The sequence below is a fragment of the Phalangium opilio genome, unplaced genomic scaffold (genome assembly GCF_054372755.1).
Source record: "Phalangium opilio isolate 3A_F unplaced genomic scaffold, DU_Popi_V2 ptg000082l_1, whole genome shotgun sequence".
NCBI classification, from domain to species: Eukaryota; Metazoa; Arthropoda; class Arachnida; order Opiliones; family Phalangiidae; genus Phalangium; species Phalangium opilio.
The window spans coordinates 17,168,439-17,430,576 of record NW_028324189.1 but is presented as its reverse complement, the minus strand read 5'-3'; the positions used below and the strand labels follow the sequence as shown (position 1 = coordinate 17,430,576).

Here is a 262,138-nt window from a genome sequence, read left to right as displayed (position 1 = left end):
AAACGATCTTTATTCATAACTATATTACATACAGAGCACTGAAAGTGTTCTATGACTTCTTACTAAATTTTTAAAAGATGTATAAGTATGATAAAAACCGAGGCATTGGGCTAAAATACGGCCGGAAGTCATTCGAAAGGCACTTGCGACAATGCACGCATTCATAAATTTTCTTTACTTTTAATTGCCGTTTAAGGCGGGTTATGCAAAAACTGTGGCCACATGTTAGTCTTACCGAATCAGTCACAAATTTATGACAAATTGGGCAGGTGAACTGTTCAATTACTTTCCTCTTGAATATCTGATTAATGTATAAGTATGAAAAAAACCCAGGCAATGGTTAAAATACGGCCGGAAGTCGTTCGAAAGGCACTTGCGACAATGCACGCATTTATAAATTTTCTTTACTTTTAATTGTTGTTCAAGGCAAGTTTGGCAGGAAGTGTGGCCACATATTAAAGATAAAGGATCTTTATTTATAACTATATTACAAACAGAGCACTGAAAGTGTTCTATGCCTTTTACTAAATTTTTAAAAGATGTATAAATATGATAAGACCGAGGCAATGGTATAAAATACAACCAGAAGTCGTTCTTAAGAACTTGTGTGCAATGAACGGATTCCTTTTCTTCTCCTTCTACTTTTAATTGCCGTTTTAGGCGGGTTGTGCAAAAACTGGCCACATGTTAGTCTTACCGAATCAGTCACAAATTTATGACAAATTGGGCAAGTGAACTGTTCAATTACTTTCCTCTTGAATTTCTGATTAATGTATAAGTATGAAAAAAACCAAGGCAATGGTCTAAAATACGGACGGAAGTCATTTGAAAGGCACTTGCGACAATGCACGCATTTATAAATTTTCTTTACTTTTAATTGCTGTTCAGGGCAAGTCTGGCAAGATGTGTGGCCAGATATTAAAGATAAAGGATCTTTTTTCATAACTATATTACATACAGAGCATTGAAAGTGTTCTATCACATTTTCAATAAATTTTTAAACAATGTATAAGTATGATAAAAACCGAGGCATTGGGCTAAAATACGGCCGGAAGTCATTCGAAAGGAACTTGCGACAATGCACGCATTCATAAATTTTCTTTACTTTTAATTGCCGTTTAAGGCGGGTTATGCAAAAACTGTGGCCACATGTTAGTCTTACCGAATCAGTCACAAATTTATGACAAATTGGGCAGGTGAACTGTTCAATTACTTTCCTCTTGAATTTCTGATTAATGTATAAGTTTGAAAAAAAAGCAAAGGCAATGGTGTAAAATATGGCCGGAAGTCATTCGAAAGGCACTTGCGACAATGCACGCATTTATAAAATTTCTTTACTTTTAATTGTTGTTCATGGCAAGTTTGGCAAGATGTGTGGCCACATATTAAAGATAAAGGATCTTTATTCATAACTATATTACATACAGAGCACTGAAAGTGTTCTACTACTTTTTACTAAATTTTTAAAAGATGTATAAGTATGATAAAAACCGAGGCATTGGGCTAAAATATGGCCGGAAGTCATTCGAAAGGCACTTGCGACAATGCACGCATTCATAAATTTTCTTTACTTTTAATTGCCGTTTAAGGCGGGTTATGCAAAAACTGTGGCCACATGTTAGTCTTACCGAATCAGTCACAAATTTATGACAAATTGGGCAGGTGAACTGTTCAATTACTTTCCTCTTGAATTTCTGATTAATGTATAAGTATGAAAAAAAACCCAGGCAATGGTTAAAATACGGCCGGAATTCGTTCGAAAGGCACTTGCGACAATGCACGCATTTATAAATTTTGTTTACTTTAAATTGTTGTTCAAGGCAAGTTTGGCAGGAAGTGTGGCCACATATTAAAGATAAAGGATCTTTATTTATAACTATATTACATACAGAGCACTGAAAGTGTTCTATTACATTTTATTAAATTTTTAAACGATGTATATGTATGATAAGACCGAGGCAATGGTACAAAATACAACCAGAAGTCGTTCTTAAGGCCCCGTCAGAGAAAAAAAATCAAAAAATGAGGGTTTTCACGAACGTTTGAACGGTTTTTACACATTTAAGGATATAACACAGGAACGTGGTATTTTTTACATTAAAGCAGCCAGTCTTGAACTAGAATTTAAGCTAGTGTTCGATTTGATACGTTAATTATACGTAATAATATTTAAATTCTAAAATTGTTCTATAAAGCTTGATGGGGTCCAGGTCGGAGGAGTTCATACTCATCCCCGATAGCAATTTTTTAACAATTTTGGCAACCAATTTTCAGTCATACCCTAGGCTATCCAATGACCTATGTGAAATTATAATCAGCTTTTCCATTGAAAAGATATTTAAAGCTAATTGATTTTCCCAAAATCTAAATTTCACTATTTTCAAGGCTAGAACTTAAGTTGTTATAGCAGACAATTATAAAATAGATCACCGGACAGACCATGTGATGGCGCTATTTTTAGGTATTTTTCCACATTTTTTAATCCTAAATTTATTTAGATTAGCTCCCTAGAAAGTTCAGCCCCTAATATTTCAGTGCTTTATGTTTTGGTCGCTAGTTCAGTTTTTTTCCGCAGATGGTGCTCGTTGAGTAATACGAATTTTGGCGGCTAGCGAGGGGCCGAGGGCAGAAAGAGACTTGAATATACAGGGTATACAGGGCGCTGTGTTCATAAAAATGTTATAATTTGACAATTCTGAAAACAATTTGAATTTTCGAGTAAATTTAATCATTCTTGACAGCAATATTTAATTATACGTATATATCTGAAGTTTTTTAGTCTTTCTGACGTATAGAAATACCAAACAGAATTTGTTATACACTATTGTGTAACACCCTGTATTTTGAGTTTTTGACATGTTACCCCCAGGATGTTAGACGCTTGCTTTATTGCCTGTTAGGGAAGGGGTGTTCTTTGGCGTTTTCCTTTTATTTCTCTCGTAACGCTGGCATGGAGCAATAACAAAGGATACCCGGATTACAAATAACTGTATGTAAAGGCGTTTTAAACTAGAACTCCTGTTGTTACGGCTCCATCGGGTCGCTCGAAATTGGCAAACTAAATTCCTAGAAAAGGTTTCAGCTATTCAGAACTGTCTATACATAGAGTCCTACTCCTATTGTTCGAATAATCTAGAATGCGTGAAGGTCATGGTTCTCAGGGCAACATAGTCTTTGAAATCATTCTTAGGGAGAGCACCGTAGTATTAGCTACAAGACTGAAATTTTGTGATTCTTCAAGGGGTTCTGAAAACCATAAAGAGCGTTCCATATCTCTTTGTTTTCATTAATTGTTTTTGTTAAAAAATTAAAATGCCCTTTAAAAAGGGAGTTGTAATGAATAGCCGGAGCAAACGGGCTCAATCGATTAGGAAAATGTATCGCGAAAAGCGCGAACAATTAAGCGAAGTTGTGACATTTCCCTTCTACAAGAAACAGAATGTTGTAGAAATGGGCGCTTGCGGAATTTACGATAAAATATAATTAAACCAACTCGCAGAATTTGAAACTACTTTCTTTTCTAAGATATTTCTACCTTATGTAGTCATACGCCTAGGCTTTTCTCAATCAATAACTGCGGGTATGAAAGAGTTTGTTTTCAAATGTATTGAAATGTAGTTTTCCCGAGGGGCGAGTCAAATGTGTATTCCGGTGTACACTTTACTCTGCATTACCAAATAATATCAAATTTTCGCGAGTATTAGTAAATAACATTGTATTACCAAGTGTAATGTGTATACGGTGTACACTTTACTCTGCATTACCAAATAATATCAAATTTTCGCGAGTATTAGTAAATAACATTGTATTACCAAGTGTAATATGTATACGGTGTACACCTTTCCAAAGAGTGATTTACCCCTCGAGTTTTTCTGGGTGAAAACCTAACGCGAGATCCAACTCAACACGAATCCTTCCATCCACAAAACCTTTCCCCTTATTTGCACTTGTACCCATTGTCTAATTGCCCCGAGGCAGCACAGCCCGGAGACACTCCCACTCACTTATGGAAAGGGGCTGGGGACTTTGAATAGAATAGATTCGCGACGGATTACCGCCCCTATACTCGTTACAGATTTAGTTGTCACCAGGACCGAACACGTTGTTGCCATATTTTCTTATACATTAATAACAAGGCTACACCTTTACCTTTGCTGTAAGGCAATTGTAGTGGTATTAAAGTTGAGGAAAAAATTCGTCAAAACGAGACAAATGTACACTATTACTAAATTTTAGCCCCTATCGGAAGAATTCCGAAACTTTTTTCTCTGACGGGGACTTAAGAACTTGTGTGCAATGGACGGATTCCTTTTAATTGCCGTTTTAGGCGGGTTATGCAAAAACTGTGGCCACATGTTAGTCTTACCGAATCAGTCACAAATTGGGCAGGTGAACTGTTCAATTACTTTCCTCTTGAATTTCTGACTAATGTATAAGTATGAAAAAAAGCAAGGCAATGGTCTAAAATATGGCCGGAAGTCATTCGAAAGGCACTTGTGACAATGCACGCATTTATAAATTTTCTTTACCTTTAATTGTTGTTCAGAGCAAGTCTGGCAAGAAGTGTGGCCACATATTAAAGATAAAGGATCTTTGTTCAAAACTATATTACATACAGAGCACTGAAAGTGTTCTATCACATTTTCAATAAATTTTTAAACAATGAATAAGTATGATAAAAACCGAGGCATTGGGCTAAAATACGGCCGGAAGTCATTCGAAAGGAACTTGCGACAATGCACGCATTCATAAATTTTCTTTACTTTTAATTGCCGTTTAAGGCGGGTTATGCAAAAACTGTGGCCACATGTTAGTCTTACCGAATCAGTCACAAATTTATGACAAATTGGGCAGGTGAACTGTTCAATTACTTTCCTCTTGAATTTCTGATTAATGTATAAGTATGAAAAAAAGCAATTCAATGGTCTAAAATATGGCCGGAAGTCATTCGAAAGGCACTTGCGACAATGCACGCATTTGTAAATTTTCTTTACTTTTAATTGTTGTTCAGGGCAAGTCTGGCAAGAAGTGTGGCCACGAGTGTCTCCAGCGATGCAGGCACGAACCTAATGGTACCTAAAAAGTAAAAACCTATGATTACCAAGAGAAAATGAAATATAAGTTTCCGAATTTGTCGGAATGCACTTAATCTCATGATCTTTAACCAGCCCTATTTTATCCATTATAAGATGGGCGTCGTAACGAGAGAGATTATGCATAAAAACCGGAATGATATTCTTGGTCCATAGCTTCAGGTTACACGAATTATGAGCGGCCCCCCTGTAGGCCCCGGTAGTATGATCGTGGTCACGTACTTTACAGTCATTAACGGTAAAGGCTTCATTACATATGTAACAGTCTTGAGCCAAGACATACTGCGCCTTTTCTAAGTTTGATAAATTCATGGGGTGTTACCCTGAATAATTGCATCTTCACGCAAAAGGTTTTCTAAAAACCTTTCCGTGGCATCTACCCCACGATAAGTAACCGGTTTGGACACTGTACCATCATGACCAACTAGGGCTCGGCATCGGATATCCATTGTAGTTGGTTATTCATGTTTTTGTCGACAATTTATTCACGGTTGGTTTATCCACAAACAACATTGAGCCGTTTCTAGTTTATAGATTTACCTATGCGTATGAACGTTGATAAGATAGTATTTGCTAGAACATCTCAGTGAACATTATCCATTCGGATAAACGTTATATAAGTTACATTATGTATAGATAAGCTTACCCAATAGTTAATGTGATAATTGTTCTTAACTGAAAACCACACCTAGTTTATGTTTAGCCATCTTTCCAAATAAACCCCTGCAATGTATAAATATAAGTATGAGATAAGTGTATTTGCTTATAAAATAATGTTAACCAGGTTTTATCATCTTATGTTTAAATATGTATACAGTCAGAACTGTTAGAGATATTCGAACTATGTCTTATTGTTGATGGGTAGAATCTGGTATTATACGGGATGAGTATTTAACATAATATTTAACTTTAGTAGTTCAGTTGGTTAGAGCTTTGGTTGGGAAGTCAGTGAGTTGTTCGAATTCACCACAGAATATTTGTCGCGGGAAAAAATATGCAATTGCATGGCATTTGGAGGCCCGACGTTTATCGTAACCCTGGCCGATGGCTGATCGGCGCGGAAACCTCTTCTATGCTTCGATTTGTAAAATGCGAACACGCTTACCACACCCCCCCCCCCACACACACACCGACACGGTCTTTACAGAAAGTCTCCATGACATACGTCATACAGAGAGGTAAAAAGGCATTTAAAGGCACTTCGAAGTCAAATTGCACATATTATGCCTCCTTGGTTCGTTTCATCCTTGCCCTCGATTGTGAAAACAAAGTAATTGCGCAAATATCCAGTGAATTCATACATTTTTATTTCCAAATTTTACAAATTGGTAATACATAATTATTAATAATCGTGTTTCCACCACGATTTTAAACACATGCAACATGAAATTGTGTCCTGTTTCATAGCCCATCGCTTCTTTGAAATTAGATTAGCACCACCAGAAAAATGCCTCTCAGACGAAACTGACGACCCTTGAATGGACAAATAATCCCTTGCCATTTTGCTAACGGTGGGGTAAACACCTTCATTGGCCTGTAATGGTACAGATTATTATGATTTTATTCCACGACAATACTTGCCTTTTTAACCGGGGCTATACCTTCCACCATTCAAGTTTGTCGGTATGAGGAGGAAGCAGTTCATCCTTTAAGTATTTGAGAAGCTCAGTGCCTTTGACTCTCCTACGAGAACGTTTTGGATAAACGCTGTACAGGTCGTCCGCGTCAGCGGAAGTTCCCTCTCTATCCATTATCGACTCGTCACTGTTATCGTAGTATTCGTTAAAAATGTTCAGAACAGTAGCTTTTATGTTTTTCAGTTCCGTTTTGCTGTAGTGATCTTTAAAGAAGTCCATCTTTAATGTTGGATCTAAAACTGCAATGTAAAATAAACACGACGTAAATGGTGGTTTGCGCTTAAACAACTGTCACAACAAATGAATTGTCCACGCAAATATCCGAAATCCGATATAACTTATAAGTGAACGTGGTTGTCACATGCGTTAAAAACAGGAATTTGATTCAAACTGGAATGTGGCGGTCAGGGCCGGATAAAGATATTTGGTGCCCGGGGTAAAACGGTAATATACCCATGGGGGATATCTCGGACGCCCGTACTCAGGGGATATCTTAAACACAAGGCTCCGAATTTGGCAGGCACTCGGATGCAGGTGCGCCCTCTTCCCCAGCCTTAATCCGGCCCTTGCGTTGGTTTAAATAACATTTGGATGACACGAATATAAGTACTTGAATACAAGTGCTATGATCCTTAATGGAAGATAAGTGAGATAACCCAAAATGAATCTTACCTACGGCAATCCAGTGTGCTTCATTATTTGACATATCTTTGTAATCTTCTAGTTTGTTTTTGGCTAACATACAGGCTTCTTTCAGAAGTCCTTCATTAAGCATTTGAATTGACAAGTGCAGTTTTTCCAAAAGCCAAAGATACACTGGCATTAATAGTGAAATTGTTGGATTGCTTTCGGAGGATACTTTTTTAGTGGCAACGTCGAAGGGCTTATGATGGAAAATAATTATATAAGACGTATGTTCCGTATACAATAGTCGTGTTCAAGCGCAGATGGTCGGATTATAATGGTTTCTGAGAATTAATATCGAATATCACTGAGCCATTACCTTTGATAGAATGGTTACCAGCGCATGAACACGAGTATATTAGAAGTACCAAACGATCCCCTTAGCGATACATACGTTTAAGATATCCACAAACGACGCGATGTCTTCCCATTCGGTTTCTGTCATGTTATACATTTGTAAATCGTTGTCAGATTTCAATATCGACTGAAATGCCTGTAGAACAACAAATTTATACATGATTACAGGGTGTTTCTGAAAGATTTGGAAGAATGTAAGCGGTTGTTCCTTGGGTCAAAATGAGAGAAAATGGTGCCGTGAACTAGAGTCGTAAGTGTTTCGTTGTGTTGTTATGGACCTTTGAAAGTAGTCCTTAAAAACGCAAGACATCTGAATAGTTATTGTGCCTTTAACCAAATTGTTTCCAAATGTATTCATAACCGAGAGATAATGGAAATCAGAATTGTTTTAACAACTAGGAAAAGCTCATAAACTTGACTAAAAATATGCAACCGCTAACAAGTTAGGATAAGCTAAAGTTAGTTGAATTCAACTACTCCAGGCAAAACCCTAATTTCCAAGTGGATTATATAGAACCGTTACTAAACGAAAACCAAATACCTTTACTGTGGCATACTTTAAAAACATTCGTAGCAGTTGCGCACTTCAAAAGAGTTTCATGCGCTTTTACTGGTTGTTAAACATTAACTTATTCTCTTATCCCTTGGTATTCAGCTTATGCATGAACTGCAAAACAATTTGGTCATACGCATACCAAGTTCACAATTCCCACTATTTTCCTGGTTTTAAGGACCACGTTCAAGGGCTCATAACAACGCAACGGACTACTTTAGGCCGCAGGTTCCATTGACCCAAAGAACAACCCTCTTCAATTCTTCCACATAATTAAGAAACACAATGTATAGAACGTGTATAACAAATAAATTGAGAAGAGACTATTTTAGTAAATTATGCCGCTATTGGTATACTCTCTACTTGCCGGTTTTAAACGTAGGGCTCTTGCAAGCATCATATACGTTGAGTTCCAGCGGGTTTTTACATCCAAAATCAAGGTGATGTCTCCCAATCCAAATGATTCGACTAAACGTCGCAGAGCCTCTTCTTTATTATTTGAAAGGCGAATTTTCACAATTGCTGCTCTTATCTAAACAAAGCGTCGAATTTGGTTGAGTATTTTAATCTCAGGACTACCTCCACATTGTAAACTAAAGAAGACAACCTAGAATAACTTGAACAACTGAGCTTTAAGAGGTTACATTTGTTTCCAATGGATTAGCCTAGATAAAATGTACGTATACTAGAAAGATGGGAGTACATACCACCCAAGAGAGAATGCTATTTGCGCACCATATTCATATAGAAAGAATGCAAAGAAACCGAAAACTAAAGTCGTGTGCAAATCTCTACAGTCAAACTCAAATGTGAAGGTGCTCTGGGATACTCAAAACCAACTGTATTTGTTCAGAATGGACGCCCAGAAGATAATCATTCTACCTAAGTTCAGCTAGCTAGTTGGACCAAGTCATCTTGCGACTTATTGCCACTTAACTAACGCCTTTACAATGCATAGAGGGGTACCTTAGCTACAGTACTGCCAATACTTGACTCCAAGTGTGAAATATCTTCGTCTTCATGACCATACTCTTCTTCACTACTAAAAGATGGCTTGGATTTGAGATGTTGAAGCATTACGGTCACTGAAATGTGCAAAACATGAGCAAGGCAGCGAATACGATTTCCCGCTCGGAATCGAAGCCCTAATTGTGGACTTCTCTTCTCAAGCTCTTTTGTAAAAGTGTCGTTGTTGGAGGCATTGTCCATTGTAATTGCTAACACCTGCAATAATAATACTCTTACTGTAATCTTTTCGAAGAGTCTAGTTGATATTTACTACTGAATGGGACCTATATACATTTAACACGATGACTTTGGCTAGACACAAACGATCAAGAGGTATGGAAATCGTGATAAACCGCGACATTGAAGGTGCCTTTACAGAAAAGCGATAGGGTACAAACAAAACCACCCTTGAAAGAGATACCACTCTTTAGGGCGCGTAACTCAAAAAACCAAACTGAAGGCGAATATAAAATGACGGCTGGTGAATAAATTGTCATATTTCAAGCCATACGATGTCTACGGCTTTTAAACCTGTTTTGGTTCAGGGACATGAACTTACGCCCTCCTAGAAAGTATGATTTTTATTCATGTATAGGTATGCATCCTCTATGCTTCCGGCATATTGTCACACAGAAGTTTGCTTATATTAACACACAAGCCTAAAACCAACTAAATAAACCTCAAATATACTTCATATTTCAGGTAAGGGATGACATACCTTGGATATTTGTCGTTCATTAATTAAGTCTAAAAACGTGTCACATATATGAACTCCCGTATGTCTTGATGGAAAGTACACGAAACCAAGTAGAATGCTTTTTAATTTCCATTGTTCAGAAACCCAGTGAGCAGTTACTCCCAGAAAGGGAATTCGATTTGGCGCGGTCCACGCGTCCAAGGTAAACGATATTTGACTTATACTATCCTGTATGCAAGACGTATTAAAACCAATAATGTTTTCTTAATGTACAATGGTCTTAACCTTCAAACTAGTTATGTGGAAACAATCCTAATTCGTATACCTTACAAAATGCGCAGACTTTCACTATTTCCTTCGAGTATAGCTCAAACAAATCGGATTTAACGGTTTTGGCACTTATAGATAAACTATCCGCTACTATACTGTTGCTCGGATCGATGGAACGTAAAAGTTCCTGGAATGTTGGATCTTCAGCAACACTGAATGGTTGGTCTTTAAGAACAATCCATCTGTACAACTTCATTTTGGCATTATCCAATACATCAGAATTAGGCTAGAAACATAACATTTATTGTAAGAAAGCAAAATGTAACTCGTAAACAGAGTGATAGTCAGCTATTGGACGCATTTCGACTCGACTTAGTGGCCCAGCGAAAAATAGGTCAAACTGGACTGAATCTTATAAGCTCAATCATTGTTGTCAAATCTCAAGTACTCGCGGAGACATAGACTTCAAAGACGTATCATCAATCCAAGTACCAACTTTAGGTCCCAGTAACGTGAACTTGGGTGCCGGGAAAGGTATTATAAGCTACATTCTCACGCCTCTACACCTCCCTGCAAACATTTCTGAAAACGGAATGCAGTAACCTGCACCCATAACTAAGATAAGGTGTACTAAACTACTCGAGAACCTGAAATTTAGTACAGTTAGTCTACGTTTGGTGGAGCTAATTCCAAAAGTAACTTTAGAGTGGGCCTAACCTTTGGCTTTATTAAACTTGATACTTGAAATTATGGCACGTTTTTGAAGTTGATGTCTTCGCAAGTACGCGACTTTAAGAAACAATGCTTGGGCTTATAGGTTTCATCTTCTGTACTATAGCCTATTCTTTGTGAAAGAACTTTATGAAACACCCTGTATAATATTTATTTTATCATTGCTATTTGCTTAAGCCTAGCCCATATAAAGCAATAGTTGAATCTATAAAAGAAAGTATCCGTTTTTTTGTTCTTTCTCCACTGTTGCCGACGACATTACATTGACGTGACTATTGCACTACGCAAAGAACGGCAAAGAAGTCATTTTCATCTTTTAAAAATCTCGGGGAAGACGCGTGAAGAGCGTTTACTGCGCTCTAGAAAAACAACTCTTCCCAGATTGGGCGGCAAGACATTATACAAGTTGTGTCGTTGAGAGGAATCTTTCTCGCAAAGCTGCTCCTCTTTTTTAGATTCCACTATATTTTACATATCCTAACCCACTCGGTGCAGATGTGAATGAACACTAAAAGTACATGGATTCTTTAAAGTCCTTATAGTTCAACCGTAACCACCGATATCCTTGCAAACTTATACGACAAGAGCCACGTATTGTCATAAATAATAAGGGTGTATGTACTGTTTAGATAATTGCAACTTACCATCGATAATCTCAGATCAGTATTATATTCGGGGTGTTTCTTCTCAATGTGGTATTTTAAGTTCCCTGTGCTTATGTTAGACTTGGGTCCTTGCGTGTACGTCGCACTTTCGTATAAAATAGTAATTATAGTTATAGTTTATACAAAACAAATGAGATATACGATAAGTAAAATAAGTGTTTACGGAGAGAGATAAACATTTTAAATAAAATAATTTTATTTAAAACTTTTATCACGTTCTCTCTCCGTAAACATTTATTTTAATTTTATCTAAAAATCCGTGATACAATAACAGTTATGATTAATATTTTTGAGATATACTTACTTTTCGCAGTAAAGACATTTTGCCACTTTAATTGATTTGCCATCTTCAGACATTTTATAAGAGACATTGAAATGCCGCCAAATGTTACTTCGCGTTTGTGTAACTTTAGGTTCAGAAGAACTACCTTCAGCCATTAATTAAGACCTACATACACTAAAATGCCGAATGATTGTTACCACGAACACCCGAGTGACCCGCCGGATTAGTGACCACGTACTGTTGGTTTGAGTTGAACTGAAAGGTGTGTTAACGCGTCAGATTGCTGATAACCGATTGAAAAGCGATTAAAAATGGATAATAACAAAGCCTTAACGTCATTCTGAATAAAATATATTAGTGCTAAAAGGGATAAGATAAGGTGTTTGTTTTTTATCACAGTACGTAAACCTTCTTTAATTGTAGAATAAACTAGCCGAAAACCATATTATTTGTAAATAGAAAAAAAATATATTAAATCGACGTAAAGAAGTTTTTTGTCGTATCTGTTAATAATTGTACTTTGAACGTACGCGAACGAAATCTATCAACACTTTAACGTATTCAATAGTATACGGGGTAATCATAAACGGATAAAATTACACATTAATGGTTTTGATTTCGAATAACTTTATTTGAAGATAAAGAGAGGCCTAATGTATTTGTATGGATATACTTGTTTGGTATTCAATAGATCCTATCCATTTAACAAAGGTTATACAAATTCCGAGGCCTATGACCAACAATCACATAGGTGAACCCACAGGAGATATGCTGCGAAGTTTTCGTGGTTGAAGAGAGGTTACTGTCGGGGTCACATCGGTGAAATTTGCGAAGAATCGACTCGAAGTCGGCGTAGATGACGCATTTAACCTGTGAGAATAGACAAAACATGTTATCAGTGATAATCTACTCTTTAATGATAACCATAGGAAACTCTCTCTCCCATGTATCGAATAACATTCTTACGCGTTTCCGCTTTTTCCTCTGATACATAATAATAGCTTTAGCCAACCTTCTGTTGCCAGGCAACGTTTTTGAATTCCAGAATGGGTTCCTTCACCAGCATCTCGATTTTCTGGGGTCCGTGTAGACTGCACTCCTTGATGTGGTCCTTGTAGTTTGTCTCCGAGTTCACACCAGAGAAACAATGTAGGCAATAGCGACAGTAATAGTTCCTGTTCCTGTGTGCGGTGAACGCTTTTGCAAGAAATCGGGTCATGCTGTGAATTAAACAAAAGTGCTTCTTCTCGCCTGGGTTAATAGCAACAAATCAACTTGTCGCGGTTCCTCAACTCTGTTGGAACTCACGTAAAGAGGAAAAACCTCATTCTCATAGCCGAATATATTAAGCGAAAGGTTATTTACAGGCTCAAATTTTCTAATTTTGCGGCATTTACTTCCACAGTGAATGTAATTACCGGCCATGTCTATTTCATTGCTATACTCTAGATACCTTGTTACGCGCTGGGGGTTATTATTTTTAAGGTGTAAATGGACCAAAATTGACCATAAGAAACATTTATTATCTGTGTTTTGCACATTGATAAGCGCTTTTTTTAAAGCAAATTTCTTAGGTGTTTCGAAGTACGTACCTCCGTAAAGCGGAAGATACGTTATAATATTTATTTGAATAAATAAGATCCTATCTAGTACCCACCCGCTACCAGTCTCCTCATACTTTTCCATTAATAGTTTCAGGGTCAAAATTCCCAAGTCCATCTTTCCGGGGATAACGTCAGGCGTTAAAACTGCTAAGTTTCGGGTCCTGTGATAGATCATACATTCCACTTCCTCGTTAGAATCAGCTAGCTCACGGGTGTAGCGAGCCCTGACAGTTAAATACCACTTAATATCCCGATCCCTCGACAATTTATCTAGTAAATAATTATCTATCGCTACCCTATGTCTACCTATGTACTGATCACGTCAGTCTCGACCGCTACAGGTGTGAATCGTGCACAAAAAATAGCGTTACCTAGAACTCCTCTAGCTGGTCGTGAAGGGGGGCTTCTGGCGAGGCGACGATAGGTTCAGGCTCCTCCGGCGGTTGCCCTCCACCCTCCTGTTGATCCATGAAGTCATGGATGTCACGCTCCTGCTGACTCGAAAGTCCCGGAAAGTCCTCCTCCTCCTCTCCATCCACGAAACGGTTAAGGTCACGGGCTTCCTGGCTCGAAAGCTCCGAAAAGAATCCCTCCTGGCTAGTCCCATCTGCTGCGCACTCTTCAACACCTCGGACGTGCTCGTGCATGTGCATATCGGTCTCGTTTTGGCCGTCGAACCACTTGTCGCAAATATAACATGCGATCCGAGGTGAAGGGGGAGTGTCGTCCAGCGTGACGACTTCGATGCCATCCTCTTCCCACTCCACGAACTCGTGCAGCGCACGATTCAAATCGTCAGGTAGTTCATCTAGATTTTGGGATGAAAGGTCCGACGACAGGGTGTCGCCGGAAGGGGAACCAAAAACGAGAGGAGTGGGTGGCGACTTCGGAAAGTGAACCAAAAACAGAGGGAGGAGTTGGGAGAATAGGGTGTGGAGTGGAATGGCTAAGTTTCGGCCGCTTGGCCTCGGGAGGAGTGGGAGGGGTTTAACGATTACCTACTCATGATAAGCTCACGCATAGCTCGGGCTTCCTGGGCATTTAACTCTTCCATGCTTAAAGGAGCCTCAAAGAAATAAAGAGATGGAGAGGGAGGGGACAAACTACTTTCTCTACTTTTGATGAGGTCGCGCATAGCTTGAACCTCCACGCTACCTAACTCCACCGAGCTTATGTCCCGAGAAATTAAGGATAACCTGCTAGGGTATTCGGTAAAGTGCGGGACTGGGGAGATAGAGGCAGGGGTTGGCGGAACTGGAATGTTCGTGAGAGAAAGAGAGTTGGAAATTGGAATGTTTTTGAGGGGAGGAGAGCCGGAAGTTGGAATACCCTTAAGGGTGGGAGAATCGGGTCTAGGAGAGGAATCAGAAACCGAAATAGAGCTAGATAGGTTGAACACAGCACGCTTTTTACCTTTTAAGTGGTTGCCGGCCACGTGGGAAGCTAAAGTGGTGCGTCTCGTGAAACTCTTTGGGCATTGCGTGCACTTATACAAAACCCCTCATGCTTTTCCCTTCTATGCCTCTTAAGGTCCCATGATCTAACATACTCGCGCTCGCAAATATCGCACATAAACATTCTAAAATTAACTCTCTCTTAAAGACAGTAAAAATGTATATCTTAATATCGGGACAGAATTAACCGGAGCCTCCGAGATATCTAGGCCCATGCATGTAGCGAAGCGAAAATATTTAGTGACTATTTTAATGCAACTAACTACAGGGTAGGCCTATGAGTTGAGCATGTTTAAGTTACACACATGGTCCGTTGGTCTAGGGGTATGATACTCGCTTCGGGTGTGAGTGGTCCCGGGTTCAAATACCGGACGGATGCGAGTTTTTGCAGAAGTAATTTAGCGACTATTTAAATGCAACTAGTTAAATTGTAGGCCTACGTGTTGAGCATGTTTCAGTGTCATACTTCGTCCGTTGGTATAGGGGTAAAATACTCGCTTTGGCCAGATGGCACCAGTAAATATGGCGTTAATGAATCAGACATGGCGTCCACCGCATTTTTCTTCCTATGGCGCCAGTGAAACAAACACGGCGTCACATTTTTCACCCAATCTTCCTATGGCGTCAGCGAATCAATCATGACGTGAAAGTTAGGCTTAAGCGTCATATTCGACAACGTGGTCTGTGTGGTAAATAACCCTTGTCATACACGCGGTTTAAACGCCATGTTCACTATAAGAACATGATTGGTCTAAAAAGAGCGCCATGTTTACATGGCCAGAGCTCAGAAAGTAACGCGACACTTAAGTATAAAAGACGAGAACGGTTTAAAGATAAGGCATTCTACAACCTTCCTTGAAGTACCGATCCAGATCCGAAAAATGTAAGTATAAATTTCTTTAAATATAAGTTTACGGTAGTTAATTCCTCCCGCATTTATCGATATGGATTTAAGTATGCAACACCCCTTTACCGGACTAGTGGCTGGAGTCACCGGCTGTGGGAAAAGTGTTTTCGTAGGAGAATTAATTAAGCATAAGGCTATATGTATTTCGCCCACCCCCGAAAGAATAATTTGGTGTTACACGAAGTATCAGTCGAAACTATACGGTGCTATACTATCCCATACCCCGAGTGTAGAATTTCACGAGGGTTTATTAGATGTTAGCACCCTAGATGCTAGTGTGAGGAACTTCGTTATATTAGACGACTTACTATGTGAAATAACGAATAATAAGGACGTGACGAATCTTTTCATTAGGGGTTCGCACCATAGGAATACCTCGGTTTTAATTTTAATGCTGAATCTTTATTATCCCGGGAAGGAAATTCGTACCTTAAACTTAAATGCCCATTACTTGGTTATATTTAAAACACCACGTGATCAGTCTGCCATTATCCATCTTGCGAAACAAATTTCGCCGGGAAATAGTAAATACGTGGTAGACTCCTTTAGACAGGCGACGTTGGAACCTTACGGCTATCTCTTTGTAGACCTTAAGGCTAACACCCTAGATAACCACCGTCTAAGAACAGGTATACTTCCAGGTCAACAAGCAGCAGTATTCATACCGAAATGACGGCCATCCTGGAAGCGAATTTTTTCCGGATTAAGGGACGATGGATAATCAAGGAGCTGACGATGTTCTTGAAGGAGACCGACGCGTACGAGGTCTGGATCTTCCAATCCCCATGCAAGTTCTCGGAGTTATCCGCCAAGGATAAAAGACAGTGCAGGTGGCTCTCACGGAACACTTGTGATCTAGCATTCGAGGAAGGAGATTACCCATACGAGACGACGCAGGAGGCCGCCGACTACATCCAAGCTAGAGCATCGTCATACGTGACGAAAGGAAGAGAAGGAGAGGTTGAAGAAACATCGACACGTTATAAGAAAAGTTACGTCTAACATCCTCCTTTCAAAGAAAAGGAAACTATTAATTCAAAACGGAGGTTTCATCCCTTTACTTCTCGGACCTTTACTATCTATCATTAGTTCAGTAGCAGGTGCGGCTAAAAGTCGAGCTATAAAGTAAAAATGGCGCGAAAAATGTTATTAATTTCCGAAGAAACGTATAAAAGGTTAAATTCAAATAGTGGTTTAAAAGTCGACACTTCAATGGAGTTGGATAAGGAGGATAAGTTGAAATCCATCATAAACGATGCCAAATTAAACGATACCGATAAATTATTAAGATATAACCACGTACTTTCGAGGGAAATTAGTAAAACGGTGAAAAGGGCGAAAGTAAAACCGTCGAAAACCCGGAATTGGAGTCCTGAAATCGTCTCTTCGGTTCCTTCCTATAGCGCAGTTGATTGTTTGAACTTGTACAAATGGATTGACCATATATCAAAAATAAGATGGACACACGCCGTAGAGTTAATATATGAGAACCGTAAAATCATCGGTTCAAATATAATTGATTTATTAGCTTATACCGCGAAGAGTTCTAAAAAACAGTCGTCCGTCATTGGCGCCCCACAGTTTTACCAACTTTTGTATACGGTTAATGTACCAAGAACATTAATTAAAATTAGAAAAACAGACTTACCCCCGCCTGAAAAAAAGTGAAGCGAAGAAAGAAAAAGTGGGGAAAGAAGAAGTGAAGGAGGATTATTATTTCCCCACTCCGACTGGTGAAGGTTTCGGGAATTGGATAAACTTGTAGCACTTGTTTTTAATAAAATACGATTCATTTACATTCCACGTTTCATTCATTTTAAGTATTCCGATATGGAAGGTTGTGATAATCAGGTGGGTACTTTTGTGGTGTTAGCCAACCTAGTAGACACATTTTTTAAATCTCCTAAAATTTTAGCTGTGGTTTTATAATTGCCATATTCCTAATTATAAAGGTTAGCGATTTTCTCTTCAGGCATTATCATAGTGTAACCAACTGCACCCTTAATGGATAGACTAAAAGAGATTTATTCTAATGTTTCCGACCCGGGTTCATATGGAAGTGTTCTCGGATTATACCGAGCGGCTAAAGAGGTCGGGTTAAAGGTTTCGGTAAAAGACGTGGAGACACTTTTAAAAACCCAAGATACGTATACATTACACAGGAATGCCAGAAAAAACTTTAAGAGAAATAGGACAATAGTTTATGTGATCGATGAGCAGTGGCAGATTGATTTAGCTGATTTCAAGAACCTAACTCGTCACAATAAAGGGTTCAGATACCTCCTGTGCTGCATTGACGTTTTCAGTAATTACGCCCTTGTGTTGGCTACCAAGGACAAGATAGGACCAACCATCCTTAGGGCTTTAAAGGATATTCTCGAGTCTGGTCGCTCACCGAAGCGAGTGCAAAGTGACCACGGTAATGAGTTCATATGCAGGGATGTTCAGAGAGAGTTGAAAAGGAGGGGGATCGAGTTCTTTGCCCCGGATTCCGAACAGAAAGCTACGATAGTTGAAAGGTTCAACAGAACTCTAAAAAGTCGCATGTATCGGTATTTCACGGAAAACAATACCTATAAGTACATTGACGTCCTTAAAGACATGGTTCAAGCTTACAATAACAATTATCATCGATCCATAAAGTGTAAACCTGTTGAAGTCACACCCGAAACATCGAGACGGGTATGGGAAAACCTTTACGGCGATATAGACTTCTCTCCACCATTAAAGTCTCCTTTCGATATTGGTGACGTGGTCCGGATAAGCAAACATAAGAATATTTTCGAGAAGGGTTACTTGCCCACGTGGTCGGAAGAACTTTTCAAAGTGGTGGAGAGATTACCCCGTAGTCCACCGGTGTATAGGATCCAAGATTTGAATTCGGAATCGATTACTGGTATTTTTTACAAGGAACAATTACAGAAAGTGGGTAAAGACCTAAATTCTAGCGTGTTTAAAATAGAAAAGATCTTGAGGAAACGCCGCAACCACTTAAAAGGTAAAAAGCGTGCTGTGTTCAACCTATCTAGCTCTATTTCGGTTTCTGATTCCTCTCCTAGACCCGATTCTCCCACCCTTAAGGGTATTCCAACTTCCGGCTCTCCTCCCCTCAAAAACATTCCAATTTCCAACTCTCTTTCTCTCACGAACATTCCAGTTCCGCCAACCCCTGCCTCTATCTCCCCAGTCCCGCACTTTACCGAATACCCTAGCAGGTTATCCTTAATTTCTCGGGACATAAGCTCGGTGGAGTTAGGTAGCGTGGAGGTTCAAGCTATGCGCGACCTCATCAAAAGTAGAGAAAGTAGTTTGTCCCCTCCCTCTCCATCTCTTTATTTCTTTGAGGCTCCTTTAAGCATGGAAGAGTTAAATGCCCAGGAAGCCCGAGCTATGCGTGAGCTTATCATGAGTAGGTAATCGTTAAACCCCTCCCACTCCTCCCGAGGCCAAGCGGCCGAAACTTAGCCATTCCACTCCACACCCTATTCTCCCAACTCCTCCCTCTGTTTTTGGTTCACTTTCCGAAGTCGCCACCCACTCCTCTCGTTTTTGGTTCCCCTTCCGGCGACACCCTGTCGTCGGACCTTTCATCCCAAAATCTAGATGAACTACCTGACGATTTGAATCGTGCGCTGCACGAGTTCGTGGAGTGGGAAGAGGATGGCATCGAAGTCGTCACGCTGGACGACACTCCCCCTTCACCTCGGATCGCATGTTATATTTGCGACAAGTGGTTCGACGGCCAAAACGAGACCGATATGCACATGCACGAGCACGTCCGAGGTGTTGAAGAGTGCGCAGCAGATGGGACTAGCCAGGAGGGATTCTTTTCGGAGCTTTCGAGCCAGGAAGCCCGTGACCTTAACCGTTTCGTGGATGGAGAGGAGGAGGAGGACTTTCCGGGACTTTCGAGTCAGCAGGAGCGTGACATCCATGACTTCATGGATCAACAGGAGGGTGGAGGGCAACCGCCGGAGGAGCCTGAACCTATCGTCGCCTCGCCAGAAGCCCCCCTTCACGACCAGCTAGAGGAGTTCTAGGTAACGCTATTTTTTGTGCACGATTCACACCTGTAGCGGTCGAGACTGACGTGATCAGTACATAGGTAGACATAGGGTAGCGATAGATAATTATTTACTAGATAAATTGTCGAGGGATCGGGATATTAAGTGGTATTTAACTGTCAGGGCTCGCTACACCCGTGAGCTAGCTGATTCTAACGAGGAAGTGGAATGTATGATCTATCACAGGACCCGAAACTTAGCAGTTTTAACGCCTGACGTTATCCCCGGAAAGATGGACTTGGGAATTTTGACCCTGAAACTATTAATGGAAAAGTATGAGGAGACTGGTAGCGGGTGGGTACTAGATAGGATCTTATTTATTCAAATAAATATTATAACGTATCTTCCGCTTTACGGAGGTACGTACTTCGAAACACCTAAGAAATTTGCTTTAAAAAAAGCGCTTATCAATGTGCAAAACACAGATAATAAATGTTTCTTATGGTCAATTTTGGTCCATTTACACCTTAAAAATAATAACCCCCAGCGCGTAACAAGGTATCTAGAGTATAGCAATGAAATAGACATGGCCGGTAATTACATTCACTGTGGAAGTAAATGCCGCAAAATTAGAAAATTTGAGCCTGTAAATAACCTTTCGCTTAATATATTCGGCTATGAGAATGAGGTTTTTCCTCTTTACGTGAGTTCCAACAGAGTTGAGGAACCGCGACAAGTTGATTTGTTGCTATTAACCCAGGCGAGAAGAAGCACTTTTGTTTAATTCACAGCATGACCCGATTTCTTGCAAAAGCGTTCACCGCACACAGGAACAGGAACTATTACTGTCGCTATTGCCTACATTGTTTCTCTGGTGTGAACTCGGAGACAAACTACAAGGACCACATCAAGGAGTGCAGTCTACACGGACCCCAGAAAATCGAGATGCTGGTGAAGGAACCCATTCTGGAATTCAAAAACGTTGCCTGGCAACAGAAGGTTGGCTAAAGCTATTATTATGTATCAGAGGAAAAAGCGGAAACGCGTAAGAATGTTATTCGATACATGGGAGAGAGAGTTTCCTATGGTTATCATTAAAGAGTAGATTATCACTGATAACATGTTTTGTCTATTCTCACAGGTTAAATGCGTCATCTACGCCGACTTCGAGTCGATTCTTCGCAAATTTCACCGATGTGACCCCGACAGTAACCTCTCTTCAACCACGAAAACTTCGCAGCATATCTCCTGTGGGTTCACCTATGTGATTGTTGGTCATAGGCCTCGGAATTTGTATAACCTTTGTTAAATGGATAGGATCTATTGAATACCAAACAAGTATATCCATACAAATACATTAGGCCTCTCTTTATCTTCAAATAAAGTTATTCGAAATCAAAACCATTAATGTGTAATTTTATCCGTTTATGATTACCCCGTATACTATTGAATACGTTAAAGTGTTGATAGATTTCGTTCGCGTACGTTCAAAGTACAATTATTAACAGATACGACAAAAAACTTCTTTACGTCGATTTAATATATTTTTTTTCTATTTACAAATAATATGGTTTTCGGCTAGTTTATTCTACAATTAAAGAAGGTTTACGTACTGTGATAAAAAACAAACACCTTATCTTATCCCTTTTAGCACTAATATATTTTATTCAGAATGACGTTAAGGCTTTGTTATTATCCATTTTTAATCGCTTTTCAATCGGTTATCAGCAATCTGACGCGTTAACACACCTTTCAGTTCAACTCAAACCAACAGTACGTGGTCACTAATCCGGCGGGTCACTCGGGTGTTCGTGGTAACAATCATTCGGCATTTTAGTGTATGTAGGTCTTAATTAATGGCTGAAGGTAGTTCTTCTGAACCTAAAGTTACACAAACGCGAAGTAACATTTGGCGGCATTTCAATGTCTCTTATAAAATGTCTGAAGATGGCAAATCAATTAAAGTGGCAAAATGTCTTTACTGCGAAAAGTAAGTATATCTCAAAAATATTAATCATAACTGTTATTGTATCACGGATTTTTAGATAAAATTAAAATAAATGTTTACGGAGAGAGAACGTGATAAAAGTTTTAAATAAAATTATTTTATTTAAAATGTTTATCTCTCTCCGTAAACACTTATTTTACTTATCGTATATCTCATTTGTTTTGTATAAACTATAACTATAATTACTATTTTATACGAAAGTGCGACGTACACGCAAGGACCCAAGTCTAACATAAGCACAGGGAACTTAAAATACCACATTGAGAAGAAACACCCCGAATATAATACTGATCTGAGATTATCGATGGTAAGTTGCAATTATCTAAACAGTACATACACCCTTATTATTTATGACAATACGTGGCTCTTGTCGTATAAGTTTGCAAGGATATCGGTGGTTACGGTTGAACTATAAGGACTTTAAAGAATCCATGTACTTTTAGTGTTCATTCACATCTGCACCGAGTGGGTTAGGATATGTAAAATATAGTGGAATCTAAAAAAGAGGAGCAGCTTTGCGAGAAAGATTCCTCTCAACGACACAACTTGTATAATGTCTTGCCGCCCAATCTGGGAAGAGTTGTTTTTCTAGAGCGCAGTAAACGCTCTTCACGCGTCTTCCCCGAGATTTTTAAAAGATGAAAATGACTTCTTTGCCGTTCTTTGCGTAGTGCAATAGTCACGTCAATGTAATGTCGTCGGCAACAGTGGAGAAAGAACAAAAAAACGGATACTTTCTTTTATAGATTCAACTATTGCTTTATATGGGCTAGGCTTAAGCAAATAGCAATGATAAAATAAATATTATACAGGGTGTTTCATAAAGTTCTTTCACAAAGAATAGGCTATAGTACAGAAGATGAAACCTATAAGCCCAAGCATTGTTTCTTAAAGTCGCGTACTTGCGAAGACATCAACTTCAAAAACGTGCCATAATTTCAAGTATCAAGTTTAATAAAGCCAAAGGTTAGGCCCACTCTAAAGTTACTTTTGGAATTAGCTCCACCAAACGTAGACTAACTGTACTAAATTTCAGGTTCTCGAGTAGTTTAGTACACCTTATCTTAGTTATGGGTGCAGGTTACTGCATTCCGTTTTCAGAAATGTTTGCAGGGAGGTGTAGAGGCGTGAGAATGTAGCTTATAATACCTTTCCCGGCACCCAAGTTCACGTTACTGGGACCTAAAGTTGGTACTTGGATTGATGATACGTCTTTGAAGTCTATGTCTCCGCGAGTACTTGAGATTTGACAACAATGATTGAGCTTATAAGATTCAGTCCAGTTTGACCTATTTTTCGCTGGGCCACTAAGTCGAGTCGAAATGCGTCCAATAGCTGACTATCACTCTGTTTACGAGTTACATTTTGCTTTCTTACAATAAATGTTATGTTTCTAGCCTAATTCTGATGTATTGGATAATGCCAAAATGAAGTTGTACAGATGGATTGTTCTTAAAGACCAACCATTCAGTGTTGCTGAAGATCCAACATTCCAGGAACTTTTACGTTCCATCGATCCGAGCAACAGTATAGTAGCGGATAGTTTATCTATAAGTGCCAAAACCGTTAAATCCGATTTGTTTGAGCTATACTCGAAGGAAATAGTGAAAGTCTGCGCATTTTGTAAGGTATACGAATTAGGATTGTTTCCACATAACTAGTTTGAAGGTTAAGACCATTGTACATTAAGAAAACATTATTGGTTTTAATACGTCTTGCATACAGGATAGTATAAGTCAAATATCGTTTACCTTGGACGCGTGGACCGCGCCAAATCGAATTCCCTTTCTGGGAGTAACTGCTCACTGGGTTTCTGAACAATGGAAATTAAAAAGCATTCTACTTGGTTTCGTGTACTTTCCATCAAGACATACGGGAGTTCATATATGTGACACGTTTTTAGACTTAATTAATGAACGACAAATATCCAAGGTATGTCATCCCTTACCTGAAATATGAAGTATATTTGAGGTTTATTTAGTTGGTTTTAGGCTTGTGTGTTAATATAAGCAAACTTCTGTGTGACAATATGCCGGAAGCATAGAGGATGCATACCTATACATGAATAAAAATCATACTTTCTAGGAGGGCGTAAGTTCATGTCCCTGAACCAAAACAGGTTTAAAAGCCGTAGACATCGTATGGCTTGAAATATGACAATTTATTCACCAGCCGTCATTTTATATTCGCCTTCAGTTTGGTTTTTTGAGTTACGCGCCCTAAAGAGTGGTATCTCTTTCAAGGGTGGTTTTGTTTGTACCCTATCGCTTTTCTGTAAAGGCACCTTCAATGTCGCGGTTTATCACGATTTCCATACCTCTTGATCGTTTGTGTCTAGCCAAAGTCATCGTGTTAAATGTATATAGGTCCCATTCAGTAGTAAATATCAACTAGACTCTTCGAAAAGATTACAGTAAGAGTATTATTATTGCAGGTGTTAGCAATTACAATGGACAATGCCTCCAACAACGACACTTTTACAAAAGAGCTTGAGAAGAGAAGTCCACAATTAGGGCTTCGATTCCGAGCGGGAAATCGTATTCGCTGCCTTGCTCATGTTTTGCACATTTCAGTGACCGTAATGCTTCAACATCTCAAATCCAAGCCATCTTTTAGTAGTGAAGAAGAGTATGGTCATGAAGACGAAGATATTTCACACTTGGAGTCAAGTATTGGCAGTACTGTAGCTAAGGTACCCCTCTATGCATTGTAAAGGCGTTAGTTAAGTGGCAATAAGTCGCAAGATGACTTGGTCCAACTAGCTAGCTGAACTTAGGTAGAATGATTATCTTCTGGGCGTCCATTCTGAACAAATACAGTTGGTTTTGAGTATCCCAGAGCACCTTCACATTTGAGTTTGACTGTAGAGATTTGCACACGACTTTAGTTTTCGGTTTCTTTGCATTCTTTCTATATGAATATGGTGCGCAAATAGCATTCTCTCTTGGGTGGTATGTACTCCCATCTTTCTAGTATACGTACATTTTATCTAGGCTAATCCATTGGAAACAAATGTAACCTCTTAAAGCTCAGTTGTTCAAGTTATTCTAGGTTGTCTTCTTTAGTTTACAATGTGGAGGTAGTCCTGAGATTAAAATACTCAACCAAATTCGACGCTTTGTTTAGATAAGAGCAGCAATTGTGAAAATTCGCCTTTCAAATAATAAAGAAGAGGCTCTGCGACGTTTAGTCGAATCATTTGGATTGGGAGACATCACCTTGATTTTGGATGTAAAAACCCGCTGGAACTCAACGTATATGATGCTTGCAAGAGCCCTACGTTTAAAACCGGCAAGTAGAGAGTATACCAATAGCGGCATAATTTACTAAAATAGTCTCTTCTCAATTTATTTGTTATACACGTTCTATACATTGTGTTTCTTAATTATGTGGAAGAATTGAAGAGGGTTGTTCTTTGGGTCAATGGAACCTGCGGCCTAAAGTAGTCCGTTGCGTTGTTATGAGCCCTTGAACGTGGTCCTTAAAACCAGGAAAATAGTGGGAATTGTGAACTTGGTATGCGTATGACCAAATTGTTTTGCAGTTCATGCATAAGCTGAATACCAAGGGATAAGAGAATAAGTTAATGTTTAACAACCAGTAAAAGCGCATGAAACTCTTTTGAAGTGCGCAACTGCTACGAATGTTTTTAAAGTATGCCACAGTAAAGGTATTTGGTTTTCGTTTAGTAACGGTTCTATATAATCCACTTGGAAATTAGGGTTTTGCCTGGAGTAGTTGAATTCAACTAACTTTAGCTTATCCTAACTTGTTAGCGGTTGCATATTTTTAGTCAAGTTTATGAGCTTTTCCTAGTTGTTAAAACAATTCTGATTTCCATTATCTCTCGGTTATGAATACATTTGGAAACAATTTGGTTAAAGGCACAATAACTATTCAGATGTCTTGCGTTTTTAAGGACTACTTTCAAAGGTCCATAACAACACAACGAAACACTTACGACTCTAGTTCACGGCACCATTTTCTCTCATTTTGACCCAAGGAACAACCGCTTACATTCTTCCAAATCTTTCAGAAACACCCTGTAATCATGTATAAATTTGTTGTTCTACAGGCATTTCAGTCGATATTGAAATCTGACAACGATTTACAAATGTATAACATGACAGAAACCGAATGGGAAGACATCGCGTCGTTTGTGGATATCTTAAACGTATGTATCGCTAAGGGGATCGTTTGGTACTTCTAATATACTCGTGTTCATGCGCTGGTAACCATTCTATCAAAGGTAATGGCTCAGTGATATTCGATATTAATTCTCAGAAACCATTATAATCCGACCATCTGCGCTTGAACACGACTATTGTATACGGAACATACGTCTTATATAATTATTTTCCATCATAAGCCCTTCGACGTTGCCACTAAAAAAGTATCCTCCGAAAGCAATCCAACAATTTCACTATTAATGCCAGTGTATCTTTGGCTTTTGGAAAAACTGCACTTGTCAATTCAAATGCTTAATGAAGGACTTCTGAAAGAAGCCTGTATGTTAGCCAAAAACAAACTAGAAGATTACAAAGATATGTCAAATAATGAAGCACACTGGATTGCCGTAGGTAAGATTCATTTTGGGTTATCTCACTTATCTTCCATTAAGGATCATAGCACTTGTATTCAAGTACTTATATTCGTGTCATCCAAATGTTATTTAAACCAACGCAAGGGCCGGATTAAGGCTGGGGAAGAGGGCGCACCTGCATCCGAGTGCCTGCCAAATTCGGAGCCTTGTGTTTAAGATATCCCCTGAGTACGGGCGTCCGAGATATCCCCCATGGGTATATTACCGTTTTACCCCGGGCACCAAATATCTTTATCCGGCCCTGACCGCCACATTCCAGTTTGAATCAAATTCCTGTTTTTAACGCATGTGACAACCACGTTCACTTATAAGTTATATCGGATTTCGGATATTTGCGTGGACAATTCATTTGTTGTGACAGTTGTTTAAGCGCAAACCACCATTTACGTCGTGTTTATTTTACATTGCAGTTTTAGATCCAACATTAAAGATGGACTTCTTTAAAGATCACTACAGCAAAACGGAACTGAAAAACATAAAAGCTACTGTTCTGAACATTTTTAACGAATACTACGATAACAGTGACGAGTCGATAATGGATAGAGAGGGAACTTCCGCTGACGCGGACGACCTGTACAGCGTTTATCCAAAACGTTCTCGTAGGAGAGTCAAAGGCACTGAGCTTCTCAAATACTTAAAGGATGAACTGCTTCCTCCTCATACCGACAAACTTGAATGGTGGAAGGTATAGCCCCGGTTAAAAAGGCAAGTATTGTCGTGGAATAAAATCATAATAATCTGTACCATTACAGGCCAATGAAGGTGTTTACCCCACCGTTAGCAAAATGGCAAGGGATTATTTGTCCATTCAAGGGTCGTCAGTTTCGTCTGAGAGGCATTTTTCTGGTGGTGCTAATCTAATTTCAAAGAAGCGATGGGCTATGAAACAGGACACAATTTCATGTTGCATGTGTTTAAAATCGTGGTGGAAACACGATTATTAATAATTATGTATTACCAATTTGTAAAATTTGGAAATAAAAATGTATGAATTCACTGGATATTTGCGCAATTACTTTGTTTTCACAATCGAGGGCAAGGATGAAACGAACCAAGGAGGCATAATATGTGCAATTTGACTTCGAAGTGCCTTTAAATGCCTTTTTACCTCTCTGTATGACGTATGTCATGGAGACTTTCTGTAAAGACCGTGTCGGTGTGTGTGTGGGGGGGGGGGTGTGGTAAGCGTGTTCGCATTTTACAAATCGAAGCATAGAAGAGGTTTCCGCGCCGATCAGCCATCGGCCAGGGTTACGATAAACGTCGGGCCTCCAAATGCCATGCAATTGCATATTTTTTCCCGCGACAAATATTCTGTGGTGAATTCGAACAACTCACTGACTTCCCAACCAAAGCTCTAACCAACTGAACTACTAAAGTTAAATATTATGTTAAATACTCATCCCGTATAATACCAGATTCTACCCATCAACAATAAGACATAGTTCGAATATCTCTAACAGTTCTGACTGTATACATATTTAAACATAAGATGATAAAACCTGGTTAACATTATTTTATAAGCAAATACACTTATCTCATACTTATATTTATACATTGCAGGGGTTTATTTGGAAAGATGGCTAAACATAAACTAGGTGTGGTTTTCAGTTAAGAACAATTATCACATTAACTATTGGGTAAGCTTATCTATACATAATGTAACTTATATAACGTTTATCCGAATGGATAATGTTCACTGAGATGTTCTAGCAAATACTATCTTATCAACGTTCATACGCATAGGTAAATCTATAAACTAGAAACGGCTCAATGTTGTTTGTGGATAAACCAACCGTGAATAAATTGTCGACAAAAACATGAATAACCAACTACAATGGATATCCGATGCCGAGCCCTAGTTGGTCATGATGGTACAGTGTCCAAACCGGTTACTTATCGTGGGGTAGATGCCACGGAAAGGTTTTTAGAAAACCTTTTGCGTGAAGATGCAATTATTCAGGGTAACACCCCATGAATTTATCAAACTTAGAAAAGGCGCAGTATGTCTTGGCTCAAGACTGTTACATATGTAATGAAGCCTTTACCGTTAATGACTGTAAAGTACGTGACCACGATCATACTACCGGGGCCTACAGGGGGGCCGCTCATAATTCGTGTAACCTGAAGCTATGGACCAAGAATATCATTCCGGTTTTTATGCATAATCTCTCTCGTTACGACGCCCATCTTATAATGGATAAAATAGGGCTGGTTAAAGATCATGAGATTAAGTGCATTCCGACAAATTCGGAAACTTATATTTCATTTTCTCTTGGTAATCATAGGTTTTTACTTTTTAGGTACCATTAGGTTCGTGCCTGCATCGCTGGAGACACTCGTGGCCACACTTCTTGCCAGACTTGCCCTGAACAACAATTAAAAGTAAAGAAAATTTACAAATGCGTGCATTGTCGCAAGTGCCTTTCGAATGACTTCCGGCCATATTTTAGACCATTGAATTGCTTTTTTTCATACTTATACATTAATCAGAAATTCAAGAGGAAAGTAATTGAACAGTTCACCTGCCCAATTTGTCATAAATTTGTGACTGATTCGGTAAGACTAACATGTGGCCACAGTTTTTGCATAACCCGCCTTAAACGGCAATTAAAAGTAAAGAAAATTTATGAATGCGTGCATTGTCGCAAGTTCCTTTCGAATGACTTCCGGCCGTATTTTAGCCCAATGCCTCGGTTTTTATCATACTTATTCATTGTTTAAAAATTTATTGAAAATGTGATAGAACACTTTCAGTGCTCTGTATGTAATATAGTTTTGAACAAAGATCCTTTATCTTTAATATGTGGCCACACTTCTTGCCAGACTTGCTCTGAACAACAATTAAAGGTAAAGAAAATTTATAAATGCGTGCATTGTCACAAGTGCCTTTCGAATGACTTCCGGCCATATTTTAGACCATTGCCTTGCTTTTTTTCATACTTATACATTAGTCAGAAATTCAAGAGGAAAGTAATTGAACAGTTCACCTGCCCAATTTGTGACTGATTCGGTAAGACTAACATGTGGCCACAGTTTTTGCATAACCCGCCTAAAACGGCAATTAAAAGGAATCCGTCCATTGCACACAAGTTCTTAAGTCCCCGTCAGAGAAAAAAGTTTCGGAATTCTTCCGATAGGGGCTAAAATTTAGTAATAGTGTACATTTGTCTCGTTTTGACGAATTTTTTCCTCAACTTTAATACCACTACAATTGCCTTACAGCAAAGGTAAAGGTGTAGCCTTGTTATTAATGTATAAGAAAATATGGCAACAACGTGTTCGGTCCTGGTGACAACTAAATCTGTAACGAGTATAGGGGCGGTAATCCGTCGCGAATCTATTCTATTCAAAGTCCCCAGCCCCTTTCCATAAGTGAGTGGGAGTGTCTCCGGGCTGTGCTGCCTCGGGGCAATTAGACAATGGGTACAAGTGCAAATAAGGGGAAAGGTTTTGTGGATGGAAGGATTCGTGTTGAGTTGGATCTCGCGTTAGGTTTTCACCCAGAAAAACTCGAGGGGTAAATCACTCTTTGGAAAGGTGTACACCGTATACATATTACACTTGGTAATACAATGTTATTTACTAATACTCGCGAAAATTTGATATTATTTGGTAATGCAGAGTAAAGTGTACACCGTATACACATTACACTTGGTAATACAATGTTATTTACTAATACTCGCGAAAATTTGATATTATTTGGTAATGCAGAGTAAAGTGTACACCGGAATACACATTTGACTCGCCCCTCGGGAAAACTACATTTCAATACATTTGAAAACAAACTCTTTCATACCCGCAGTTATTGATTGAGAAAAGCCTAGGCGTATGACTACATAAGGTAGAAATATCTTAGAAAAGAAAGTAGTTTCAAATTCTGCGAGTTGGTTTAATTATATTTTATCGTAAATTCCGCAAGCGCCCATTTCTACAACATTCTGTTTCTTGTAGAAGGGAAATGTCACAACTTCGCTTAATTGTTCGCGCTTTTCGCGATACATTTTCCTAATCGATTGAGCCCGTTTGCTCCGGCTATTCATTACAACTCCCTTTTTAAAGGGCATTTTAATTTTTTAACAAAAACAATTAATGAAAACAAAGAGATATGGAACGCTCTTTATGGTTTTCAGAACCCCTTGAAGAATCACAAAATTTCAGTCTTGTAGCTAATACTACGGTGCTCTCCCTAAGAATGATTTCAAAGACTATGTTGCCCTGAGAACCATGACCTTCACGCATTCTAGATTATTCGAACAATAGGAGTAGGACTCTATGTATAGACAGTTCTGAATAGCTGAAACCTTTTCTAGGAATTTAGTTTGCCAATTTCGAGCGACCCGATGGAGCCGTAACAACAGGAGTTCTAGTTTAAAACGCCTTTACATACAGTTATTTGTAATCCGGGTATCCTTTGTTATTGCTCCATGCCAGCGTTACGAGAGAAATAAAAGGAAAACGCCAAAGAACACCCCTTCCCTAACAGGCAATAAAGCAAGCGTCTAACATCCTGGGGGTAACATGTCAAAAACTCAAAATACAGGGTGTTACACAATAGTGTATAACAAATTCTGTTTGGTATTTCTATACGTCAGAAAGACTAAAAAACTTCAGATATATACGTATAATTAAATATTGCTGTCAAGAATGATTAAATTTACTCGAAAATTCAAATTGTTTTCAGAATTGTCAAATTATAACATTTTTATGAACACAGCGCCCTGTATACCCTGTATATTCAAGTCTCTTTCTGCCCTCGGCCCCTCGCTAGCCGCCAAAATTCGTATTACTCAACGAGCACCATCTGCGGAAAAAAACTGAACTAGCGACCAAAACATAAAGCACTGAAATATTAGGGGCTGAACTTTCTAGGGAGCTAATCTAAATAAATTTAGGATTAAAAAATGTGGAAAAATACCTAAAAATAGCGCCATCACATGGTCTGTCCGGTGATCTATTTTATAATTGTCTGCTATAACAACTTAAGTTCTAGCCTTGAAAATAGTGAAATTTAGATTTTGGGAAAATCAATTAGCTTTAAATATCTTTTCAATGGAAAAGCTGATTATAATTTCACATAGGTCATTGGATAGCCTAGGGTATGACTGAAAATTGGTTGCCAAAATTGTTAAAAAATTGCTATCGGGGATGAGTATGAACTCCTCCGACCTGGACCCCATCAAGCTTTATAGAACAATTTTAGAATTTAAATATTATTACGTATAATTAACGTATCAAATCGAACACTAGCTTAAATTCTAGTTCAAGACTGGCTGCTTTAATGTAAAAAATACCACGTTCCTGTGTTATATCCTTAAATGTGTAAAAACCGTTCAAACGTTCGTGAAAACCCTCATTTTTTGATTTTTTTTCTCTGACGGGGCCTTAAGAACGACTTCTGGTTGTATTTTGTACCATTGCCTCGGTCTTATCATACATATACATCGTTTAAAAATTTAATAAAATGTAATAGAACACTTTCAGTGCTCTGTATGTAATATAGTTATAAATAAAGATCCTTTATCTTTAATATGTGGCCACACTTCCTGCCAAACTTGCCTTGAACAACAATTTAAAGTAAACAAAATTTATAAATGCGTGCATTGTCGCAAGTGCCTTTCGAACGAATTCCGGCCGTATTTTAACCATTGCCTGGGTTTTTTTTCATACTTATACATTAATCAGAAATTCAAGAGGAAAGTAATTGAACAGTTCACCTGCCCAATTTGTCATAAATTTGTGACTGATTCGGTAAGACTAACATGTGGCCACAGTTTTTGCATAACCCGCCTTAAACGGCAATTAAAAGTAAAGAAAATTTATGAATGCGTGCATTGTCGCAAGTGCCTTTCGAATGACTTCCGGCCATATTTTAGCCCAATGCCTCGGTTTTTATCATACTTATACATCTTTTAAAAATTTAGTAAAAAGTAGTAGAACACTTTCAGTGCTCTGTATGTAATATAGTTATGAATAAAGATCCTTTATCTTTAATATGTGGCCACACATCTTGCCAAACTTGCCATGAACAACAATTAAAAGTAAAGAAATTTTATAAATGCGTGCATTGTCGCAAGTGCCTTTCGAATGACTTCCGGCCATATTTTACACCATTGCCTTTGCTTTTTTTTCAAACTTATACATTAATCAGAAATTCAAGAGGAAAGTAATTGAACAGTTCACCTGCCCAATTTGTCATAAATTTGTGACTGATTCGGTAAGACTAACATGTGGCCACAGTTTTTGCATAACCCGCCTTAAACGGCAATTAAAAGTAAAGAAAATTTATGAATGCGTGCATTGTCGCAAGTTCCTTTCGAATGACTTCCGGCCGTATTTTAGCCCAATGCCTCGGTTTTTATCATACTTATACATTGTTTAAAAATTTATTGAAAATGTGATAGAACACTTTCAATGCTCTGTATGTAATATAGTTATGAAAAAAGATCCTTTATCTTTAATATCTGGCCACACATCTTGCCAGACTTGCCCTGAACAGCAATTAAAAGTAAAGAAAATTTATAAATGCGTGCATTGTCGCAAGTGCCTTTCAAATGACTTCCGTCCGTATTTTAGACCATTGCCTTGGTTTTTTTCATACTTATACATTAATCAGAAATTCAAGAGGAAAGTAATTGAACAGTTCACTTGCCCAATTTGTCATAAATTTGTGACTGATTCGGTAAGACTAACATGTGGCCAGTTTTTGCACAACCCGCCTAAAACGGCAATTAAAAGTAGAAGGAGAAGAAAAGGAATCCGTTCATTGCACACAAGTTCTTAAGAACGACTTCTGGTTGTATTTTATACCATTGCCTCGGTCTTATCATATTTATACATCTTTTAAAAATTTAGTAAAAGGCATAGAACACTTTCAGTGCTCTGTTTGTAATATAGTTATAAATAAAGATCCTTTATCTTTAATATGTGGCCACACTTCCTGCCAAACTTGCCTTGAACAACAATTAAAAGTAAAGAAAATTTATAAATGCGTGCATTGTCGCAAGTGCCTTTCGAACGACTTCCGGCCGTATTTTAACCATTGCCTGGGTTTTTTTCATACTTATACATTAATCAGATATTCAAGAGGAAAGTAATTGAACAGTTCACCTGCCCAATTTGTCATAAATTTGTGACTGATTCGGTAAGACTAACATGTGGCCACAGTTTTTGCATAACCCGCCTTAAACGGCAATTAAAAGTAAAGAAAATTTATGAATGCGTGCATTGTCGCAAGTGCCTTTCGAATGACTTCCGGCCGTATTTTAGCCCAATGCCTCGGTTTTTATCATACTTATACATCTTTTAAAAATTTAGTAAGAAGTCATAGAACACTTTCAGTGCTCTGTATGTAATATAGTTATGAATAAAGATCGTTTATCTTTAATATGTGGCCACACTTCTTGCCAGACTTGCCCTGAACAACAATTAAATGTAAAGAAAATTTATGAATGCGTGCATTGTCGCAAGTGCCTTTCGAATGACTTACGGCCGTATTTTACACCATTGCCTTTGCTTTTTTTTCAAACTTATACATTAATCAGAAATTCAAGAGGAAAGTAATTGAACAGTTCACCTGCCCAATTTGTCATAAATTTGTGACTGATTCGGTAAGACTAACATGTGGCCACAGTTTTTGCATAACCCGCCTTAAACGGCAATTAAAAGTAAAGAAAATTTATGAATGCGTGCATTGTCGCAAGTTCCTTTCGAATGACTTCCGGCCGTATTTTAGCCCAATGCCTTGGTTTTTATCATACTTATACATCTTTTAAAAATTTAGTAAAAAGTCATAGAACACTTTCAGTGCTCTGTATGTAATATAGTTATGAATAAAGATCCTTTATCTTTAATATGTGGCCACACATCCAATGAGATAGATAGAGTTCCAATTCAAATCGGCTTACCGCGATACACTTTGTTTTTATCAAGGAAGTTTATCAAAACATGACAGCGCCACCTGTGAGCCTCTAGCGGAACTAATTACAACTTTTATTCGCTTATTTTCAATCAGAAACATCGTTATAATTTTTATTTCATCTATTTATTAGATTAAAAAGGACTAGAGTTTTTATTATTTAACTTGCTTATTTTATTTAACACGTTTAAAAAACTATTTTGACAGCAGACGGTAATAAAAAAGTTCTTAAAGTGATTAATAGGTGGCGCCACCCGTATTTGATAAAGATTCATGCTCGACAAAAAGTGTATCGCAAATCGTCCATCTCGAGATCTCACGTTGTGACTCTAGGTTTATATATATATTCTATCTCATTGCACACATCTTGCCAAACTTGCCCTGAAACACAATTAAAAGTAAAGAAAATTTATAAATGCTTGCATTGTCGCAAGTGCCTTTCAAATGACTTCCGGCCATATTTTAGACCATTGAATTGCTTTTTTTTCATACTTATACATTAATCAGAAATTCAAGAGGAAAGTAATTGAACAGTTCACCTGCCCAATTTGTCATAAATTTGTGACTGATTCGGTAAGACTAACATGTGGCCACAGTTTTTGCATAACCCGCCTTAAACGGCAATTAAAAGTAAAGAAAATTTATGAATGCGTGCATTGTCGCAAGTTCCTTTCGAATGACTTCCGGCCGTATTTAAGCCCAATGCCTTGGTTTTTATCGTACTTATACATCTTTTAAAAATTTAGTAAAAAGTCATAGAACACTTTCAGTGCTCTGTATGTAATATGGTTATGAATAAAGATTCTTTATCTTTAATATGTGGCCACACATCGTGACAAACTTGCCTTGAACAACAATTAAAAGTAAAGAAAATTTATGAATGCGTGCATTGTCGCAAGTGCCTTTCGAATGACTTCTGGACGTATTTTAGCCCAATGCCTTGGTTTTTATCATACTTAAACGCAGTTTAAATGAGATAAAGACAAATATATTGTTATCAAGTAAATGTATTACTTCTAAGAAAACTGACTTACTTTATTAAAAAAAAAACCCCCAACCTCAAGACAAAAAGTAAGCTGTCTCCTATTGGCATTTTCATTCGTTTTGATGTTCCCGCCACAAAATTTTCCCCCTAAGAACGACATCTAGCGGTCGCTAAAAAATCGGTATGCCGCCCCATGGGTAGCTTCCTACCTATAGGCCTTTATTAATACAAGTCGGCTATGATCGTGCAGTCGTAGAAGAAGAAGTTGTTGAGCCTGCCAGAGGGCTAGTTGCCGTCGAAGAACAAATTCCGGAGCATGCCAGAGGGCCAGCTGCCTCCATTAATGTGAAAATAGTCCTTAAGTAAAACAAAGGCTAATACCAAAATAGTAAGTAAAACAAAGGCTAATACCAAAATAGTAAATGTCTTTATTTCAAAATCTAGTTTACGAAATGGACCATGCCCATGTTGTCTCTCAGGCCAACAACTGTACTTTTACGGTACACATCTATAATGGTGGTAGGGTTCCAGCGGCAAGGAGGGTGCAACCTCCTGCACCTCTTCCCCGCCGTCAGCGCGTTCAACGCAACCCCCCGGGACCTAATAATCCCGCTCCTGTTCCTCTTCCACGCCGACAGCGCGTTCAACGCAACCCTCCGGGACCTAATAATCCCGCTCCTGTTCCTCTTCCACGCCGTTAGCGCGTTCAACGCAATCCCCCGGGACCTGCTAATCACGCTCCTGCCCGGGTTAATCGTGCCATAGCCGACTTGTATTAATTAATACAAGTCGGCCATGATCGTGCAGTCGTAGAAGAAGAAGTTGTTGAGCCTGCCAGAGGGCCAGTTGCCGTCGAAGAACAAATTCCGGAGCATGCCAGAGGGCCAGCTGCCTCCATTAATGTGAAAATAGTCCTTAAGTAAAACAAAGGCTAATACCAAAATAGTAAATGTCTTTATTTCAAAATCTAGTTTACGAAATGGACCATGACCATGTTGTCTCTCAGGCCAACAACTGTACTTTTACGGTACACATCTATAATGGTGGTAGGGTCCCAGCGGCAAGGAGGGTGCAACATCCAGCTCCTCTTCCCCGCCGTCAGCGCGTTCAACACAACCCTCCGGGACCTAATAATCCCGCTCCTGTTCCTCTTCCACGCCGTCAGCGCGTTCAACGCAATCCCCCGGGACCTGCTAATCCCGCTCCTGCCCGGGTTAATCGTGCCATAGCCGACTTGTATTAATTAATACAAGTCGGCTATGATCGTGCAGTCGTAGAAGAAGAAGTTGTTGAGCCTGCCAGAGGGCTAGTTGCCGTCGAAGAACAAATTCCGGAGCATGCCAGAGGGCCAGCTTCCTCCATTAATGTGAAAATAGTCCTTAAGTAAAACAAAGGCTAATACCAAAATAGTAAATGTCTTTATTTCAAAATCTAGTTTACGAAATGGACCATGCCCATGTTGTCTCTCAGGCCAACAACTGTACTTTTACGGTACACATCTATAATGGTGGTAGGGTCCCAGCGGCAAGAAGGGTGCAACCTCCTGCACCTCTTCCCCGCCGTCAGCGCGTTCAACGCAACCCCCCGGGACCTAGTAATCCCGCTCCTGTTCCTCTTCCACGCCGACAGCGCGTTCAACGCAACCCCCCGGGACCTAATAATCCCGCTCCTGCCCCTCTTCCCCGCCGTCAGCGCCGTCCCCGCAATCCCCCGGGACCTGCTAATCCCGCTCCTGCCCGGGTTAATCGTGCCATAGCCGACTTGTATTAATTAATACAAGTCGGCTATGATCGTGCAGTCGTAGAAGAAGAAGTTGTTGAGCCTGCCAGAGGGCTAGTTGCCGTCGAAGAACAAATTCCGGAGCATGCCAGAGGGCCAGCTGCCTCCATTAATGTGAAAATAGTCCTTAAGTAAAACAAAGGCTAATACCAAAATAGTAAATGTCTTTATTTCAAAATCTAGTTTACGAAATGGACCATGCCCATGTTGTCTCTCAGGCCAACAACTGGACTTTTACGGTACACATCTATAATGGTGGTAGGGTCCCAGCGGCAAGGAGGGTGCAACCTCCAGCACCTCTTCCCCGCCGTCAGCGCGTTCAACGCAACCCTCCGGGACCTAATAATCCCGCTCCTGTTCCTCTTCCACGCCGTCAGCGCGTTCAACGCAATCCCCCGGGACCTGCTAATCCCGCTCCTGCCCGGGTTAATCGTGCCATAGCCGACTTGTATTAATTAATACAAGTCGGCTATGATCGTGCAGTCGTAGAAGAAGAAGTTGTTGAGCCTGCCTGAGGGCCAGTTGCCGTCGAAGAACAAATTCCGGAGCATGCCAGAGGGCCAGCTGCGGTGCCGGTCCTCGAACCAGCGCCTGCCCGAAGGGGGCCAGGAAGGCCAAGGGCGGCAAACAGATAATTAATCTGCAATTAAGTGAATTAACTCTCCATTTAAAAACCGTGCAATATTTGAGATGTGTACGGAGTAACGTGAAACCTTCGGGAAAGTAAATTTTAAAATTCACAGCCAACTGTCCCATTTCGAAATTTCGACTGTTTTTCCTACTAGAATTTATAGCAGTGCCCATGGATTTACTACTCACTGTGGCAAGAAAATGAAGAAATGAGACAAATTTTATCATAACGGAAGGCTCGAGGCTTGTTTCATTTTTCGTGAATAATTCACGGCTTCCTTACCCGTTTTTCAATGGCATTAAAACATTAAGCTTTTCATTACCAAAGTACTAAATCCATGGGCACTTTTAAACTTTTATGGTTACTTATGGTTTCTTTTTTTCCTTAATTAGACAAGTAATTAATTTGAAATTAGTAATTCTAATTAATTAGTTTGATAAATAAATGGCTAATTTCTAATTGAATTTGATTAGTTTCTATGTCTAATTGCTAATTGGCTAATTAAACTATAATAATACCAAAGTTGCATAGATTTTCGAACGCTACTCAAACCATTCTTGAGCTCGACGTGCAATATTGCATTCCTTCCTCATTTTATATAACATTCAAATATTTTCCAAAAGTTCAATGTTTATTGAAAACTGACAAGCCTTCCGCATAACAGTCGGTTAAAGGTCGAATAGTCGGTTTACGGTCCAGTCAGCTGTACCATGCTTATTCCGACACTTTTCCGCCTCTTGAAGCCGACTACTTTTTGGCAATGCCGACATCTATCTGACAGTTGGAACAGAGATGGTTTAAAGTAGGCTTGCCTACCGTCTAGAAAATTCCAACTTATTTTTTGCCAATTGATTACCGACTCTCTCGCGCTAGTCGGTATTGTGACGTTTAAGAAGAGTAAAATTAAAAGCAAAGTTATGCTTAGGCCGTTTAGTAACCGACATTTATCCGACAGTTGGAACTGAGATGGTTTAAAGTAGGCTTGCCTACCGTCCTAAACATGTAACCCATTTTAGCCAATTGATTACCAACTCCTTCCCGCTAGTCGGTATGGTCACGTTTTAAAAGAGTAAAATGAAAAACCAAGTTGTTGTATGGGCCTTCTTTTTCCGTGGGACGGTTATTTTGACTTTTACTATTCCGCATATGCCACCAAATTTTTTTGTTAGATATTTAACTTATACTATATTTCGACCCACAAGCAGAAGTTGATAATACTATATTTTTGGCAACACTAAAAACATAACGTTACAAAAAAACTGCAAAGCAAGAAAACACATCTGATTTTCTAGTTTGAATTTTCCAACCTGTAATTTCTTGGGTCAGGTGACACGCCTCTGTTCTATTGGCGTAACTAAGGTAACGCCATGCACGTCATCATCGAAGAGGGCGCTGCTAGTGCGATAGCAAGTCAGCCTTTCCAGTATCTCTGACGCGGCTGGGTCGTTAGAAGGTTTAAACGAGATTTTTGTGGTCGAAAATGATTAGTTCTAGGCTTGCTAACTTCTAATTTCATCGCTAAGGTTCTTTGTCACACTATATAAACTAGAAACGTCTTCGTTTGTCACGTAAGGTTTGAATTTTGTTATTGAATTATCAATTTATCTTAGAGCCAGTTTTATGCATAAGCTTTTTTACCTAGCTTCTCATCTGCTGGGAACCACACCCATAGAAAGTGAAACCAAAACTTAAACGTTTATGTATACCTTCAGTTTCTGAGTTTGATTATAAAAGAAGCAAGTGTTTTGGGGCGCTTGGAGTTCAAAAACCTTATATATTAAGTATTTTAAAGATTTTTGGTTGTGAAAATAATATTGAATTCCAAAATAGATCTCAATTTGTTTTAATTTGAGAATTTTTATGCGGTTTCAAACATTTTAAGAGAAAAATGTGTCAAGTAATAGCCTTTAGAATTGTATGTTTTTCTTTTTCCTTAAAAAATCTGTAAGTGTATATTTTTCATTAAGATTTTTGTAATTTAAGAGATAGTAATTGGCCAAATCGAAGATATTAACAATGAATATTAATAAATGCTTTAATTGATGTAAATATTATACTCGCCCTGAAAAATTTTACTTTTTTACAATTAGCTAGGCAGCTAATATTTTCATTCGACTAGTCGTGTTATATAGAATACATTGTTTAATATTTGAAATTGTTATAATTGACCTGCATGTTACTTGAAATATAAAAAGTACAAATTCTTAAGTGTTGTTCATTGAAAATGTATTAAAGAAATTTCAATACTAGGTATCAGTATCCTTTACTATAAGCGAATGAAGCCTCGAGTTAAGGCTTGATCGTCGCAAAACCATCGGGCCTCGAGTTAAGGTTTGATCGTCGCAAAAGCGTCGGACCTCTTGCTGACAGGCGGTTAAGTCGACTCTCAAACGTGTTGGATGAGGGTCGTATTTCATTCGTGTCGTAACAGTCGGTAAACCAGTGGGCCGTAGTCCCACCGGGCGGACATTTCGATTCTCAAACCCTTACTCTACCAGCCCTTTACCGACGATTTACCGTTCCTATACTAAAAAGCCGCGAAATCGTCGGATTGAGCGCGGCTTTAGGTAGGCATAACGACGCCGACCTGTAGTCGGCCAACAGTCGTTTTATAGTCGCCTCATAACAGTCTGAAAACCGGCGGGCCGTCGTCCCGCCGGGCGGACATTTCGACTCTCAAACCCTTACTCTACCAGCCCTTTACCGACGATTTACCGTTCCTATACTAAAAAGCCGCGAAATCGTCGGATTGAGCGCGGCTTTAGGTAGGCATAATGACGCCGACCTGTAGTCGGCCAACAGTCGTTTTATAGTCGCCTCATAACAGTCTGAAAACCGGCGGGCCGTCGTCCCGCCGGGCGGACATTTCGACTCTCAAACCCTTACTCTACCAGCCCTTTACCGACGATTTACCGTTCATATACTAAAAAGCCGCGAAATCGTCGGATTGAGCGCGGCTTTAGGTAGGCATAATGACGCCGACCTGTAGTCGGCCAACAGTCGTTTTATAGTCGCCTCATAACAGTCTGAAAACCGGCGGGCCGTCGTCCCGCCGGGCGGACATTTCGACTCTCAAATCCTTACTCTACCAGCCCTCTACCGACGATTTACCGTTCCTATACTAAAAAGCCGCGAAATCGTCGGATTGAGCGCGGCTTTAGGTAGACATAATGACGCCGACATATAGTCGGCCAACAGTCGTTTTATAGTAGCCTCAAAACAGTAGGAAAACCGGCGGGCCATCGTCCCTCCAGGCGGACATTTCGACTTTCAAACCATTACTCTCCCGACTTATTAGTGACTTTTTACCAACTCGTCGGTAACACACAAAGCCGACCATGTAGGCCCTACGTCGGCAGTGCTACTGGGTTAGTTGAAAATGTGTACGAGTCGGGACCACCTCTGATAGAACAAAACTAGAGTTGCATAGATTTTCGACGGCTTCTTGTACCATTCTTGATTGCGACGTGCAATATTGCATACCCTCTTAATTTTATATAACATTAATATATTTTCCAAAAGTTGAATGTTTATTGAAAACTGAAATAGTTGAGAATGTGTCCGAGTCGGGACCACCTCTGATAAAATAAAACCAAAGTTGCATAGATTTTCGAACGCTTCTCAGACCATTCTTGAGCTCGACGTGCTATATATTTATCTGTAACTTTATATCCTCTTAATTTTATGTAACATTTAAATATTTTGCAAAAGTTCAATGCACATTGAAAACTGAAATAGTTGTAAATGTGTACGAGTCGGGACCACCTCTGATAGAACAACACCAAAGTTGCATAGACTTTCGAAGGCTTCCTGTACCATTCTTGAGTGCGACGTGCAATATTGCATACCCTCTTAATTTTATATAAAATTCAAATATTTTCCAAAAGTTGAATGTTTATTGTAAACTGAAATAGTTGAGAATGTGTCCGAGTCGGGAACACCTCTGATAGAACACAACTAGAGTTGCATAGATTTTCGAAGGCTTCTTGTACCATTCTGGGTGCGACGCGCAATATCGCACAGTGTTCTAAAACCAGCGTTTTGACGACAAAATTAATTTTACCTGAAATACTAAACATATATATATATTCCTGTATATATTCCAACGTAGAATCTGAAAATATACATTTAATGTCGGTATCTGCCACCAGGGGGCCGATCATAAGCCTTAAGGAAATTTGAATAAATTCTTTTTCCTAAGCATGTGATTATCCGTGTTATTGGCTATTTTAAATTTTGATAAGTGTCATGGTCACAGTTTTGACAGAATCGAAGATTAAAAACAGATTTTAAGGGAAAATATGCGATTTTGAAGACCGTTTCTCCCAAAATGGTGCAACTGGTTGCAAACTGTTTTAACTGTATTCGCTTAAGAATTATTTGGAGAATAACTTGCAATTTACCAAACACCGCTATCGCTTTCGATTCGAAAGATAAACACAATTTTACCAATTAAAGAAAAATGCTTTAATTGTTCTATTAGTTGCTCGGTTTTGATCACCTTGTTTTATTCCTGCCCTATACTTCAGGGGGAAAAATACTACTTTTCACCCTAACAATGAGTGACCCTTAGTGTCGTCTGTTAATAGAGGAATATAAGTAATTTCTTGTTATATTTTAGTCCAATATTTTTCCTCTGCTTGTAATTATTCCTCTGTTGCAATAGTTTGACAGGCTGTAATTACCCTTGAAATATTAATAGAAATTGATATAAAAAATTAATAGAGGCAAATATTTTGGCATCAAATAGCAAAAACTATATTTATTTGCACAAAAAGATATTGCACATCAAATTGATCATGTAGGCTTTATACGTCTGTAAGTACATCGTTTCATTCGTTTTCATTCTCCAACTCGGTATCATTGTATAACTCTTCCGAGTCTGAGTACGCGTTATTTTCTGTGATTTCATCATCAATAATGTTGCTTTCTGGTAGCTCTTCGAGAAGTTCGAGCAAAGAAATAACATCTCGCCGTAGTGGTTTGTTCCTTAGGTTTTTCTTTCTTTGGACAAGAGAGTAGTTTGAAATTATTGGGTCAGAAGAATCAAGCGATCTATTGAATATGTCTTGCAAGTTGTCCTTACGACTTGTTTTCCTTGCGTGAAATTCTCTATATTGTCAGTACAGTTTATTCCTTGATTCTGCTGCTTGCTCACTAAGCATACCCAGTGGTAGAGTTGCGGTGTTTACTATATCTTTACCATGGACAAGTAGTTTGTGAAGGCTAACGGGCATATAATACCAACCATACGTTTCGACATACTTTAGAAGTAACTCTGTGCAGTATTGACCAAACCTTTCTCCATTTATTGGTAACCCGCATGAAATTGTGACTAGAATGACATGAAGCTGTTCTACTAACCAAAGTTCTATTCCCAGAATATGAGCAAACGATCTTTGATTATGTTTGTCAAAAGCTCTCCGAGCCGTATTCCCGTCATTTGACGAGCCACTCCCACCAGGTTTGGGAAAGTCTACTCTTAGTGCCAGTTCGCGTTTTAGTTTTTCCTGTATTTCCAATTTTCGTTTTTGAAAGATGCATTTTTTCATGGGTCCGTCCACACGCCAACATTTTAAACCCTCACAGTTGCGATAACCAAGGTGAAGACAAAACTCAAGACATCTTATCCAGGCGTGTAAAGGACTTATTCCATACTTCAAGGTCTCTGGTTTGGGAATAAACTTGTTGACAAGTATCTTATTGAACTGAGAAGGAGTAGCCCCGCAAATGGGGCACGACTGTTGAGAACTAGTTCCTGTAACTATGCTTAAGACTTTGCCATCGATTACTGTAAAAGATAAGTCATAGCCAACGGTCACCCTCTTATTCTGATTTGTGTATAGTTCTGCTGGTAGTAGGTTTTTGATTTCCTGGTCCACACTTTCTTTTTCGTGTCTTATGACATCGGCTGTTTCCTTGCAAAACTTAAGTCGCAATGGTCGGCAATAACGAATTGATTGTGGAGTTTGGTTATTCCACAAAACATAGCCTTTGTCCGATTTCAGCTGAAGTGGGATTACTGTTGTTGCAAATAAGCTTTCATCGGCATCTCTCTCAGCAGCTGTTCCAGTAAACTTTTGTTTGTACTGCGACTGTCCAGTACTTCCATCAAATCCCCATGAAAGATACAATGTTAACCGCGATTCTTCACTCTTTAAGAGGCTAAAATACTGATTTAAAACTTCAGATTGTAATTCGAAGATACGAGACATTGTGTGGTTCAGTAGATTTTGAAGTGGTATTACCGCAGATATATCAGAAACCTCTACTGGTTCGTCGGGTCTAGACTGTTGTTTTAAATTAAGAACTTCGTGATAAGGTGGGTATAGATCAATTCCACGGACCTTTGCACCTTCCCTTAAGTGCTTATAGGTTTGAACCGTAAGACCTTCATCTATAATCAGAGCAAGAGCCTCCTGTGGGGAATATCTTTGGAAATTCGACTTGGACGCTTCTTCTATAGTTTTAATAATAGTTTTGGGCCGTGACGGGCTTTTAAGAGCGTAATCAAGTAAGTTGGACAACTCTTTGTCTCCATTGCGAGCAGCTGTCAATTGTGCGGCTTTAAACACCTTCCTTAACGAATGCTGTGACATGGTATTGGCTAAATCAGATGCTTGCCGTTGTTGTGACCGAAGACATACATCTGTCCATGCTTTTGATGGACGCCCTACATCTAATGTACTTGAACTTTCAGACGCACTCCGTTCTTCCGTAATTGCAACAGTTTCTCGTCTTAAAATCTTTTTGATTGTGAAAGGGTTATTTAACCATTTCATGTTTCTTTCCAGGAATCTCTTCTTAACACGTCTACTATTGCTGTATTTTGTTTTAAAAGTGCTTTTCAAATTCCTGACACTTTGAATTATGGACTTCTTTTCACCTTCATTAAGATCTTCTCTTAAGGTAGCATTTAAGATCTCCAAACAATCGCTTATTTCTTTTTGTTGCTCTTGTTTCTTCAGAAAAACGTCAACCAGATCTCGATTAGTTACAACATAAGATTCATTTAAAGGTACATGAGGTTTCTCTCTAGTTTCCTCTATTTCACCATAATCACAAACCCTATATTCTTGGTGGGTCTCAGTCAAAGCTGCCTTCTTACAAGGATTATCATCCGCCATAATACTATAAAATCACGCTAAATCTTCACAACTTTTGCCTTTTTTATATCAATTTCTATTAATATTTCAAGGGTAATTACAGCCTGTCAAACTATTGCAACAGAGGAATAATTACAAGCAGAGGAAAAATATTGGACTAAAATATAACAAGAAATTACTTATATTCCTCTATTAACAGACGACACTAAGGGTCACTCATTGTTAGGGTGAAAAGTAGTATTTTTCCCCCTGAAGTATAGGGTAGGAATAAAACAAGGTGATCAAAACCGAGCAACTAATAGAACAATTAAAGCATTTTTCTTTAATTGGTAAAATTGTGTTTATCTTTCGAATCGAAAGCGATAGCGGTGTTTGGTAAATTGCAAGTTATTCTCCAAATAATTCTTAAGCGAATACAGTTAAAACATTTTGCAACCAGTTGCACCATTTTGGGAGAAACGGTCTTCAAAATCGCATATTTTCCCTTAAAATCTGTTTTTAATCTTCGATTCTGTCAAAACTGTTACCATGACACTTATCAAAATTTAAAATAGCCAATAACACGGATAATCACATGCTTAGGAAAAAGAATTTATTCAAATTTCCTTAAGGCTTATGATCGGCCCCCTGGTGGCAGATACCGACATTAAATGTATATTTTCAGATTCTACGTTGGAATATATACAGGAATATATATATATGTTTAGTATTTCAGGTAAAATTAATTTTGTCGTCAAAACGCTGGTTTTAGAACACTGTGTATCGCATACCCTCTTAATTTTATATAACATTAAAATATTTTCCAAAAGTTCAATGTTTATTGAAAACTGAAATAGTTGAGAATGTGTCCGAGTCGGGACCACCTCTGATAGAACAAAACTAGAGTTGCATGGATTTTCGAAGGATTCTTGTACCATTCTTCAGTGCGACGTGCAATATTGCATACCCTCTTAATTTTATATAACATTTAAATATTTTCCAAAAGTTCAATGTTTATTGAAAACTGAAATAGTTGAGAATGTGTCCGAGTCGGGACCACCTCTGATAAAATAAAACCAAAGTTGCATAGATTTTCGAACGCCTCTCAGACCATTCTTGAGCTCGACGTGCAATATTGCATACCCTCCTAATTTTATATAACATTAAAATAGTTTCCAAAAGTTCAATGTTTATTGAAAACTGAAATAGTTGAGAATGTGTCAGAGTCGGGACCACCTCTGATAGAACAAAACCAAAGTTGCATAGATTTTCGAAAGCTTCTCAAACCATTCTTGAGCTCGACGTGCTATATATTTATCTGTAACTTTATATCCTCTTAATTTTATGTAACATTTAAATATTTTGCAAAAGTTCAATGTACATTGAAAACTGAAATAGTTGTAAATGTGTACGAGTCGGGACCACCTCTGTTAGAACAACACCAAAGTTGCATAGACTTTCGAAGGCTTCCTGTACCATTCTTGAGTGCGACGTGCAATATTGCATACCCTCTTAATTTTATATAAAATTCAAATATTTTCCAAAAGTTGAATGTTTATTGTAAACTGAAATAGTTGAGAATGTGTCCGAGTCGGGAACACCTCTGATAGAACACAACTAGAATTGCATAGATTTTCGAAGGCTTCTTGTACCATTCTGGTTGCGACGTGCAATATTGCATACCCTCTTAATTTTATATAAGATTCAAATATTTTCCAAAGTTCAATGTTTATTGAAAACTGAAATAGTTGAGAATGTGTCCGAGTCGGGACCACCTCTGATAGAACAAAACTAGAGTTGCATGGATTTTCGAAGGATTCTTGTACCATTCTTGAGTGCGACGTGCAATATCGCATACCCTCTTAATTTTATATAACATTTAAATATTTTCCAAAAGTTCAATGTTTATTTAAAACTGATATAGTTGAGAATGTGTACGAGTCGGGACCACCTCTGATAGAACAAAACTAGAGTTGCATAGATTTTCGAAAGGCTTCTTGTACCATTCTTGAGTGTGACGTGCAATATTGCATACCCTCTTAATTTTATATAACATTCAAATATTTTCCAAAGTTCAAAAGTTGAGAATGTGTCCGAGTCGGAACCACCACTGATAGAACAAAACTAAAGTTGCATAGATTTTCAAAGGCTTCTTAGGCCATTCTTGAGTGCGACGCTCAATATTGCATACCCTCTTAATTTTATATAACATTCAAATACTTTCCAAAAGTTCAATGAAAACTGAAATAGTAGAGAGTGTCCGAGTCGGGACCACCTCTGATAGAATAAAACTGAAGTTGCATAGATTTTCGAAGGCTTCTTGAACCATTCTTGAGCACGACGTGCAATATATGTATCTGTAACTCTATACCCTATTAATTTTATATAACATTCAAATATTTTGCAAAAGCTCAATCCACATAGAAAACTGAAATAGTTGGGAATGTGTCCAAGATGGGACCACCTCTGACAGAAGAAAACGAAAGTTGCATAGATTTTCGAAGGCTTCTTGGACCATTCTTCATTACGACGTGCAATATTTCATACCTCTTAATTTTATATAACATTTAAATATTTTGCAAAAGTTCAATGTACGTTGCAAACTGAAATAGTTGAGAATGTGTCCGAGTCGGGACCACCACTTATACATCCTCCTTGACTTTAGCGAGCCGGCGCAAAAATTTTCCGACACCATCACACCCTTTCCCCACTCAAAGTAACTAAGCAAGTACCAGTCCATAACCTCTACCCCTTAATGCCAATAAGAATGAAAATATACATCTCCTTTGCTAATTACCACCTGGTATTATCTATCATTCGATGTTGCTAACAAAGACCAAAATTATTTTGTAATGTGCTAAGGTTGTACAAAACCCAACAATGGTCTAAAGCTGTGCAGTGCATGACGCATAAGTTTTTTCTCCTTTCCTAAATCGCAGAAAATGTCTTTAGCCTACCTTTTCTCTCCCAAACCTGTCGCGATTTATAGATACAATAGTTTGAAGCGCTACACCCTTTCCCTCTTGAAGCTGGCAGTTTAACAGCTCTATGATTAGACACGGTTATACGAGAAAGAATCACAACATTGTATAGAAAACCCTGGTTGGTAAAGGCTTGTCTATATACATGTACAGTAACACAAACTGGTTCTGATGTTGTAAGACTGAAGTCAGGCCCGATATAGAGTAATGGCAGTACTACCTATGCAAACGGCATACCTTCTATCTCTTAGCTCAGTGTCATGCCCTACTGGGCGCATACAGTATCCTCTCTTTCAAAAGCGCGCCCAGAGGGAGGGATACACAGTTTACACCCCTCTCTACCACCATTAGTCTATACACTGTATCCTCAAAAAGTTTTTATAAATACGAAGTTTGAAAAAGTAATCTAACTACTGCGACTGTCCACTAAAAATATCGCGAGTGTCCACTTAAAATATCGTGAGTGTCCACTTAAAATATCGCGAATGTCCATTTAAAATATCGCGAGCGTCCATTTAAAATATCGCCAATGTCCACTTAAAATATCGCAAGTGTCCACTTAAAATAACGCGAGCGTCCATTTAAAATATCGCGAATGTCCATTTAAAATATCGCGAATGTCCACTTAAAATATCGCGAGTGTCGATTTAAAATAACGCGAGTGTCCATTTAAAATATCGCGAGTGTCCATTTAAAATATCGCGAGCGTCCATTTAAATTTTGCCAAGCGTCCAGTTCAATTTCATTTTGGTTCTCCCAGTGTTAGTAAGCCAAGAGGCTGCAGGGAGAAAGGCTAGCAGTTCAGTTTGAATTAGTACTTTACCATCTTGGCTGACGTAGAATGCCTCACAATCACAACATGGCACTGAAGATAAAGCTCAGAGAGGGAGCAACTTCTCCCACCCCAATAATTACAAACATAATTCACATGTCCTCTTAAATTATCAGTAACGTCCTGGTGTATACGTATAATATAAGTCACAAAATGTTTAGTCACTAATTGGTCAAACTTAACATTCGATTTTTACCTAATTTTATTTTTGATGTTTATTACCAAACACCACTAAAATAATTTTCCTGATAAAACAAAGCATGAATTAAAACCAGGCATGGATATAGTTTTGATGCTTTTATTAATAGTTACCTTTCATCTTCATATAAAAGAGTTCAGAACACAATTGACTTCATGTGATATGAAGAAAGCTCAATTCGTTTCTTACTAACCGTATTTCTGAAATCCCGAAGAAAGATACCTAACCGATCGCTAAACGTGCCCGGCCCCAAGCCCCAAACCAAACCAAGTCGAATGATTTCTCAATTCCGCGAATTTCCCCTCTCCTATGACTATAACAGTATAGTACAAAAAAAATTCCAAGAATAAAAGAAGTTCCCAGGTGCGAAAAGAAAAACCCCTCCTCGCTGTCACGAAAGAATGAGGAAAAGGGGTTCAAAATGGACTGCAAGGTTGTGCGCTCTAGGCGAGCTTCATTTATATTGACACGTGGAGTCCAGGTTGAGGGGCAAATAGAGTCTTTGTAACCCACGTGACGCGATTCATCCACTCGTAGGTATGGTCCCTTTTCAAATTTTAGGCCACCGCCCCCAACGCGAGCGCCATCTAGCGTTCTTGATCGGTAATAAACGTCACCGACGCTACCTTTAAGCTTGACTGCGGTAAAGTATATGTTTGGGTTACGTTTAGGTTTAGTTATGATAGGTTTGAGAAAAGATGGCAACCTGACCCCTAACCCCCCGTAGTATTTAACTACTGTGTTAGGCTAGGTTACGTTTTGTTAGATTAGGGTAAGTATTCTAAAAATAGGTAGGTTACGTTTTGTTAGATTAGGGTAAGTAGTCTAAAAATAGGTAGGATATATTTGGCTTGCTTCGGTTTCATTAGGCTCAATGAGCTGGTCACGTTTGCCGTCTTCTAGCTGTTAGGTTTATTAGAACGTTTTCCAAAAGAAGACCGCCGTATTATCTGCTAGATATAGGGTTAAGAACTTAGACGTGGATCCAAAGACGTTCATTTGATAGGGATTCAAAGCTACCAATCCACCAAAGTGCTTATTGTTTAAAGCAACATCTATATCTATATAAATCAAAGTCCTGACTGATTGACTGACAGACTGACTGATAATCAACGCCCAGCCCAAACCGCTTGCCCTAGAAGGCTGAAAATTTACAGGAACGTTACTCATAAGTAGTAGGCGCGTACTAAGAAAGATTTTTTAATCCGCCGCCATCTTAAAAAATAGCGACCAGAAATGTAAAAAACTTCTCTATGCAACAAAGTCCGCGCGTTTCAACCGATTTCAAAAATATTTAGTACACTGGTTTCCTTTAACCTATAGAATGGTCTTTTGGCTTCGATTTGTTTCCATCTTTTTAAATAGCGGCCAAAAACTTAAAAACCCTTCTTTATAGAATAATGTCCGCGTGAATAGTAATAAAAATGTTCCCACGGGCTAACGGGCAACGCCGAGTGCCTTCGCTCCTAGGGTGCTGCAAAAATATTAGTCATCAGTAAAATCCACCCATTCTTTTATCCTTTTGATGGAAGTTCTTATTACACACGAGCGACGCCGCTGCTAACAGCTAGTAATTTATATTATTTGACCAAAACGATTTCACCCTTTACAGTCCCATGGCAGACGCTCACCCCATCGATTACCAGGAACTCTGCCACAAAATCAACAGCATTCAAGATGACTACCAAGATCGATTTAACATCATGAGAAGCGCACGCTGCCTTTTCAGGCGGATTTACTTAGAAGGCCCAATGGTTAACACTATCGAAGAGGCCGTAGGCAGAGCCGAAGCCCTCGACGTGTTTTTAGTGAGGTTCCTTAACAAGCGTCAGGTCCACAGAGTGGTTTATCTGACTTCGAGAGCATTCGAAATAATATTCTCGGCATTTTCCAAATTTTATCGGACAATGTTGGGTACCATCCTTAAACGCCTTAAGATTCATCCTTCTAAATATTGGAGAACTAGAAAAAACAAGTTGGGAAAACCAAAATATTACCTCTCCGAGTCAAGACGACTACTTACAAACTTATTTACCCAGATATGGAAATGTTTCTTAAGTTAAAATCTATGAAATATTAAAGCAGTATACAAAGCATAGCAAATATACTGTAAATCAGACGACATTTTACATCCAATAATGATATACTTGTACACATTAAAATCATCCGATGGGGGAAAAACGGGAAATGAAGAGATAAAACTTTGGAGGGATATTACCTTTACGTGTTTGTAAAGGCCCAATTTTCTACTCCTCAACTGTATGCCCTCTATGTTCAAAGCCATATTCACAACAGGGTTGCCATGTAAACACTATCCTCTTGTTTCACCTCAACGATTTTCTTAGTTTTGTCAACATGACTGTTAACGTTACATAACACCAAAGCTTATTTGTGGCTACACACACTGAAAGTAAATGCGCATCATAAAAAGCATGAAAACACGAAGCTATAATCCGATTACGATCAGACCTTTCACTGGTCTGGGCTGCGTTCAGCAGAGCTCACCAAAAAAGACAGCGGATTTTGGAAATGTTTACCGGTTAGCTCTGTCGTCATAGCTTTTCTCCGGTCATCCGCGTTTTATAAATGACGCTAGCGCAATAAAGCGTGCAAGGTACCAAGGCTTAACAAAAATTGTATGATAACATATTTATAGAGGTAGATAACAACTTTTATAATTAAAATTAGAAACTAACATATCTCTTAAAATTCTCGCGTGATCAACTAATTTCACGCCAATTAAATAGCTATAGTCCCATCAGAATCATCAAGCTATTTGTATTAATTCCTCCGAGGTTTTTTCGCCAAGCTAAGAACTACGCGTTTTACGTCACGTTATCCAAAATGCCGACTATTTTCTTTGAAGACCGCGCTAGCTCAGCGCTGAGCACCATGACGTCAAAATTCATAAACAAAATCACGTTATGTAGGACACTGTTCTCAGCGCTGGGCTCTGCTGAACGCGGCCCAGATTTCCACCATGATTATAAAATTTAAGCCTAATTATTTAAAAGTGTATTTAACTTTCGGCTCACTCTGAACCGTTAATGTCTCTGCATTACAGAAACGAAAACCAAGCGTTTACTTTTTGGTTCACTAGACCTATTGACAAATAAAAGTTCATTTGACCAACATAGTAGCGTTGTGCTTGTATTCACTTTAGAAAGGATTATGCTATAAACAGATCTAGTATAGCTTAAGTAATATATAAACATCCATTTTAAATAATAATATTTAAAAAAATCTTTGGAATATCAAAATGAAATAGAGCTTTAAAGCTACAAAAGTATTAAATGCATCATAATTAAGAAAAATATTTCCACATATTCACTTTATATTAAGGATAAAGGGAATATTATGGTTCTGTAGGATTTCTTTACACATCAAAACAAAACGAACTTCTAACGCAGCGCACTACTGTAACAACGGACGGACACACACAGACAAAAACATAGGCTGTTTTTTAACTCTTTCCGTATTAATTTTGAATTGAGAAACAAGATTATCTTAAATATTAAAATAAATATAATTAATATTAAACATTTTCTTCGTTATTTGTTCGCCTTATTGATCGTTACATCGTGTTGATAAAGAACAATTAAACATTCTTGAGAGACTTGACTAATATTGGCGTTTGAAATGAAGCATACGCCGGTTGCTTCGCCTCACTCAAATAGGTAGTATATAAGGGTGTCGAACTCCAGCTAAAAGCAAGAACAACCGCAATTGCGAAAACCTTTGGTGGTGATCCCACCTTAGGGAGGCTAGACGTTTCTCGTAACCCTAGCTGATCGCCGCGAAAGTCTTAAACCCAACGATGACGATGGAGTAGAAGCCAGGTGTGCAGACTGGTGTTCATGTGGGATGGACAAAAACAAAGACCAGAAGATGGTGGTGTTAGAAACCAGGTGTACAGACTGGTGTCCATGTGGGATGGACAAAAACAGAGACCAGAAGATGGTGGTGTTAGAAGCCAGGTGTACAGACTGGTGTCCATGTGGGATGGACAATAACAGAGACCAGAAGATGGTGGTGTTAGAAGCCAGTAAGTACAGACTGGTGTCCATGTGGGATGGACAAAAACAGAGACCAGAAGATGGTGGTGTTAGAAGCCAGTAAGTACAGACTGGTGCCTATGTGGGATAGACAAAAACAACGCCCAAAAGATGGTGGTGTTAGAAGCGAATGAATACAGATTGGTGTTCATGTGGAATGGACAATTGACTAGTCAGATGAAGTAATAGTGGTCAGTTGAATTGTGGATAGCCTCAAGTTTTGAATTTTCCGGGAACTGTGAATGCGGTCCGGAAATAGCGAACACATTTGCTTCGATTCGGAAACTGCGAACGCGGTCCCCTGGGGTGTAAGTCAATAACAACAGCCAGACAGACAGACAGACAGACACACACGTCGAAATTAGAACCTCTCCGTGACATACGTCACTCGGAGAGGTAAAAATACTTGAAATTAATCTCCAAGTTACGAGAGTTTTGTGTAAACGTCGAAGCAACATCAGATGAAGTAGATCATCTATTACGTGGAATGAGGGAATTCATCTACGCAATTGATGAAGGTACTTGTCCAGACCCATCTAGCTTTATGGATTTATTTCACCAATTATATTGCTACAACGATCTCCTAGCTACGACACTGGCGCAGGAAAACCGCCGTAGATTACCGTTATTGCCATCTAGAATACCAATGAGTCCACCAAATCGTCAACGAAGAGCTCCTCGTCAATCGCGGATACCTGTTTGGCAAAGTGGAGCGTTCAGAAGTCCGCCAACTCGACAGGTAATCCCGCCCCCGAACATCCCCGAAGGTTCACGTGTCCCAGTATGGAGAGATGGTGCATTCAGAACACCACAGAGAGCTGCCAGCTCGCCAAGATCTAACTCTCCAATAAATCACAACCTGACCTCAATATCGCCAATAAATCGTCGAAGAGTACGACGCAGAGGACATAGTTTAACTTCCAATAGCCCAAAACCAAACTTAACTATCGAAATGACCGGATCTGCTTCCAACATCGGTATCAGAACTGGTACACCACATTTATCATAAACTCAAGTCCGAGTGTGCAAACGTCATTTGCAAACAATGCGTGCACTATGAATTCAAGTCCGAGTGTGTAAACGTCATTTTCAAACAATGCGTGCACTATGAATTCAAGTCCAAGTGCACATTTTACACCCAATATGCTCCATTCGAGTCCCACCGTGGGTCCATCTTCGATACGTAAGGTGCATTCATCCAACTTGAGTTTCATCAACGACATCAGTTCCGAGGCTCAATCGCACATCGGGACCCCGCCAAACATTACACTCTTCATGAACAACTCCAACGCTCCAGTTGCAATAAGATACCAATCTTCGCCCGCACAATCACAAGGAAGGTTGATGCCACGCCCACTAAATTTGGATATATCCGACGATGACCCCACACCATTTAGACCACTCGAATCTCACATCTCTGAAAGAGAATCTTTGAACACGAGTTACGGCATGGAAAACGATTTTATACACGGACTGGATGGGTCATACGAACCTGATCCTAATTTGACTATCGCGGTCAGCAGTGCTGGTCATGATCTAAACGTGACGTTTGTACTTGACGAAGCATTCGCAAATTGGGATAATTTCGATAACATACCGGGATATGAGAGATACGCAGGCAGAAATGTGGCCAATTGGCCTACTAACGCGAGAGTATTCTTCAATGACGCTCCAGCTAACGAAATGGATAACTATTAATTATAATATATAATTATATAATAATTACAAAATTGTTTTCTTTGTCAATGTGAGTATACCTTACATCTAAATAATAATATATAATTATATTATAATTACAAAATTGTTTTCTTTGTCAATGTGATGTAAACCTTACATCTAAATAAAATTTACCCGTTGTTACACATACTTACTTATTGGCTCGGGTAGTGCACTATAAGTTCATAAGATATGTTCCATAAGTTTGTCACTGGCTATTGAGAGCTTGTCATGAAGTGATGTAGGTGAAACGTCATAGATTCTCGTAAAGACACGCCTGGTTAGTCGCTGTCAAAGGCGATGTTGGTGGGTACTCTAAAAAGCTTGATGCTTGAACCATGGTGACGTCAAAATGGGATACAGTACAAGCGCCTCATATATCTATAAGTATCATCATAAGTTTATAAGATGTGTTTCATAAGTATGACACTACCTATACTTCGTAACACTAGAGACTTACTGAGAGCTAGTTCGAGAACGACGGCAGAATTAACAACACGCGTTATTTCAGTCCATTTTCCTATTTTTGACAGCGCCTCAGCAGAGAATCCTAGACGTTTCACCTACGTCACATCATGACAAGCTCTTAGTAACCAGTGACAAACTTACGGAACGTATCATCATGTGTCCCTTCTTTGTTTTCTTGGTTGAGAGGTAGGTATACTTTCGTTCGCCGTGACCGAGGTCTTTACAGCAGCGTAGGTGAAATTTTCATGGTTGACTGTTCTTCATTACCGAATAGTTCTATTCTCTTGGAAATGGAAATCGTTCTTCGCAGTCGTATGATTAGTACTTAGTTTTCATAGTGATGTCAAGTATTTAAACTTCGGGTCACGCCTAGGGTTCAACTTCATTATTTTTATATTATTTACATTAATTTTTTGGCCTATTTCTGAGATAGTGCCTGTCTACGAGATCGTTAGCTATGTCTGTCCGGATTCGCATCCGATGTTTTGGAATTACAAAAGGAACTCTTAACGTGACTTATGTGTATAATTTACGAGATATGACGTGTCTTTAATTAAACGTTGCGTCAGTATGATATATGATTAACAAAATATCTAAATTTCAGCTTTTAGTATCCCTTTTGAAAATATCACACACACCCATACACGTTGCCTTTACAATTTGTCACGTGATTATAGGAGCGCGTGATTTTAAAATATTTCAAATCACGCGCGATTCAAAATTGCTAGGCCTAACTTCAATTTCAAAATTTTGCTTAAGTCAACAAAATTTTCCAGCAAAGGTAAGACCTTCAAGTTTTTCTATGAGCGGCTAAATGTGCGCCTGTTTTTGTTATTATCAAGTTAAATCAACTGAATAAATTTCCCCCTTTTCCAAAATTGTATGTTTTACTTCAAAATAATTGCTAATTAGCTTGTTTATTGCCACCTTTTCCAAAATATTATTCTATCCTAAAAAGAGGCGCACTTTTAGCCACTCGTTAATATTTGTCAAGTGCTGTGATTGAAAGTAAGTTCAAGTAAACAATTTAATATTAATATGTCATGATTTTCAATTATTTTTAAACTTCGGTGTATAAATAGAATTTACAACACTTAATTTTGTTCCCGAGTTTAAAAATACTTGGGAAGTAATGACTTTAAATTTAAAAAAAATAATTTTTCCTTTATTGATTTAGGCTTAGAAAAATGGAGCAAAAGATCAGTTTCCAAGGGTGCCAGGACACCATCAATATTTATGTAGGAGGAGGGAGACGAGGTGGTGGACGGCGAGGTGGTACGGGGGAAAAGCGCCCCGAAGATAAAATTTGTTCTAATTGCAAAAAAGCGGGGCAATTTGCCCGTAATTGCCCCGAAAAAAATGTGAGTTAAATACGCGGATTCCTAACGTTTCTCGGCGCAACTGTTATTGATTTAAATCTAATCTGAGGTGATATTTGTAAACATGTACTTGATGACATTTAGGAGGAAACGATGAAAGCTGTGATATTTTGGTGTCTGATCCAACTTTCTTTAAATTCTTAAAATTTCCAGACTTTTCCCAGACTTTGCTTAAAAACCTAAAATTCCTTAACGTTTCTCAGACTTTTTAAAAAACCCTAAAATTCCTTGAATTTTTGCATATTTTTTAAATCCCTAAAATTTCTTGACTTTTCCCAGACTTTGTTTAAATTATTAAAATTCCCTCACCTTTCCGAAACGTTCTAAAAACCTAAAATATGTTTAAAATTTCCGTGAGCTTTTCCGTCTTCAAATTCTCAGACTTTGCTTAAATTCTTAAAATTCCCTACTTTGGAATTCCGGAAGTTTTCCTTATTTTTCCTGATATGTAATAGGGTAGTTTTTGGTCAGGTTTGAAACTTGGAAAGTAATCTTAGTTAATGGTAATGAAGTTTTATTTTTTAAAAAAGCGGTGGAAAAAAAAAAGAAAAAAATGAAAAAAAGGTGTCGGAGGGCCCTAAGAGCGGCGAATATGAGAAGATGGAGGTGGGCCCTAAGAGTGGCGAGGCCTCCTCCACCCAAGGCTCGTAAAGAAAAGTGCTATAACAGGTTGCCTCGATCGGCTGTTTTTTCGATCGTTTTTTTCGGGGTAATAAAACCGCGCGCGCTCGCTTTTCTCTCGTGACGTCACGAGATGAACTTTTCCGTTTTGGACTCATGCTGTCGTCGCGGCGGCCGTGTTTACTTCTCTAAAAAATAGAGATTAAAAGATAAAAGGTTGGTTAATTTTTACTATTTTTAATTAATATTGTTCGTTTAATAGTGTATTATAACGTTAGCAGGACTATTTTATTAATTTTGGTGGTGTTTTTCCGTTATTGGGGATTTGGGGTTGACAGTTTGATTATTGAAACTAAGCCTCGGGTTATGGTTTATTATAAATAAAAGCGAGGGTTTATGATGGATTGTTTATTTAGGTAATTCATTATGCCTGGAGGAATGAAATGTGCAGTTTTGGGGTGCTTAAATAAGTACAGAAACACCTCAAAGTGTTCAAGTAATTCTGTCTCATATTTCACGTTCCCGAAAGACAGTAAATTGAGAAGGATATGGCCGAAAGTGTGAATGTTTACAGCACGTTTTAAGTGCTTATAATTAAATAAACTCTCTACATTAAGTTTTCCCATGTATTTGTTGCACCAAAACAAATAAAAAACATTTTAACTATAAATAACAGTCTAAGAGTGCATTTACTTTACAAAAACAATTCTAGACATTTTTAAGGATTAATCTAGAGTTTTCTGTGTTAAGAGATTAGGATGAGGAGAAACTTTCATTACTCTTTCAATAAAGACGTATTCACAGAAGTTTTACCCACTAAAATCAAATTCCCTGACTTTGCTGAAATTTTTAAAATTCCCTGACTTTTCCCTGTACTTTTCAGCCCATTTTTAAATTCCCTGACTTTTCCCTGTACTTTTCAGCCCATTTTTAAATTCCCTGACTTTTCCACATTTTCCAGGTACTGTGGCAACCCTGTATAAGGTCAAGTACTCCTAGACCTAATGGTCAAAATCAAAAGAATCCTATGAACGAAAACTGTGATAATACTCTAGTTCAAGCAGATTGGCCAACAATTGGCATTTTAGGTTTCGAGAGAGTAACTTTTAAACTCATGCCTTGGCTTTTGTGTATCGTAATAGCGTACGCCAGGATGACGGGAAACTGGGAGCGCTTAATGTAAATTTTTGCCATGAACAAAAATTTAACGCTAATTTTCTCAACTAAAAAATCGGAGATATCGTCGTCGTTATTCGGTTCGCTATCTACTCTGAGAAAAATACCAGTAACGTTTCCTTGTTCGTCCTTCTTGAATCCAGTTACGAAACCCATCGTACCATTTACACCGCCTTTTTCAAAATTGATATTCCTTCTGACAATTATTCGGCAGCCCACGCAAAAAAGTAACTTGCTCTCCAAACCGCCCGTTTTGGACGGTTCGTTTTCTAGTCTTTGCAGCCTAATTATTCTCAAAAGAGGGACTTTACTATCCCCTACGATCGTATTTGTGACTACGTCAGAGTAAACAAACAGAGAATGTAATCCGGCATCCAAATCCACGATATAAGGTGCCATCATTGATTCTGTAATTGCAACTACCGTTTCCATAGTTTTAGCGTCAGTGGACCAAATTCTTATAGATCTTTCTCCCCTCACATTATTCCAGGTTTTTAGATAACTTATTTCCGTCAATTCAACTTCGTAAGGGTTGTTAAGTTTTACTATCTCTGGAAGATACGTCCTAAATTTACTCGTAGTATTGTTGCGAAAGTATTTTGTCGATGAATCGGATGGTAAAGTGATATAGAAATGCATTGTAAGTCAATTTCCTGCACCCAACTGTCAAATTGAGGTCCGTATCCACTCCAACGAACCAGTAATTCCACGGTATTATCAGCTTTCTTTCTCTTTTTTAACACTTTTTCAATTTTGAAGGCGAAAGTCTCGAGATCTTTTCCCACGTTTTGTACTTCCTCTTTGTAAAAAATTCCCAAAATGGGTTCCGAATTTAACGCCTCCAGTTTATATACCGGTGGCTGTCTCGGTATCCTCTTAATTACTCGAAATATTTCTTCCAAAAAGTTTGGAACGAATCCTTTCTCGAATAGTCCTTTGTTTTTGCTTATTCTGACAATATCTCCAATTTCAAATTCATTTTTTACCGGAGGACTAAAGTCAATATCTCCATATAAGTTCTTCCAAATTAATTTGGAAATTTGAGGCGTTACATCGATGGGTTTACATTTAATTGAACGATGGTAACTGTTATTATAAGCCCTAACTAATTTGGGAAGTACATCGACGTACGTATAAGTATTTTTCGCCGTAAAGTATCGATACATCATTGGTTTAAACCATCTAATAAACCGCTCGACAATGCTGGCTTTTACTTCCGAGTTTCTTTTATAAAATAAAACTAGTGGTCTTGGCCATCTTGTTCGAATTTTGCTCGATCTCTAGTCACGAGACTTAGATGTATTGCGGGGTAGCATTTCCGTTTCCAAAAAGATTTAGGGGCCAGTCTTACCTAAGCCTTCGTTATGGAATTTGTGGAAGGCGCCACATCAAGCAAGTCAGATAATCTTTATTAATTATAATTCTTAATTTAACACCGATTTACATGTATTTTTTATTTAAAATAATCATAATTCAGTAGAGGTATGCAGAGAATGAAAAAGGCCAAAGTTATTGCAGTAAACCAAAAAATACTACTTCCTAGAGGCAACTGGACCAAACAGTTGAAAATTATACCCGAAATTTTTGAAGAGAATGCCATTACTACACATCACGCGAATGTAAAGGCAAAAAACATTAACACTAGGGAAAGATGCAAGATCCATGAAGAAGTTGTTGATGCCTTTGTGGTTCATAATGACGAAGTTGCCGGTTTGGAGGTCCACGAAGAACTCGTAGGTGATAATGGCCATGAAGAAACCATTGACAATACAGCACTAATCCTTGGACCACCAACTTCAGAGGTATTAAATTCTAGAGGGCATAGTTTGATTTTGACTTTTGCCCATGAGCATAAGATATTTTATCCTCCAGAAATCTTGCCAAACACCTTTGAATTTCATAGATCTTAAATCAACAAGCGAAATTAAAAAACAAAAAATTACAGTTAAAACACTCTGTAACAAACTTAAGATAATTAAACAGACCAGGAAACATTTAGACATGAAACTTGACAATATAAAATATACTTTACAACAAATGAAAAAGCAAAACCTTCCACTCGAAGAAAACGCCATAGATATTTATGAGAAGTTCGGCCCAACAGCGGTTCAGCTTTTTTCTCAAATACGACAGTCTGGACTCAAAAATCGAAAGAAACAACAACATTCGAATTTAATTAGAAACTTTGCCATGACGCTTCATTTCCATTCACCAAAGGCATACGACTTCCTTCGAAAACATTTCTGCTCGCCTCATCCAAACACACTTTGAGAATGGACTAGAAAAATTGGTGGCAATCCTGGCTTTACCGCAGAAAGTTTCGCCTATATAAAACAAGAGGTTGAGAAATCAGAATATCCAGTGTTAATAGCCTTGCTTCTCCTCTTTGATGAAACACACTGAATAGACAGGCAAGGAATTCGCTGGCTACGTCAACCTTGGACTAGACAATAATGCCGAAGATAACAATATTGTTGGAACGTCGGCACTTGTGTTTATGGCAACAGCTGTCAATGGACATTGGAAAGTTCAAGAGGGGTCGTCCTTGTCCAGAGGAAAATCATCCTGAGGATTCCAACCACCGTCAAGTCTCGGCACTTATTGGACGCCCGGAACCATTGCGCTGAATGCGGGCACTATAAGCGTGTCATTAAAAATATTTGCCCATTTCGGGAGTAAGTAGAGGAAAACGAATGATGTATTTCAAATGTTTTGATTAAAAATGAACATTTTACACGTCCTTTATGTGTATGCATACTTTTTTTAAACTATTTTAAAACTGATGTTTTCATTGTTACTAACAAACATTCCATATCTACAGCTTAACACCGCACAGCCGCATTTATCACGATGTCAGAGATTTTATGTATTTATAAAAAAAATTACATAGTTTAAACTCTATAAACTCTTGACTTCTATTTCAAAGCCCAATAACCTAACTTTCTATAAGATGTTATGGTGCGAACCCTTAGGCTTGAAAATGTATGAATTCCTTGAACAGGCGCCTTACTGTTAACCGAGATACATTAAAAACCGGTAAATTTCTGATTTTACAATATTTTAGTTTGGTGCGATCAGAAGTAATATAAGAAACCTCCCTACGGGAGGGAAGTATACAAGGCGCCATAGGCATAACGTTAAAACACGCGAGACATCCTCGAACCGCCAAATACCATATTCAGACACTATTGCTCACGGACAAGGTACGGTAGATCTTAGTCCTCTGATATGGTCGTTGGAATTGGGAAAGAGGAAAAAGCGCTTCAAAGTAGTGTTGTCTGCTTAGCCGTCTGTCGTAAAGAAATAGAAGATTCCTGATTTTGCTAATAAATATTCACATACGGTTATTTCGGAACGAAAATCTAGTTTGTTGTGAAGCCAAGAAGAAGATGAAAATTATGAATACAAGAACAAAATTTTGAGATAGTTAATAACACCATTTTAAAATCTAACTATGTATAGTGCTAGTCATATACCTTGGCAAGGTAAGGGTTTAATTCAAATTTTATGCTAAGACCTATGAAAATTCTATAATCGAGTCACTGCCTGTTTATTAATGATTGATTATCATCAAAATCTAAAAATGCTGCATGAATTATTTCATTGGAAAAGTTTAAAATTACAATGAGTCTGTGAAATTGACTTAACTTAAGCAGCCGACGCAATCGCGAGATCAGAGAATGTATTCCTACGCTCTACGCGGCGCGGCCCTATTTTTTAAACTTTGTTTACGGCCGTATAAGTGCGCGGGGACATTCGCGGTACGAGGATGTATCGGGAAAAATTCGCCTTTGTATACTTTCCTCCCGAAGGGAGGTTTCTTATATTACTTTTGGTGCGATGTAGACTATTAATAAAAAAATACGACCACTATTCGATTGGGTCCCATTTTTTGGGTGGACGATTTAAAATGTTTTATAAATCAATCATTAAAATTTGGATAAAAGATATTATTAACAAAAAACCTTTGGTATATTATTGAGTGCTTGAGAACTGTTTTAAAAGTTGTGATTGAATTAGTGTGGTACGACTTCGACTTGCTATTTATGTGGAACACATTGTAGAGCAAACGTATAACACGAAACACGTAAATGGACACTGACAAATGGTGGGCTGCGTATTTATTTCACTATTGGGCTTAGTTTCCAGTATTAAAACGTACTGTAGTTCAAATTATAAGCTGCAATCCTTTTAAATATCACTAACGAGGAACTGTTTCTATCATGGTGAACACTGAAAATGTACAGTAGCTGTAAATATAAACGATGTCGCATGTATCTGTTATATAGTAAAGCTTTGACACGAACTATTTGAAAATAATGGAAAATTTCATGATAAAAAATTTTTGGGCAAATGTAATATTGGAGAAAAAAACGAAGATAAGTATTTTTTTTTCAAATAATTGATGTTTTATAATCATATCTTTAAACTAAAAAAATTTAATATCTGTAATTCGGTCATTCCGTTTTGTTCTCTTATCATTTACTTTTTCTAGTCTTTGTCCACTAAGACATTTTTTATTAATATCTGTGCCCACAGTCTTAATTTTTATTAAGATTGTGAAGAAACTGTTGCATTTTTAAAATCTGCACTAAGCACAAACATAATAATATGGGAGCGTAAGCATAAGGGACCTAATATTGCTAGTTAGTTACTAATGCTTTCAGGTACCAGTTAATCAGTTATCACCAATGAAATTAATTTATCATTGAAAACATCAAATTCTCATACTAAAATTATTTTGGCCTTTCTTTATCCCCTGGCTTTGATTATTAAAATATTTAAAATAACTCTGAGGATTATCTAGAAAAATTTCTACTGATATTTCAAATTCAGAAGAATCAGAGTCATCGTTTTGAGGCTTTCAGGTGACTGGCTTGGACTTATGTTACTGGTTTTCGTTGTAGCAGTCTAACTGAGACAAAGTTTTAGCCTGCCTGCATAGCCCACTCGATCCGCGCTCATGGATGCAAGCCGCTCGCGCTTTATAATAATAATTGACCAGGTCAGGTCGTTCACTAAACTTAGGAATTGGACAATTAAAATTTTTGAGTTAAGGTCTGGACTCTGGTTACCCTTGAATTTTCTTAGTGGTCCCGTGGTTTAATTTTTAAACTGGTCATTTGCCCTGTGCCACACTGGACAAGGAAGCATTTCTCATAAAGTACAATGGCCATCATTGTTGTGTAAGAGACAGCCTGCCCATAGCCCACTCGATCACGCGTAACACGACGCAAGATGCAGAGCTGCGTCCGTGGACGTGGATCGAGTGGGCTATGCCCTGCCTGGCCAAGTCAGCTGACTTAGGCGAAATATTTATTACTTCTATGCGACTTAATTCTAGACATTCTTGAACGAATCATCTTGTGAACATTTTATAAGACAGGCTTCCGGCGCTGGGTTTTTTCTGAACCAAATTTGCTTTTTAAATTTAAAAAAAATTAATTTCAAACTTTTTTGCTCTCTTCAGAAATTTAATAATAATAGTGTGTTACATATTTATCCAAAATTTATATTAATTAATTAACACACTGTACATCTCTTTAATTTGTAATTTCGCGCTTGGAAGAGGCTGAATTAAAAATATTGATTGTTCAAGGTGACAGGTGCAGGGTGTAAAACGGGTGATTTGAATGTTCAAGCTAAATTACAGAAAATCGTTGATACACCACACGTTTAACATTAATTTCCGCTTTCATATTATCGCAGTTTGGTTTCCAATTAATTTATGGGGACTTGTGTAAGAGAACACGTTGACAATTGACTGAAACGCGATTGATTTAGCTCTTACGAAACTTAAAAGCGATTCAAACTGACATAAAATGACTACAGCCCAATTAAAAGTATCTCAAAACTAAAAAAAACAACGTTCAAGCTTCTTTAAATGTCTAGCATACGTCACGCTATTCGTCATAAATGCAGTTAGAAGTGATGTTTAAAGACAAAAAAGTTATATGTATTTATGTTTAGTGGCTAGTGGAACGGTAAAAAAAGTGTTGCTATCCAACTTGAATGCTGTTAAAACGATGTCCAATAAACAAATTTCAATAAAACGTCGAATGACTAACAATGCAGATGAAATTTACGGCCTTCGTTTTACTTAAAACTTACCAATGTTTCATATGTCCTTCTAAACAAAATGGAATATCAAACCATTAATGATTGATTAGCCATAACCCTTGCACGCTTGGGAGATACAGAACCTTATTCACAATGTATTTGGAATAGAATAGGTTAGGTTTGGTTTTCAATGGGGTTAAATTTCCGAAAACCCAAGATTTCATTTTACATTTTCTCACCATAAAAAGTAGCTACAAATAAAATTTCGTGAAATCCCCCGTCCACGTTGCGAACAGTATTAAAATTAACAACTTCCCATTCCTGGAGGTTTCTTGGTACCACTATTGACCACGTTGCAATTTAAATTTATCCGCATTGCTTTGAGCTCACCCAATCCGACAATAGTGATGCCGTCTATTCTAGTTTAAAATTAAGTATTGGTAGAAGTATAGGTTTTTACTGATACAATAAATTAGAGCTTAAGATCAAGATATTTTCAGCCCCCAAGGGCAGGCACGTTTCAAATCCCAGATATTTTCAACCCCCAAGGGCAGGCACGTTTCAAATCCCAGATGTGTGCAGCCCCCAAGGGCAGACGTTTCAAATCTCAGATATTTGCAGCCCCCAAGGACAGGCACGTTTCAAATAACAGATATTTGCAGCCCCCAAGGGCAGGCACGTTTCAAATAACAGATATTTGCAGCCCCCAAGGGCAGACACGTTTAAAATCCCAGATATTTGCAGCCCTCAACGACTGACGTTTCAAATCCCAGATATTTGCAGCCCCCAAGGGCAGGCACGTTTCAAATCCCAGATATTTGCAGCCCCCAAGGGCAGGCACGTTTCAAATCCCAGATATTTGCAGCCCCCAAGGGCAGGCACGTTTCAAATCCCAGATATTTGCAGCCCCCAAGGGCAGGCACGTTCCAAATAACAGATATTTGCAGCCCCCAAGGGCAGGCACGTTCCAAATAACAGATATTTGCAGCCCTCAACGACAGACGTTTCAAATCCCAGATATTTGCAGCCCCCAAGGGCAGGCACGTTTCAAATCCCAGATATTTGCAGCCCCCAAAAGCAGGCACGTTTCAAATCCCAGATAATTGAAGCCCCCAAGGGCAGGCACGTTTCAAATCCCAGATAATTGAAGCCCCCAAGGGCCGACGTTTCAAATCCCAGATATTTGCAGCCCTCAACGACAGACGTTTCAAATCCCAGATATTTGCAGCCCCCAAGGGCAGGCACGTTTCAAATTCCAGATATTTGCAGCCCCCAAGGGCAGTCACGTTTCAAATCCCAGATATTTGCAGCCCCCAAGGGCAGGCACGTTTCAAATCCCAGATATTTGCAGCCCCCAAGGGCAGGCACGTTTCAAATACCAGATATTTGCAGCCCCCAAGGGCAGGCACGTTTCAAATCCCAGATATTTGCAGCCCTCAACGACAGACGTTTCAAACCCCAGATATTTGCAGCCCCCAAGGGCAGGCACGTTTCAAATCCCAGATATTTGCAGCCCTCAACGACTGACGTTTCAAATCCCAGATATTTGCAGCCCTCAACGACAGACGTTTCAAATCCCAGATATATGCAGCCCCCAAGGGGCAGGCACGTTTCAAATCCCAGATATTTGCAGCCCCCAAGAACAGGCACGTTTCAAATCCCAGATATTTGCAGCCCTCAAGGGCAGGCGCGTTTCAAATCCCAGATATTTGCAGCCCCCAAGGGCAGGCACGTTTCAAATCCCAGATATTTGCAGCCCTCAACGACAGACGTTTCAAATCCATGATATTTGCAGCCCCAAGGGCAGGCACGTTTCAAATCCCAGATATTTGCAGCCCTCAACGACAGACATTTCAAATCCCAGATATTTGCAGCCCCAAGGGGCAGGCACGTTTCAAATCCCAGATATTTGCAGCCCCAAGGGGCAGGCACGTTTCAAATCCCAGATATTTGCAGCCCCCAAGGGCAGGCATGTTTCAAATCCCAGATATTTGCAGCCCTCAACGACAGACGTTTCAAATCCATGATATTTGCAGCCCCCAAGGGCAGGCACGTTTCAAATCCCAGATATTTGCAGCCCCCAAGGGCAGGCACGTTTCAAATCCCAGATATTTGCAGCCCCCAAGGGCAGGCACGTTTCAAATCCCAGACATTTGCAGCCCTCAACGACAGACGTTTCAAATCCCAGATATTTGCAGCCCCCAAGGGCAGGCACGTTTCAAATCCCAGATATTTGCAGCCCTCAACGACAGACGTTTCAAATCCCAGATATTTGCAGCCCTCAACGACAGACGTTTCAAATCCCAGATATTTGCAGCCCCCAAGGGGCAGGCACGTTTCAAATCCCAGATATTTGCAGCCCCCAAGAGCAGGCACGTTTCCAATCCCAGATATTTGCAGCCCTCAACGACTGACGTTTCAAATCCCAGATATTTGCAGCCCCAAGGGGCAGGCACGTTTCAAAACGCAGATATTTGCAGCCCCCAAGGGGCAGGCACGTTTCAACCCCAGATATTTGCAGCCCTCAAGAGCAGGCACGTTGCAAATTCCAGATATTTACTTTTTTCAAAACCGATTTCGAGTCAAAGCTATTTCTATTATTTCCAATTCAAGATATAGGTAAACTAGATTAAATACCTCTTTATTTGCAATATTAAAAACTATTCTAATCCTTACATCTGAAACATGTCTACTCATAACAACATTGCATTGAAACAAAGATTTCACTTAATATTTTTCAAACAAATTGGAAATGAGAAGTCTGACGTGGCTTACAAAGCCAAACCTTAACTAACCATACTACGATATTGAAATATTTAAAAAATATTAAGAATTAATGCCATAAATCCTTACGAAAAAACTTTCCTTGTTTCACTGCGTCCTATAGAGTAGTATCGATTCCCACTGCTGAAACGTCATCTATGATATTTTGGGGAAAGATTCAGTTCAGTTCAGTTTCCAACTATAACGAAACCTAGTATTTTGAATGATTTCAAGGAGGAAGTAGTAAGCCGCCATTGTAATCGCAAATTATGGCTAGAAAGCATAAGAAGTGTTGTGTGAAAGATTGTACCGGTGAAAAACGTGACAAGAATTTGCCTGAGGTTCGCGAAATTAGGTTTTTTTGCATTCCCGGAATAATACGAAACCAGGGAATCAAAACAGAAGAGCTATCTGCCCGTAGACGTAAGCTGTGGATACAAAACCTAAGGCTTAGCGAAAGTGATGCATTGGCCAAGTTAAGTGTCTGTTCAAAGCATTTTTACTCAGGTGAGTGGTTCAACTACCTGTTAATTAATATTTCGTTCGTCTAGAAGAGCCCCTTTGCGTACCAAATAAGGTGCAGTAAATAATTAAAATACATTTCTTAGGCGAACCAGCCAAACTTTACGACCGAACGAATCCTGATTGGTTACCATGTTTCGATGACACTAAAAACAAAAACCCATCCAAAGCAGAGCGCTACAAAAGGAGAATTAGACGAGCAAGGTTTCAATACTCCAGTATAGCTTTAAATGATAATTTTAAATCAAACAATCTCCCAGCGGCAACATCAACACCAGCTCGGAAGAAATTACGCTGCGATAGCTTTGAGCATAACATATCGACTATTGCCAAAGTCAATGATGATAATAACCTATTTTCAAGTACATTTGGGGCCAGTTTTTCACTTGATGAACATAGAAATGATATTTCTATGATTGAAACTGGTATGTCATACTTTAATAAGCAAACTACTACCAAGATGTTCTAATTATTTTGTGGACCAACAGAATCCAGTGGGGTAGATGTTTTGAGCCAATCTGATTCCAGTGTAACTGACGTTTGGCGGAAAATGCAATCCAACAGAAGAGACTTTGGAGTCCAAACGGAATCCAACGGAAGAGACTTTGGAGTCCAAACGGAATTCAACGGAATTGACTTTGGTGGACAAACGGAATCCAACGGAATCGACTTTGGTGGTCAAACGGAGCCAAATGGAATAGACTTTAGTGGTCAAACTGAAACTAAATTAACAGATTCTTGCATGCAAACTACACCACACGTTGCTGAATCATATTCGCAAACTATTTTAAGAGTTTGCCCTAAATTTGAAGCAGAATCCTTAGAAATTAAGTTGAAGGAATGTTGGGAAATGATCAATGCTTTAACTTCCCAATTGAAAGAGGTTAATGAAACTGTGACGCGTTGTGATGAAGAAATAGCCAAGTTAACATCTGATGTAACCAAGAGAGATGTGGAGATAGAAAAGTTAAGATTCAATCCCTCTTACTTTAATGATTCTAAGGATAAAGTTTTATTTTACACAGGCGTAGAATGCTTCGAATATCTCACAGATATTTTAGAGGAAATTGAACCTTATATGTTTAGAAATTCTAAGTTAAGTTCATTCCAACAGTTGATTTTAACATTAATGAAACTTAGACTAGCTTCAACTAACAAAGAACTAGCTTATAAATTTTGGATATCTGAAACCGCAGTAGGGCGAATTTTTCACAATTGCCTAAATGCTCTACATAATCGCCTATATAAATTCGTTAGATGGCCGGAAAGAGACGAATTACAGGCAACAATGCCCATGTGCTTCCGTGAAAAATTCGGCAAAAAATGCGCTGTAATCATTGATTGTTTTGAAGTATTTACTGATAAACCATCTAGTGTTAAATGTCGTGCCGAAACCTGGTCCAGTTATAAACACCAGAATACTGTTAAGTTCTTAATTGGAATAACTCCACAAGGGTCTATCAGTTTCATTTCTAAAGGGTGGGGTGGTCGTGTCAGCGACAAATATTTAACTGAGCATTCAGGTTTATTAGAAAAACTAGTGCCAGGCGACTTGATTCTTGCTGATCGAGGATTTGACATAGACGACTCTGTTGGCTTTTATTGTGCTAGTATCAAGTACCCAACCTTTGTAAATGGAAAGAAACAGTTAGATCCTTGTGATATAGAAGCTACTCGTAAATTAGCTAACGTAAGAATTCATGTTGAGAGAGTAATAGGGCTACTTCGTCAAAAATACAAAATACTACATTCTAAACTGCCGGTTGAATTTCTAAAGCGAGCCCCTGGTGAATCTGTAGCCACGATAGATAAAATAGCAGTAGTTTGTTGTGCACTAACTAATTTGGCACCGTCAGTTGTTTCTATTGAATAACGGTCGGACCATTTCGAACTGTTATATTTTGTACAGTCAGCATAAATGAAGCGTTTCTCTCTCGCTACTACTTTTCAGTCGCGAGAAAGGATTCATTTACGTTGACTGTACGTAGTGGTTGCGAAATAATCAACAAAAGTTTAAAAGTTAACGAATTTTAAATTTAATTTCAGTAAAAGGTTAATACTGTAATGCTTACGCGATTACTTGTGTTTTAAAGGAACAAATGTTTACATTCTATCACAACTATCAAGTTAATGAAATTTTTATCACAAATTGAAATCTGAGATCAATTCTTATTCGCATATTTACAGTTATTAGGAACAAAGTTTTACATTTTTTATTGCCTCTTTTTTGTTACTCTTTTTTTCAGCTCTTTGGAGCATTCTTTACAAATCCATTTTCCCTTTGGAATTCTCTTTATATTCAAACATTGAATATGAAACCACTTAATTGTACAGATTTCAGATTCACAGTAAATCATCGAGCCAGATTCAGGCTCTTTACAATAACACCATGGCTCATTTCCATCACTATCCATCGCTTCATGACTGTCATCGTCCTTTTCTTTGTTTTTAAAGGCACCTTGTCTTTCAACTTTATGTCTCTTGCTTCGACGTCCAACTTCATCTTGCTTTTCACCCTCAATTTCCTGACTTCCAAGTGGTTGTCCCTTTTTCTGACTTTGAACACCATCTGGTTTTTCATCCTTATTTTCTTGACTGTCAAATATCTTTTGTTTCCCACCCATCTTCCCTTGACTCTCAACTTCACCTTGACTTACAGATATATTTTCTTTTTCACCCTTGTTTTCTTGACTATCCACTTTGTTTTGGGCTTCAACTATATTTTGTTGACTATCCACTTTATTTTGGTTTCCATTCTTATTTCCGTTATTTTCCTGAGTAGATGTCTTTCCAACTACGTTTTTATCCAAAATAGTGAGAGACAAATTTTGCGGAAATCGTTTGCTTGGAGATAGAATATTAGGGTTGACAGATTTGAAAGTGGTGAAAGTTTTAGGGCCTGAAGGGGTTAAAGGTTGGTTTTGACTATTTTCGGTTCCTACGTTCTTTTTCCCTCTCTTCCTTTTTGGCTGGTTTTCTTTAAGAGAAGGATCATCAGTGAAATGTTTTCCGACTAATTGGGGTAAGATAGCTTTTTTAAAAAACTTTTCTGCCTTTGGGCATTCAGATTTCCAGAAATCCTCATCCGGGAATACTCTGTCAATACAGAAATCTACATTTGTCCATACGCAAAAATCGACGTAGAGTCTTTCCGTGACAAACAACTGGGCCTGTACTTGAGAGTAGTATTCGTGATTTCTGTTAATTTTTGAGATTTCAGTTAGGCAGAATTTTGGCTGAAGAAGTCCTTCCTTGTACGATTGATCCTTTAAAGAATAGGGGCATTTCACTTCCAATATTCCCTTGCCGCAACAGTCGCAACAAACGAAACCGTCGGGAGACGCCCCGAGAAAAGGGTATTTTGGATTAAGGCAAAGGCCTGCAATTTCCCATTGAAAATTATTGTGCTTTTGTTCCATTTCCTTTACATATTCCTTTCTCATGACTTCCTCATTTGTAATGCCCCACTTTGTAGCATTAGTTTCGAACTTGTGCGAATTTGGATAGCAAATTACTGAGATTAAGGAAGCCGATGGGTTTTCAGGGTTGCTATGGCAGGCTCTATGGAAATTTGAGGCGGTAATTCTACCTGCTCGAAAATGATTCCACATTTTGCTTTTGCTTTGCAGTTTGCTTTTTTCCTCAACCTTCTTGGCTTGTTCCGCGGTAAAATCGATCTTGATACTTTCACAATGTTTTAAAAGATCATCGAAAGATAGTCCCTTGGTTTTCTCATCAAAGAGCTCCGTTAACAGAATAGGGAAAGCCTCGTTAATACATTTTGGAATATATTCGGCCTGGTAATTTCGATTCGTGCTGAAATACGCCGCCTTCTCACCATGACTAAATAACTTGTCGGCAAGCCTTTTATGATCAGCGTCAGTGGCCATTGGTACATGGTTTTGAACCAATACACAAGATACTTTTTTGGATGAGTGACCAGTTAAAGAATTGTCCGGATCTTCTATGACAGATGAATTTTCCACAGTTTCTATGGGGGCTACGAGTGAGTCCAAATGTTTCCTCCTTGCTGTGGCAGAACTAACATTCATTTCGGCAACTGGCACATATAAAACATTCTTCACGATGGGGACTGACCAATACGCTTTAACTCCAGTTACGGTTGTTTTTTCCCGAAATCTGACTGCATAATCCACGTAAAAAAGTAAGGCTGCAACGTGGGAGCAAGATTCATCTAACCCAGCCATGCAATTGCAATGGCCGCAGGTTATAGATGAGTTATTGGCATTCACAATCACCCAGGGTTTAAGTGGTGGCTCGTTTAATCTTTGGGAGTGCATAACCTAGAATATATAGGTATATAATGAACAACAGTTCACTTTAAAACCAAAAAGCTTTCTAAATACTTACAGTGCCTTTGACTAGAATGTGACTATCAAACGTTTTCACCAGTACCTCTCGTACAAACCCACTGACAAACTGATTATAACCCGTTAAACTTTTATAGTTTTTCAATTGCTCCTTGCTATAGGGCGATATTCCTTCGATTAAATAGCAGTAAATATCAGAAAAGGAAACGGGTGGCAGGTATTGGAAAGTTTCATGTTGATCAGGCTTCACTACTTTACAATCTTGGTTCTTCAACAAATATGGGTCTACATCATTAATGTACGCAATTTTTACCTTGTATCTGTTTTGAACATGTGCCTCTAAACTATTAAAATAATCCGACTTTTCCATGTTGATGGCTAAGGAGTCAATAATCAATCTAAAAGCCCATGGTTTACTGTACAAGGCATAGAAACTTGCGATTAAAATGGCGGCACCTTTTTCCAATCACTAAAAAATTACAAAGACCACAGATTTTCATGTGTGCTAGTCCCGAAGTATAGGCATATCGTTTATGGATCTATCTATAAGCAGACGACAAAATTGGGCTGATACTACTCTATTCGTTCTACAGTAGTTAGTTTGTTTACACATAATTTTGAAATATTTAATCTTTCATCGGCAACTTCGAGAAACAAAGGTTTCTGAGTTCTAACTAATAAAGCCGTATTTACGTTCCGAGAGCGCATTAAGGCTCCTCAGAGAAGTCCGCACTTCTCTCGGAACTTCATACTTTTACTTCAATTGAATTTAATCAACTTAACGTCTCTTTATTACAATATAACCTAATTTCAACCCATGTTAAGCGGCACGGTGACTATTGAGTACCACCTTGCTTCGCGGTCCTCGAAGAAGTGAAACGAAGAACTTATTGCTGAGTAACGTAGAGACTATAGAGAGAGACAGAGAGGCGAGAATCGGGGAGTGGCGATTTGTCAGCGTGCTTACCAAAGCAGGGGTACTATAGAAGGGATAAGACACATTACCTAGAAAAGCATTACACTTCTCGTCTCTCGTACCTTTTGGATTATGGTTTTAATTGCTACTGACATATTTTGGCGGTTTTCGATGCATGTTTCAAAAAAATGATAGTTTCTATACAATTCTCAGTTCTTTGATTCTTTTACAATAAATTAATATGAAAATGCCAGGGAAGATAACGTATCCGACTACAAACGAATAATTTCCCCATAACGGCCCGTGGGCAGGGCAGGAAATAATCGCAGGACACTGGACATTGTCCAATAAATTTTAATATGTGCCATAATTTTTTTTTAACCAATAAATTTTCCGAAGTTTTCATATCTTGGCCAACGAGAAGCGACTCTATTTTTGCACGCTTCAGTTTACAAAATCCTATAAATTTTCCATTCAAACAGGGGATCACTGTACACTTGTCCTATTATCCTATAAGAAATTTTTGTATTTCCGGCTCTGCCCGTGAGTCAGTTATCGTTTAACTGTAAACGTTCTATTATCCCCTCTCCTTCTGACACAATTTATCCCGAAAAGCGGAAGCCGAAGCTCGAAGTCATTTAGAACATTTTAGCATGATTAATCCTATTTTTCATTTTGGGGTAATTCGGAAATGTGTTAGGAGTTTTGGGGTAATATAGTGTTCCGCCGTTTGCCGTTAAGGCTAGCGAAGCTGGGTAAACCTAATCCTTGACTTGTAAATGATACACCTTAAGTTTAACTGTAGGTTTTGTGGTTTTAAATTGCGCTGTTATATTTTTGTTACAATTTTTAAAAAATGAAGCTAAGTTTTATTATTGTTATTCGTACAGTTAGGCAGGAATAAAGGTCTTTCAAAGTGAGATATAAATAGCCCATATTCATCCACTTACTCAGCTTTTCCGGCTAAGACTAAAGTACAGAAAAACGCGAATGTGCCTAAGGTAGTAAGGTTGCTTATGGTCGGAAATCACTAAAATCCCAGTCGGTTGAAACGGCGGTACAGGATATTTCCTCCTAAACGTTATTTTTCACCAAGGAGACCAATGGGGAGTAAAATAAAATAAATTATAATTAAAAATGTTTAATATATTAAGAATTTAAGCTTTTTAATCATTTAAATCAATTAATTCTTCAAAATTAAATTATTTTCATTTACGGCGGTAAGAGCACTTAACTCCGCCCACAATTCTGTACTTTAGTTGGCTTAGGCCCGCTGACGCTGCCCAAAATTCTGTACTTTAGACAGCTTAGGCTATTATATTTTTAATTATCCCGGGAAAGTTGTTTTAGCTAATTAAAAATAAACAAATAGTATTATTAAAATCGCCTCTTTAAACTTTTGAAGTTTTTTTTCAACAATAATTTACTAAAATCACCTTTCGGCACCCGCGTACTTCGAGATATTAGACACAGAAGGCGCTGAAGCTGCGTAGCGGGGGTTTCAAAAAATTGTGTACTTAGTTTGATTGGCTAATTTGCGTTTTTACCTTAATTAAGTGTGAACTATTTAAAATAAACCTTTATAATAACTAATCATGATGGGGAAAGCCCTATTCAACATCTTGAATAATTATTCGTCGTCTTTTTAAACATTTCCCACCCTTAGGCACCCTCAATAAGGCCATTTCTACACTGTAATCGCTTTAATTTTAATTAAAAAAATCTCCGAACACCAAAACATTCCCGAACATAATTGTAATTAAACTAATTATTAAGAATAAACTTGGATTTCCATCCTAAGGTAACCTCAAAACAACGGCTATTTGACAAAATTCTGTACTTTTAAACGCGTACATTTTAATTATCAAGGTCTCCTAACAGACCAACACAACACCTATTCCAAACATTATTGTAATTAAACTAATTAATGAGCTACACCTTTTTTCTATTTTTTGGCAACCTCAAATTTACAAAATCCATGTATGATAAATACTCGACTTTTTTATCGGTTTAAAAAGTACAGTAAGCTAGTCTCCAAATACCATATCAATCACGATACTAATCTTCAATAAAACGGTTACCCCCATTTCACCCAATTTAAAACACCCAATTCCTATTTACCCAAACCTCATTTAACCCAATTCCCAGTTCTCCTATTCCAATTAACCCAATATTGCATACCCAAAAAGACTCAAATAGAGTAGAATTTCTGAATTTGATGGTTTTACTTTTATTTATTCATTCCATAAGGGATACACTTACTTGAAGTGTATAACCGCTCCAAAGAGGAAGAGAGACGTCCTCCTAACCAAACCAAACCAAACCAAACCTAACATAACAGTAATGAATTGGAAAAGGCATATTATTTGAAAAGTCAATGAAGCTAAACATCAATATTTAGAAAAAGGCGTAACATTGTTAAATGAACCTAACCTAACCTAACATAACAGTAATGTTTTGAAAAAGGCATATTATTTGACAAGTAAATGAAGCTAAACGTCAATATTTTGGAAAAGGCGTACCATAGTTTGATGATCTATAAAATATTACTAACCTAAACAAGCCAAACCAAACCAAACCTTATTTGGGAAGTCAATGAACCTAAACATCAATATTTTGGAAAAGGCGCACCATAGTTAAATGATTTATAAAATATCACTAACCTAACTTAACCAAACCTAACCTACCTAACCCTAACCCAGAATTACGGGGGCATATTTTCCTTTCGAAGTTCATTCGACTTCCATATTTAATAAATTACACTGATCAACAGTCTCTTATATAATAATTTTAAAATATTGCTTTTTTAAAGGAAAATACGAATTAATAAAACGGGTATGTTATTCGTGCCAAATTCCTGTGTTATCGCCTTTTGTGGCAAACGGGAGTTGGGAGAAATACATTTGGGTGAATCAGGAATATATGATTTGGGTTAAATTCTTCTGACTGGGACAAATGACATTGAGTGATATGGGGGGACACCATTAAAACTAATTATTAAGTTTAATCCTATTTAATGCGTTACGATAAAGGCTCGGCAAATGTCGGGAGTGCATCCGAGGAATATATCTTCAATTTAACTTCGCCCACAGTTCTGTACTTTAGTCAGCCTTAGCCCCTTTACGTTTTTTTAATTATCCGAGACTAATTCGTTTCAATATTTGAATATAAAGATGTAGTAATAATTTAAAAAACACCTACTTTCACACCCTAAAATTTACCACTTTATTTTCTCAAGTAATACTAATAAAACTATCACAAACCACCCTTAGGCACCCGCTGAGTAGGATATATTTTGTCAACCAATAATCAAACCGGATCCTCCTGGTGGCATTCAAAAAATTCTGTACTTTAGTCAGTCCAGAAAATTCTAGTTTATTGGCGCAAATCGAGGAAATTAATTAAAACAATCGATTTAGAACGAGTCATTATCAAGGAAATAGGTTTATTCAACATCTTTTATAATTATTTAACGCCAATTTAAAATTTTCGTACCCTTAGGCACCCTAAAAAAGGCCATTATTACAATTGAAACGGTTAAATTTTAATTATAAAGGTCTCGTAACACAATATAGATTACAAATATAATTGAAATTAAACTATTTAATGAGATAAACCTTTATTTCTACCCTTTGGTAACATCAAAACAACGAAATCCAAATATGATAAATATTCATCTTTAATTGATACGATAAAGGCTCGACAGATGTCGGTAGTGCATGTTCGAAATATATCTTCAACGAAACTCCGCCCACAAGTCTGTACTTCAGTCAGCTTAGGCCCCTTTACGTTTCTTAATTATCCCGGCCTAATTCGTTGCATTATTTGAATATAAACGAGTGGTATTTTTAAAAAAAACACCCCTTTTCATCCCCTGTATTTTTCCACTTTATATCCTCAAGCAATCCTTATTAAAACAACCCCAAACCACAATTAGGCACCCACTGACTTTCAGATATTTTGTCAGCCAATAATCAAACCGGATCTTTCTGGCGGGTGATTAGAAAAATTCTGTACTTTAGTCAGTCGAGAAAGTTCAAGTTTATTCCCGAAAGTCGAGCAAATTATATGAAACAATCGATTTAGAACGAGTAATTATCATGGAAAAAGGCTTATTCAACATCTTTTATAAGTATTTACCACCAATTTGAAATTTTCGCACCCTTAGGCACCCTAAGAAAGGCCATTTTTACAATTGAAACAGTTAAATTTTAATTATCAATGTCTCCTGACACAATTTAGATTACGAATATAATTGTTATTAAACTAATTAATGAGGTAAACTTTCATTTCTACCCTTTGGTAACCTCAAAACAACCGAAACCAAATATGAAAAATATTCGACTTTTTAATCGCTTTAAGAAATACAATAAGCTAGTCTTCAAATATCATATCAATCACGATACTAATCTTCATTAAAATTAGTTAATTATTTTCATCCCCTTAATTAATGGCGTTAAAACCGCCCACAATTCTGTACTTTAGTCATCTTAGGCCAATTTATGTTTCTTAATTATCCTGGATTAATTCATTTTATTTAACAATATAAACAAGTGGTATTGTTAAAAAAATCACCCTTTTTCACCCCCTGTAACTTTACACTTTATTTCCTCAAGTAATCCTTATTACTTTAAAACCACTCCAAACCACCCTTAGGCACACGCTGATTATGAGATATTTGTCAACCAATAATCAACCCGGATCTTTCCGGCGGGTGATTCGAAAAATTCTGTACTTTAGGCAGTGGAGCATATTCGAGTTCATTCCTCTACTAATTTCCTTATCAGTCCCACCGATCATCTCCTTAAACCCTTCAACCACTGCCAATGTCTTGTGTTCTAGCGCCATACAGTCGCGCACCTTTCTTCGTTCTTTTTTAAATTTAGGTCAGACTCACTGTCGCCAACATCGTGCACCTTTCTTCTCATTTCTTCAAGTCCGACTCACCTTAGCCATAGTGCAATTATCTTTACCCTTTGACCCTTTTACTTTTATGTATTACTACTGTATTGGCAACCAAGCAATTGGTTTTAACGTAGTAGTGTTATATTAAAAATAAATAGAACTTAAGGTAGGACTAAGATGTGCGTCGTGCTATTGTTAGGTTTGGTAAAAGGGGTTATAAATAATAGGAGGTCCCGTACTGAGAATTCCCTGGCCAAAGAACATCCAGCCGGTGGCCCCAAGAAGTCCGTCGCCGTCTTAAAGGGATAGTGAAGGAGGCAAACAAGTTATTTTTAATCGATTAAGGCTGTTAAAATATCCATAAAAACATAAACATTACTCACCAAATCGTTTTCGTTAATTTATAATTAACTCTGAAAGTTGTGATTTGAGCTCGCTAAGCCTAACGCGATTTTTCAACAAAATCTCGATATGGAGTATTGAATTTTCCGTGACCAATCAGGGGGCAGTTTATAAGAACCAATGAAAATGCACCGTTGCGTTTTCGTTCTGATTTTGTATTCATCAGAAATCATATTTCCATCAAAAAAAGTTACGGAAAATATTGGAATTCGAAATTGCCGCGTATATTTTTTCTCGTATTTTTTTTCGGTTTTGAATCATATGCGGCGACTAGGGTGCTTTATAATGTACTTGTAGTCTTTGATGATAAGCACAGTTTGCTTGGAGCAGCTAGTAACTCGACTAATCTGAAGTTAAAAGTCTGGATTTTTAGTTTGGATACAAAAAACTCTGAAAAGGTAAATAGTTTAAAACATAATTATCCAGAGTTTTTAAAGCTTAACTGTTTTCGGCAAAAAAAAGTGATATTTGGCCTGAAATTATTACAGATTATGAATTTAGGCCAAGGGTTAGGTGCACAGCCATACAATTTTGAGCCTTTACTATCGGATCATCCAGAATATTCACAAGGGTATGAAGAAATTATCGACGATGATCAGATAATAGCGCCACCAGAAAATCAAAAACGAATCGGAAATAATAATTGGTGCACTTGTGGTAATTGCGTACTGATGAATACAGTCAGGGAAAGTTTATGCTGCCGTGAAATACCAAAATTAGTAGAAAAGACCTCTGATCTAAAATGTGCGTTCGATTGGGCTAAATCAGTTAAAACCTGTCTGTACATTGATGTGGTGGGACCAGCGTATGATCATTATGTTGAGGAAACTAATGATAGAAACGATTTTCAAATTCATGAGTAAGTAAACAGATTTTTTCAGTTTTCTTGGTATAAGTACCAAATCTTGCAATTTTTAGAAAATACAGATATGTAGCATATACGCAGTTCACAAGAATAACCTACAGGAAGTTAGGAAGAAATAGAAGGAAACCAATTCCAAGTTGCGTTGTGGCTAAAATAAGGGAAATATTTCCAAGCGAGGATTATGTTGGGTTTCGTTTTCCCAGATTTACCGTAAGTGTTATCCTCTAAAAGCTTCTTTGCTGTAGGCTCACCCCTTTTAGTTTTTGGAAAAGCTAAAAAAAATACTTCCTCGCCATGCTCATTTATAACTTGCTGTTTGTGGCCATTCTCGTTGTAGTGCATTACCGTTAAATAAATTCTATAGGTAGAAAAAATACACCGTTTTATTCTTAAAACGTTCACCCTCGCGTTAATAATAGGGTACATTACCTTGACTTTAGTGAATCTTGGTGAAAATGAACTCTTTTTGTACAGAAAGAATTCAGGACAGAATGAAATACCTCAACTGAATAAGTTTGGTAGTCACTTGAGAGATATGCAATTGCAGCCAACGTGTAGGGTGAATTCACAATTTTGCTAATGCTCCAATACAGGTCTGATTCTAGGATAATTGGGTTTTTGAGAACTAGGTAGATTTTTTATATCTCCATTTGGCACAATTAAGGTTAGTCCCTAATATTTTTCTTGGCGATACTATGGGAAACATAAAACTAACCTTTGTCAATCCAAACCTTTGTATCTTCTGCGGGTATAGGACCATGGGTGCATTTTGGATAAGTTTTGCTATGACCTTCTTGCTGATTCTGATGGGACTATAGCTATTTAATTGGCGTGAAACCAGTTGATCACGCGAGCATTTTAAGAGACATGTTACTTTCTAATTTTAATTATAAAAGTTGTTGTTATCTATCTCTTTATGTTACTTTCTAATTTTAATTATAAAAGTTGTTGTTATCTATCTCTTTAAATATGTTATCATACAATTTTTGTTAAGCCTTTGTACCTTGCACGCTTTTAAAACACCGATGACCGGAGAAAAGCTATGACGACAGATCTCACCGGTAAACGTTTTCCAAAATCCGCTGTCATTTTGGGGAGCTCTGCTGGACGCAGCCCAGACCAGTGAAAGGTCTGATCGTAATCGGATTATAGCTTCGTGTTTTCATGCTTTTTATGGTGCGCATTTACTTTCAGTGTGTGTAGCCACAAATATGCTTTGGTGTTATGTAACGTTAACAGTCATGTTGACAAACTAAGAAAATCGTTGAGGTAAAACGAGAGGATAGTGTTTACATGGCAACCCTGTTGTGAATATGGCTTTGAACATAGAGGGTATACAGTTGAGAAGTAGAAAATTGGGCCTTTACAAAAACGTAAAGGTAATATCCCTCCAAAGTTTTAGCTCTTCATTTCCCGTTTTTCCCCCATCGGATTATTTTAATGTGTACAAGTATATCCTTATTGGATGTAAAATGTCGTCTGATTTACAGTATATTTGCTATGCTTTGTATACTGCTTTAATATTTCATAAATTTTAACTTCAGTATTTGTTCTTGAAAAAAGAGACATTTCCATATCTGGGTAAGTAAGTTTGTAAGTAGTCCACCTCGGAGAGGTAATATTTTGGTTTTCCCAACTTGTTCCTCTCTTTTATAGTTCACTTTTTCTAGTCTTTGTCCACTAAGACAGTTTTTATAAATGTCTGTTCCTGCAGTCTTCGTTTTAATTAAGTTTGTTGAGAAGGTGCCAAGTTTTAAAAGTCTCCACTTAGCAAAAGCAAAGAAAAAGGGGAGAGTAACGGTAGGCCAATCGGACATTTATTTTAAAAGCAATGATACTTTCAAACAAGAACGATCTTTATAGGTTTGTAGCGAAAAAGAAAACGACACTTGTGTATTTAGATAGAAGTTAAAAACTAAAAGACACTTTAATTTTTAACATCTATATCATTTATTAATGAATCCGATTGAAATTGAATGATTGTAGGAGACAACGTATTTTTCATCCTTTGCTTTTATAATACTTGAACCAGAAAGAGTTGAGAATGTTGAAACCGATACATATCTAATTAGAATAGAGCAGCTTTAGTTCAAAGCTCTTCTTAAAAATCCGCAAAGAATGTCAATTTTAATATATGTTTGGTAATAATGACCTATGTTATTGGTGTTTAGCTCAAAAACTTGCTAAACCCAATTAGATTCAGAGCTTCCTATCCATTTAAAAATGTAGTTTGGTCTTAAAGCTAGTTATAGCTATTGTCTTCGTCGTAAGTTCCCAAAGTTTCCTGTTATTCTGTCAAAATCGACGCTATATATTATAGACTTATTAGTTTAGTTAGGTCTCAAAGCAGGTTATATATTTTTAATCTCCCTCGCGAATTCCCATTACGACCCCTTCCTGCTACATCTACCCCTTGAAGCTTAATAACAACACTCAGAATGATTCTGTAGAAGTTCTAGAACGGGAAAATCTATGGTTGCCACTCTCATATCAACTGATGTATCTTCTAACATTTTGCCCGTATTGGGTTCAATGTAGCATATTTTATTTCTATACAGGGTTGAAACCTTGGCCGGTGGTCAGTTTCATTATTTCCCCTGATAAATGAGATGATAATTACCGTCAGACTTGAGATTTTGCACCAGACTAAAAACTGATAACATCACGATGATAAGTAACAAAGTTGAGCGAACGTAAATATGAATGAATGACATCTTTGTTAAACTGTAATAAATCATGTTTATGGTAAGATAAATGCAATTTGCAAAAATCTAAACGTCCTGTCTTCGATACTTAGTTGGAAAAGTGCTAAATATTGCTAAATTACATGCCTAACAATTAATACAGTTAAGGGTGAAATGTGCTAATAAGTTCATATTAATATTGAACAATTTGGGAGACCAAAATAAACCTCTTCGAGCCGAGACGAGGGCTATCATTTTCAATAAAAAAATTACTTTTTAAACAGAGCCAATGAGAAATACCTGAAATAAATATCAAAAATTTGGCAACATCTTGCCAAGTGCATTTGAAAAGATTACAGTGTCAAATCTTTTACTACATAACCACAATAATTCCTTTAAAGGCTCACTTAAACCGTTAAGAACTTCTAAAAAATGACACGAAAGAAGGCCAATTTGGTATCTTAATTCATAGAACAAATCGTAACAACACCTATGGAAACATAAAGTATTAATATCCATATTATTTTTTGGAGTTTAAGGTTACGTTTACGCTATATATAAATGTAGTAAAGCTGATTAAAAACTTAACACCTTTAAAATATTAATATCGAAAGATGTTCCTCGAATATTGATATGAGACAGAGCTTTATAGCTACACAACTGCTAAAAGAATCGTAATGCCGAAACATATTTAAAATATTTTCATTTAGAATTCTGCAAAAAGAAATTGTTTTCGTTTTGTAAGAGATCTTTTCATCCTACTCGCTTTATATTAACATTGATACGCTTATAGTGTTCGATTCAGATGCAATCTTCACTACTCGTTCTATATTAACTTTGATATGCGTATAGTGTTTCAATTCAGATGCAATCTTCATTACTCGTTCTATATAAACTCTCACTTGTGTCACTTCAAAGAAAGAAGTTTATCTTAAATAATTAAATAAATATAGCTGATATTAATTATTTTTCTCGTCAGCATTTTACAATAACTATTGTTAAGTCGATTTAAGAAACTTTATTCCTAAAATAATATTAAACATAGCTACTTTTAACGTTTCACTTCTAGGGAACACCTATTTCAGAACTTTTTTAAATTTAGGGTATACAAGGCGATGGATTCACATCAAGGAATAAGAAAATGCGCAATTACGTGAAACATTGGTGGAAGACCTGCCATTGGCAGGCTAGACGTGTCTCGTAACCCTAGCCGCTCGCGGCGTACATCTTAAGCCTAACGATGATAGTTTAGTAGTTTGGTGTCTATGTGGTATAGCCGAAAGACCAGTAGATGGTGGTGTTAGAAGCCAATGTTGCATACGGTATAGACGAAAGACCAGTAGATGGTGGTTGTTAGCAGCCAATAAGGATAGATTGGTGTATATGTGATATACGCAAAAGGCTAGTGCATGGTTTGTTGTTATAAGCCAATAAAAACTGAGGGTATTGAGTGAAAGAATTGGCGGTTAGTCTGCAGATGAAGGTGTAATGGATAGCAATGAAGTAAAGTTTTCGGAATTTCTGTGTACTGCGAACGCGGGCCGGAAATTGCGAACACGCTTGCTCCGATTTGCCAACTGTGAAAGCGGTGACAGACACACACTCAGGCAAGTCCATTGTAATACCTTTTCTTGACGTTATCGTCACTCGGAGAGGTAAAAATTTGGTTACTAATTATTAATTTAGTAATTATTTATTTTCCCACAAATATATTTAGTAATTATTTATTTTCCCACAAATATATTTAGTAATTATTTATTTTCCCACAAATACATTTAGTATTTATTTATTTTACCACAAATACATTTAGTATTTATTTATTTTACCACAAATACATTTAGTCATTATTTATTTTCCCACAGGTACATTAAGTAATGATTTATTTTCCCACAAATACATTTAGTAATTATTTAATTTCCCACAAATACATCTAGTAATTATTTAATTTCCCACAAATACATTTAGTAATTATTTGATTTTCCACAAATACATTTAGTAATTATTTATTTTCCCACAAATACGTTTAGTAATTAATTAATTTTCATTTATTTCTTAGAATACATCAATAAATATGTATGTAGTATTTTAAATATTTCGTGAACAAATTGTTTCGCGTATTTTCTTTTTAAGAGTCATCGCGATTTTACAAAAATATTAGTAATTCCAATATTCTAAGTAATTTTAGTAGTATATACTATTAACTTTGGATTTCCTAATTGGAACGCACTATCACAAGATCATGCTTATTTTTAAAAATTTAGAAAAAGACTAGGCCTAGTTTCATTCGCTGACAGAATTTTGTTTACGGTTACAATTACTGTAAGAACTTCTATTTTGTTTCAAATAGTACTTTGGTTAGTTGAGTCGTTGTCAAAGATTGCGTTAGCTATTTACACGTCATTATAGTTACTTTAGCTTATGGTCATTTTCAAGTGTCACTTATTTAAATAAACTTGGATTCATCCTCGAACGACAGCAAGAAATAAAATAACTTAGTATCACCAAAAGTGGATGAGGGGAAAGTTTGAAAGTGGCCAAAAGTCGCGAGGCATCAGAGTTTCGCCATGATTGGCCGTTGAATCGGCATAGCTATATTAGGCTTATTCACTCCCTAAAGTAGGCCTTGTGATAGATCGCGGTTACAGTCGTCTGCTATTGTGTATGCTAAAGCTTCCTCAAATGTTTTATTTTGCATGTTTGACTTAACAATGAAGACGACACCAATGCTTCGTGCAAAAACTAGTCTGAACCAACTCAGAGTGATGTGTTTGTTCAGATCAGTATCGTTTTAAATCAGTTTCCGGTTTAAAGTTCTGTTACAAGGGGTTTCATTTCTACAATCTTCGTTTCATCCTAGTGATGTGCAGTGGTTCTCGAAACTGGAATCTTGTCAGTAGCTCAAAGGTGAAGATGAAAGAAGCGACTCCAAGCATTGCCGCCCACAATCGGAACTTGGCTTCAATGTCCTTGAACCCGAGTACATTTACTTCATTCTCAGCCGTGGAATGTTGAGCTTCCAACTCGATGTGAAAGTCTCTCTCGAACAAGCGGTCAAATGCTGTGATTTGGCTGGTTTCCAAGAAAGACCGCAATATGCAATCATGAAATGGTGAGACATTTTAATTTTTCAATTCAGTTACTTAAATCAGGTTGCAAAATATGTCCGCGTGATTAATGCTGACTTATTTTTATAGTTTCAAGGTACACACGACACTTTTGGCCGGGACTTGAAAAATGATATTCTCAATAATTTCAAGTAACACAATGAAGAGTAGACGATAATCGTGGATAAAAAATGCGCGTGAGGAATTTCTTTTCACTCTACACGATAAGCAACTCCCTATCTCCGACGACAGCTTATTCTGTATATACTTTGTTACAACATCGGTTGTCAGCACGCGTAAAGCTAGGCCTCTATGTAACGTAGCTTTGTACATGCTGTCAAGAGACGAAAACCTTCAGGATCTTCAGGATTTAAAATATCCGCGAGTTTTTAAGCTCAAGTGCACCGACCTCTAGGCCTTAGTTTCAAATACATGTAGTAGGCTGTAGGCAATTTCACACGTATTTGAAACTAAGGCCTAGAGGTCCATGCACTCGAGCTAAAAAAACTCGCAAATTTTTTAAATCCTGAAGATCCTGAAGTTTTTCGTCTCTTTACAGCACGTACAAAGCTACGTTACATAGAGACCTAGCTTTGAGCGTGCTGACAACCGATGCTGTAACAGAGTATATACAGAATAAGCTGTCGTTCAATCTAGGGAGTTGCCTATCCTATATCGTGAAAACATATTTACTCACGCGCATTCTTTATCCATGCGAAAATTATGCCGATTTCGATTAAATTACGCGAGTCATTAAGTAAATTCGCGTGGATTTCACGGGCGTGTAGCGATATGAACATTTAACAAAAGCCGTAATTTTAAGCGTGTTTCGTGATTTGCACGCTTCTCATTCGGAATTTGTTGACAGCGGATTACCAAATGAGCAATTGATTGGTTTAGCGGTGTCAAAATTGAGCGGTGCTATGAAAATGGTCTATTGGATCAATCGGCAGTAGGAAGTGGAACTGCTAAAAATTGCCATTTTACTATCGGTTCCACGAGCAGTAACGTAACTCGATACGTAGCTCTTGAACTCGCCATTATGTGCTCAAGAGTAGTTGTATAATAATTAGCAGCTATCAAGCGTTATTAGTCTATGCGCGTGAACGCCAGTTGAGGCATAGAATTATTGAAGAAGACTCAAGTAGCACGACAACGCTGACGATTCGTTCATTAAGAAAGTTAACGAACCTTTTGTTGATGTACTTCAGAGCTTTAGGATTCATTGTTGCATTGTTAATTGGGAGCACTAGCGGTTGTTGCAAGTACTTGGCCGAACCAAGATGAAAATGCAATGCTTTCAGCTTTGGCTCACCGAAGTGCATTAACAAGCCCATCTGTAAAGTAGGTAAATCTCCAAACCATATTTGCTTTCCTGACAGTAAGTCTCTCGCTTTAAGCACTTGGGTTTTTGTCTCTCGCTGATGCCACAGAGTTTTCATTTCAGTCTGTTAGAATTGAAATTATATTAATATACTTTATGAATGAGATTAAAGTGTTCAAAAATCTCTACCGATGGTTTAACACTGTCTTCTACTAACTCAGAAATGAAAACTTTGATGTCGGGTACTTTCAATAAATCCGGAATTCCGTTAATATTTTCCTTCTTCTGAGACGAGAAATTGGCTTTCAAAACTCCGTTGAACAAATTAACGAAAAGCACAATTATCAAGAGATAAACTCCAACGCTGAAGCGAATCGCCAGTGACGAAGGAACGTCGAAGCCTGCACCGACACAAACCAATAGAAACATTGAGTGGTCGAAGGCACTGTTCATTTTGCTTGACTAAAACCATTCCCTGTACTGGACGTGTAGGTGTGTCTGTGTGCTGCATTCTTACAACCAAGGGGACCGCGTTCGCAGTTTGCAAATGAACCAAACGTGTTCGCAAATTCAATACCGCATTCATGGTTCAAGGAAGTTCGAAAAATTGTATTTCACTACCTTGCTATTCCGCGTGGCTTTAAAGTATAAGGGCGGTTTTTTTAGAGCTCCGCATTATGTCTCCATGTTATGAACGCCATTATCCACAGAACTTGCTTGTTAAATAGGATTATATCCACAACTTTGTTTATAAATAACCGTTTATCCAATAATTTACGGAAAATGGATAGAAAATGCCGAGCTGTAAGGGTTATTTTTAGCCATATCGTAGTGTACGATAGGCTCTTAGTTTGACCCGAGCCGTCGTAGTAGTAGTAGTAGTAGTAGTAGTAGTAGTAGTAGTAGTGGCCGGGGTTGTCGCTTCGTTATCGTCAGATTTTAGCTTAAAAGGAACTTTATATTACCACAACCCACCCATTGGGGTAACTGGGCTCGGTTAGAGATTTAATTTTAATTAAAATTTTTTCAAGTCAGACCCGGGAATCGAACCCGGGACGCTGGCGCAATAGACAGTCATTCTAACCACTAAACCATAGAGACTTGATAGAAACTCCGAGTTTTCTATTATTTATTTTTATCTCTAAAATGTCGGGATGATGTGGGGTGGGGTACCTCTTAATCTGTGGGGTCAGATACTTTTGAATTTTTATCTGTGGGGTCGGATACTTTTGAATTTGTATGTTTGGGGTTTTTATATTTATTTTCTTTTTATGTATGTGCTAATTAAATAGATAACGATTTTCCCCGTTTTTCGTTCTCGTTCGGTAGCTATCGTCATCTATGTTATGTTTGACTGGAACGTTTTGGCGGTTAATTCAAATGTGGGTTTAGATAGAGCTAACATAGTGTTAAATGAGCGTTATGCGTTTGATCATTTTAGCATTGCTAAAGGTAATTCGAGGGGATAATCACTAAAATGCGTAATCACTATAACTAAACTTTCTCTTTCAAAGGTTTCTGGGCATAAGTCCTTGTTAGAAATTTATAAGATGCGATAAGTGTGCATCGGCATAAGTCTATGTTGTAAACTCATCGAGGGGATTATCACTAAAAACTATCTGTTCTTCGATTCGCCGAAATATTAGAATTACAGCATAAGTAAATTTATACGGTTATAATTTAATCACTGTTTAGAGTAGGGAATCGAGGGGCTATTCACTCTGATTTTATGCACGGTAAATCATTTAAGCATTGAAAAAGATAGCGCTATTCACTCATTAGGGTAAGGTATAGAGGGGTTATCCACTCATTAGGGTAGGGTATAGAGGGGCTATTCACTCGTACGATATGGCCACTATTACGAGCCCTTGGGCCGTCTTGTTTTCTTTTCTTTTGATTGGATGTATTTTTAACTTTGCGCGTCCATCATAGATGGCGTGCAAAATTGATAGATTTATGCGGTATCTTTGGTGTTTAGTGTTTACGCGTGTGACGATGCGAGAGGGGCAAAAGGGCTCACGCTGGCTTCGAAATTTTTTTTCTCTCCAACAATTCGCTTATGTGACGTCACACTAGACCACCGCTGCTCTGCTTGGTATAGGAATCAGGGCGCGAGCTTTAAAATTTTGTAAGTAACTGCCCCTTAATTTCCTTAATTTGAAAAGCCCGACCCGGCCCGGCCCGATAAATTTTTCGACTCTGGATACTCTACCTTTTCCCAAAATGGCTCCGCTCGGCCATCCTGACGTGGCTTTATGTAATTTGGACGTTTTAAAATTACATCGCTTCCAGTTATTTTCAAAAAACACATCGTGTCAGAAGTGGGATTCGAACCCACGCCCTCAAACGAGGACGAGAATACACAGATTCACATCGTGAACGAAGGAAGCTAAGCCCCTTGAGTCTGGCGCCTTAGACCGCTCGGCCATACTGACGTAGTTTTATGTATATTGGACGTTTTAAAATTACATCTCTTCTAGTTATTTTCATAAAACACATCGTGTCAGAAGTGGGATTCGAACCCACGCCCTCAAACGAGGACCAGAATACACAGATTCACATCGTGAACGAAGGAAGCTAAGCCCCTTGAGTCTGGCGCCTTAGACCGCTCGGCCATCCTGACGTAGTTTTATGTAATTTGGACGTTTTAAAATTACATCTCTTCCAGTTATTTTCAAAAAACACATCGTGTCAGAAGTGGGATTCGAACCCACGCCCTCAAACGAGGACAAGAATACACAGATTCACATCGCGAACGAAGGAAGCTAAGCCCCTTGAGTCTGGCGCCTTAGACCGCTCGGCCATACTGATGTGGTTTTATGTAATTTGGACGTTTCAAAATTACATCTCTTCTAGTTATTTTCATAAAACACATCGTGTCAGAAGAGGGATTCGAACCCACGCCCTCAAACGAGGACCAGAATACAGTGATTCACATCGTGAACGAAGGAAGCTAAGCCCCTTGAGTCTGGCGCCTTAGACCGCTCGGCCATACTGACGTAGTTTTATGTATATTGGACGTTTTAAAATTACATCTCTTCTAGTTATTTTCATAAAACACATCGTGTCAGAAGTGGGATTCGAACCCACGCCCTCAAACGAGGACCAGAATACACAGATTCACATCGTGAACGAAGGAAGCTAAGCCCCTTGAGTCTGGCGCCTTAGACCGCTCGGCCATCCTGACGTAGTTTTATGTAATTTGGACGTTTTAAAATTACATCTCTTCCAGCTATTTTCAAAAAACACATCGTGTCAGAAGTGGGATTCGAACCCACGCCCTCAAACGAGGACAAGAATACACAGATTCACATCGCGAACGAAGGAAGCTAAGCCCCTTGAGTCTGGCGCCTTAGACCGCTCGGCCATACTGATGTGGTTTTATGTAATTTGGACGTTTCAAAATTACATCTCTTCTAGTTATTTTCATAAAACACATCGTGTCAGAAGAGGGATTCGAACCCACGCCCTCAAACGAGGACCAGAATACAGTGATTCACATCGTGAACGAAGGAAGCTAAGCCCCATGAGTCTGGCACCTTAGGCCGCTCGGCCATCCTGACGTGGTTTTATGTAATTTGGACGTTTTAAAATTACATCGCTTCCAGTTATTTTCAAAAAACACATCGTGTTGAAAGTGGGATTCGAACCCACGCCCTCAAACGAGGACGAGTATACACAGATTCACAACGTGAACGAAGGAAGCTAAGCCCCTTGAGTCTGGCGCCTTAGACCGCTCGGCCATCCTGACGTGGCTTTATGTAATTTGGACGTTTTAAAATTACATCGCTTCCAGTTATTTTAAAAAAACACATCGTGTCAGAAGTGGGATTCGAACCCACGCCCTCAAACGAGGACGAGAATACACAGATTCACATCGTGAACGAAGGAAGCTAAGCCCCTTGAGTCTGGCGCCTTAGACCGCTCGGTCATACTGACGTGGTTTTATGTAATTTGGGTGTTTTAAAACTACATCTCTTCCAGTTATTTTCAAAAAACACATCGTGTCAGAAGTGAGATTCGAACCCACGCCCTCAAACGAGGACGAGAATACACAGATTCACATCGTGATCGAAGGAAGCTAAGCCCCTTGAGTCTGGCGCCTTAGACCGCTCGGCCATACTGATGTGGTTTTATGTAATTTGGACGTTTCAAAATTACATCTCTTCTAGTTATTTTCATAAAACACATCGTGTCAGAAGAGGGATTCGAACCCACGCCCTCAAACGAGGACCAGAATACAGTGATTCACATCGTGAACGAAGGAAGCTAAGCCCCATGAGTCTGGCACCTTAGGCCGCTCGGCCATCCTGACGTGGTTTTATGTAATTTGGACGTTTTAAAATTACATCGCTTCCAGTTATTTTCAAAAAACACATCGTGTCAGAAGTGGGATTCGAACCCACGCCCTCAAACGAGGACGAGAATACACAGATTCACAACGTGAACGAAGGAAGCTAAGCCCCTTGAGTCTGGCGCCTTAGACCGCTCGGCCATCCTGACGTGGCTTTATGTAATTTGGACGTTTTAAAATTACATCGCTTCCAGTTATTTTAAAAAAACACATCGTGTCAGAAGTGGGATTCGAACCCACGCCCTCAAACGAGGACGAGAATACACAGATTCACATCGTGAACGAAGGAAGCTAAGCCCCTTGAGTCTGGCGCCTTAGACCGCTCGGTCATACTGACGTGGTTTTATGTAATTTGGACGTTTTAAAATTACATCGCTTCCAGTTATTTTAAAAAAACACATCGTGTCAGAAGTGGGATTCGAACCCACGCCCTCAAACGAGGACGAGAATACACAGATTCACATCGTGAACGAAGGAAGCTAAGCCCCTTGAGTCTGGCGCCTTAGACCGCTCGGCCATACTGACGTGGATTTATGTAATTTGGACGTTTTAAAATTACATCTCTTCTAGTTATTTTCATAAAACACATCTTGTCAGAAGTGGGATTCGAACCCACGCCCTCAAACGAGGACCAGAATACACAGATTCACATCGTGAACGAAGAAAGCTAGGCCCCTTGAGTCTGGCGCCTTAGACCGCTCGGCCATCCTGACGTAGTTTTATGTAATTTGGACGTTTTAAAATTACATCTCTTCCAGTTATATTCAAAATACACATCGTGTCAGAAGTAGGATTCGAACCCTCGCCCTTAAACGAGGACCAGAATACACAGATTCACATCGTGAACGAAGGAAGCTAAGCCACTTGAGTCTGGCACCTTAGGCCGCTCGGCCATCCTGACGTGGTTTTATGTAATTTGGACGTTTTAAAATTACATCTCTTCCAGTTATATTCAAAAAACACATCTTGTCAGAAGTGGGATTCGAACCCACGCCCTCAAACGAGGACCAAACAGATTCACATCGTGAACGAAGGAAGCTAAGCCCCTTGAGTCTGGCGCCTTAGACCGCTCGGCCATACTGACGTGGATTTATGAAATTTGGACGTTTTAAAATTACATCTCTTCCAGTTATTTTCATAAAACACATCGTGTCAGAAGTGGGATTCGAACCCACGCCCTCAAACGAGGACCAGAATACACAGATTCACATCGTGAACGAAGAAAGCTAGGCCCCTTGAGTCTGGCGCCTTTGACCGCTCGGCCATCCTGACGTAGTTTTATGTAATTTGGACGTTTTAAAATTACATCTCTTCCAGTTATTTTCATAAAACACATCGTGTCAGAAGTGGGATTCGAACCCACGCCCTCAAACGAGGACCAGAATACACAGATTCACATCGTGAACGAAGGAAGTTAAGCCCCTTGATTCTTGCGCCTTAGACCGCTCGGCCATCCTGTTGCGGTCTTATGTAATTTGGACGTTTTAAAATTACATCTCTTCCAGTTATTTTCATAAAACATATCGTGTCAGAAGTGGGATTCGAAAACACTCCAGCAAACGAGGACCAGAATACAGCGATTCACATCGTGAATCAATGAAGCTAAGCCCCTTGAGTCTTGCGCCTTAGACCGCTCGGCCATCCTGTCGTGGTCTTATGTAATTTGGACGTTTTAAAATTACATCTCTTCCAGTTATTTTCATAAAACACATCGTGTCAGAAGTGGGATTCGAAAACACTCCCGCAAACGAGGATCAGAATACAGCGATTCACATCGTGAACGAAGAAAGCTAGGCCACTTGAGTCTGGCACCTTAGGCCGCTCGGCCATCCTGACGTGGTTTTATGTAATTTGGACGTTTTAAAATTACATCTCTTCCAGTTATTTTCATAAAACACATCGTGTCAGAAGTGGGATTCGAACCCACGCCCTTAAACGAGGACCAGAATACACAGATTCACATCGTGAACGAAGGAAGCTAAGCCCCTTGAGTCTGACACCTTAGACCACTCGGCCATCCTGACGTGGTTTTACGTAATTTGGACGTTTTAAAATTACATCTCTTCCAGTTATTTTCATAAAACACATCGTGTCAGAAGTGGGATTCGAACACACGCCCTTATACGAGGACCAGAAAACACAGATTCACGTTGTGAATGAAGGAAACTAACCCCCTTAAGTCTGGCGCCTTAGACCGCTGGGCCCTCCTGAAGTGGTGTCTTTTAATTTTGACGTTTTATAAATTACATCTCTTTTAGTTAATTTATTAAAACATATCGTGTCAGAAGTGGGATTCGAACCCACGCCCTTATACGATGACCAGAAAACACAGATTGACGTTGTGAACGAAGGAAACTAAGCCCCTTGAGTCTGGCGCCTTAGACCGCTCGACCATCCTAACGCGGTCTCTTGTAATTTGGACGATTTATAAATTACATCTCTTCTAGTTAATTTCATAAAACATATCGTGTCAGAAGTGGGATTCGAACCCACGCCCTCAAACGAGGACGAGAATACACAGATTCACATCGTGAACGAAGGAAGCTAATTCCCTTGAGTCTGGCGCCTTAGACCGCTCGGCCATACTGACGTAGTTTTATGTATATTGGACGTTTTAAAATTACATCTCTTCCAGTTATATTCAAAAAACACATCTTGTCAGAAGTGGGATTCGAACCCACGCCCTCAAACGAGGACCAAACAGATTCACATCGTGAACGAAGGAAGCTAAGCCCCTTGAGTCTGGCGCCTTAGACCGCTCGGCCATACTGACGTGGATTTATGAAATTTGGACGTTTTAAAATTACATCTCTTCCAGTTATTTTCATAAAACACATCGTGTCAGAAGTGGGATTCGAACCCACGCCCTCAAACGAGGACCAGAATACACAGATTCACATCGTGAACGAAGAAAGCTAGGCCCCTTGAGTCTGGCGCCTTTGACCGCTCGGCCATCCTGACGTAGTTTTATGTAATTTGGACGTTTTAAAATTACATCTCTTCCAGTTATTTTCATAAAACACATCGTGTCAGAAGTGGGATTCGAACCCACGCCCTCAAACGAGGACCAGAATACACAGATTCACATCGTGAACGAAGGAAGTTAAGCCCCTTGATTCTTGCGCCTTAGACCGCTCGGCCATCCTGTTGCGGTCTTATGTAATTTGGACGTTTTAAAATTACATCTCTTCCAGTTATTTTCATAAAACATATCGTGTCAGAAGTGGGATTCGAAAACACTCCAGCAAACGAGGACCAGAATACAGCGATTCACATCGTGAATCAATGAAGCTAAGCCCCTTGAGTCTTGCGCCTTAGACCGCTCGGCCATCCTGTCGTGGTCTTATGTAATTTGGACGTTTCAAAATTACATCTCTTCCAGTTATTTTCATAAAACACATCGTGTCAGAAGTGGGATTCGAACCCACGCCCTTAAACGAGGACCAGAATACACAGATTCACATCGTGAACGAAGGAAGCTAAGCCCCTTGAGTCTGACACCTTAGACCACTCGGCCATCCTGACGTGGTTTTACGTAATTTGGACGTTTTAAAATTACATCTCTTCCAGTTATTTTCATAAAACACATCGTGTCAGAAGTGGGATTCGAACCCACGCCCTCAAACGAGGACCAGAATACACAGATTCACATCGTGAACGAAGGAAGTTAAGCCCCTTGATTCTTGCGCCTTAGACCGCTCGGCCATCCTGTTGCGGTCTTATGTAATTTGGACGTTTTAAAATTACATCTCTTCCAGTTATTTTCATAAAACATATCGTGTCAGAAGTGGGATTCGAAAACACTCCAGCAAACGAGGACCAGAATACAGCGATTCACATCGTGAATCAATGAAGCTAAGCCCCTTGAGTCTTGCGCCTTAGACCGCTCGGCCATCCTGACGTGGTTTTATGTAATTTGGACGTTTTAAAATTACATCTCTTCCAGTTATTTTCATAAAACACATCGTGTCAGAAGTGGGATTCGAACCCACGCCCTTAAACGAGGACCAGAATACACAGATTCACATCGTGAACGAAGGAAGCTAAGCCCCTTGAGTCTGACACCTTAGACCACTCGGCCATCCTGACGTGGTTTTACGTAATTTGGACGTTTTAAAATTACATCTCTTCCAGTTATTTTCATAAAACACATCGTGTCAGAAGTGGGATTCGAACACACGCCCTTATACGAGGACCAGAAAACACAGATTCACGTTGTGAATGAAGGAAACTAACCCCCTTAAGTCTGGCGCCTTAGACCGCTGGGCCCTCCTGAAGTGGTGTCTTTTAATTTTGACGTTTTATAAATTACATCTCTTTTAGTTAATTTATTAAAACATATCGTGTCAGAAGTGGGATTCGAACCCACGCCCTTATACGATGACCAGAAAACACAGATTGACGTTGTGAACGAAGGAAACTAAGCCCCTTGAGTCTGGCGCCTTAGACCGCTCGACCATCCTAACGCGGTCTCTTGTAATTTGGACGATTTATAAATTACATCTCTTCTAGTTAATTTCATAAAACATATCGTGTCAGAAGTGGGATTCGAACCCACGCCCTCAAACGAGGACGAGAATACACAGATTCACATCGTGAACGAAGGAAGCTAATTCCCTTGAGTCTGGCGCCTTAGACCGCTCGGCCATACTGACGTAGTTTTATGTATATTGGACGTTTTAAAATTACATCTCTTCTAGTTATTTTCATAAAACACATCGTGTCAGAAGTGGGATTCGAACCCACGCCCTCAAACGAGGACCAGAATACACAGATTCACATCGTGAACGAAGGAAGCTAAGCCCCTTGAGTCTGGCGCCTTAGACCGCTCGGCCATCCTGACGTAGTTTTATGTAATTTGGACGTTTTAAAATTACATCTCTTCCAGTTATTTTCAAAAAACACATCGTGTCAGAAGTGGGATTCGAACCCACGCCCTCAAACGAGGACAAGAATACACAGATTCACATCGCGAACGAAGGAAGCTAAGCCCCTTGAGTCTGGCGCCTTAGACCGCTCGGCCATACTGATGTGGTTTTATGTAATTTGGACGTTTTAAAATTACATCTCTTCTAGTTATTTTCATAAAACACATCGTGTCAGAAGAGGGATTCGAACCCACGCCCTCAAACGAGGACAAGAATACACAGATTCACATCGTGAACGAAGGAAGCTAAGCCCCTTGAGTCTGGCGCCTTAGACCGCTCGGCCATACTGACGTAGTTTTATGTATATTGGACGTTTTAAAATTACATCTCTTCTAGTTATTTTCATAAAACACATCGTGTCAGAAGTGGGATTCGAACCCACGCCCTCAAACGAGGACCAGAATACACAGATTCACATCGTGAACGAAGGAAGCTAAGCCCCTTGAGTCTGGCGCCTTAGACCGCTCGGCCATCCTGACGTAGTTTTATGTAATTTGGACGTTTTAAAATTACATCTCTTCCAGCTATTTTCAAAAAACACATCGTGTCAGAAGTGGGATTCGAACCCACGCCCTCAAACGAGGACAAGAATACACAGATTCACATCGCGAACGAAGGAAGCTAAGCCCCTTGAGTCTGGCGCCTTAGACCGCTCGGCCATACTGATGTGGTTTTATGTAATTTGGACGTTTCAAAATTACATCTCTTCTAGTTATTTTCATAAAACACATCGTGTCAGAAGAGGGATTCGAACCCACGCCCTCAAACGAGGACCAGAATACAGTGATTCACATCGTGAACGAAGGAAGCTAAGCCCCATGAGTCTGGCACCTTAGGCCGCTCGGCCATCCTGACGTGGTTTTATGTAATTTGGACGTTTTAAAATTACATCGCTTCCAGTTATTTTCAAAAAACACATCGTGTTGAAAGTGGGATTCGAACCCACGCCCTCAAACGAGGACGAGTATACACAGATTCACATCGTGAACGAAGGAAGCTAAGCCCCTTGAGTCTGGCGCCTTAGACCGCTCGGCCATCCTGACGTGGCTTTATGTAATTTGGACGTTTTAAAATTACATCGCTTCCAGTTATTTTAAAAAAACACATCGTGTCAGAAGTGGGATTCGAACCCACGCCCTCAAACGAGGACGAGAATACACAGATTCACATCGTGAACGAAGGAAGCTAAGCCCCTTGAGTCTGGCGCCTTAGACCGCTCGGTCATACTGACGTGGTTTTATGTAATTTGGGTGTTTTAAAACTACATCTCTTCCAGTTATTTTCAAAAAACACATCGTGTCAGAAGTGAGATTCGAACCCACGCCCTCAAACGAGGACGAGAATACACAGATTCACATCGTGATCGAAGGAAGCTAAGCCCCTTGAGTCTGGCGCCTTAGACCGCTCGGCCATACTGATGTGGTTTTATGTAATTTGGACGTTTTAAAATTACATCTCTTCTAGTTATTTTCATAAAACACATCGTGTCAGAAGAGGGATTCGAACCCACGCCCTCAAACGAGGACCAGAATACAGTGATTCACATCGTGAACGAAGGAAGCTAAGCCCCATGAGTCTGGCACCTTAGGCCGCTCGGCCATCCTGACGTGGTTTTATGTAATTTGGACGTTTTAAAATTACATCGCTTCCAGTTATTTTCAAAAAACACATCGTGTCAGAAGTGGGATTCGAACCCACGCCCTCAAACGAGGACGAGAATACACAGATTCACAACGTGAACGAAGGAAGCTAAGCCCCTTGAGTCTGGCGCCTTAGACCGCTCGGCCATCCTGACGTGGCTTTATGTAATTTGGACGTTTTAAAATTACATCGCTTCCAGTTATTTTAAAAAAACACATCGTGTCAGAAGTGGGATTCGAACCCACGCCCTCAAACGAGGACGAGAATACACAGATTCACATCGTGAACGAAGGAAGCTAAGCCCCTTGAGTCTGGCGCCTTAGACCGCTCGGTCATACTGACGTGGTTTTATGTAATTTGGACGTTTTAAAATTACATCGCTTCCAGTTATTTTAAAAAAACACATCGTGTCAGAAGTGGGATTCGAACCCACGCCCTCAAACGAGGACGAGAATACACAGATTCACATCGTGAACGAAGGAAGCTAAGCCCCTTGAGTCTGGCGCCTTAGACCGCTCGGCCATACTGACGTGGATTTATGTAATTTGGACGTTTTAAAATTACATCTCTTCTAGTTATTTTCATAAAACACATCTTGTCAGAAGTGGGATTCGAACCCACGCCCTCAAACGAGGACCAGAATACACAGATTCACATCGTGAACGAAGAAAGCTAGGCCCCTTGAGTCTGGCGCCTTAGACCGCTCGGCCATCCTGACGTAGTTTTATGTAATTTGGACGTTTTAAAATTACATCTCTTCCAGTTATATTCAAAATACACATCGTGTCAGAAGTAGGATTCGAACCCTCGCCCTTAAACGAGGACCAGAATACACAGATTCACATCGTGAACGAAGGAAGCTAAGCCACTTGAGTCTGGCACCTTAGGCCGCTCGGCCATCCTGACGTGGTTTTATGTAATTTGGACGTTTTAAAATTACATCTCTTCCAGTTATATTCAAAAAACACATCTTGTCAGAAGTGGGATTCGAACCCACGCCCTCAAACGAGGACCAAACAGATTCACATCGTGAACGAAGGAAGCTAAGCCCCTTGAGTCTGGCGCCTTAGACCGCTCGGCCATACTGACGTGGATTTATGAAATTTGGACGTTTTAAAATTACATCTCTTCCAGTTATTTTCATAAAACACATCGTGTCAGAAGTGGGATTCGAACCCACGCCCTCAAACGAGGACCAGAATACACAGATTCACATCGTGAACGAAGAAAGCTAGGCCCCTTGAGTCTGGCGCCTTTGACCGCTCGGCCATCCTGACGTAGTTTTATGTAATTTGGACGTTTTAAAATTACATCTCTTCCAGTTATTTTCATAAAACACATCGTGTCAGAAGTGGGATTCGAACCCACGCCCTCAAACGAGGACCAGAATACACAGATTCACATCGTGAACGAAGGAAGTTAAGCCCCTTGATTCTTGCGCCTTAGACCGCTCGGCCATCCTGTTGCGGTCTTATGTAATTTGGACGTTTTAAAATTACATCTCTTCCAGTTATTTTCATAAAACATATCGTGTCAGAAGTGGGATTCGAAAACACTCCAGCAAACGAGGACCAGAATACAGCGATTCACATCGTGAATCAATGAAGCTAAGCCCCTTGAGTCTTGCGCCTTAGACCGCTCGGCCATCCTGTCGTGGTCTTATGTAATTTGGACGTTTTAAAATTACATCTCTTCCAGTTATTTTCATAAAACACATCGTGTCAGAAGTGGGATTCGAAAACACTCCCGCAAACGAGGATCAGAATACAGCGATTCACATCGTGAACGAAGAAAGCTAGGCCACTTGAGTCTGGCACCTTAGGCCGCTCGGCCATCCTGACGTGGTTTTATGTAATTTGGACGTTTTAAAATTACATCTCTTCCAGTTATTTTCATAAAACACATCGTGTCAGAAGTGGGATTCGAACCCACGCCCTTAAACGAGGACCAGAATACACAGATTCACATCGTGAACGAAGGAAGCTAAGCCCCTTGAGTCTGACACCTTAGACCACTCGGCCATCCTGACGTGGTTTTACGTAATTTGGACGTTTTAAAATTACATCTCTTCCAGTTATTTTCATAAAACACATCGTGTCAGAAGTGGGATTCGAACACACGCCCTTATACGAGGACCAGAAAACACAGATTCACGTTGTGAATGAAGGAAACTAACCCCCTTAAGTCTGGCGCCTTAGACCGCTGGGCCCTCCTGAAGTGGTGTCTTTTAATTTTGACGTTTTATAAATTACATCTCTTTTAGTTAATTTATTAAAACATATCGTGTCAGAAGTGGGATTCGAACCCACGCCCTTATACGATGACCAGAAAACACAGATTGACGTTGTGAACGAAGGAAACTAAGCCCCTTGAGTCTGGCGCCTTAGACCGCTCGACCATCCTAACGCGGTCTCTTGTAATTTGGACGATTTATAAATTACATCTCTTCTAGTTAATTTCATAAAACATATCGTGTCAGAAGTGGGATTCGAACCCACGCCCTCAAACGAGGACCAGAATACACAGATTCACATCGTGAACGAAGGAAGCTAATTCCCTTGAGTCTGGCGCCTTAGACCGCTCGGCCATACTGACGTGGATTTATGAAATTTGGACGTTTTAAAATTACATCTCTTCTAGTTATTTTCATAAAACACATCTTGTCAGAAGTGGGATTCGAACCCACCCCCTCAAACGAGGACCAGAATACACAGATTCACATCGTGAACGAAGAAAGCTAGGCCCCTTGAGTCTGGCGCCTTAGACCGCTCGGCCATCCTGACGTAGTTCTATGTAATTTGGACGTTTTAAAATTACATCTCTTCCAGTTATATTCAAAATACACATCGTGTCAGAAGTAGGATTCGAACCCTCGCCCTTAAACGAGGACCAGAATACACAGATTCACATCGTGAACGAAGGAAGCTAAGCCCCTTGAGTCTGACACCTTAGACCGCTCGGCCATCCTGACGTGGTTTTACGTAATTTGGACGTTTTAAAATTACATCTCTTCCAGTTATTTTCATAAAACACATCGTGTCAGAAGTGGGTTTCGAACCCACGCCCTCAAACGAGGACAAGAATACACAGATTCACATCGTGAACGAAGGAAGCTAAGCCCCTTGAGTCTGGCGCCTTAGACCGCTCGGCCATACTGACGTGGTTTTATGTAATTCGGACCTTTTAAAATTACATCTCTTCTAGTTATTTTCATAAAACACATCGTGTCAGAAGTGGGATTCGGACACACGCCCTCAAACGAGGACCAGAATACACAGGTTCACATCGTGAACGAAGGAAGCTAAGCCCCTTGAGTCTGGCACCTTAGGCCGCTCGGCCATCCTGACGTGGTTTTATGTAATTTGGACGTTTTAAAATTACATCTCTTCCAGTTATATTCAAAAAACACATCTTGTCAGAAGTGGGATTCGAACCCACGCCCTCAAACGAGGAACAGAATACACAGATTCACATCGTGAACGAAGGAAGCTAAGCCCCTTGAGTCTGACACCTTAGACCGCTCGGCCATCCTGACATGGTTTTATGTAATTTGGACGTTTTAAAATTACATCTCTTCCAGTTATTTTCATAAAACACATCGTGTCAGAAGTGGGATTCGAACCCACGCCCTCAAACGAGGACCAGAATACACAGATTCACATCGTGAACGAAGAAAGCTAGGCCCCTTGAGTCTGGCGCCTTTGACCGCTCGGCCATCCTGACGTAGTTTTATGTAATTTGGACGTTTTAAAATTACATCTCTTCCAGTTATTTTCATAAAACACATCGTGTCAGAAGTGGGATTCGAACCCACGCCCTCAAACGAGGACCAGAATACACAGATTCACATCGTGAACGAAGGAAGTTAAGCCCCTTGATTCTTGCGCCTTAGACCGCTCGGCCATCCTGTTGAGGTCTTATGTAATTTGGACGTTTTAAAATTACATCTCTTCCAGTTATTTTCATAAAACATATCGTGTCAGAAGTGGGATTCGAAAACACTCCAGCAAACGAGGACCAGAATACAGCGATTCACATCGTGAATCAATGAAGCTAAGCCCCTTGAGTCTTGCGCCTTAGACCGCTCGGCCATCCTGTCGTGGTCTTATGTAATTTGGACGTTTTAAAATTACATCTCTTCCAGTTATTTTCATAAAACACATCGTGTCAGAAGTGGGATTCGAAAACACTCCCGCAAACGAGGACCAGAATACAGCGATTCACATCGTGAACGAAGAAAGCTAGGCCACTTGAGTCTGGCACCTTAGGCCGCTCGGCCATCCTGACGTGGTTTTATGTAATTTGGACGTTTTAAAATTACATCTCTTCCAGTTATATTCAAAATACACATCGTGTCAGAAGTGGGATTCGAACCCTCGCCCTTAAACGAGGACCAGAATACACAGATTCACATCGTGAACGAAGGAAGCTAAGCCCCTTGAGTCTGACACCTTAGACCACTCGGCCATCCTGACGTGGTTTTACGTAATTTGGACGTTTTAAAATTACATCTCTTCCAGTTATTTTCATAAAACACATCGTGTCAGAAGTGGGATTCGAACACACGCCCTTATACGAGGACCAGAAAACACAGATTCACGTTGTGAATGAAGGAAACTAACCCCCTTAAGTCTGGCGCCTTAGACCGCTGGGCCCTCCTGAAGTGGTGTCTTTTAATTTTGACGTTTTATAAATTACATCTCTTTTAGTTAATTTATTAAAACATATCGTGTCAGAAGTGGGATTCGAACCCACGCCCTTATACGATGACCAGAAAACACAGATTGACGTTGTGAACGAAGGAAACTAAGCCCCTTGAGTCTGGCGCCTTAGACCGCTCGACCATCCTAACGCGGTCTCTTGTAATTTGGACGATTTATAAATTACATCTCTTCTAGTTAATTTCATAAAACATATCGTGTCAGAAGTGGGATTTGAACCCTTGCCCTCAAACGAGGACCAGAATACACGGATTCACCTTGTGAACGAAAAAACTAAGCCCCTTAAGTCTGGCGCCTTAGACCGCTCGGCAATCCTGACGTGGTCTATTGTAATTTGGACGTTTTATAAATTACATCTCTTGCCGTTAATTTATTAAATTATATCGTGTCAGAAGTGGGATTCGAACCCACGCCCTCAAACGAGGACCAGAATACACAGATTCACATCGTGAACGAAGAAAGCTAGGCCCCTTGAGTCTGGCGCCTTAGACCGCTCGGCCATCCTGACGTAGTTCTATGTAATTTGGACGTTTTAAAATTACATCTCTTCCAGTTATATTCAAAATACACATCGTGTCAGAAGTAGGATTCGAACCCTCGCCCTTAAACGAGGACCAGAATACACAGATTCACATCGTGAACGAAGGAAGCTAAGCCCCTTGAGTCTGACACCTTAGACCGCTCGGCCATCCTGACGTGGTTTTACGTAATTTGGACGTTTTAAAATTACATCTCTTCCAGTTATTTTCATAAAACACATCGTGTCAGAAGTGGGTTTCGAACCCACGCCCTCAAACGAGGACAAGAATACACAGATTCACATCGTGAACGAAGGAAGCTAAGCCCCTTGAGTCTGGCGCCTTAGACCGCTCGGCCATACTGACGTGGTTTTATGTAATTCGGACCTTTTAAAATTACATCTCTTCTAGTTATTTTCATAAAACACATCGTGTCAGAAGTGGGATTCGGACACACGCCCTCAAACGAGGACCAGAATACACAGGTTCACATCGTGAACGAAGGAAGCTAAGCCCCTTGAGTCTGGCACCTTAGGCCGCTCGGCCATCCTGACGTGGTTTTATGTAATTTGGACGTTTTAAAATTACATCTCTTCCAGTTATATTCAAAAAACACATCTTGTCAGAAGTGGGATTCGAACCCACGCCCTCAAACGAGGAACAGAATACACAGATTCACATCGTGAACGAAGGAAGCTAAGCCCCTTGAGTCTGACACCTTAGACCGCTCGGCCATCCTGACATGGTTTTATGTAATTTGGACGTTTTAAAATTACATCTCTTCCAGTTATTTTCATAAAACACATCGTGTCAGAAGTGGGATTCGAACCCACGCCCTCAAACGAGGACCAGAATACACAGATTCACATCGTGAACGAAGAAAGCTAGGCCCCTTGAGTCTGGCGCCTTTGACCGCTCGGCCATCCTGACGTAGTTTTATGTAATTTGGACGTTTTAAAATTACATCTCTTCCAGTTATTTTCATAAAACACATCGTGTCAGAAGTGGGATTCGAACCCACGCCCTCAAACGAGGACCAGAATACACAGATTCACATCGTGAACGAAGGAAGTTAAGCCCCTTGATTCTTGCGCCTTAGACCGCTCGGCCATCCTGTTGAGGTCTTATGTAATTTGGACGTTTTAAAATTACATCTCTTCCAGTTATTTTCATAAAACATATCGTGTCAGAAGTGGGATTCGAAAACACTCCAGCAAACGAGGACCAGAATACAGCGATTCACATCGTGAATCAATGAAGCTAAGCCCCTTGAGTCTTGCGCCTTAGACCGCTCGGCCATCCTGTCGTGGTCTTATGTAATTTGGACGTTTTAAAATTACATCTCTTCCAGTTATTTTCATAAAACACATCGTGTCAGAAGTGGGATTCGAAAACACTCCCGCAAACGAGGACCAGAATACAGCGATTCACATCGTGAACGAAGAAAGCTAGGCCACTTGAGTCTGGCACCTTAGGCCGCTCGGCCATCCTGACGTGGTTTTATGTAATTTGGACGTTTTAAAATTACATCTCTTCCAGTTATATTCAAAATACACATCGTGTCAGAAGTGGGATTCGAACCCTCGCCCTTAAACGAGGACCAGAATACACAGATTCACATCGTGAACGAAGGAAGCTAAGCCCCTTGAGTCTGACACCTTAGACCACTCGGCCATCCTGACGTGGTTTTACGTAATTTGGACGTTTTAAAATTACATCTCTTCCAGTTATTTTCATAAAACACATCGTGTCAGAAGTGGGATTCGAACACACGCCCTTATACGAGGACCAGAAAACACAGATTCACGTTGTGAATGAAGGAAACTAACCCCCTTAAGTCTGGCGCCTTAGACCGCTGGGCCCTCCTGAAGTGGTGTCTTTTAATTTTGACGTTTTATAAATTACATCTCTTTTAGTTAATTTATTAAAACATATCGTGTCAGAAGTGGGATTCGAACCCACGCCCTTATACGATGACCAGAAAACACAGATTGACGTTGTGAACGAAGGAAACTAAGCCCCTTGAGTCTGGCGCCTTAGACCGCTCGACCATCCTAACGCGGTCTCTTGTAATTTGGACGATTTATAAATTACATCTCTTCTAGTTAATTTCATAAAACATATCGTGTCAGAAGTGGGATTTGAACCCTTGCCCTCAAACGAGGACCAGAATACACGGATTCACGTTGTGAACGAAAAAACTAAGCCCCTTAAGTCTGGCGCCTTAGACCGCTCGGCAATCCTGACGTGGTCTATTGTAATTTGGACGTTTTATAAATTACATCTCTTGCCGTTAATTTATTAAATTATATCGTGTCAGAAGTGGGATTCGAACCCACGCCCTCAAACGAGGACCAGAATACACAGATTCACATCGTGAACGAAGAAAGCTAGGCCCCTTGAGTCTGGCGCCTTAGACCGCTCGGCCATCCTGACGTGGTTTTACGTAATTTGGACGTTTTAAAATTACATCTCTTTCAGTTATTTTCATAAAACACATCGTGTCAGAAGTGGGTTTCGAACCCACGCCCTCAAACGAGGACAAGAATACACAGATTCACATCGTGAACGAAGGAAGCTAAGCCCCTTGAGTCTGGCGCCTTAGACCGCTCGGCCATACTGACGTGGTTTTATGCAATTTGGACCTTTTAAAATTACATCTCTTCTAGTTATTTTCATAAAACACATCGTGTCAGAAGTGGGATTCGGACACACGCCCTCAAACGAGGACCAGAATACACAGATTCACATCGTGAACGAAGGAAGCTAAGCCCCTTGAGTCTGGCACCTTAGGCCGCTCGGCCATCCTGACGTGGTTTTATGTAATTTGGACGTTTTAAAATTACATCTCTTCCAGTTATATTCAAAATACACATCGTGTCAGAAGTGGGATTCGAACCCTCGCCCTTAAACGAGGACCAGAATACACAGATTCACATCGTGAACGAAGGAAGCTAAGCCCCTTGAGTCTGACACCTTAGACCACTCGGCCATCCTGACGTGGTTTTACGTAATTTGGACGTTTTAAAATTACATCTCTTCCAGTTATTTTCATAAAACACATCGTGTCAGAAGTGGGATTCGAACACACGCCCTTATACGAGGACCAGAAAACACAGATTCACGTTGTGAATGAAGGAAACTAACCCCCTTAAGTCTGGCGCCTTAGACCGCTGGGCCCTCCTGAAGTGGTGTCTTTTAATTTTGACGTTTTATAAATTACATCTCTTTTAGTTAATTTATTAAAACATATCGTGTCAGAAGTGGGATTCGAACCCACGCCCTTATACGATGACCAGAAAACACAGATTGACGTTGTGAACGAAGGAAACTAAGCCCCTTGAGTCTGGCGCCTTAGACCGCTCGACCATCCTAACGCGGTCTCTTGTAATTTGGACGATTTATAAATTACATCTCTTCTAGTTAATTTCATAAAACATATCGTGTCAGAAGTGGGATTTGAACCCTTGCCCTCAAACGAGGACCAGAATACACGGATTCACGTTGTGAACGAAAAAACTAAGCCCCTTAAGTCTGGCGCCTTAGACCGCTCGGCAATCCTGACGTGGTCTATTGTAATTTGGACGTTTTATAAATTACATCTCTTGCCGTTAATTTATTAAATTATATCGTGTCAGAAGTGGGATTCGAACCCACGCCCTCAAACGAGGACCAGAATACACAGATTCACATCGTGAACGAAGAAAGCTAGGCCCCTTGAGTCTGGCGCCTTAGACCGCTCGGCCATCCTGACGTAGTTTTATGTAATTTGGACGTTTTAAAATTACATCTCTTCCAGTTATATTCAAAATACACATCGTGTCAGAAGTAGGATTCGAACCCTCGCCCTTAAACGAGGACCAGAATACACAGATTCACATCGTGAACGAAGGAAGCTAAGCCCCTTGAGTCTGACACCTTAGACCGCTCGGCCATCCTGACGTGGTTTTACGTAATTTGGACGTTTTAAAATTACATCTCTTTCAGTTATTTTCATAAAACACATCGTGTCAGAAGTGGGTTTCGAACCCACGCCCTCAAACGAGGACAAGAATACACAGATTCACATCGTGAACGAAGGAAGCTAAGCCCCTTGAGTCTGGCGCCTTAGACCGCTCGGCCATACTGACGTGGTTTTATGCAATTTGGACCTTTTAAAATTACATCTCTTCTAGTTATTTTCATAAAACACATCGTGTCAGAAGTGGGATTCGGACACACGCCCTCAAACGAGGACCAGAATACACAGATTCACATCGTGAACGAAGGAAGCTAAGCCCCTTGAGTCTGGCACCTTAGGCCGCTCGGCCATCCTGACGTGGTTTTTTGTAATTTGGACGTTTTAAAATTACATCTCTTCCAGTTATATTCAAAAAACACATCGTGTCAGAAGTGGGATTCGAACCCACGCGCTCAAACCAGGACCAGAATACACAGATTCACATCGTGAACGAAGGAAGCTAAGCCCCTTGAGTCTGACACCTTAGACCGCTCGGCCATCCTGACGTGGTTTTATGTAATTTGGACGTTTTAAAATTGCATCTCTTCCAGTTATTTTCATAAAACACATCGTGTCAGAAGTGGGATTCGAACCCACGCCCTCAAACGAGGACCAGAATACACAGATTCACATCGTGAACGAAGAAAGCTAGGCCCCTTGAGTCTGGCGCCTTAGACCGCTCGGCCATCCTGACGTAGTTTTATGTAATTTGGACGTTTTAAAATTACATCTCTTCCAGTTATTTTCATAAAACACGTCGTGTCAGAAGTGGGATTCGAACCCACGCCCTCAAACGAGGACCAGAATACACAGATTCACATCGTGAACCAAGGAAGTTAAGCCCCTTGATTCTTGCGCCTTAGACCGCTCGGCCATCCTGTTGCGGTCTTATGTAATTTGGACGTTTTAAAATTACATCTCTTCCAGTTATTTTCATAAAACATATCGTGTCAGAAGTGGGATTCGAAAACACTCCTGCAAACGAGGACCAGAATACAGCGATTCACATCGTGAATCAATGAAGCTAAGCCCCTTGAGTCTTGCGCCTTAGACCGCTCGGCCATCCTGTCGTGGTCTTATGTAATTTGGACGTTTTAAAATTACATCTCTTCCAGTTATTTTCATAAAACACATCGTGTCAGAAGTGGGATTCGAAAACACTCCCGCAAACGAGGACCAGAATACAGCGATTCACATCGTGAACGAAGAAAGCTAGGCCACTTGAGTCTGGCACCTTAGGCCGCTCGGCCATCCTGACGTGGTTTTATGTAATTTGGACGTTTTAAAATTACATCTCTTCCAGTTATATTCAAAATACACATCGTGTCAGAAGTGGGATTCGAACCCACGCCCTTATACGATGACCAGAAAACACAGATTGACGTTGTGAACGAAGGAAACTAAGCCCCTTGAGTCTGGCGCCTTAGACCGCTCGACCATCCTAACGCGGTCTCTTGTAATTTGGACGATTTATAAATTACATCTCTTCTAGTTAATTTCATAAAACATATCGTGTCAGAAGTGGGATTTGAACCCTTGCCCTCAAACGAGGACCAGAATACACGGATTCACGTTGTGAACGAAAAAACTAAGCCCCTTAAGTCTGGCGCCTTAGACCGCTCGGCAATCCTGACGTGGTCTATTGTAATTTGGACGTTTTATAAATTACATCTCTTGCCGTTAATTTATTAAATTATATCGTGTCAGAAGTGGGATTCGAACCCACGCCCTCAAACGAGGACCAGAATACACAGATTCACATCGTGAACGAAGAAAGCTAGGCCCCTTGAGTCTGGCGCCTTAGACCGCTCGGCCATCCTGACGTAGTTTTATGTAATTTGGACGTTTTAAAATTACATCTCTTCCAGTTATATTCAAAATACACATCGTGTCAGAAGTAGGATTCGAACCCTCGCCCTTAAACGAGGACCAGAATACACAGATTCACATCGTGAACGAAGGAAGCTAAGCCCCTTGAGTCTGACACCTTAGACCGCTCGGCCATCCTGACGTGGTTTTACGTAATTTGGACGTTTTAAAATTACATCTCTTTCAGTTATTTTCATAAAACACATCGTGTCAGAAGTGGGTTTCGAACCCACGCCCTCAAACGAAGACAAGAATACACAGATTCACATCGTGAACGAAGGAAGCTAAGCCCCTTGAGTCTGGCGCCTTAGACCGCTCGGCCATACTGACGTGGTTTTATGTAATTTGGACCTTTTAAAATTACATCTCTTCTAGTTATTTTCATAAAACACATCGTGTCAGAAGTGGGATTCGGACACACGCCCTCAAACGAGGACCAGAATACACAGATTCACATCGTGAACGAAGGAAGCTAAGCCCCTTGAGTCTGGCACCTTAGGCCGCTCGGCCATCCTGACGTGGTTTTATGTAATTTGGACGTTTTAAAATTACATCTCTTCCAGTTATATTCAAAAAACACATCGTGTCAGAAGTGGGATTCGAACCCACGCGCTCAAACCAGGACCAGAATACACAGATTCACATCGTGAACGAAGGAAGCTAAGCCCCTTGAGTCTGACACCTTAGACCGCTCGGCCATCCTGACGTGGTTTTATGTAATTTGGACGTTTTAAAATTGCATCTCTTCCAGTTATTTTCATAAAACACATCGTGTCAGAAGTGGGATTCGAACCCACGCCCTCAAACGAGGACCAGAATACACAGATTCACATCGTGAACGAAGAAAGCTAGGCCCCTTGAGTCTGGCGCCTTAGACCGCTCGGCCATCCTGACGTAGTTTTATGTAATTTGGACGTTTTAAAATTACATCTCTTCCAGTTATTTTCATAAAACATATCGTGTCAGAAGTGGGATTCGAAAACACTCCTGCAAACGAGGACCAGAATACAGCGATTCACATCGTGAATCAATGAAGCTAAGCCCCTTGAGTCTTGCGCCTTAGACCGCTCGGCCATCCTGTCGTGGTCTTATGTAATTTGGACGTTTTAAAATTACATCTCTTCCAGTTATTTTCATAAAACACATCGTGTCAGAAGTGGGATTCGAAAACACTCCCGCAAACGAGGACCAGAATACAGCGATTCACATCGTGAACGAAGAAAGCTAGGCCACTTGAGTCTGGCACCTTAGGCCGCTCGGCCATCCTGACGTGGTTTTATGTAATTTGGACGTTTTAAAATTACATCTCTTCCAGTTATATTCAAAATACACATCGTGTCAGAAGTGGGATTCGAACCCTCGCCCTTAAACGAGGACCAGAATACACAGATTCACATCGTGAACAAAGGAAGCTAAGCCCCTTGAGTCTGGCGCCATAGACCGCTCGGCCATACTGACGTGGTTTTATGTAATTTGGACCTTTTAAAATTACATCTCTACCAGTTATTTTCAAAAAACACATCGTGTCAGAAGTGGGATTCGAACCCACGCCCTCATACGAGGACCAGAATACACAGATTCACATCGTGAACGAAGGAAGCTAAGCCCCTTGAGTCTGACACCTTAGACCGCTGGGCCATACTGACGTGGTTTTATGTAATTTGGACCTTTTAAAATTACATCTCTTCTAGTTATTTTCATAAAACACATCGTGTCAGAAGTGGGATTCGGACACACGCCCTCAAACGAGGACCAGAATACACAGATTCACATCGTGAACGAAGGAAGCTAAGCCCCTTGAGTCTGGCACCTTAGGCCGCTCGGCCATCCTGACGTGGTTTTATGTAATTTGGACGTTTTAAAATTACATCTCTTCCAGTTATATTCAAAAAACACATCGTGTCAGAAGTGGGATTCGAACCCACGCCCTCAAACGAGGACCAGAATACACAGATTCACATCGTGAACGAAGGAAGCTAAGCCCCTTGAGTCTGGCACCTTCGGCCGCTCGGCCATCCTGACGTGGTTTTATGTAATTTGGACGTTTTAAAATTACATCTCTTCCAGTTATTTTCAAAAAACACATCGTGTCAGAAGTGGGATTCGAACCCACGCCCTCAAACGAGGACAAGAATACACAGATTCACATCGCGAACGAAGGAAGCTAAGCCCCTTGAGTCTGGCGCCTTAGACCGCTCGGCCATACTGACGTGGTTTTATGTAATTTGGACGTTTCAAAATTACATCTCTTCTAGTTATTTTCATAAAACACATCGTGTCAGAAGTGGGATTCGAACCCACGCCCTCAAACGAGGACCAGAATACAGTGATTCACATCGTGAACGAAGGAAGCTAAGCCCCTTGAGTCTGGCACCTTAGGCCGCTCGGCCACCCTGACGTGGTTTTATATAATTTGGACGTTTTAAAATTATATCTCTTCCAGTTATTTTCAAAAAACACATCGTGTCAGAAGTGTGATACGAACCCACGCCCTCAAACGAGGACGAGAATACACAGATTCACATCGTGAACGAAGGAAGCTAAGCCCCTTGAGTCTGACGCCTTAGACCGCTCGGCCATATTGACGTGGTTTTATGTAATTTGGACGTTTCTAAATTACATCTCTTCTAGTTATTTTCATAAAACACATCGTGTCAGAAGTGGGAATCGAACCCACGCCCTCAAACGAGGACCAGAATACACAGATTCACATCGTGAACGAAGGAAGCTAACCCCCTTGAGTCTGGCGCCTTAGACCGCTCGGCCATCTTGACGTAGTTTTATGTAATTTGGACGTTTTAAAATTACATCTCTTCCAGTTATTTTCAAAAAACACATCGTGTCAGAAGTGGGATTCGAAAACACTCCCGCAAACGAGGACCAGAATACAGCGATTCACATCGTGAACGAAGGAAGCTAAGAACCCTTGAGTCTGTCGCCTAAGACCGCTCGGCCATACTGACGTGGTTTTATGTAATTTGGACGTTTTAAAATTACATCTCTTCCAGTTATTTTCAAAAAACACATCGTGTCAGAAGTGGGATTCGAACCCACGCCCTCAAACGAGGACGAGAATACACAGATTCACATCGTGAACGAAGGAAACTAAGCCCCTTGAGTCTGTCGCCTAAGACCGCTCGGCCATACTGACGTGGTTTTATGTAATTTGGACGTTTTAAAATTACATCTCTTCCAGTTATTTTCAAAAAACACATCGTCTCAGAAGAGGGATTCGAACCCACGCCCTCAAACGTGGACGAGAATACACAGATTCACATCGTGAACAAAGGAAGCTAAGCCCCTTGAGTCTGGCGCCTTAGACCGCTCGGCCATACTGACGTGGGTTTTTGTAATTTGGACGTTTTAAAATTACATCTCTTCTAGTTATTTTCATAAAACACATCGTGTCAGAAGCGGGATTCTAACCCACGCCCTCAAACGAGGACCAGAATACACAGATTCACATCGTGAACGAAGGAAGCTAAGCCCCTTGAGTCTGGCGCCTTAGACCGCTCGGCCATCTTGACGTAGTTTTATGTAATTTGGACGTTTTAAAATTACATCTCTTCCAGTTATTTTCAAAAAACACATCGTGTCAGAAGTGGGATTCGAAAACACTCCCGCAAACGAGGACCAGAATACAGCGATTCACATCGTGAACGAAGGAAGCTAAGAACCCTTGAGTCTGTCGCCTAAGACCGCTCGGCCATACTGAGTTGGTTTTATGTAATTTGGACGTTTTAAAATTACATCTCTTCCAGTTATTTTCAAAAAACACATCGTGTCAGAAGTGGGATTCGAACCCACGCCCTCAAACGAGGACGAGAATACACAGATTCACATCGTGAACGAAGGAAACTAAGCCCCTTGAGTCTGGCGCCTTAGACCGCTCGGCCATCCTGACGTGGTTTTATGTAATTTGGATGTTTTAAAATTTCATCTCTTCCAGATATTTTCAAAAAACACATCGTGTCTGAAGTGAGATTCGAACCCACGCCCTCAAACGAGGACGAGAATACACAGATTCACATCGTGATCGAAGGAAGCTAAGCCCCTTGAGTCTGGCGCCTTAGACCGCTCGGCCATACTGACGTGGTTTTATGTAATTTGGACGTTTCAAAATTACATCTCTTCTAGTTAATTTCATAAAACACATCGTGTCAGAAGTGGGATTCGAACCCACGCCCTCAAACGAAGACCAGAATTCAGTGATTCACATCGTGAACGAAGGAAGCTAAGCCCCTTGAGTCTGGCACCTCAGGCCGCTCGGCCATCCTGACGTGCTTTTATGTAATTTGGACGTTTTAAAATTACATCTCTCCCCGTTATTTTCAAAAAACACATCGTGTCAGAAGTGGGATTCGAACCCACGCCCTCGAACGAGGACGAGAATACACAGATTCACATCGTGAACGAAGGAAGCTAAGCCCCTTGAGTCTGGCGCCTTAGACCGCTCGGCCATACTGACGTGGATTTATGTAATTTGGACGTTTTAAAATTACATCTCTTCTAGTTATTTTCATAAAACACATCTTGTCAGAAGTGGGATTCGAACCCACGCCCTCAAACGAGGACCAGAATACACAGATTCACATCGTGAACGAAGAAAGCTAGGCCCCTTGAGTCTGGTGCCTTAGACCGCTCGGCCATCCTGCCGTAGTTTTATGTCATTTGGACGTTTTAAAATTACATCTCTTCCAGTTATATTCAAAATACACATCGTGTCAGAAGTAGGATTCGAACCCTCGCCCTTAAACGAGGACCAGAATACACAGATTCACATCGTGAACGAAGGAAGCTAAGCCCTTTGAGTCTGACACCTTAGACCGCTCGGCCATCCTGACGTGGTTTTACGTAATTTGGACGTTTTAAAATTACATCTCTTCCAGTTATTTTCATAAAACACATCGTGTCAGAAGTGGGTTTCGAACCCACGCCCTCAAACGAGGACAAGAATACACAGATTCACATCGTGAACGAAGGAAGCTAAGCCCCTTGAGTCTGGCGCCTTAGACCGCTCGGCCATACTGACGTGGTTTTATGTAATTTGGACCTTTTAAAATTACATCTCTTCTAGTTATTTTCATAAAACACATCGTGTCAGAAGTGGGATTCGGACACACGCCCTCAAACGAGGACCAGAATACACAGATTCACATCGTGAACGAAGGAAGCTAAGCCCCTTGAGTCTGGCACCTTAGGCCGCTCGGCCATCCTGACGTGGTTTTATGTAATTTGGACGTTTTAAAATTACATCTCTTCCAGTTATATTCAAAAAACACATCGTGTCAGAAGTGGGATTCGAACCCACGCCCTCAAACGAGGACCAGAATACACAGATTCACATCGTGAACGAAGAAAGCTAGGCCCCTTGAGTCTGGCGCCTTAGACCGCTCGGCCATCCTGACGTAGTTTTATGTAATTTGGACGTTTTAAAATTACATCTCTTCCAGTTATTTTCATAAAACACATCGTGTCAGAAGTGGGATTCGAACCCACGCCCTCAAACGAGGACCAGAATACACAGATTCACATCGTGAACGAAGGAAGTTAAGCCCCTTGATTCTTGCGCCTTAGACCGATCGGCCATCCTGTTGCGGTCTTATGTAATTTGGACGTTTTAAAATTACATCTCTTCTAGTTATTTTCATAAAACACATCTTGTCAGAAGTGGGATTCGAACCCACGCCCTCAAACGAGGACCAGAATACACAGATTCACATCGTGAACGAAGAAAGCTAGGCCCCTTGAGTCTGGTGCCTTAGACCGCTCGGCCATCCTGCCGTAGTTTTATGTCATTTGGACGTTTTAAAATTACATCTCTTCCAGTTATATTCAAAATACACATCGTGTCAGAAGTAGGATTCGAACCCTCGCCCTTAAACGAGGACCAGAATACACAGATTCACATCGTGAACGAAGGAAGCTAAGCCCTTTGAGTCTGACACCTTAGACCGCTCGGCCATCCTGACGTGGTTTTACGTAATTTGGACGTTTTAAAATTACATCTCTTCCAGTTATTTTCATAAAACACATCGTGTCAGAAGTGGGTTTCGAACCCACGCCCTCAAACGAGGACAAGAATACACAGATTCACATCGTGAACGAAGGAAGCTAAGCCCCTTGAGTCTGGCGCCTTAGACCGCTCGGCCATACTGACGTGGTTTTATGTAATTTGGACCTTTTAAAATTACATCTCTTCTAGTTATTTTCATAAAACACATCGTGTCAGAAGTGGGATTCGGACACACGCCCTCAAACGAGGACCAGAATACACAGATTCACATCGTGAACGAAGGAAGCTAAGCCCCTTGAGTCTGGCACCTTAGGCCGCTCGGCCATCCTGACGTGGTTTTATGTAATTTGGACGTTTTAAAATTACATCTCTTCCAGTTATATTCAAAAAACACATCGTGTCAGAAGTGGGATTCGAACCCACGCCCTCAAGCGAGGACCAGAATACACAGATTCACATCGTGAACGAAGGAAGCTAAGCCCCTTGAGTCTGACACCTTAGACCGCTCGGCCATCCTGACGTGGTTTTATGTAATTTGGACGTTTTAAAATTACATCTCTTCCAGTTATTTTCATAAAACACATCGTGTCAGAAGTGGGATTCGAACCCACGCCCTCAAACGAGGACCAGAATACACAGATTCACATCGTGAACGAAGAAAGCTAGGCCCCTTGAGTCTGGCGCCTTAGACCGCTCGGCCATCCTGACGTAGTTTTATGTAATTTGGACGTTTTAAAATTACATCTCTTCCAGTTATTTTCATAAAACACATCGTGTCAGAAGTGGGATTCGAACCCACGCCCTCAAACGAGGACCAGAATACACAGATTCACATCGTGAACGAAGGAAGTTAAGCCCCTTGATTCTTGCGCCTTAGACCGATCGGCCATCCTGTTGCGGTCTTATGTAATTTGGACGTTTTAAAATTACATCTCTTCCAGTTATTTTCATAAAACATATCGTGTCAGAAGTGGGATTCGAAAACACTCCTGCAAACGAGGACCAGAATACAGCGATTCACATCGTGAATCAATGAAGCTAAGCCCCTTGAGTCTTGCGCCTTAGACCGCTCGGCCATCCTGTCGTGGTCTTATGTAATTTGGACGTTTTAAAATTACATCTCTTCCAGTTATTTTCATAAAACACATCGTGTCAGAAGTGGGATTCGAAAACACTCCCGCAAACGAGGACCAGAATACAGCGATTCACATCGTGAACGAAGAAAGCTAGGCCACTTGAGTCTGGCACCTTAGGCCGCTTGGCCATCCTGACGTGGTTTTATGTAATTTGGACGTTTTAAAATTACATCTCTTCCAGTTATTTTCATAAAACACATCGTGTCAGAAGTGGGATTCGAACACACGCCCTCAAACGAGGACGAGAATACACAGATTCACATCGTGAACGAAGCAAGCTAAGCCCCTTGAGTCTGGTGCCTTAGACCGCTCGGCCATCCTGTCGTAGTTTTATGTAATTTCGACGTTTTAAAATTACATCTCTACCAGTTATTTTCAAAAAACACATCGTGTCAGAAGTGGGATTCGAACCCACGCCCTCAAACGAGGACGAGAATACACAGATTCACATCGTGAACGAAGGAAACTAAGCCCCTTGAGTCTGGCGCCTTAGACCGCTCGGCCATCCTGACGTGGTTTTATGTAATTTGGATGTTTTAAAATTTCATCTCTTCCAGTTATTTTCAAAAAACACATCGTGTCTGAAGTGAGATTCGAACCCACGCCCTCAAACGAGGACGAGAATACACAGATTCACATCGTGATCGAAGGAAGCTAAGCCCCTTGAGTCTGGCGCCTTAGACCGCTCGGCCATACTGACGTGGTTTTATGTAATTTGGACGTTTCAAAATTACATCTCTTCTAGTTAATTTCATAAAACACATCGTGTCAGAAGTGGGATTCGAACCCACGCCCTCAAACGAGGACCAGAATACAGCGATTCACATCGTGAACGAAGAAAGCTAGGCCACTTGAGTCTGGCACCTTAGGCCGCTTGGCCATCCTGACGTGGTTTTATGTAATTTGGACGTTTTAAAATTACATCTCTTCCAGTTATTTTCATAAAACACATCGTGTCAGAAGTGGGATTCGAACACACGCCCTCAAACGAGGACGAGAATACACAGATTCACATCGTGAACGAAGCAAGCTAAGCCCCTTGAGTCTGGTGCCTTAGACCGCTCGGCCATCCTGTCGTAGTTTTATGTAATTTCGACGTTTTAAAATTACATCTCTACCAGTTATTTTCAAAAAACACATCGTGTCAGAAGTGGGATTCGAACCCACGCCCTCAAACGAGGACGAGAATACACAGATTCACATCGTGAACGAAGGAAACTAAGCCCCTTGAGTCTGGCGCCTTAGACCGCTCGGCCATCCTGACGTGGTTTTATGTAATTTGGATGTTTTAAAATTTCATCTCTTCCAGTTATTTTCAAAAAACACATCGTGTCTGAAGTGAGATTCGAACCCACGCCCTCAAACGAGGACGAGAATACACAGATTCACATCGTGATCGAAGGAAGCTAAGCCCCTTGAGTCTGGCGCCTTAGACCGCTCGGCCATACTGACGTGGTTTTATGTAATTTGGACGTTTCAAAATTACATCTCTTCTAGTTAATTTCATAAAACACATCGTGTCTGAAGTGAGATTCGAACCCACGCCCTCAAACGAGGACGAGAATACACAGATTCACATCGTGATCGAAGGAAGCTAAGCCCCTTTAGTCTGGCGCCTTAGACCGCTCGGCCATACTGACGTGGTTTTATGTAATTTGGACGTTTCAAAATTACATCTCTTCTAGTTAATTTCATAAAACACATCGTGTCAGAAGTGGGATTCGAACCCACGCCCTCAAACGAAGACCAGAATTCAGTGATTCACATCGTGAACGAAGGAAGCTAAGCCCCTTGAGTCTGGCACCTCAGGCCGCTCGGCCATCCTGACGTGCTTTTATGTAATTTGGACGTTTTAAAATTACATCTCTCCCAGTTATTTTCAAAAAACACATCGTGTCAGAAGTGGGATTCGAACCCACGCCCTCGAACGAGGACGAGAATACACAGATTCACATCGTGAACGAAGGAAGCTAAGCCCCTTGAGTCTGGCGCCTTAGACCGCTCGGCCATACTGACGTGGATTTATGTAATTTGGACGTTTTAAAATTACATCTCTTCTAGTTATTTTCATAAAACACATCTTGTCAGAAGTGGGATTCGAACCCACGCCCTCAAACGAGGACCAGAATACACAGATTCACATCGTGAACGAAGAAAGCTAGGCCCCTTGAGTCTGGCGCCTTAGACCGCTCGGACATCCTGCCGTAGTTTTATGTCATTTGGACGTTTTAAAATTACATCTCTTCCAGTTATATTCAAAATACACATCGTGTCAGAAGTAGGATTCGAACCCTCGCCCTTAAACGAGGACCAGAATACACAGATTCACATCGTGAACGAAGGAAGCTAAGCCCTTTGAGTCTGACACCTTAGACCGCTCGGCCATACTGACGTGGTTTTATGTAATTTGGACGTTTTAAAATTACATCTCTTCCAGTTATTTTCATAAAACACATCGTGTCAGAAGTGGGTTTCGAACCCACGCCCTCAAACGAGGACAAGAATACACAGATTCACATCGTGAACGAAGGAAGCTAAGCCCCTTGAGTCTGGCGCCTTAGACCGCTCGGCCATACTGACGTGGTTTTATGTAATTTGGATGTTTTAAAATTTCATCTCTTCCAGTTATTTTCAAAAAACACATCGTGTCTGAAGTGAGATTCGAACCCACGCCCTCAAACGAGGACGAGAATACACAGATTCACATCGTGATCGAAGGAAGCTAAGCCCCTTGAGTCTGGCGCCTTAGACCGCTCGGCCATACTGACGTGGTTTTATGTAATTTGGACGTTTCAAAATTACATCTCTTCTAGTTAATTTCATAAAACACATCGTGTTAGAAGTGGGATTCGAACCCACGCCCTCAAACGAAGACCAGAAAACACAGATTCACGTTGTGAACGAAGGAAACTAAGCCCCTTGAGTCTGGCGCCTTAGACCGCTCGGCCATCCTGACGTGGTCTCTTGTAATTTGGACGTTTTATAAATTACATCTCTTGCAAAAAATTTATTAAAATATATCGTGTCAGAAGTGGGATTCGAACCCACGCCCTCATACGAGGACCCGAAAACACAGATTCACGTTGTGAATGAAGGAAACTAACCCCCTTAAGTCTGGCGCCTTAGACCGCTGGGCCCTCCTGAAGTGGTGTCTTTTAATTTTGACGTTTTATAAATAACATCTCTTTTAGTTAATTTATTAAAACATATCGTGTCAGAAGTGGGATTCGAACCCACGCCCTTATACGATGACCAGAAAACACAGATTGACGTTGTGAACGAAGGAAACTAAGCCCCTTGAGTCTGGCGCCTTAGACCGCTCGGCCATCCTAACGCGGCCTCTTGTAATTTGGACGATTTATAAATTACATCTCTTCTAGTTAATTTCATAAAACATATCGTGTCAGAAGTGGGATTTGAACCCTTGCCCTCAAACGAGGACCAGAATACACGGATTCACGTTGTGAACGAAAAAACTAAGCCCCTTAAGTCTGGCGCCTTAGACCGCTCGGCAATCCTGACGTGGTCTATTGTAATTTGGACGTTTTATAAATTACATCTCTTGCAGTTAATTTATTAAATTATATCGTGTCAGAAGTGGGATTCGAACCCACGCCCTCAAACGAGGACCAGAATACACAGATTCACATCGTGAACGAAGGAAGCTAAGCCCCTTGAGTCTGGCGCCTTAGACCGCTCGGCCATCCTGACGTGGTTTTACGTAATTTGGACGTTTTAAAATTACATCTCTTCTAGTTATTTTCATAAAACACATCGTGTCAGAAGTGGGATTCGGACACACGCCCTCAAACGAGGACCAGAATACACAGATTCACATCGTGAACGAAGGAAGCTAAGCCCCTTGAGTCTGGCGCCTTAGACCGCTTGGCCATACTGACGTGGTTTTATGTAATTTGGACCTTTTAAAATTACATCTCTTCTAGTTATTTTCATAAAACACATCGTGTCAGAAGTGGGATTCGGACACACGCCCTCAAACGAGGACCAGAATACACAGATTCACATCGTGAACGAAGGAAGCTAAGCCCCTTGAGTCTGGCACCTTAGGCCGCTCGGCCATCCTGACGTGGTTTTATGTAATTTGGACGTTTTAAAATTACATCTCTTCCAGTTATTTTCATAAAACACATCGTGTCAGAAGTGGGATTCGAACCCACGCCCTCAAACGAGGACCAGAATACACAGATTCACATCGTGAACGAAGGAAGTTAAGCCCCTTGATTCTTGCGCCTTAGACCGCTCGGCCATCCTGTTGCGGTCCTATGTAATTTGGACGTTTTAAAATTACATCTCTTCCAGTTATTTTCATAAAACATATCGTGTCAGAAGTGGGATTCGAAAACACTCCTGCAAACGAGGACCAGAATACAGCGATTCACATCGTGAATCAATGAAGCTAAGCCCCTTGAGTCTTGCGCCTTAGACCGCTCGGCCATCCTGTCGTGGTCTTATGTAATTTGGACGTTTTAAAATTATATCTCTTCCAGTTATTTTCATAAAACACATCGTGTCAGAAGTGGGATTCGGACACACGCCCTCAAACGAGGACCAGAATACACAGATTCACATCGTGAACGAAGGAAGCTAAGCCCCTTGAGTCTGGCACCTTAGGCCGCTCGGCCATCCTGACGTGGTTTTATGTAATTTGGACGTTGTAAAATTACATCTCTTCCAGTTATTTTCATAAAACACATCGTGTCAGAAGTGGGATTCGAACCCACGCCCTCAAACGAGGACCAGAATACACAGATTCACATCGTGAACGAAGGAAGTTAAGCCCCTTGATTCTTGCGCCTTAGACCGCTCGGCCATCCTGTTGCGGTCTTATGTAATTTGGACGTTTTAAAATTACATCTCTTCCAGTTATTTTCATAAAACATATCGTGTCAGAAGTGGGATTCGAAAACACTCCTGCAAACGAGGACCAGAATACAGCGATTCACATCGTGAATGAATGAAGCTAAGCCCCTTGAGTCTTGCGCCTTAGACCGCTCGGCCATCCTGTCGTGGTCTTATGTAATTTGGACGTTTTAAAATTATATCTCTTCCAGTTATTTTCATAAAACACATCGTGTCAGAAGTGGGATTCGAAAACACTCCCGCAAACGAGGACCAGAATACAGCGATTCACATCGTGAACGAAGAAAGCTAGGCCACTTGAGTCTGGCACCTTAGGCCGCTCGGCCATCCTGACGTGGTTTTATGTAATTTGGACCTTTTAAAATTACATCTCTTCTAGTTATTTTCATAAAACACATCGTGTCAGAAGTGGGATTCGGACACACGCCCTCAAACGAGGACCAGAATACACAGATTCACATCGTGAACGAAGGAAGCTAAGCCCCTTGAGTCTGGCACCTTAGGCCGCTCGGCCATCGTGACGTGGTTTTATGTAATTTGGACGTTTTAAAATTACATCTCTTCCAGTTATATTCAAAAAACACATCGTGTCAGAAGTGGGATTCGAACCCACGCCCTCAAACGAGGACCAGAATACACAGATTCACATCGTGAACGAAGGAAGCTAAGCCCCTTGAGTCTGACACCTTAGACCGCTCGGCCATCCTGACGTGGTTTTATGTAATTTGGACGTTTTAAAATTACATCTCTTCCAGTTATTTTCATAAAACATATCGTGTCAGAAGTGGGATTCGAAAACACTCCTGCAAACGAGGACCAGAATACACAGATTCACATCGTGAATCAATGAAGCTAAGCCCCTTGAGTCTTGCGCCTTAGACCGCTCGGCCATCCTGTCGTGGTCTTATGTAATTTGGACGTTTTAAAATTACATCTCTTCCAGTTATTTTCATAAAACACATCGTGTCAGAAGTGGGATTCGAACCCACGCCCTCAAACGAGGACAAGAATACACAGATTCACATCGTGAACGAAGGAAGCTAAGCCCCTTGAGTCTGGCGCCTTAGACCGCTCGGCCATACTGACGTGGTTTTATGTAATTTGGACCTTTTAAAATTACATCTCTTCTAGTTATTTTCATAAAACACATCGTGTCAGAAGTGGGATTCGGACACACGCCCTCAAACGAGGACCAGAATACACAGATTCACATCGTGAACGAAGAAAGCTAGGCCCCTTTAGTCTGGCGCCTTAGACCGCTCGGTCATCCTGACGTAGTTTTATGTAATTTGGACGTTTTAAAATTACATCTCTTCCAGTTATATTCAAAAAACACATCGTGTCAGAAGTGGGATTCGAACCCACGGCCTCAAACGAGGACCAGAATACACAGATTCACATCGTGAACGAAGGAAGTTAAGCCCCTTGATTCTTGCGCCTTAGACCGCTCGGCCATCCTGTTGCGGTCTTATGTAATTTGGACGTTTTAAAATTACATCTCTTCCAGTTATTTTCATAAAACATATCGTGCCAGAAGTGGGATTCGAAAACACTCCTGCAAACGAGGACCAGAATACAGCGATTCACATCGTGAATCAATGAAGCTAAGCCCCTTGAGTCTTGCGCCTTAGACCGCTCGGCCATCCTGTCGTGGTCTTATGTAATTTGGACGTTTTAAAATTACATCTCTTCCAGTTATTTTCATAATACACATCGTGTCAGAAGTGGGATTCGAAAACACTCCCGCAAACGAGGACCAGAATACAGCGATTCACATCGTGAACGAAGAAAGCTAGGCCACTTGAGTCTGGCACCTTAGGCCGCTCGGCCATCCTGACGTGGTTTTATGTAATTTGGACCTTTTAAAATTACATCTCTTCCAGTTATTTTCATAAAACATATCGTGTCAGAAGTGGGATTCGAAAACACTCCTGCAAACGAGGACCAGAATACACAGATTCACATCGTGAATCAATGAAGCTAAGCCCCTTGAGTCTTGCGCCTTAGACCGCTCGGCCATCCTGTCGTGGTCTTATGTAATTTGGACGTTTTAAAATTACATCTCTTCCAGTTATTTTCATAAAACACATCGTGTCAGAAGTGGGATTCGAACCCACGCCCTCAAACGAGGACAAGAATACACAGATTCACATCGTGAACGAAGGAAGCTAAGCCCCTTGAGTCTGGCGCCTTAGACCGCTCGGCCATACTGACGTGGTTTTATGTAATTTGGACCTTTTAAAATTACATCTCTTCTAGTTATTTTCATAAAACACATCGTGTCAGAAGTGGGATTCGGACACACGCCCTCAAACGAGGACCAGAATACACAGATTCACATCGTGAACGAAGAAAGCTAGGCCCCTTTAGTCTGGCGCCTTAGACCGCTCGGTCATCCTGACGTAGTTTTATGTAATTTGGACGTTTTAAAATTACATCTCTTCCAGTTATATTCAAAAAACACATCGTGTCAGAAGTGGGATTCGAACCCACGGCCTCAAACGAGGACCAGAATACACAGATTCACATCGTGAACGAAGGAAGTTAAGCCCCTTGATTCTTGCGCCTTAGACCGCTCGGCCATCCTGTTGCGGTCTTATGTAATTTGGACGTTTTAAAATTACATCTCTTCCAGTTATTTTCATAAAACATATCGTGCCAGAAGTGGGATTCGAAAACACTCCTGCAAACGAGGACCAGAATACAGCGATTCACATCGTGAATCAATGAAGCTAAGCCCCTTGAGTCTTGCGCCTTAGACCGCTCGGCCATCCTGTCGTGGTCTTATGTAATTTGGACGTTTTAAAATTACATCTCTTCCAGTTATTTTCATAATACACATCGTGTCAGAAGTGGGATTCGAAAACACTCCCGCAAACGAGGACCAGAATACAGCGATTCACATCGTGAACGAAGAAAGCTAGGCCACTTGAGTCTGGCACCTTAGGCCGCTCGGCCATCCTGACGTGGTTTTATGTAATTTGGACCTTTTAAAATTACATCTCTTCTAGTTATTTTCATAAAACATATCGTGTCAGAAGTGGGATTCGAAAACGCTCCTGCAAACGAGGACCAGAATACACAGATTCACATCGTGAATCAATGAAGCTAAGCCCCTTGAGTCTTGCGCCTTAGACCGCTCGGCCATCCTGTCGTGGTCTTATGTAATTTGGACGTTTTAAAATTACATCTCTTCCAGTTATTTTCATAAAACACATCGTGTCAGAAGTGGGATTCGAACCCACGCCCTCAAACGAGGACAAGAATACACAGATTCACATCGTGAACGAAGGAAGCTAAGCCCCTTGAGTCTGGCGCCTTAGACCGCTCGGCCATACTGACGTGGTTTTATGTAATTTGGACCTTTTAAAATTACATCTCTTCTAGTTATTTTCATAAAACACATCGTGTCAGAAGTGGGATTCGGACACACGCCCTCAAACGAGGACCAGAATACACAGATTCACATCGTGAACGAAGAAAGCTAGGCCCCTTTAGTCTGGCGCCTTAGACCGCTCGGTCATCCTGACGTAGTTTTATGTAATTTGGACGTTTTAAAATTACATCTCTTCCAGTTATATTCAAAAAACACATCGTGTCAGAAGTGGGATTCGAACCCACGCCCTCAAACGAGGACCAGAATACACAGATTCACATCGTGAACGAAGGAAGCTAAGCCCCTTGAGTCTGACACCTTAGACCGCTCGGCCATCCTGACGTGGTTTTATGTAATTTGGACGTTTTAAAATTACATCTCTTCCAGTTATTTTCATAAAACATATCGTGTCAGAAGTGGGATTCGAAAACGCTCCTGCAAACGAGGACCAGAATACACAGATTCACATCGTGAATCAATGAAGCTAAGCCCCTTGAGTCTTGCGCCTTAGACCGCTCGGCCATCCTGTCGTGGTCTTATGTAATTTGGACGTTTTAAAATTACATCTCTTCCAGTTATTTTCATAAAACACATCGTGTCAGAAGTGGGATTCGAACCCACGCCCTCAAACGAGGACAAGAATACACAGATTCACATCGTGAACGAAGGAAGCTAAGCCCCTTGAGTCTGGCGCCTTAGACCGCTCGGCCATACTGACGTGGTTTTATGTAATTTGGACCTTTTAAAATTACATCTCTTCTAGTTATTTTCATAAAACACATCGTGTCAGAAGTGGGATTCGGACACACGCCCTCAAACGAGGACCAGAATACACAGATTCACATCGTGAACGAAGGAAGCTAAGCCCCTTGAGTCTGGCACCTTAGGCCGCTCGGCCATCCTGACGTGGTTTTATGTAATTTGGACGTTTTAAAATTACATCTCTTCCAGTTATATTCAAAAAACACATCGTGTCAGAAGTGGGATTCGAACCCACGCCCTCAAACGAGGACCAGAATACACAGATTCACATCGTGAACGAAGGAAGCTAAGCCCCTTGAGTCTGACACCTTAGACCGCTCGGCCATCCTGACGTGGTTTTATGTAATTTGGACGTTTTAAAATTACATCTCTTCCAGTTATTTTCATAAAACACTTCGTGTCAGAAGTGGGATTCGAACCCACGCCCTCAAACGAGGACCAGAATACACAGATTCACATCGTGAACGAAGAAAGCTAGGCCCCTTGAGTCTGGCGCCTTAGACCGCTCGGCCATCCTGACGTAGTTTTATGAAATTTGGACGTTTTAAAATTACATCTCTTCCAGTTATTTTCATAAAACACATCGTGTCAGAAGTGGGATTCGAACCCACGCCCTCAAACGAGGACCAGAATACACAGATTCACATCGTGAATCAATGAAGCTAAGCCCCTTGAGTCTTGCGCCTTAGACCGCTCGGCCATCCTGTCGTGGTCTTATGTAATTTGGACGTTTTAAAATTACATCTCTTCCAGTTATTTTCATAAAACACATCGTGTCAGAAGTGGGATTCGAACCCACGCCCTCAAACGAGGACAAGAATACACAGATTCACATCGTGATCGAAGGAAGCTAAGCCCCTTGAGTCTGGCGCCTTAGACCGCTCGGCCATACTGACGTGGTTTTATGTAATTTGGACGTTTCAAAATTACATCTCTTCTAGTTAATTTCATAAAACACATCGTGTTAGAAGTGGGATTCGAACCCACGCCCTCAAACGAAGACCAGAATTCAGTGATTCACATCGTGAACGAAGGAAGCTAAGCCCCTTGAGTCTGGCACCTCAGGCCGCTCGGCCATCCTGACGTGCTTTTATGTAATTTGGACGTTTTAAAATTACATCTCTCCCAGTTATTTTCAAAATACGCATCGTGTCAGAAGTGGGATTCGAACCCTCGCCCTTAAACGAGGACCAGAATACACAGATTCACATCGTGAACGAAGGAAGCTAAGCCCCTTGAGTCTGACACCTTAGACCACTCGGCCATCCTGACGTGGTTTTACGTAATTTGGACGTTTTAAAATTACATCTCTTCCAGTTATTTTCATAAAACACATCGTGTCAGAAGTGGGATTCGAACACACGCCCTCAAACGAGGACGAGAATACACAGATTCACATCGTGAACGAAGCAAGCTAAGCCCCTTGAGTCTGGTGCCTTAGACCGCTCGGCCATCCTGACGTAGTTTTATGTAATTTGGACGTTTTAAAATTACATCTCTACCAGTTATTTTCAAAAAACACATCGTGTCAGAAGTGGGATTCGAACCCACGCCCTCAAACGAGGACGAGAATACACAGATTCACATCGTGAACGAAGGAAGCTAAGCCCCTTGAGTCTGGCGCCTTAGACCGCTCGGCCATACTGACGTGGTTTTATGTAATTTGGACGTTTTAAAATTACATCTCTTCTAGTTATTTTCATAAAACACATCGTGTCAGAAGTGGGATTCGAACCCACGCCCTAAAACGAGGACGAGAATACACAGATTCACATCGTGAACGAAGGAAGTTAAGCCCCTTGAGTCTGGCGCCAAAGACCGCTCGGCCATACTGACGTGGTTTTATGTAATTTGGACCTTTTAAAATTACATCTCTTCTAGTTATTTTCATAAAACACATCGTGTCAGAAGCGGGATTCGAACACACGCCCTCAAACGAGGACCAGAATGCACAGATTCACATCGTGAACGAAGGAAGCTAAGCCCCTTGAGTCTGGCACCTTAGGCCGCTCGGCCATCCTGACGTGGTTTTATGTAATTAGGACGTTTTAAAATTACATCTCTTCAAGTTAATTTATTAAAACTTATCGTGTCAGAAGTGGGATTCGAACCCACGCCCTTATACGAGGACCAGAAAACACAGATTCACGTTGTGAACGAAGGAAACTAAGCCCCTTGAGTCTGGCGCCTTAGACCGCTCGGCCATCCTGACGTGGTCTCTTGTAATTTGGACGTTTTATAAATTACATCTCTTGCAAAAAATTTATTAAAATATATCGTGTCAGAAGTGGGATTCGAACCCACGCCCTCATACGAGGACCCGAAAACACAGATTCACGTTGTGAATGAAGGAAACTAACCCCCTTAAGTCTGGCGCCTTAGACCGCTGGGCCCTCCTGAAGTGGTGTCTTTTAATTTTGACGTTTTATAAATAACATCTCTTTTAGTTAATTTATTAAAACATATCGTGTCAGAAGTGGGATTCGAACCCACGCCCTTATACGATGACCAGAAAACACAGATTGACGTTGTGAACGAAGGAAACTAAGCCCCTTGAGTCTGGCGCCTTAGACCGCTCGGCCATCCTAACGCGGTCTCTTGTAATTTGGACGATTTATAAATTACATCTCTTCTAGTTAATTTCATAAAATATATCGTGTCAGAAGTGGGATTTGAACCATTGCCCTCAAACGAGGACCAGAATACACGGATTCACGTTGTGAACGAAAAAACTAAGCCCCTTAAGTCTGGCGCCTTAGACCGCTCGGCAATCCTGACGTGGTCTATTGTAATTTGGACGTTTTATAAATTACATCTCTTGCAGTTAATTTATTAAATTATATCGTGTCAGAAGTGGGATTCGAACCCACGCCCTCAAACGAGGACCAGAATACACAGATTCACATCGTGAACGAAGGAAGCTAAGCCCCTTGAGTCTGGCGCCTTAGACCGCTCGGCCATCCTGACGTGGTTTTACGTAATTTGGACGTTTTAAAATTACATCTCTTCTAGTTATTTTCATAAAACACATCGTGTCAGAAGTGGGATTCGGACACACGCCCTCAAACGAGGACCAGAATACACAGATTCACATCGTGAACGAAGGAAGCTAAGCCCCTTGAGTCTGGCACCTTAGGCCGCTCGGCCATCCTGACGTGGTTTTATGTAATTTGGACGTTTTAAAATTACATCTCTTCCAGTTATTTTCATAAAACACATCGTGTCAGAAGTGGGATTCGAACCCACGCCCTCAAACGAGGACCAGAATACACAGATTCACATCGTGAACGAAGGAAGTTAAGCCCCTTGATTCTTGCGCCTTAGACCGCTCGGCCATCCTGTTGCGGTCTTATGTAATTTGGACGTTTTAAAATTATATCTCTTCCAGTTATTTTCATAAAACACATCGTGTCAGAAGTGGGATTCGAAAACACTCCCGCAAACGAGGAACAGAATACAGCGATTCACATCGTGAACGAAGAAAGCTAGGCCACTTGAGTCTGGCACCTTAGGCCGCTCGGCCATCCTGACGTGGTTTTATGTAATTTGGACCTTTTAAAATTACATCTCTTCTAGTTATTTTCATAAAACACATCGTGTCAGAAGTGGGATTCGGACACACGCCCTCAAACGAGGACCAGAATACACAGATTCACATCGTGAACGAAGGAAGCTAAGCCCCTTGAGTCTGGCATCTTAGGCCGCTCGGCCATCGTCACGTGGTTTTATGTAATTTGGACGTTTTAAAATTACATCTCTTCCAGTTATATTCAAAAAACACATCGTGTCAGAAGTGGGATTCGAACCCACGCCCTCAAACGAGGACCAGAATACACAGATTCACATCGTGAAAGAAGGAAGCTAAGCCCCTTGAGTCTGACACCTTAGACCGCTCGGCCATCCTGACGTGGTTTTATGTAATTTGGACGTTTTAAAATTACATCTCTTCCAGTTATTTTCATAAAACATATCGTGTCAGAAGTGGGATTCGAAAACACTCCTGCAAACGAGGACCAGAATACACAGATTCACATCGTGAATCAATGAAGCTAAGCCCCTTGAGTCTTGCGCCTTAGACCGCTCGGCCATCCTGTCGTGGTCTTATGTAATTTGGACGTTTTAAAATTACATCTCTTCCAGTTATTTTCATAAAACACATCGTGTCAGAAGTGGGATTCGAAAACACTCCCGCAAACGAGGACCAGAATACAGCGATTCACATCGTGAACGAAGAAAGCTAGGCCACTTGAGTCTGGCACCTTAGGCCGCTCGGCCATCCTGACGTGGTTTTATGTAATTTGGACCTTTTAAAATTACATCTCTTCTAGTTATTTTCATAAAACACATCGTGTCAGAAGTGGGATTCGGACACACGCCCTCAAACGAGGACCAGAATACACAGATTCACATCGTGAACGAAGGAAGCTAAGCCCCTTGAGTCTGGCACCTTAGGCCGCTCGGCCATCTTGACGTGGTTTTATGTAATTTGGACGTTTTAAAATTACATCTCTTCCAGTTATATTCAAAAAACACATCCTGTCAGAAGTGGGATTCGAACCCACGCCCTCAAACGAGGACCAGAATACACAGATTCACATCGTGAACGAAGGAAGCTAAGCCCCTTGAGTCTGACACCTTAGACCGCTCGGCCATCCTGACGTGGTTTTATGTAATTTGGACGTTTTAAAATTACATCTCTTCCAGTTATTTTCATAAAACATATCGTGTCAGAAGTGGGATTCGAAAACGCTCCTGCAAACGAGGACCAGAATACACAGATTCACATCGTGAATCAATGAAGCTAAGCCCCTTGAGTCTTGCGCCTTAGACCGCTCGGCCATCCTGTCGTGGTCTTATGTAATTTGGACGTTTTAAAATTACATCTCTTCCAGTTATTTTCATAAAACACATCGTGTCAGAAGTGGGATTCGGACACACGCCCTCAAACGAGGACCAGAATACACAGATTCACATCGTGAACGAAGGAAGCTAAGCCCCTTGAGTCTGGCACCTTAGGCCGCTCGGCCATCCTGACGTGGTTTTATGTAATTTGGACGTTTTAAAATTACATCTCTTCTAGTTATTTTCATAAAACACATCGTGTCAGAAGTGGGATTCGGACACACGCCCTCAAACGAGGACCAGAATACACAGATTCACATCGTGAACGAAGGAAGCTAAGCCCCTTGAGTCTGGCACCTTAGGCCGCTCGGCCATCGTGACGTGGTTTTATGTAATTTGGACGTTTTAAAATTGCATCTCTTCCAGTTATATTCAAAAAACACATCGTGTCAGAAGTGGGATTCGAACCCACGCCCTCAAACGAGGACCAGAATACACAGATTCACATCGTGAACGAAGGAAGCTAAGCCCCTTGAGTCTGACACCTTAGACCGCTCGGCCATCCTGACGTGGTTTTTTGTAATTTGGACGTTTTAAAATTACATCTCTTCCAGTTATTTTCATAAAACACTTCGTGTCAGAAGTGGGATTCGAACCCACGCCCTCAAACGAGGACCAGAATACACAGATTCACATCGTGAACGAAGAAAGCTAGGCCCCTTGAGTCTGGCGCCTTAGACCGCTCGGCCATCCTGACGTAGTTTTATGAAATTTGGACGTTTTAAAATTACATCTCTTCCAGTTATTTTCATAAAACACATCGTGTCAGAAGTGGGATTCGAACCCACGCCCTCAAACGAGGACCAGAATACACAGATTCACATCGTGAATCAATGAAGCTAAGCCCCTTGAGTCTTGCGCCTTAGACCGCTCGGCCATCCTGTCGTGGTCTTATGTAATTTGGACGTTTTAAAATTACATCTCTTCCAGTTATTTTCATAAAACACATCGTGTCAGAAGTGGGATTCGGACACACGCCCTCAAACGAGGACCAGAATACACAGATTCACATCGTGAACGAAGGAAGCTAAGCCCCTTGAGTCTGGCACCTTAGGCCGCTCGGCCATCCTGACGTGGTTTTATGTAATTTGGACGTTTTAAAATTACATCTCTTCTAGTTATTTTCATAAAACACATCGTGTCAGAAGTGGGATTCGGACACACGCCCTCAAACGAGGACCAGAATACACAGATTCACATCGTGAACGAAGGAAGCTAAGCCCCTTGAGTCTGGCACCTTAGGCCGCTCGGCCATCGTGACGTGGTTTTATGTAATTTGGACGTTTTAAAATTGCATCTCTTCCAGTTATATTCAAAAAACACATCGTGTCAGAAGTGGGATTCGAACCCACGCCCTCAAACGAGGACCAGAATACACAGATTCACATCGTGAACGAAGGAAGCTAAGCCCCTTGAGTCTGACACCTTAGACCGCTCGGCCATCCTGACGTGGTTTTTTGTAATTTGGACGTTTTAAAATTACATCTCTTCCAGTTATTTTCATAAAACACTTCGTGTCAGAAGTGGGATTCGAACCCACGCCCTCAAACGAGGACCAGAATACACAGATTCACATCGTGAACGAAGAAAGCTAGGCCCCTTGAGTCTGGCGCCTTAGACCGCTCGGCCATCCTGACGTAGTTTTATGAAATTTGGACGTTTTAAAATTACATCTCTTCCAGTTATTTTCATAAAACACATCGTGTCAGAAGTGGGATTCGAACCCACGCCCTCAAACGAGGACCAGAATACACAGATTCACATCGTGAATCAATGAAGCTAAGCCCCTTGAGTCTTGCGCCTTAGACCGCTCGGCCATCCTGTCGTGGTCTTATGTAATTTGGACGTTTTAAAATTACATCTCTTCCAGTTATTTTCATAAAACACATCGTGTCAGAAGTGGGATTCGAAAACACTCCCGCAAACGAGGACCAGAATACAGCGATTCACATCGTGAACGAAGAAAGCTAGGCCACTTGAGTCTGGCACCTTAGGCCGCTCGGCCATCCTGACGTGGTTTTATGTAATTTGGACCTTTTAAAATTACATCTCTTCTAGTTATTTTCATAAAACACATCGTGTCAGAAGTGGGATTCGGACACACGCCCTCAAACGAGGACCAGAATACACAGATTCACATCGTGAACGAAGGAAGCTAAGCCCCTTGAGTCTGGCACCTTAGGCCGCTCGGCCATCTTGACGTGGTTTTATGTAATTTGGACGTTTTAAAATTACATCTCTTCCAGTTATATTCAAAAAACACATCCTGTCAGAAGTGGGATTCGAACCCACGCCCTCAAACGAGGACCAGAATACACAGATTCACATCGTGAACGAAGGAAGCTAAGCCCCTTGAGTCTGACACCTTAGACCGCTCGGCCATCCTGACGTGGTTTTATGTAATTTGGACGTTTTAAAATTACATCTCTTCCAGTTATTTTCATAAAACATATCGTGTCAGAAGTGGGATTCGAAAACGCTCCTGCAAACGAGGACCAGAATACACAGATTCACATCGTGAATCAATGAAGCTAAGCCCCTTGAGTCTTGCGCCTTAGACCGCTCGGCCATCCTGTCGTGGTCTTATGTAATTTGGACGTTTTAAAATTACATCTCTTCCAGTTATTTTCATAAAACACATCGTGTCAGAAGTGGGATTCGGACACACGCCCTCAAACGAGGACCAGAATACACAGATTCACATCGTGAACGAAGGAAGCTAAGCCCCTTGAGTCTGGCACCTTAGGCCGCTCGGCCATCCTGACGTGGTTTTATGTAATTTGGACGTTTTAAAATTACATCTCTTCTAGTTATTTTCATAAAACACATCGTGTCAGAAGTGGGATTCGGACACACGCCCTCAAACGAGGACCAGAATACACAGATTCACATCGTGAACGAAGGAAGCTAAGCCCCTTGAGTCTGGCACCTTAGGCCGCTCGGCCATCGTGACGTGGTTTTATGTAATTTGGACGTTTTAAAATTGCATCTCTTCCAGTTATATTCAAAAAACACATCGTGTCAGAAGTGGGATTCGAACCCACGCCCTCAAACGAGGACCAGAATACACAGATTCACATCGTGAACGAAGGAAGCTAAGCCCCTTGAGTCTGACACCTTAGACCGCTCGGCCATCCTGACGTGGTTTTTTGTAATTTGGACGTTTTAAAATTACATCTCTTCCAGTTATTTTCATAAAACACTTCGTGTCAGAAGTGGGATTCGAACCCACGCCCTCAAACGAGGACCAGAATACACAGATTCACATCGTGAACGAAGAAAGCTAGGCCCCTTGAGTCTGGCGCCTTAGACCGCTCGGCCATCCTGACGTAGTTTTATGAAATTTGGACGTTTTAAAATTACATCTCTTCCAGTTATTTTCATAAAACACATCGTGTCAGAAGTGGGATTCGAACCCACGCCCTCAAACGAGGACCAGAATACACAGATTCACATCGTGAATCAATGAAGCTAAGCCCCTTGAGTCTTGCGCCTTAGACCGCTCGGCCATCCTGTCGTGGTCTTATGTAATTTGGACGTTTTAAAATTACATCTCTTCCAGTTATTTTCATAAAACACATCGTGTCAGAAGTGGGATTCGAAAACACTCCCGCAAACGAGGACCAGAATACAGCGATTCACATCGTGAACGAAGAAAAATAGGCCACTTGAGTCTGGCACCTTAGGCCGCTCGGCCATCCTGACGTGGTTTTATGTAATTTGGACGTTTTAAAATTACATCTCTTCCAGTTATATTCAAAATACACATCGTGTCAGAAGTGGGATTCGAACCCTCGCCCTTAAACGAGGACCAGAATACACAGATTCACATCGTGAACGAAGGAAGCTAAGCCCCTTGAGTCTGACACCTTAGACCACTCGGCCATCCTGACGTGGTTTTACGTAATTTGGACGTTTTAAAATTACATCTCTTCCAGTTATTTTCATAAAACACATCGTGTCAGAAGTGGGATTCGAACACACGCCCTCAAACGAGGACGAGAATACACAGATTCACATCGTGAACGAAGCAAGCTAAGCCCCTTGAGTCTGGTGCCTTAGACCGCTCGGCCATCCTGACGTAGTTTTATGTAATTTGGATGTTTTAAAATTACATCTCTACCAGTTATTTTCAAAAAACACATCGTGTCAGAAGTGGGATTCGAACCCACGCCCTAAAACGAGGACGAGAATTCACAGATTCACATCGTGAACGAAGGAAGCTAAGCCCCTTGAGTCTGGCGCCAAAGACCGCTCGGCCATACTGACGTGGTTTTATGTAATTTGGACCTTTTAAAATTACATCTCTTCTAGTTATTTTCATAAAACACATCGTGTCAGAAGCGGGATTCGAACACACGCCCTCAAACGAGGCCCAGAATACACAGATTCACATCGTGAACGAAAGAAGCTAAGCCCCTTGAGTCTGACACCTTAGGCCGCTCGGCCATCCTGACGTGGTTTTATGTAATTTGGACGTTTTTAAATTACATCTCTTGCAGTTAATTTATTAAATTATATCGTGTCAGAAGTGGGATTCGAACCCACGCCCTCATACGAGGACCAGAAAACACACATTCACGTTGTGAACGAAGTAAACTAAGCCCCTTGAGTCTGGCGCCTTAGACCGCTCGGCCATCCTGACGTGGTGTCTTGTATTTTGGACGTTTTATAAATTACATCTCTTGCAGCTAATTTATTAAAATATATCGTGTCAGACGTGGGATTCGAACATACGCCCTCATACGAGGACCAGAAAACACAGATTCACGTTAGGAACGAAGGAAAGTAAGCCCCTTGAGTCTGGCGCCTTAGACCGCTCGGCCATCCTGACGTGGTCTATTGTAATTTGGACGTTTTATAAATTACATCTCTTGCAGTTAATTTATTAAAGCATCGTGTCAAAAGTGGGATTGGAACCCACGCCCTTATACGAGGACCAGAAAACACAGATTCACGTTGTGAACGAAGGAAACTAAGCCCCTTGAGTCTGGCGCCTTAGACCGCTCGGCCATTCTGACGTGGTCTTTTGTAATTTGGACGTTTTATAAATTACATCTCTTCCAGTTATTTTCATAAAACACTTCGTGTCAGAAGTGGGATTCGAACCCACGCCCTCAAACGAGGACCAGAATACACAGATTCACATCGTGAACGAAGAAAGCTAGGCCCCTTGAGTCTGGCGCCTTAGACCGCTCGGCCATCCTGACGTAGTTTTATGAAATTTGGACGTTTTAAAATTACATCTCTTCCAGTTATTTTCATAAAACACATCGTGTCAGAAGTGGGATTCGAACCCACGCCCTCAAACGAGGACCAGAATACACAGATTCACATCGTGAATCAATGAAGCTAAGCCCCTTGAGTCTTGCGCCTTAGACCGCTCGGCCATCCTGTCGTGGTCTTATGTAATTTGGACGTTTTAAAATTACATCTCTTCCAGTTATTTTCATAAAACACATCGTGTCAGAAGTGGGATTCGAAAACACTCCCGCAAACGAGGACCAGAATACAGCGATTCACATCGTGAACGAAGAAAGCTAGGCCACTTGAGTCTGGCACCTTAGGCCGCTCGGCCATCCTGACGTGGTTTTATGTAATTTGGACCTTTTAAAATTACATCTCTTCTAGTTATTTTCATAAAACACATCGTGTCAGAAGTGGGATTCGGACACACGCCCTCAAACGAGGACCAGAATACACAGATTCACATCGTGAACGAAGGAAGCTAAGCCCCTTGAGTCTGGCACCTTAGGCCGCTCGGCCATCTTGACGTGGTTTTATGTAATTTGGACGTTTTAAAATTACATCTCTTCCAGTTATATTCAAAAAACACATCCTGTCAGAAGTGGGATTCGAACCCACGCCCTCAAACGAGGACCAGAATACACAGATTCACATCGTGAACGAAGGAAGCTAAGCCCCTTGAGTCTGACACCTTAGACCGCTCGGCCATCCTGACGTGGTTTTATGTAATTTGGACGTTTTAAAATTACATCTCTTCCAGTTATTTTCATAAAACATATCGTGTCAGAAGTGGGATTCGAAAACGCTCCTGCAAACGAGGACCAGAATACACAGATTCACATCGTGAATCAATGAAGCTAAGCCCCTTGAGTCTTGCGCCTTAGACCGCTCGGCCATCCTGTCGTGGTCTTATGTAATTTGGACGTTTTAAAATTACATCTCTTCCAGTTATTTTCATAAAACACATCGTGTCAGAAGTGGGATTCGGACACACGCCCTCAAACGAGGACCAGAATACACAGATTCACATCGTGAACGAAGGAAGCTAAGCCCCTTGAGTCTGGCACCTTAGGCCGCTCGGCCATCCTGACGTGGTTTTATGTAATTTGGACGTTTTAAAATTACATCTCTTCTAGTTATTTTCATAAAACACATCGTGTCAGAAGTGGGATTCGGACACACGCCCTCAAACGAGGACCAGAATACACAGATTCACATCGTGAACGAAGGAAGCTAAGCCCCTTGAGTCTGGCACCTTAGGCCGCTCGGCCATCGTGACGTGGTTTTATGTAATTTGGACGTTTTAAAATTGCATCTCTTCCAGTTATATTCAAAAAACACATCGTGTCAGAAGTGGGATTCGAACCCACGCCCTCAAACGAGGACCAGAATACACAGATTCACATCGTGAACGAAGGAAGCTAAGCCCCTTGAGTCTGACACCTTAGACCGCTCGGCCATCCTGACGTGGTTTTTTGTAATTTGGACGTTTTAAAATTACATCTCTTCCAGTTATTTTCATAAAACACTTCGTGTCAGAAGTGGGATTCGAACCCACGCCCTCAAACGAGGACCAGAATACACAGATTCACATCGTGAACGAAGAAAGCTAGGCCCCTTGAGTCTGGCGCCTTAGACCGCTCGGCCATCCTGACGTAGTTTTATGAAATTTGGACGTTTTAAAATTACATCTCTTCCAGTTATTTTCATAAAACACATCGTGTCAGAAGTGGGATTCGAACCCACGCCCTCAAACGAGGACCAGAATACACAGATTCACATCGTGAATCAATGAAGCTAAGCCCCTTGAGTCTTGCGCCTTAGACCGCTCGGCCATCCTGTCGTGGTCTTATGTAATTTGGACGTTTTAAAATTACATCTCTTCCAGTTATTTTCATAAAACACATCGTGTCAGAAGTGGGATTCGAAAACACTCCCGCAAACGAGGACCAGAATACAGCGATTCACATCGTGAACGAAGAAAAATAGGCCACTTGAGTCTGGCACCTTAGGCCGCTCGGCCATCCTGACGTGGTTTTATGTAATTTGGACGTTTTAAAATTACATCTCTTCCAGTTATATTCAAAATACACATCGTGTCAGAAGTGGGATTCGAACCCTCGCCCTTAAACGAGGACCAGAATACACAGATTCACATCGTGAACGAAGGAAGCTAAGCCCCTTGAGTCTGACACCTTAGACCACTCGGCCATCCTGACGTGGTTTTACGTAATTTGGACGTTTTAAAATTACATCTCTTCCAGTTATTTTCATAAAACACATCGTGTCAGAAGTGGGATTCGAACACACGCCCTCAAACGAGGACGAGAATACACAGATTCACATCGTGAACGAAGCAAGCTAAGCCCCTTGAGTCTGGTGCCTTAGACCGCTCGGCCATCCTGACGTAGTTTTATGTAATTTGGATGTTTTAAAATTACATCTCTACCAGTTATTTTCAAAAAACACATCGTGTCAGAAGTGGGATTCGAACCCACGCCCTAAAACGAGGACGAGAATTCACAGATTCACATCGTGAACGAAGGAAGCTAAGCCCCTTGAGTCTGGCGCCAAAGACCGCTCGGCCATACTGACGTGGTTTTATGTAATTTGGACCTTTTAAAATTACATCTCTTCTAGTTATTTTCATAAAACACATCGTGTCAGAAGCGGGATTCGAACACACGCCCTCAAACGAGGCCCAGAATACACAGATTCACATCGTGAACGAAAGAAGCTAAGCCCCTTGAGTCTGACACCTTAGGCCGCTCGGCCATCCTGACGTGGTTTTATGTAATTTGGACGTTTTTAAATTACATCTCTTGCAGTTAATTTATTAAATTATATCGTGTCAGAAGTGGGATTCGAACCCACGCCCTCATACGAGGACCAGAAAACACACATTCACGTTGTGAACGAAGTAAACTAAGCCCCTTGAGTCTGGCGCCTTAGACCGCTCGGCCATCCTGACGTGGTGTCTTGTATTTTGGACGTTTTATAAATTACATCTCTTGCAGCTAATTTATTAAAATATATCGTGTCAGACGTGGGATTCGAACATACGCCCTCATACGAGGACCAGAAAACACAGATTCACGTTAGGAACGAAGGAAAGTAAGCCCCTTGAGTCTGGCGCCTTAGACCGCTCGGCCATCCTGACGTGGTCTATTGTAATTTGGACGTTTTATAAATTACATCTCTTGCAGTTAATTTATTAAAGCATCGTGTCAAAAGTGGGATTGGAACCCACGCCCTTATACGAGGACCAGAAAACACAGATTCACGTTGTGAACGAAGGAAACTAAGCCCCTTGAGTCTGGCGCCTTAGACCGCTCGGCCATTCTGACGTGGTCTTTTGTAATTTGGACGTTTTATAAATTACATCTCTTGCAAATAATTTATTAAAATATATCGTGTCAGAAGTGGGATTCGAACCCATGCCCTCATACGAGGACCAGAAAACACAGATTCACGTTGTGAACGAAGGAAACTAACCCCCTTAAGTTTGGCGCCTTAGACCGCTGGGCCCTCCTGAAGTGGTCTCTATTAATTTTGACGTTTTATAAATTACATCTCTTCTAGTTAATTTATTAAAACATATCATGTCAGAAGTGGGATTCGAACCCACGCCCTTATACGAGGACCAGAAAACACAGATTCACGTTGTGAACGAAGGAAACTAAGCCCCTTGAGTCTGGCGCCTTAGACCGCTCGGCCATCCTGACGTGGTCTTTTGTAATTTGGACGTTTTATAAATTACATCTATTGCAGTTAATTTATTAAAATATATCGTGTCAGAAGTGTGATTCGAACCCATCCTTCATACGAGGACCAGAAAACACAGATTCATGTTGTGAACGAAGGAAACTAACCCCCTTGAGTCTGGCGCCTTAGACCGCTCGGCCATCCTGACGTGGTCTCTTGTAATTTGGACGTTTTATAAATTACATCTCTTCCAGTTAATTTCATAAAACATATCGTGTCAGAAGTGGGATTCGAACCCACGCCCTCATACGAGGACCAGAAATCACACATTCACGTTGTGAACGAAGTAAACTAAGCCCCTTGAGTCTGGCGCCTTAGACCGCTCGGCCATCCTGACGTGGTGTCTTGTATTTTGGACGTTTTATAAATTACATCTCTTGCAGTTAATTTATTAAAATATATCGTGTCAGACGTGGAATTCGAACCCACGCCCTCATTTGAGGACCAGAAAACACACATTCACGTCGTGAACGAAGGAAAGTAAGCCCCTTGAGTCTGGCGCCTTAGACCGCTCGGCTATCCTGACGTGGTCTCTTGTAATTTGGACGTTTTATAAATTACATCTCTTCCAGTTATTTTCATAAAACACTTCGTGTCAGAAGTGGGATTCGAACCCACGCCCTCAAACGAGGACCAGAATACACAGATTCACATCGTGAACGAAGAAAGCTAGGCCCCTTGAGTCTGGCGCCTTAGACCGCTCGGCCATCCTGACGTAGTTTTATGAAATTTGGACGTTTTAAAATTACATCTCTTCCAGTTATTTTCATAAAACACATCGTGTCAGAAGTGGGATTCGAACCCACGCCCTCAAACGAGGACCAGAATACACAGATTCACATCGTGAATCAATGAAGCTAAGCCCCTTGAGTCTTGCGCCTTAGACCGCTCGGCCATCCTGTCGTGGTCTTATGTAATTTGGACGTTTTAAAATTACATCTCTTCCAGTTATTTTCATAAAACACATCGTGTCAGAAGTGGGATTCGAAAACACTCCCGCAAACGAGGACCAGAATACAGCGATTCACATCGTGAACGAAGAAAGCTAGGCCACTTGAGTCTGGCACCTTAGGCCGCTCGGCCATCCTGACGTGGTTTTATGTAATTTGGACCTTTTAAAATTACATCTCTTCTAGTTATTTTCATAAAACACATCGTGTCAGAAGTGGGATTCGGACACACGCCCTCAAACGAGGACCAGAATACACAGATTCACATCGTGAACGAAGGAAGCTAAGCCCCTTGAGTCTGGCACCTTAGGCCGCTCGGCCATCTTGACGTGGTTTTATGTAATTTGGACGTTTTAAAATTACATCTCTTCCAGTTATATTCAAAAAACACATCCTGTCAGAAGTGGGATTCGAACCCACGCCCTCAAACGAGGACCAGAATACACAGATTCACATCGTGAACGAAGGAAGCTAAGCCCCTTGAGTCTGACACCTTAGACCGCTCGGCCATCCTGACGTGGTTTTATGTAATTTGGACGTTTTAAAATTACATCTCTTCCAGTTATTTTCATAAAACATATCGTGTCAGAAGTGGGATTCGAAAACGCTCCTGCAAACGAGGACCAGAATACACAGATTCACATCGTGAATCAATGAAGCTAAGCCCCTTGAGTCTTGCGCCTTAGACCGCTCGGCCATCCTGTCGTGGTCTTATGTAATTTGGACGTTTTAAAATTACATCTCTTCCAGTTATTTTCATAAAACACATCGTGTCAGAAGTGGGATTCGGACACACGCCCTCAAACGAGGACCAGAATACACAGATTCACATCGTGAACGAAGGAAGCTAAGCCCCTTGAGTCTGGCACCTTAGGCCGCTCGGCCATCCTGACGTGGTTTTATGTAATTTGGACGTTTTAAAATTACATCTCTTCTAGTTATTTTCATAAAACACATCGTGTCAGAAGTGGGATTCGGACACACGCCCTCAAACGAGGACCAGAATACACAGATTCACATCGTGAACGAAGGAAGCTAAGCCCCTTGAGTCTGGCACCTTAGGCCGCTCGGCCATCGTGACGTGGTTTTATGTAATTTGGACGTTTTAAAATTGCATCTCTTCCAGTTATATTCAAAAAACACATCGTGTCAGAAGTGGGATTCGAACCCACGCCCTCAAACGAGGACCAGAATACACAGATTCACATCGTGAACGAAGGAAGCTAAGCCCCTTGAGTCTGACACCTTAGACCGCTCGGCCATCCTGACGTGGTTTTTTGTAATTTGGACGTTTTAAAATTACATCTCTTCCAGTTATTTTCATAAAACACTTCGTGTCAGAAGTGGGATTCGAACCCACGCCCTCAAACGAGGACCAGAATACACAGATTCACATCGTGAACGAAGAAAGCTAGGCCCCTTGAGTCTGGCGCCTTAGACCGCTCGGCCATCCTGACGTAGTTTTATGAAATTTGGACGTTTTAAAATTACATCTCTTCCAGTTATTTTCATAAAACACATCGTGTCAGAAGTGGGATTCGAACCCACGCCCTCAAACGAGGACCAGAATACACAGATTCACATCGTGAATCAATGAAGCTAAGCCCCTTGAGTCTTGCGCCTTAGACCGCTCGGCCATCCTGTCGTGGTCTTATGTAATTTGGACGTTTTAAAATTACATCTCTTCCAGTTATTTTCATAAAACACATCGTGTCAGAAGTGGGATTCGAAAACACTCCCGCAAACGAGGACCAGAATACAGCGATTCACATCGTGAACGAAGAAAAATAGGCCACTTGAGTCTGGCACCTTAGGCCGCTCGGCCATCCTGACGTGGTTTTATGTAATTTGGACGTTTTAAAATTACATCTCTTCCAGTTATATTCAAAATACACATCGTGTCAGAAGTGGGATTCGAACCCTCGCCCTTAAACGAGGACCAGAATACACAGATTCACATCGTGAACGAAGGAAGCTAAGCCCCTTGAGTCTGACACCTTAGACCACTCGGCCATCCTGACGTGGTTTTACGTAATTTGGACGTTTTAAAATTACATCTCTTCCAGTTATTTTCATAAAACACATCGTGTCAGAAGTGGGATTCGAACACACGCCCTCAAACGAGGACGAGAATACACAGATTCACATCGTGAACGAAGCAAGCTAAGCCCCTTGAGTCTGGTGCCTTAGACCGCTCGGCCATCCTGACGTAGTTTTATGTAATTTGGATGTTTTAAAATTACATCTCTACCAGTTATTTTCAAAAAACACATCGTGTCAGAAGTGGGATTCGAACCCACGCCCTAAAACGAGGACGAGAATTCACAGATTCACATCGTGAACGAAGGAAGCTAAGCCCCTTGAGTCTGGCGCCAAAGACCGCTCGGCCATACTGACGTGGTTTTATGTAATTTGGACCTTTTAAAATTACATCTCTTCTAGTTATTTTCATAAAACACATCGTGTCAGAAGCGGGATTCGAACACACGCCCTCAAACGAGGCCCAGAATACACAGATTCACATCGTGAACGAAAGAAGCTAAGCCCCTTGAGTCTGACACCTTAGGCCGCTCGGCCATCCTGACGTGGTTTTATGTAATTTGGACGTTTTTAAATTACATCTCTTGCAGTTAATTTATTAAATTATATCGTGTCAGAAGTGGGATTCGAACCCACGCCCTCATACGAGGACCAGAAAACACACATTCACGTTGTGAACGAAGTAAACTAAGCCCCTTGAGTCTGGCGCCTTAGACCGCTCGGCCATCCTGACGTGGTGTCTTGTATTTTGGACGTTTTATAAATTACATCTCTTGCAGCTAATTTATTAAAATATATCGTGTCAGACGTGGGATTCGAACATACGCCCTCATACGAGGACCAGAAAACACAGATTCACGTTAGGAACGAAGGAAAGTAAGCCCCTTGAGTCTGGCGCCTTAGACCGCTCGGCCATCCTGACGTGGTCTATTGTAATTTGGACGTTTTATAAATTACATCTCTTGCAGTTAATTTATTAAAGCATCGTGTCAAAAGTGGGATTGGAACCCACGCCCTTATACGAGGACCAGAAAACACAGATTCACGTTGTGAACGAAGGAAACTAAGCCCCTTGAGTCTGGCGCCTTAGACCGCTCGGCCATTCTGACGTGGTCTTTTGTAATTTGGACGTTTTATAAATTACATCTCTTGCAAATAATTTATTAAAATATATCGTGTCAGAAGTGGGATTCGAACCCATGCCCTCATACGAGGACCAGAAAACACAGATTCACGTTGTGAACGAAGGAAACTAACCCCCTTAAGTTTGGCGCCTTAGACCGCTGGGCCCTCCTGAAGTGGTCTCTTTTAATTTTGACGTTTTATAAATTACATCTCTTCTAGTTAATTTATTAAAACATATCATGTCAGAAGTGGGATTCGAACCCACGCCCTTATACGAGGACCAGAAAACACAGATTCACGTTGTGAACGAAGGAAACTAAGCCCCTTGAGTCTGGCGCCTTAGACCGCTCGGCCATCCTGACGTGGTCTTTTGTAATTTGGACGTTTTATAAATTACATCTATTGCAGTTAATTTATTAAAATATATCGTGTCAGAAGTGTGATTCGAACCCATCCTTCATACGAGGACCAGAAAACACAGATTCATGTTGTGAACGAAGGAAACTAACCCCCTTGAGTCTGGCGCCTTAGACCGCTCGGCCATCCTGACGTGGTCTCTTGTAATTTGGACGTTTTATAAATTACATCTCTTCCAGTTAATTTCATAAAACATATCGTGTCAGAAGTGGGATTCGAACCCACGCCCTCATACGAGGACCAGAAATCACACATTCACGTTGTGAACGAAGTAAACTAAGCCCCTTGAGTCTGGCGCCTTAGACCGCTCGGCCATCCTGACGTGGTGTCTTGTATTTTGGACGTTTTATAAATTACATCTCTTGCAGTTAATTTATTAAAATATATCGTGTCAGACGTGGAATTCGAACCCACGCCCTCATTTGAGGACCAGAAAACACACATTCACGTCGTGAACGAAGGAAAGTAAGCCCCTTGAGTCTGGCGCCTTAGACCGCTCGGCTATCCTGACGTGGTCTCTTGTAATTTGGACGTTTTATAAATTACATCTCTTCCAGTTATTTTCATAAAACACTTCGTGTCAGAAGTGGGATTCGAACCCACGCCCTCAAACGAGGACCAGAATACACAGATTCACATCGTGAACGAAGAAAGCTAGGCCCCTTGAGTCTGGCGCCTTAGACCGCTCGGCCATCCTGACGTAGTTTTATGAAATTTGGACGTTTTAAAATTACATCTCTTCCAGTTATTTTCATAAAACACATCGTGTCAGAAGTGGGATTCGAACCCACGCCCTCAAACGAGGACCAGAATACACAGATTCACATCGTGAATCAATGAAGCTAAGCCCCTTGAGTCTTGCGCCTTAGACCGCTCGACCATCCTGTCGTGGTCTTATGTAATTTGGACGTTTTAAAATTACATCTCTTCCAGTTATTTTCATAAAACACATCGTGTCAGAAGTGGGATTCGAAAACACTCCCGCAAACGAGGACCAGAATAGAGCGATTCACATCGTGAACGAAGAAAAATAGGCCACTTGAGTCTGGCACCTTAGGCCGCTCGGCCATCCTGACGTGGTTTTATGTAATTTGGACGTTTTAAAATTACATCTCTTCCAGTTATATTCAAAATACACATCGTGTCAGAAGTGGGATTCGAACCCTCGCCCTTAAACGAGGACCAGAATACACAGATTCACATCGTGAACGAAGGAAGCTAAGCCCCTTGAGTCTGACACCTTAGACCACTCGGCCATCCTGACGTGGTTTTACGTAATTTGGACGTTTTAAAATTACATCTCTTCCAGTTATTTTCATAAAACACATCGTGTCAGAAGTGGGATTCGAACACACGCCCTCAAACGAGGACGAGAATACACAGATTCACATCGTGAACGAAGCAAGCTAAGCCCCTTGAGTCTGGTGCCTTAGACCGCTCGGCCATCCTGACGTAGTTTTATGTAATTTGGATGTTTTAAAATTACATCTCTACCAGTTATTTTCAAAAAACACATCGTGTCAGAAGTGGGATTCGAACCCACGCCCTAAAACGAGGACGAGAATACACAGATTCACATCGTGAACGAAGGAAGCTAAGCCCCTTGAGTCTGGCGCCAAAGACCGCTCGGCCATACTGACGTGGTTTTATGTAATTTGGACCTTTTAAAATTACATCTCTTCTAGTTATTTTCATAAAACACATCGTGTCAGAAGCGGGATTCGAACACACGCCCTCAAACGAGGACCAGAATACACAGATTCACATCGTGAACGAAGGAAGCTAAGCCCCTTGAGTCTGACACCTTAGGCCGCTCGGCCATCCTGACGTGGTTTTATGTAATTTGGACGTTTTTAAATTACATCTCTTGCAGTTAATTTATTAAATTATATCGTGTCAGAAGTGGGATTCGAACCCACGCCCTCATACGAGGACCAGAAAACACACATTCACGTTGTGAACGAAGTAAACTAAGCCCCTTGAGTCTGGCGCCTTAGACCGCTCGGCCATCCTGACGTGGTGTCTTGTATTTTGGACGTTTTATAAATTACATCTCTTCCAGTTAATTTCATAAAACATATCGTGTCAGAAGTGGGATTCGAACCCACGCCCTCATACGAGGACCAGAAATCACACATTCACGTTGTGAACGAAGTAAACTAAGCCCCTTGAGTCTGGCGCCTTAGACCGCTCGGCCATCCTGACGTGGTGTCTTGTATTTTGGACGTTTTATAAATTACATCTCTTGCAGTTAATTTATTAAAATATATCGTGTCAGACGTGGAATTCGAACCCACGCCCTCATTTGAGGACCAGAAAACACACATTCACGTTGTGAACGAAGGAAAGTAAGCCCCTTGAGTCTGGCGCCTTAGACCGCTCGGCTATCCTGACGTGGTCTCTTGTAATTTGGACGTTTTATAAATTACATCTCTTGCAGTTAATTTATTAAAACATATCGTGTCAGAAGTGGGCTTCGAACCCAGGCCCTCATACGAGGACCAGAAAACACAGTTTCACGTTGTGTGCGAAGGAAAGTAAGCCCCTTGAGTCTGGCGCCTTAGACCGCTCGGCCATCCTGACGTGGTCCCTTGTATTTTGGACGTTTTATAAATTACATTTCTTCCAGTTAATTTATTAAAATATATCGTGTCAGAAGTGGGATTCGAACCCACGCCCTCATACGACGACCAGAAAACACAGATTCACGTTGTGAACGAAGGAAACTAACCCCCTTAAGTCTGGCGCTTTAGACCGCTGGGCCCTCCTAACGTGGTCTCTTTTAATTTTGACGTTTGATAAATTACATCTCTTCTAGTTAATTTATTAAAACATATCGTGTCAGAAGTGGGATTCGAACCCACGCCCTTATACGAGGACCAGAAAACACAGATTCACGTTGTGAACGAAGGAAACTAAGCCCCTTGAGTCTGGCGCCTTAGACCGCTCGGCCATCCTGACGTGGTCTCTTGTAATTTGGACGATTTATAAATTACATCTCTTCTAGTTAATTTCATAAAACATATCGTGTCAGAAGTGGGATTTGAACCCTTGCCCTCAAACGAGGACCAGAATACACGGATTCACGTTGTGAACGAAAGAACTAAGCCCCTTAAGTCTGGCGCCTTAGACCGCTCGGCAATCCTGACGTGGTCTATTGCAATTTGGACGTTTTATAAATTACATCTCTTGCAGTTAATTTATTAAATTATATCGTGTCAGAAGTGGGCTTCGAACCCACGCCCTCATACGAGGACCAGAAAACACAGATTCACGTTGTGAACGAAGGAAAGTAAGCATCTTGAGTCTGGCGCCTTAGACCGCTCGGCCATCCTGACGTGGTCTCTCGTCATTTGGACGTTTTATAAATTACATCTCTTCCCGTTAATTTATTAAAACATATCGTGTCAGAAGTGGGATTCGAACCCACGCCCTCATAAGAGGACCAGAAAACACAGATTCACGTTGTGAACGAAGGAAACTAACCCCCTTAAGTCTGGCGCCTTAGACCGCTGGGCCCTCCTTACGTGGTCTCTTTTAATTTTGACGTTTTATAAATTACATCTCTTCTAGTTAATTTATTAAAACATATCGTGTCAGAAGTGGGATTCGAACCCACGCCCTTATACGAGGACCAGAAAACACAGATTCACGTTGTGAACGAAGGAAACTAAGCCCTTTGAGTCTGGCGCCTTAGACCGCTCGGCCATCCTGACGTGGTCTCTTGTAATTTGGACGTTTTATAAATTACATTTCTTCCAGTTAATTTATTAAAATATACCGTGTCAGAAGTGGGATTCGAACCCACGCACTCATACGAGGACCAGAAAACACAGATTCACGTTGTGAACGAAGGAAACTAACCCCCTTAAGTCTGGCGCCTTAGACCGCTGGGCCCTCCTAACGTGGTCTCTTTTAATTTTGACGTTTTATAAATTACATCTCTTCTAGTAAATTTATTAAAACATATCGTGTCAGAAGTGGGCTTCGAACCCACGCCCTCATACGAGGACCAGAAAACACAGTTTCACGTTGTGAGCGAAGGAAAGTAAGCCCCTTGAGTCTGGCGCCTTGGACCGCTCGGCCATCCTGACGTGGTCTCTTGTATTTTGGACGTTTTATAAATTACATTTCTTCCAGTTAATTTATTAAAATATATCGTGTCAGAAGTGGGATTTGAACCCTTGCCCTCAAACGAGGACCAGAATACACGGATTCACGTTGTGAACGAAAGAACTAAGCCCCTCAAGTCTGGCGCCTTAGACCGCTCGGCAATCCTGACGTGGTCGCTTGTATTTTGGACGTTTTATAAATTACATTTCTTCCAGTTAATTTATAAAAATATATCGTGTCAGAAGTGGGATTCGAACCCACGCCCTCACACGAGGACCAGAAAACACAGATTCACGTTGTGAGCGAAGGAAAGTAAGCCCCTTGAGTCTGGCTCCTTAGACCGCTCGGCCATCCTGACGTGGTCTCTTGTATTTTGGACGTTTTATAAATTACATTTCTTCCAGTTAATTTATTTAAATATATCGTGTCAGAAGTGGGATTCGAACCCACGCCCTCATACGAGGACCAGAAAACACAGATTCACGTTGTGAACGAAGGAAACTAACCCCCTTGAGTCTGGCGCCTTAGACCGCTCGGCCATCCTGACGTGGTCTCTTGTAGTTTGGACGTTTTATAAATTACATCTCCTCCAGTTAATTTATTAAAATATATCGTGTCAGAAGTGGGATTTGAACCCTTGCCCTCAAACGAGGACCTGAAAACACAGTTTCACGTTGTGAGCGAAGGAAAGTAAGCCCCTTGAGTCTGGCGCCTTGGACCGCTCGGCCATCCTGACGTGGTCTCTTGTATTTTGGACGTTTTATAAATTACATTTCTTCCAGTTAATTTATTAAAATATATCGTGTCAGAAGTGGGATTTGAACCCTTGCCCTCAAACGAGGACCAGAATACACGGATTCACGTTGTGAACGAAAGAACTAAGCCCCTCAAGTCTGGCGCCTTAGACCGCTCGGCAATCCTGACGTGGTCTATAGCAATTTGGACGTTTTATAAATTACATCTCTTCTAGTTAATTTATTAAAACATATCGTGTCAGAAGTGGGATTCGAACCCACGCCCTTATACGAGGACCAGAAAACACAGATTCACGTTGTGAACGAAGGAAACTAAGCCCCTTGAGTCTGGCGCCTTAGACCGCTCGGCCATCCTGACGTGGTCTCTTGTAATTTGGACGATTTATAAATTACATCTCTTCTAGTTAATTTCATAAAACATATCGTGTCAGAAGTGGGATTTGAACCCTTGCCCTCAAACGAGGACCAGAATACACGGATTCACGTTGTGAACGAAAGAACTAAGCCCCTTAAGTCTGGCGCCTTAGACCGCTCGGCAATCCTGACGTGGTCTATTGCAATTTGGACGTTTTATAAATTACATCTCTTGCAGTTAATTTATTAAATTATATCGTGTCAGAAGTGGGCTTCGAACCCACGCCCTCATACGAGGACCAGAAAACACAGATTCACGTTGTGAACGAAGGAAAGTAAGCATCTTGAGTCTGGCGCCTTAGACCGCTCGGCCATCCTGACGTGGTCTCTCGTCATTTGGACGTTTTATAAATTACATCTCTTCCCGTTAATTTATTAAAACATATCGTGTCAGAAGTGGGATTCGAACCCACGCCCTCATAAGAGGACCAGAAAACACAGATTCACGTTGTGAACGAAGGAAACTAACCCCCTTAAGTCTGGCGCCTTAGACCGCTGGGCCCTCCTTACGTGGTCTCTTTTAATTTTGACGTTTTATAAATTACATCTCTTCTAGTTAATTTATTAAAACATATCGTGTCAGAAGTGGGATTCGAACCCACGCCCTTATACGAGGACCAGAAAACACAGATTCACGTTGTGAACGAAGGAAACTAAGCCCTTTGAGTCTGGCGCCTTAGACCGCTCGGCCATCCTGACGTGGTCTCTTGTAATTTGGACGTTTTATAAATTACATTTCTTCCAGTTAATTTATTAAAATATACCGTGTCAGAAGTGGGATTCGAACCCACGCACTCATACGAGGACCAGAAAACACAGATTCACGTTGTGAACGAAGGAAACTAACCCCCTTAAGTCTGGCGCCTTAGACCGCTGGGCCCTCCTAACGTGGTCTCTTTTAATTTTGACGTTTTATAAATTACATCTCTTCTAGTAAATTTATTAAAACATATCGTGTCAGAAGTGGGCTTCGAACCCACGCCCTCATACGAGGACCAGAAAACACAGTTTCACGTTGTGAGCGAAGGAAAGTAAGCCCCTTGAGTCTGGCGCCTTGGACCGCTCGGCCATCCTGACGTGGTCTCTTGTATTTTGGACGTTTTATAAATTACATTTCTTCCAGTTAATTTATTAAAATATACCGTGTCAGAAGTGGGATTCGAACCCACGCACTCATACGAGGACCAGAAAACACATATTCACGTTGTGAACGAAGGAAACTAACCCCCTTAAGTCTGGCGCTTTAGACCGCTGGGCCCTCCTAACGTGGTCTCTTTTAATTTTGACGTTTGATAAATTACATCTCTTCTAGTTAATTTATTAAAACATATCGTGTCAGAAGTGGGATTCGAACCCACGCCCTTATACGAGGACCAGAAAACACAGATTCACGTTGTGAACGAAGGAAACTAAGCCCCTTGAGTCTGGCGCCTTAGACCGCTCGGCCATCCTGACGTGGTCTCTTGTAATTTGGACGATTTATAAATTACATCTCTTCTAGTTAATTTCATAAAACATATCGTGTCAGAATTGGGATTTGAACCCTTGCCCTCAAACGAGGACCAGAATACACGGATTCACGTTGTGAACGAAAGAACTAAGCCCCTTAAGTCTGGCGCCTTAGACCGCTCGGCAATCCTGACGTGGTCTATTGCAATTTGGACGTTTTATAAATTACATCTCTTGCAGTTAATTTATTAAATTATATCGTGTCAGAAGTGGGCTTCGAACCCACGCCCTCATACGAGGACCAGAAAACACAGATTCACGTTGTGAACGAAGGAAAGTAAGCATCTTGAGTCTGGCGCCTTAGACCGCTCGGCCATCCTGACGTGGTCTCTCGTCATTTGGACGTTTTATAAATTACATCTCTTCCCGTTAATTTATTAAAACATATCGTGTCAGAAGTGGGATTCGAACCCACGCCCTCATAAGAGGACCAGAAAACACAGATTCACGTTGTGAACGAAGGAAACTAACCCCCTTAAGTCTGGCGCCTTAGACCGCTGGGCCCTCCTTACGTGGTCTCTTTTAATTTTGACGTTTTATAAATTACATCTCTTCTAGTTAATTTATTAAAACATATCGTGTCAGAAGTGGGATTCGAACCCACGCCCTTATACGAGGACCAGAAAACACAGATTCACGTTGTGAACGAAGGAAACTAAGCCCTTTGAGTCTGGCGCCTTAGACCGCTCGGCCATCCTGACGTGGTCTCTTGTAATTTGGACGTTTTATAAATTACATTTCTTCCAGTTAATTTATTAAAATATACCGTGTCAGAAGTGGGATTCGAACCCACGCACTCATACGAGGACCAGAAAACACAGATTCACGTTGTGAACGAAGGAAACTAACCCCCTTAAGTCTGGCGCCTTAGACCGCTGGGCCCTCCTAACGTGGTCTCTTTTAATTTTGACGTTTTATAAATTACATCTCTTCTAGTAAATTTATTAAAACATATCGTGTCAGAAGTGGGCTTCGAACCCACGCCCTCATACGAGGACCAGAAAACACAGTTTCACGTTGTGAGCGAAGGAAAGTAAGCCCCTTGAGTCTGGCGCCTTGGACCGCTCGGCCATCCTGACGTGGTCTCTTGTATTTTGGACGTTTTATAAATTACATTTCTTCCAGTTAATTTATTAAAATATATCGTGTCAGAAGTGGGATTTGAACCCTTGCCCTCAAACGAGGACCAGAATACACGGATTCACGTTGTGAACGAAAGAACTAAGCCCCTCAAGTCTGGCGCCTTAGACCGCTCGGCAATCCTGAAGTGGTCGCTTGTATTTTGGACGTTTTATAAATTACATTTCTTCCAGTTAATTTATAAAAATATATCGTGTCAGAAGTGGGATTCGAACCCACGCCCTCACACGAGGACCAGAAAACACAGATTCACGTTGTGAGCGAAGGAAAGTAAGCCCCTTGAGTCTGGCTCCTTAGACCGCTCGGCCATCCTGACGTGGTCTCTTGTATTTTGGACGTTTTATAAATTACATTTCTTCCAGTTAATTTATTTAAATATATCGTGTCAGAAGTGGGATTCGAACCCACGCCCTCATACGAGGACCAGAAAACACAGATTCACGTTGTGAACGAAGGAAACTAACCCCCTTGAGTCTGGCGCCTTAGACCGCTCGGCCATCCTGACGTGGTCTCTTGTAGTTTGGACGTTTTATAAATTACATCTCCTCCAGTTAATTTATTAAAATATATCGTGCCAGAAGTGGGATTCGAACCCACGCCCTCATACGAGGACCAGAAAACACAGATTCACGTTGTGAACGAAGGAAACTAACCCCCTTAATCTGGCGCCTTAGACCGCTGGGCCCTCCTAACGTGGTCTCTTTTAATTTTGACGTTTTATAAATTACATCTCTTCTAGTTAATTTATTAAAACACATCGTGTCAGAAGTGGGATTCGAACCCACGCCCTTATACGAGGACCAGAAAACACAGATTCACGTTGTGAACGAAGGAAACTAAGCCCCTTGAGTCTGGCGCCTTAGACCGCTCGGCCATCCTGACGTGGTCTCTTGTAATTTGGACGTTTTATAAATTACATTTCTTCCAGTTAATTTATTAAAATATATCGTGTCAGAAGTGGGATTTGAACCCTTGCCCTCAAACGAGGACCAGAATACACGGATTCACGTTGTGAACGAAAGAACTAAGCCCCTTAAATCTGGCGCCTTAGACCGCTCGGCAATCCTGACGTGGTCTCTTGTATTTTGGACGTTTTATAAATTACATTTCTTCCAGTTAATTTATAAAAATATATCGTGTCAGAAGTGGGATTCGAACCCACGCCCTCATACGAGGACCAGAAAACACACATTCACGTTGTAAACGAAGGAATGTAAGCCCCTTGAGTCTGGCGCCTTTGACCGCTCGGCTATCCTGACGTGATCTATTGTAGTTTGGACGTTTTATAAATTACATCTCTTGCAGTTAATTTATTAAAATATATCGTGTCAGAAGTGGGATTCGAACCCACGCCCTCACACGAGGACCAGAAAACACAGATTCACGTTGTGAGCGAAGGAAAGTAAGCCCCTTGAGTCTGGCTCCTTAGACCGCTCGGCCATCCTGACGTGGTCTCTTGTATTTTGGACGTTTTATAAATTACATTTCTTCCAGTTAATTTATTTAAATATATCGTGTCAGAAGTGGGATTCGAACCCACGCCCTCATACGAGGACCAGAAAACACAGATTCACGTTGTGAACGAAGGAAACTAACCCCCTTGAGTCTGGCGTATTAGACCGCTCGGCCATCCTGACGTGGTCTCTTGTAGTTTGGACGTTTTATAAATTACATCTCCTCCAGTTAATTTATTAAAATATATCGTGCCAGAAGTGGGATTCGAACCCACGCCCTCATACGAGGACCAGAAAACACAGATTCACGTTGTGAACGAAGGAAACTAACCCCCTTAATCTGGCGCCTTAGACCGCTGGGCCCTCCTAACGTGGTCTCTTTTAATTTTGACGTTTTATAAATTACATCTCTTCTAGTTAATTTATTAAAACACATCGTGTCAGAAGTGGGATTCGAACCCACGCCCTTATACGAGGACCAGAAAACACAGATTCACGTTGTGAACGAAGGAAACTAAGCCCCTTGAGTCTGGCGCCTTAGACCGCTCGGCCATCCTGACGTGGTCTCTTGTAATTTGGACGTTTTATAAATTACATTTCTTCCAGTTAATTTATTAAAATATATCGTGTCAGAAGTGGGATTTGAACCCTTGCCCTCAAACGAGGACCAGAATACACGGATTCACGTTGTGAACGAAAGAACTAAGCCCCTTAAATCTGGCGCCTTAGACCGCTCGGCAATCCTGACGTGGTCTCTTGTATTTTGGACGTTTTATAAATTACATTTCTTCCAGTTAATTTATAAAAATATATCGTGTCAGAAGTGGGATTCGAACCCACGCCCTCATACGAGGACCAGAAAACACACATTCACGTTGTAAACGAAGGAATGTAAGCCCCTTGAGTCTGGCGCCTTTGACCGCTCGGCTATCCTGACGTGATCTATTGTAATTTGGACGTTTTATAAATTACATCTCTTGCAGTTAATTTATTAAAATATATCGTGTCAGAAGTGGAATTCGAACCCACGCCCTCATACGAGGACCAGAAAACACAGATTCACGTAGTGAACGAAGGAAACTAACCCCCTTGAGTCTGGCGCCTTAGACCGCTGGGCCCTCCTAACGTGGTCTCTTTTAATTTTGACGTTTTATAAATTACATCTCTTCTAGTTAATTTATTAAAACATATCGTGTCAGAAGTGGGATTCGAACCCACGCCCTTATACGAGGACCAGAAAACACAGATTCACGTTGTGAACGAAGGAAACTAAGCCCCTTGAGTCTGGCGCCTTAGACCGCTCGGCCATCCTGACGTGGTCTCTTGTAATTTGGACGTTTTATAAATTACATTTCTTCCAGTTAATTTATTAAAATATATCGTGTCAGAAGTGGGATTCGAACCCACGCCCTCATACGAGGAACAGAAAACACAGATTCACGTTGTGAACGAAGGAAACTAAGCCCCTTGAGTCTGGCGCCTTAGACCGCTCGGCCATCCTGACGTGGTCTCTTGTAATTTGGACGTTTTATAAATTACATTTCTTCCAGTTAATTTATTAAAATATATCGTGTCAGAAGTGGGATTCGAACCCACGCCCTCATACAGGAACAGAAAACACAGATTCACGTTGTGAACGAAGGAAACTAACCCCCTTAAGTCTGGCGCCTTAGACCGCTCGGCCATCCTGACGTGGTCTCTTGTAGTTTGGACGTTTTATAAATTACATCTCCTCCAGTTAATTTATTAAAATATATCGTGCCAGAAGTGGGATTCGAACCCACGCCCTCATACGAGGACCAGAAAACACAGATTCACGTTGTGAACGAAGGAAACTAACCCCCTTAATCTGGCGCCTTAGACCGCTGGGCCCTCCTAACGTGGTCTCTTTTAATTTTGACGTTTTATAAATTACATCTCTTCTAGTTAATTTATTAAAACACATCGTGTCAGAAGTGGGATTCGAACCCACGCCCTTATACGAGGACCAGAAAACACAGATTCACGTTGTGAACGAAGGAAACTAAGCCCCTTGAGTCTGGCGCCTTAGACCGCTCGGCCATCCTGACGTGGTCTCTTGTATTTTGGACGTTTTATAAATTACATTTCTTCCAGTTAATTTATTAAAATATATCGTGTCAGAAGTGGGATTTGAACCCTTGCCCTCAAACGAGGACCAGAATACACGGATTCACGTTGTGAACGAAAGAACTAAGCCCCTTAAATCTGGCGCCTTAGACCGCTCGGCAATCCTGACGTGGTCTCTTGTATTTTGGACGTTTTATAAATTACATTTCTTCTAGTTAATTTATTAAAACATATCGTGTCAGAAGTGGGATTCGAACCCACGCCCTTATACGAGGACCAGAAAACACAGATTCACGTTGTGAACGAAGGAAACTAAGCCCCTTGAGTCTGGCGCCTTAGACCGCTCGGCCATCCTGACGTGGTCTCTTGTAATTTGGACGTTTTATAAATTACATTTCTTCCAGTTAATTTATTAAAATATATCGTGTCAGAAGTGGGATTCGAACCCACGCCCTCATACGAGGAACAGAAAACACAGATTCACGTTGTGAACGAAGGAAACTAACCCCCTTAAGTCTGGCGCCTCAGACCACTGGGCCCTCCTAACGTGCTCTTTTAATTTTGACGTTTTATAAATTACATCTCTTCTAGTAAATTTATTAAAACATATCGTGTCAGAAGTGGGATTCGAACCCACGCCCTTATAAGAGGACGAGAAAACACAGATTCACGTTGTGAACGAAGGAAACTAAGCCCCTTGAGTCTGGCGCCTTAGACCGCTCGGCCATCCTGACGTGGTCTCTTGTATTTTGGACGTTTTATAAATTACATTTCTTCCAGTTAATTTATAAAAATATATCGTGTCAGAAGTGGGATTCGAACCCACGCCCTCATACGAGGACCAGAAAACACACATTCACGTTGTAAACGAAGGAATGTAAGCCCCTTGAGTCTGGCGCCTTTGACCGCTCGGCTATCCTGACGTGATCTATTGTAATTTGGACGTTTTATAAATTACATCTCTTGCAGTTAATTTATTAAAATATATCGTGTCAGAAGTGGGATTCGAACCCACGCCCTCATACGAGGACCAGAAAACACAGATTCACGTAGTGAACGAAGGAAACTAACCCCCTTGAGTCTGGCGCCTTAGACCGCTGGGCCCTCCTAACGTGGTCTCTTTTAATTTTGACGTTTTATAAATTACATCTCTTCTAGTTAATTTATTAAAACATATCGTGTCAGAAGTGGGATTCGAACCCACGCCCTTATACGAGGACCAGAAAACACAGATTCACGTTGTGAACGAAGGAAACTAAGCCCCTTGAGTCTGGCGCCTTAGACCGCTCGGCCATCCTGACGTGGTCTCTTGTAATTTGGACGTTTTATAAATTACATTTCTTCCAGTTAATTTATTAAAATATATCGTGTCAGAAGTGGGATTCGAACCCACGCCCTCATACGAGGAACAGAAAACACAGATTCACGTTGTGAACGAAGGAAACTAACCCCCTTAAGTCTGGCGCCTCAGACCACTGGGCCCTCCTAACGTGCTCTTTTAATTTTGACGTTTTATAAATTACATCTCTTCTAGTAAATTTATTAAAACATATCGTGTCAGAAGTGGGATTCGAACCCACGCCCTTATAAGAGGACGAGAAAACACAGATTCACGTTGTGAACGAAGGAAACTAAGCCCCTTGAGTCTGGCGCCTTAGACCGCTCGGCCATCCTGACGTGGTCTCTTGTATTTTGGACGTTTTATAAATTACATTTCTTCCAGTTAATTTATAAAAATATATCGTGTCAGAAGTGGGATTCGAACCCACGCCCTCATACGAGGACCAGAAAACACACATTCACGTTGTAAACGAAGGAATGTAAGCCCCTTGAGTCTGGCGCCTTTGACCGCTCGGCTATCCTGACGTGATCTATTGTAATTTGGACGTTTTATAAATTACATCTCTTGCAGTTAATTTATTAAAATATATCGTGTCAGAAGTGGGATTCGAACCCACGCCCTCATACGAGGACCAGAAAACACAGATTCACGTTGTGAACGAAGGAAACTAACCCCCTTAATCTGGCGCCTTAGACCGCTGGGCCCTCCTAACGTGGTCTCTTTTAATTTTGACGTTTTATAAATTACATCTCTTCTAGTTAATTTATTAAAACACATCGTGTCAGAAGTGGGATTCGAACCCACGCCCTTATACGAGGACCAGAAAACACAGATTCACGTTGTGAACGAAGGAAACTAAGCCCCTTGAGTCTGGCGCCTTAGACCGCTCGGCCATCCTGACGTGGTCTCTTGTATTTTGGACGTTTTATAAATTACATTTCTTCCAGTTAATTTATTAAAATATATCGTGTCAGAAGTGGGATTTGAACCCTTGCCCTCAAACGAGGACCAGAATACACGGATTCACGTTGTGAACGAAAGAACTAAGCCCCTTAAGTCTGGCGCCTTAGACCGCTCGGCAATCCTGACGTGGTCTCTTGTATTTTGGACGTTTTATATATTACATTTCTTCCAGTTAATTTATAAAAATATATCGTCTCAGAAGTGGGATTCGAACCCACGCCCTCATACGAGGACCAGAAAACACAGTTTCACGTTGTGAGCGAAGGAAAGTATGCCCCTTGAGTCTGGCGCCTTTGACCGCTCGGCTATCCTGACGTGATCTATTGTAATTTGGACGTTTTATAAATTACATTTCTTCCAGTTAATTTATTAAAATCTATCGTGTCAGAAGTGGGATTCGAACCCACGCCCTCATAGGAGGACCAGAAAACACAGATTCACGTTGTGAACGAAGGAAACTAACCCCCTTGAGTCTGGCGCCTTAGACCGCTCGGCCATCCTGACGTGGTCTCTTGTAGTTTTAACGTTTTATAAATTACATCTCTTCCAGTTAATTTATTAAAATATATCGTGTCAGAAGTGGGATTCGAACCCACGCCCTCATACGAGGACCAGAAAACACAGATTCACGTTGTGAACGAAGGAAACTAACCCCCTTAAGTCTGGCGCCTTAGACCGCTGGGCCCTCCTAACGTGGTCTCTTTCAATTTTGACGTTTTATAAATTACATCTCTACTAGTTAATTTATTAAAACATATCGTGTCAGAAGTGGGATTTGAACCCTTGCCCTCAAACGAGGACCAGAATACACGGATTCACGTTGTGAACGAAAGAACTAAGCCCCTTAAGTCTGGCGCCTTAGACCGCTCGGCAATCCTGACGTGGTCTATTGTAATTTGGACGTTTTATAAATTACATCTCTTGCAGTTAATTTATTAAATTATATCGTGTCAGAAGTGGGCTTCGAACCCATGCCCTCATACGAGGACCAGAAAACACAGTTTCACGTTGTGAGCGAAGGAAAGTAAGCCCCTTGAGTCTGGCGCCTTAGACCGCTCGGCCATCCTGACGTGGTCTATTGCATATTGGACGTTTTATAAATTACATTTCTTCCAGTTAATTTATTAAAATATAATCGTGTCAGAAGTGGGATTCGAATCCACGCCCTCATACGAGGACCAGAAAACACAGATTCACGTTGTGAACGAAGGAAACTAACCCCCTTGAGTCTGGCGCCTTAGACCGCTCGGCCATCCTGACGTGGTCCCTTGTAGTTTTGACGTTTTATAAATTACATCTCTTCCAGTTAATTTATTAAAATATATCGTGTCAGAAGTGGGATTCGAACCCACGCCCTCATACGAGGACCAGAAAACACACATTCACGTTGTAAACGAAGGAAACTAACCCCTATGAGTCTGGCGCCTTAGACCGCTCGGCCATCCTGACGTGGTCTCTTGTAGTTTGGACGTTTTATAAATTACATCTCTTCCAGTTAATTTATTAAAATATATCGTGTCAGAAGTGGGATTCGAACCCACGCCCTCATACGAGGACCAGAAAACACAGATTCCCGTTGTGAACGAAGGAAACTAACCCCCTTAAGTCTGGCGCCTTAGACCGCTGGGCCCTCCTAACGTAGTCTCTTTTAATTTTGACGTTTTATAAATTACATCTCTTCTAGTTAATTTATTAAAACATATCGTGTCAGAAGTGGGATTTGAACCCTTGCCCTCAAACGAGGACCAGAATACACGGATTCACGTTTTGAACGAAAGAACTAAGCCCCTTAAGTCTGGCGCCTTAGACCGCTCGGCCATGCTGACGTGGTCTCTTGTAGTTTGGACGTTTTATAAATTACATCTCTTCTAGTTAATTTATTAAAATATATCGTGTCAGAAGTGGGATTCGAACCCACGCCCTCAAACGAGGACCAGAAAACACAGATTCACGTTGTGAACGAAGGAAACTAACCCCCTTAAGTCTGGCGCCTTAGACCGCTGGGCCCTCCTAACGTAGTCTCTTTTAATTTTGACGTTTTATAAATTACATCTCTTCTAGTTAATTTATCAAAACATATCGTGTCAGAAGTGGGATTTGAACCCTTGCCCTCAAACGAGGACCAGAATACACGGATTCACGTTGTGAACGAAAGAACTAAGCCCCTTAAGTCTGGCGCCTTAGACCGCTCGGCAATCCTGACGTGGTCTATCGTAATTTGGACGTTTTATAAATTACATCTCTTGCAGTTAATTTATTAAATTATATCGTGTCAGAAGTGGGCTTCGAACCCATGCCCTCATACGAGGACCAGAAAACACAGTTTCACGTTGTGAGCGAAGGAAAGTAAGCCCCTTGAGTCTGGCGCCTTAGACCGCTCGGCCATCCTGACGTGGTCTATTGTATATTGGACGTTTTATAAATTACATTTCTTCCAGTTAATTTATTAAAATATATCGTGTCAGAAGTGGGATTCGAACCCACGCCCTCATACGAGGACCAGAAAACACAGATTCACGTTGTGAACGAAGGAAACTAACACCCTTAAGTCTGGCGCCTTAGACCGCTGGGCCCTCCTAACGTGGTCTCTTTTAATTTTGACGTTTTATAAATTACATCTCTTCTAGTTAATTTATTAAAACATATCGTGTCAGAAGTGGGATTTGAACCCTTGCCCTCATACGAGGACCAGAAAACACAGATTAACGTTGTGAACGAAGGAAACTAACCCCCTTGAGTCTGGCGCCTTAGACCGCTCGGCCATCCTGACGTGGTCTCTTGTAATTTGGACGTTTTATAAATTACATCTCTTCTAGTTAATTTCATAAAACATATCGTGTCAGAAGTGGGATTTGAACCCTTGCCCTCAAACGAGGACCAGAATACACGGATTCACGTTGTGAACGAAAGAACTAAGCCCCTTAAGTCTGGCGCCTTAGACCGCTCGGCCATCCTGACGTGGTCTATTGTAATTTGGACGTTTCATAAATTACATTTCTTCCAGTTAATTTATTAAAATATATCGTGTCAGAAGTGGGATTTGAACCCTTGCCCTCAAACGAGGACCAGAAAACACAGTTTCACGTTGTGAGCGAAGGAAAGTAAGCCCCTTGAGTCTGGCGCCTTAGACCGCTCGTCCATCCTGACGTGGTCTATTGTATATTGGACGTTTTATAAATTACATTTCTTCCAGTTAATTTATTAAAATATATCGTGTCAGAAGTGGGATTCGAACCCACGCCCTCATACGAGGACCAGAAAACACAGATTCACGTTGTGAACGAAGGAAACTAACCACCTTAAGTCTGGCGCCTTAGACCGCTCGGCCATCCTGACGTGGTATTTGGTATTTTGGACGTTTTATAACTTATATTTCTTCCAGTTAATTTATTTAAACATATCGTGTCAGAAGTGGGATTCGAACCCACGCCCTCATACGAGGACCAGAACACACAGATTTACGTTGTGAACGAAGGAAACTAACCCTCTTGAGTCTGGCGCCTTAGACCGCTCGGCCATCCTGACGTGGTCTCTTGTAATTTGGACGATTTATAAATTACATCTCTTCTAGTTAATTTCATAAAACATATCGTGTCAGAAGTGGGATTTGAACCCTTGCCCTCAAACGAGGACCAGAATACACGGATTCACGTTGTGAACGAAAGAACTAAGCCCCTTAAGTCTGGCGCCTTAGACCGCTCGGCCATCCTGACGTGGTCTATTGTAATTTGGACGTTTTATAAATTACATTTCTTCCAGTTAATTTATTAAAATATATCGTGTCAGAAGTGGGATTTGAACCCTTGCCCTCAAACGAGGACCAGAATACACGGATTCACGTTGTGAACGAAAGAACTAAGCCCCTTAAGTCTGGCGCCTTAGACCGCTCGGCAATCCTGACGTGGTCTATTGTAATTTGGACGTTTTATAAATTACATCTCTTGCAGTTAATTTATTAAATTATATCGTGTCAGAAGTGGGCTTCGAACCCATGCCCTCATACGAGGACCAGAAAACACAGTTTCACGTTGTGAGCGAAGGAAAGTAAGCCCCTTGGGTCTGGCGCCTTAGACCGCTCGGCCATCCTGACGTGGTCTATTGTATATTGGACGTTTTATAAATTAAATTTCTTCCAGTTAATTTATTAAAATATATCGTGTCAGAAGTGGGATTCGAACCCACGCCCTCATACGAGGACCAGAAAACACAGATTCACGTTGTGAACGAAGGAAACTAACACCCTTAAGTCTGGCGCCTTAGACCGCTGGGCCCTCCTAACGTGGTCTCTTTTAATTTTGACGTTTTATAAATTACATCTCTTCTAGTTAATTTATTAAAACATATCGTGTCAGAAGTGGGATTTGAACCCTTGCCCTCATACGAGGACCAGAAAACACAGATTAACGTTGTGAACGAAGGAAACTAACCCCCTTGAGTCTGGCGCCTTAGACCGCTCGGCCATCCTGACGTGGTCTCTTGTAATTTGGACGATTTATAAATTACATCTCTTCTAGTTAATTTCATAAAACATATCGTGTCAGAAGTGGGATTTGAACCCTTGCCCTCAAACGAGGACCAGAATACACGGATTCACGTTGTGAACGAAAGAACTAAGCCCCTTAAGTCTGGCGCCTTAGACCGCTCGGCCATCCTGACGTGGTCTATTGTAATTTGGACGTTTTATAAATTACATTTCTTCCAGTTAATTTATTAAAATATATCGTGTCAGAAGTGGGATTTGAACCCTTGCCCTCAAACGAGGACCAGAAAACACAGTTTCACGTTGTGAGCGAAGGAAAGTAAGCCCCTTGAGTCTGGCGCCTTAGACCGCTCGTCCATCCTGACGTGGTCTATTGTATATTGGACGTTTTATAAATTACATTTCTTCCAGTTAATTTATTAAAATATATCGTGTCAGAAGTGGGATTCGAACCCACGCCCTCATACGAGGACCAGAAAACACAGATTCACGTTGTGAACGAAGGAAACTAACCACCTTAAGTCTGGCGCCTTAGACCGCTCGGCCATCCTGACGTGGTCTTTGGTATTTTGGACGTTTTATAACTTATATTTCTTCCAGTTAATTTATTTAAACATATCGTGTCAGAAGTGGGATTCGAACCCACGCCCTCATACGAGGACCAGAACACACAGATTTACGTTGTGAACGAAGGAAACTAACCCTCTTGAGTCTGGCGCCTTAGACCGCTCGGCCATCCTGACGTGGTCTCTTGTAATTTGGACGATTTATAAATTACATCTCTTCTAGTTAATTTCATAAAACATATCGTGTCAGAAGTGGGATTTGAACCCTTGCCCTCAAACGAGGACCAGAATACACGGATTCACGTTGTGAACGAAAGAACTAAGCCCCTTAAGTCTGGCGCCTTAGACCGCTCGGCCATCCTGACGTGGTCTATTGTAATTTGGACGTTTTATAAATTACATTTCTTCCAGTTAATTTATTAAAATATATCGTGTCAGAAGTGGGATTTGAACCCTTGCCCTCAAACGAGGACCAGAATACACGGATTCACGTTGTGAACGAAAGAACTAAGCCCCTTAAGTCTGGTGCCTTAGACCGCTCGGCAATCCTGACGTGGTCTATTGTAATTTGGACGTTTTATAAATTACATCTCTTGCAGTTAATTTATTAAATTATATCGTGTCAGAAGTGGGCTTCGAACCCATGCCCTCATACGAGGACCAGAAAACACAGTTTCACGTTGTGAGCGAAGGAAAGTAAGCCCCTTGAGTCTGGCGCCTTAGACCGCTCGGCCATCCTGACGTGGTCTATTGTATATTGGACGTTTTATAAATTACATTTCTTCCAGTTAATTTATTAAAATCTATCGTGTCAGAAGTGGGATTCGAACCCACGCCCTCATACGAGGATCAGAAAACACAGATTCACGTTGTGAACGAAGGAAACTAACCCCCTTGAGTCTGGCGCCTTAGACCGCTCGGCCATCCTGACGTGGTCTGTTGTAGTTTTGACGTTTTATAAATTACATCTCTTCCAGTTAATTTATTAAAATATATCGTGTCAGAAGTGGGATTCGAACCCACGCCCTCATACGAGGACCAGAAAACACACATTCACGTTGTAAACGAAGGAAACTAACCCCTTTGAGTCTGGCGCCTTAGACCGCTCGGCCATCCTGACGTGGTCTCTTGTAGTTTGGACGTTTTATAAATTACATCTCTTCCAGTTAATTTATTAAAATATATCGTTTCAGAAGTGGGATTCGAACCCACGCCCTCATACGAGGACCAGAAAACACAGATTCACGTTGTGAACGAAGGAAACTAACCCCCTTAAGTCTGGCGCCTTAGACCGCTGGGCCCTCCTAACGTAGTCTCTTTTAATTTTGACGTTTTATAAATTACATCTCTTCTAGTTAATTTATTAAAACATATCGTGTCAGAAGTGGGATTTGAACCCTTGCCCTCAAACGAGGACCAGAATACACGGATTCACGTTGTGAACGAAAGAACTAAGCCCCTTAAGTCTGGCGCCTTAGACCGCTCGGCAATCCTGACGTGGTCTATTGTAATTTGGACGTTTTATAAATTACATCTCTTGCAGTTAATTTATTAAATTATATCGTGTCAGAAGTGGGCTTCGAACCCACGCCCTCATACGAGGACCAGAAAACACAGATTCACGTTGTGAACGAAGGAAAGTAAGCCCCTTGAGTCTGGCGCCTTAGACCGCTCGGCCATCCTGACGTGGTCTTTGGTATTTTGGACGTTTTATAAATTACATTTCTTCCAGTTAATTTATTAAAACATATCGTGTCAGAAGTGGGATTCGAACCCACGCCCTCATACGAGGACCAGAAAACACAGATTCACGTTGTGAACGAAGGACACTAACCCCCTTGAGTCTGGCGCCTTAGACCGCTCGGCCATCCTGACGTGGTCTCTTGTAATTTGGACGATTTATAAATTACATCTCTTCCAGTTAATTTATTAAAATATATCGTGTCAGAAGTGGGATTCGAACCCACGCCCTCATACGAGGACCAGAAAACACAGATTCACGTTGTGAACGAAGGAAACTAACCCCCTTAAGTCTGGCGCCTTAGACCGCTGGGCCCTCCTAACGTGCTCTCTTTTAATTTTGACGTTTTATAAATTACACCTCTTCTAGTTAATTTATTAAAACATATCTTGTCAGAAGTGGGATTTGAACCCTTGCCCTCAAACGAGGACCAGAATACACGGATTCACGTTGTGAACGAAAGAACTAAGCCCCTTAAGTCTGGCGCCTTAGACCGCTCGGCAATCCTGACGTGGTCTATTGTAATTTGGACGTTTTATAAATTACATCTCTTGCAGTTAATTTATTAAATTATATCGTGTCAGAAGTGGGCTTCGAACCCACGCCCTCATACGAGGACCAGAAAACAAAGATTCACGTTGTGAACGAAGGAAACTAACCCCCTTGAGTCTGGCGCCTTAGACCGCTCGGCCATCCTGACGTGGTCTCTTGTAATTTGGACGATTTATAAATTACATCTCTTCTAGTTAATTTCATAAAACATATCGTGTCAGAAGTGGGATTTGAACCCTTGCCCTCAAACGAGGACCAGAATACACGGATTAACGTTGTGAACGAAAGAACTAAGCCCCTTAAGTCTGGCGCCTTAGACCGCTCGGCCATCCTGACGTTGTCTATTGTAATTTGGACGTTTTATAAATTACACCTCTTGCAGTTAATTTATTAAAATATATCTTGTCAGAAGTGGGATTCGAACCCACGCCCTCATACGAGGACCAGAACACACAGATTTACGTTGTGAACGAAGGAAACTAACCCTCTTGAGTCTGGCGCCTTAGACCGCTCGGCCATCCTGACGTGGTCTCTTGTAATTTGGACGATTTATAAATTACATCTCTTCTAGTTAATTTCATAAAACATATCGTGTCAGAAGTGGGATTTGAACCCTTGCCCTCAAACGAGGACCAGAATACACGGATTCACGTTGTGAACGAAAGAACTAAGCCCCTTAAGTCTGGCGCCTTAGACCGCTCGGCCATCCTGACGTGGTCTATTGTAATTTGGACGTTTTATAAATTACATCTCTTCTAGTTAATTTCATAAAACATATCGTGTCAGAAGTGGGATTTGAACCCTTGCCCTCAAACGAGGACCAGAATACACGGATTCACGTTGTGAACGAAAGAACTAAGCCCCTTAAGTCTGGCGCCTTAGACCGCTCGGCCATCCTGACGTGGTCTATTGTAATTTGGACGTTTTATAAATTACATTTCTTCCAGTTAATTTATTAAAATATATCGTGTCAGAAGTGGGATTTGAACCCTTGCCCTCAAACGAGGACCAGAATACACGGATTCACGTTGTGAACGAAAGAACTAAGCCCCTTAAGTCTGGTGCCTTAGACCGCTCGGCAATCCTGACGTGGTCTATTGTAATTTGGACGTTTTATAAATTACATCTCTTGCAGTTAATTTATTAAATTATATCGTGTCAGAAGTGGGCTTCGAACCCATGCCCTCATACGAGGACCAGAAAACACAGTTTCACGTTGTGAGCGAAGGAAAGTAAGCCCCTTGAGTCTGGCGCCTTAGATCGCTCGGCCATCCTGACGTGGTCTATTGTATATTGGACGTTTTATAAATTACATTTCTTCCAGTTAATTTATTAAAATCTATCGTGTCAGAAGTGGGATTCGAACCCACGCCCTCATACGAGGATCAGAAAACACAGATTCACGTTGTGAACGAAGGAAACTAACCCCCTTGAGTCTGGCGCCTTAGACCGCTCGGCCATCCTGACGTGGTCTGTTGTAGTTTTGACGTTTTATAAATTACATCTCTTCCAGTTAATTTATTAAAATATATCGTGTCAGAAGTGGGATTCGAACCCACGCCCTCATACGAGGACCAGAAAACACACATTCACGTTGTAAACGAAGGAAACTAACCCCTTTGAGTCTGGCGCCTTAGACCGCTCGGCCATCCTGACGTGGTCTCTTGTAGTTTGGACGTTTTATAAATTACATCTCTTCCAGTTAATTTATTAAAATATATCGTTTCAGAAGTGGGATTCGAACCCACGCCCTCATACGAGGACCAGAAAACACAGATTCACGTTGTGAACGAAGGAAACTAACCCCCTTAAGTCTGGCGCCTTAGACCGCTGGGCCCTCCTAACGTAGTCTCTTTTAATTTTGACGTTTTATAAATTACATCTCTTCTAGTTAATTTATTAAAACATATCGTGTCAGAAGTGGGATTTGAACCCTTGCCCTCAAACGAGGACCAGAATACACGGATTCACGTTGTGAACGAAAGAACTAAGCCCCTTAAGTCTGGCGCCTTAGACCGCTCGGCAATCCTGACGTGGTCTATTGTAATTTGGACGTTTTATAAATTACATCTCTTGCAGTTAATTTATTAAATTATATCGTGTCAGAAGTGGGCTTCGAACCCACGCCCTCATACGAGGACCAGAAAACACAGATTCACGTTGTGAACGAAGGAAAGTAAGCCCCTTGAGTCTGGCGCCTTAGACCGCTCGGCCATCCTGACGTGGTCTTTGGTATTTTGGACGTTTTATAAATTACATTTCTTCCAGTTAATTTATTAAAACATATCGTGTCAGAAGTGGGATTCGAACCCACGCCCTCATACGAGGACCAGAAAACACAGATTCACGTTGTGAACGAAGGACACTAACCCCCTTGAGTCTGGCGCCTTAGACCGCTCGGCCATCCTGACGTGGTCTCTTGTAATTTGGACGATTTATAAATTACATCTCTTCCAGTTAATTTATTAAAATATATCGTGTCAGAAGTGGGATTCGAACCCACGCCCTCATACGAGGACCAGAAAACACAGATTCACGTTGTGAACGAAGGAAACTAACCCCCTTAAGTCTGGCGCCTTAGACCGCTGGGCCCTCCTAACGTGCTCTCTTTTAATTTTGACGTTTTATAAATTACACCTCTTCTAGTTAATTTATTAAAACATATCTTGTCAGAAGTGGGATTTGAACCCTTGCCCTCAAACGAGGACCAGAATACACGGATTCACGTTGTGAACGAAAGAACTAAGCCCCTTAAGTCTGGCGCCTTAGACCGCTCGGCAATCCTGACGTGGTCTATTGTAATTTGGACGTTTTATAAATTACATCTCTTGCAGTTAATTTATTAAATTATATCGTGTCAGAAGTGGGCTTCGAACCCACGCCCTCATACGAGGACCAGAAAACAAAGATTCACGTTGTGAACGAAGGAAACTAACCCCCTTGAGTCTGGCGCCTTAGACCGCTCGGCCATCCTGACGTGGTCTCTTGTAATTTGGACGATTTATAAATTACATCTCTTCTAGTTAATTTCATAAAACATATCGTGTCAGAAGTGGGATTTGAACCCTTGCCCTCAAACGAGGACCAGAATACACGGATTAACGTTGTGAACGAAAGAACTAAGCCCCTTAAGTCTGGCGCCTTAGACCGCTCGGCCATCCTGACGTTGTCTATTGTAATTTGGACGTTTTATAAATTACACCTCTTGCAGTTAATTTATTAAAATATATCTTGTCAGAAGTGGGATTCGAACCCACGCCCTCATACGAGGACCAGAACACACAGATTTACGTTGTGAACGAAGGAAACTAACCCTCTTGAGTCTGGCGCCTTAGACCGCTCGGCCATCCTGACGTGGTCTCTTGTAATTTGGACGATTTATAAATTACATCTCTTCTAGTTAATTTCATAAAACATATCGTGTCAGAAGTGGGATTTGAACCCTTGCCCTCAAACGAGGACCAGAATACACGGATTCACGTTGTGAACGAAAGAACTAAGCCCCTTAAGTCTGGCGCCTTAGACCGCTCGGCCATCCTGACGTGGTCTATTGTAATTTGGACGTTTTATAAATTACATTTCTTCCAGTTAATTTATTAAAATATATCGTGTCAGAAGTGGGATTTGAACCCTTGCCCTCAAACGAGGACCAGAATACACGGATTCACGTTGTGAACGAAAGAACTAAGCCCCTTAAGTCTGGTGCCTTAGACCGCTCGGCAATCCTGACGTGGTCTATTGTAATTTGGACGTTTTATAAATTACATCTCTTGCAGTTAATTTATTAAATTATATCGTGTCAGAAGTGGGCTTCGAACCCATGCCCTCATACGAGGACCAGAAAACACAGTTTCACGTTGTGAGCGAAGGAAAGTAAGCCCCTTGAGTCTGGCGCCTTAGACCGCTCGGCCATCCTGACGTGGTCTATTGTATATTGGACGTTTTATAAATTACATTTCTTCCAGTTAATTTATTAAAATCTATCGTGTCAGAAGTGGGATTCGAACCCACGCCCTCATACGAGGATCAGAAAACACAGATTCACGTTGTGAACGAAGGAAACTAACCCCCTTGAGTCTGGCGCCTTAGACCGCTCGGCCATCCTGACGTGGTCTGTTGTAGTTTTGACGTTTTATAAATTACATCTCTTCCAGTTAATTTATTAAAATATATCGTGTCAGAAGTGGGATTCGAACCCACGCCCTCATACGAGGACCAGAAAACACACATTCACGTTGTAAACGAAGGAAACTAACCCCTTTGAGTCTGGCGCCTTAGACCGCTCGGCCATCCTGACGTGGTCTCTTGTAGTTTGGACGTTTTATAAATTACATCTCTTCCAGTTAATTTATTAAAATATATCGTTTCAGAAGTGGGATTCGAACCCACGCCCTCATACGAGGACCAGAAAACACAGATTCACGTTGTGAACGAAGGAAACTAACCCCCTTAAGTCTGGCGCCTTAGACCGCTGGGCCCTCCTAACGTAGTCTCTTTTAATTTTGACGTTTTATAAATTACATCTCTTCAAGTTAATTTATTAAAACATATCGTGTCAGAAGTGGGATTTGAACCCTTGCCCTCAAACGAGGACCAGAATACACGGATTCACGTTGTGAACGAAAGAACTAAGCCCCTTAAGTCTGGCGCCTTAGACCGCTCGGCAATCCTGACGTGGTCTATTGTAATTTGGACGTTTTATAAATTACATCTCTTGCAGTTAATTTATTAAATTATATCGTGTCAGAAGTGGGCTTCGAACCCACGCCCTCATACGAGGACCAGGAAACACAGATTCACGTTGTGAACGAAGGAAAGTAAGCCCCTTGAGTCTGGCGCCTTAGACCGCTCGGCCATCCTGACGTGGTCTTTGGTATTTTGGACGTTTTATAAATTACATTTCTTCCAGTTAATTTATTAAAACATATCGTGTCAGAAGTGGGATTCGAACCCACGCCCTCATACGAGGACCAGAAAACACAGATTCACGTTGTGAACGAAGGACACTAACCCCCTTGAGTCTGGCGCCTTAGACCGCTCGGCCATCCTGACGTGGTCTCTTGTAATTTGGACGATTTATAAATTACATCTCTTCCAGTTAATTTATTAAAATATATCGTGTCAGAAGTGGGATTCGAACCCACGCCCTCATACGAGGACCAGAAAACACAGATTCACGTTGTGAACGAAGGAAACTAACCCCCTTAAGTCTGGCGCCTTAGACCGCTCGGCCATCCTGACGTGGTCTCTTGTAATTTGGACGATTTATAAATTACATCTCTTCTAGTTAATTTCATAAAACATATCGTGTCAGAAGTGGGATTTGAACCCTTGCCCTCAAACGAGGACCAGAATACACGGATTCACGTTGTGAACGAAAGAACTAAGCCCCTTAAGTCTGGCGCCTTAGACCGCTCGGCAATCCTGACGTGGTCTATTGTAATTTGGACGTTTTATAAATTACATCTCTTGCAGTTAATTTATTAAATTATATCGTGTCAGAAGTGGGCTTCGAACCCACGCCCTCATACGAGGACCAGAAAACAAAGATTCACGTTGTGAACGAAGGAAACTAACCCCCTTGAGTCTGGCGCCTTAGACCGCTCGGCCATCCTGACGTGGTCTCTTGTAATTTGGACGATTTATAAATTACATCTCTTCTAGTTAATTTCATAAAACATATCGTGTCAGAAGTGGGATTTGAACCCTTGCCCTCAAACGAGGACCAGAATACACGGATTAACGTTGTGAACGAAAGAACTAAGCCCCTTAAGTCTGGCGCCTTAGACCGCTCGGCCATCCTGACGTTGTCTATTGTAATTTGGACGTTTTATAAATTACACCTCTTGCAGTTAATTTATTAAAATATATCTTGTCAGAAGTGGGATTCGAACCCACGCCCTCATACGAGGACCAGAAAACACAGATTCACGTTGTGAACGAAGGAAACTAAGCCCCTTGAGTCTGGCGCCTTATACCGCTCGGCCATCCTGACGTGGTCTCTTGTATTTTGGACGTTTTATAAATTACATTTCTTCCAGTTAATTTATTAAAATATATCGTGTCAGAAGTGGGATTTGAACCCTTGCCCTCAAACGAGGACCAGAATACACGGATTCACGTTGTGAACGAAAGAACTAAGCCCCTTAAGTCTGGCGCCTTAGACCGCTCGGCAATCCTGACGTGGTCTATTGTAATTTGGACGTTTTATAAATTACATCTCTTGCAGTTAATTTATTAAAATATATCTTGTCAGAAGTGGGATTCGAACCCACGCCCTCATACGAGGACCAGAAAACACAGATTCACGTTGTGAACGAAGGAAACTAAGCCCCTTGAGTCTGGCGCCTTATACCGCTCGGCCATCCTGACGTGGTCTCTTGTATTTTGGACGTTTTATAAATTACATTTCTTCCAGTTAATTTATTAAAATATATCGTGTCAGAAGTGGGATTTGAACCCTTGCCCTCAAACGAGGACCAGAATACACGGATTCACGTTGTGAACGAAAGAACTAAGCCCCTTAAGTCTGGCGCCTTAGACCGCTCGGCAATCCTGACGTGGTCTATTGTAATTTGGACGTTTTATAAATTACATCTCTTGCAGTTAATTTATTAAATTATATCGTGTCAGAAGTGGGCTTCGAACCCATGCCCTCATACGAGGACCAGAAAACACAGTTTCACGTTGTGAGCGAAGGAAAGTATGCCCCTTGAGTCTGGCGCCTTAGACCGCTCGGCCATCCTGACGTGGTCTATTGTATATTGGACGTTTTATAAATTACATTTCTTCCAGTTAATTTATTAAAATCTATCGTGTCAGAAGTGGGATTCGAACCCACGCCCTCATACGAGGACCAGAAATCACAGATTCACGTTGTGAACGAAGGAAACTAACCCCCTTGAGTCTGGCGCCTTAGACCGCTCGGCCATCCTGACGTGGTCTCTTGTAGTTTTGACGTTTTATAAATTACATTTCTTCTAGTTAATTTATTAAAATATATCGTGTCAGAAGTGGGATTCGAACCCTCGCCCTCATACGAGGACCAGAAAACACAGATTCACGTTGTGAACGAAGGAAACTAACCCCCTTAAGTCTGGCGCCTTAGACCGCTGGGCCCTCCTAACGTAGTCTCTTTTAATTTTGACGTTTTATAAATTACATCTCTTCTAGTTAATTTATTAAAACATATCGTGTCAGAAGTGGGATTTGAACCCTTGCCCTCAAACGAGGACCAGAATACACGGATTCACGTTGTGAACGAAAGAACTAAGCCCCTTAAGTCTGGCGCCTTAGACCGCTCGGCAATCCTGACGTGGTCTATTGTAATTTGGACGTTTTATAAATTACATCTCTTGCAGTTAATTTATTAAATTATATCGTGTCAGAAGTGGGCTTCGAACCCACGCCCTCATACGAGGACCAGAAAACACAGATTCACGTTGTGAACGAAGGAAAGTAAGCCCCTTGAGTCTGGCGCCTTAGACCGCTCGGCCATCCTGACGTGGTCTTTGGTATTTTGGACGTTTTATAAATTACATTTCTTCCAGTTAATTTATTAAAACATATCGTGTCAGAAGTGGGATTCGAACCCACGCCCTCATACGAGGACCAGAAAACACAGATTCACGTTGTGAACGAAGGACACTAACCCCCTTGAGTCTGGCGCCTTAGACCGCTCGGCCATCCTGACGTGGTCTCTTGTAATTTGGACGATTTATAAATTACATCTCTTCCAGTTAATTTATTAAAATATATCGTGTCAGAAGTGGGATTCGAACCCACGCCCTCATACGAGGACCAGAAAACACAGATTCACGTTGTGAACGAAGGAAACTAACCCCCTTAAGTCTGGCGCCTTAGACCGCTGGGCCCTCCTAACGTGCTCTCTTTTAATTTTGACGTTTTATAAATTACACCTCTTCTAGTTAATTTATTAAAACATATCTTGTCAGAAGTGGGATTTGAACCCTTGCCCTCAAACGAGGACCAGAATACACGGATTCACGTTGTGAACGAAAGAACTAAGCCCCTTAAGTCTGGCGCCTTAGACCGCTCGGCAATCCTGACGTGGTCTATTGTAATTTGGACGTTTTATAAATTACATCTCTTGCAGTTAATTTATTAAATTATATCGTGTCAGAAGTGGGCTTCGAACCCACGCCCTCATACGAGGACCAGAAAACAAAGATTCACGTTGTGAACGAAGGAAACTAACCCCCTTGAGTCTGGCGCCTTAGACCGCTCGGCCATCCTGACGTGGTCTCTTGTAATTTGGACGATTTATAAATTACATCTCTTCTAGTTAATTTCATAAAACATATCGTGTCAGAAGTGGGATTTGAACCCTTGCCCTCAAACGAGGACCAGAATACACGGATTAACGTTGTGAACGAAAGAACTAAGCCCCTTAAGTCTGGCGCCTTAGACCGCTCGGCCATCCTGACGTTGTCTATTGTAATTTGGACGTTTTATAAATTACACCTCTTGCAGTTAATTTATTAAAATATATCTTGTCAGAAGTGGGATTCGAACCCACGCCCTCATACGAGGACCAGAAAACACAGATTCACGTTGTGAACGAAGGAAACTAAGCCCCTTGAGTCTGGCGCCTTATACCGCTCGGCCATCCTGACGTGGTCTCTTGTATTTTGGACGTTTTATAAATTACATTTCTTCCAGTTAATTTATTAAAATATATCGTGTCAGAAGTGGGATTTGAACCCTTGCCCTCAAACGAGGACCAGAATACACGGATTCACGTTGTGAACGAAAGAACTAAGCCCCTTAAGTCTGGCGCCTTAGACCGCTCGGCAATCCTGACGTGGTCCATTGTAATTTGGACGTTTTATAAATTACATCTCTTGCAGTTAATTTATTAAAATATATCTTGTCAGAAGTGGGATTCGAACCCACGCCCTCATACGAGGACCAGAAAACACAGATTCACGTTGTGAACGAAGGAAACTAAGCCCCTTGAGTCTGGCGCCTTATACCGCTCGGCCATCCTGACGTGGTCTCTTGTATTTTGGACGTTTTATAAATTACATTTCTTCCAGTTAATTTATTAAAATATATCGTGTCAGAAGTGGGATTTGAACCCTTGCCCTCAAACGAGGACCAGAATACACGGATTCACGTTGTGAACGAAAGAACTAAGCCCCTTAAGTCTGGCGCCTTAGACCGCTCGGCAATCCTGACGTGGTCTATTGTAATTTGGACGTTTTATAAATTACATCTCTTGCAGTTAATTTATTAAATTATATCGTGTCAGAAGTGGGCTTCGAACCCATGCCCTCATACGAGGACCAGAAAACACAGTTTCACGTTGTGAGCGAAGGAAAGTATGCCCCTTGAGTCTGGCGCCTTAGACCGCTCGGCCATCCTGACGTGGTCTATTGTATATTGGACGTTTTATAAATTACATTTCTTCCAGTTAATTTATTAAAATCTATCGTGTCAGAAGTGGGATTCGAACCCACGCCCTCATACGAGGACCAGAAATCACAGATTCACGTTGTGAACGAAGGAAACTAACCCCCTTGAGTCTGGCGCCTTAGACCGCTCGGCCATCCTGACGTGGTCTCTTGTAGTTTTGACGTTTTATAAATTACATTTCTTCTAGTTAATTTATTAAAATATATCGTGTCAGAAGTGGGATTCGAACCCACGCCCTCATACGAGGACCAGAAAACACAGATTCACGTTGTGAACGAAGGAAACTAACCCGCTTAAGTCTGGCGCCTTAGACCGCTGGGCCCTCCTAACGTAGTCTCTTTTAATTTTGACGTTTTATAAATTACATCTCTTCTAGTTAATTTATTAAAACATATCGTGTCAGAAGTGGGATTTGAACCCTTGCCCTCAAACGAGGACCAGAATACACGGATTCACGTTGTGAACGAAAGAACTAAGCCCCTTAAGTCTGGCGCCTTAGACCGCTCGGCAATCCTGACGTGGTCTATTGTAATTTGGACGTTTTATAAATTACATCTCTTGCAGTTAATTTATTAAATTATATCGTGTCAGAAGTGGGCTTCGAACCCACGCCCTCATACGAGGACCAGAAAACACAGATTCACGTTGTGAACGAAGGAAAGTAAGCCCCTTGAGTCTGGCGCCTTAGACCGCTCGGCCATCCTGACGTGGTCTTTGGTATTTTGGACGTTTTATAAATTACATTTCTTCCAGTTAATTTATTAAAACATATCGTGTCAGAAGTGGGATTCGAACCCACGCCCTCATACGAGGACCAGAAAACACAGATTCACGTTGTGAACGAAGGACACTAACCCCCTTGAGTCTGGCGCCTTAGACCGCTCGGCCATCCTGACGTGGTCTCTTGTAATTTGGACGATTTATAAATTACATCTCTTCCAGTTAATTTATTAAAATATATCGTGTCAGAAGTGGGATTCGAACCCACGCCCTCATACGAGGACCAGAAAACACAGATTCACGTTGTGAACGAAGGAAACTAACCCCCTTAAGTCTGGCGCCTTAGACCGCTGGGCCCTCCTAACGTGCTCTCTTTTAATTTTGACGTTTTATAAATTACACCTCTTCTAGTTAATTTATTAAAACATATCTTGTCAGAAGTGGGATTTGAACCCTTGCCCTCAAACGAGGACCAGAATACACGGATTCACGTTGTGAACGAAAGAACTAAGCCCCTTAAGTCTGGCGCCTTAGACCGCTCGGCAATCCTGACGTGGTCTATTGTAATTTGGACGTTTTATAAATTACATCTCTTGCAGTTAATTTATTAAATTATATCGTGTCAGAAGTGGGCTTCGAACCCACGCCCTCATACGAGGACCAGAAAACAAAGATTCACGTTGTGAACGAAGGAAACTAACCCCCTTGAGTCTGGCGCCTTAGACCGCTCGGCCATCCTGACGTGGTCTCTTGTAATTTGGACGATTTATAAATTACATCTCTTCTAGTTAATTTCATAAAACATATCGTGTCAGAAGTGGGATTTGAACCCTTGCCCTCAAACGAGGACTAGAATACACGGATTAACGTTGTGAACGAAAGAACTAAGCCCCTTAAGTCTGGCGCCTTAGACCGCTCGGCCATCCTGACGTTGTCTATTGTAATTTGGACGTTTTATAAATTACACCTCTTGCAGTTAATTTATTAAAATATATCTTGTCAGAAGTGGGATTCGAACCCACGCCCTCATACGAGGACCAGAAAACACAGATTCACGTTGTGAACGAAGGAAACTAAGCCCCTTGAGTCTGGCGCCTTATACCGCTCGGCCATCCTGACGTGGTCTCTTGTATTTTGGACGTTTTATAAATTACATTTCTTCCAGTTAATTTATTAAAATATATCGTGTCAGAAGTGGGATTTGAACCCTTGCCCTCAAACGAGGACCAGAATACACGGATTCACGTTGTGAACGAAAGAACTAAGCCCCTTAAGTCTGGCGCCTTAGACCGCTCGGCAATCCTGACGTGGTCTATTGTAATTTGGACGTTTTATAAATTACATCTCTTGCAGTTAATTTATTAAAATATATCTTGTCAGAAGTGGGATTCGAACCCACGCCCTCATACGAGGACCAGAAAACACAGATTCACGTTGTGAACGAAGGAAACTAACCCCCTTAAGTCTGGCGCCTTAGACCGCTGGGCCCTCCTAACGTGCTCTCTTTTAATTTTGACGTTTTATAAATTACACCTCTTCTAGTTAATTTATTAAAACATATCTTGTCAGAAGTGGGATTTGAACCCTTGCCCTCAAACGAGGACCAGAATACACGGATTCACGTTGTGAACGAAAGAACTAAGCCCCTTAAGTCTGGCGCCTTAGACCGCTCGGCAATCCTGACGTGGTCTATTGTAATTTGGACGTTTTATAAATTACATCTCTTGCAGTTAATTTATTAAATTATATCGTGTCAGAAGTGGGCTTCGAACCCACGCCCTCATACGAGGACCAGAAAACAAAGATTCACGTTGTGAACGAAGGAAACTAACCCCCTTGAGTCTGGCGCCTTAGACCGCTCGGCCATCCTGACGTGGTCTCTTGTAATTTGGACGATTTATAAATTACATCTCTTCTAGTTAATTTCATAAAACATATCGTGTCAGAAGTGGGATTTGAACCCTTGCCCTCAAACGAGGACCAGAATACACGGATTAACGTTGTGAACGAAAGAACTAAGCCCCTTAAGTCTGGCGCCTTAGACCGCTGGGCCCTCCTAACGTGCTCTCTTTTAATTTTGACGTTTTATAAATTACACCTCTTCTAGTTAATTTATTAAAACATATCTTGTCAGAAGTGGGATTTGAACCCTTGCCCTCAAACGAGGACCAGAATACACGGATTCACGTTGTGAACGAAAGAACTAAGCCCCTTAAGTCTGGCGCCTTAGACCGCTCGGCAATCCTGACGTGGTCTATTGTAATTTGGACGTTTTATAAATTACATCTCTTGCAGTTAATTTATTAAATTATATCGTGTCAGAAGTGGGCTTCGAACCCACGCCCTCATACGAGGACCAGAAAACAAAGATTCACGTTGTGAACGAAGGAAACTAACCCCCTTGAGTCTGGCGCCTTAGACCGCTCGGCCATCCTGACGTGGTCTCTTGTAATTTGGACGATTTATAAATTACATCTCTTCTAGTTAATTTCATAAAACATATCGTGTCAGAAGTGGGATTTGAACCCTTGCCCTCAAACGAGGACTAGAATACACGGATTAACGTTGTGAACGAAAGAACTAAGCCCCTTAAGTCTGGCGCCTTAGACCGCTCGGCCATCCTGACGTTGTCTATTGTAATTTGGACGTTTTATAAATTACACCTCTTGCAGTTAATTTATTAAAATATATCTTGTCAGAAGTGGGATTCGAACCCACGCCCTCATACGAGGACCAGAAAACACAGATTCACGTTGTGAACGAAGGAAACTAAGCCCCTTGAGTCTGGCGCCTTATACCGCTCGGCCATCCTGACGTGGTCTCTTGTATTTTGGACGTTTTATAAATTACATTTCTTCCAGTTAATTTATTAAAATATATCGTGTCAGAAGTGGGATTTGAACCCTTGCCCTCAAACGAGGACCAGAATACACGGATTCACGTTGTGAACGAAAGAACTAAGCCCCTTAAGTCTGGCGCCTTAGACCGCTCGGCAATCCTGACGTGGTCTATTGTAATTTGGACGTTTTATAAATTACATCTCTTGCAGTTAATTTATTAAAATATATCTTGTCAGAAGTGGGATTCGAACCCACGCCCTCATACGAGGACCAGAAAACACAGATTCACGTTGTGAACGAAGGAAACTAACCCCCTTAAGTCTGGCGCCTTAGACCGCTGGGCCCTCCTAACGTGCTCTCTTTTAATTTTGACGTTTTATAAATTACACCTCTTCTAGTTAATTTATTAAAACATATCTTGTCAGAAGTGGGATTTGAACCCTTGCCCTCAAACGAGGACCAGAATACACGGATTCACGTTGTGAACGAAAGAACTAAGCCCCTTAAGTCTGGCGCCTTAGACCGCTCGGCAATCCTGACGTGGTCTATTGTAATTTGGACGTTTTATAAATTACATCTCTTGCAGTTAATTTATTAAATTATATCGTGTCAGAAGTGGGCTTCGAACCCACGCCCTCATACGAGGACCAGAAAACAAAGATTCACGTTGTGAACGAAGGAAACTAACCCCCTTGAGTCTGGCGCCTTAGACCGCTCGGCCATCCTGACGTGGTCTCTTGTAATTTGGACGATTTATAAATTACATCTCTTCTAGTTAATTTCATAAAACATATCGTGTCAGAAGTGGGATTTGAACCCTTGCCCTCAAACGAGGACCAGAATACACGGATTAACGTTGTGAACGAAAGAACTAAGCCCCTTAAGTCTGGCGCCTTAGACCGCTCGGCCATCCTGACGTTGTCTATTGTAATTTGGACGTTTTATAAATTACACCTCTTGCAGTTAATTTATTAAAATATATCTTGTCAGAAGTGGGATTCGAACCCACGCCCTCATACGAGGACCAGAAAACACAGATTCACGTTGTGAACGAAGGAAACTAAGCCCCTTGAGTCTGGCGCCTTATACCGCTCGGCCATCCTGACGTGGTCTCTTGTATTTTGGACGTTTTATAAATTACATTTCTTCCAGTTAATTTATTAAAATATATCGTGTCAGAAGTGGGATTTGAACCCTTGCCCTCAAACGAGGACCAGAATACACGGATTCACGTTGTGAACGAAAGAACTAAGCCCCTTAAGTCTGGCGCCTTAGACCGCTCGGCAATCCTGACGTGGTCTATTGTAATTTGGACGTTTTATAAATTACATCTCTTGCAGTTAATTTATTAAAATATATCTTGTCAGAAGTGGGATTCGAACCCACGCCCTCATACGAGGACCAGAAAACACAGATTCACGTTGTGAACGAAGGAAACTAAGCCCCTTGAGTCTGGCGCCTTATACCGCTCGGCCATCCTGACGTGGTCTCTTGTATTTTGGACGTTTTATAAATTACATTTCTTCCAGTTAATTTATTAAAATATATCGTGTCAGAAGTGGGATTTGAACCCTTGCCCTCAAACGAGGACCAGAATACACGGATTCACGTTGTGAACGAAAGAACTAAGCCCCTTAAGTCTGGCGCCTTAGACCGCTCGGCAATCCTGACGTGGTCTATTGTAATTTGGACGTTTTATAAATTACATCTCTTGCAGTTAATTTATTAAATTATATCGTGTCAGAAGTGGGCTTCGAACCCATGCCCTCATACGAGGACCAGAAAACACAGTTTCACGTTGTGAGCGAAGGAAAGTATGCCCCTTGAGTCTGGCGCCTTAGACCGCTCGGCCATCCTGACGTGGTCTATTGTATATTGGACGTTTTATAAATTACATTTCTTCCAGTTAATTTATTAAAATCTATCGTGTCAGAAGTGGGATTCGAACCCACGCCCTCATACGAGGACCAGAAATCACAGATTCACGTTGTGAACGAAGGAAACTAACCCCCTTGAGTCTGGCGCCTTAGACCGCTCGGCCATCCTGACGTGGTCTCTTGTAGTTTTGAAGTTTTATAAATTACATTTCTTCTAGTTAATTTATTAAAATATATCGTGTCAGAAGTGGGATTCGAACCCACGCCCTCATACGAGGACCAGAAAACACAGATTCACGTTGTGAACGAAGGAAACTAACCCCCTTAAGTCTTACGCCTTAGACCTCTGGGCCCTCCTAACGTGGTCTCTTTTAATTTTGACGTTTTATAAATTACATCTCTTCTTGTTAATTTGTTAAAACATATCGTGTCAGAAGTGGGATTTGAACCCTTGCCCTCAAACGAGGACCAGAATACACGGATTCACGTTGTGAACGAAAGAACTAAGCCCCTTAAGTCTGGCGCCTTAGACCGCTCGGCAATCCTGACGTGGTCTATTGTAATTTGGACGTTTTATAAATTACATCTCTTGCAGTTAATTTATTAAATTATATCGTGTCAGAAGTGGGCTTCGAACCCATGCCCTCATACGAGGACCAGAAAACACAGTTTCACGTTGTGAGCGAAGGAAAGTATGCCCCTTGAGTCTGGCGCCTTAGACCGCTCGGCCATCCTGACGTGGTCTATTGTATATTGGACGTTTTATAAATTACATTTCTTCCAGTTAATTTATTAAAATCTATCGTGTCAGAAGTGGGATTCGAACCCACGCCCTCATACGAGGACCAGAAATCACAGATTCACGTTGTGAACGAAGGAAACTAACCCCCTTGAGTCTGGCGCCTTAGACCGCTCGGCCATCCTGACGTGGTCTCTTGTAGTTTTGACGTTTTATAAATTACATTTCTTCTAGTTAATTTATTAAAATATATCGTGTCAGAAGTGGGATTCGAACCCACGCCCTCATACGAGGACCAGAAAACACAGATTCACGTTGTGAACGAAGGAAACTAACCCGCTTAAGTCTGGCGCCTTAGACCGCTGGGCCCTCCTAACGTAGTCTCTTTTAATTTTGACGTTTTATAAATTACATCTCTTCTAGTTAATTTATTAAAACATATCGTGTCAGAAGTGGGATTTGAACCCTTGCCCTCAAACGAGGACCAGAATACACGGATTCACGTTGTGAACGAAAGAACTAAGCCCCTTAAGTCTGGCGCCTTAGACCGCTCGGCAATCCTGACGTGGTCTATTGTAATTTGGACGTTTTATAAATTACATCTCTTGCAGTTAATTTATTAAATTATATCGTGTCAGAAGTGGGCTTCGAACCCACGCCCTCATACGAGGACCAGAAAACACAGATTCACGTTGTGAACGAAGGAAAGTAAGCCCCTTGAGTCTGGCGCCTTAGACCGCTCGGCCATCCTGACGTGGTCTTTGGTATTTTGGACGTTTTATAAATTACATTTCTTCCAGTTAATTTATTAAAACATATCGTGTCAGAAGTGGGATTCGAACCCACGCCCTCATACGAGGACCAGAAAACACAGATTCACGTTGTGAACGAAGGACACTAACCCCCTTGAGTCTGGCGCCTTAGACCGCTCGGCCATCCTGACGTGGTCTCTTGTAATTTGGACGATTTATAAATTACATCTCTTCCAGTTAATTTATTAAAATATATCGTGTCAGAAGTGGGATTCGAACCCACGCCCTCATACGAGGACCAGAAAACACAGATTCACGTTGTGAACGAAGGAAACTAACCCCCTTAAGTCTGGCGCCTTAGACCGCTGGGCCCTCCTAACGTGCTCTCTTTTTTAATTTTGACGTTTTATAAATTACACCTCTTCTAGTTAATTTATTAAAACATATCTTGTCAGAAGTGGGATTTGAACCCTTGCCCTCAAACGAGGACCAGAATACACGGATTCACGTTGTGAACGAAAGAACTAAGCCCCTTAAGTCTGGCGCCTTAGACCGCTCGGCAATCCTGACGTGGTCTATTGTAATTTGGACGTTTTATAAATTACATCTCTTGCAGTTAATTTATTAAATTATATCGTGTCAGAAGTGGGCTTCGAACCCACGCCCTCATACGAGGACCAGAAAACAAAGATTCACGTTGTGAACGAAGGAAACTAACCCCCTTGAGTCTGGCGCCTTAGACCGCTCGGCCATCCTGACGTGGTCTCTTGTAATTTGGACGATTTATAAATTACATCTCTTCTAGTTAATTTCATAAAACATATCGTGTCAGAAGTGGGATTTGAACCCTTGCCCTCAAACGAGGACCAGAATACACGGATTAACGTTGTGAACGAAAGAACTAAGCCCCTTAAGTCTGGCGCCTTAGACCGCTCGGCCATCCTGACGTTGTCTATTGTAATTTGGACGTTTTATAAATTACACCTCTTGCAGTTAATTTATTAAAATATATCTTGTCAGAAGTGGGATTCGAACCCACGCCCTCATACGAGGACCAGAAAACACAGATTCACGTTGTGAACGAAGGAAACTAAGCCCCTTGAGTCTGGCGCCTTATACCGCTCGGCCATCCTGACGTGGTCTCTTGTATTTTGGACGTTTTATAAATTACATTTCTTCCAGTTAATTTATTAAAATATATCGTGTCAGAAGTGGGATTTGAACCCTTGCCCTCAAACGAGGACCAGAATACACGGATTCACGTTGTGAACGAAAGAACTAAGCCCCTTAAGTCTGGCGCCTTAGACCGCTCGGCAATCCTGACGTGGTCTATTGTAATTTGGACGTTTTATAAATTACATCTCTTGCAGTTAATTTATTAAAATATATCTTGTCAGAAGTGGGATTCGAACCCACGCCCTCATACGAGGACCAGAAAACACAGATTCACGTTGTGAACGAAGGAAACTAACCCCCTTAAGTCTGGCGCCTTAGACCGCTGGGCCCTCCTAACGTGCTCTCTTTTAATTTTGACGTTTTATAAATTACACCTCTTCTAGTTAATTTATTAAAACATATCTTGTCAGAAGTGGGATTTGAACCCTTGCCCTCAAACGAGGACCAGAATACACGGATTCACGTTGTGAACGAAAGAACTAAGCCCCTTAAGTCTGGCGCCTTAGACCGCTCGGCAATCCTGACGTGGTCTATTGTAATTTGGACGTTTTATAAATTACATCTCTTGCAGTTAATTTATTAAATTATATCGTGTCAGAAGTGGGCTTCGAACCCACGCCCTCATACGAGGACCAGAAAACAAAGATTCACGTTGTGAACGAAGGAAACTAACCCCCTTGAGTCTGGCGCCTTAGACCGCTCGGCCATCCTGACGTGGTCTCTTGTAATTTGGACGATTTATAAATTACATCTCTTCTAGTTAATTTCATAAAACATATCGTGTCAGAAGTGGGATTTGAACCCTTGCCCTCAAACGAGGACCAGAATACACGGATTAACGTTGTGAACGAAAGAACTAAGCCCCTTAAGTCTGGCGCCTTAGACCGCTCGGCCATCCTGACGTTGTCTATTGTAATTTGGACGTTTTATAAATTACACCTCTTGCAGTTAATTTATTAAAATATATCTTGTCAGAAGTGGGATTCGAACCCACGCCCTCATACGAGGACCAGAAAACACAGATTCACGTTGTGAACGAAGGAAACTAAGCCCCTTGAGTCTGGCGCCTTATACCGCTCGGCCATCCTGACGTGGTCTCTTGTATTTTGGACGTTTTATAAATTACATTTCTTCCAGTTAATTTATTAAAATATATCGTGTCAGAAGTGGGATTTGAACCCTTGCCCTCAAACGAGGACCAGAATACACGGATTCACGTTGTGAACGAAAGAACTAAGCCCCTTAAGTCTGGCGCCTTAGACCGCTCGGCAATCCTGACGTGGTCTATTGTAATTTGGACGTTTTATAAATTACATCTCTTGCAGTTAATTTATTAAATTATATCGTGTCAGAAGTGGGCTTCGAACCCATGCCCTCATACGAGGACCAGAAAACACAGTTTCACGTTGTGAGCGAAGGAAAGTATGCCCCTTGAGTCTGGCGCCTTAGACCGCTCGGCCATCCTGACGTGGTCTATTGTATATTGGACGTTTTATAAATTACATTTCTTCCAGTTAATTTATTAAAATCTATCGTGTCAGAAGTGGGATTCGAACCCACGCCCTCATACGAGGACCAGAAATCACAGATTCACGTTGTGAACGAAGGAAACTAACCCCCTTGAGTCTGGCGCCTTAGACCGCTCGGCCATCCTGACGTGGTCTCTTGTAGTTTTGAAGTTTTATAAATTACATTTCTTCTAGTTAATTTATTAAAATATATCGTGTCAGAAGTGGGATTCGAACCCACGCCCTCATACGAGGACCAGAAAACACAGATTCACGTTGTGAACGAAGGAAACTAACCCCCTTAAGTCTTACGCCTTAGACCTCTGGGCCCTCCTAACGTGGTCTCTTTTAATTTTGACGTTTTATAAATTACATCTCTTCTTGTTAATTTGTTAAAACATATCGTGTCAGAAGTGGGATTTGAACCCTTGCCCTCAAACGAGGACCAGAATACACGGATTCACGTTGTGAACGAAAGAACTAAGCCCCTTAAGTCTGGCGCCTTAGACCGCTCGGCAATCCTGACGTGGTCTATTGTAATTTGGACGTTTTATAAATTACATCTCTTGCAGTTAATTTATTAAATTATATCGTGTCAGAAGTGGGCTTCGAACCCATGCCCTCATACGAGGACCAGAACACACAGATTAACGTTGTGAACGAAGGAAACTAACCCTCTTGAGTCTGGCGCCTTAGACCGCTCGGCCATCCTGACGTGGTCTCTTGTAATTTGGACGATTTATAAATTACATCTCTTCTATTTAATTTCATAAAACATATCGTGTCAGAAGTGGGATTTGAACCCTTGCCCTCAAACGAGGACCAGAATACACGGATTCACGTTGTGAACGAAAGAACTAAGCCCCTTAAGTCTGGCGCCTTAGACCGCTCGGCCATCCTGACGTGGTCTATTGTAATTTGGACGTTTTATAAATTACATTTCTTCCAGTTAATTTATTAAAATATATCGTGTCAGAAGTGGGATTCGAACCCACGCCCTCATACGAGGACCAGAAATCACAGATTCACGTTGTGAACGAAGGAAACTAACCCCCTTGAGTCTGGCGCCTTAGACCGCTCGGCCATCCTGACGTGGTCTCTTGTAGTTTTGACGTTTTATAAATTACATTTCTTCTAGTTAATTTATTAAAATATATCGTGTCAGAAGTGGGATTCGAACCCACGCCCTCATACGAGGACCAGAAAACACAGATTCACGTTGTGAACGAAGGAAACTAACCCGCTTAAGTCTGGCGCCTTAGACCGCTGGGCCCTCCTAACGTAGTCTCTTTTAATTTTGACGTTTTATAAATTACATCTCTTCTAGTTAATTTATTAAAACATATCGTGTCAGAAGTGGGATTTGAACCCTTGCCCTCAAACGAGGACCAGAATACACGGATTCACGTTGTGAACGAAAGAACTAAGCCCCTTAAGTCTGGCGCCTTAGACCGCTCGGCAATCCTGACGTGGTCTATTGTAATTTGGACGTTTTATAAATTACATCTCTTGCAGTTAATTTATTAAATTATATCGTGTCAGAAGTGGGCTTCGAACCCACGCCCTCATACGAGGACCAGAAAACACAGATTCACGTTGTGAACGAAGGAAAGTAAGCCCCTTGAGTCTGGCGCCTTAGACCGCTCGGCCATCCTGACGTGGTCTTTGGTATTTTGGACGTTTTATAAATTACATTTCTTCCAGTTAATTTATTAAAACATATCGTGTCAGAAGTGGGATTCGAACCCACGCCCTCATACGAGGACCAGAAAACACAGATTCACGTTGTGAACGAAGGACACTAACCCCCTTGAGTCTGGCGCCTTAGACCGCTCGGCCATCCTGACGTGGTCTCTTGTAATTTGGACGATTTATAAATTACATCTCTTCCAGTTAATTTATTAAAATATATCGTGTCAGAAGTGGGATTCGAACCCACGCCCTCATACGAGGACCAGAAAACACAGATTCACGTTGTGAACGAAGGAAACTAACCCCCTTAAGTCTGGCGCCTTAGACCGCTGGGCCCTCCTAACGTGCTCTCTTTTAATTTTGACGTTTTATAAATTACACCTCTTCTAGTTAATTTATTAAAACATATCTTGTCAGAAGTGGGATTTGAACCCTTGCCCTCAAACGAGGACCAGAATACACGGATTCACGTTGTGAACGAAAGAACTAAGCCCCTTAAGTCTGGCGCCTTAGACCGCTCGGCAATCCTGACGTGGTCTATTGTAATTTGGACGTTTTATAAATTACATCTCTTGCAGTTAATTTATTAAATTATATCGTGTCAGAAGTGGGCTTCGAACCCACGCCCTCATACGAGGACCAGAAAACAAAGATTCACGTTGTGAACGAAGGAAACTAACCCCCTTGAGTCTGGCGCCTTAGACCGCTCGGCCATCCTGACGTGGTCTCTTGTAATTTGGACGATTTATAAATTACATCTCTTCTAGTTAATTTCATAAAACATATCGTGTCAGAAGTGGGATTTGAACCCTTGCCCTCAAACGAGGACCAGAATACACGGATTAACGTTGTGAACGAAAGAACTAAGCCCCTTAAGTCTGGCGCCTTAGACCGCTCGGCCATCCTGACGTTGTCTATTGTAATTTGGACGTTTTATAAATTACACCTCTTGCAGTTAATTTATTAAAATATATCTTGTCAGAAGTGGGATTCGAACCCACGCCCTCATACGAGGACCAGAAAACACAGATTCACGTTGTGAACGAAGGAAACTAAGCCCCTTGAGTCTGGCGCCTTATACCGCTCGGCCATCCTGACGTGGTCTCTTGTATTTTGGACGTTTTATAAATTACATTTCTTCCAGTTAATTTATTAAAATATATCGTGTCAGAAGTGGGATTTGAACCCTTGCCCTCAAACGAGGACCAGAATACACGGATTCACGTTGTGAACGAAAGAACTAAGCCCCTTAAGTCTGGCGCCTTAGACCGCTCGGCAATCCTGACGTGGTCTATTGTAATTTGGACGTTTTATAAATTACATCTCTTGCAGTTAATTTATTAAAATATATCTTGTCAGAAGTGGGATTCGAACCCACGCCCTCATACGAGGACCAGAAAACACAGATTCACGTTGTGAACGAAGGAAACTAACCCCCTTAAGTCTGGCGCCTTAGACCGCTGGGCCCTCCTAACGTGCTCTCTTTTAATTTTGACGTTTTATAAATTACACCTCTTCTAGTTAATTTATTAAAACATATCTTGTCAGAAGTGGGATTTGAACCCTTGCCCTCAAACGAGGACCAGAATACACGGATTCACGTTGTGAACGAAAGAACTAAGCCCCTTAAGTCTGGCGCCTTAGACCGCTCGGCAATCCTGACGTGGTCTATTGTAATTTGGACGTTTTATAAATTACATCTCTTGCAGTTAATTTATTAAATTATATCGTGTCAGAAGTGGGCTTCGAACCCACGCCCTCATACGAGGACCAGAAAACAAAGATTCACGTTGTGAACGAAGGAAACTAACCCCCTTGAGTCTGGCGCCTTAGACCGCTCGGCCATCCTGACGTGGTCTCTTGTAATTTGGACGATTTATAAATTACATCTCTTCTAGTTAATTTCATAAAACATATCGTGTCAGAAGTGGGATTTGAACCCTTGCCCTCAAACGAGGACCAGAATACACGGATTAACGTTGTGAACGAAAGAACTAAGCCCCTTAAGTCTGGCGCCTTAGACCGCTCGGCCATCCTGACGTTGTCTATTGTAATTTGGACGTTTTATAAATTACACCTCTTGCAGTTAATTTATTAAAATATATCTTGTCAGAAGTGGGATTCGAACCCACGCCCTCATACGAGGACCAGAAAACACAGATTCACGTTGTGAACGAAGGAAACTAAGCCCCTTGAGTCTGGCGCCTTATACCGCTCGGCCATCCTGACGTGGTCTCTTGTATTTTGGACGTTTTATAAATTACATTTCTTCCAGTTAATTTATTAAAATATATCGTGTCAGAAGTGGGATTTGAACCCTTGCCCTCAAACGAGGACCAGAATACACGGATTCACGTTGTGAACGAAAGAACTAAGCCCCTTAAGTCTGGCGCCTTAGACCGCTCGGCAATCCTGACGTGGTCTATTGTAATTTGGACGTTTTATAAATTACATCTCTTGCAGTTAATTTATTAAAATATATCTTGTCAGAAGTGGGATTCGAACCCACGCCCTCATACGAGGACCAGAAAACACAGATTCACGTTGTGAACGAAGGAAACTAAGCCCCTTGAGTCTGGCGCCTTATACCGCTCGGCCATCCTGACGTGGTCTCTTGTATTTTGGACGTTTTATAAATTACATTTCTTCCAGTTAATTTATTAAAATATATCGTGTCAGAAGTGGGATTTGAACCCTTGCCCTCAAACGAGGACCAGAATACACGGATTCACGTTGTGAACGAAAGAACTAAGCCCCTTAAGTCTGGCGCCTTAGACCGCTCGGCAATCCTGACGTGGTCTATTGTAATTTGGACGTTTTATAAATTACATCTCTTGCAGTTAATTTATTAAATTATATCGTGTCAGAAGTGGGCTTCGAACCCATGCCCTCATACGAGGACCAGAAAACACAGTTTCACGTTGTGAGCGAAGGAAAGTATGCCCCTTGAGTCTGGCGCCTTAGACCGCTCGGCCATCCTGACGTGGTCTATTGTATATTGGACGTTTTATAAATTACATTTCTTCCAGTTAATTTATTAAAATCTATCGTGTCAGAAGTGGGATTCGAACCCACGCCCTCATACGAGGACCAGAAATCACAGATTCACGTTGTGAACGAAGGAAACTAACCCCCTTGAGTCTGGCGCCTTAGACCGCTCGGCCATCCTGACGTGGTCTCTTGTAGTTTTGAAGTTTTATAAATTACATTTCTTCTAGTTAATTTATTAAAATATATCGTGTCAGAAGTGGGATTCGAACCCACGCCCTCATACGAGGACCAGAAAACACAGATTCACGTTGTGAACGAAGGAAACTAACCCCCTTAAGTCTTACGCCTTAGACCTCTGGGCCCTCCTAACGTGGTCTCTTTTAATTTTGACGTTTTATAAATTACATCTCTTCTTGTTAATTTGTTAAAACATATCGTGTCAGAAGTGGGATTTGAACCCTTGCCCTCAAACGAGGACCAGAATACACGGATTCACGTTGTGAACGAAAGAACTAAGCCCCTTAAGTCTGGCGCCTTAGACCGCTCGGCAATCCTGACGTGGTCTATTGTAATTTGGACGTTTTATAAATTACATCTCTTGCAGTTAATTTATTAAATTATATCGTGTCAGAAGTGGGCTTCGAACCCATGCCCTCATACGAGGACCAGAACACACAGATTAACGTTGTGAACGAAGGAAACTAACCCTCTTGAGTCTGGCGCCTTAGACCGCTCGGCCATCCTGACGTGGTCTCTTGTAATTTGGACGATTTATAAATTACATCTCTTCTATTTAATTTCATAAAACATATCGTGTCAGAAGTGGGATTTGAACCCTTGCCCTCAAACGAGGACCAGAATACACGGATTCACGTTGTGAACGAAAGAACTAAGCCCCTTAAGTCTGGCGCCTTAGACCGCTCGGCCATCCTGACGTGGTCTATTGTAATTTGGACGTTTTATAAATTACATTTCTTCCAGTTAATTTATTAAAATATATCGTGTCAGAAGTGGGATTTGAACCCTTGCCCTCAAACGAGGACCAGAATACACGGATTCACGTTGTGAACGAAAGAACTAAGCCCCTTAAGTCTGGCGCCTTAGACCGCTCGGCAATCCTGACGTGGTCTATTGTAATTTGGACGTTTTATAAATTACATCTCTTGCAGTTAATTTATTAAATTATATCGTGTCAGAAGTGGGCTTCGAACCCATGCCCTCATACGAGGACCAGAAAACACAGTTTCACGTTGGAAGCGAAGGAAAGTAAGCCCCTTGAGTCTGGCGCCTTAGACCGCTCGGCCATCCTGACGTGGTCTATTGTATATTGGACGTTTTATAAATTACATTTCTTCCAGTTAATTTATTAAAATCTATCGTGTCAGAAGTGGGATTCGAACCCACGCCCTCATACGAGGACCAGAAAACACAGATTCACGTTGTGAACGAAGGAAACTAACCCCCTTGAGTCTGGCGCCTTAGACCGCTCGGCCATCCTGACGTGGTCTGTTGTAGTTTTGACGTTTTATAAATTACATCTCTTCCAGTTAATTTATTAAAATATATCGTGTCAGAAGTGGGATTCGAACCCACGCCCTCATACGAGGACCAGAAAACACACATTCACGTTGTAAACGAAGGAAACTAACCCCTTTGAGTGTGTCGCCTTAGACCGCTCGGCCATCCTGACGTGGTCTCTTGTAGTTTGGACGTTTTATAAATTACATCTCTTCCAGTTAATTTATTAAAATATATCGTGTCAGAAGTGGGATTCGAACCCACGCCCTCATACGAGGACCAGAAAACACAGATTCACGTTGTGAACGAAGGAAACTAACCCCCTTAAGTCTGGCGCCTTAGACCGCTGGGCCCTCCTAACGTAGTCTCTTTTAATTTAAACGTTTTATAAATTACATCTCTTCTAGTTAATTTATTAAAACATATCGTGTCAGAAGTGGGATTTGAACCCTTGCCCTCAAACGAGGACCAGAATACACGGATTCACGTTGTGAACGAAAGAACTAAGCCCCTTAAGTCTGGCGCCTTAGACCGCTCGGCAATCCTGACGTGGTCTATTGTAATTTGGACGTTTTATAAATTACATCTCTTGCAGTTAATTTATTAAATTATATCGTGTCAGAAGTGGGCTTCGAACCCACGCCCTCATACGAGGACCAGAAAACACAGATTCACGTTGTGAACGAAGGAAAGTAAGCTCCTTGAGTCTGGCGCCTTAGACCGCTCGGCCATCCTGACGTGGTCTTTGGTATTTTGGACGTTTTATAAATTACATTTCTTCCAGTTAATTTATTAAAACATATCGTGTCAGAAGTGGGATTCGAACCCACGCCCTCATACGAGGACCAGAAAACACAGATTCACGTTGTGAACGAAGGAAACTAACCCCCTTGAGTCTGGCGCCTTAGACCGCTCGGCCATCCTGACGTGGTCTCTTGTAATTTGGACGATTTATAAATTACATCTCTTCTAGTTAATTTCATAAAACATATCGTGTCAGAAGTGGGATTTGAACCCTTGCCCTCAAACGAGGACCAGAATACACGGATTCACGTTGTGAACGAAAGAACTAAGCCCCTTAAGTCTGGCGCCTTAGACCGCTCGGCAATCCTGACGTGGTCTATTGTAATTTGGACGTTTTATAAATTACATTTCTTCCAGTTAATTTATTAAAATATATCGTGTCAGAAGTGGGATTTGAACCCTTGCCCTCAAACGAGGACCAGAATACACGGATTCACGTTGTGAACGAAAGAACTAAGCCCCTTAAGTCTGGCGCCTTAGACCGCTCGGCAATCCTGACGTGGTCTATTGTAATTTGGACGTTTTATAAATTACATCTCTTGCAGTTAATTTATTAAATTATATCGTGTCAGAAGTGGGCTTCGAACCCACGCCCTCATACGAGGACCAGAAAACACAGATTCACGTTGTGAACGAAGGAAACTAACCCCCTTGAGTCTGGCGCCTTAGACCGCTCGGCCATCCTGACGTGGTCTCTTGTAATTTGGACGATTTATAAATTACATCTCTTCTAGTTAATTTATTAAAATATATCGTGTCAGAAGTGGGATTCGAACCTACGCCCTCATACGAGGACCAGAAAACACAGATTCACGTTGTGAACGAAGGAAACTAACCCCCTTGAGTCTGGCGCCTTAGACCGCTCGGCCATCCTGACGTGGTCTCTTGTAATTTGGACGATTTATAAATTACATCTCTTCTAGTTAATTTCATAAAACATATCGTGTCAGAAGTGGGATTTGAACCCTTGCCCTCAAACGAGGACCAGAATACACGGATTCACGTTGTGAACGAAAGAACTAAGCCCCTTAAGTCTGGCGCATTAGACCGCTCGGCAATCCTGACGTGGTCTATTGTAATTTGGACGTTTTATAAATTACATTTCTTCCAGTTAATTTATTAAAATATATCGTGTCAGAAGTGGGATTTGAACCCTTGCCCTCAAACGAGGACCAGAATACACGGATTCACGTTGTGAACGAAAGAACTAAGCCCCTTACGTCTGGCGCCTTAGACCGCTCGGCAATCCTGACGTGGTCTATTGTAATTTGGACGTTTTATAAATTACATCTCTTGCAGTTAATTTATTAAATTATATCGTGTCAGAAGTGGGCTTCGAACCCATGCCCTCATACGAGGACCAGAAAACACAGTTTCACGTTGTGAGCGAAGGAAAGTATGCCCCTTGAGTCTGGCGCCTTAGACCGCTCGGCCATCCTGACGTGGTCTATTGTATATTGGACGTTTTATAAATTACATTTTTTCCAGTTAATTTATTAAAATCTATCGTGTCAGAAGTGGGATTCGAACCCACGCCCTCATACGAGGACCAGAAAACACAGATTCACGTTGTGAACGAAGGAAACTAAGCCCCTTGAGTCTGGCGCCTTAGACCGCTCGGCCATCCGGACGTGGTCTCTTGTAATTTGGACGATTATAAATTACATCTCTTCTAGTTAATTTCATAAAACCTATCGTGTCAGAAGTGGGATTTGAACCCTAGCCCTCAAACGAGGACCAGAATACACGGATTCACGTTGTGAACGAAAGAACTAAGCCCCTTAAGTCTGGCGCCTTAGACCACTCGGCCATCCTGACGTGGTCTATTGTAATTTGGACGTTTTATAAATTACATCTCTTGAAGTTAAATTATTAAAATATATCGTTTCAGAAGTGGGATTCGAACCCACGCCCTCATACGAGGACCAGAAAACACAGATTCACGTTGTGAACGAAGGAAAGTAAGCCCCTTGAGTCTGGCGCCTTAGACCGCTCGGCCATCCTAACGTGGTCTCTTGTATTTTGGACGTTTTATAAATTACATTTCTTCCAGTTAATTTATTAAAATATATCGTGTCAGAAGTGGGATTCGAACCCACGCCCTCATACGAGGACCAGAAAACACAGATTCACGTTGTGAACGAAGGAAAGTAAGCCCCTTGAGTCTGGCGCCTTAGACCGCTCGGCCATCCTGACGTGGTCTATTGTAATTTGGACGTTTTATAAATTACATCTCTTGAAGTTAAATTATTAAAATATATCGTTTCAGAAGTGGGATTCGAACCCACGCCCTCATACGAGGACCAGAAAACACAGATTCACGTTGTGAACGAAGGAAACTAAGCCTTTGAGTCTGGCGCCTTAGACCGCTCGGCCATCCTGACGTGGTCTATCGTAATTTGAACGTTTTATAAATTACATCTCTTCCAGTTAATTTATTAAAATATATCGTGTCAGAAGTGGGATTCGAACCCACGCCCTCATACGAGGACCAGAAAACACAGATTCACGATGTGAACGAAGGAAACTAACCCCCTTGAGTCTGGCGCCTTAGACCGCTCGGCCATCCTGACGTGGTCTCTTGTAGTTTTGACGTTTTATAAATTACATCTCTTCCAGTTAATTTATTAAAATATATCGTGTCAGAAGTGGGATTCGAACCCACGCCCTCATACGAGGACCAGAAAACACAGATTCACGTTGTGAACGAAGGAAACTAACCCCCTTAAGTCTGGCGCCTTAGACCGCTGGGCCCTCCTAACGTGCTCTCTTTTAATTTTGACGTTTTATAAATTACACCTCTTCTAGTTAATTTATTAAAACATATCTTGTCAGAAGTGGGATTTGAACCCTTGCCCTCAAACGAGGACCAGAATACACGGATTCACGTTGTGAACGAAAGAACTAAGCCCCTTAAGTCTGGCGCCTTAGACCGCTCGGCAATTATGACGTGGTCTATTGTAATTTGGACGTTTTATAAATTACATCTCTTGCAGTTAATTTATTAAATTATATCGTGTCAGAAGTGGGCTTCGAACCCACGCCCTCATACGAGGACCAGAAAACACAGATTCACGTTGTGAACGAAGGAAAGTAAGCCCCTTGAGTCTGGCGCCTTAGACCGCTCGGCCATCCTGACGTGGTCTTTGGTATTTTGGACGTTTTATAAATTACATTTCTTCCAGTTAATTTATTAAAACATATCGTGTCAGAAGTGGGATTCGAACCCACGCCCTCATACGAGGACCAGAAAACACAGATTCACGTTGTGAACGAAGGAAACTAACCCCCTTGAGTCTGCCGCCTTAGACCGCTCGGCCATCCTGACGTGGTCTCGTGTAATTTGGACGATTTATAAATTATATCTCTTCTAGTTAATTTCATAAAACATTTCGTGTCAGAAATGGGATTTGAACCCCTGCCCTCAAACGAGGACCAGAATACACGGATTCACGTTGTGAACGAAAGAACTAAGCCCCTTAAGTCTGGTGCCTTAGACCGCTCGGCCATCCTGACGTGGTCTATTTTGATTTGGACGTTTTATAAATTACATCTCTTGCAGTTAATTTATTAAAATATATCTTGTCAGAAGTGGGATTCGAACCCACGCCCTCATACGAGGACCAGAAAACACAGTTTCACGTTGTGAGCGAAGGAAACTAAGCCCCTTGAGTCTGGCGCCTTAGACCGCTCGGCCATCCTGACGTGGTCTATTGTAATTTGGACGTTTTATAAATTACATCTCTTGAAGTTAAATTATTAAAATATATCGTTTCAGAAGTGGGATTCGAACCCACGCCCTCATACGAGGACCAGAAAACACAGATTCACGTTGTGAACGAAGGAAAGTAAGCCCCTTGAGTCTGGCGCCTTAGACCGCTCGGCCATCCTAACGTGGTCTCTTGTATTTTGGACGTTTTATAAATTACATTTCTTCCAGTTAATTTATTAAAATATATCGTGTCAGAAGTGGGATTCGAACCCACGCCCTCATACGAGGACCAGAAAACACAGATTCACGTTGTGAACGAAGGAAAGTAAGCCCCTTGAGTCTGGCGCCTTAGACCGCTCGGCCATCCTGACGTGGTCTATTGTAATTTGGACGTTTTATAAATTACATCTCTTGAAGTTAAATTATTAAAATATATCGTTTCAGAAGTGGGATTCGAACCCACGCCCTCATACGAGGACCAGAAAACACAGATTCACGTTGTGAACGAAGGAAACTAAGCCTTTGAGTCTGGCGCCTTAGACCGCTCGGCCATCCTGACGTGGTCTATCGTAATTTGAACGTTTTATAAATTACATCTCTTCCAGTTAATTTATTAAAATATATCGTGTCAGAAGTGGGATTCGAACCCACGCCCTCATACGAGGACCAGAAAACACAGATTCACGATGTGAACGAAGGAAACTAACCCCCTTGAGTCTGGCGCCTTAGACCGCTCGGCCATCCTGACGTGGTCTCTTGTAGTTTTGACGTTTTATAAATTACATCTCTTCCAGTTAATTTATTAAAATATATCGTGTCAGAAGTGGGATTCGAACCCACGCCCTCATACGAGGACCAGAAAACACAGATTCACGTTGTGAACGAAGGAAACTAACCCCCTTAAGTCTGGCGCCCTAGACCGCTGGGCCCTCCTAACGTGCTCTCTTTTAATTTTGACGTTTTATAAATTACACCTCTTCTAGTTAATTTATTAAAACATATCTTGTCAGAAGTGGGATTTGAACCCTTGCCCTCAAACGAGGACCAGAATACACGGATTCACGTTGTGAACGAAAGAACTAAGCCCCTTAAGTCTGGCGCCTTAGACCGCTCGGCAATTATGACGTGGTCTATTGTAATTTGGACGTTTTATAAATTACATCTCTTGCAGTTAATTTATTAAATTATATCGTGTCAGAAGTGGGCTTCGAACCCACGCCCTCATACGAGGACCAGAAAACACAGATTCACGTTGTGAACGAAGGAAAGTAAGCCCCTTGAGTCTGGCGCCTTAGACCGCTCGGCCATCCTGACGTGGTCTTTGGTATTTTGGACGTTTTATAAATTACATTTCTTCCAGTTAATTTATTAAAACATATCGTGTCAGAAGTGGGATTCGAACCCACGCCCTCATACGAGGACCAGAAAACACAGATTCACGTTGTGAACGAAGGAAACTAACCCCCTTGAGTCTGCCGCCTTAGACCGCTCGGCCATCCTGACGTGGTCTCGTGTAATTTGGACGATTTATAAATTATATCTCTTCTAGTTAATTTCATAAAACATTTCGTGTCAGAAATGGGATTTGAACCCCTGCCCTCAAACGAGGACCAGAATACACGGATTCACGTTGTGAACGAAAGAACTAAGCCCCTTAAGTCTGGTGCCTTAGACCGCTCGGCCATCCTGACGTGGTCTATTTTGATTTGGACGTTTTATAAATTACATCTCTTGCAGTTAATTTATTAAAATATATCTTGTCAGAAGTGGGATTCGAACCCACGCCCTCATACGAGGACCAGAAAACACAGTTTCACGTTGTGAGCGAAGGAAACTAAGCCCCTTGAGTCTGGCGCCTTAGACCGCTCGGCCATCCTGACGTGGTCTCTTGTATTTTGGACGTTTTATAAATTACATTTCTTCCAGTTAATTTATTAAAATATATCGTGCCAGAAGTGGGATTTGAACCCTTGCCCTCAAACGAGGACCAGAATACACAGATTCACGTTGTGAACGAAAGAACTAAGCCCCTTAAGTCTGGCGCCTTAGACCGCTCAGCAATCCTGACGTGGTCTATTGTAATTTGGACGTTTTATAAATTACATCTCTTGCAGTTAATTTATCAAATTATATCGTGTCAGAAGTGGGCTTCGAACCCACGCCCTCATACGAGGACCAAAACACAGACTCACGTTGTGAACGAAGGAAAGTAAGCCCCTTGAGTCTGGCGCCTTAGACCGCTCGGCCATCCTGACGTGGTCTATTGTAATTTGGACGTTTTATAAATTACATCTCTTGCAGTTAATTTATTAAAATATATCGTGTCAGAAGTGGGATTCGAACCCACGCCCTCATACGAGGACCAGAAAACACACATTCACGTTGTGAATGAAGGAAAGTAAGCCCCTTGAGTCTGTCGCCTTAGACCGCTCGGCCATCCTGACGTGGTCTCTTGAAATTTTGACGATTTATAAATTACATCTCTTCTAGTTAATTTCATAAAACATATTGTGTCAGAAGTGAGATTTGAACCCTCGCCCTCAAACGAGGACCAGAATACACGGATTCACATTGTGAACGAAAGAACTAAGCCCCTTAAGTCTGGCGCCTTAGACCGCTCGGCAATCCTGACGTGGTCTATTGTAATTTGGACGTTTTATAAATTACATCTCTTGCAGTTAATTTATTAAATTATATCGTGTCAGAAGTGGGCTTCGAACCCACGCCCTCATACGAGGACCAAAACACAGACTCACGTTGTGAACGAAGGAAAGTAAGCCCCTTGAGTCTGGCGCCTTAGACCGCTCGGCCATCCTGACGTGGTCTCTTGTATTTTGGACGTTTTATAAATTACATCTCTTCCAGTTAATTTCATAAAACATATCGTGTCAGAAGTGGGATTCGAACCCACGCCCTTATACGAGGACCAGAAAACACAGATTCACGTTGTGAACGAAGGAAACTAAGCCCATTGAGTCTGGCGCCTGGGACCGCTCGGCCATCCTGACGTGGTCTCTTGTAATTTGGACGATTTATAAATTACATCTCTTCTAGTTAATTTCATAAAACTTATCGTGTCAGAAGTGGGATTCGAACCCACGCCCTTATACGAGGACCAGAAAACACAGATTCACGTTGTGAACGAAGGAAACTAAGCCCCTTGAGTCTGGCGCCTTAGACCGCTCGGCCATCCTGACGTGGTCTATTGTAATTTGGACGTTTTATAAATTACATCTCTTGCAGTTAATTTATTAAAATATATCGTGTCAGAAGTGGGATTCGAAACCACGCCCTCATACGAGAACCATAAAACACAGATTCACGTTGTGAACGAAGGAAAGTAAGCCCCTTGAATCTGGCGCCTTAGACCGCTCGTCCATCCTGACGTGGTCTATTGTAATTTGGACGTTTTATAAATTACGTCTCTTGCAGTTAATTTATTAAATTATATCGTGTCAGAAGTGGGATTCGAACCCACGCCCTCATACGAGGACCAGAAATCACAGATTCACGTTGTGAACGAAGGAAAGTAAGCCCCTTGAGTCTGGCGCCTTAGACCGCTCAACCATCCTGACGTGGTCTATTGTAATTTGGACGTTTTATAAATTACATCTCTTGCAGTTAATTTATTAAAATATATCGTGTCAGAAGTGGGATTCGAACCCACGCCCTCATACGAGGACCAGAAAACACACATTCACGTTGTGAATGAAGGAAAGTAAGCCCCTTGAGTCTGTCGCCTTAGACCGCTCGGCCATCCTGACGTGGTCTCTTGTAATTTTGACGATTTATAAATTACATCTCTTCTAGTTAATTTCATAAAACATATTGTGTCAGAAGTGATATTTGAACCCTTGCCCTCAAACAAGGACCAGAATACACGGATTCACATTGTGAACGAAAAAACTAAGCCCCGTAAGTCTGGCGCCTTAGACCGCTCGGCAATCCTGACGTGGTCTATTGTAATTTGGACGTTTTATAAATTACATCTCTTGCAGTTAATTTATTAAATTATATCGTGTCAGAAGTGGGCTTCGAACCCACGCCCTCATACGAGGACCAAAACACAGACTCACGTTGTGAACGAAGGAAAGTAAGCCCCTTGAGTCTGGCGCCTTAGACCGCTCGGCCATCCTGACGTGGTCTCTTGTATTTTGGACGTTTTATAAATTACATCTCTTCCAGTTAATTTCATAAAACATATCGTGTCAGAAGTGGGATTCGAACCCACGCCCTCATACGAGGACCAGAAAACACAGATTCACGTTGTGAACGAAGGAAACTAAGCCCATTGAGTCTGGCGCCTTGGACCCTTCGGCCATCCTGACGTGGTCTCTTGTAATTTGGACGACTTATAAATTACATCTCTTCTAGTTAATTTCATAAAACTTATCGTGTCAGAAGTGGGATTCGAACCCACGCCCTTATACGAGCACCAGAAAACACAGATTCACGTTGTGAACGAAGGAAACTAAGCCCCTTGAGTCTGGCGCCTTAGACCGCTCGGCCATCCTGACGTGGTCTATTGTAATTTGGACGTTTTATAAATTACATCTCTTGCAGTTAATTTATTAAAATATATCGTGTCAGAAGTGGGATTCGAACCCACGCCCTCATACGAGGACCAGAAAACACAGATTCACGTTGTGAACGAAGGAAAGTAAGCCCCTTGAGTCTGGCGCCTTAGACCGCTCGGCCATCCTGACGTGGTCTTTTGTAATTTTGACGATTTATAAATTACATCTCTTCTAGTTAATTTCATAAAACATATCGTGTCAGAAGTGGGATTTGAACCCTTGCCCTCAACCGAGGACCAGAATACACGGATTCACGTTGTGAACGAAAGAACTAAGCCCCTTAAGCCTGGCGCCTTAGACCGCTCGGCAATCCTGACGTGGTCTATTGTAATTTTGACGATTTATAAATTACATCTCTTCTAGTTAATTTCATAAAACATATCGTGTCAGAAGTGAGATTTGAACCCTTGCCCTCAAACGAGGACCAGAATACACGGATTCACGTTGTGAACGAAAGACCTAAGCCCCTTAAGTCTGGCGCCTTAGACCGTTCGGCAATCCTGACTTGGTCTATTGTAATTTGGACGTTTTATAAATTACATCTCTTGCAGTTAATTTATTAAATTATATCGTGTCAGAAGTGGGCTTCGAACCCACGCCCTCATACGAGGACCAAAACACAGACTCACGTTGTGAACGAAGGAAAGTAAGCCCCTTGAGTCTGGCGCCTTAGACCGCTCGGCCATCCTGACGTGGTCTCTTGTATTTTGGACGTTTTATAAATTACATCTCTTCCAGTTAATTTCATAAAACATATCGTGTCAGAAGTGGGATTCGAACCCACGCCCTTATACGAGGACCAGAAAACACAGATTCACGTTGTGAACGAAGGAAAGTAAGCCCCTTGAGTTTGGCGCCTTAGATTGCTCGGCCATCCTGACGTGGACTATTGTAATTTGGACGTTTTATAAATTACATCTCTTGCAGTTAATTTATTAAAATATATCGTGTCAGAAGTGGGATTCGAACCCACGCCCTCATACGAGGACCAGAAAACACACATTCCCGTTTTGAACGAAGGAAAGTAAGCCCCTTGAGTCTGGCACGTTAGACCACTCGGCCATCCTGACGTGGTCTTTTGTAATTTGGACGTTTTATAAATTACATCTCTTGCAGTTAATTTATTAAAATATATCGTGTCAGAAGTGGGATTCGAACCCACGCCCTCATACGAGGACCAGAAAACACACATTCCCGTTTTGAACGAAGGAAAGTAAGCCCCTTGAGTCTGGCGCCTTAGACCGCTCGGCCATCCTGACGTGGTCTTTTGTAATTTTGACGATTTATAAATTACATCTCTTCTAGTTAATTTCATAAAACATATCGTGTCAGAAGTGGGATTTGAACCCTTGCCCTCAAACGAGGACCAGAATACACGGATTCACGTTGTGAACGAAAGAACTAAGCCCCTTAAGTCTGGCGCCTTAGACCGCTCGGCAATCCTGACGTGGTCTATTGTAATTTGGACGTTTTATAAATTACATCTCTTGCAGTTAATTTATTAAAATATATCGTGTCAGAAGTGGGATTCGAACCCACGCCCTCATACGAGGACCAGAAAACACAGATTCACGTTGTGAACGAAGGAAAGTAAGCCCCTTGAGTCTGGCGCCTTAGACCGCTCGGCCATCCTGACGTGGTCTATTGTAATTTGGACGTTTTATAAATTACATCTCTTGCAGTTAATTTATTAAAATATATCGTGTCAGAAGTGGGATTCGAACCCACGCCCTCATACGAGGACCAGAAAACACACATTCACGTTGTGAATGAAGGAAAGTAAGCCCCTTGAGTCTGTCGCCTTAGACCGCTCGGCCATCCTGACGTGGTCTCTTGTAATTTTTACGATTTATAAATTACATCTCTTCTAGTTAATTTCATAAAACATATCGTGTCAGAAGTGGGATTTGAACCCTTGCCCTCAAACGCGGACCAGAATACACGGATTCACGTTGTGAACGAAAGAAGTAAGCCCCTTAAGTCTGGCGCCTTAGACCGCTCGGCAATCCTGACGTGGTCTCTTGTAATTTGGACGATTTATAAATTACATCTCTTCTAGTTAATTTCATAAAACTTATCGTGTCAGAAGTGGGATTCGATCCCACGCCCTTATACGAGGACCAGAAAACACAGATTCACGTTGTGAACGAAGGAAACTAAGCCCCTTGAGTCTGGCGCCTTAGACCGCTCGGCCATCCTGACGTGGTCTATTGTAATTTGGACGTTTTATAAATTACATCTCTTGCAGTTAATTTATTAAAGTATATCTTGTCAGAAGTGGGATTCGAACCCACGCCTCATACGAGAACCATAAAACACAGATTCACGTTGTGAACGAAGGTAAGTAAGCTCCTTGAGTCTGGCGCCTTAGACCGCTCGGCCATCCTGACGTGGGCTATTGTAATTTGGACGTTTTATAAATTACATCTCTTGCAGTTAATTTATTAAAATATATCGTGTCAGAAGTGGGATTCGAACCCACGCCCTCATACGAGGACCAGAAAACACAGATTCACGTTGTGAACGAAGGAAAGTAAGCCCCTTGAGTCTGGCGCCTTAGACCGCTCGGCCATCCTGACGTTGTCTATTGTAATTTGGACGTTTTATAAATTACATCTCTTGCAGTTAATTTATTAAAATATATCGTGTCAGAAGTGGGATTCGAACCCACGCCCTCATACGAGGACCAGAAAACACAGATTCACGTTGTGAATGAAAGAAAGTAAGCCCCTTGAGTCTGGCGCCTTAGACCGCTCGGCCATCCTGACGTGGTCTCTTGTAATTTTGACGATTTATAAATTACATCTCTTCTAGTTAATTTATTGAATTATATCGTGTCAGAAGTGGGCTTCGAACCCACGCCCTCATACGAGGACCAAAACACAGACTCACGTTGTGAACGAAGGAAAGTAAGCCCCTTGAGTCTGGCGCCTTAGACCGCTCGGCCATCCTGACGTGGTCTCTTGTATTTTGGACGTTTTATAAATTACATCTCTTCCAGTTAATTTCATAAAACATATCGTGTCAGAAGTGGGATTCGAACCCACGCCCTTATACGAGGACCAGAAAACACAGATTCACGTTGTGAACGAAGGAAACTAAGCCCATTGAGTCTGGCGCCTTGGACCCTTCGGCCATCCTGACGTGGTCTCTTGTAATTTGGACGACTTATAAATTACATCTCTTCTAGTTAATTTCATAAAACTTATCGTGTCAGAAGTGGGATTCGAACCCACGCCCTTATACGAGCACCAGAAAACACAGATTCACGTTGTGAACGAAGGAAACTAAGCCCCTTGAGTCTGGCGCCTTAGACCGCTCGGCCATCCTGACGTGGTCTATTGTAATTTGGACGTTTTATAAATTACATCTCTTGCAGTTAATTTATTAAAATATATCGTGTCAGAAGTGGGATTCGAACCCACGCCCTCATACGAGGACCAGAAAACACAGATTCACGTTGTGAACGAAGGAAAGTAAGCCCCTTGAGTCTGGCGCCTTAGACCGCTCGGCCATCCTGACGTGGTCTTTTGTAATTTTGACGATTTATAAATTACATCTCTTCTAGTTAATTTCATAAAACATATCGTGTCAGAAGTGGGATTTGAACCCTTGCCCTCAACCGAGGACCAGAATACACGGATTCACGTTGTGAACGAAAGAACTAAGCCCCTTAAGCCTGGCGCCTTAGACCGCTCGGCAATCCTGACGTGGTCTATTGTAATTTTGACGATTTATAAATTACATCTCTTCTAGTTAATTTCATAAAACATATCGTGTCAGAAGTGAGATTTGAACCCTTGCCCTCAAACGAGGACCAGAATACACGGATTCACGTTGTGAACGAAAGACCTAAGCCCCTTAAGTCTGGCGCCTTAGACCGTTCGGCAATCCTGACTTGGTCTATTGTAATTTGGACGTTTTATAAATTACATCTCTTGCAGTTAATTTATTAAATTATATCGTGTCAGAAGTGGGCTTCGAACCCACGCCCTCATACGAGGACCAAAACACAGACTCACGTTGTGAACGAAGGAAAGTAAGCCCCTTGAGTCTGGCGCCTTAGACCGCTCGGCCATCCTGACGTGGTCTCTTGTATTTTGGACGTTTTATAAATTACATCTCTTCCAGTTAATTTCATAAAACATATCGTGTCAGAAGTGGGATTCGAACCCACGCCCTTATACGAGGACCAGAAAACACAGATTCACGTTGTGAACGAAGGAAAGTAAGCCCCTTGAGTTTGGCGCCTTAGATTGCTCGGCCATCCTGACGTGGACTATTGTAATTTGGACGTTTTATAAATTACATCTCTTGCAGTTAATTTATTAAAATATATCGTGTCAGAAGTGGGATTCGAACCCACGCCCTCATACGAGGACCAGAAAACACACATTCCCGTTTTGAACGAAGGAAAGTAAGCCCCTTGAGTCTGGCACGTTAGACCACTCGGCCATCCTGACGTGGTCTTTTGTAATTTGGACGTTTTATAAATTACATCTCTTGCAGTTAATTTATTAAAATATATCGTGTCAGAAGTGGGATTCGAACCCACGCCCTCATACGAGGACCAGAAAACACACATTCCCGTTTTGAACGAAGGAAAGTAAGCCCCTTGAGTCTGGCGCCTTAGACCGCTCGGCCATCCTGACGTGGTCTTTTGTAATTTTGACGATTTATAAATTACATCTCTTCTAGTTAATTTCATAAAACATATCGTGTCAGAAGTGGGATTTGAACCCTTGCCCTCAAACGAGGACCAGAATACACGGATTCACGTTGTGAACGAAAGAACTAACCCCCTTAAGTCTGGCGCCTTAGACCGCTCGGCAATCCTGACGTGGTCTATTGTAATTTGGACGTTTTAGAAATTACATCTCTTGCAGTTAATTTATTAAAATATATCGTGTCAGAAGTGGGATTCGAACCCACGCCCTTATACGAGGACCAGAAAACACAGATTCACGTTGTGAACGAAGGAAACTAAGCCCCTTGAGTCTGGCGCCTTAGACCGCTCGGCCATCCTGACGTGGTCTATTGTAATTTGGACGTTTTATAAATTACATCTCTTGCAGTTAATTTATTAAAGTATATCTTGTCAGAAGTGGGATTCGAACCCACGCCTCATACGAGAACCATAAAACACAGATTCACGTTGTGAACGAAGGTAAGTAAGCTCCTTGAGTCTGGCGCCTTAGACCGCTCGGCCATCCTGACGTGGGCTATTGTAATTTGGACGTTTTATAAATTACATCTCTTGCAGTTAATTTATTAAAATATATCGTGTCAGAAGTGGGATTCGAACCCACGCCCTCATACGAGGACCAGAAAACACAGATTCACGTTGTGAACGAAGGAAAGTAAGCCCCTTGAGTCTGGCGCCTTAGACCGCTCGGCCATCCTGACGTTGTCTATTGTAATTTGGACGTTTTATAAATTACATCTCTTGCAGTTAATTTATTAAAATATATCGTGTCAGAAGTGGGATTCGAACCCACGCCCTCATACGAGGACCAGAAAACACAGATTCACGTTGTGAATGAAAGAAAGTAAGCCCCTTGAGTCTGGCGCCTTAGACCGCTCGGCCATCCTGACGTGGTCTCTTGTAATTTTGACGATTTATAAATTACATCTCTTCTAGTTAATTTATTGAATTATATCGTGTCAGAAGTGGGCTTCGAACCCACGCCCTCATACGAGGACCAAAACACAGACTCACGTTGTGAACGAAGGAAAGTAAGCCCCATGAGTCTGGCGCCTTAGACCGCTCGGCCATCCTGACGTGGTCTCTCGTAATTTGGACGTTTTATAAATTACATCTCTTCCAGTTAATTTCAAAAAACATATCGTGTCAGAAGTGGGATTCGAACCCACGCCCTTATACGAGGACCAGAAAACACAGATTCACGTTGTGAACGAAGGAAACTAACCCCCTTGAGTCTGGCGCCTTAGACCGCTCGGCCATCCTGACGTGGTCTCTTGTAATTTGGACGTTTTATTAATTACATCTCTTCCAGTTAATTTATTAAAATATATCGTGTCAGAAGTGGGATTCGAACCCACGCCCTCATACGAGGACCAGAAAACACACATTCCCGTTGTGAACGAAGGAAAGTAAGCCCCTTGAGTCTGGCGCCTTAGACCGCTCGGCCATCCTGACGTGGGCTTTTGTAATTTTGACGATTTATAAATTACATCTCTTCTAGTTAATTTCATAAAACATATCGTGTCAGAAGTGGGATTTGAACCCTTGCCCTCAAACGAGGACCAGAATACACGGATTCACGTTGTGAACGAAAGAACTAAGCCCCTTAAGTCTGGCGCCTTAGACCGCTCGGCAATCCTGACGTGGTCTATTGTAATTTGGACGTTTTATAAATTACATCTATTGCAGTTAATTTATTAAATTATATCGTGTCAGAAGTGGGATTCGAACCCACGCCCTCATACGAGGACCAAAACACAGACTCACGTTGTGAACGAAGGAAAGTAAGCCCCTTGAGTCTGGCGCCTTAGGCCGCTCGGCGATCCTGACGTGGTCTGTTGTATTTTGGACGTTTTATAAATTACATTTCTTCCAGTTAATTTATTAAAATATATCGTGTCAGAAGTGGGATTCGAACCCACGCTCTCATACGCGGACCAGAAAACACAGACTCACGTTGTGAACGAAGGAAACTAACCCCCTTGAGTCTGGCGCCTTAGACCGCTCGGCCATCCTGACGTGGTCCCTCGTAATTTGGACGTTTTATGTATTACATCTCTAGCAGTTAATTTATTAAATTATATCGTGTCAGAAGTGGGATTCGAACCCACGCCCTTATACGAGGACCAGAAAACACAGATTCACGTTGTGAACGAAGGAAACTAAGCCCCTTGAGTCTGGCGCCTTAGACCGCTCGGCCATCTTGACGTGGTCTATTGTAATTTGGACGTTTTATAAATTACATCTCTTGCAGTTAATTTATTAAAATATATCGCGTCAGAAGTGGGATTCGAACCCACGCCCTCATACGAGGACCAGAAAACACAGATTCACGTTGTGAACGAAGGAAAGTAAGCCCCTTGAGTCTGGCGCCTTAGACCGCTCGGCCATCCTGACGTGGTCTATTGTAATTTGGACGTTTTATAAATTACATCTCTTGCAGTTAATTTATTAAAATATATCGTGTCAGAAGTAGGATTCGAACCCACGCCCTCGTACGAGGACCAGAAAACACAGATTCACGTTGTGAATGAAAGAAAGTAAGCCCCTTGAGTCTGGCGCCTTAGACCGCTCGGCCATCCTGACGTGGTCTCTTGTAATTTTGACGATTTATAAATTACATCTCTTCTAGTTAATTTCATAAAACATATCGTGTCAGAAGTGAGATTTGAACCCTTGCCCTCCATCGAGGACCAGAATACACGGATTCACGTTGTGAACGAAAGAACTAAGCCCCTTAAGTCTGGCGCCTTAGACCGCTCGGCAATCCTGAAGTGGTCTATTGTAATTTGGACGTTTTATAAATTACATCTCTTGCAGTTAATTTATTAAATTATATCGTGTCAGAAGTGGGCTTCGAACCCACGCCCTCATACGAGGACCAAAACACAGACTCACGTTGTGAACGAAGGAAAGTAAGCCCCTTGAGTCTGGCGCCTTAGGCCGCTCGGCCATCCTGACGTGGTCTGTAGTATTTTGGACGTTTTATAAATTACATTTCTTCCAGTTAATTTATTAAAATATATCGTGTCAGAAGTGGGATTCGAACCCACGCCCTCATACGCGGACCAGAAAACACAGACTCACGTTGTGAACGAAGGAAACTAACCCCCTTGAGTCTGGCGCCTTAGACCGCTCGGCCATCCTGACGTGGTCTCTCGTAATTTGGACGTTTTATAAATTACATCTCTTCCAGTTAATTTCAAAAAACATATCGTGTCAGAAGTGGGATTCGAACCCACGCCCTTATACGAGGACCAGAAAACACAGATTCACGTTGTGAACGAAGGAAACTAAGCCCCTTGAGTCTGGCGCCTTAGACCGCTCGGCCATCCTGACGTGGTCGCTTGTAATTTGGACGTTTTATTAATTACATCTCTTCCAGTTAATTTATTAAAATATATCGTGTCAGAAGTGGGATTCGAACCCACGCCCTCATACGAGGACCAGAAAACACACATTCCCGTTGTGAACGAAGGAAAGTAAGCCCCTTGAGTCTGGCGCCTTAGACCGCTCGGCCATCCTGACGTGGTCTTTTGTAATTTTGACGATTTATAAATTACATCTCTTCTAGTTAATTTCACAAAACATATCGTGTCAGAAGTGGGATTTGAACCCTTGCCCTCAAACGAGGACCAGAATACACGGATTCACGTTGTGAACGAAAGAACTAAGCCCCTTAAGTCTGGCGCCTTAGACCGCTCGGCAATCCTGACGTGGTCTATTGTAATTTGGACGTTTTATAAATTACATCTCTTGCAGTTAATTTATTAAATTATATCGTGTCAGAAGTGGGATTCGAACCCACGCCCTTATACGAGGACCAGAAAACACAGATTCACGTTGTGAACGAAGGAAACTAAGCCCCTTGAGTCTGGCGCCTTAGACCGCTCGGCCATCTTGACGTGGTCTATTGTAATTTGGACGTTTTATAAATTACATCTCTTGCAGTTAATTTATTAAAATATATCGTGTCAGAAGTAGGATTCGAACCCACGCCCTCGTACGAGGACCAGAAAACACAGATTCACGTTGTGAATGAAAGAAAGTAAGCCCCTTGAGTCTGGCGCCTTAGACCGCTCGGCCATCCTGACGTGGTCTCTTGTAATTTTGACGATTTATAAATTACATCTCTTCTAGTTAATTTCATAAAACATATCGTGTCAGAAGTGGGATTTGAACCCTTGCCCTCCATCGAGGACCAGAATACACGGATTCACGTTGTGAACGAAAGAACTAAGCCCCTTAAGTCTGGCGCCTTAGACCGCTCGGCAATCCTGAAGTGGTCTATTGTAATTTGGACGTTTTATAAATTACATCTCTTGCAGTTAATTTATTAAATTATATCGTGTCAGAAGTGGGCTTCGAACCCACGCCCTCATACGAGGACCAAAACACAGACTCACGTTGTGAACGAAGGAAAGTAAGCCCCTTGAGTCTGGCGCCTTAGGCCGCTCGGCCATCCTGACGTGGTCTGTTGTATTTTGGACGTTTTATAAATTACATTTCTTCCAGTTAATTTATTAAAATATATCGTGTCAGAAGTGGGATTCGAACCCACGCCCTCATACGCGGACCAGAAAACACAGACTCACGTTGTGAACGAAGGAAACTAACCCCCTTGAGTCTGGCGCCTTAGACCGCTCGGCCATCCTGACGTGGTCTCTCGTAATTTGGACGTTTTATAAATTACATCTCTTCCAGTTAATTTCAAAAAACATATCGTGTCAGAAGTGGGATTCGAACCCACGCCCTTATACGAGGACCAGAAAACACAGATTCACGTTGTGAACGAGGGAAACTAAGCCCCTTGAGTCTGGCGCCTTAGACCGCTCGGCCATCCTGACGTGGTCGCTTGTAATTTGGACGTTTTATTAATTACATCTCTTCCAGTTAATTTATTAAAATATATCGTGTCAGAAGTGGGATTCGAACCCACGCCCTCATACGAGGACCAGAAAACACACATTCCCGTTGTGAACGAAGGAAAGTAAGCCCCTTGAGTCTGGCGCCTTAGACCGCTCGGCCATCCTGACGTGGTCTTTTGTAATTTTGACGATTTATAAATTACATCTCTTCTAGTTAATTTCACAAAACATATCGTGTCAGAAGTGGAATTTGAACCCTTGCCCTCAAACGAGGACCAGAATACACGGATTCACGTTGTGAACGAAAGAACTAAGCCCCTTAAGTCTGGCGCCTTAGACCGCTCGGCAATCCTGACGTGGTCTATTGTAATTTGGACGTTTTATAAATTACATCTCTTGCAGTTAATTTATTAAATTATATCGTGTCAGAAGTGGGATTCGAACCCACGCCCTTATACGAGGACCAGAAAACACAGATTCACGTTGTGAACGAAGGAAACTAAGCCCCTTGAGTCTGGCGCCTTAGACCGCTCGGCCATCTTGACGTGGTCTATTGTAATTTGGACGTTTTATAAATTACATCTCTTGTAGTTAATTTATTAAAACATATCGCGTCAGAAGTGGGATTCGAACCCACGCCCTCATACGAGGACCAGAAAACACAGATTCACGTTGTGAACGAAGGAAAGTAAGCCCCTTGAGTCTGGCGCCTTAGACCGCTCGGCCATCCTGACGTGGTCTATTGTAATTTGGACGTTTTATAAATTACATCTCTTGCAGTTAATTTATTAAAATATATCGTGTCAGAAGTGGGATTCGAACCCACGCCCTCGTACGAGGACCAGAAAACACAGATTCACGTTGTGAATGAAGGAAAGTAAGCCCCTTGAGTCTGGCGCCTTAGACCGCTCGGCCATCCTGACGTGGTCTCTTGTAATTTTGACGATTTATAAATTACATCTCTTCTAGTTAATTTCATAAAACATGTCGTGTCAGAAGTGAGATTTGAACCCTTGCCCTCCATCGAGGACCAGAATACACGGATTCACGTTGTGAACGAAAGAACTAAGCCCCTTAAGTCTGGCGCCTTAGACCGCTCGGCAATCCTGAAGTGGTCTATTGTAATTTGGACGTTTTATAAATTACATCTCTTGCAGTTAATTTATTAAATTATATCGTGTCAGAAGTGGGCTTCGAACCCACGCCCTCATACGAGGACCAAAACACAGACTCACGTTGTGAACGAAGGAAAGTAAGCCCCTTGAGTCTGGCGCCTTAGGCCGCTCGGCCATCCTGACGTGGTCTGTTGTATTTTGGACGTTTTATAAATTACATTTCTTCCAGTTAATTTATTAAAATATATCGTGTCAGAAGAGGGATTCGAACCCACGCCCTCATACGCGGACCAGAAAACACAGACTCACGTTGTGAACGAAGGAAACTAACCCCCTTGAGTCTGGCGCCTTAGACCGCTCGGCCATCCTGACGTGGTCTCTCGTAATTTGGACGTTTTATAAATTACATCTCTTCCAGTTAATTTCAAAAAACATATCGTGTCAGAAGTGGGATTCGAACCCACGCCCTTATACGAGGACCAGAAAACACAGATTCACGTTGTGAACGAAGGAAACTAAGCCCCTTGAGTCTGGTGCCTTAGACCGCTCGGCCATCCTGACGTGGTCTCTTGTAATTTGGACGTTTTATTAATTACATCTCTTCCAGTTAATTTATTAAAATATATCGTGTCAGAAGTGGGATTCGAACCCACGCCATCATACGAGGACCAGAAAACACACATTCCCGTTGTGAACGAAGGAAAGTAAGCCCCTTGAGTCTGGCGCCTTAGACCGCTCGGCCATCCTGACGTGGTCTTTTGTAATTTTGACGATTTATAAATTACATCTCTTCTAGTTAATTTCACAAAACATATCGTGTCAGAAGTGGGATTTGAACCCTTGCCCTCAAACGAGGACCAGAATACACGGATTCACGTTGTGAACGAAAGAACTAAGCCCCTTAAGTCTGGCGCCTTAGACCGCTCGGCAATCCTGACGTGGTCTATTGTAATTTGGACGTTTTATAAATTACATCTCTTGCAGTTAATTTATTAAATTATATCGTGTCAGAAGTGGGATTCGAACCCACGCCCTTATACGAGGACCAGAAAACACAGATTCACGTTGTGAACGAAGGAAACTAAGCCCCTTGAGTCTGGCGCCTTAGACCGCTCGGCCATCTTGACGTGGTCTATTGTAATTTGGACGTTTTATAAATTACATCTCTTGCAGTTAATTTATTAAAATATATCGTGTCAGAAGTGGGATTCGAACCCACGCCCTCGTACGAGGACCAGAAAACACAGATTCACGTTGTGAATGAAAGAAAGTAAGCCCTTTGAGTCTGGCGCCTTAGACCGCTCGGCCATCCTGACGTGGTCTCTTGTAATTTTGACGATTTATAAATTACATCTCTTCTAGTTAATTTCATAAAACATATCGTGTCAGAAGTGAGATTTGAACCCTTGCCTTCCATCGAGGACCAGAATACACGGATTCACGTTGTGAACGAAAGAACTAAGCCCCTTAAGTCTGGCGCCTTAGACCGCTCGGCAACCCTGACGTGGGCTATTGTAATTTGGACGTTTTATAAATTACATCTCTTGCAGTTAATTTATTAAATTATATCGTGTCAGAAGTGGGCTTCGAACCCACGCCCTCATACGAGGACCAAAACACAGACTCACGTTGTGAACAAAGGAAAGTAAGCCCCTTGAGTCTGGCGCCTTAGACCGCTCGGCCATCCTGACGTGGTCTGTTGTATTTTGGACATTTTATAAATTACATTTCTTCCAGTTAATTTATTAAAATATATCGTGTCAGAAGTGGGATTCGAACCCACGCCCTCATACGAGGACCAGAAAACACACATTCCCGTTGTGAACGAAGGAAAGTAAGCCCCTTGAGTCTGGCGCCTTAGACCGCTCGGCCATCCTGACGTGGTCTTTTGTAATTTTGACGATTTATAAATTACATCTCTTCTAGTTAATTTCATAAAACATATCGTGTCAGAAGTGGGATTTGAACCCTTGCCCTCAAACGAGGACCAGAATACACGGATTCACGTTGTGAACAAAAGAACTAAGCCCCTTAAGTCTGGCGCCTTAGACCGCTCGGCAATCCTGACGTGGTCTATTGTAATTTGGACGTTTTATAAATTACATCTCTTGCAGTTAATTTATTAAATTATATCGTGTCAGAAGTGGGATTCGAACCCAAGCCCTTATACGAGGACCAGAAAACTCAGATTCACGTTGTGAACGAAGGAAACTAAGCCCTCTTGAGTCTGGCGCCTTAGACCGCTCGGCCATCTTGACGTGGTCTATTGTAATTTGGACGTTTTATAAATTACATCTCTTGCAGTTAATTTATTAAAATATATCGTGTCAGAAGTGGGATTCGAACCCACGCCCTCATACGCGGACCAGAAAACACAGACTCACGTTGTGAACGAAGGAAACTAACCCCCTTGAGTCTGGCGCCTTAGACCGCTCGGCCATCCTGACGTGGTCTCTCGTAATTTGGACGTTTTATAAATTACATCTCTTCCAGTTAATTTCAAAAAACATATCGTGTCAGAAGTGGGATTCGAACCCACGCCCTTATACGAGGACCAGAAAACACAGATTCACGTTGTGAACGAAGGAAACTAAGCCCCTTGAGTCTGGTGCCTTAGACCGCTCGGCCATCCTGACGTGGTCTCTTGTAATTTGGACGTTTTATTAATTACATCTCTTCCAGTTAATTTATTAAAATATATCGTGTCAGAAGTGGGATTCGAACCCACGCCATCATACGAGGACCAGAAAACACACATTCCCGTTGTGAACGAAGGAAAGTAAGCCCCTTGAGTCTGGCGCCTTAGACCGCTCGGCCATCCTGACGTGGTCTTTTGTAATTTTGACGATTTATAAATTACATCTCTTCTAGTTAATTTCACAAAACATATCGTGTCAGAAGTGGGATTTGAACCCTTGCCCTCAAACGAGGACCAGAATACACGGATTCACGTTGTGAACGAAAGAACTAAGCCCCTTAAGTCTGGCGCCTTAGACCGCTCGGCAATCCTGACGTGGTCTATTGTAATTTGGACGTTTTATAAATTACATCTCTTGCAGTTAATTTATTAAATTATATCGTGTCAGAAGTGGGATTCGAACCCACGCCCTTATACGAGGACCAGAAAACACAGATTCACGTTGTGAACGAAGGAAACTAAGCCCCTTGAGTCTGGCGCCTTAGACCGCTCGGCCATCTTGACGTGGTCTATTGTAATTTGGACGTTTTATAAATTACATCTCTTGCAGTTAATTTATTAAAATATATCGTGTCAGAAGTGGGATTCGAACCCACGCCCTCGTACGAGGACCAGAAAACACAGATTCACGTTGTGAATGAAAGAAAGTAAGCCCTTTGAGTCTGGCGCCTTAGACCGCTCGGCCATCCTGACGTGGTCTCTTGTAATTTTGACGATTTATAAATTACATCTCTTCTAGTTAATTTCATAAAACATATCGTGTCAGAAGTGAGATTTGAACCCTTGCCTTCCATCGAGGACCAGAATACACGGATTCACGTTGTGAACGAAAGAACTAAGCCCCTTAAGTCTGGCGCCTTAGACCGCTCGGCAACCCTGACGTGGGCTATTGTAATTTGGACGTTTTATAAATTACATCTCTTGCAGTTAATTTATTAAATTATATCGTGTCAGAAGTGGGCTTCGAACCCACGCCCTCATACGAGGACCAAAACACAGACTCACGTTGTGAACAAAGGAAAGTAAGCCCCTTGAGTCTGGCGCCTTAGACCGCTCGGCCATCCTGACGTGGTCTGTTGTATTTTGGACATTTTATAAATTACATTTCTTCCAGTTAATTTATTAAAATATATCGTGTCAGAAGTGGGATTCGAACCCACGCCCTCATACGAGGACCAGAAAACACACATTCCCGTTGTGAACGAAGGAAAGTAAGCCCCTTGAGTCTGGCGCCTTAGACCGCTCGGCCATCCTGACGTGGTCTTTTGTAATTTTGACGATTTATAAATTACATCTCTTCTAGTTAATTTCATAAAACATATCGTGTCAGAAGTGGGATTTGAACCCTTGCCCTCAAACGAGGACCAGAATACACGGATTCACGTTGTGAACAAAAGAACTAAGCCCCTTAAGTCTGGCGCCTTAGACCGCTCGGCAATCCTGACGTGGTCTATTGTAATTTGGACGTTTTATAAATTACATCTCTTGCAGTTAATTTATTAAATTATATCGTGTCAGAAGTGGGATTCGAACCCAAGCCCTTATACGAGGACCAGAAAACTCAGATTCACGTTGTGAACGAAGGAAACAAAGCCCTCTTGAGTCTGGCGCCTTAGACCGCTCGGCCATCTTGACGTGGTCTATTGTAATTTGGACGTTTTATAAATTACATCTCTTGCAGTTAATTTATTAAAATATATCGTGTCAGAAGTGGGATTCGAACCCACGCCCTCATACGAGGAAAAGAAAACACAGATTCACGTTGTGAACGAAGGAAAGTAAGCCCCTTGAGTCTGGCGCCTTAGACCGCTCGGCCATCCTGACGTGGTCTATTGTAATTTGGACGTTTTATAAATTACATCTCTTGCAGTTAATTTCATAAAACATATCGTGTCAGAAGTGGGATTCGAACCCACGCCCTTATACGAGGACCAGAAAACACAGATTCACGTTGTGAACGAAGGAAACTAAGCCCCTTGAGTCTGGCGCCTTAGACCGCTCGGCCATCCTGACGTGGTCTATTGTAATTTGGACGTTTTATAAATTACATCTCTTGCAGTTAATTTATTAAAATACATCGTGTCAGAAGTGGGATTCGAACCCACGCCCTCATACGATGACCATAAAACACAGATTCACGTTGTGAACGAAGGAAAGTAAGCCCCTTGAGTCTGGCGCCTTACACCGCTCGGCCATCCTGACGTGATCTATTGTAATTTGGACGTTTTATAAATTACATCTCTTGCAGTTAATTTATTAAAATATATCGTGTCAGAAGTGGGATTCGAACCCACGCCCTCATACGAGGACCAAAAAACACAGATTCACGTTGTGAACGAAGGAAAGTAAGCCCCTTGAGTCTGGCGCCTTAGACCGCTCGGCCACCCTGACGTGGTCTATTGTAATTTGGACGTTTTATAAAATACATCTCTTGCAGTTAATTTATTAAAATATATCGTGTCAGAAGTGGAATTCGAACCCACGCCCTTATACGAGGACCAGAAAACACAGATTCACGTTGTGAACGAAGGAAACTAAGCCCCTTGAGTCTGGCGCCTTGGACCGCTCGGCCATCCTGACGTGGTCTTTTGTAATTTGGACGTTTTATTAATTACATCTCTTCCAGTTAATTTATTAAAATATATCGTGTCAGAAGTGGGATTCGAACCCACGCTCTCATACGAGGACCAGAAAACACACATTCTCGTTGTCAACGAAGGAAAGTAAGCCCCTTGAGTCTGGCGCCTTAGACCGCTCGGCCATCCTGACGTGGTCTTCTGTAATTTTGACGATTTATAAATTACATCTCTTCTAGTTAATATCATAAAACATATCGTGTCAGAAGTGGGATTTGAACCCTTGCCCTCAAACGAGGACCAGAATACACGGATTCACGTTGTGAACGAAGGAAAGTAAGCCCCTTGAGTCTGGCGCCTTAGACCGCTCGGCCATCCTGACGTGGTCTATTGTAATTTGGACGTTTTATAAATTACATCTCTTGCAGTTAATTTATTAAAACATATCGTGTCAGAAGTGGGATTCGAACCCACGCCCTCATACGAGGACCAGAAAACACAGATTCACGTTGTGAACGAAGGAAAGTAAGCCCCTTGAGTCTGGCGCCTTAGACCGCTCGGCCATCCTGACGTGGTCTATTGTAATTTGGACGTTTTATAAATTACATCTCTTGCAGTTAATTTATTAAAATATATCGTGTCAGAAGTGGGATTCGAACCCACGCCCTCATACGAGGACCAGAAAACACAGATTCACGTTGTGAATGAAAGAAAGTAAGCCCCTTGAGTCTGGCGCCTTAGACCGCTCGGCCATCCTGACGTGGTCTCTCGTAATTTGGACGTTTTATAAATTACATCTCTTCCAGTTAATTTCATAAAACATATCGTGTGGAAGTGAGATTTGAACCCTTGCCCTCCATCGAGGACCAGAATACACGGATTCACGTTGTGAACGAAAGAACTAAGCCCCTAAAGTCTGGCGCCTTAGACCGCTCGGCAACCCTGACGTGGTCTATTGTAATTTGGACGTTTTATGAATTACATCTCTTGCAGTTAATTTATTAAATTATATCGTGTCAGAAGTGGGCTTCGAACCCACGCCCTCATACGAGGACCAAAACACAGACTCACGTTGTGAACGAAGGAAAGTAAGCCCCTTGAGTCTGGCGCCTTAGACCGCTCGGCCATCCTGACGTGGTCTGTTGTATTTTGGACGTTTTATAAATTACATTTCTTCCAGTTAATTTATTAAAATATATCGTGTCAGAAGTGGGATTCGAACCCACGCCCTCATACGCGGACCAGAAACCACAGATTCACGTTGTGAACGAAGGAAACTAACCCCCTTGAGTCTGGCGCCTTAGACCGCTCGGCCATCCTGACGTGGTCTCTCGCAATTTGGACGTTTTATAAATTACATCTCTTCCAGTTAATTTCATAAAACATATCGTGTCAGAAGTGGGATTCGAACCCACGCCCTTATACGAGGACCAGAAAACACAGATTCACGTTGTGAACGAAGGAAACTAATCCCCTTGAGTCTGGCGCCTTGGACCGCTCGGCCATCCTGACGTGGTCTCTTGTAATTTGGACGATTTATAAATTACATCTCTTGCAGTTAATTTATTAACATATAGCGTGTCAGAAGTGGGATTCGAACCCACGCCCTTATACGAGGACCAGAAAACACAGATTCACGTTGTGAACGAAGGAAAGTAAGCCCCTTGAGTCTGGCGCCTTAGACCGCTCGGCCATCCTGACGTGGTCTCTTGTAATTTGGACGTTTTATAAATTACATTTCTTCCAGTTAATTTATTAAAATATATCGTGTCAGAAGTGGGATTCGAACCCACGCCCTCATACGAGGACCAGAAAACACAGATTCACGTTGTGAACGAAGGAAAGTAAGCCCCTTGAGTCTGGCGCCTTAGACCGCTCGGCCATCCTGACTTGGTCTATTGTAATTTGGACGTTTTATAAATTACATCTCTTGCAGTTAATTTATTAAAATATATCCTGTCAGAAGTGGGATTCGAAGCCACGCCCTCATACGAGGACCAGAAAACACAGATTCACTTTGTGAACGAAGGAAAGTAAGCCCCTTGAGTCTGGCGCCTTAGACCGCTCGGCCATCCTGACGTGGTCTATTGTAATTTGGACGTTTTATAAATTACATCTCTTGCAGTTAATTTATTAAAATATATCCTGTCAGAAGAGGGATTCGAAGCCACGCCCACATACGAGGACCAGAAAACAAAGATTCACGTTGTGAACGAAGGAAAGTAAGCCCCTTGAGTCTGGCGCCTTAGACCGCTCGGCCATCCTGACGTGGTCTCTTGTAATTTGGACGTTTTATAAATTACATTTCTTCCAGTTAATTTATTAAAATATATCGTGTCAGAAGTGGGATTCGAACCCACGCCCTCATACGAGGACCAGAAAACACAGATTCACGTTGTGAACGAAGGAAAGTAAGCCCCTTGAGTCTGGCGCCTTAGACCGCTCGGCCATCCTGACTTGGTCTATTGTAATTTGGACGTTTTATAAATTACATCTCTTGCAGTTAATTTATTAAAATATATCCTGTCAGAAGTGGGATTCGAAGCCACGCCCTCATACGAGGACCAGAAAACACAGATTCACTTTGTGAACGAAGGAAAGTAAGCCCCTTGAGTCTGGCGCCTTAGACCGCTCGGCCATCCTGACGTGGTCTATTGTAATTTGGACGTTTTATAAATTACATCTCTTGCAGTTAATTTATTAAAATATATCCTGTCAGAAGAGGGATTCGAAGCCACGCCCACATACGAGGACCAGAAAACAAAGATTCACGTTGTGAACGAAGGAAAGTAAGCCCCTTGAGTCTGGCGCCTTAGACCGCTCGGCCATCCTGACGTGGTCTATTGTAATTTGGACGTTTTATAAATTACATCTCTTGCAGTTAATTTATTAAAATATATCGTGTCAGAAGTGGTATTCGAACCCACGCCCTCATACGAGGACCAGAAAACACAGATTCACGTTGTGAACTAAGGAATGTAAGCCCCTTGAGTCTGGCGCCTTAGACCGCTCGGCCATCCTGACGTGGTCTCTCGTAATTTGGACGTTTTATAAATTACATCTCTTCCAGTTAATTTCATAAAACATATCGTGTCAGAAGTGGGATTCGAACCCACGCCCTTATACGAGGACCAGAAAACACAGATTCACGTTGTGAACGAAGGAATCTAATCCCCTTGAGTCTGGCGCCTTGGACCGCTCGGCCATCCTGACGTGGTCTATTGTAATTTGGACGATTTATAAATTACATCTCTTGCAGTTAATTTATTAAAAAATATCGTGTCAGAAGTGGGATTCGAACCCACGCCCTTATACGAGGACCAGAAAACACAGATTCACGTTGTGAACGAAGGAAACTAAGCCCCTTGACTCTGGCGCCTTAGACCGCTCGGCCATCCTGACGTGGTCTCTTGTAATTTGGACGTTTTATAAATTACATTTCTTCCAGTTAATTTATTAAAATATATCGTGTCAGAAGTGGGATTCGAACCCACGCCCTCATACGAGGACCAGAAAAAACAGATTCACGTTGTGAACGAAGGAAAGTAAGCCCCTTGAGTCTGGCGCCTTAGACCGCTCGGCCATCCTGACTTAGTCTATTGTAATTTGGACGTTTTATAAATTACATCTCTTGCAGTTAATTTATTAAAATATATCCTGTCAGAAGTGGGATTCGAAGCCACGCCCTCATACGAGGACCAGAAAACACAGATTCACGTTGTGAACGAAGGAAAGTAAGCCCCTTGAGTCTGGCGCCTTAGACCGCTCGGCCATCCTAACGTGGTCTATTGTATTTTGGACGTTTTATAAATTACATTTCTTCCAGTTAATTTATTAAAATATATCGTGTCAGAAGTGGGTTTCGAACCCACGCCCTCATACGAGGACCAGAAAACACAGATTCACGTTGTGAACGAAGGAAAGTAAGCCCCTTGAGTCTGGCGCCTTAGACCGCTCGGCCATCCTGACGTGGTCTTTTGTAATTTTGACGATTTATAAATTACATCTCTTCTAGTTAATTTCATAAAACATATCGTGTCAGAAGTGGGATTTGAACCCTTGCCCTCAAACGAGGACCAGAATACACGGATTCACGTTGTGAACAAAAGAACTAAGCCCCTTAAGTCTGGCGCCTTAGACCGCTCGGCAATCCTGACGTGGTCTATTGTAATTTGGACGTTTTATAAATTACATCTCTTGCAGTTAATTTATTAAATTATATCGTGTCAGAAGTGGGATTCGAACCCACGCCCTTATACGAGGACCAGAAAACTCAGATTCACGTTGTGAACGAAGGAAACTAAGCCCTCTTGAGTCTGGCGCCTTAGACCGCTCGGCCATCTTGACGTGGTCTATTGTAATTTGGACGTTTTATAAATTACATCTCTTGCAGTTAATTTATTAAAATATATCGTGTCAGAAGTGGGATTCGAACCCACGCCCTCATACGAGGAAAAGAAAACACAGATTCACGTTGTGAACGAAGGAAAGTAAGCCCCTTGAGTCTGGCGCCTTAGACCGCTCGGCCATCCTGACGTGGTCTATTGTAATTTGGACGTTTTATAAATTACATCTCTTGCAGTTAATTTCATAAAACATATCGTGTCAGAAGTGGGATTCGAACCCACGCCCTTATACGAGGACCAGAAAACACAGATTCACGTTGTGAACGAAGGAAACTAAGCCCCTTGAGTCTGGCGCCTTAGACCGCTCGGCCATCCTGACGTGGTCTATTGTAATTTGGACGTTTTATAAATTACATCTCTTGCAGTTAATTTATTAAAATACATCGTGTCAGAAGTGGGATTCGAACCCACGCCCTCATACGATGACCATAAAACACAGATTCACGTTGTGAACGAAGGAAAGTAAGCCCCTTGAGTCTGGCGCCTTACACCGCTCGGCCATCCTGACGTGATCTATTGTAATTTGGACGTTTTATAAATTACATCTCTTGCAGTTAATTTATTAAAATATATCGTGTCAGAAGTGGGATTCGAACCCACGCCCTCATACGAGGACCAAAAAACACAGATTCACGTTGTGAACGAAGGAAAGTAAGCCCCTTGAGTCTGGCGCCTTAGACCGCTCGGCCACCCTGACGTGGTCTATTGTAATTTGGACGTTTTATAAAATACATCTCTTGCAGTTAATTTATTAAAATATATCGTGTCAGAAGTGGAATTCGAACCCACGCCCTTATACGAGGACCAGAAAACACAGATTCACGTTGTGAACGAAGGAAACTAAGCCCCTTGAGTCTGGCGCCTTGGACCGCTCGGCCATCCTGACGTGGTCTTTTGTAATTTGGACGTTTTATTAATTACATCTCTTCCAGTTAATTTATTAAAATATATCGTGTCAGAAGTGGGATTCGAACCCACGCCCTCATACGAGGACCAGAAAACACACATTCCCGTTGTGAACGAAGGAAAGTAAGCCCCTTGAGTCTGGCGCCTTAGACCGCTCGGCCATCCTGACGTGGTCTTCTGTAATTTTGACGATTTATAAATTACATCTCTTCTAGTTAATTTCATAAAACATATCGTGTCAGAAGTGGGATTTGAACCCTTGCCCTCAAACGAGGACCAGAATACACGGATTCACGTTGTGAACGAAGGAAAGTAAGCCCCTTGAGTCTGGCGCCTTAGACCGCTCGGCCATCCTGACGTGGTCTATTGTAATTTGGACGTTTTATAAATTACATCTCTTGCAGTTAATTTATTAAAATATATCGTGTCAGAAGTGGGATTCGAACCCACGCCCTCATACGAGGACCAGAAAACACAGATTCACGTTGTGAACGAAGGAAAGTAAGCCCCTTGAGTCTGGCGCCTTAGACCGCTCGGCCATCCTGACGTGGTCTATTGTAATTTGGACGTTTTATAAATTACATCTCTTGCAGTTAATTTATTAAAATATATCGTGTCAGAAGTGGGATTCGAACCCACGCCCTCATACGAGGACCAGAAAACACAGATTCACGTTGTGAACGAAGGAAAGTAAGCCCCTTGAGTCTGGCGCCTTAGACCGCTCGGCCATCCTAACGTGGTCTCTTGTATTTTGGACGTTTTATAAATTACATTTCTTCCAGTTAATTTATTAAAATATATCGTGTCAGAAGTGGGTTTCGAACCCACGCCCTCATACGAGGACCAGAAAACACAGATTCACGTTGTGAACGAAGGAAAGTAAGCCCCTTGAGTCTGGCGCCTTAGACCGCTCGGCCATCCTGACTTGGTCTATTGTAATTTGGACGTTTTATAAATTACATCTCTTGCAGTTAATTTATTAAAATATATCCTGTCAGAAGTGGGATTCGAAGCCACGCCCTCATACGAGGACCAGAAAACACAGATTCACGTTGTGAACGAAGGAAAGTAAGCCCCTTGAGTCTGGCGCCTTAGACCGCTCGGCCATCCTGACGTGGTCTATTGTAATTTGGACGTTTTATAAATTACATCTCTTGCAGTTAATTTATTAAAATATATCCTGTCAGAAGAGGGATTCGAAGCCACGCCCACATACGAGGACCAGAAAACAAAGATTCACGTTGTGAACGAAGGAAAGTAAGCCCCTTGAGTCTGGCGCCTTAGACCGCTCGGCCATCCTGACGTGGTCTATTGTAATTTGGACGTTTTATAAATTACATCTCTTGCAGTTAATTTATTAAAATATATCGTGTCAGAAGTGGTATTCGAACCCACGCCCTCATACGAGGACCAGAAAACACAGATTCACGTTGTGAACGAAGGAATGTAAGCCCCTTGAGTCTGGCGCCTTAGACCGCTCGGCCATCCTGACGTGGTCTCTCGTAATTTGGACGTTTTATAAATTACATCTCTTCCAGTTAATTTCATAAAACATATCGTGTCAGAAGTGGGATTCGAACCCACGCCCTTATACGAGGACCAGAAAACACAGATTCACGTTGTGAACGAAGGAATCTAATCCCCTTGAGTCTGGCGCCTTGGACCGCTCGGCCATCCTGACGTGGTCTATTGTAATTTGGACGATTTATAAATTACATCTCTTGCAGTTAATTTATTAAAAAATATCGTGTCAGAAGTGGGATTCGAACCCACGCCCTTATACGAGGACCAGAAAACACAGATTCACGTTGTGAACGAAGGAAACTAAGCCCCTTGACTCTGGCGCCTTAGACCGCTCGGCCATCCTGACGTGGTCTCTTGTAATTTGGACGTTTTATAAATTACATTTCTTCCAGTTAATTTATTAAAATATATCGTGTCAGAAGTGGGATTCGAACCCACGCCCTCATACGAGGACCAGAAAAAACAGATTCACGTTGTGAACGAAGGAAAGTAAGCCCCTTGAGTCTGGCGCCTTAGACCGCTCGGCCATCCTGACTTAGTCTATTGTAATTTGGACGTTTTATAAATTACATCTCTTGCAGTTAATTTATTAAAATATATCGTGTCAGAAGTGGGTTTCGAACCCACGCCCTCATACGAGGACCAGAAAACACAGATTCACGTTGTGAACGAAGGAAAGTAAGCCCCTTGAGTCTGGCGCCTTAGACCGCTCGGCCATCCTGACGTGGTCTTTTGTAATTTTGACGATTTATAAATTACATCTCTTCTAGTTAATTTCATAAAACATATCGTGTCAGAAGTGGGATTTGAACCCTTGCCCTCAAACGAGGACCAGAATACACGGATTCACGTTGTGAACAAAAGAACTAAGCCCCTTAAGTCTGGCGCCTTAGACCGCTCGGCAATCCTGACGTGGTCTATTGTAATTTGGACGTTTTATAAATTACATCTCTTGCAGTTAATTTATTAAATTATATCGTGTCAGAAGTGGGATTCGAACCCACGCCCTTATACGAGGACCAGAAAACTCAGATTCACGTTGTGAACGAAGGAAACTAAGCCCTCTTGAGTCTGGCGCCTTAGACCGCTCGGCCATCTTGACGTGGTCTATTGTAATTTGGACGTTTTATAAATTACATCTCTTGCAGTTAATTTATTAAAATATATCGTGTCAGAAGTGGGATTCGAACCCACGCCCTCATACGAGGAAAAGAAAACACAGATTCACGTTGTGAACGAAGGAAAGTAAGCCCCTTGAGTCTGGCGCCTTAGACCGCTCGGCCATCCTGACGTGGTCTATTGTAATTTGGACGTTTTATAAATTACATCTCTTGCAGTTAATTTCATAAAACATATCGTGTCAGAAGTGGGATTCGAACCCACGCCCTTATACGAGGACCAGAAAACACAGATTCACGTTGTGAACGAAGGAAACTAAGCCCCTTGAGTCTGGCGCCTTAGACCGCTCGGCCATCCTGACGTGGTCTATTGTAATTTGGACGTTTTATAAATTACATCTCTTGCAGTTAATTTATTAAAATACATCGTGTCAGAAGTGGGATTCGAACCCACGCCCTCATACGATGACCATAAAACACAGATTCACGTTGTGAACGAAGGAAAGTAAGCCCCTTGAGTCTGGCGCCTTACACCGCTCGGCCATCCTGACGTGATCTATTGTAATTTGGACGTTTTATAAATTACATCTCTTGCAGTTAATTTATTAAAATATATCGTGTCAGAAGTGGGATTCGAACCCACGCCCTCATACGAGGACCAAAAAACACAGATTCACGTTGTGAACGAAGGAAAGTAAGCCCCTTGAGTCTGGCGCCTTAGACCGCTCGGCCACCCTGACGTGGTCTATTGTAATTTGGACGTTTTATAAAATACATCTCTTGCAGTTAATTTATTAAAATATATCGTGTCAGAAGTGGAATTCGAACCCACGCCCTTATACGAGGACCAGAAAACACAGATTCACGTTGTGAACGAAGGAAACTAAGCCCCTTGAGTCTGGCGCCTTGGACCGCTCGGCCATCCTGACGTGGTCTTTTGTAATTTGGACGTTTTATTAATTACATCTCTTCCAGTTAATTTATTAAAATATATCGTGTCAGAAGTGGGATTCGAACCCACGCCCTCATACGAGGACCAGAAAACACACATTCCCGTTGTGAACGAAGGAAAGTAAGCCCCTTGAGTCTGGCGCCTTAGACCGCTCGGCCATCCTGACGTGGTCTTCTGTAATTTTGACGATTTATAAATTACATCTCTTCTAGTTAATTTCATAAAACATATCGTGTCAGAAGTGGGATTTGAACCCTTGCCCTCAAACGAGGACCAGAATACACGGATTCACGTTGTGAACGAAGGAAAGTAAGCCCCTTGAGTCTGGCGCCTTAGACCGCTCGGCCATCCTGACGTGGTCTATTGTAATTTGGACGTTTTATAAATTACATCTCTTGCAGTTAATTTATTAAAACATATCGTGTCAGAAGTGGGATTCAAACCCACGCCCTCATACGAGGACCAGAAAACACAGATTCACGTTGTGAACGAAGGAAAGTAAGCCCCTTGAGTCTGGCGCCTTAGACCGCTCGGCCATCCTGACGTGGTCTATTGTAATTTGGACGTTTTATAAATTACATCTCTTGCAGTTAATTTATTAAAATATATCGTGTCAGAAGTGGGATTCGAACCCACGCCCTCATACGAGGACCAGAAAACACAGATTCACGTTGTGAACGAAGGAAAGTAAGCCCCTTGAGTCTGGCGCCTTAGACCGCTCGGCCATCCTAACGTGGTCTCTTGTATTTTGGACGTTTTATAAATTACATTTCTTCCAGTTAATTTATTAAAATATATCGTGTCAGAAGTGGGTTTCGAACCCACGCCCTCATACGAGGACCAGAAAACACAGATTCACGTTGTGAACGAAGGAAAGTAAGCCCCTTGAGTCTGGCGCCTTAGACCGCTCGGCCATCCTGACTTGGTCTATTGTAATTTGGACGTTTTATAAATTACATCTCTTGCAGTTAATTTATTAAAATATATCCTGTCAGAAGTGGGATTCGAAGCCACGCCCTCATACGAGGACCAGAAAACACAGATTCACGTTGTGAACGAAGGAAAGTAAGCCCCTTGAGTCTGGCGCCTTAGACCGCTCGGCCATCCTGACATGGTCTATTGTAATTTGGACGTTTTATAAATTACATCTCTTGCAGTTAATTTATTAAAATATATCCTGTCAGAAGAGGGATTCGAAGCCACGCCCTCATACGAGGACCAGAAAACAAAGATTCACGTTGTGAACGAAGGAAAGTAAGCCCCTTGAGTCTGGCGCCTTAGACCGCTCGGCCATCCTGACGTGGTATATTGTAATTTGGACGTTTTATAAATTACATCTCTTGCAGTTAATTTATTAAAATATATCGTGTCAGAAGTGGGATTCGAACCCACGCCCTCATACGAGGACCAGAAAACACAGATTCACGTTGTGAACGAAGGAAAGTAAGCCCCTTGAGTCTGGCGCCTTAGACCGCTCGGCCATCCTGGCGTGGTCTATTGTAATTTGGACGTTTTATAAATTACATCTCTTGCAGTTAATTTATTAAAATATATCGTGTCAGAAGTGGGATTCGAACCCACGCCCTTATACGAGGACCAGAAAACAGAGATTCACGTTGTGAACAAAGGAAACTAAGCCCCTTGAGTCTGGCGCCTTAGACCGCTCGGCCATCCTGACGTGGTCTCTTCTAATTTTGACGATTTATAAATTACATCTCTTCTAGTTAATTTCATAAAACATATCGTGTCAGAAGTGAGATTTGAACCCTTGCCCTCAAACGAGGACCAGAATACACGGATTCACGTTGTGAACGAAAGAACTAAGCCCCTTAAGTCTGGCGCCTTAGACCGCTCGGCAATCCTGACGTGGTCTATTGTAATTTGGACGTTTTATAAATTACATCTCTTGCAGTTAATTTATTAAATTATATCGTGTCAGAAGTGGGCTTCGAACCCACGCCCTCATACGAGGACCAAAACACAGACTCACGTTGTGAACGAGGGAAAGTAAGCCCCTTGAGTCTGGCGCCTTAGACCACTCGGCCATCCTGACGTGGTCTATTGTAATTTGGACGTTTTATAAATTACATCTCTTCCAGTTAATTTATTAAAATATATCGTGTCAGAAGTGGGATTCGAACCCACGCCCTCATACGAGGACCAGAAAACACAGATTCACGTTGTGAACGAAGGAAACTAAGCCCCTTGAGTCTGGCGCCTTAGACCGCTCGGCTATCCTGACGTGGTCTATTGTAATTTGGACGTTTTATAAATTACATCTCTTGCAGTTAATTTATTAAAATATATCGTGTCAGAAGTGGGATTCGAACCCACGCCCTCATACGAGGACCAGAAAACACAGATTCACGTTGTGAACGAAGGAATGTAAGCCCCTTGAGTCTGGCGCCTTAGACCGCTCGGCCATCCTGACGTGGTCTATTGTAATTTGGACGTTTTATAAATTACATCTCTTGCAGTTAATTTATTAAAATATATCCTGTCAGAAGAGGGATTCGAAGCCACGCCCTCATACGAGGACCAGAAAACAAAGATTCACGTTGTGAACGAAGGAAAGTAAGCCCCTTGAGTCTGGCGCCTTAGACCGCTCGGCCATCCTGACGTGGTCTATTGTAATTTGGACGTTTTATAAATTACATCTCTTGCAGTTAATTTATTAAAATATATCGTGTCAGAAGTGGGATTCGAACCCACGCCCTCATACGAGGACCAGAAACACAGATTCACGTTGTGAACGAAGGAAAGTAAGCCCCTTGAGTCTGGCGCCTTAGACCGCTCGGCCATCCTGACGTGGTCTATTGTAATTTGGACGTTTTATAAATTACATCTCTTGCAGTTAATTTATTAAAATATATCGTGTCAGAAGTGGTATTCGAAACCACGCCCTCATACGAGGACCAGAAAACACAGATTCACGTTGTGAACGAAGGAAACTAAGCCCCTTGAGTCTGGCGCCTTAGACCGCTCGGCTATCCTGACGTGGTCTATTGTAATTTGGACGTTTTATAAATTACATCTCTTGCAGTTAATTTATTAAAATATATCGTGTCAGAAGTGGGATTCGAACCCACGCCCTTATACGAGGACCAGAAAACAGAGATTCACGTTGTGAACAAAGGAAACTAAGCCCCTTGAGTCTGGCGCCTTAGACCGCTCGGCCATCCTGACGTGGTCTCTTCTAATTTTGACGATTTATAAATTACATCTCTTCTAGTTAATTTCATAAAACATATCGTGTCAGAAGTGAGATTTGAACCCTTGCCCTCAAACGAGGACCAGAATACACGGATTCACGTTGTGAACGAAAGAACTAAGCCCCTTAAGTCTGGCGCCTTAGACCGCTCGGCAATCCTGACGTGGTCTATTGTAATTTGGACGTTTTATAAATTACATCTCTTGCAGTTAATTTATTAAATTATATCGTGTCAGAAGTGGGCTTCGAACCCACGCCCTCATACGAGGACCAAAACACAGACTCACGTTGTGAACGAGGGAAAGTAAGCCCCTTGAGTCTGGCGCCTTAGACCACTCGGCCATCCTGACGTGGTCTATTGTAATTTGGACGTTTTATAAATTACATCTCTTCCAGTTAATTTATTAAAACATATCGTGTCAGAAGTGGGATTCGAACCCACGCCCTCATACGAGGACCAGAAAACACAGATTCACGTTGTGAACGAAGGAAACTAAGCCCCTTGAGTCTGGCGCCTTAGACCGCTCGGCTATCCTGACGTGGTCTATTGTAATTTGGACGTTTTATAAATTACATCTCTTGCAGTTAATTTATTAAAATATATCGTGTCAGAAGTGGGATTCGAACCCACGCCCTCATACGAGGACCAGAAAACACAGATTCACGTTGTGAACGAAGGAATGTAAGCCCCTTGAGTCTGGCGCCTTAGACCGCTCGGCCATCCTGACGTGGTCTATTGTAATTTGGACGTTTTATAAATTACATCTCTTGCAGTTAATTTCATAAAACATATCGTGTCAGAAGTGGGATTCGAACCCACGCCCTTATACGAGGACCAGAAAACACAGATTCACGTTGTGAACGAAGGAAACTAAGCCCCTTGAGTCTGGCGCCTTAGACCGCTCGGCCATCCTGACGTGGTCTATTGTAATTTGGACGTTTTATAAATTACATCTCTTGCAGTTAATTTATTAAAATACATCGTGTCAGAAGTGGGATTCGAACCCACGCCCTCATACGATGACCATAAAACACAGATTCACGTTGTGAACGAAGGAAAGTAAGCCCCTTGAGTCTGGCGCCTTACACCGCTCGGCCATCCTGACGTGATCTATTGTAATTTGGACGTTTTATAAATTACATCTCTTGCAGTTAATTTATTAAAATATATCGTGTCAGAAGTGGGATTCGAACCCACGCCCTCATACGAGGACCAAAAAACACAGATTCACGTTGTGAACGAAGGAAAGTAAGCCCCTTGAGTCTGGCGCCTTAGACCGCTCGGCCACCCTGACGTGGTCTATTGTAATTTGGACGTTTTATAAAATACATCTCTTGCAGTTAATTTATTAAAATATATCGTGTCAGAAGTGGAATTCGAACCCACGCCCTTATACGAGGACCAGAAAACACAGATTCACGTTGTGAACGAAGGAAACTAAGCCCCTTGAGTCTGGCGCCTTGGACCGCTCGGCCATCCTGACGTGGTCTTTTGTAATTTGGAAGTTTTATTAATTACATCTCTTCCAGTTAATTTATTAAAATATATCGTGTCAGAAGTGGGATTCGAACCCACGCCCTCATACGAGGACCAGAAAACACACATTCCCGTTGTGAACGAAGGAAAGTAAGCCCCTTGAGTCTGGCGCCTTAGACCGCTCGGCCATCCTGACGTGGTCTTCTGTAATTTTGACGATTTATAAATTACATCTCTTCTAGTTAATTTCATAAAACATATCGTGTCAGAAGTGGGATTTGAACCCTTGCCCTCAAACGAGGACCAGAATACACGGATTCACGTTGTGAACGAAGGAAAGTAAGCCCCTTGAGTCTGGCGCCTTAGACCGCTCGGCCATCCTGACGTGGTCTATTGTAATTTGGACGTTTTATAAATTACATCTCTTGCAGTTAATTTATTAAAACATATCGTGTCAGAAGTGGGATTCAAACCCACGCCCTCATACGAGGACCAGAAAACACAGATTCACGTTGTGAACGAAGGAAAGTAAGCCCCTTGAGTCTGGCGCCTTAGACCGCTCGGCCATCCTGACGTGGTCTATTGTAATTTGGACGTTTTATAAATTACATCTCTTGCAGTTAATTTATTAAAATATATCGTGTCAGAAGTGGGATTCGAACCCACGCCCTCATACGAGGACCAGAAAACACAGATTCACGTTGTGAACGAAGGAAAGTAAGCCCCTTGAGTCTGGCGCCTTAGACCGCTCGGCCATCCTAACGTGGTCTCTTGTATTTTGGACGTTTTATAAATTACATTTCTTCCAGTTAATTTATTAAAATATATCGTGTCAGAAGTGGGTTTCGAACCCACGCCCTCATACGAGGACCAGAAAACACAGATTCACGTTGTGAACGAAGGAAAGTAAGCCCCTTGAGTCTGGCGCCTTAGACCGCTCGGCCATCCTGACTTGGTCTATTGTAATTTGGACGTTTTATAAATTACATCTCTTGCAGTTAATTTATTAAAATATATCCTGTCAGAAGTGGGATTCGAAGCCACGCCCTCATACGAGGACCAGAAAACACAGATTCACGTTGTGAACGAAGGAAAGTAAGCCCCTTGAGTCTGGCGCCTTAGACCGCTCGGCCATCCTGACATGGTCTATTGTAATTTGGACGTTTTATAAATTACATCTCTTGCAGTTAATTTATTAAAATATATCCTGTCAGAAGAGGGATTCGAAGCCACGCCCTCATACGAGGACCAGAAAACAAAGATTCACGTTGTGAACGAAGGAAAGTAAGCCCCTTGAGTCTGGCGCCTTAGACCGCTCGGCCATCCTGACGTGGTATATTGTAATTTGGACGTTTTATAAATTACATCTCTTGCAGTTAATTTATTAAAATATATCGTGTCAGAAGTGGGATTCGAACCCACGCCCTCATACGAGGACCAGAAAACACAGATTCACGTTGTGAACGAAGGAAAGTAAGCCCCTTGAGTCTGGCGCCTTAGACCGCTCGGCCATCCTGACGTGGTCTATTGTAATTTGGACGTTTTATAAATTACATCTCTTGCAGTTAATTTATTAAAATATATCGTGTCAGAAGTGGGATTCGAACCCACGCCCTTATACGAGGACCAGAAAACAGAGATTCACGTTGTGAACAAAGGAAACTAAGCCCCTTGAGTCTGGCGCCTTAGACCGCTCGGCCATCCTGACGTGGTCTCTTCTAATTTTGACGATTTATAAATTACATCTCTTCTAGTTAATTTCATAAAACATATCGTGTCAGAAGTGAGATTTGAACCCTTGCCCTCAAACGAGGACCAGAATACACGGATTCACGTTGTGAACGAAAGAACTAAGCCCCTTAAGTCTGGCGCCTTAGACCGCTCGGCAATCCTGACGTGGTCTATTGTAATTTGGACGTTTTATAAATTACATCTCTTGCAGTTAATTTATTAAATTATATCGTGTCAGAAGTGGGCTTCGAACCCACGCCCTCATACGAGGACCAAAACACAGACTCACGTTGTGAACGAGGGAAAGTAAGCCCCTTGAGTCTGGCGCCTTAGACCACTCGGCCATCCTGACGTGGTCTATTGTAATTTGGACGTTTTATAAATTACATCTCTTCCAGTTAATTTATTAAAATATATCGTGTCAGAAGTGGGATTCGAACCCACGCCCTCATACGAGGACCAGAAAACACAGATTCACGTTGTGAACGAAGGAAACTAAGCCCCTTGAGTCTGGCGCCTTAGACCGCTCGGCTATCCTGACGTGGTCTATTGTAATTTGGACGTTTTATAAATTACATCTCTTGCAGTTAATTTATTAAAATATATCGTGTCAGAAGTGGGATTCGAACCCACGCCCTCATACGAGGACCAGAAAACACAGATTCACGTTGTGAACGAAGGAATGTAAGCCCCTTGAGTCTGGCGCCTTAGACCGCTCGGCCATCCTGACGTGGTCTATTGTAATTTGGACGTTTTATAAATTACATCTCTTGCAGTTAATTTATTAAAATATATCCTGTCAGAAGAGGGATTCGAAGCCACGCCCTCATACGAGGACCAGAAAACAAAGATTCACGTTGTGAACGAAGGAAAGTAAGCCCCTTGAGTCTGGCGCCTTAGACCGCTCGGCCATCCTGACGTGGTCTATTGTAATTTGGACGTTTTATAAATTACATCTCTTGCAGTTAATTTATTAAAATATATCGTGTCAGAAGTGGGATTCGAACCCACGCCCTCATACGAGGACCAGAAAACACAGATTCACGTTGTGAACGAAGGAAAGTAAGCCCCTTGAGTCTGGCGCCTTAGACCGCTCGGCCATCCTGACGTGGTCTATTGTAATTTGGACGTTTTATAAATTACATCTCTTGCAGTTAATTTATTAAAATATATCGTGTCAGAAGTGGGATTCGAAACCACGCCCTCATACGAGGACCAGAAAACACAGATTCACGTTGTGAACGAAGGAAACTAAGCCCCTTGAGTCTGGCGCCTTAGACCGCTCGGCTATCCTGACGTGGTCTATTGTAATTTGGACGTTTTATAAATTACATCTCTTGCAGTTAATTTATTAAAATATATCGTGTCAGAAGTGGGATTCGAACCCACGCCCTTATACGAGGACCAGAAAACAGAGATTCACGTTGTGAACAAAGGAAACTAAGCCCCTTGAGTCTGGCGCCTTAGACCGCTCGGCCATCCTGACGTGGTCTCTTCTAATTTTGACGATTTATAAATTACATCTCTTCTAGTTAATTTCATAAAACATATCGTGTCAGAAGTGAGATTTGAACCCTTGCCCTCAAACGAGGACCAGAATACACGGATTCACGTTGTGAACGAAAGAACTAAGCCCCTTAAGTCTGGCGCCTTAGACCGCTCGGCAATCCTGACGTGGTCTATTGTAATTTGGACGTTTTATAAATTACATCTCTTGCAGTTAATTTATTAAATTATATCGTGTCAGAAGTGGGCTTCGAACCCACGCCCTCATACGAGGACCAAAACACAGACTCACGTTGTGAACGAGGGAAAGTAAGCCCCTTGAGTCTGGCGCCTTAGACCACTCGGCCATCCTGACGTGGTCTATTGTAATTTGGACGTTTTATAAATTACATCTCTTCCAGTTAATTTATTAAAACATATCGTGTCAGAAGTGGGATTCGAACCCACGCCCTCATACGAGGACCAGAAAACACAGATTCACGTTGTGAACGAAGGAAACTAAGCCCCTTGAGTCTGGCGCCTTAGACCGCTCGGCTATCCTGACGTGGTCTATTGTAATTTGGACGTTTTATAAATTACATCTCTTGCAGTTAATTTATTAAAATATATCGTGTCAGAAGTGGGATTCGAACCCACGCCCTCATACGAGGACCAGAAAACACAGATTCACGTTGTGAACGAAGGAATGTAAGCCCCTTGAGTCTGGCGCCTTAGACCGCTCGGCCATCCTGACGTGGTCTATTGTAATTTGGACGTTTTATAAATTACATCTCCTGCAGTTAATTTATTAAAATATATCGTGTCAGAAGTGGGATTCGAACCCACGCCCTCATACGAGGACCAGAAAACACAGATTCACGTTGTGAACGAAGGAATGTAAGCCCCTTGAGTCTGGCGCCTTAGACCGCTCGGCCATCCTGACGTGGTCTATTGTAATTTGGGCGTTTTATAAATTACATCTCTTGCAGTTAATTTATTAAAATATATCGTGTCAGAAGTGGGATTCGAAACCACGCCCTCATACGAGGACCAGAAAACACAGATTCACGTTGTGAACGAAGGAAACTAAGCCCCTTGAGTCTGGCGCCTTAGACCGCTCGGCTATCCTGACGTGGTCTATTGTAATTTGGACGTTTTATAAATTACATCTCTTGCAGTTAATTTATTAAAATATATCGTGTCAGAAGTGGGATTCGAACCCACGCCCTTATACGAGGACCAGAAAACAGAGATTCACGTTGTGAACAAAGGAAACTAAGCCCCTTGAGTCTGGCGCCTTAGACCGCTCGGCCATCCTGACGTGGTCTCTTCTAATTTTGACGATTTATAAATTACATCTCTTCTAGTTAATTTCATAAAACATATCGTGTCAGAAGTGAGATTTGAACCCTTGCCCTCAAACGAGGACCAGAATACACGGATTCACGTTGTGAACGAAAGAACTAAGCCCCTTAAGTCTGGCGCCTTAGACCGCTCGGCAATCCTGACGTGTTCTATTGTAATTTGGACGTTTTATAAATTACATCTCTTGCAGTTAATTTATTAAATTATATAGTGTCAGAAGTGGGCTTCGAACCCACGCCCTCATACGAGGACCAAAACACAGACTCACGTTGTGAACGAAGGAAAGTAAGCCCCTTGAGTCTGGCGCCTTAGACCACTCGGCCATCCTGACGTGGTCTCTTGTATTTTGGACGATTTATAAATTACATCTCTTCTAGTTAATTTCATAAAACATATCGTGTCAGAAGTGGGACTCGAACCCACGCTCTTATACGAGGACCAGAAAACACAGATTCACGTTGTGAACGAAGGAAACTAACCCCCTTGAGTCTGGCGCCTTAGACCGCTCAACCATCCTGACGTGGTCTCTTGTAATTTGGACGTTTTATAAATTACATCTCTTGCAGTTAATTTATTAAAAATATCGTGTCAGAAGTGGGATTCGAACCCACGCCCTCATACGAGGACCAGAAAACACAGATTCACGTTGTGAACGAAGGAAACTAACCCCCTTGAGTCTGCCGCCTTAGACCGCTCGGCCATCCTGACGTGGTCTCTTGTAATTTGGACGTTTTATAAATTACATCTCTTGCAGTTAATTTAATAAAATATATCGTGTCAAAAGTGGGATTGGAACCCACGCCCTTATACGAGGACCAGAAAACACACATTAACGTTGTGAACGAAGGAAACTAAGCCTTTGATTCTGGCGCCTTAGACCGCTCGGCCATCCTGACGTGGTCTCTGGAAATTTGGAGGTTTTATAAATTACATCTCTTGCAAATAATTTATTAAAATATATCGTGTCAGAAGTGGGATTCGAACCCACGCCCTCATACGAGGACCAGAAAACACAGATTCACGTTGTGAACGAAGGAAACTAACCCCCTTAAGTCTGGCGCCTTAGACCGCTGGGCCCTCCTGACGTGGTCTCTTTTAATTTTGACGTTTTATAAATTACATCTCTTCAAGTTAATTTATTAAAACATATCGTGTCAGAAGTGGGATTCGAACCCACGCCCTTATACGAGGACCAGAAAACACAGATTCACGTTGTGAACGAAGGAAACTAAGCCCCTTGAGTCTGGCGCCTTAGACCGCTCGGCCATACTGACGTGGTCTCTTTTATTTTGGACGTTTTATAAATTACATTTCTTCCAGTTAATTTATTAAAATATATCGTGTCATAAGTGGGACTCGAACCCACGCTCTTATACGAGGACCAGAAAACACAGATTCACGTTGTGAACGAAGGAAACTAACCCCCTTGAGTCTGGCGCCTTAGACCGCTCGGCCATCCTGACGTGGTCTCTTGTAATTTGGACGTTTTATAAATTACATCTCTTCAAGTTAATTTATTAAAACATATCGTGTCAGAAGTGGGATTCGAACCCACGCCCTTATACGAGGACCAGAAAACACAGACTCACGTTGTGAACGAAGGAAACTAAGCCCCTTGAGTCTGGCGCCTTAGACCGCTGGGCCCTCCTGACGTAGTCTCTTTTAATTTTGACGTTTTATAAATTATATCTCTTCTAGTTAATTTATTAAAACATATCGTGTCAGAAGTGGCATTCGAACCCACGCCCTTATACGAGGACCAGAAAACACAGATTCATGTTGTGAACGAAGGAAACTAAGCCCCTTGAGTCTGGCGCCTTAGACCGCTCGGCCATCCTGACGTGGTCTCTTGTAATTTGGACGATTTATAAATTACATCTCTTCTAGTTAATTTCATAAAACATATCGTGTCAGAAGTGAGATTTGAACCCTTGCCCTCAAACGAGGACCAGAATACACGGATACACGTTGTGAACGAAAGAACTAAGCCCCTTAAGTCTGGCGCCTTAGACCGCTCGGCAATCCTGACGTGGTCTATTGTAATTTGGACGTTTTATAAATTACATCTCTTGCAGTTAATTTATTAAATTATATCGTGTCAGAAGTGGGCTTCGAACCCACGCCCTCATACGAGGACCAAAACACAGACTCACGTTGTGAACGAAGGAAAGTAAGCCCCTTGAGTCTGGCGCCATAGACCACTCGGCCATCCTGCCGTGGTCTATTGTAATTTGGACGTTTTATAAATTACATCTCTTGCAGTTAATTTATTAAAATATATCGTGTCAGAAGTGGGATTCGAACCCACGCCCTCATACGAGGACCAGAAAACACAGATTCACGATGTGAACGAAGGAAAGTAAGCCCCTTGAGTCTGGCGCCTTAGACCGCTCGGCCATCATGATGTGGTCTCTTGTATTTTGGACGTTTTATAAATTACATTTCTTCCAGTTAATTTATTAAAATATATCGTGTCAGAAGTGGGATTGGAAGCCACGCCCTCATACGAGGACCAGAAAACACACATTCACGTTGTGAACGAAGGAAACTAAGCCTTTGAGTCTGGCGCCTTAGACCGCTCGGCCACCCTGACGTGGTCTCTTGTAATTTGGACGTTTTATAAATTACATCTCTTGCAGTTAATTTACTAAAATATATCGTGTCAAAAGTGGGATTGGAACCCACGCCCTTATACGAGGACCAGAAAACACACATTCACGTTGTGAACGAAGGAAACTAACCCCCTTAAGTCTGGCGCCTTAGACCGCTGGGCCCTCCTGACGTGGTCTCTTTTAATTTTGACGTTTTATAAATTACATCTCTTGCAAATAATTTATTAAAATATATCGTGTCAGAAGTGGGATTCGAACCCACGCCCTCATACGAGGACCAGAAAACACAGATTCACGTTGTGAACGAAGGAAACTAACCCCCTTAAGTCTGGCGCCTTAGACCGCTGGGCCCTCCTGACGTGGTCTCTTTTATTTTTGACGTTTTATAAATTACATCTCTTCAAGTTAATTTATTAAAACATATCGTGTCAGAAGAGGGATTCGAACCCACGCCCTCATACGAGGACCAGAAAACACAGATTCACGTTGTGAACGAAGGAAAGTAAGCCCCTTGAGTCTGGCGCCTTAGACCGCTCGGCCATACTGACGTGGTCTCTTTTATTTTGGACGTTTTATAAATTACATTTCTTCCAGTTAATTTATAAAAATATATCGTGTCATAAGTGGGACTCGAACCCACGCTCTTATACGAGGACCAGAAAACACAGATTCACGTTGTGAACGAAGGAAACTAACCCCCTTGATTCTGGCGCCTTAGACCGCTCGGCCATCCTGACGTGGTCTCTTGTAATTTGGACGTTTTATAAATTACATCTCTTCAAGTTAATTTATTAAAACATATCGTGTCAGAAGTGGGATTCGAACCCACGCCCTTATACGAGGACCAGAAAACACAGACTCACGTTGTGAACGAAGGAAACTAAGCCCCTTGAGTCTGGCGCCTTAGACCGCTGGGCCCTCCTGACGTAGTCTCTTTTAATTTTGACGTTTTATAAATTATATCTCTTCTAGTTAATTTATTAAAACATATCGTGTCAGAAGTGGCATTCGAACCCACGCCCTTATACGAGCACCAGAAAACACAGATTCACGTTGTGAACGAAGGAAACTAAGCCCCTTGAGTCTGGCGCCTTAGACCGCTCGGCCATCCTGACGTGGTCTCTTGTAATTTGGACGATTTATAAATTACATCTCTTCTAGTTAATTTCATAAAACATATCGTGTCAGAAGTGAGATTTGAACCCTTGCCCTCAAACGAGGACCAGAATACCCGGATACACGTTGTGAACGAAAGAACTAAGCCCCTTAAGTCTGGCGCCTTAGACCGCTCGGCAATCCTGACGTGGTCTATTGTAATTTGGACGTTTTATAAATTACATCTCTTGCAGTTAATTTATTAAATTATATCGTGTCAGAAGTGGGCTTCGAACCCACGCCCTCATACGAGGACCAAAACACAGACTCACGTTGTGAACGAAGGAAAGTAAGCCCCTTGAGTCTGGCGCCATAGACCACTCGGCCATCCTGCCGTGGTCTATTGTAATTTGGACGTTTTATAAATTACATCTCTTGCAGTTAATTTATTAAAATATATCGTGTCAGAAGTGGGATTCGAACCCACGCCCTCATACGAGGACCAGAAAACACAGATTCACGTTGTGAACGAAGGAAAGTAAGCCCCTTGACTCTGGCGCCTTAGACCGCTCGGCCATCCTGACGTGGTCTATTGTAATTTGGACGTTTTATAAATTACATCTCTTGCAGTTAATTTATTAAAATATATCGTGTCAGAAGTGGGATTCGAACCCACGCCCTCATACGAGGACCTGAAAACACAGATTCACGTTGTGAATGAAAGAAATTAAGCCCCTTGAGTCTGGCGCCTTAGACCGCTCGGCCATCCTGACGTGGTCTCTTGTAATTTTGACGATTTATAAATTACATCTCTTCTAGTTAATTTCATAAAACATATCGTGTCAGAAGTGAGATTTGAACCCTTGCCCTCCATCGAGGACCAGAATACACGGATTCACGTTGTGAACGAAAGAACTAAGCCCCTTAAGTCTGGCGCCTTAGACCGCTCGGCAATCCTGACGTGGTCTATTGTAATTTGGACGTTTTATAAATTACATCTCTTGCAAATAATTTATTAAAATTGTCGTGTCAGAAGTGATATTCGAACCCACGCCCTCATACGAGGACCAGAAAACACAGATTCACGTTGTGAACGAAGGAAACTAAGCCTCTTGAGTCTGGCGCCTTAGACCGCTCGGCTATCCTGACGTGGTCTATTGTAATTTGGACGTTTTATAAATTACATCTCTTCTAGTTAATTTCATAAAACATATCGTGTCAGAAGTGGGATTCGAACCCACGCCCTTATACGAGGACCAGAAAACACAGATTCACGTTGTGAACGAAGGAAACTAAGCCCCTTGAGTCTGGCGCCTTAGACCGCTCGGCCATCCTGACGTGGTCTCTTGTAATTTGGACGATTTATAAATTACATCTCTTCTAGTTAATTTCATAAAAAATATCGTGTCAAAAGTGGGATTTGAACCCTTACCCTCAAACGAGGACCAGAATACACGGATTCACGTTGTGAACGAAAGAACTAAGCCCCTTAAGTCTGGCGCCTTAGACCGCTCGGCAATCCTGACGTGGTCTATTGTAATTTGGACGTTTTATAAATTACATCTCTTGCAGTTAATTTATTAAAATATATCGTGTCAGAAGTTGGATTCGAACCCACGCCCTCATACGAGGACCAGAAAACACAGATTCACGTTGTGAACGAAGGAAAGTAAGCCCCTGGAGTCTGGCGCCTTAGACCGCTCGGCCATCCTGACGTGGTCTCTTGTACTTTGGACGATTTATAAATTACATCTCTTCTAGTTAATTTCATAAAACATATCGTGTCAGAAGTGGGACTCGAACCCACGCTCTTATACGAGGACCAGAAAACACAGATTCACGTTGTGAACGAAGGAAACTAACCCCCTTGAGTCTGGCGCCTTAGACCGCTCAACCATCCTGACGTGGTCTCTTGTAATTTGGACGTTTTATAAATTACATCTCTTGCAGTTAATTTATTAAAATATATCGTGTCAAAAGTGGGATTGGAACCCACGCCCTTATACGAGGACCAGAAAACACAGATTCACGTTGTGAACGAAGGAAACTAAGTCTTTGAGTCTGCCGCCTTAGACCGCTCGGCCATCCTGACGTGGTCTATCGTAATTTGAACGTTTTATAAATTACATCTCTTCCAGTTAATTTATTAAAATATATCGTGTCAGAAGTGGAATTCGAACCCACGCCCTCATACGAGGACCAGAAAACACAGATTCACGTTGTGAACGAAGGAAACTAACCCCCTAAAGTCTGGCGCCTAAGACCGCTGGGCCCTCCTGACGTACTCTCTTTTAATTTTGACGTTTTATAAATTACATCTCTTCTAGTTAATTTATTAAAACATATCGTGTCAGAAATGGGATTCGAACCCACGCCCTTATACGAGGACCAGAAAACACAGATTCACGTTGTGAACGAAGGAAACTAAGCCCCTTGAGTCTGGCGCCTTAGACCGCACGGCCATCCTGACGTGGTCTCTTGTAATTTGGACGATTTATAAATTACATCTCTTCTAGTTAATTTCATAAAACATATCGTGTCAAAAGTGGGATTTGAACCCTTGCCCTAAAACGAGGACCAGAATACACGGATTCACGTTGTGAACGAAAGAACTAAGCCCCTTAAGTCTGGCGCCTTAGACCGCTCGGCAATCCTGACGTGGTCTATTGTAATTTGGACGTTTTATAAATTACATCTCTTGCAGTTAATTTATTAAAATATATCGTGTCAGAAGTGGGATTCGAACCCACGCCCTCAAACGAGGACCAGTATACACAGATTCACGTTGTGAACGAAGGAAAGTAAGCCCCTTGAGTCTGGCGCCTTAGACCGCTCCGCCATACTGACGTGGTCTCTTGTATTTTGGACGTTTTATAAATTACATTTCTTCCAGTTAATTTATTAAAATATATCGTGTCTGAAGTGGGATTCGAACCCACGCCCTCATACGAGGACCAGAAAACACAGATTCACGTTGTGAACGAAGGAAACTAACCCCCTTGAGTCTGGCGCCTTAGACCGCTCGGCCATCCCGTCGTGGTCTCTTGTAATTTGGACGTTTTTTGAATTACATCTCTTCCAGTTAATTTCATAAAACATATCGTGTCAGAAGTGGGACTCGAACCCACGCTCTTATACGAGGACCAGAAAACACAGATTCACGTTGTGAACGAAGGAAACTAACCCCCTTGAGTCTGGTGCCTTAGACCGCTCGGCCATCCTGACGTGGTCTATTGTAATTTGGACGTTTTATAAATTACATCTCTTGCAGTTAATTTATTAAAATATATCGTGTCAAAAGTGGCATTGGAACCCACGCCCTTATACGAGGACCAGAAAACACAGATTCACGTTGTGAACGAAGGAAACTAAGCCTTTGAGTCTTGCGCCTTAGACCGCTCGGCCATCCTGACGTGGTCTATCGTAATTTGAACGATTTATAAATTACATCTCTTCCAGTTAATTTATTAAAATATATCGTGTCAGAAGTGGGATTCGAACCCACGCCCTCATACGAGGACCAGAAAACACAGATTCACGTTGTGAACGAAGGAAACTAACCCCCTAAAGTCTGGCGCCTTAGACCGCTGGGCCCTCCTGACGTGGTCTCCTTTAATTTTGACGTTTTATAAATTACATCTCTTCAAGTTAATTTATTAAAACATATCGTGTCAGAAGTGGGTTTCGAACCCACGCCCTTATACGAGGACCAGAAAACACAGATTCACGTTGTGAACGAAGGAAACTAAGCCCCTTGAGTCTGGCGCCTTAGACCGCTCGGCCATCCTGACGTGGTCTATTGTAATTTGGACGTTTTATAAATTACATCTCTTGCAGTTAATTTATTAAAACATATCGTGTCTGAAGAGGGATTCGAACCCACGCCCTCATACGAGGACCAGAAAACACAGATTCACGTTGTGAACGAAGGAAACTAAGCCTTTGAGTCTGGCGCCTTAGACCGCTCGGCCATCCTGACGTGGTATATCGTAATTTGAACGTTTTATAAGTTACATCTCTTGCAAATAATTTATTAAAATTGTCGTGTCAGAAGTGATATTCGAACCCACGCCCTCATACGAGGACCAGAAAACACAGATTCACGTTGTGAACGAAGGAAACTAAGCCTCTTGAGTCTGGCGCCTTAGACCGCTCGGCCATCCTGACGTGGTCTCTTGTAATTTGGAAGATTTATAAATTACATCTCTTCTAGTTAATTTCATAAAAAATATCGTGTCAAAAGTGGGATTTGAACCCTTGCCCTCAAACGAGGACCAGAATACACGGATTCACGTTGTGAACGAAAGAACTAAGCCCCTTAAGTCTGGCGCCTTAGACCGCTCGGCAATCCTGACGTGGTCTATTGTAATTTGGACGTTTTATAAATTACATCTCTTGCAGTTAATTTATTAAAATATATCGTGTCAGAAGTTGGATTCGAACCCACGCCCTCATACGAGGACCAGAAAACACAGATTCACGTTGTGAACGAAGGAAAGTAAGCCCCTGGAGTCTGGCGCCTTAGACCGCTCGGCCATCCTGACGTGGTCTTTTGTATTTTGGACGATTTATAAATTACATCTCTTCTAGTTAATTTCATAAAACATATCGTGTCAGAAGTGGGACTCGAACCCACGCTCTTATACGAGGACCAGAAAACACAGATTCACGTTGTGAACGAAGGAAACTAACCCCCTTGAGTCTGGCGCCTTAGACCGCACAACCATCCTGACGTGGTCTGTTGTAATTTGGACGTTTTATAAATTACATCTCTTGCAGTTAATTTATTAAAATATATCGTGTCAAAAGTGGGATTGGAACCCACGCCCTTATACGAGGACCAGAAAACACAGATTCACGTTGTGAACGAAGGAAACTAAGCCTTTGAGTCTGCCGCCTTAGACCGCTCGGCCATCCTGACGTGTTCTATCGTAATTTGAACGTTTTATAAATTACATCTCTTCCAGTTAATTTATTAAAATATATCGTGTCAGAAGTGGGATTCGAACCCACGCCCTCATACGAGGACCAGAAAACACAGATTCACGTTGTGAACGAAGGAAACTAACCCCCTAAAGTCTGGCGCCTAAGACCGCTGGGCCCTCCTGACGTACTCTCTTTTAATTTTGACGTTTTATAAATTACATCTCTTCTAGTTAATTTATTAAAACATATCGTGTCAGAAATGGGATTCGAACCCACGCCCTTATACGAGGACCAGAAAACACAGATTCACGTTGTGAACGAAGGAAACTAAGCCCCTTGAGTCTTGGGCCTTAGACCGCACGGCCATCCTGACGTGGTCTCTTGTAATTTGGACGATTTATAAATTACATCTCTTCTAGTTAATTTCATAAAACATATCGTGTCAAAAGTGGGATTTGAACCCTTGCCCTCAAACGAGGACCAGAATACACGGATTCACGTTGTGAACGAAAGAACTAAGCCCCTTAAGTCTGGCGCCTTAGACCGCTCGGCAATCCTGACGTGGTCTATTGTAATTTGGACGTTTTATAAATTACATCTCTTGCAGTTAATTTATTAAAATATATCGTGTCAGAAGTGGGATTCGAACCCACGCCCTCAAACGAGGACCAGTATACACAGATTCACGTTGTGAACGAAGGAAAGTAAGCCCCTTGAGTCTGGCGCCTTAGACCGCTCCGCCATACTGACGTGGTCTCTTGTATTTTGGACGTTTTATAAATTACATTTCTTCCAGTTAATTTATTAAAATATATCGTGTCAGAAGTGGGATTCGAACCCACGCCCTCATACGAGGAGCAGAAAACACAGATTCACGTTGTGAACGAAGGAAACTAACCCCCTTGAGTCTGGCGCCTTAGACCGCTCGGCCATCCCGTCGTGGTCTCTTGTAATTTGGACGTTTTTTGAATTACATCTCTTCCAGTTAATTTCATAAAACATATCGTGTCAGAAGTGGGACTCGAACCCACGCTCTTATACGAGGACCAGAAAACACAGATTCACGTTGTGAACGAAGGAAACTAACCCCCTTGAGTCTGGTGCCTTAGACCGCTCGGCCATCCTGACGTGGTCTATTGTAATTTGGACGTTTTATAAATTACATCTCTTGCAGTTAATTTATTAAAATATATCGTGTCAAAAGTGGCATTGGAACCCACGCCCTTATACGAGGACCAGAAAACACAGATTCACGTTGTGAACGAAGGAAACTAGGCCTTTGAGTCTGGCGCCTTAGACCGCTCGGCCATCCTGACGTGGTCTATCGTAATTTGAACGTTTTATAAATTACATCTCTTCCAGTTAATTTATTAAAATATATCGTGTCAGAAGTGGGATTCGAATCCACGCCCTCATACGAGGACCAGAAAACACAGATTCACGTTGTGAACGAAGGAAACTAACCCCCTAAAGTCTGGCGCCTTAGACCGCTCGGCCATACTGACGTGGTCTCTTTTATTTTGGACGTTTTATAAATTACATTTCTTCCAGTTAATTTATTAAAATATATCGTGTCATAAGTGGGATTCGAACCCACGCCCTCTTACGAGGACCAGAAAACACAGATTCACGTTGTGAACGAAGGAAACTAACCCCCTTGAGTCTGGCGCCTTAGACCGCTAGGCCATCCCGACGTGGTCTCTTGTAATTTGGACGTTTTTTGAATTACATCTCTTGCAGTTAATTTATTAAAATATATCGTGTCAGAAGTGGGATTCGAACCCACGCCCTCATACGAGGACCAGAAAACACAGATTCACGTTGTGAACGAAGGAAAGTAAGCCCCTTGACTCTGGCGCCTTAGACCGCTCGGCCATCCTGACGTGGTCTATTGTAATTTGGACGTTTTATAAATTACATCTCTTGCAGTTAACTTATTAAAATATATCGTGTCAGAAGTTGGATTCGAACCCACGCCCTCATACGAGGACCAGAAAACACAGATTCACGATGTGAACGAAGGAAAGTAAGCCCCTTGAGTTTGGCGCCTTAGACCGCTCGGCCATCCTGACGTGGTCTCTTGTATTTTGGACGTTTTATAAATTAAATTTCTTCCAGTTAATTTATTAAAATATATCGTGTCAGAAGTGGGATTGGAACCCACGCCCTTATACGAGGACCGGAAAACACACATTCACGTTGTGAACGAAGGAAACTAAGCCTTTGAGTCTGGCGCCTTAGACCGCTCGGCCACCCTGACGTGGTCTCTTGTAATTTGGACGTTTTATAAATTACATCTCTTGCAGTTAATTTACTAAAATATATCGTGTCAAAAGTGGGATTGGAACCCACGCCCTTATACGAGGACCAGAAAACACACATTCACGTTGTGAACGAAGGAAACTAAGCCTTTGATTCTGGCGCCTTAGACCGCTCGGCCATCCTGACGTGGTCTCTTGAAATTTGGAGGTTTTATAAATTACATCTCTTGCAAATAATTTATTAAACTATATCGTGTCAGAAGTGGGATTCGAACCCACGCCCTCATACGAGGACCAGAAAACACAGATTCACGTTGTGAACGAAGGAAACTAACCCCCTTAAGTCTGGCGCCTTAGACCGCTGGGCCCTCCTGACGTGGTCTCTATTAATTTTGACGTTTTATAAATTACATCTCTTCAAGTTAATTTATTAAAACATATCGTGTCAGAAGTGGGATTCGAACCCACGCCCTTATACGAGGACCAGAAAACACAGATTCACGTTGTGAACGAAGGAAAGTAAGCCCCTTGAGTCTGGCGCCTTAGACCGCTCGGCCATACTGACGTGGTCTCTTCTATTTTGGACGTTTTATAAATTACATCTATTGCAGTTAATTTATTAAAACATATCGTGTCAGAAGAGGGATTCGAACCCACGCCCTCATACGAGGACCAGAAAACACAGATTCACGTTGTGAACGAAGGAAAGTAAGCCCCTTGAGTCTGGCGCCTTAGACCGCTCGGCCATACTGACGTGGTCTCTTTTATTTTGGACGTTTTATAAATTACATTTCTTCCAGTTAATTTATTAAAATATATCGTGTCATAAGTGGGACTCGAACCCACGCTCTTATACTAGGACCAGAAAACACAGATTCACGTTGTGAACGAAGGAAACTAACCCCCTTGAGTCTGGCGCCTTAGACCGCTCGGCCATCCTGATGTGGTCTCTTGTAATTTGGACGTTTTATAAATTACATCTCTTGCAGTTAATTTATTAAAATATATCGTGTCAAAAGTGGGATTGGAACCCACGCCCTTATACGAGGACCAGAAAACACAGATTCACGTTGTGAACGAAGGAAACTAAGCCTTTGAGTCTGGCGCCTTAGACCGCTCGGCCAACCTGACGTGGTCTATTGTAATTTGGACGTTTTATAAATTACATCTATTGCAGTTAATTTATTAAAACATATCGTGTCAGAAGAGGGATTCGAACCCACGCCCTCATACGAGGACCAGAAAACACAGATTCACGTTGTGAACGAAGGAAAGTAAGCCCCTTGAGTCTGGCGCCTTAGACCGCTCGGCCATACTGACGTGGTCTCTTTTATTTTGGACGTTTTATAAATTACACTTCTTCCAGTTAATTTATTAAAATATATCGTGTCATAAGTGGGACTCGAACCCACGCTCTTATACGAGGACCAGAAAACACAGATTCACGTTGTGAACGAAGGAAACTAAGCCTTTGAGTCTGGCGCCTTAGACCGCTCGGCCAACCTGACGTGGTCTATTGTAATTTGGACGTTTTATAAATTACATCTATTGCAGTTAATTTATTAAAACATATCGTGTCAGAAGAGGGATTCGAACCCACGCCCTCATACGAGGACCAGAAAACACAGATTCACGTTGTGAACGAAGGAAAGTAAGCCCCTTGAGTCTGGCGCCTTAGACCGCTCGGCCATACTGACGTGGTCTCTTTTATTTTGGACGTTTTATAAATTACATTTCTTCCAGTTAATTTATTAAAATATATCGTGTCATAAGTGGGACTCGAACCCACGCTCTTATACGAGGACCAGAAAACACAGATTCACGTTGTGAACGAAGGAAACTAAGCCTTTGAGTCTGGCGCCTTAGACCGCTCGGCCACCCTGACGTGGTCTCTTGTAATTTGGACGTTTTATAAATTACATCTCTTGCAGTTAATTTACTAAAATATATCGTGTCAAAAGTGGGATTGGAACCCACGCCCTTATACGAGGACCAGAAAACACACATTCACGTTGTGAACGAAGGAAACTAAGCCTTTGATTCTGGCGCCTTAGACCGCTCGGCCATCCTGACGTGGTCTCTTGAAATTTGGAGGTTTTATAAATTACATCTCTTGCAAATAATTTATTAAAATATATCGTGTCAGAAGTGGGATTCGAACCCACGCCCTCATACGAGGACCAGAAAACACAGATTCACGTTGTGAACGAAGGAAACTAACCCCCTTAAGTCTGGCGCCTTAGACCGCTGGGCCCTCCTGACGTGGTCTCTTTTAATTTTGACGTTTTATAAATTACATCTCTTCAAGTTAATTTATTAAAACATATCGTGTCAGAAGTGGGATTCGAACCCACGCCCTTATACGAGGACCAGAAAACACAGATTCACGTTGTGAACGAAGGAAAGTAAGCCCCTTGAGTCTGGCGCCTTAGACCGCTCGGCCATACTGACGTGGTCTCTTCTATTTTGGACGTTTTATAAATTACATCTATTGCAGTTAATTTATTAAAACATATCGTGTCAGAAGAGGGATTCGAACCCACGCCCTCATACGAGGACCAGAAAACACAGATTCACGTTGTGAACGAAGGAAAGTAAGCCCCTTGAGTCTGGCGCCTTAGACCGCTCGGCCATACTGACGTGGTCTCTTTTATTTTGGACGTTTTATAAATTACATTTCTTCCAGTTAATTTATTAAAATATATCGTGTCATAAGTGGGACTCGAACCCACGCTCTTATACTAGGACCAGAAAACACAGATTCACGTTGTGAACGAAGGAAACTAACCCCCTTGAGTCTGGCGCCTTAGACCGCTCGGCCATCCTGATGTGGTCTCTTGTAATTTGGACGTTTTATAAATTACATCTCTTGCAGTTAATTTATTAAAATATATCGTGTCAAAAGTGGGATTGGAACCCACGCCCTTATACGAGGACCAGAAAACACAGATTCACGTTGTGAACGAAGGAAACTAAGCCTTTGAGTCTGGCGCCTTAGACCGCTCGGCCAACCTGACGTGGTCTATTGTAATTTGGACGTTTTATAAATTACATCTATTGCAGTTAATTTATTAAAACATATCGTGTCAGAAGAGGGATTCGAACCCACGCCCTCATACGAGGACCAGAAAACACAGATTCACGTTGTGAACGAAGGAAAGTAAGCCCCTTGAGTCTGGCGCCTTAGACCGCTCGGCCATACTGACGTGGTCTCTTTTATTTTGGACGTTTTATAAATTACATTTCTTCCAGTTAATTTATTAAAATATATCGTGTCATAAGTGGGACTCGAACCCACGCTCTTATACGAGGACCAGAAAACACAGATTCACGTTGTGAACGAAGGAAACTAAGCCTTTGAGTCTGGCGCCTTAGACCGCTCGGCCAACCTGACGTGGTCTATTGTAATTTGGACGTTTTATAAATTACATCTATTGCAGTTAATTTATTAAAACATATCGTGTCAGAAGAGGGATTCGAACCCACGCCCTCATACGAGGACCAGAAAACACAGATTCACGTTGTGAACGAAGGAAAGTAAGCCCCTTGAGTCTGGCGCCTTAGACCGCTCGGCCATACTGACGTGGTCTCTTTTATTTTGGACGTTTTATAAATTACATTTCTTCCAGTTAATTTATTAAAATATATCGTGTCATAAGTGGGACTCGAACCCACGCTCTTATACGAGGACCAGAAAACACAGATTCACGTTGTGAACGAAGGAAACTAAGCCTTTGAGTCTGGCGCCTTAGACCGCTCGGCCAACCTGACGTGGTCTATTGTAATTTGGACGTTTTATAAATTACATCTATTGCAGTTAATTTATTAAAACATATCGTGTCAGAAGAGAGATTCGAACCCACGCCCTCATACGAGGACCAGAAAACACAGATTCACGTTGTGAACGAAGGAAAGTAAGCCCCTTGAGTCTGGCGCCTTAGACCGCTCGGCCATACTGACGTGGTCTCTTTTATTTTGGACGTTTTATAAATTACATTTCTTCCAGTTAATTTATTAAAATATATCGTGTCATAAGTGGGACTCGAACCCACGCTCTTATACGAGGACCAGAAAACACAGATTCACGTTGTGAACGAAGGAAAGTAAGCCCCTTGAGTCTGGCGCCTTAGACCGCTCGGCCATCCTGATGTGGTCTCTTGTAATTTGGACGTTTTATAAATTACATCTCTTGCAGTTAATTTATTGAAATATATCGTGTCAAAAGTCGGATTGGAACCCACGCCCTTATACGAGGACCAGAAAACAAAGATTCACGTTGTGAACGAAGGAAACTAAGCCTTTGAGTCTGGCGCCTTAGACCGCTCGGCCAACCTGACGTGGTCTATCGTAATTTGAACGTTTTATAAATTACATCTCTTCCAGCTAATTTATTAAAATATATCGTGTCAGAAGTGGGATTCGAACCCACGCCCTCATACGAGGACCAGAAAACATTGATTCACGTTGTGAACGAAGGAAACTATCCCCCTAAAGTCTGGCGCCTTAGACCGCTGGGCCCTCCTGACGTGGTCTCTTTTAATTTTGACGTTTTATAAATTACATCTCTTCTAGTTAATTTATTAAAACATATCGTGTCAGAAGTGGGATTCGAACCCACGCCCTTATACGATGACCAGAAAACACAGATTCACGTTGTGAACGAAGGAAACTAAGGCCCTTTGAGTCTGGCGCCTTAGACCGCTCGGCCATCCTGACGTGGTCTCTTGTAATTTGGACGATTTATAAATTACATCTCTTCTAGTAAATTTCATAAAACATATCGTGTCAAAAGTGGGATTTGAACCCTTGCCCTCAAACGAGGACCAGAATACACGGATTCACGTTGTGAACGAAAGAACAAAGCCCCTTAAGTCTGGCGCCTTAGACCGCTCGGTAATCCTGACGTGGTCTATTGTAATTTGGACGTTTTATAAATTACATCTCTTGCAGTTAATTTATTAAAATATATCGTGTCAGAAGTTGGATTCGAACCCACGCCCTCATACGAGGACCAGAAAACACAGATTCACGATGTGAACGAAGGAAAGTAAGCCCCTTGAGTCTGGCGCCTTAGACCGCTCGGCCATCCTGACGTGGTCTCTTGTATTTTGGACGTTTTATAAATTACATTTCTTCCAGTTAATTTATTAAAATATATCGTGTCAGAAGTGGGATTGGAACCCACGCCCTTATACGAGGACCAGAAAACACACATTCACGTTGTGAACGAAGGAAACTAAGCCTTTGAGTCTGGCGCCTTAGACCACTCGGCCACCCTGAGGTGGTCTCTTGAAATTTGGAGGTTTTATAAATTACATCTCTTGCAAATAATTTATTAAAATATATCGTGTCAGAAGTGGGATTCGAACCCACGCCCTCATACGAGGACCAGAAAACACAGATTCACGTTGTGAACGTAGGAAACTAACCCCCTTAAGTCTGGCGCCTTAGACCGCTGGGCCCTCCTGACGTGGTCTATTGTAATTTGGACGTTTTATAAATTACATCTCTTGCAGTTAACTTATTAAAATATATCGTGTCAGAAGTTGGATTCGAACCCACGCCCTCATACGAGGACCAGAAAACACAGATTCACGTTGTGAACGAAGGAAAGTAAGCCCCTTGAGTCTGGCGCCTTAGACCGCTCGGCCATACTGACGTGGTCTCTTTTATTTTGGACGTTTTATAAATTACATTTCTTCCAGTTAATTTATTAAAATATATCGTGTCATAAGTGGGACTCGAACCCACGCTCTTATACTAGGACCAGAAAACACAGATTCACGTTGTGAACGAAGGAAACTAACCCCCTTGAGTCTGGCGCCTTAGACCGCTCGGCCATCCTGATGTGGTCTCTTGTAATTTGGACGTTTTATAAATTACATCTCTTGCAGTTAATTTATTAAAATATATCGTGTCAAAAGTGGGATTGGAACCCACGCCCTTATACGAGGACCAGAAAACACAGATTCACGTTGTGAACGAAGGAAACTAAGCCTTTGAGTCTGGCGCCTTAGACCGCTCGGCCAACCTGACGTGGTCTATTGTAATTTGGACGTTTTATAAATTACATCTATTGCAGTTAATTTATTAAAACATATCGTGTCAGAAGAGGGATTCGAACCCACGCCCTCATACGAGGACCAGAAAACACAGATTCACGTTGTGAACGAAGGAAAGTAAGCCCCTTGAGTCTGGCGCCTTAGACCGCTCGGCCATACTGACGTGGTCTCTTTTATTTTGGACGTTTTATAAATTACATTTCTTCCAGTTAATTTATTAAAATATATCGTGTCATAAGTGGGACTCGAACCCACGCTCTTATACGAGGACCAGAAAACACAGATTCACGTTGTGAACGAAGGAAACTAAGCCTTTGAGTCTGGCGCCTTAGACCGCTCGGCCAACCTGACGTGGTCTATTGTAATTTGGACGTTTTATAAATTACATCTATTGCAGTTAATTTATTAAAACATATCGTGTCAGAAGAGGGATTCGAACCCACGCCCTCATACGAGGACCAGAAAACACAGATTCACGTTGTGAACGAAGGAAAGTAAGCCCCTTGAGTCTGGCGCCTTAGACCGCTCGGCCATACTGACGTGGTCTCTTTTATTTTGGACGTTTTATAAATTACATTTCTTCCAGTTAATTTATTAAAATATATCGTGTCATAAGTGGGACTCGAACCCACGCTCTTATACGAGGACCAGAAAACACAGATTCACGTTGTGAACGAAGGAAACTAAGCCTTTGAGTCTGGCGCCTTAGACCGCTCGGCCAACCTGACGTGGTCTATTGTAATTTGGACGTTTTATAAATTACATCTATTGCAGTTAATTTATTAAAACATATCGTGTCAGAAGAGGGATTCGAACCCACGCCCTCATACGAGGACCAGAAAACACAGATTCACGTTGTGAACGAAGGAAAGTAAGCCCCTTGAGTCTGGCGCCTTAGACCGCTCGGCCATACTGACGTGGTCTCTTTTATTTTGGACGTTTTATAAATTACATTTCTTCCAGTTAATTTATTAAAATATATCGTGTCATAAGTGGGACTCGAACCCACGCTCTTATACGAGGACCAGAAAACACAGATTCACGTTGTGAACGAAGGAAAGTAAGCCCCTTGAGTCTGGCGCCTTAGACCGCTCGGCCATCCTGATGTGGTCTCTTGTAATTTGGACGTTTTATAAATTACATCTCTTGCAGTTAATTTATTGAAATATATCGTGTCAAAAGTGGGATTGGAACCCACGCCCTTATACGAGGACCAGAAAACAAAGATTCACGTTGTGAACGAAGGAAACTAAGCCTTTGAGTCTGGCGCCTTAGACCGCTCGGCCAACCTGACGTGGTCTATCGTAATTTGAACGTTTTATAAATTACATCTCTTCCAGCTAATTTATTAAAATATATCGTGTCAGAAGTGGGATTCGAACCCACGCCCTCATACGAGGACCAGAAAACATTGATTCACGTTGTGAACGAAGGAAACTATCCCCCTAAAGTCTGGCGCCTTAGACCGCTGGGCCCTCCTGACGTGGTCTCTTTTAATTTTGACGTTTTATAAATTACATCTCTTCTAGTTAATTTATTAAAACATATCGTGTCAGAAGTGGGATTCGAACCCACGCCCTTATACGATGACCAGAAAACACAGATTCACGTTGTGAACGAAGGAAACTAAGGCCCTTTGAGTCTGGCGCCTTAGACCGCTCGGCCATCCTGACGTGGTCTCTTGTAATTTGGACGATTTATAAATTACATCTCTTCTAGTAAATTTCATAAAACATATCGTGTCAAAAGTGGGATTTGAACCCTTGCCCTCAAACGAGGACCAGAATACACGGATTCACGTTGTGAACGAAAGAACTAAGCCCCTTAAGTCTGGCGCCTTAGACCGCTCGGTAATCCTGACGTGGTCTATTGTAATTTGGACGTTTTATAAATTACATCTCTTGCAGTTAATTTATTAAAATATATCGTGTCAGAAGTTGGATTCGAACCCACGCCCTCATACGAGGACCAGAAAACACAGATTCACGATGTGAACGAAGGAAAGTAAGCCCCTTGAGTCTGGCGCCTTAGACCGCTCGGCCATCCTGACGTGGTCTCTTGTATTTTGGACGTTTTATAAATTACATTTCTTCCAGTTAATTTATTAAAATATATCGTGTCAGAAGTGGGATTGGAACCCACGCCCTTATACGAGGACCAGAAAACACACATTCACGTTGTGAACGAAGGAAACTAAGCCTTTGAGTCTGGCGCCTTAGACCGCTCGGCCACCCTGAGGTGGTCTCTTGAAATTTGGATGTTTTATAAATTACATCTCTTGCAAATAATTTATTAAAATATATCGTGTCAGAAGTGGGATTCGAACCCACGCCCTCATACGAGGACCAGAAAACACAGATTCACGTTGTGAACGTAGGAAACTAACCCCCTTAAGTCTGGCGCCTTAGACCGCTGGGCCCTCCTGACGTGGTCTATTGTAATTTGGACGTTTTATAAATTACATCTCTTGCAGTTAACTTATTAAAATATATCGTGTCAGAAGTTGGATTCGAACCCACGCCCTCATACGAGGACCAGAAAACACAGATTCACGATGTGAACGAAGGAAAGTAAGCCCCTTGAGTCTGGCGCCTTAGACCGCTCGGCCATCCTGACGTGGTCTCTTGTATTTTGGACGTTTTATAAATTACATTTCTTCCAGTTAATTTATTAAATTATATCGTGTCAGAAGTGGGATTGGAACCCACGCCCTTATACGAGGACCGGAAAACACACATTCACGTTGTGAACGAAGGAAACTAAGCCTTTGAGTCTGGCGCCTTAGACCGCTCGGCCACCCTGACGTGGTCTTTTGTAATTTGGACGTTTTATAAATTACATCTCTTGCAGTTAATTTACTAAAATATATCGTGTCAAAAGTGGGATTGGAACCCACGCCCTTATACGAGGACCAGAAAACACACATTCACGTTGTGAACGAAGGAAACTAAGCCTTTGATTCTGGCGCCTTAGACCGCTCGGCCATCCTGACGTGGTCTCTTGAAATTTGGAGGTTTTATAAATTACATCTCTTGCAAATAATTTATTAAAATATATCGTGTCAGAAGTGGGATTCGAACCCACGCCCTCATACGAGGACCAGAAAACACAGATTCACGTTGTGAACGAAGGAAACTAACCCCCTTAAGTCTGGCGCCTTAGACCGCTGGGCCCTCCTGACGTGGTGTCTTTTAATTTTGACGTTTTATAAATTACATCTCTTCAAGTTAATTTATTAAAACATATCGTGTCAGAAGTGGGATTCGAACCCACGCCCTTATACGAGGACCAGAAAACACAGATTCACGTTGTGAACGAAGGAAACTAAGCCCCTTGAGTCTGGCGCCTTAGACCGCTCGGCCATCCTGACGTGGTCTATTGTAATTTGGACGTTTTATAAATTACATCTATTGCAGTTAATTTATTAAAACATATCGTGTCAGAAGAGGGATTCGAACCCACGCCCTCATACGAGGACCAGAAAACACAGATTCACGTTGTGAACGAAGGAAAGTAAGCCCCTTGAGTCTGGCGCCTTAGACCGCTCGGCCATACTGACGTGGTCTCTTTTATTTTGGACGTTTTATAAATTACATTTCTTCCAGTTAATTTATTAAAATATATCGTGTCATAAGTGGGACTCGAACCCACGCTCTTATACTAGGACCAGAAAACACAGATTCACGTTGTGAACGAAGGAAACTAACCCCCTTGAGTCTGGCGCCTTAGACCGCTCGGCCATCCTGATGTGGTCTCTTGTAATTTGGACGTTTTATAAATTACATCTCTTGCAGTTAATTTATTAAAATATATCGTGTCAAAAGTGGGATTGGAACCCACGCCCTTATACGAGGACCAGAAAACACAGATTCACGTTGTGAACGAAGGAAACTAAGCCTTTGAGTCTGGCGCCTTAGACCGCTCGGCCAACCTGACGTGGTCTATTGTAATTTGGACGTTTTATAAATTACATCTATTGCAGTTAATTTATTAAAACATATCGTGTCAGAAGAGGGATTCGAACCCACGCCCTCATACGAGGACCAGAAAACACAGATTCACGTTGTGAACGAAGGAAAGTAAGCCCCTTGAGTCTGGCGCCTTAGACCGCTCGGCCATACTGACGTGGTCTCTTTTATTTTGGACGTTTTATAAATTACATTTCTTCCAGTTAATTTATTAAAATATATCGTGTCATAAGTGGGACTCGAACCCACGCTCTTATACTAGGACCAGAAAACACAGATTCACGTTGTGAACGAAGGAAACTAACCCCCTTGAGTCTGGCGCCTTAGACCGCTCGGCCATCCTGATGTGGTCTCTTGTAATTTGGACGTTTTATAAATTACATCTCTTGCAGTTAATTTATTAAAATATATCGTGTCAAAAGTGGGATTGGAACCCACGCCCTTATACGAGGACCAGAAAACACAGATTCACGTTGTGAACGAAGGAAACTAAGCCTTTGAGTCTGGCGCCTTAGACCGCTCGGCCAACCTGACGTGGTCTATTGTAATTTGGACGTTTTATAAATTACATCTATTGCAGTTAATTTATTAAAACATATCGTGTCAGAAGAGGGATTCGAACCCACGCCCTCATACGAGGACCAGAAAACACAGATTCACGTTGTGAACGAAGGAAAGTAAGCCCCTTGAGTCTGGCGCCTTAGACCGCTCGGCCATACTGACGTGGTCTCTTTTATTTTGGACGTTTTATAAATTACATTTCTTCCAGTTAATTTATTAAAATATATCGTGTCATAAGTGGGACTCGAACCCACGCTCTTATACGAGGACCAGAAAACACAGATTCACGTTGTGAACGAAGGAAACTAACCCCCTTGAGTCTGGCGCCTTAGACCGCTCGGCCATCCTGATGTGGTCTCTTGTAATTTGGACGTTTTATAAATTACATCTCTTGCAGTTAATTTATTGAAATATATCGTGTCAAAAGTGGGATTGGAACCCACGCCCTTATACGAGGACCAGAAAACAGAGATTCACGTTGTGAACGAAGGAAACTAAGCCTTTGAGTCTGGCGCCTTAGACCGCTCGGCCAACCTGACGTGGTCTATCGTAATTTGAACGTTTTATAAATTACATCTCTTCCAGCTAATTTATTAAAATATATCGTGTCAGAAGTGGGATTCGAACCCACGCCCTCATACGAGGACCAGAAAACATTGATTCACGTTGTGAACGAAGTAAACTATCCCCCTAAAGTCTGGCGCCTTAGACCGCTGGGCCCTCCTGACGTGGTCTCTTTTAATTTTGACGTTTTATAAATTACATCTCTTCTAGTTAATTTATTAAAACATATCGTGTCAGAAGTGGGATTCGAACCCACGCCCTTATACGATGACCAGAAAACACAGATTCACGTTGTGAACGAAGGAAACTAAGGCCCTTTGAGTCTGGCGCCTTAGACCGCTCGGCCATCCTGACGTGGTCTCTTGTAATTTGGACGATTTATAAATTACATCTCTTCTAGTAAATTTCATAAAACATATCGTGTCAAAAGTGGGATTTGAACCCTTGCCCTCAAACGAGGACCAGAATACACGGATTCACGTTGTGAACGAAAGAACTAAGCCCCTTAAGTCTAGCGCCTTAGACCGCTCGGTAATCCTGACGTGGTCTATTGTAATTTGGACGTTTTATAAATTACATCTCTTGCAGTTAATTTATTAAAATATATCGTGTCAGAAGTTGGATTCGAACCCACGCCCTCATACGAGGACCAGAAAACACAGATTCACGATGTGAACGAAGGAAAGTAAGCCCCTTGAGTCTGGCGCCTTAGACCGCTCGGCCATCCTGACGTGGTCTCTTGTATTTTGGACGTTTTATAAATTACATTTCTTCCAGTTAATTTATTAAAATATATCGTGTCAGAAGTGGGATTGGAACCCACGCCCTTATACGAGGACCAGAAAACACACATTCACGTTGTGAACGAAGGAAACTAAGCCTTTGAGTCTGGCGCCTTAGACCGCTCGGCCACCCTGACGTGGTCTCTTGAAATTTGGAGGTTTTATAAATTACATCTCTTGCAAATAATTTATTAAAATATATCGTGTCAGAAGTGGGATTCGAACCCACGCCCTCATACGAGGACCAGAAAACACAGATTCACGTTGTGAACGAAGGAAACTAACCCCCTTAAGTCTGGCGCCTTAGACCGCTGGGCCCTCCTGACGTGGTCTCTTTTAATTTTGACGTTTTATAAATTACATCTCTTCTAGTTAATTTATTAAAACATATCGTGTCAGAAGTGGGATTCGAACCCACGCCCTTATACGAGGACCAGAAAACACAGATTCACGTTGTGAACGAAGGAAACTAAGGCCCTTGAGTCTGGCGCCTTAGACCGCTCGGCCATCCTGACGTGGTCTCTTGTAATTTACATTTTATGAATTGCATCTCTTCCAGTTAATTTCATAAAATTTATCGAGTCAGAAGTGGGATTCGGGCCCACGCCTTCATACGAGGACCAGAAAACACAGATTCACGTTGTGAACGAAGGAAACTAAGCCCCTTGAGTCTGGCGCCTTAGACCGCTCGGCCATCCTGACGTGGTCTCTTGTAATCTGGACGTTTTATTAATTACATCTCTTCCAGTTAATTTCATAAAACATCGTGTCAGAAGTGGGATTTGAACCCTTGCCCTCAAAGGAGGACCAGAATACACAGATTCACGTTGTGAACGAATGAACTAAGCCCCTTAAGTCTGGCGCCTTAGACCGCTGGGCCCTCCTGACGTCGTCTCTATTAATTTTGACGTTTTATAAATTACATCTCTTCCAGTTAATTTATTTAAACATATCGTGTCAGAAGTGGGATTCGAACCCACGCCCTTATACGAGGACAAGAAAACACAGATTCACGTTGTGAACGATGGAAACTAAGCCCCTTGAGTCAAGCGTCTTAGACCGCTCGGCCATCCTGACGTGGTCTCTAGTATTTTGGACGTTTTATAAATTACATCTCTTCCAGTTAATTTCATAAAACATATCGTGTAGGAAGTGGGATTTGAACCCTTGCCCTCAAACGAGGACCAGAATACACGGGTTCACGTTGTGAACTAAGCCCCTCAAGTCTGGCGCCGTAGACCGCTGGGCCATCCTGACGTGGTCTCTTGTAATTTGGACGTTTTATAAATTACATCTCTTCCAGTTAATTTCATAAAACATATCGTGTAGGAAGTGGGATTTGAACCCTTTCCCTCAAACGAGGACCAGAATACACGGGTTCACGTTGTGAACTAAGCCCCTCAAGTCTGGCGCCGTAGACCGCTGGGCCATCCTGACGTGGTCTCTTGTAATTTGGACGTTTTATATATTACATCTCTTCCAGTTAATTTCATAAAACATATCGTGTAGGAAGTGGGATTTGAACCCTTGCCATCAAACGAGGACCAGTATACACGGGTTCACGTTGTGAACTAAGCCCCTTAAGTCTGGCGCCGTAGACCGCTGGGCCCTCCTGACGTGGTCTCTTTTAATTTGGACGTTTTATAAATTGCATCTCTTCCCGTTAATTTATTAAAATATATCGTGTCAGAAGTGGGATTCGAACCCACGCCCTCATACGAGGACCAGAAAACTCACATTCACGTTGTGAACGAAGGAAACTAAGCCCCTTGAGTCTGGCGCCTTAGACCGCTCGGCCATCCTGACGTGGTCTCTTGCATTTTGGACGTTTTATAAATACATCTCTTCCAGTTTATTTCATAAAACATATCGTGTAGGAAGTAGGATTTGAACCCTTGCCCTCAAACGAGGACCAGTATACACGGGTTCACGTTGTGAGCTAAGCCCCTTAAGTCTGGCGCCGTAGACCGCTGGGCCCTCCTGACGTGGTCTCTTGTAATTTTGACGTTTTATAAATTACATCTCTTCCAGTAAATTTATTAAAACATATCGTGTCAGAAGAGGGATTCGAACCCACGCCCTCATACGAGGACCAGAAAACACAGATTCACGTTGTGAACGAAGGAAAGTAAGCCCCTTGAGTCTGGCGCCTTAGACCGCTCGGCCATACTGACGTGGTCTCTTTTATTTTGGACGTTTTATAAATTACATTTCTTCCAGTTAATTTATTAAAATATATCGTGTCATAAGTGGGATTCGAACCCACGCCCTCATACGAGGACCAGAAAACACAGATTCACGTTGTGAACTAAGGAAACTAAGCCTTTGAGTCTGGCGCCTTAGACCGCTCGGCCATCCTGACGTGGTCTATCGTAATTTGAACGTTTTATAAATTACATCTCTTCCAGCTAATTTATTAAAATATATCGTGCCAGAAGTGGGATTCGAACCCACGCCCTCATATGAGGACCAGAAAACATTGATTCACGTTGTGAACGAAGGAAACTAACCCCCTAAAGTCTGGCGCCTTAGACCGCTGGGCCCTGCTGACGTGGTCTCTTTTAATTTTGACGTTTTATAAATTACATCTCTTGCAGTTAATTTATTAAAATATATCGTGTCAGAAGTTGGATTCGAACCCACGCCCTTATACGAGGACCAGAAAACACAGATTCACGTTGTGAACGAAGGAAACTAAGCCTTTGAGTCTGGCGCCTTAGACCGCTCGGCCACCCTGACGTGGTCTCTTGTAATTTGGACGTTTTATAAATTACATCTCTTGCAGTTAATTTATTAAAATATATCGTGTCAAAAGTGGGATTGGAAAACACGCCCTTATACGAGGACCAGAAAACACAGATTCACGTTGTGAACGAAGGAAACTAAGCCTTTGAGTCTGGCGCCTTAGACCGCTCGGCCACCCTGACGTGGTCTCTTGTAATTTTGACGTTTTATAAATTACATCTCTTCCAGTTAATTTATTAAAATATATCGTGTCAGAAGTGGGATTCGAACCCACGCCCTCATACGAGGACCAGAAAACACAGATTCACGATGTGAACGAAGGAAAGTAAGCCCCTTGAGTCTGGCGCCTTAGACCGCTCGGCCATCCTGACGTGGTCTCTTGTATTTTGGACGTTTTATAAATTACATTTCTTCCAGTTAATTTATTAAAATATATCGTGTCAGAAGTGGGATTCAAACCCACGCCCTCATACGAGGACTAAAAACACAGATTCACGTTGTGAACGAAGGAAACTAACCCCCTTGAGTCTGGCGACTTAGACCGCTCGGCCATCCTGACGTTGTCTCTTGTAATTTGGACGTTTTTTAAATTACATCTCTTCCAGTTAATTTCATAAAACATATCGTGTCAGAAGTGGGATTCGAACCCACGCCCTTATACGAGGACCAGAAAACACAGATTCACGTTGTGAACGAAGGAAACTAAGCCTTTGAGTCTGGCGCCTTAGACCGCTCGGCCATCCTGACGTGGTCTATCGTAATTTGAACGTTTTATAAATTACATCTCTTCCAGCTAATTTATTAAAATATATCGTGTCAGAAGTGGGATTCGAACCCACGCCCTCATACGAGGACCAGAAAACATTGATTCACTTTGTGAACGAAGGAAACTAACCCCCTAAAGTCTGGCGCCTTAGACCGCTCGGCCATCCTGACGTGGTCTCTTGTAATTTGGACGTTTTATAAATTACATCTCTTGCAGTTAATTTATTAAAATATATCGTGTCAAAAGTGGGATTGGAACCCACGCCCTTATACGAGGACCAGGAAACACAAATTCACGTTGTGAACGAAGGAAACTAAGCCTTTGAGTCTGGCGCCTTAGACCGCTCGGTCATCCTGACGTGGTCAATTGTAATTTGAACGTTTTATAAATTACATCTCTTGCAAATAATTTATTAAAATATATCGTGTCAGAAGTGGGATTCCAACCCACGCCCTCATACGAGGACCAGAAAACACAGATTCACGTTGTGAACGAAGGAAACTAACCCCCTTAAGTCTGGCGCCTTAGACCGCTGGGCCCTCCTGACGTGGTCTCTTTTAATTTTGACGTTTTATAAATTACATCTCTTCTAGTTAATTTATTAAAACATATCGTGTCAGAAGTGGGATTCGAACCCACGCCCTTATACGAGGACCAGAAAACACAGATTCACGTTGTGAACGAAGGAAACTAAGGCCCTTGAGTCTGGCGCCTTAGACCGCTCGGCCATCCTGACGTGGTCTCTTGTAATTTGTACATTTTATGAATTGCATCTCTTCCAGTTAATTTCATAAAATTTATCGAGTCAGAAGTGGGATTCGGGCCCACGCCTTCATACGAGGACCAGAAAACACAGATTCACGTTGTGAACGAAGGAAACTAAGCCCCTTGAGTCTGGCGCCTTAGACCGCTCGGCCATCCTGACGTGGTCTCTTGTAATCTGGACGTTTTATTAATTACATCTCTTCCAGTTAATTTCATAAAATTTATCGAGTCAGAAGTGGGATTCGGGCCCACGCCTTCATACGAGGACCAGAAAACACAGATTCACGTTGTGAACGAAGGAAACTAAGCCCCTTGAGTCTGGCGCCTTAGACCGCTGGGCCCTCCTGACGTCGTCTCTATTAATTTTGACGTTTTATAAATTACATCTCTTCCAGTTAATTTATTTAAACATATCGTGTCAGAAGTGGGATTCGAACCCACGCCCTTATACGAGGACAAGAAAACACAGATTCACGTTGTGAACGATGGAAACTAAGCCCCTTGAGTCAAGCGTCTTAGACCGCTCGGCCATCCTGACGTGGTCTCTAGTATTTTGGACGTTTTATAAATTACATCTCTTCCAGTTAATTTCATAAAACATATCGTGTAGGAAGTGGGATTTGAACCCTTGCCCTCAAACGAGGACCAGAATACACGGGTTCACGTTGTGAACTAAGCCCCTCAAGTCTGACGCCGTAGACCGCTGGGCCATCCTGACGTGGTCTCTTGTAATTTGGACGTTTTATAAATTAAATCTCTTCCAGTTAATTTCATAAAACATATCGTGTAGGAAGTGGGATTTGAACCCTTGCCCTCAAACGAGGACCAGAATACACGGGTTCACGTTGTGAACTAAGCCCCTCAAGTCTGGCGCCGTAGACCGCTGGGCCATCCTGACGTGGTCTCTTGTAATTTGGACGTTTTATATATTACATCTCTTCCAGTTAATTTCATAAAACATATCGTGTAGGAAGTGGGATTTGAACCCTTGCCATCAAACGAGGACCAGTATACACGGGTTCACGTTGTGAACTAAGCCCCTTAAGTCTGGCGCCGTAGACCGCTGGGCCCTCCTGACGTGGTCTCTTGTAATTTGGACGTTTTATAAATTGCATCTCTTCCCGTTAATTTATTAAAATATATCGTGTCAGAAGTGGAATTCGAACCCACGCCCTCATACGAGGACCAGAAAACTCACATTCACGTTGTGAACGAAGGAAACTAAGCCCCTTGAGTCTGGCGCCTTAGACCGTTCGGCCATCCTGACGTGGTCTCTTGCATTTTGGACGTTTTATAAATACATCTCTTCCAGTTTATTTCATAAAACATATCGTGTAGGAAGTAGGATTTGAACCCTTGCCCTCAAACGAGGACCAGTATACACGGGTTCACGTTGTGAGCTAAGCCCCTTAAGTCTGGCGCCGTAGACCGCTGGGCCCTCCTGACGTGGTCTCTTGTAATTTTGACGTTTTATAAATTACATCTCTTCCAGTAAATTTATTAAAATATGTCGTGTCAGAAGTGGGATTCGAACCCACGCTATTGTACGAGGACCAGAAAACACAGATTCACGTTGTGAACTAAGCCCCTTAAGTCTGGCGCCGTAGACCGCTGGGCCCTCCTGACGTGGTCTCTTGTAATTTGGACGTTTTATAAATTGCATCTCTTCCCGTTAATTTATTAAAATATATCGTGTCAGAAGTGGGATTCGAACCCACGCCCTCATACGAGGACCAGAAAACTCACATTCACGTTGTGAACGAAGGAAACTAAGCTCCTTAAGTCTGGCGCCGTAGACCGCTGGGCCATCCTGACGTGGTCTCTTGTAATTTGGACGTTTTATAAATTACATCTCTTCCAGTTAATTTCATAAAACATATCGTGTCAGAAGAGGGATTCGAACCCACGCCCTCATACGAGGACCAGAAAACACAGATTTACGTTGTGAACGAAGGAAACTAAGCCCCTTGAGTCTGGCGCCTTAGACCGCTCGGCCATCCTGACGTGGTCTATTGTAATTTGGACGTTTTATAAATTACATCTCTTCCAGTTAATTTATTTAAACATATCGTGTCAGAAGTGGGATTCGAACCCACGCCCTCATACGAGGACCAGAAAACACAGATTCACGTTGTGAACTAAGGAAACTAAGCCTTTGAGTCTGGCGCCTTAGACCGCTCGGCCATCCTGACGTGGTCTATCGTAATTTGAACGTTTTATAAATTACATCTCTTCCAGCTAATTTATTAAAATATATCGTGCCAGAAGTGGGATTCGAACCCACGCCCTCATATGAGGACCAGAAAACATTGATTCACGTTGTGAACGAAGGAAACTAACCCCATAAAGTCTGGCGCCTTAGACCGCTGGGCCCTCCTGACGTGGTCTCTTTTAATTTTGACGTTTTATAAATTACATCTCTTGCAGTTAATTTATTAAAATATATCGTGTCAGAAGTTGGATTCGAACCCACGCCCTTATACGAGGACCAGAAAACACAGATTCACGTTGTGAACGAAGGAAAC

The 262,138-nt window shown here is 41.7% G+C and overlaps 2 protein-coding genes and 185 non-coding genes across 187 annotated transcripts; 1 reads left to right on the top strand and 186 right to left on the bottom strand.

Moving 5' to 3' along the window:
- Window positions 1-67,476: 67,476 nt before the first annotated feature.
- On the top strand, window positions 67,477-69,884 carry LOC149653436 (uncharacterized). Its single transcript, XM_089848984.1, has 3 exons — window positions 67,477-67,714; window positions 67,816-68,154; window positions 68,218-69,884. Exons 1-3 carry the CDS (start codon window positions 67,477-67,479, stop codon window positions 69,600-69,602), a joined length of 1,962 nt encoding a protein of 653 aa, XP_089705110.1. The 3' UTR covers window positions 69,603-69,884.
- Window positions 69,885-69,930: 46 nt separating this feature from the next.
- LOC149653435 (uncharacterized) lies at window positions 69,931-72,622 on the bottom strand. The gene is made up of 2 exons (XM_089848983.1): window positions 72,101-72,622; window positions 69,931-72,033 (listed from the first exon to the last, which is right to left on the bottom strand). Exons 1-2 carry the CDS (start codon window positions 72,428-72,430, stop codon window positions 69,943-69,945), a joined length of 2,421 nt encoding a protein of 806 aa, XP_089705109.1. The 5' UTR covers window positions 72,431-72,622; the 3' UTR covers window positions 69,931-69,942.
- A 16,139-nt stretch (window positions 72,623-88,761) lies between these two features.
- TRNAL-CAA (transfer RNA leucine (anticodon CAA)) lies at window positions 88,762-88,883 on the bottom strand. Its single transcript has 2 exons — window positions 88,846-88,883; window positions 88,762-88,807 (listed from the first exon to the last, which is right to left on the bottom strand). It is a non-coding gene; the product is annotated as a tRNA-Leu (tRNA).
- A 442-nt stretch (window positions 88,884-89,325) lies between these two features.
- Window positions 89,326-89,447, bottom strand: TRNAL-CAA (transfer RNA leucine (anticodon CAA)). The gene is made up of 2 exons: window positions 89,410-89,447; window positions 89,326-89,371 (listed from the first exon to the last, which is right to left on the bottom strand). It is a non-coding gene; the product is annotated as a tRNA-Leu (tRNA).
- A 1,758-nt stretch (window positions 89,448-91,205) lies between these two features.
- Window positions 91,206-91,327, bottom strand: TRNAL-CAA (transfer RNA leucine (anticodon CAA)). Its single transcript has 2 exons — window positions 91,290-91,327; window positions 91,206-91,251 (listed from the first exon to the last, which is right to left on the bottom strand). It is a non-coding gene; the product is annotated as a tRNA-Leu (tRNA).
- Window positions 91,328-91,764: 437 nt separating this feature from the next.
- On the bottom strand, window positions 91,765-91,886 carry TRNAL-CAA (transfer RNA leucine (anticodon CAA)). Its single transcript has 2 exons — window positions 91,849-91,886; window positions 91,765-91,810 (listed from the first exon to the last, which is right to left on the bottom strand). It is a non-coding gene; the product is annotated as a tRNA-Leu (tRNA).
- A 1,567-nt stretch (window positions 91,887-93,453) lies between these two features.
- Window positions 93,454-93,575, bottom strand: TRNAL-CAA (transfer RNA leucine (anticodon CAA)). The gene is made up of 2 exons: window positions 93,538-93,575; window positions 93,454-93,499 (listed from the first exon to the last, which is right to left on the bottom strand). It is a non-coding gene; the product is annotated as a tRNA-Leu (tRNA).
- A 1,760-nt stretch (window positions 93,576-95,335) lies between these two features.
- Window positions 95,336-95,457, bottom strand: TRNAL-CAA (transfer RNA leucine (anticodon CAA)). The gene is made up of 2 exons: window positions 95,420-95,457; window positions 95,336-95,381 (listed from the first exon to the last, which is right to left on the bottom strand). It is a non-coding gene; the product is annotated as a tRNA-Leu (tRNA).
- A 442-nt stretch (window positions 95,458-95,899) lies between these two features.
- Window positions 95,900-96,021, bottom strand: TRNAL-CAA (transfer RNA leucine (anticodon CAA)). Its single transcript has 2 exons — window positions 95,984-96,021; window positions 95,900-95,945 (listed from the first exon to the last, which is right to left on the bottom strand). It is a non-coding gene; the product is annotated as a tRNA-Leu (tRNA).
- A 1,758-nt stretch (window positions 96,022-97,779) lies between these two features.
- On the bottom strand, window positions 97,780-97,901 carry TRNAL-CAA (transfer RNA leucine (anticodon CAA)). The gene is made up of 2 exons: window positions 97,864-97,901; window positions 97,780-97,825 (listed from the first exon to the last, which is right to left on the bottom strand). It is a non-coding gene; the product is annotated as a tRNA-Leu (tRNA).
- A 437-nt stretch (window positions 97,902-98,338) lies between these two features.
- Window positions 98,339-98,460, bottom strand: TRNAL-CAA (transfer RNA leucine (anticodon CAA)). The gene is made up of 2 exons: window positions 98,423-98,460; window positions 98,339-98,384 (listed from the first exon to the last, which is right to left on the bottom strand). It is a non-coding gene; the product is annotated as a tRNA-Leu (tRNA).
- A 1,196-nt stretch (window positions 98,461-99,656) lies between these two features.
- On the bottom strand, window positions 99,657-99,778 carry TRNAL-CAA (transfer RNA leucine (anticodon CAA)). The gene is made up of 2 exons: window positions 99,741-99,778; window positions 99,657-99,702 (listed from the first exon to the last, which is right to left on the bottom strand). It is a non-coding gene; the product is annotated as a tRNA-Leu (tRNA).
- A 66-nt stretch (window positions 99,779-99,844) lies between these two features.
- On the bottom strand, window positions 99,845-99,966 carry TRNAL-CAA (transfer RNA leucine (anticodon CAA)). The gene is made up of 2 exons: window positions 99,929-99,966; window positions 99,845-99,890 (listed from the first exon to the last, which is right to left on the bottom strand). It is a non-coding gene; the product is annotated as a tRNA-Leu (tRNA).
- An 818-nt stretch (window positions 99,967-100,784) lies between these two features.
- Window positions 100,785-100,906, bottom strand: TRNAL-CAA (transfer RNA leucine (anticodon CAA)). Its single transcript has 2 exons — window positions 100,869-100,906; window positions 100,785-100,830 (listed from the first exon to the last, which is right to left on the bottom strand). It is a non-coding gene; the product is annotated as a tRNA-Leu (tRNA).
- A 1,384-nt stretch (window positions 100,907-102,290) lies between these two features.
- On the bottom strand, window positions 102,291-102,412 carry TRNAL-CAA (transfer RNA leucine (anticodon CAA)). Its single transcript has 2 exons — window positions 102,375-102,412; window positions 102,291-102,336 (listed from the first exon to the last, which is right to left on the bottom strand). It is a non-coding gene; the product is annotated as a tRNA-Leu (tRNA).
- An 818-nt stretch (window positions 102,413-103,230) lies between these two features.
- Window positions 103,231-103,352, bottom strand: TRNAL-CAA (transfer RNA leucine (anticodon CAA)). Its single transcript has 2 exons — window positions 103,315-103,352; window positions 103,231-103,276 (listed from the first exon to the last, which is right to left on the bottom strand). It is a non-coding gene; the product is annotated as a tRNA-Leu (tRNA).
- A 1,384-nt stretch (window positions 103,353-104,736) lies between these two features.
- TRNAL-CAA (transfer RNA leucine (anticodon CAA)) lies at window positions 104,737-104,858 on the bottom strand. The gene is made up of 2 exons: window positions 104,821-104,858; window positions 104,737-104,782 (listed from the first exon to the last, which is right to left on the bottom strand). It is a non-coding gene; the product is annotated as a tRNA-Leu (tRNA).
- Window positions 104,859-106,054: 1,196 nt separating this feature from the next.
- TRNAL-CAA (transfer RNA leucine (anticodon CAA)) lies at window positions 106,055-106,176 on the bottom strand. Its single transcript has 2 exons — window positions 106,139-106,176; window positions 106,055-106,100 (listed from the first exon to the last, which is right to left on the bottom strand). It is a non-coding gene; the product is annotated as a tRNA-Leu (tRNA).
- Window positions 106,177-106,994: 818 nt separating this feature from the next.
- Window positions 106,995-107,116, bottom strand: TRNAL-CAA (transfer RNA leucine (anticodon CAA)). The gene is made up of 2 exons: window positions 107,079-107,116; window positions 106,995-107,040 (listed from the first exon to the last, which is right to left on the bottom strand). It is a non-coding gene; the product is annotated as a tRNA-Leu (tRNA).
- A 1,007-nt stretch (window positions 107,117-108,123) lies between these two features.
- TRNAL-CAA (transfer RNA leucine (anticodon CAA)) lies at window positions 108,124-108,245 on the bottom strand. The gene is made up of 2 exons: window positions 108,208-108,245; window positions 108,124-108,169 (listed from the first exon to the last, which is right to left on the bottom strand). It is a non-coding gene; the product is annotated as a tRNA-Leu (tRNA).
- An 818-nt stretch (window positions 108,246-109,063) lies between these two features.
- On the bottom strand, window positions 109,064-109,185 carry TRNAL-CAA (transfer RNA leucine (anticodon CAA)). Its single transcript has 2 exons — window positions 109,148-109,185; window positions 109,064-109,109 (listed from the first exon to the last, which is right to left on the bottom strand). It is a non-coding gene; the product is annotated as a tRNA-Leu (tRNA).
- Window positions 109,186-110,379: 1,194 nt separating this feature from the next.
- TRNAL-CAA (transfer RNA leucine (anticodon CAA)) lies at window positions 110,380-110,501 on the bottom strand. The gene is made up of 2 exons: window positions 110,464-110,501; window positions 110,380-110,425 (listed from the first exon to the last, which is right to left on the bottom strand). It is a non-coding gene; the product is annotated as a tRNA-Leu (tRNA).
- Window positions 110,502-110,943: 442 nt separating this feature from the next.
- TRNAL-CAA (transfer RNA leucine (anticodon CAA)) lies at window positions 110,944-111,065 on the bottom strand. Its single transcript has 2 exons — window positions 111,028-111,065; window positions 110,944-110,989 (listed from the first exon to the last, which is right to left on the bottom strand). It is a non-coding gene; the product is annotated as a tRNA-Leu (tRNA).
- A 2,512-nt stretch (window positions 111,066-113,577) lies between these two features.
- TRNAL-CAA (transfer RNA leucine (anticodon CAA)) lies at window positions 113,578-113,699 on the bottom strand. The gene is made up of 2 exons: window positions 113,662-113,699; window positions 113,578-113,623 (listed from the first exon to the last, which is right to left on the bottom strand). It is a non-coding gene; the product is annotated as a tRNA-Leu (tRNA).
- A 1,006-nt stretch (window positions 113,700-114,705) lies between these two features.
- Window positions 114,706-114,827, bottom strand: TRNAL-CAA (transfer RNA leucine (anticodon CAA)). Its single transcript has 2 exons — window positions 114,790-114,827; window positions 114,706-114,751 (listed from the first exon to the last, which is right to left on the bottom strand). It is a non-coding gene; the product is annotated as a tRNA-Leu (tRNA).
- Window positions 114,828-114,893: 66 nt separating this feature from the next.
- TRNAL-CAA (transfer RNA leucine (anticodon CAA)) lies at window positions 114,894-115,015 on the bottom strand. Its single transcript has 2 exons — window positions 114,978-115,015; window positions 114,894-114,939 (listed from the first exon to the last, which is right to left on the bottom strand). It is a non-coding gene; the product is annotated as a tRNA-Leu (tRNA).
- A 4,017-nt stretch (window positions 115,016-119,032) lies between these two features.
- On the bottom strand, window positions 119,033-119,154 carry TRNAL-CAA (transfer RNA leucine (anticodon CAA)). The gene is made up of 2 exons: window positions 119,117-119,154; window positions 119,033-119,078 (listed from the first exon to the last, which is right to left on the bottom strand). It is a non-coding gene; the product is annotated as a tRNA-Leu (tRNA).
- Window positions 119,155-120,912: 1,758 nt separating this feature from the next.
- On the bottom strand, window positions 120,913-121,034 carry TRNAL-CAA (transfer RNA leucine (anticodon CAA)). Its single transcript has 2 exons — window positions 120,997-121,034; window positions 120,913-120,958 (listed from the first exon to the last, which is right to left on the bottom strand). It is a non-coding gene; the product is annotated as a tRNA-Leu (tRNA).
- Window positions 121,035-121,288: 254 nt separating this feature from the next.
- Window positions 121,289-121,410, bottom strand: TRNAL-CAA (transfer RNA leucine (anticodon CAA)). The gene is made up of 2 exons: window positions 121,373-121,410; window positions 121,289-121,334 (listed from the first exon to the last, which is right to left on the bottom strand). It is a non-coding gene; the product is annotated as a tRNA-Leu (tRNA).
- A 1,006-nt stretch (window positions 121,411-122,416) lies between these two features.
- Window positions 122,417-122,538, bottom strand: TRNAL-CAA (transfer RNA leucine (anticodon CAA)). Its single transcript has 2 exons — window positions 122,501-122,538; window positions 122,417-122,462 (listed from the first exon to the last, which is right to left on the bottom strand). It is a non-coding gene; the product is annotated as a tRNA-Leu (tRNA).
- Window positions 122,539-123,544: 1,006 nt separating this feature from the next.
- Window positions 123,545-123,666, bottom strand: TRNAL-CAA (transfer RNA leucine (anticodon CAA)). Its single transcript has 2 exons — window positions 123,629-123,666; window positions 123,545-123,590 (listed from the first exon to the last, which is right to left on the bottom strand). It is a non-coding gene; the product is annotated as a tRNA-Leu (tRNA).
- A 254-nt stretch (window positions 123,667-123,920) lies between these two features.
- On the bottom strand, window positions 123,921-124,042 carry TRNAL-CAA (transfer RNA leucine (anticodon CAA)). Its single transcript has 2 exons — window positions 124,005-124,042; window positions 123,921-123,966 (listed from the first exon to the last, which is right to left on the bottom strand). It is a non-coding gene; the product is annotated as a tRNA-Leu (tRNA).
- A 254-nt stretch (window positions 124,043-124,296) lies between these two features.
- TRNAL-CAA (transfer RNA leucine (anticodon CAA)) lies at window positions 124,297-124,418 on the bottom strand. The gene is made up of 2 exons: window positions 124,381-124,418; window positions 124,297-124,342 (listed from the first exon to the last, which is right to left on the bottom strand). It is a non-coding gene; the product is annotated as a tRNA-Leu (tRNA).
- Window positions 124,419-124,672: 254 nt separating this feature from the next.
- On the bottom strand, window positions 124,673-124,794 carry TRNAL-CAA (transfer RNA leucine (anticodon CAA)). Its single transcript has 2 exons — window positions 124,757-124,794; window positions 124,673-124,718 (listed from the first exon to the last, which is right to left on the bottom strand). It is a non-coding gene; the product is annotated as a tRNA-Leu (tRNA).
- Window positions 124,795-124,860: 66 nt separating this feature from the next.
- Window positions 124,861-124,982, bottom strand: TRNAL-CAA (transfer RNA leucine (anticodon CAA)). The gene is made up of 2 exons: window positions 124,945-124,982; window positions 124,861-124,906 (listed from the first exon to the last, which is right to left on the bottom strand). It is a non-coding gene; the product is annotated as a tRNA-Leu (tRNA).
- Window positions 124,983-125,236: 254 nt separating this feature from the next.
- TRNAL-CAA (transfer RNA leucine (anticodon CAA)) lies at window positions 125,237-125,358 on the bottom strand. The gene is made up of 2 exons: window positions 125,321-125,358; window positions 125,237-125,282 (listed from the first exon to the last, which is right to left on the bottom strand). It is a non-coding gene; the product is annotated as a tRNA-Leu (tRNA).
- Window positions 125,359-127,307: 1,949 nt separating this feature from the next.
- Window positions 127,308-127,429, bottom strand: TRNAL-CAA (transfer RNA leucine (anticodon CAA)). The gene is made up of 2 exons: window positions 127,392-127,429; window positions 127,308-127,353 (listed from the first exon to the last, which is right to left on the bottom strand). It is a non-coding gene; the product is annotated as a tRNA-Leu (tRNA).
- Window positions 127,430-128,247: 818 nt separating this feature from the next.
- TRNAL-CAA (transfer RNA leucine (anticodon CAA)) lies at window positions 128,248-128,369 on the bottom strand. The gene is made up of 2 exons: window positions 128,332-128,369; window positions 128,248-128,293 (listed from the first exon to the last, which is right to left on the bottom strand). It is a non-coding gene; the product is annotated as a tRNA-Leu (tRNA).
- Window positions 128,370-128,999: 630 nt separating this feature from the next.
- On the bottom strand, window positions 129,000-129,121 carry TRNAL-CAA (transfer RNA leucine (anticodon CAA)). Its single transcript has 2 exons — window positions 129,084-129,121; window positions 129,000-129,045 (listed from the first exon to the last, which is right to left on the bottom strand). It is a non-coding gene; the product is annotated as a tRNA-Leu (tRNA).
- A 630-nt stretch (window positions 129,122-129,751) lies between these two features.
- Window positions 129,752-129,873, bottom strand: TRNAL-CAA (transfer RNA leucine (anticodon CAA)). The gene is made up of 2 exons: window positions 129,836-129,873; window positions 129,752-129,797 (listed from the first exon to the last, which is right to left on the bottom strand). It is a non-coding gene; the product is annotated as a tRNA-Leu (tRNA).
- Window positions 129,874-129,939: 66 nt separating this feature from the next.
- Window positions 129,940-130,061, bottom strand: TRNAL-CAA (transfer RNA leucine (anticodon CAA)). The gene is made up of 2 exons: window positions 130,024-130,061; window positions 129,940-129,985 (listed from the first exon to the last, which is right to left on the bottom strand). It is a non-coding gene; the product is annotated as a tRNA-Leu (tRNA).
- A 630-nt stretch (window positions 130,062-130,691) lies between these two features.
- Window positions 130,692-130,813, bottom strand: TRNAL-CAA (transfer RNA leucine (anticodon CAA)). The gene is made up of 2 exons: window positions 130,776-130,813; window positions 130,692-130,737 (listed from the first exon to the last, which is right to left on the bottom strand). It is a non-coding gene; the product is annotated as a tRNA-Leu (tRNA).
- A 66-nt stretch (window positions 130,814-130,879) lies between these two features.
- On the bottom strand, window positions 130,880-131,001 carry TRNAL-CAA (transfer RNA leucine (anticodon CAA)). Its single transcript has 2 exons — window positions 130,964-131,001; window positions 130,880-130,925 (listed from the first exon to the last, which is right to left on the bottom strand). It is a non-coding gene; the product is annotated as a tRNA-Leu (tRNA).
- Window positions 131,002-131,631: 630 nt separating this feature from the next.
- Window positions 131,632-131,753, bottom strand: TRNAL-CAA (transfer RNA leucine (anticodon CAA)). The gene is made up of 2 exons: window positions 131,716-131,753; window positions 131,632-131,677 (listed from the first exon to the last, which is right to left on the bottom strand). It is a non-coding gene; the product is annotated as a tRNA-Leu (tRNA).
- A 630-nt stretch (window positions 131,754-132,383) lies between these two features.
- On the bottom strand, window positions 132,384-132,505 carry TRNAL-CAA (transfer RNA leucine (anticodon CAA)). The gene is made up of 2 exons: window positions 132,468-132,505; window positions 132,384-132,429 (listed from the first exon to the last, which is right to left on the bottom strand). It is a non-coding gene; the product is annotated as a tRNA-Leu (tRNA).
- Window positions 132,506-132,571: 66 nt separating this feature from the next.
- TRNAL-CAA (transfer RNA leucine (anticodon CAA)) lies at window positions 132,572-132,693 on the bottom strand. Its single transcript has 2 exons — window positions 132,656-132,693; window positions 132,572-132,617 (listed from the first exon to the last, which is right to left on the bottom strand). It is a non-coding gene; the product is annotated as a tRNA-Leu (tRNA).
- Window positions 132,694-133,887: 1,194 nt separating this feature from the next.
- On the bottom strand, window positions 133,888-134,009 carry TRNAL-CAA (transfer RNA leucine (anticodon CAA)). Its single transcript has 2 exons — window positions 133,972-134,009; window positions 133,888-133,933 (listed from the first exon to the last, which is right to left on the bottom strand). It is a non-coding gene; the product is annotated as a tRNA-Leu (tRNA).
- A 443-nt stretch (window positions 134,010-134,452) lies between these two features.
- Window positions 134,453-134,574, bottom strand: TRNAL-CAA (transfer RNA leucine (anticodon CAA)). The gene is made up of 2 exons: window positions 134,537-134,574; window positions 134,453-134,498 (listed from the first exon to the last, which is right to left on the bottom strand). It is a non-coding gene; the product is annotated as a tRNA-Leu (tRNA).
- A 630-nt stretch (window positions 134,575-135,204) lies between these two features.
- Window positions 135,205-135,326, bottom strand: TRNAL-CAA (transfer RNA leucine (anticodon CAA)). Its single transcript has 2 exons — window positions 135,289-135,326; window positions 135,205-135,250 (listed from the first exon to the last, which is right to left on the bottom strand). It is a non-coding gene; the product is annotated as a tRNA-Leu (tRNA).
- Window positions 135,327-135,956: 630 nt separating this feature from the next.
- TRNAL-CAA (transfer RNA leucine (anticodon CAA)) lies at window positions 135,957-136,078 on the bottom strand. The gene is made up of 2 exons: window positions 136,041-136,078; window positions 135,957-136,002 (listed from the first exon to the last, which is right to left on the bottom strand). It is a non-coding gene; the product is annotated as a tRNA-Leu (tRNA).
- Window positions 136,079-136,144: 66 nt separating this feature from the next.
- TRNAL-CAA (transfer RNA leucine (anticodon CAA)) lies at window positions 136,145-136,266 on the bottom strand. The gene is made up of 2 exons: window positions 136,229-136,266; window positions 136,145-136,190 (listed from the first exon to the last, which is right to left on the bottom strand). It is a non-coding gene; the product is annotated as a tRNA-Leu (tRNA).
- Window positions 136,267-137,460: 1,194 nt separating this feature from the next.
- On the bottom strand, window positions 137,461-137,582 carry TRNAL-CAA (transfer RNA leucine (anticodon CAA)). The gene is made up of 2 exons: window positions 137,545-137,582; window positions 137,461-137,506 (listed from the first exon to the last, which is right to left on the bottom strand). It is a non-coding gene; the product is annotated as a tRNA-Leu (tRNA).
- A 1,009-nt stretch (window positions 137,583-138,591) lies between these two features.
- Window positions 138,592-138,713, bottom strand: TRNAL-CAA (transfer RNA leucine (anticodon CAA)). The gene is made up of 2 exons: window positions 138,676-138,713; window positions 138,592-138,637 (listed from the first exon to the last, which is right to left on the bottom strand). It is a non-coding gene; the product is annotated as a tRNA-Leu (tRNA).
- Window positions 138,714-138,969: 256 nt separating this feature from the next.
- On the bottom strand, window positions 138,970-139,091 carry TRNAL-CAA (transfer RNA leucine (anticodon CAA)). The gene is made up of 2 exons: window positions 139,054-139,091; window positions 138,970-139,015 (listed from the first exon to the last, which is right to left on the bottom strand). It is a non-coding gene; the product is annotated as a tRNA-Leu (tRNA).
- A 630-nt stretch (window positions 139,092-139,721) lies between these two features.
- On the bottom strand, window positions 139,722-139,843 carry TRNAL-CAA (transfer RNA leucine (anticodon CAA)). The gene is made up of 2 exons: window positions 139,806-139,843; window positions 139,722-139,767 (listed from the first exon to the last, which is right to left on the bottom strand). It is a non-coding gene; the product is annotated as a tRNA-Leu (tRNA).
- Window positions 139,844-140,473: 630 nt separating this feature from the next.
- On the bottom strand, window positions 140,474-140,595 carry TRNAL-CAA (transfer RNA leucine (anticodon CAA)). Its single transcript has 2 exons — window positions 140,558-140,595; window positions 140,474-140,519 (listed from the first exon to the last, which is right to left on the bottom strand). It is a non-coding gene; the product is annotated as a tRNA-Leu (tRNA).
- Window positions 140,596-140,661: 66 nt separating this feature from the next.
- TRNAL-CAA (transfer RNA leucine (anticodon CAA)) lies at window positions 140,662-140,783 on the bottom strand. Its single transcript has 2 exons — window positions 140,746-140,783; window positions 140,662-140,707 (listed from the first exon to the last, which is right to left on the bottom strand). It is a non-coding gene; the product is annotated as a tRNA-Leu (tRNA).
- Window positions 140,784-141,977: 1,194 nt separating this feature from the next.
- Window positions 141,978-142,099, bottom strand: TRNAL-CAA (transfer RNA leucine (anticodon CAA)). Its single transcript has 2 exons — window positions 142,062-142,099; window positions 141,978-142,023 (listed from the first exon to the last, which is right to left on the bottom strand). It is a non-coding gene; the product is annotated as a tRNA-Leu (tRNA).
- A 1,009-nt stretch (window positions 142,100-143,108) lies between these two features.
- On the bottom strand, window positions 143,109-143,230 carry TRNAL-CAA (transfer RNA leucine (anticodon CAA)). Its single transcript has 2 exons — window positions 143,193-143,230; window positions 143,109-143,154 (listed from the first exon to the last, which is right to left on the bottom strand). It is a non-coding gene; the product is annotated as a tRNA-Leu (tRNA).
- A 256-nt stretch (window positions 143,231-143,486) lies between these two features.
- Window positions 143,487-143,608, bottom strand: TRNAL-CAA (transfer RNA leucine (anticodon CAA)). Its single transcript has 2 exons — window positions 143,571-143,608; window positions 143,487-143,532 (listed from the first exon to the last, which is right to left on the bottom strand). It is a non-coding gene; the product is annotated as a tRNA-Leu (tRNA).
- A 1,194-nt stretch (window positions 143,609-144,802) lies between these two features.
- Window positions 144,803-144,924, bottom strand: TRNAL-CAA (transfer RNA leucine (anticodon CAA)). Its single transcript has 2 exons — window positions 144,887-144,924; window positions 144,803-144,848 (listed from the first exon to the last, which is right to left on the bottom strand). It is a non-coding gene; the product is annotated as a tRNA-Leu (tRNA).
- A 67-nt stretch (window positions 144,925-144,991) lies between these two features.
- Window positions 144,992-145,113, bottom strand: TRNAL-CAA (transfer RNA leucine (anticodon CAA)). The gene is made up of 2 exons: window positions 145,076-145,113; window positions 144,992-145,037 (listed from the first exon to the last, which is right to left on the bottom strand). It is a non-coding gene; the product is annotated as a tRNA-Leu (tRNA).
- Window positions 145,114-146,502: 1,389 nt separating this feature from the next.
- On the bottom strand, window positions 146,503-146,624 carry TRNAL-CAA (transfer RNA leucine (anticodon CAA)). The gene is made up of 2 exons: window positions 146,587-146,624; window positions 146,503-146,548 (listed from the first exon to the last, which is right to left on the bottom strand). It is a non-coding gene; the product is annotated as a tRNA-Leu (tRNA).
- Window positions 146,625-147,446: 822 nt separating this feature from the next.
- On the bottom strand, window positions 147,447-147,568 carry TRNAL-CAA (transfer RNA leucine (anticodon CAA)). The gene is made up of 2 exons: window positions 147,531-147,568; window positions 147,447-147,492 (listed from the first exon to the last, which is right to left on the bottom strand). It is a non-coding gene; the product is annotated as a tRNA-Leu (tRNA).
- A 1,199-nt stretch (window positions 147,569-148,767) lies between these two features.
- TRNAL-CAA (transfer RNA leucine (anticodon CAA)) lies at window positions 148,768-148,889 on the bottom strand. The gene is made up of 2 exons: window positions 148,852-148,889; window positions 148,768-148,813 (listed from the first exon to the last, which is right to left on the bottom strand). It is a non-coding gene; the product is annotated as a tRNA-Leu (tRNA).
- Window positions 148,890-150,278: 1,389 nt separating this feature from the next.
- Window positions 150,279-150,400, bottom strand: TRNAL-CAA (transfer RNA leucine (anticodon CAA)). Its single transcript has 2 exons — window positions 150,363-150,400; window positions 150,279-150,324 (listed from the first exon to the last, which is right to left on the bottom strand). It is a non-coding gene; the product is annotated as a tRNA-Leu (tRNA).
- An 822-nt stretch (window positions 150,401-151,222) lies between these two features.
- TRNAL-CAA (transfer RNA leucine (anticodon CAA)) lies at window positions 151,223-151,344 on the bottom strand. Its single transcript has 2 exons — window positions 151,307-151,344; window positions 151,223-151,268 (listed from the first exon to the last, which is right to left on the bottom strand). It is a non-coding gene; the product is annotated as a tRNA-Leu (tRNA).
- A 632-nt stretch (window positions 151,345-151,976) lies between these two features.
- On the bottom strand, window positions 151,977-152,098 carry TRNAL-CAA (transfer RNA leucine (anticodon CAA)). The gene is made up of 2 exons: window positions 152,061-152,098; window positions 151,977-152,022 (listed from the first exon to the last, which is right to left on the bottom strand). It is a non-coding gene; the product is annotated as a tRNA-Leu (tRNA).
- Window positions 152,099-153,108: 1,010 nt separating this feature from the next.
- On the bottom strand, window positions 153,109-153,230 carry TRNAL-CAA (transfer RNA leucine (anticodon CAA)). Its single transcript has 2 exons — window positions 153,193-153,230; window positions 153,109-153,154 (listed from the first exon to the last, which is right to left on the bottom strand). It is a non-coding gene; the product is annotated as a tRNA-Leu (tRNA).
- Window positions 153,231-155,182: 1,952 nt separating this feature from the next.
- On the bottom strand, window positions 155,183-155,304 carry TRNAL-CAA (transfer RNA leucine (anticodon CAA)). The gene is made up of 2 exons: window positions 155,267-155,304; window positions 155,183-155,228 (listed from the first exon to the last, which is right to left on the bottom strand). It is a non-coding gene; the product is annotated as a tRNA-Leu (tRNA).
- An 821-nt stretch (window positions 155,305-156,125) lies between these two features.
- On the bottom strand, window positions 156,126-156,247 carry TRNAL-CAA (transfer RNA leucine (anticodon CAA)). Its single transcript has 2 exons — window positions 156,210-156,247; window positions 156,126-156,171 (listed from the first exon to the last, which is right to left on the bottom strand). It is a non-coding gene; the product is annotated as a tRNA-Leu (tRNA).
- An 821-nt stretch (window positions 156,248-157,068) lies between these two features.
- Window positions 157,069-157,190, bottom strand: TRNAL-CAA (transfer RNA leucine (anticodon CAA)). Its single transcript has 2 exons — window positions 157,153-157,190; window positions 157,069-157,114 (listed from the first exon to the last, which is right to left on the bottom strand). It is a non-coding gene; the product is annotated as a tRNA-Leu (tRNA).
- Window positions 157,191-158,013: 823 nt separating this feature from the next.
- On the bottom strand, window positions 158,014-158,135 carry TRNAM-CAU (transfer RNA methionine (anticodon CAU)). Its single transcript has 2 exons — window positions 158,098-158,135; window positions 158,014-158,059 (listed from the first exon to the last, which is right to left on the bottom strand). It is a non-coding gene; the product is annotated as a tRNA-Met (tRNA).
- Window positions 158,136-159,900: 1,765 nt separating this feature from the next.
- Window positions 159,901-160,022, bottom strand: TRNAL-UAA (transfer RNA leucine (anticodon UAA)). Its single transcript has 2 exons — window positions 159,985-160,022; window positions 159,901-159,946 (listed from the first exon to the last, which is right to left on the bottom strand). It is a non-coding gene; the product is annotated as a tRNA-Leu (tRNA).
- A 67-nt stretch (window positions 160,023-160,089) lies between these two features.
- On the bottom strand, window positions 160,090-160,211 carry TRNAL-CAA (transfer RNA leucine (anticodon CAA)). Its single transcript has 2 exons — window positions 160,174-160,211; window positions 160,090-160,135 (listed from the first exon to the last, which is right to left on the bottom strand). It is a non-coding gene; the product is annotated as a tRNA-Leu (tRNA).
- Window positions 160,212-161,598: 1,387 nt separating this feature from the next.
- Window positions 161,599-161,720, bottom strand: TRNAL-UAA (transfer RNA leucine (anticodon UAA)). Its single transcript has 2 exons — window positions 161,683-161,720; window positions 161,599-161,644 (listed from the first exon to the last, which is right to left on the bottom strand). It is a non-coding gene; the product is annotated as a tRNA-Leu (tRNA).
- A 67-nt stretch (window positions 161,721-161,787) lies between these two features.
- On the bottom strand, window positions 161,788-161,909 carry TRNAL-CAA (transfer RNA leucine (anticodon CAA)). Its single transcript has 2 exons — window positions 161,872-161,909; window positions 161,788-161,833 (listed from the first exon to the last, which is right to left on the bottom strand). It is a non-coding gene; the product is annotated as a tRNA-Leu (tRNA).
- A 632-nt stretch (window positions 161,910-162,541) lies between these two features.
- On the bottom strand, window positions 162,542-162,663 carry TRNAL-CAA (transfer RNA leucine (anticodon CAA)). Its single transcript has 2 exons — window positions 162,626-162,663; window positions 162,542-162,587 (listed from the first exon to the last, which is right to left on the bottom strand). It is a non-coding gene; the product is annotated as a tRNA-Leu (tRNA).
- A 67-nt stretch (window positions 162,664-162,730) lies between these two features.
- TRNAL-CAA (transfer RNA leucine (anticodon CAA)) lies at window positions 162,731-162,852 on the bottom strand. The gene is made up of 2 exons: window positions 162,815-162,852; window positions 162,731-162,776 (listed from the first exon to the last, which is right to left on the bottom strand). It is a non-coding gene; the product is annotated as a tRNA-Leu (tRNA).
- A 633-nt stretch (window positions 162,853-163,485) lies between these two features.
- Window positions 163,486-163,607, bottom strand: TRNAL-CAA (transfer RNA leucine (anticodon CAA)). The gene is made up of 2 exons: window positions 163,570-163,607; window positions 163,486-163,531 (listed from the first exon to the last, which is right to left on the bottom strand). It is a non-coding gene; the product is annotated as a tRNA-Leu (tRNA).
- Window positions 163,608-164,428: 821 nt separating this feature from the next.
- On the bottom strand, window positions 164,429-164,550 carry TRNAL-CAA (transfer RNA leucine (anticodon CAA)). The gene is made up of 2 exons: window positions 164,513-164,550; window positions 164,429-164,474 (listed from the first exon to the last, which is right to left on the bottom strand). It is a non-coding gene; the product is annotated as a tRNA-Leu (tRNA).
- An 820-nt stretch (window positions 164,551-165,370) lies between these two features.
- TRNAL-CAA (transfer RNA leucine (anticodon CAA)) lies at window positions 165,371-165,492 on the bottom strand. The gene is made up of 2 exons: window positions 165,455-165,492; window positions 165,371-165,416 (listed from the first exon to the last, which is right to left on the bottom strand). It is a non-coding gene; the product is annotated as a tRNA-Leu (tRNA).
- Window positions 165,493-165,559: 67 nt separating this feature from the next.
- TRNAL-CAA (transfer RNA leucine (anticodon CAA)) lies at window positions 165,560-165,681 on the bottom strand. The gene is made up of 2 exons: window positions 165,644-165,681; window positions 165,560-165,605 (listed from the first exon to the last, which is right to left on the bottom strand). It is a non-coding gene; the product is annotated as a tRNA-Leu (tRNA).
- Window positions 165,682-166,314: 633 nt separating this feature from the next.
- On the bottom strand, window positions 166,315-166,436 carry TRNAL-CAA (transfer RNA leucine (anticodon CAA)). The gene is made up of 2 exons: window positions 166,399-166,436; window positions 166,315-166,360 (listed from the first exon to the last, which is right to left on the bottom strand). It is a non-coding gene; the product is annotated as a tRNA-Leu (tRNA).
- Window positions 166,437-167,257: 821 nt separating this feature from the next.
- TRNAL-CAA (transfer RNA leucine (anticodon CAA)) lies at window positions 167,258-167,379 on the bottom strand. The gene is made up of 2 exons: window positions 167,342-167,379; window positions 167,258-167,303 (listed from the first exon to the last, which is right to left on the bottom strand). It is a non-coding gene; the product is annotated as a tRNA-Leu (tRNA).
- Window positions 167,380-168,011: 632 nt separating this feature from the next.
- Window positions 168,012-168,133, bottom strand: TRNAL-CAA (transfer RNA leucine (anticodon CAA)). Its single transcript has 2 exons — window positions 168,096-168,133; window positions 168,012-168,057 (listed from the first exon to the last, which is right to left on the bottom strand). It is a non-coding gene; the product is annotated as a tRNA-Leu (tRNA).
- A 67-nt stretch (window positions 168,134-168,200) lies between these two features.
- TRNAL-CAA (transfer RNA leucine (anticodon CAA)) lies at window positions 168,201-168,322 on the bottom strand. The gene is made up of 2 exons: window positions 168,285-168,322; window positions 168,201-168,246 (listed from the first exon to the last, which is right to left on the bottom strand). It is a non-coding gene; the product is annotated as a tRNA-Leu (tRNA).
- Window positions 168,323-168,955: 633 nt separating this feature from the next.
- Window positions 168,956-169,077, bottom strand: TRNAL-CAA (transfer RNA leucine (anticodon CAA)). The gene is made up of 2 exons: window positions 169,040-169,077; window positions 168,956-169,001 (listed from the first exon to the last, which is right to left on the bottom strand). It is a non-coding gene; the product is annotated as a tRNA-Leu (tRNA).
- Window positions 169,078-169,144: 67 nt separating this feature from the next.
- On the bottom strand, window positions 169,145-169,266 carry TRNAL-UAA (transfer RNA leucine (anticodon UAA)). The gene is made up of 2 exons: window positions 169,229-169,266; window positions 169,145-169,190 (listed from the first exon to the last, which is right to left on the bottom strand). It is a non-coding gene; the product is annotated as a tRNA-Leu (tRNA).
- A 632-nt stretch (window positions 169,267-169,898) lies between these two features.
- On the bottom strand, window positions 169,899-170,020 carry TRNAL-CAA (transfer RNA leucine (anticodon CAA)). The gene is made up of 2 exons: window positions 169,983-170,020; window positions 169,899-169,944 (listed from the first exon to the last, which is right to left on the bottom strand). It is a non-coding gene; the product is annotated as a tRNA-Leu (tRNA).
- A 255-nt stretch (window positions 170,021-170,275) lies between these two features.
- On the bottom strand, window positions 170,276-170,397 carry TRNAL-CAA (transfer RNA leucine (anticodon CAA)). Its single transcript has 2 exons — window positions 170,360-170,397; window positions 170,276-170,321 (listed from the first exon to the last, which is right to left on the bottom strand). It is a non-coding gene; the product is annotated as a tRNA-Leu (tRNA).
- Window positions 170,398-170,841: 444 nt separating this feature from the next.
- Window positions 170,842-170,963, bottom strand: TRNAL-CAA (transfer RNA leucine (anticodon CAA)). The gene is made up of 2 exons: window positions 170,926-170,963; window positions 170,842-170,887 (listed from the first exon to the last, which is right to left on the bottom strand). It is a non-coding gene; the product is annotated as a tRNA-Leu (tRNA).
- A 633-nt stretch (window positions 170,964-171,596) lies between these two features.
- TRNAL-CAA (transfer RNA leucine (anticodon CAA)) lies at window positions 171,597-171,718 on the bottom strand. Its single transcript has 2 exons — window positions 171,681-171,718; window positions 171,597-171,642 (listed from the first exon to the last, which is right to left on the bottom strand). It is a non-coding gene; the product is annotated as a tRNA-Leu (tRNA).
- An 821-nt stretch (window positions 171,719-172,539) lies between these two features.
- On the bottom strand, window positions 172,540-172,661 carry TRNAL-CAA (transfer RNA leucine (anticodon CAA)). Its single transcript has 2 exons — window positions 172,624-172,661; window positions 172,540-172,585 (listed from the first exon to the last, which is right to left on the bottom strand). It is a non-coding gene; the product is annotated as a tRNA-Leu (tRNA).
- Window positions 172,662-172,916: 255 nt separating this feature from the next.
- On the bottom strand, window positions 172,917-173,038 carry TRNAL-CAA (transfer RNA leucine (anticodon CAA)). Its single transcript has 2 exons — window positions 173,001-173,038; window positions 172,917-172,962 (listed from the first exon to the last, which is right to left on the bottom strand). It is a non-coding gene; the product is annotated as a tRNA-Leu (tRNA).
- Window positions 173,039-173,482: 444 nt separating this feature from the next.
- TRNAL-CAA (transfer RNA leucine (anticodon CAA)) lies at window positions 173,483-173,604 on the bottom strand. The gene is made up of 2 exons: window positions 173,567-173,604; window positions 173,483-173,528 (listed from the first exon to the last, which is right to left on the bottom strand). It is a non-coding gene; the product is annotated as a tRNA-Leu (tRNA).
- Window positions 173,605-174,237: 633 nt separating this feature from the next.
- On the bottom strand, window positions 174,238-174,359 carry TRNAL-CAA (transfer RNA leucine (anticodon CAA)). The gene is made up of 2 exons: window positions 174,322-174,359; window positions 174,238-174,283 (listed from the first exon to the last, which is right to left on the bottom strand). It is a non-coding gene; the product is annotated as a tRNA-Leu (tRNA).
- Window positions 174,360-175,180: 821 nt separating this feature from the next.
- Window positions 175,181-175,302, bottom strand: TRNAL-CAA (transfer RNA leucine (anticodon CAA)). The gene is made up of 2 exons: window positions 175,265-175,302; window positions 175,181-175,226 (listed from the first exon to the last, which is right to left on the bottom strand). It is a non-coding gene; the product is annotated as a tRNA-Leu (tRNA).
- A 1,574-nt stretch (window positions 175,303-176,876) lies between these two features.
- Window positions 176,877-176,998, bottom strand: TRNAL-CAA (transfer RNA leucine (anticodon CAA)). Its single transcript has 2 exons — window positions 176,961-176,998; window positions 176,877-176,922 (listed from the first exon to the last, which is right to left on the bottom strand). It is a non-coding gene; the product is annotated as a tRNA-Leu (tRNA).
- A 1,009-nt stretch (window positions 176,999-178,007) lies between these two features.
- Window positions 178,008-178,129, bottom strand: TRNAL-CAA (transfer RNA leucine (anticodon CAA)). The gene is made up of 2 exons: window positions 178,092-178,129; window positions 178,008-178,053 (listed from the first exon to the last, which is right to left on the bottom strand). It is a non-coding gene; the product is annotated as a tRNA-Leu (tRNA).
- A 255-nt stretch (window positions 178,130-178,384) lies between these two features.
- TRNAL-CAA (transfer RNA leucine (anticodon CAA)) lies at window positions 178,385-178,506 on the bottom strand. Its single transcript has 2 exons — window positions 178,469-178,506; window positions 178,385-178,430 (listed from the first exon to the last, which is right to left on the bottom strand). It is a non-coding gene; the product is annotated as a tRNA-Leu (tRNA).
- A 444-nt stretch (window positions 178,507-178,950) lies between these two features.
- On the bottom strand, window positions 178,951-179,072 carry TRNAL-CAA (transfer RNA leucine (anticodon CAA)). The gene is made up of 2 exons: window positions 179,035-179,072; window positions 178,951-178,996 (listed from the first exon to the last, which is right to left on the bottom strand). It is a non-coding gene; the product is annotated as a tRNA-Leu (tRNA).
- Window positions 179,073-179,705: 633 nt separating this feature from the next.
- Window positions 179,706-179,827, bottom strand: TRNAL-CAA (transfer RNA leucine (anticodon CAA)). Its single transcript has 2 exons — window positions 179,790-179,827; window positions 179,706-179,751 (listed from the first exon to the last, which is right to left on the bottom strand). It is a non-coding gene; the product is annotated as a tRNA-Leu (tRNA).
- Window positions 179,828-180,460: 633 nt separating this feature from the next.
- On the bottom strand, window positions 180,461-180,582 carry TRNAL-CAA (transfer RNA leucine (anticodon CAA)). The gene is made up of 2 exons: window positions 180,545-180,582; window positions 180,461-180,506 (listed from the first exon to the last, which is right to left on the bottom strand). It is a non-coding gene; the product is annotated as a tRNA-Leu (tRNA).
- Window positions 180,583-181,405: 823 nt separating this feature from the next.
- Window positions 181,406-181,527, bottom strand: TRNAL-CAA (transfer RNA leucine (anticodon CAA)). The gene is made up of 2 exons: window positions 181,490-181,527; window positions 181,406-181,451 (listed from the first exon to the last, which is right to left on the bottom strand). It is a non-coding gene; the product is annotated as a tRNA-Leu (tRNA).
- A 1,009-nt stretch (window positions 181,528-182,536) lies between these two features.
- On the bottom strand, window positions 182,537-182,658 carry TRNAL-CAA (transfer RNA leucine (anticodon CAA)). Its single transcript has 2 exons — window positions 182,621-182,658; window positions 182,537-182,582 (listed from the first exon to the last, which is right to left on the bottom strand). It is a non-coding gene; the product is annotated as a tRNA-Leu (tRNA).
- Window positions 182,659-183,102: 444 nt separating this feature from the next.
- TRNAL-CAA (transfer RNA leucine (anticodon CAA)) lies at window positions 183,103-183,224 on the bottom strand. The gene is made up of 2 exons: window positions 183,187-183,224; window positions 183,103-183,148 (listed from the first exon to the last, which is right to left on the bottom strand). It is a non-coding gene; the product is annotated as a tRNA-Leu (tRNA).
- An 821-nt stretch (window positions 183,225-184,045) lies between these two features.
- On the bottom strand, window positions 184,046-184,167 carry TRNAL-CAA (transfer RNA leucine (anticodon CAA)). Its single transcript has 2 exons — window positions 184,130-184,167; window positions 184,046-184,091 (listed from the first exon to the last, which is right to left on the bottom strand). It is a non-coding gene; the product is annotated as a tRNA-Leu (tRNA).
- Window positions 184,168-184,800: 633 nt separating this feature from the next.
- TRNAL-CAA (transfer RNA leucine (anticodon CAA)) lies at window positions 184,801-184,922 on the bottom strand. The gene is made up of 2 exons: window positions 184,885-184,922; window positions 184,801-184,846 (listed from the first exon to the last, which is right to left on the bottom strand). It is a non-coding gene; the product is annotated as a tRNA-Leu (tRNA).
- Window positions 184,923-185,743: 821 nt separating this feature from the next.
- On the bottom strand, window positions 185,744-185,865 carry TRNAL-CAA (transfer RNA leucine (anticodon CAA)). Its single transcript has 2 exons — window positions 185,828-185,865; window positions 185,744-185,789 (listed from the first exon to the last, which is right to left on the bottom strand). It is a non-coding gene; the product is annotated as a tRNA-Leu (tRNA).
- Window positions 185,866-186,874: 1,009 nt separating this feature from the next.
- On the bottom strand, window positions 186,875-186,996 carry TRNAL-CAA (transfer RNA leucine (anticodon CAA)). The gene is made up of 2 exons: window positions 186,959-186,996; window positions 186,875-186,920 (listed from the first exon to the last, which is right to left on the bottom strand). It is a non-coding gene; the product is annotated as a tRNA-Leu (tRNA).
- A 255-nt stretch (window positions 186,997-187,251) lies between these two features.
- Window positions 187,252-187,373, bottom strand: TRNAL-CAA (transfer RNA leucine (anticodon CAA)). The gene is made up of 2 exons: window positions 187,336-187,373; window positions 187,252-187,297 (listed from the first exon to the last, which is right to left on the bottom strand). It is a non-coding gene; the product is annotated as a tRNA-Leu (tRNA).
- A 444-nt stretch (window positions 187,374-187,817) lies between these two features.
- TRNAL-CAA (transfer RNA leucine (anticodon CAA)) lies at window positions 187,818-187,939 on the bottom strand. The gene is made up of 2 exons: window positions 187,902-187,939; window positions 187,818-187,863 (listed from the first exon to the last, which is right to left on the bottom strand). It is a non-coding gene; the product is annotated as a tRNA-Leu (tRNA).
- Window positions 187,940-189,137: 1,198 nt separating this feature from the next.
- TRNAL-CAA (transfer RNA leucine (anticodon CAA)) lies at window positions 189,138-189,259 on the bottom strand. The gene is made up of 2 exons: window positions 189,222-189,259; window positions 189,138-189,183 (listed from the first exon to the last, which is right to left on the bottom strand). It is a non-coding gene; the product is annotated as a tRNA-Leu (tRNA).
- An 822-nt stretch (window positions 189,260-190,081) lies between these two features.
- Window positions 190,082-190,203, bottom strand: TRNAL-CAA (transfer RNA leucine (anticodon CAA)). The gene is made up of 2 exons: window positions 190,166-190,203; window positions 190,082-190,127 (listed from the first exon to the last, which is right to left on the bottom strand). It is a non-coding gene; the product is annotated as a tRNA-Leu (tRNA).
- Window positions 190,204-191,589: 1,386 nt separating this feature from the next.
- Window positions 191,590-191,711, bottom strand: TRNAL-CAA (transfer RNA leucine (anticodon CAA)). Its single transcript has 2 exons — window positions 191,674-191,711; window positions 191,590-191,635 (listed from the first exon to the last, which is right to left on the bottom strand). It is a non-coding gene; the product is annotated as a tRNA-Leu (tRNA).
- A 443-nt stretch (window positions 191,712-192,154) lies between these two features.
- On the bottom strand, window positions 192,155-192,276 carry TRNAL-CAA (transfer RNA leucine (anticodon CAA)). The gene is made up of 2 exons: window positions 192,239-192,276; window positions 192,155-192,200 (listed from the first exon to the last, which is right to left on the bottom strand). It is a non-coding gene; the product is annotated as a tRNA-Leu (tRNA).
- A 255-nt stretch (window positions 192,277-192,531) lies between these two features.
- Window positions 192,532-192,653, bottom strand: TRNAL-CAA (transfer RNA leucine (anticodon CAA)). The gene is made up of 2 exons: window positions 192,616-192,653; window positions 192,532-192,577 (listed from the first exon to the last, which is right to left on the bottom strand). It is a non-coding gene; the product is annotated as a tRNA-Leu (tRNA).
- A 1,010-nt stretch (window positions 192,654-193,663) lies between these two features.
- Window positions 193,664-193,785, bottom strand: TRNAL-CAA (transfer RNA leucine (anticodon CAA)). The gene is made up of 2 exons: window positions 193,748-193,785; window positions 193,664-193,709 (listed from the first exon to the last, which is right to left on the bottom strand). It is a non-coding gene; the product is annotated as a tRNA-Leu (tRNA).
- Window positions 193,786-194,041: 256 nt separating this feature from the next.
- Window positions 194,042-194,163, bottom strand: TRNAL-CAA (transfer RNA leucine (anticodon CAA)). The gene is made up of 2 exons: window positions 194,126-194,163; window positions 194,042-194,087 (listed from the first exon to the last, which is right to left on the bottom strand). It is a non-coding gene; the product is annotated as a tRNA-Leu (tRNA).
- A 255-nt stretch (window positions 194,164-194,418) lies between these two features.
- On the bottom strand, window positions 194,419-194,540 carry TRNAL-CAA (transfer RNA leucine (anticodon CAA)). The gene is made up of 2 exons: window positions 194,503-194,540; window positions 194,419-194,464 (listed from the first exon to the last, which is right to left on the bottom strand). It is a non-coding gene; the product is annotated as a tRNA-Leu (tRNA).
- A 1,010-nt stretch (window positions 194,541-195,550) lies between these two features.
- Window positions 195,551-195,672, bottom strand: TRNAL-CAA (transfer RNA leucine (anticodon CAA)). The gene is made up of 2 exons: window positions 195,635-195,672; window positions 195,551-195,596 (listed from the first exon to the last, which is right to left on the bottom strand). It is a non-coding gene; the product is annotated as a tRNA-Leu (tRNA).
- Window positions 195,673-196,114: 442 nt separating this feature from the next.
- Window positions 196,115-196,236, bottom strand: TRNAL-CAA (transfer RNA leucine (anticodon CAA)). The gene is made up of 2 exons: window positions 196,199-196,236; window positions 196,115-196,160 (listed from the first exon to the last, which is right to left on the bottom strand). It is a non-coding gene; the product is annotated as a tRNA-Leu (tRNA).
- Window positions 196,237-197,434: 1,198 nt separating this feature from the next.
- TRNAL-CAA (transfer RNA leucine (anticodon CAA)) lies at window positions 197,435-197,556 on the bottom strand. The gene is made up of 2 exons: window positions 197,519-197,556; window positions 197,435-197,480 (listed from the first exon to the last, which is right to left on the bottom strand). It is a non-coding gene; the product is annotated as a tRNA-Leu (tRNA).
- A 631-nt stretch (window positions 197,557-198,187) lies between these two features.
- Window positions 198,188-198,309, bottom strand: TRNAL-CAA (transfer RNA leucine (anticodon CAA)). The gene is made up of 2 exons: window positions 198,272-198,309; window positions 198,188-198,233 (listed from the first exon to the last, which is right to left on the bottom strand). It is a non-coding gene; the product is annotated as a tRNA-Leu (tRNA).
- A 67-nt stretch (window positions 198,310-198,376) lies between these two features.
- TRNAL-CAA (transfer RNA leucine (anticodon CAA)) lies at window positions 198,377-198,498 on the bottom strand. The gene is made up of 2 exons: window positions 198,461-198,498; window positions 198,377-198,422 (listed from the first exon to the last, which is right to left on the bottom strand). It is a non-coding gene; the product is annotated as a tRNA-Leu (tRNA).
- A 1,008-nt stretch (window positions 198,499-199,506) lies between these two features.
- TRNAL-CAA (transfer RNA leucine (anticodon CAA)) lies at window positions 199,507-199,628 on the bottom strand. The gene is made up of 2 exons: window positions 199,591-199,628; window positions 199,507-199,552 (listed from the first exon to the last, which is right to left on the bottom strand). It is a non-coding gene; the product is annotated as a tRNA-Leu (tRNA).
- A 255-nt stretch (window positions 199,629-199,883) lies between these two features.
- On the bottom strand, window positions 199,884-200,005 carry TRNAL-CAA (transfer RNA leucine (anticodon CAA)). Its single transcript has 2 exons — window positions 199,968-200,005; window positions 199,884-199,929 (listed from the first exon to the last, which is right to left on the bottom strand). It is a non-coding gene; the product is annotated as a tRNA-Leu (tRNA).
- Window positions 200,006-200,072: 67 nt separating this feature from the next.
- On the bottom strand, window positions 200,073-200,194 carry TRNAL-CAA (transfer RNA leucine (anticodon CAA)). Its single transcript has 2 exons — window positions 200,157-200,194; window positions 200,073-200,118 (listed from the first exon to the last, which is right to left on the bottom strand). It is a non-coding gene; the product is annotated as a tRNA-Leu (tRNA).
- Window positions 200,195-200,826: 632 nt separating this feature from the next.
- Window positions 200,827-200,948, bottom strand: TRNAL-CAA (transfer RNA leucine (anticodon CAA)). The gene is made up of 2 exons: window positions 200,911-200,948; window positions 200,827-200,872 (listed from the first exon to the last, which is right to left on the bottom strand). It is a non-coding gene; the product is annotated as a tRNA-Leu (tRNA).
- A 67-nt stretch (window positions 200,949-201,015) lies between these two features.
- TRNAL-CAA (transfer RNA leucine (anticodon CAA)) lies at window positions 201,016-201,137 on the bottom strand. The gene is made up of 2 exons: window positions 201,100-201,137; window positions 201,016-201,061 (listed from the first exon to the last, which is right to left on the bottom strand). It is a non-coding gene; the product is annotated as a tRNA-Leu (tRNA).
- Window positions 201,138-201,580: 443 nt separating this feature from the next.
- TRNAL-CAA (transfer RNA leucine (anticodon CAA)) lies at window positions 201,581-201,702 on the bottom strand. Its single transcript has 2 exons — window positions 201,665-201,702; window positions 201,581-201,626 (listed from the first exon to the last, which is right to left on the bottom strand). It is a non-coding gene; the product is annotated as a tRNA-Leu (tRNA).
- Window positions 201,703-201,769: 67 nt separating this feature from the next.
- On the bottom strand, window positions 201,770-201,891 carry TRNAL-CAA (transfer RNA leucine (anticodon CAA)). Its single transcript has 2 exons — window positions 201,854-201,891; window positions 201,770-201,815 (listed from the first exon to the last, which is right to left on the bottom strand). It is a non-coding gene; the product is annotated as a tRNA-Leu (tRNA).
- A 1,008-nt stretch (window positions 201,892-202,899) lies between these two features.
- On the bottom strand, window positions 202,900-203,021 carry TRNAL-CAA (transfer RNA leucine (anticodon CAA)). Its single transcript has 2 exons — window positions 202,984-203,021; window positions 202,900-202,945 (listed from the first exon to the last, which is right to left on the bottom strand). It is a non-coding gene; the product is annotated as a tRNA-Leu (tRNA).
- A 632-nt stretch (window positions 203,022-203,653) lies between these two features.
- On the bottom strand, window positions 203,654-203,775 carry TRNAL-CAA (transfer RNA leucine (anticodon CAA)). The gene is made up of 2 exons: window positions 203,738-203,775; window positions 203,654-203,699 (listed from the first exon to the last, which is right to left on the bottom strand). It is a non-coding gene; the product is annotated as a tRNA-Leu (tRNA).
- Window positions 203,776-203,842: 67 nt separating this feature from the next.
- Window positions 203,843-203,964, bottom strand: TRNAL-CAA (transfer RNA leucine (anticodon CAA)). The gene is made up of 2 exons: window positions 203,927-203,964; window positions 203,843-203,888 (listed from the first exon to the last, which is right to left on the bottom strand). It is a non-coding gene; the product is annotated as a tRNA-Leu (tRNA).
- A 443-nt stretch (window positions 203,965-204,407) lies between these two features.
- TRNAL-CAA (transfer RNA leucine (anticodon CAA)) lies at window positions 204,408-204,529 on the bottom strand. The gene is made up of 2 exons: window positions 204,492-204,529; window positions 204,408-204,453 (listed from the first exon to the last, which is right to left on the bottom strand). It is a non-coding gene; the product is annotated as a tRNA-Leu (tRNA).
- Window positions 204,530-205,349: 820 nt separating this feature from the next.
- TRNAL-CAA (transfer RNA leucine (anticodon CAA)) lies at window positions 205,350-205,471 on the bottom strand. Its single transcript has 2 exons — window positions 205,434-205,471; window positions 205,350-205,395 (listed from the first exon to the last, which is right to left on the bottom strand). It is a non-coding gene; the product is annotated as a tRNA-Leu (tRNA).
- A 67-nt stretch (window positions 205,472-205,538) lies between these two features.
- TRNAL-CAA (transfer RNA leucine (anticodon CAA)) lies at window positions 205,539-205,660 on the bottom strand. The gene is made up of 2 exons: window positions 205,623-205,660; window positions 205,539-205,584 (listed from the first exon to the last, which is right to left on the bottom strand). It is a non-coding gene; the product is annotated as a tRNA-Leu (tRNA).
- An 820-nt stretch (window positions 205,661-206,480) lies between these two features.
- Window positions 206,481-206,602, bottom strand: TRNAL-CAA (transfer RNA leucine (anticodon CAA)). The gene is made up of 2 exons: window positions 206,565-206,602; window positions 206,481-206,526 (listed from the first exon to the last, which is right to left on the bottom strand). It is a non-coding gene; the product is annotated as a tRNA-Leu (tRNA).
- Window positions 206,603-207,046: 444 nt separating this feature from the next.
- Window positions 207,047-207,168, bottom strand: TRNAL-CAA (transfer RNA leucine (anticodon CAA)). The gene is made up of 2 exons: window positions 207,131-207,168; window positions 207,047-207,092 (listed from the first exon to the last, which is right to left on the bottom strand). It is a non-coding gene; the product is annotated as a tRNA-Leu (tRNA).
- Window positions 207,169-207,988: 820 nt separating this feature from the next.
- Window positions 207,989-208,110, bottom strand: TRNAL-CAA (transfer RNA leucine (anticodon CAA)). Its single transcript has 2 exons — window positions 208,073-208,110; window positions 207,989-208,034 (listed from the first exon to the last, which is right to left on the bottom strand). It is a non-coding gene; the product is annotated as a tRNA-Leu (tRNA).
- Window positions 208,111-208,554: 444 nt separating this feature from the next.
- On the bottom strand, window positions 208,555-208,676 carry TRNAL-CAA (transfer RNA leucine (anticodon CAA)). Its single transcript has 2 exons — window positions 208,639-208,676; window positions 208,555-208,600 (listed from the first exon to the last, which is right to left on the bottom strand). It is a non-coding gene; the product is annotated as a tRNA-Leu (tRNA).
- A 67-nt stretch (window positions 208,677-208,743) lies between these two features.
- Window positions 208,744-208,865, bottom strand: TRNAL-CAA (transfer RNA leucine (anticodon CAA)). The gene is made up of 2 exons: window positions 208,828-208,865; window positions 208,744-208,789 (listed from the first exon to the last, which is right to left on the bottom strand). It is a non-coding gene; the product is annotated as a tRNA-Leu (tRNA).
- A 1,386-nt stretch (window positions 208,866-210,251) lies between these two features.
- TRNAL-CAA (transfer RNA leucine (anticodon CAA)) lies at window positions 210,252-210,373 on the bottom strand. Its single transcript has 2 exons — window positions 210,336-210,373; window positions 210,252-210,297 (listed from the first exon to the last, which is right to left on the bottom strand). It is a non-coding gene; the product is annotated as a tRNA-Leu (tRNA).
- A 442-nt stretch (window positions 210,374-210,815) lies between these two features.
- Window positions 210,816-210,937, bottom strand: TRNAL-CAA (transfer RNA leucine (anticodon CAA)). Its single transcript has 2 exons — window positions 210,900-210,937; window positions 210,816-210,861 (listed from the first exon to the last, which is right to left on the bottom strand). It is a non-coding gene; the product is annotated as a tRNA-Leu (tRNA).
- A 1,389-nt stretch (window positions 210,938-212,326) lies between these two features.
- TRNAL-CAA (transfer RNA leucine (anticodon CAA)) lies at window positions 212,327-212,448 on the bottom strand. Its single transcript has 2 exons — window positions 212,411-212,448; window positions 212,327-212,372 (listed from the first exon to the last, which is right to left on the bottom strand). It is a non-coding gene; the product is annotated as a tRNA-Leu (tRNA).
- Window positions 212,449-212,890: 442 nt separating this feature from the next.
- Window positions 212,891-213,012, bottom strand: TRNAL-CAA (transfer RNA leucine (anticodon CAA)). Its single transcript has 2 exons — window positions 212,975-213,012; window positions 212,891-212,936 (listed from the first exon to the last, which is right to left on the bottom strand). It is a non-coding gene; the product is annotated as a tRNA-Leu (tRNA).
- Window positions 213,013-214,402: 1,390 nt separating this feature from the next.
- Window positions 214,403-214,524, bottom strand: TRNAL-CAA (transfer RNA leucine (anticodon CAA)). Its single transcript has 2 exons — window positions 214,487-214,524; window positions 214,403-214,448 (listed from the first exon to the last, which is right to left on the bottom strand). It is a non-coding gene; the product is annotated as a tRNA-Leu (tRNA).
- Window positions 214,525-214,780: 256 nt separating this feature from the next.
- Window positions 214,781-214,902, bottom strand: TRNAL-CAA (transfer RNA leucine (anticodon CAA)). Its single transcript has 2 exons — window positions 214,865-214,902; window positions 214,781-214,826 (listed from the first exon to the last, which is right to left on the bottom strand). It is a non-coding gene; the product is annotated as a tRNA-Leu (tRNA).
- Window positions 214,903-214,969: 67 nt separating this feature from the next.
- On the bottom strand, window positions 214,970-215,091 carry TRNAL-CAA (transfer RNA leucine (anticodon CAA)). The gene is made up of 2 exons: window positions 215,054-215,091; window positions 214,970-215,015 (listed from the first exon to the last, which is right to left on the bottom strand). It is a non-coding gene; the product is annotated as a tRNA-Leu (tRNA).
- A 1,008-nt stretch (window positions 215,092-216,099) lies between these two features.
- TRNAL-CAA (transfer RNA leucine (anticodon CAA)) lies at window positions 216,100-216,221 on the bottom strand. The gene is made up of 2 exons: window positions 216,184-216,221; window positions 216,100-216,145 (listed from the first exon to the last, which is right to left on the bottom strand). It is a non-coding gene; the product is annotated as a tRNA-Leu (tRNA).
- A 445-nt stretch (window positions 216,222-216,666) lies between these two features.
- Window positions 216,667-216,788, bottom strand: TRNAL-CAA (transfer RNA leucine (anticodon CAA)). The gene is made up of 2 exons: window positions 216,751-216,788; window positions 216,667-216,712 (listed from the first exon to the last, which is right to left on the bottom strand). It is a non-coding gene; the product is annotated as a tRNA-Leu (tRNA).
- Window positions 216,789-217,800: 1,012 nt separating this feature from the next.
- TRNAL-CAA (transfer RNA leucine (anticodon CAA)) lies at window positions 217,801-217,922 on the bottom strand. Its single transcript has 2 exons — window positions 217,885-217,922; window positions 217,801-217,846 (listed from the first exon to the last, which is right to left on the bottom strand). It is a non-coding gene; the product is annotated as a tRNA-Leu (tRNA).
- Window positions 217,923-218,178: 256 nt separating this feature from the next.
- On the bottom strand, window positions 218,179-218,300 carry TRNAL-CAA (transfer RNA leucine (anticodon CAA)). Its single transcript has 2 exons — window positions 218,263-218,300; window positions 218,179-218,224 (listed from the first exon to the last, which is right to left on the bottom strand). It is a non-coding gene; the product is annotated as a tRNA-Leu (tRNA).
- Window positions 218,301-219,690: 1,390 nt separating this feature from the next.
- TRNAL-CAA (transfer RNA leucine (anticodon CAA)) lies at window positions 219,691-219,812 on the bottom strand. Its single transcript has 2 exons — window positions 219,775-219,812; window positions 219,691-219,736 (listed from the first exon to the last, which is right to left on the bottom strand). It is a non-coding gene; the product is annotated as a tRNA-Leu (tRNA).
- Window positions 219,813-220,068: 256 nt separating this feature from the next.
- Window positions 220,069-220,190, bottom strand: TRNAL-CAA (transfer RNA leucine (anticodon CAA)). The gene is made up of 2 exons: window positions 220,153-220,190; window positions 220,069-220,114 (listed from the first exon to the last, which is right to left on the bottom strand). It is a non-coding gene; the product is annotated as a tRNA-Leu (tRNA).
- Window positions 220,191-220,257: 67 nt separating this feature from the next.
- TRNAL-CAA (transfer RNA leucine (anticodon CAA)) lies at window positions 220,258-220,379 on the bottom strand. Its single transcript has 2 exons — window positions 220,342-220,379; window positions 220,258-220,303 (listed from the first exon to the last, which is right to left on the bottom strand). It is a non-coding gene; the product is annotated as a tRNA-Leu (tRNA).
- A 67-nt stretch (window positions 220,380-220,446) lies between these two features.
- TRNAL-CAA (transfer RNA leucine (anticodon CAA)) lies at window positions 220,447-220,568 on the bottom strand. Its single transcript has 2 exons — window positions 220,531-220,568; window positions 220,447-220,492 (listed from the first exon to the last, which is right to left on the bottom strand). It is a non-coding gene; the product is annotated as a tRNA-Leu (tRNA).
- Window positions 220,569-221,580: 1,012 nt separating this feature from the next.
- Window positions 221,581-221,702, bottom strand: TRNAL-CAA (transfer RNA leucine (anticodon CAA)). The gene is made up of 2 exons: window positions 221,665-221,702; window positions 221,581-221,626 (listed from the first exon to the last, which is right to left on the bottom strand). It is a non-coding gene; the product is annotated as a tRNA-Leu (tRNA).
- Window positions 221,703-221,769: 67 nt separating this feature from the next.
- Window positions 221,770-221,891, bottom strand: TRNAL-CAA (transfer RNA leucine (anticodon CAA)). The gene is made up of 2 exons: window positions 221,854-221,891; window positions 221,770-221,815 (listed from the first exon to the last, which is right to left on the bottom strand). It is a non-coding gene; the product is annotated as a tRNA-Leu (tRNA).
- Window positions 221,892-223,281: 1,390 nt separating this feature from the next.
- TRNAL-CAA (transfer RNA leucine (anticodon CAA)) lies at window positions 223,282-223,403 on the bottom strand. Its single transcript has 2 exons — window positions 223,366-223,403; window positions 223,282-223,327 (listed from the first exon to the last, which is right to left on the bottom strand). It is a non-coding gene; the product is annotated as a tRNA-Leu (tRNA).
- A 256-nt stretch (window positions 223,404-223,659) lies between these two features.
- TRNAL-CAA (transfer RNA leucine (anticodon CAA)) lies at window positions 223,660-223,781 on the bottom strand. The gene is made up of 2 exons: window positions 223,744-223,781; window positions 223,660-223,705 (listed from the first exon to the last, which is right to left on the bottom strand). It is a non-coding gene; the product is annotated as a tRNA-Leu (tRNA).
- A 67-nt stretch (window positions 223,782-223,848) lies between these two features.
- Window positions 223,849-223,970, bottom strand: TRNAL-CAA (transfer RNA leucine (anticodon CAA)). The gene is made up of 2 exons: window positions 223,933-223,970; window positions 223,849-223,894 (listed from the first exon to the last, which is right to left on the bottom strand). It is a non-coding gene; the product is annotated as a tRNA-Leu (tRNA).
- Window positions 223,971-224,037: 67 nt separating this feature from the next.
- On the bottom strand, window positions 224,038-224,159 carry TRNAL-CAA (transfer RNA leucine (anticodon CAA)). The gene is made up of 2 exons: window positions 224,122-224,159; window positions 224,038-224,083 (listed from the first exon to the last, which is right to left on the bottom strand). It is a non-coding gene; the product is annotated as a tRNA-Leu (tRNA).
- A 445-nt stretch (window positions 224,160-224,604) lies between these two features.
- Window positions 224,605-224,726, bottom strand: TRNAL-CAA (transfer RNA leucine (anticodon CAA)). Its single transcript has 2 exons — window positions 224,689-224,726; window positions 224,605-224,650 (listed from the first exon to the last, which is right to left on the bottom strand). It is a non-coding gene; the product is annotated as a tRNA-Leu (tRNA).
- Window positions 224,727-225,357: 631 nt separating this feature from the next.
- On the bottom strand, window positions 225,358-225,479 carry TRNAL-CAA (transfer RNA leucine (anticodon CAA)). Its single transcript has 2 exons — window positions 225,442-225,479; window positions 225,358-225,403 (listed from the first exon to the last, which is right to left on the bottom strand). It is a non-coding gene; the product is annotated as a tRNA-Leu (tRNA).
- A 67-nt stretch (window positions 225,480-225,546) lies between these two features.
- Window positions 225,547-225,668, bottom strand: TRNAL-CAA (transfer RNA leucine (anticodon CAA)). Its single transcript has 2 exons — window positions 225,631-225,668; window positions 225,547-225,592 (listed from the first exon to the last, which is right to left on the bottom strand). It is a non-coding gene; the product is annotated as a tRNA-Leu (tRNA).
- A 256-nt stretch (window positions 225,669-225,924) lies between these two features.
- TRNAL-CAA (transfer RNA leucine (anticodon CAA)) lies at window positions 225,925-226,045 on the bottom strand. Its single transcript has 2 exons — window positions 226,008-226,045; window positions 225,925-225,970 (listed from the first exon to the last, which is right to left on the bottom strand). It is a non-coding gene; the product is annotated as a tRNA-Leu (tRNA).
- Window positions 226,046-226,865: 820 nt separating this feature from the next.
- On the bottom strand, window positions 226,866-226,987 carry TRNAL-CAA (transfer RNA leucine (anticodon CAA)). Its single transcript has 2 exons — window positions 226,950-226,987; window positions 226,866-226,911 (listed from the first exon to the last, which is right to left on the bottom strand). It is a non-coding gene; the product is annotated as a tRNA-Leu (tRNA).
- Window positions 226,988-227,054: 67 nt separating this feature from the next.
- TRNAL-CAA (transfer RNA leucine (anticodon CAA)) lies at window positions 227,055-227,176 on the bottom strand. The gene is made up of 2 exons: window positions 227,139-227,176; window positions 227,055-227,100 (listed from the first exon to the last, which is right to left on the bottom strand). It is a non-coding gene; the product is annotated as a tRNA-Leu (tRNA).
- Window positions 227,177-227,999: 823 nt separating this feature from the next.
- TRNAL-CAA (transfer RNA leucine (anticodon CAA)) lies at window positions 228,000-228,121 on the bottom strand. The gene is made up of 2 exons: window positions 228,084-228,121; window positions 228,000-228,045 (listed from the first exon to the last, which is right to left on the bottom strand). It is a non-coding gene; the product is annotated as a tRNA-Leu (tRNA).
- A 256-nt stretch (window positions 228,122-228,377) lies between these two features.
- TRNAL-CAA (transfer RNA leucine (anticodon CAA)) lies at window positions 228,378-228,499 on the bottom strand. Its single transcript has 2 exons — window positions 228,462-228,499; window positions 228,378-228,423 (listed from the first exon to the last, which is right to left on the bottom strand). It is a non-coding gene; the product is annotated as a tRNA-Leu (tRNA).
- Window positions 228,500-228,566: 67 nt separating this feature from the next.
- TRNAL-CAA (transfer RNA leucine (anticodon CAA)) lies at window positions 228,567-228,688 on the bottom strand. The gene is made up of 2 exons: window positions 228,651-228,688; window positions 228,567-228,612 (listed from the first exon to the last, which is right to left on the bottom strand). It is a non-coding gene; the product is annotated as a tRNA-Leu (tRNA).
- Window positions 228,689-228,755: 67 nt separating this feature from the next.
- TRNAL-CAA (transfer RNA leucine (anticodon CAA)) lies at window positions 228,756-228,877 on the bottom strand. Its single transcript has 2 exons — window positions 228,840-228,877; window positions 228,756-228,801 (listed from the first exon to the last, which is right to left on the bottom strand). It is a non-coding gene; the product is annotated as a tRNA-Leu (tRNA).
- A 445-nt stretch (window positions 228,878-229,322) lies between these two features.
- TRNAL-CAA (transfer RNA leucine (anticodon CAA)) lies at window positions 229,323-229,444 on the bottom strand. Its single transcript has 2 exons — window positions 229,407-229,444; window positions 229,323-229,368 (listed from the first exon to the last, which is right to left on the bottom strand). It is a non-coding gene; the product is annotated as a tRNA-Leu (tRNA).
- Window positions 229,445-230,075: 631 nt separating this feature from the next.
- TRNAL-CAA (transfer RNA leucine (anticodon CAA)) lies at window positions 230,076-230,197 on the bottom strand. The gene is made up of 2 exons: window positions 230,160-230,197; window positions 230,076-230,121 (listed from the first exon to the last, which is right to left on the bottom strand). It is a non-coding gene; the product is annotated as a tRNA-Leu (tRNA).
- Window positions 230,198-230,264: 67 nt separating this feature from the next.
- Window positions 230,265-230,386, bottom strand: TRNAL-CAA (transfer RNA leucine (anticodon CAA)). The gene is made up of 2 exons: window positions 230,349-230,386; window positions 230,265-230,310 (listed from the first exon to the last, which is right to left on the bottom strand). It is a non-coding gene; the product is annotated as a tRNA-Leu (tRNA).
- A 256-nt stretch (window positions 230,387-230,642) lies between these two features.
- TRNAL-CAA (transfer RNA leucine (anticodon CAA)) lies at window positions 230,643-230,764 on the bottom strand. The gene is made up of 2 exons: window positions 230,727-230,764; window positions 230,643-230,688 (listed from the first exon to the last, which is right to left on the bottom strand). It is a non-coding gene; the product is annotated as a tRNA-Leu (tRNA).
- Window positions 230,765-231,584: 820 nt separating this feature from the next.
- On the bottom strand, window positions 231,585-231,706 carry TRNAL-CAA (transfer RNA leucine (anticodon CAA)). The gene is made up of 2 exons: window positions 231,669-231,706; window positions 231,585-231,630 (listed from the first exon to the last, which is right to left on the bottom strand). It is a non-coding gene; the product is annotated as a tRNA-Leu (tRNA).
- Window positions 231,707-231,773: 67 nt separating this feature from the next.
- Window positions 231,774-231,895, bottom strand: TRNAL-CAA (transfer RNA leucine (anticodon CAA)). Its single transcript has 2 exons — window positions 231,858-231,895; window positions 231,774-231,819 (listed from the first exon to the last, which is right to left on the bottom strand). It is a non-coding gene; the product is annotated as a tRNA-Leu (tRNA).
- Window positions 231,896-231,962: 67 nt separating this feature from the next.
- TRNAL-CAA (transfer RNA leucine (anticodon CAA)) lies at window positions 231,963-232,084 on the bottom strand. The gene is made up of 2 exons: window positions 232,047-232,084; window positions 231,963-232,008 (listed from the first exon to the last, which is right to left on the bottom strand). It is a non-coding gene; the product is annotated as a tRNA-Leu (tRNA).
- Window positions 232,085-257,021: 24,937 nt separating this feature from the next.
- On the bottom strand, window positions 257,022-257,143 carry TRNAL-CAA (transfer RNA leucine (anticodon CAA)). The gene is made up of 2 exons: window positions 257,106-257,143; window positions 257,022-257,067 (listed from the first exon to the last, which is right to left on the bottom strand). It is a non-coding gene; the product is annotated as a tRNA-Leu (tRNA).
- A 435-nt stretch (window positions 257,144-257,578) lies between these two features.
- Window positions 257,579-257,699, bottom strand: TRNAL-CAA (transfer RNA leucine (anticodon CAA)). Its single transcript has 2 exons — window positions 257,662-257,699; window positions 257,579-257,624 (listed from the first exon to the last, which is right to left on the bottom strand). It is a non-coding gene; the product is annotated as a tRNA-Leu (tRNA).
- A 632-nt stretch (window positions 257,700-258,331) lies between these two features.
- Window positions 258,332-258,453, bottom strand: TRNAL-CAA (transfer RNA leucine (anticodon CAA)). The gene is made up of 2 exons: window positions 258,416-258,453; window positions 258,332-258,377 (listed from the first exon to the last, which is right to left on the bottom strand). It is a non-coding gene; the product is annotated as a tRNA-Leu (tRNA).
- Window positions 258,454-258,708: 255 nt separating this feature from the next.
- Window positions 258,709-258,829, bottom strand: TRNAL-CAA (transfer RNA leucine (anticodon CAA)). The gene is made up of 2 exons: window positions 258,792-258,829; window positions 258,709-258,754 (listed from the first exon to the last, which is right to left on the bottom strand). It is a non-coding gene; the product is annotated as a tRNA-Leu (tRNA).
- Window positions 258,830-261,684: 2,855 nt separating this feature from the next.
- TRNAL-CAA (transfer RNA leucine (anticodon CAA)) lies at window positions 261,685-261,805 on the bottom strand. The gene is made up of 2 exons: window positions 261,768-261,805; window positions 261,685-261,730 (listed from the first exon to the last, which is right to left on the bottom strand). It is a non-coding gene; the product is annotated as a tRNA-Leu (tRNA).
- Window positions 261,806-262,138: the final 333 nt, after the last annotated feature.

Excerpts from the sequence above, each read along its gene's own strand:
- LOC149653436 (XM_089848984.1), top strand. The coding sequence starts at position 67,477 with ATGGCTAGAAAGCATAAGAAGTGTTGTGTGAAAGATTGTACCGGTGAA. Across the intron at positions 67,715-67,815 it reads TTCAAAGCATTTTTACTCAG|GCGAACCAGCCAAACTTTAC; the intron begins GTGAGTGGTTCA and ends TACATTTCTTAG. Across the intron at positions 68,155-68,217 it reads TATTTCTATGATTGAAACTG|AATCCAGTGGGGTAGATGTT; the intron begins GTATGTCATACT and ends GTGGACCAACAG.
- LOC149653435 (XM_089848983.1), bottom strand. The coding sequence starts at position 72,430 with ATGGAAAAGTCGGATTATTTTAATAGTTTAGAGGCACATGTTCAAAAC. Across the intron at positions 72,034-72,100 it reads ACATTCTAGTCAAAGGCACT|GTTATGCACTCCCAAAGATT; the intron begins GTAAGTATTTAG and ends TATATATTCTAG.